The sequence below is a fragment of the Tiliqua scincoides genome, chromosome 8, assembly GCF_035046505.1.
Source record: "Tiliqua scincoides isolate rTilSci1 chromosome 8, rTilSci1.hap2, whole genome shotgun sequence".
NCBI classification, from domain to species: Eukaryota; Metazoa; Chordata; class Lepidosauria; order Squamata; family Scincidae; genus Tiliqua; species Tiliqua scincoides.
In genome coordinates, this window is record NC_089828.1 from 46,218,836 (window position 1) to 46,501,716 (window position 282,881).

General features: G+C 47.6%; 5 protein-coding genes and 3 pseudogenes across 10 annotated transcripts; 5 read left to right on the forward strand and 3 right to left on the reverse strand.

The window, feature by feature from the left end:
- The first annotated feature begins 250 nt into the window (after positions 1-250).
- SEZ6 (seizure related 6 homolog) lies at positions 251-157,905 on the forward strand. The gene is made up of 17 exons (XM_066636448.1): positions 251-542; positions 124,392-125,135; positions 128,739-128,875; positions 136,867-137,059; positions 140,009-140,194; positions 140,293-140,461; positions 142,848-143,014; positions 144,703-144,897; positions 145,511-145,649; positions 147,542-147,738; positions 149,243-149,437; positions 152,861-153,052; positions 154,991-155,188; positions 156,692-156,730; positions 157,069-157,189; positions 157,321-157,423; positions 157,876-157,905. The coding sequence occupies exons 1-17, from the start codon at positions 251-253 to the stop codon at positions 157,903-157,905; spliced, it is 3,297 nt and encodes a 1,098-aa protein (XP_066492545.1).
- On the reverse strand, positions 8,129-8,248 carry LOC136659525 (5S ribosomal RNA; annotated as a pseudogene).
- LOC136659774 (5S ribosomal RNA) lies at positions 73,827-73,946 on the reverse strand (annotated as a pseudogene).
- On the reverse strand, positions 135,117-135,240 carry LOC136659621 (5S ribosomal RNA; annotated as a pseudogene).
- A 12,604-nt stretch (positions 157,906-170,509) lies between the features above and the next one.
- PHF12 (PHD finger protein 12) lies at positions 170,510-204,914 on the forward strand. Of its 5 annotated transcripts, none has more exons than XM_066634998.1 (15): positions 170,510-170,915; positions 171,148-171,449; positions 186,962-187,034; positions 188,819-189,212; positions 189,851-189,971; positions 190,948-191,080; positions 191,221-191,385; positions 191,800-191,961; positions 194,437-195,229; positions 197,535-197,654; positions 198,232-198,375; positions 200,158-200,256; positions 200,628-200,710; positions 200,896-201,034; positions 202,874-204,914. In XM_066634998.1, the coding sequence occupies exons 1-15, from the start codon at positions 170,850-170,852 to the stop codon at positions 203,212-203,214; spliced, it is 3,135 nt and encodes a 1,044-aa protein (XP_066491095.1). In that variant the 5' UTR covers positions 170,510-170,849; the 3' UTR covers positions 203,215-204,914. The 5 variants fall into 5 exon arrangements, with proteins under 5 accessions (XP_066491095.1, XP_066491096.1, XP_066491097.1 ...); XM_066634999.1 differs by having other exon boundaries at positions 197,604-197,654; positions 202,874-204,913; XM_066635000.1 differs by lacking the exons at positions 170,510-170,915; positions 171,148-171,449 and adding an exon at positions 173,077-173,146.
- Positions 204,915-217,760: 12,846 nt separating this feature from the next.
- Positions 217,761-230,473, forward strand: DHRS13 (dehydrogenase/reductase 13). Its single transcript, XM_066635511.1, has 5 exons — positions 217,761-217,884; positions 222,704-222,822; positions 224,901-225,024; positions 226,533-226,844; positions 229,163-230,473. Exons 1-5 carry the CDS (start codon positions 217,767-217,769, stop codon positions 229,426-229,428), a joined length of 939 nt encoding a protein of 312 aa, XP_066491608.1. The 5' UTR covers positions 217,761-217,766; the 3' UTR covers positions 229,429-230,473.
- Positions 230,474-232,433: 1,960 nt separating this feature from the next.
- FLOT2 (flotillin 2) lies at positions 232,434-257,281 on the forward strand. 2 transcript variants are annotated; one of them, XM_066635117.1, is made up of 11 exons: positions 232,434-232,541; positions 242,040-242,121; positions 246,672-246,762; positions 251,635-251,758; positions 252,469-252,587; positions 253,964-254,077; positions 254,187-254,306; positions 255,210-255,424; positions 256,240-256,423; positions 256,510-256,659; positions 257,208-257,281. In XM_066635117.1, the coding sequence occupies exons 1-11, from the start codon at positions 232,493-232,495 to the stop codon at positions 257,244-257,246; spliced, it is 1,287 nt and encodes a 428-aa protein (XP_066491214.1). In that variant the 5' UTR covers positions 232,434-232,492; the 3' UTR covers positions 257,247-257,281. The 2 variants fall into 2 exon arrangements, with proteins under 2 accessions (XP_066491214.1, XP_066491213.1); XM_066635116.1 differs by lacking the exon at positions 246,672-246,762 and adding an exon at positions 248,538-248,628.
- Positions 257,282-268,675: 11,394 nt separating this feature from the next.
- On the forward strand, positions 268,676-280,490 carry ERAL1 (Era like 12S mitochondrial rRNA chaperone 1). Its single transcript, XM_066636449.1, has 11 exons — positions 268,676-268,856; positions 270,608-270,769; positions 272,359-272,486; positions 272,585-272,662; positions 273,475-273,521; positions 273,625-273,686; positions 273,928-274,040; positions 275,649-276,026; positions 276,987-277,136; positions 277,243-277,323; positions 278,158-280,490. The coding sequence occupies exons 1-11, from the start codon at positions 268,676-268,678 to the stop codon at positions 278,278-278,280; spliced, it is 1,503 nt and encodes a 500-aa protein (XP_066492546.1). The 3' UTR covers positions 278,281-280,490.
- Positions 280,491-282,881: the final 2,391 nt, after the last annotated feature.

Below are 282,881 nucleotides of genomic sequence, written 5' to 3' on the forward strand. Positions count from 1 at the left end.
TCTGTGTGCATCACTGAGGGGCAGACCAATCCTGAGCTGCCCGTTGTGCCGGGATTGCCGTGGTGCTGAAACGGCTGCTGCAGCATCCTGTGTGTAACAGGGCAGTCGCTGCCAGCTCCTTGGGGAAAGGGGACTTTTGTCCCCTTCCCCCAGTTAAGGCAAGTAGTCCCACAATGGGAATACTTGATTCTGCGGTACCCCTTGGGCTGCTGTAGAATCAAGAGCCTCAGTGTTGGGCCTGCAGCCTGACATGGAGACTCTGGATGAGGTGAAGCGGAGCTCCACTGGTCCCACCTCTCTCCCACCTCACTCCCTCCCCCAGCATGCCTCCCCACCCACTGTCCCCTGCCTCCCCCCGCCCCAGAACGCCTCCTCTGTGCCTCCTCCAATGCCCCCACCGACCTCTCCACCGCCCAGTAATTTGGGTGACCATGGAGTGGCAGACCAGCGGCGATCCACTGGCGCTAGCCCAGTGCCAGCCGACACTGAGCTAGCACCAGCGCTGGACCATCACCGAGGGCTGCAGACGTGCCTTACGGCATGTTTGTGACACTCACCGCCAGCCGAGCGCTGGTGGTACGAGCTCAGGATTGCGCTCTGAGTCACCTCAAGCAGCCGTTGGATGGGGACCTTAACATCCTGCCACTCCTTCAGCTCTCCCCACTCCCTGCATTTGAAAAGGAAGTATGGTGAAGGGGAAGAGGAAGTGCAAAGGAGAGGAGAGTGGTGGGCTAGAACATCTCCAGAGCGCTAGACTTTCTCATCTGCACTTCCTCTTCTACTCCATTCCCTTCTTCCCTTTTGAATCCAAATTGCACCAATTTAAAAGTCACAAAGGGTTAATCAAAACCCTTCCTCTGGGCTGGATGCTCCCTGCTCCCCCCCAAAAACAAGGTAGGGAAGAAAAACAGTTTTTGCTGGACAAGACAGCAATGCCCCCAAAGGAAGCCATGGACTGCAGCCTTAGGTATTAATTAGTTTTCGCTCAGGCTTGGTACAGAAAGATCTCAGGTTTCACCACAAGGCTGCAGGGACCGAGAAACAGTGGAGAAATTCTCCCTTTGAAAATATCAACCCCAGCCCTCATTCTGTTCTGTCTCTAGCACTAACAGGAACACGTTGAGCAGGGCACTCGGAACAGGCAAAAGAAAGTACAGTGCCCTCTCCATGAAGGCGACATTAACTTTCTGAATTCCTGCCTTAGGGTGATGGGTGATGACCTTAGAAGACAGATTTTAAAAGGATTTGGACAAATTTGTGGAGAAGCATAGGCTTATCAATGGTTAGTAGCTGCAATAGTTTAATGCAGGGGTCTCCAAACCCCAGCCTGGGGGCCAGATGCAGCACACGACAAGCCTCTATCCGGCCCACAGCCAGCTTCTTACCCCCTGAAAGCCTCTGGCCCACTTGGCCGAACATGACAGGAACTATGCTCTGGTTGTATCTGGAGGGTTTTCCAAGGGCCAGAGAGTATAATTAAGTTCATTTATTCACTTATTCATTTATTCTAAGTTCTATCTCTAATTTATTTATATAAATTATATATTTAAATTTTTTTTCCAGCCCTCAACGCCGTGCGGCCCTCTGGGCAAAAAGTTTGGAGACCCCTGGCTTAATGGAACCTCAAACCCTGGAGGCCTGTCGACGTCACACCCTGTTTTTGAGCATTCCATTACCCAGCTGTCCACTGTCGGAAACAGGATGCTGGGGTTGATGCAGGTTGTTCCTGTTCTTCTGTTCCTAATCCCTTGTGACATTCTCCTGTACAAGCCCCACTGAAATGAATAGGAACGGCACAGGAACATGACTAAACTCTTGTTGAGCATTCCTGTTCATTCCAGTGGTTCTTGGGCAAGAGAGCTTCCCAGGGGATGGTGCTCTTTGATTTTAGTAGATATTTGGACTACACAACTTGATGCAAATATTAAATTAGCCTATGCTGGTTTTAATAGCTTATAATCATGCATCAAGTAGGGAAGATAAACAAATGGGAGATTTCAAAGTTGGTGGGGGGGGGGGAGAACTGAAAATCTTCTTCCCCTTTTCAGTTTTTAAATTGTGCTGATTTCTCAGGGTATTTGTGGGATCGAACCAAAGGCCTAACCAGTCCAGTTTTCTGTTTCCACCAGAAGACAGCCTGATAGATTGATGATCTACATTTACCTTTATTTTTTTCTTAAATTATACCCTACCTTTCTCCCTACAGGGGACTCAAGGCAACTTACAAAAACTCATCAAGAACCAATCAATACAATCACAGATCTCTCTCTCTCTCTCTCTCTCTCTCTCACACACACACACACACACACACACACACACACACACACACACATGTGCCCAGAAACAAATGGGTAAATAGAAAAGAGAATGATGAGACAGGTTCATAAAGTCTTGCCACAGTCTAAACCCAGGCAGCTGCAGGATTTCAAAGGGTCTTCAAGGGCAGCCCCACTTGCAAGATGTTGCAGTAATCCAGTCAGGTCAGGTCCATCTCAGTCAGAAATGGGCATAGCTGATGCACCAGCCAGAACTTGGCAAAAAGACTCTGGGCCACAGCTGGCGCCTGGACATCCAGGACCAAAGGTGGGTCCAAAGTGTGAAGTGTGTCCTTCAAGGGGAGTAAAACCCCATCTAGACAGTGGCATAGCTATGCCGTCTGGCACATGGGGAGAAACAGGAAGTGCCTTTCTAAAGCCTCTGGAAGGCCTTCTGAGGCCCAGGGATGTTGCCATCTCGACCATCAGAAGGCCTGCCAGAAGCCTCAGAAAGGCACTTCCAATTTTCACTAAAACTGGAAGTGACTTTCTAAGGACTCTGGCGGGCCTTCTGAGGCCTTACAAGGCTTGGGGAAGGCTTCCAGGCCTCAGAAGGCATCCCCTGATACCCCCAGGCATGGCACCTTGGGCAATTGACCCCCTCAGTCCTCCTTAGCTATGCCAGTGCATCTAGAACAGGCTGAAACACCATCACTGAATCAGCAGGAGACAGGGAGAGTCTCTTTTTTTGTCTGGATTTAATTTTGGCTTGTTCATCCCTTCATTTACTCCACCCCACAAGCAGGGCAGGAAGGCAGTATCTCCTCTTCTCCCCCACCCCCACCACCATGATTTGTCTCCAGCATCTGGTCCTTTTACTACCTCTGAAGGGGCAGGTTTCATTCAGCTCCCCTGGCTACTGGGACCAGTAGCAACTCACTTTCTGCTCTCCAGCATGCACACACTTCCCTTCCCCACCCCAGGGACCAGGGATTGTAGTAAACCTCTACTAGATTAACTTTGCATTTCGCTATTTGATTCCCACCAATTGGCCATTATGTAGAGCGGGATAATGTCTCCCCCGGGCCCTCTTTAATTTTCTTGTAGTATCTAACTAGTGTAATGTATCCTCGCATGTTGTCCGCTGAATCTTTCATATTTAATTTCCTCCTCCTGGTATTCTAATGGGAACCACATGCAGGGTCTCTCTGTGCCTACCCTAATTTCTAGAAATGTTAGATAACTGGGGCTCCAACCCACCAAAAAGTCATGCCTCTCCAGTTCTCATGTGCTTCCTCTTAATCCCAGAGCCATGAGTCAGGCTCTGATTTCTTAATGGAGAAAGAAGAGCACGGATTGTGAGATTGATTCCCCCACTGGCCCTCCCTCGCTTGAGAAATGCCTTGTTGAATCAGACCAGAAACTCATCTGGTCTGATGCTCTGTTTCCAAAAGTGCCTCTGGGAAGCTCACAAGTAGAGCATAACAGTGATGGTCTTTCCTTATTGTGCATTCCCAGCATTTTATACGGGGATAGACTGCTACCATGCATGGAGGTTCCACTTTAGATTGTGAGGACAAGGAACAATTTACTGATTAATTTTGCTATGTAAACTGCTTTGTGAACTCTTTTTTGTTGAAAAGCAGTATACGTATAAATATTAATATAAATAATAATAATTTAGTATATCATGGCAAATTCCTCCATGCGTTTAATCCCCTTGACATGGAGGCTCTATAGCTGCATCTGCCACACACATCTGTCATGAACTTGCCGATTTGATGGGTACAAGAGACAGAGTCTTCAGTGCGGCAGCTCCTTACTTACTGAATGTTTTCCCCAGAGAGATCCAGCTGTCTCTCTTATTGACTATCTATAGGCAAGAGACACAAGGTATTTTTATTCCAGGAGGTTTTTCACTTTATGACTTGATTCTGTGGTTTTATATTGCTATAGTTTTAATTTCGTTGCTTCTGCTGTTTTTATGTGTTTCTTTACTCTTGCAAACCACTTTGGGCGCAATCCTAACCCCTTATGTCAGTGCTTTCCAGCACTGGCATAGCGGTGCCAATGGGACGTGTGCTGTATCCTGCAGTTAAGTGTCACTCACAGAGGCCTCCTCAAAGTAAAGGAATGTTTGTTCCCTTACCTCAGAGCTGCATTCCCCTTATGTCAGTGCTGGAAAGCACTGACATAAGGGGTTAGGATTGTGCCCTTTGTTGTGTAATGCATCCACTTTGTTGCAAGCACCTAGTGGCAGTGAGTTCCACCTATGAACTGTGCATTTTGAAAAGGACAAGGAGGCTGTCTCTTTCAAATTCTGAATCTATTATTATTATTATTATTATTATTATTATTATTATTATTATTATTATTATTATTAAGTATATAATACTTATATACTGCTTTTCAACAAAGTTTACATAGCAAAATAAGGGCCCAATCCTATCCAATTTTCCAGTGCTGGTGCAGGTGCGCCAGTGGGGTGTGTGCTGCATCCTGTGGTGGGAGGGGCAGTCACTGGGGTCTTCTCAAGGTATGGGGACATTTGTTCCCTTACCATGGGGCTGCATTGTGGCTACACCAGAGATGGAAAGTTGGATAGGGTTGGGCCCTAAATGGTTCCTTGTCCCCAGAGGGCTCACAATCTTAAAAAATGAATAAATAAATTATAATACAGAAAAGAGACCAGCAACAGCCACAGGAAAAAACACCATGCCGGGGTGGACTCTACTGAGTCCGCTTACTTGAGTGGCCACTTACTTGAGTGGCCGTTAAGTGACTCCCACTAGTGGGTGCTATGGCAAGAATGATCTGCAACATTCAGGTCCAGCTCAAGATGTCCCCCTGCTTGAAGTGGCACACCAGATGCTGCTGCCCCCTTTGCCAAGCCAGTGCCCCTTATGAAGTGGGAGCTTCTGCCTTCACTGCTCTCCCCACTTTCGAGATCTGAAAAAGATCAAGAGAACAGAAGAGGAAGTGTGGAGGAGAGGAGTGTACTGGACTAGATTCCTTCACACTTCCTCTTCTGCTCCGTTCCACTCTTCCTTTGTGGCAACTACTGAACCGATCCAGGTTTAGTATGGAACCAGTGGAAGCTAGTAGCCATTCCATACTCTTGCATGTGGAGTGCAGGAATGTGGTCTCGTGCCTAGGATGCACTGTCATAGTCAGAAACCTCATGATCTGAGGCTGGGCCCAACCCAGCAAGCTGCATGGGACATGAGCACGCAGGCCTTAGAGCTCTCACGAGGTACAGAAAGGAATAAGGAGGATGCAACATCGTCCTCTGTGGTTGGCGGGCAAGGTGAAGCCTCTGGAAAAGATACATGTGATCAAAACAGAGGGATTCTGGCCAGCTCCCTTTGCAATGTGGCCAATGGGACTAATCACGCTCCATCTTATGAACTTGAGGATTCTGGACTGGAGAACATTCTCTTTGGGTGTGGATTCAAGGCTAGCCAAGGCCTTAACAATATGATCCCATGACCCCTTTGCCTACCAAGCCTTTGGTGAGTGTGTGTGTCTTTTGGCTAGACAGCTTTGCTACACTCCCTCATGCAGGGCTCCAGGGGTGCCCAAACTCCGGCCCGGGGACCACTTGCGGCCCTCAGAGGCTCCCAATCAGGCCCTCGGGGAGCCCCCAGTCTCCAATGAGCCTCTGGCCCTCCAGAGACTTGCTGGAGCCCATGCTGATGAGATGCAACTGCTCCCAGCATGAGGACGACTGTTCAACCTCTCACCTGAGCTGTGGGATGTGTGATGCAGCAGTGGCAGCAAAGGAAAGGCTGACCTTGCTTTGTGAAAGGTCTTTTATAGGCCTTGAGCTACTCACCTTCATTTATTCCATATAAGTTCCATAAGTTCCAAGTAGGTTATTCATTAATAACCTTCATTTATTCATATAAGTTCCATCTCTAATACATTTATTTATGCAAATTTATTCAAATTTTAAATGTAAATTAATTCTTTCCCCCCCCCCCCCGGCCCCTGACACAGTGTCAGACAGATGATGTGGCCCTCCTGCCAAAATGTTTGGACACCCCTGGGCTAGACCAACAAAAGCAGTCGCCTCAGGCAGCAGAAAGGGGGCACACACTTCCACCTGCCCTTCTCCTCTCACCTAATAAATGGGAAAAGGAAGACAGGGACAAAACAAAAGTGTGGAAGAAAATAGAGCAGTGGGCTCATCAGATGAGGGGGGCCAGCATTTAGCATGCCAGGAGGTTTTTGGGCCAGCCCTACCCTCAGGAGCCCAACTCCAAGACTTCTGCACTAAATATTCTCCTATTTCACAGAGCCAGAAACGTTGATGGGGTAGCAACCTTCCCCCTGCAAACATGTCCATTCTGGGAACAGTCACCATTTTGTAATCCAGTTCAGTGCCGTTTTCATCTTGGAGTACTTTGCTTTGCTTCTTCCTGGATTAGTCCCATGGCTGGTGCCACCCAATCCATGAACATAATGGGATCACATCAGGAGTGAGGCCACTGAGGAACATGTTTGCAGACGTTCTCCCAAACCAGCCCAAAAGGGAGGCATTTGGAACACGGTGGGAAAGCATTGTGGAAAAGGAGCTATCTTGGCTCAGCTCCCCCCTCCCCTAGACCGTGTCCCCAGCGAGAGGTTGCTTGCACAAGTTACGTGCTGTTCCATTAAGGAAGCGTGTGAGCTTTCCTCGCTTCCCGCTCGCTGAATATTTCACCCATCTCCGCGTTTTTGATCATGCTTCTCGCTAGAGTGGAGAAGGCTTTGAAGGTTCTCCACCTGCCTTTGCTTTTAACTCCAAACTGGGGAGGAATAATTAATTATCCACGAGACGTTAAATGGCCAAATGAACTCGGTTGCCACTCATGGTGGATAATGGATGGAAGAGGCTGGGAGCAGGTGGGGGGAAGTTTGTCGACAAGAATGACGGGAAATGTTCCTTTTAATGCAGCTTGCCCAGGAAAAGTTCTAAGTGGACTGTAGCCCATGCATTAGAAAGGTCCATCTCCTTCCCTCCAACTGTTCATGCCACCTCCAACTTGCAGCTTAAAGTGACCACGCCACTTGGTCTCGTGACAGGCCCATATCTGTTATGTTCCTTGTGTTGGGACAATGGTCAGAGCTCACCTAACACCACCCTCAGGGCACAGAGCCAGCCTAAGACCTCCCAGAGCCTGACACAATGCAGCAAATGCCACCAGGACTCCTAAGAGCTGGCACTGGGCCCAGGGCAAGATGCCTGAGTGGGCCTCCCTTCCTACATTTTCCTACAAAACAGATATTACTACATTTTTAAACAAGTGTTTAATTGACAGTTTTATCTTAGCGTGAGCAAGATTGAAACAACTGTAAATGAAAACATTTATCAGAGTGAAATAATTTTATCGTGGACCAGGCCCCCTGGAAGCCTGAGCCCTGGGAATTTTGCCCTCCCCCCAAATGCCACACCCCCTTGCACTGTTTGGCAACTTTCAGTCTCGAAAGACTATAGTATAAGCCTACAGCACCCGGAGAACTCTATGGAGAACTCGTGCAAGGAAAGCGCCCTATAGGTAGACCACAGCTGTGATACAAGGACATCTGCAAGAGGGATCTGAAGGCCTTAGGAGTGGACCTCAACAGGTGGGAAACCCTGGCCTCTGAGCGGCCCGCTTGGAGGCAGGCTGTGCAGCATGGCCTTTCCCAGTTTGAAGAGACACTTGGCCAACAGACTGAGGCAAAGAAGGAAGGCCCGTAGCCAGGGAGACAGACCAGGGACAGACTGCACTTGCTCCCGGTGTGGAAGGAATTGTTGCTCCCGAATCGGCCTTTTCAGCCACACTAGATGTTGTTCCAGAACCACCATTCAGAGCGCGATACCAGAGTCTTTCGAGACTGAAGGTTGCCAACAGCAACAGCACCGGGTATTCCCAAGCGGTCTCCCATCCAAGTACTAACCAGGCCTGACCCTGCTTAGCTTCTGAGGTCAGATGAGATCAGGCATGTGCAGGGTAACAGTTGCTGTTGTAGCTTGCCATTCCAACAGGTGTCCTCCTTGTCCCAGGCACTGTCCCATTGCTTCTCCTCCCCCACATTCCTTGCATTTGAAAAGGAAGCATGGAAGGGAGGAGAATGGTGGCCTAGAGAGTACCGAATCTCCAGCGCTTTAGCTCACCATTTTCTCCTCAACACTTCCTCCTCATTTCTGTCCTCCCCTTTCGAAATTCGAGGAGAATGAAGAGGAGTAGCAGACAAAGCCACTGAAGCTGTTAGGCTGCCTAAAGCAGCACATAGCTCTGCGGACTCCCACACCAGCTCTGCTGCACCCCCCCCCAATCCACCATCCTCCTTACCTGGGTCTTTGTGCTTCATGGACTCTTGAATCAAAGCAGGAAATGTGAAGCATGCAGGGATTGCTCTACATTTTCTTCTTTGTTCCTGCAATGCTTGCTTTGTATAAGAGCCCACACGGAGGAAAGGGCAAGCTCGCTCCTTCTCCTGCTGGGCTCTTTTATGGAGAGGAAGGTGGGTGGAGGAAGGCGAGGGAACCAGGTTGTAGCCATCTCACTCCTTCCTTCTTGTGGACTCTTTACACAAAGCAGGCAACGAAGGGTGTGTTGGGAGCTCACCCCGCATTGCCTGCTCTGGGTGAAGAGCCAGGTGGAGACAGGCCAGTCAGGAGGCTGGTTCCATCCATGGCCAGCAGAGTGGGGGGAAGTGTCGGGTGTCTGTTTGCTGCCCCTCCACTTGAGTCTCAGTTCACGGCCCAATGCGAAGGGGCTCATTTGCATCATAGATGGCAGCAAAGGTGGGGAGACTGTGGCTGTGGGCAGGACACCCCCTGCCAACCTGTCACCTAAGAAGACCTTCTCTGTTGATCTCATGCACAGACCAGGGGCACACAACAAGCACGTGTTATGTGAGCCCCCACCCCTATTCAGCCTTCAAGGGGCTGCCTGAAGTTCATTGCCGAACTGTTAGGTCAACCTGATCAATGCTAGCAAGTTCTGAAGTAACTTTAATAGGGTGCAATCCTATCCTGCGCTGGAACAGGCAAACCAAGAGGCTTACGCTGTATCCGCCACAGGATAGGGGCCCAAAGTGGCTCAGCCAAAGGCAAGGGGAAACTTTTCTCCTTACCTATGGGTAAGGCACTGTGGCCCCTATGGGTCTCCTCAGACTTGCACCACCTCCTGAGGTGGCACAAGTCCGATGAGAGCGGAGTGGCTTGAAGCTGTTCTGAACTCCCTGGGAACAGGGGTTGGGATCGGGCATAACTGCTGGGTCCCAGCCCCACCTCCCGCTCCCCACCTGCCCACCCCAGGGCACTCACTGCCTGCCCTTCCCCCACCTTGGAAAGCGTTCCTCCCGCCTACTCCCCACCCACTCCAGAGCCTTGCATCAGCCCAGGTGGGCTGACGCAAGGCTTGGTGCCTCCATCAGCGCTGAGGCTTGTGTCAGCCTCCACAGGCCAGCACGCCTCTGCATGCCAGCCTTGCTGACTCCTGAGGAGGCGCAAACATGCCTTACGGCATATTTGCAACCCTCCTGGGCCTGCACAAGGGACTTGCGCCAGCCCAAGGGTGCCTCTGGATTGTGCCCTTAGGGCACAATCCTAACCCCTTATGTCAGTGCTTTGACATAAGGGCAATGCAGCTCTGAGGTAAGGGAACAAACATTCCCTTACATTGAGGAGGCCACCATGAGTGACACCCAACTGCAGGATGCAGTGCATGTCCCATTGACACCACTATGCCAGTGCTAGAAAGCACTGGCATAAGGAGTTAGGGTTATGCCCTTAGTTGCACAAGCACCAAGGTACAAACAAGAGAAGCAGAGAAGCACCACCCTCTCAAAGGCCTAGATGTCTCTCTTATAGCCTCAATGCCTTCACCTCCTTTCCCCTAAAATAGGCATATGTGCTGCCCTCCTTCCTTGAGTCCAGATGTTTACCTCAGGGCAGGTCCTGGCTAGCTTAGTTATCCAACTGGTAATATGATTTTACATAACCCAGTATAATTCAGCACAGCTGACAATTCAAAATGGAGTCACTCTTGCGCTAATCACAGGGAAGTAACTAAGACAATCACATCACACAAGGAGCCCTGGTTTGGCCCCTGTTGCTGTTCCATCTCATCATTGTCTTACCTGTAGAATTCATTGCCGCATACTACTAGCTTACGAACATTTTTTTTTTTTAAGGGGAGTAGACACATTCCTGGTGGATACCTTCATGTTCAGCGGCACAATACCTCTGGGTACCAAACTTTGGAGAGAAACAGCAAGGAAGGGCCTTTATGTCTTGCTTATGGCATTCCCAGAGGCATGCTGGAGACAGGAAATTGGATTAAGTGGACCCACTTTGGTCCCATCCAGTACGGCCCTGATGTTATTATCCACTTCTGGAGTCTGGAGGCCCGATGCTTTTGGATCACGTGGGGCCCTTCCTTGGCCACTGAAAATGGAGCCTCCAGGAGTAACTAAAGCAGGAGCAGACGGGAAGCAGCTGCTTCTGTGCGCTTGGCTCATTTGTTACTGTCGGCCTCCGGCAGAGAAAAGCTGCTTTGCAGGCAGAGTTTCCCTAAGAGGAGGAGAAGCATGGCTTGCGTGAGGATGTCGACCCTGACTCCAGGACTTCTTGCTGACTCTGAAGTTGGCCAACGGCAGCTCAGCCTCACTACCCACAAGGTCCTGAGGCTTGACTGATGCAGCGGGTGGGTGAGTGATGGGCCCTTCCCACCCTCTGCAGCCTTTGGGGGAGAAGGCAGATGCCACGGTGGGGCTCTCCATATCGCATTTCTCCAAAGATCTCACCTCCATTGTTCCAAGTCTACTGAATACAGAGATGTTCTGAAATGAAACGGGAGGAACAGCCATCCTGGCTCTGCTGTGACTGCCCTCCAGGAGTGGGGGCATTAATGGGATCTCAAAACCAGCACATAAAGAGGGAATTGCTCTACCCACACAGCTCATTCTCCCTTTGTACCGAGAGTACTATCCTATCCCATGCTGAGGCTGGATACTGGAAAGGCTTGGCAGGAGTCCACTTAGGGAACAGAACCATGGATTGTTCACTGGGCAGATTTGGGCTGGATATAGGGCAATCAAGGTCTGCAAATGAGCATGTTGCTCCAGCAACAGTTTGGCGCCAACTAAGGGCTTAAGGAGCCCTGCTGGCAGCGAGGGAAAGGAGTCCCTTTGAAAAACTGTTGGTTTTCCTTATTTCTTGCCCTATTTCTCAAGCCCCCATCAGACATGCAGTTATTCCATGGGAAAAATGCATCTGTGAGTTGCATCCACATGTTTCAGCCCATGCGGGATTTGCAACCACACAATCGGTCCGACCCAGGGGTTTTATCAAAGGTCAACAAAGGGGGTCTTGAAGGGAGTGAGCGTAGAAACCACGCTTTCATTACACTTTTGTGCAGCAATAAGTGCAAGGGGAAACAGCTCAGTCCATTGCTTTTTGTGCTTGCAATCTAAAACAAGATCCAGCTGGCAAAGCAATCTCTCTTTAATCTCTAGTCCAGGGGTGCCCAAACCCCAGCCCTGGGGGCACTTGCGGCCCTCGAGGCCTCTCAATGCGGCCCTCAGGGAGCCCCCAGTCTCCAATGAGCCTCTGGCCCTCCAGAGATTTGTTGGAGCCCACACTGGCCCGAAGCAACTGCTCTCAGCCTGAGGGCAACTGTTTGACCACTTGCGTGAGCTGTGGGATGAGGGCTTCCTCCACTGCTTGTTGTTTCATGTCTGTGATGCAGTAGCAGCAGCAAAGGAAAGGCCAGGTTTGCTTTGCGCAAGGCCTTTTATAGGCCTTGAGCTATTGAAAGACCTTCATCCATTCATACAAGTTAATCTTTAATATATTCATTTATGTAAACGTATGTAAATTTATTCAAATTTTAAATGTAAATTAATTCTTTTTTCCCCTGGCCCCCAACACAGTGTCAGAGAGACGATGTGGCCCTCCTGCCAAAAACTTTGGACACCCCTGCTCTAGACAATCCCTATAAACATAGTCACTCACACACACAAATACTCTTGCTTGCATACAGCTCGAGTGGCCAACCCAAGTTGATAGCAGATGCAATGGCAGGTCAGTGAAGCTGGTGGTGCACCACAACCTTGCTGCTGGGGGTGGGCTTCTCCCTTTGGCTCAGATCCAGGGTGACTGGATGTCATAACTGCAAAAGAGAACGAGGCACCCCAAAATGTAGGGCATCCAAGAAAAATGTAGGACATGACAAAATAAAAGTTAAAAGCACTCATACTATATATTGATCTCATGTGGTTAACTGAATCACTGTATTACTTATTATTGAATTTAAAGCTATGACGCCTGCATTGGCTCAGTCATGTCGTGAGAATGGATGATGGCCGGATCCCAAAGGATCTCCTCTATGGAGAACTCGTGCAAGGAAAGCACCCTACAGGTAGACCACAGCTGCGATACAAGGTCATCTGCAAGAGGGATCTGAAGGCCTTAGGAGTGGACCTCAACAAGTGGGAAACCCTGGCCTCTGAGCGGCCTGCTTGGAGGCAGGCTGTGCAGCATGGCCTTTCCCAGTTTGAAGAGACACTTGGCCAACAGACTGAGGCTAAGAGGCAAAGAAGGAAGGCCCATAGCCAGGGAGACAGACCAGGGACAGACTGCACTTGCTCCCGGATTGGCCTTTTCAGCCACACTAGACGCTGTGCCAGACCCACCTTTCAGAGCGCGATACCATAGTCTTTTGGGACTGAAGGTTGCCAACAACGATGTTACATATAATTTGTTAACTACAAGAATGCCTGCAGGGGATCACTCACCGGGAAAAGGAGGATATTTAAGTTCATTTCCAGGACATTCGTGCCAAAAAAGAGGACATGTCCTGAATAAAGAGCATGTCTGTTCACCCTGCTCAGATCCTGCTTGCTGGTTTTATAGTCCTATTGACATCATTTTAGTCATGGGATTTTTTCCTCATATTGGGCACTGAGACCCAGTGGCGTCGCTAGAGGGGTGCAGGCCACACCAGGTGATAAGCACGGGGCGGGTGGGGGGGTGACACCATTACTGGTCAAAATTTTAAAAATCTTCAAATATTTTCAAATAATACCATCGTGTTATATATCATTCAATGCGTAATTTCATGCTGAATGCAATGAAATAAACAGCGCTGAAATATCTCTATTCTGATAAAAGTTATAGCCAAAAAAACCAGCACGGCAGGGCAATGGTACATCACCATGCCCACTGCCTAGGGCATTGCCCCACCCACTGCACAGGAGGAGGTCCATCATGGGGGTGATGTGCTGGCCTCTCGTATGGGGTGCCACAAACCCTAGCGATACCGCTGCTGACTCCTCTAACTGACCTTGTGCCCATCCTGTTGCCCAGCTGGCCTACACTCAACTCCACCTCTGCTGGCTCTTTTCACGGCTTGCACAGAGGCAAGGCTTCTTGTGTGTCCCCAGTATTAAGATATGTTTTTTCAATGCGGACACATGCACACGCATCCAGGTTCAGGGCACTTCAAAGAGCTCTGATGATAGGACAGCCCCACCCTGGTCTTTCCCTGCCTCTGCCTCCTACCATATACAGGTGTTCTCCACTTAACAATGGGGATACATTCTTCGATCCCTGTTATCCGATTAGGTCATTAAGTGAACATTCAGTCCAATCTATTGCCTTTGTTGTGTAAACAGACACTTCCTGCCAGACACCAGTTGGCTGCCCAGGCTACTGGAGATACATGGCCTCTTCTTTGCATTAAGAGCCTCTCTGTTGTGTAAACAGACACTCTGCTGCAGGCGATGGGAGATGCAATTGCCTCATTAAGAACATAAGAACAGCCCCACTGGACCAGGCCATAGGCCCATCTAGCCCAGCTTCCTGTATCTCACAGCGGCCCACCAAATGCCCCAGGGAGCACACCAGATAACAAGAGACCTCATCCTGGTGCCCTCCCTTGCATCTGGCATTCTGACATAACCCATTTCTAAAATCAGGAGGTTGCGCATACACATCATGGCTTGTACCCTGTAATGGATTTTTCCTCCAGAAACCTGTCCAATTCCCTTTTAAAGGCGTCTAGGCTAGACGCCATCACCACATCCTGCGGCAAGGAGTTCCACAGACCGACCACACGCTGAGTAAAGAAATAATTTCTTTTGTCTGTCCTAACCCACCCAACACTCAATTTTAGTGGATGTCCCCTGGTTCTGGTGTTAAGTGAAAGTGTAAAGAGCATCTCTCTATCCACTCTGTCCATCCCCTGCATAATTTTGTATGTCTTAATCATGTTGCCCCTCAGGCGTCTCTTTTCTAGGCTGAAGAGGCCCAAATGCCGTAGCCTTTCCTCGTAAGGAAAGTGCCCCAGCCCCGTAATCATCTTAGTCGCTCTCTTTTGCACCTTTTCCATTTCCACTATGTCTTTTTTGAGATGCGGCGACCAGAACTGGACACAATACTCCAGGTGTGACCTTACCATCGATTTGTACAACGGCATTATAATATTAGCTGTTTAAGAGCTAATTAAGAGCATCTTTACTGTGCTTTAACCATATATGCGGTCTGTAGTTAAGCAAATGGTTGTTAAGTGTGCATTTAAGCGAATGGTTGTTAAGCGGCGCACGCTGGTATACCCAGGTTCATGGCATTTCAAATTGCTCTGAGTAGATGCCCCTCCTGTGTATTTAGGAATTTTGGAAGTCCCTCTGCAAACCAGAATGCCCCTTGTTTAATTGTCATTGTCACTGCAGGCATTGTCAACAAGGGGACCAATGCAAGTGGAGAAACCACAAGCAAGAGGGCAGAGAAGGTTGCCTTCTAAAGCCAAAAACAAGGGGAGGGCAGCGAAGGAGAACTCCACCAGGGAACCAGTCTAGGGCGCCATCTCACCTTGAGTTGAGAAGCTGAGTTGAGAAGATGCACAATGTAAAAACTGCATGAGTTTTCATATGTGCAAAACCCATGTGGAAGATTCAGAACTCATGGGATGAAAAGGGAAAAAGCTATTGGGATAGTGGCCAAAAAAAAAAAAAAAATTTAAAGCATGGCTGTCTCATGGAGAAGGAAAACCACATGGGTTTTCCTTCCAAATGTGCAGTTGTTTTGTGGGGAAATGGCCAGTTCCATGTGGGTTTTTGCATATTGGTTTCTGCACCTCTGGCAATGGTTCCAGCAGAGCTGGAGAAACTCCAGTGCCCTTGGAGAGGGGTGTGGTAACAAGAAAGGGCCCTCCTGCATCGTGGAGGCACCTTCAGATTGGAGGGAGGGCAGGGTTACTGGGTCATGCAGGTATCGCGAATTCCCAGGATTCCCGTCCTGTGGGAGTCTCTGGCAGACTGGCATCTTCTGAGGTTCTTGCTGGGAACTGTTCCTGCAGCCAGCCTGCTCCATCCTCTCTGACCTTGGACTCCTCCTTTGATGGGGGGGAAGGTCCAACTCCCAGGCCATGCCTAGTACCCAGGAAGGTCACAGGAGGCCTTATGGGGAAATTCTTGGTTTCTAAACCGCACCACTTCCAGGTTAAGGGGGGGGGGGCTCCTGAGCTAATGGGGAGTTGCCTTGCCCAAGCCCCCCTTCCCAATTCCAGAGCAGACAACAATTAGAAAAGGTTTATTTTGCATCCTCCAGCCTGGGAGTTCTGAGAGTCAGTTTCTGGAGCTGGAGGTTGGGGGCCTCTCTTTGCCAAATTAATTCCACAGTCTGTTGAAAAGCCCATGTAGTGCAATAAGAACACATTATGCAAACGAAGGCAAATGTATGTAAATTAGTTGAAATTTCGCTCCACACAGAATTGGGTTTTCCTTCCTGCTGACTGCAGTGGAGCCTGGCTGCAGGCAGGGCAGAAGAGGTTGGCGTCCCAGTCCTCTCTCTCTCTCTCTCTCTCTCTCTCTCTCTCTGTCTTGTCTGGAGTCCTTCCATCTGCCACATTCTGACAGTGGGCTTCTGGGCTCGTGGAGTGACAGGACTCAGTTGACAGATGAGGCCTGTGCCTGCGGGCTGTCTATTGAAACGTCCCTCTGCACGGAAGGGGAAAATGTCACTGTGCCGCCACTCTGCTGGGGGGCAGGAAGAGGGCTGGGTAATGAATCTCCCAGTGTGACGCCCACCCCGTCGTGCGTGCAGGAGGCTGAAAAGTTTGTCATGCGGCAGAGTTTCCGTGGGTCCTTCCTCGACTCTGTGCTGGCCAATGGTATTATTCATAGAAATTCTGGAGCGTCTCCTAAGAACATGGTGTTCTGCAGAGTGACATCAGGAACAAGTTCAGCAAAATCCCCTAGGACTTCTCCATTTTAAACCTGGGCACCAGGTATCATTACCTGGGGAAAGGTGCAAATCAATCAATAAAGGAGAGGGAGTCACTGAAGAGGAGGCTGGGGGTTGGGGAGCAGGATGTTGCCAGAGGCCCCATCTGTACATGAATTCCACCAGGGTAAGTCCAGTTCAGGATTGGGCCATAAGTGACTTCTATGACATGTTTTCCCATTCAAGTCCCAGCTTGGCCACAGATTCACTAGATCAGCAGTTTTCAACCGGTGTGCCATGGCACACTGGTGTACTGCCAAAGGTCTGCAGGTGTGCCGTGGGCGTTTGGTGCATAGCAGTCGAAAATCTCTGAAAACGTCTTCCGGGATCTGTGGTTCTGTTTCTAGGGCAACTGCCTGTAGTAACAAATTGTCCATCCCTCTAAGAGCCCGCAGAGGGATAGACCATTTGTTACTACAGACAGTGCCCTAGAAACAGAGCCACAGAAGCTCTTGGAAGCCAGAAATGACATCACAAGAGGTGAAGACCATAGAGAAGACCATAGAAATCAATGTGCCATGCAAAGAAAAACTTTGAAAATTACTGCATTTGTTAGACCACCCACAGGACAGCTGTGAGGCTGTCCTCTCAGAAATATGGCAGTAATAACACTGACTTCCCTTACAAGGGTATTGTAAAGAGTACTGAGCTAATGGATGTGAAGTGCTTGGAACCCTTGAAATACAACCTATAAAGGCTAAGTGTTATGATCTCAACCAAGATGAAAGTTCTGGCAAAGTGAGTAAGATACGATGGCGTCTAGCACTCTGACATCTTACCAGCCTCTAACACCACAAGCCTATGCATGTCTACTCAGAAGGAAGTCCCAATGAGTTCAGTAGGATTTGCTCCCGTGTAAGTGTGTATAGGATTGCAGCCTAAGAGCTACGTTTTGGAGGGCATGCACCAGTAGCCTGTATAAGGATTAAACAGGTCCATGTTACAAGATAAGCGGAGTAGGGTGGACAGAACTCTCCTTCCCTTTCGCCAGCCAGCATATTCAGCCAGGATGGTGAATGCTGAGAGCCAGGGTGGTGTAGTGGTTTGGGAGTTAAGACTGGGAAGATTTAGGGCACAATCCTAACCAGGTCTACTCGGAAGTAAGTCCTATTTTGTTCAATGGGGCTTACTCTCAGGAAAGTGTAGTTAGGATTGCAACCTTAGGTTCAAATCCCTGCTCAGCCACCAAGCTTCCTGGGTGACTTTTGGGCTAGTCACTATCTCTCAGGATCACCCACCTCACAGGGTTGCTGTGAGGAGAAAAGTGGGGAACAACTATGTACAGTAACCTGAGCTCCTTGGAGGACAGGCAGTATAAAAATGTGAAAAATAAATAAATATTCAAAACAGAGTCTGCAATGAGGAGAGGAGCTACTTTGCCAGGGTGGCCACAGTCCTAGCATTTGAGAGAACACCAGGCTAGAGGTTATTTCCTATGGTGTGACCTTGTAACTATTTTCTGTTTGAGAGCAATGCAGAGAAACCTGGGGCTAAAGCCACCCCACCCTGAGTGTCACAAGCAGAGACCCAGATGCAGCCAGTCATGTGAATGGCGCCAGCCTTGGGTAGCTTTCCACAGAGCTCCATCAGCTCCCTGCTCTCAAGGAAAGCAGTCATCAATCTTGCCAGTCCTGTGGCTGATAATTCACGCCTGGTGCTTTTTTCCCAGACAGAAAAAAAAAGATTCCCCCTTGTGCCCAATCTGCCTGTCTTTTGAAGATCAAGGAGTCTGCAAACAGTCATCTCCTGGCAAAGGAGCCGGGGAAATAAACAAACTGTTGGGCCGGCCGAGTCCCTCTTCGGTATGAATGAATGCAAAGGAGAAATCCACAAACTGCGTGTTGATTTTAGATGAACTACATCGGTGGCTGTCATTTGCCTGGAAAGCGTCATCCATGTCTCTAGTTTTAAAACACCCTGCAAGCTCCAAAGCCCCATTTGAATGCCCCTAGTTCCTACAGTCCTAAAACAGCAACTGTTACCCTGCACATGCCTGATCTTGTCTGATATCAGAAGCTAAGCAGGGTTAGGTCTGGTTAATACTTGGATGGGAGACCGCCTGGGAATACCAGGTGCTGTAGGCTTATACCATAGTCTTTTGAGACTGAAGGTTGCCAAACAAGAACTTAAAGTGGGCAAAGCGGGCATCCAACCAAGGTTCTGAGTAGTTCAACATTCCGTCCACAGCAGCAGCCAGCCCAATGGCTTTGGTTATTCCTAAGGGGGCAACATCCCCCATTGTTGGACCCCCGGAGAAGGGGAGTACATTCAACACACAAACACTGCACAAACATGCAACAGTGTGTTCTGCACCATTCCTCAGACAGCTCCTTCCTTGACTTCCTAGTCTAACGCATCCTGGCATCGGTTGGCCAGTTGAAGCCTCACCAGTGTTGCGGATGTTCTTACGTTGATGCCCACACTTTATTTCATTTTTGCCAGGCACTGATGCTGTGGCACACTACTTTTCTCTCCTCCATGCTCCCTCATCCACTCTATTACCCTCTTCTTGTTGAAACCCAGGGTGCAAAAGGAGGAGGGACAGTGGAGCTGGGAGGAGGTGGCACCGAGCTGGGAGGAGGTGGCACCTCCTAGATTCGTCATGGGAAGCATCTGGCTCTGGCAGCCTCATGGACTGGCCTGGAATTCTCCAAACCAGGTCTGCTGAGAGCTGGCATTGGGCCCGGGGCAAGGTTGCCCCCTCCCCGCTAACACATTGTGAATAACAGAAGTGCTATGAAAGTGGATTAAAGTTGTAATGGAAACACAGTCCTAGATAGGCTGAGATTGAGATATCCAACTTTATTTTGTAATAAATTTGTTTTGTACTGCATAGTTTGTTTTGTCATAGCGCGGCCCCCTGAAGCCTAGGCCCTGGGGATTCCCCCCCTTCCCCTCTCCTACTGGAGACCTCAGATGCCCTGCTTACTGTCTCAAGGCCACAAGCCTTGAGATGAGGGTTTGTCCATCTATCCACACTTGATGATCATAATCATTAAATATGGGAAAGATCCTGCCCCTTCCTTCCTCCCTCCCTCCCTTCCTTCTCACAGGGTTTGCTTCCTATCCATGCTCCCCCACCAACCGCCCATAAATCCAGCACGAGAGAGAACAAGACAAAGGAGAAGGCAGACAAATTTCCAGCCTGTGGCGCCCCTGCCATGTTATCCCCAACCCAGGTTTAAATTAACACCCGGCAGCTTCATGGCAGCAAGAAATCAGTTTCCTAAGGAAGCCTGCAAGGGTCAGGAGATCCTGCCAGGGCGCCCAGTAAAAATGAAATACAGCCAGTCTTGGCAACAGTAAGATTGATGAGTCTACAGCCGGCCAAGCAATGCAGAGATGTGCTGGGCTAGGGAGTCGAGGAAGGAGCTGAGTGAGGGATGATGCAGAGAACATCATTAAAGCTGTATGTGCAATGTGCCCGCACACTGTGTGTGTGTGTGTGGTGTGCATGCCTGAGACTCCCGATTGCAAAGTAGGTAGCTAAATCAGCAGCTTTGGTCAGTTAAATCAGCAGATTAATCAACAGCCGCTTAAGCTGATTAATCAAGGACAGTCCATTTTAACTGGGTGAATTTCAATCAGTATTTAAGTTACTGAGGCCATCCATTTGGATATTTCTGGGTTGTAATAGGGAATGCAATAGAAACCATGCCTAGATTTATTTATTTTTTTCTTCTGAAGATGAGTGGCAATTTTTGTTTCATGTGTGGGAAGGTACCTTACATTTTCTTTTGAATCATTTTGGATCTTACGTCTTTTGCATCTTTTTTTGGGTGCCAAGCTGCTTGAAGATCTGGTTGAGGCCAAAACTTGGGAAATATAAATGGGTGCAGGGAATGAAATTTAAATCTGATATTCAAGGGCACCAACTGACTTGTGCGATGATGATGATTTCACGGCGAGGGGTGACAGCCAAAGCTTCTGAAGGGACAATCGGGAAGATTCTTAAGAACATAAGAACAGCCCCACTGGATCAGGCCATAGGCCCATCTAGTCCAGCTTCCTGTATCTCACAGCGGCCCTCCAAATGCCCCAAGGAGCACACCAGATAACAAGAGACCTGCATCCTGGTGCCCTCCCTTGCATCTGACATTCTGACATAGCCCATTTCTAAAATCAGGAGGTTGCGCATACACATCATGGCTTGTACCCCGTAATGGATTTTTCCTCCAGAAACTTGTCCAATCCCCTTTTAAAGGCGTCCAGGCCAGTCGCCATCACCACATCCTGTGGCAAAGAGTTCCACAGACCAACCACACGCTGAGTAAAGAAATATTCTTGGTGTTGTGAACAAGGCTGGTAATATCAGCCTACCTTACCGGTTGATGTAAGAGTGACTAACAGAATTATGCAACTTGAAATCAGAATAATCAGAATTATGTGCTTGAAATCAGTAGCATAGCCAGAGGGGGCATGAAGCACTAAGTTTTGCAAGGAGCCTCACCCCTCTTCAGAACCATTCTGGGCGGTGGGAGCAAAACAGATGAGGGGGAGGAACCACTTGCACGCTGCAGTGAGGCTCCCTGCAAAACTTAGTGCTTGCACCCCCTCTGGCCCCACCAGTGCTTGAAACACACAATACTAGAATTCAGGATCAAGAGGAAGTGGGAGTCCTGAACTTGGGTGGCTTTTGAAAAAGATTTGAGAAGAAGAAAGAAGAAGAAAAACTTTATTACAGTCATAAGACCAGCCACAATTTGAGAAATTCACGGAGGAAATCAGGCCTCTCAATGATTTTAGTCATGATGGCTAAATGGAATTCATTTAAGGCAGGGCCATAAGGCCAACTTATGGTCATCATCACAGAAGCCCCCTCCCCCACCCGCATTCTCTGCAGAGTTTTCTGGTCCCTGGTGGTTTGTGAAGTAGTCCAGGATTCCAGGGCCCTTTCTCCAGAGGAAGGGGGCAGAAGGGACTGCATACGAATTGAGGGGCTGGCTGATTTTAAATGATGTGACTAGGAAGTGACTGGGGAGTCCCAAAGAACATATGACTTCAGTACTTCAGAGCAGTGCCAGCATTTTGTGTCCAGTGATCCTGTTTTGCAATGATTCCCTCCCCCCCCCACACGAGATCCTTGTCTGATTCTTGTCCCGTCCCCCCCACGAGATCCAGCTGCAATGCTGGGTCATGTTCTAGGAGACTCACTGAGTTCATCGCACTGCAAAAATGGAGAATACACTTAAAGGATATGCAAAGGTCCATTAGGCAAGGAAAGGAGGGTAGTGGGGAGCAAATTGCCTTTCCAAGAAGCTTGTCTGTCATTTCATCACTCAGCTTTGACTCCCTGATTTGGAGTCATCCTATAAAAGAGGGGGGCTGTGTTGGTCCAGTTCCCATACAAAGGTGAGAAAAACTGTCCTGCTTTGAACTCCCTCTTCTACACGACAACAAAACTGGCAATAATTCATGTAGAGAGACTCCTTTCAACCAGTGGCATAGCTAAGGGCTCTGGTACCTGGGGGTACACGCCCCCCCCCTTGATGTTAACACTCCCCAGAGGCCAGATGCCCAGAAAACCCCCCGGAGCATCTGGGAGGCCTCCCCACACCTCAGAAGGCCTCCTGGAGGCCTCCGAAAGGCACTTCTGGTTTCCGGTGAAAACCAGAAGTGCCATTCAGAGGCCTTCAGGAGGCCTCCCTACGCATCAGAACTCCTCCTGGACATTACTTCAAATGCCCACCTGTCTCAGGATCCACCGTCAGGGGAACAGGTTGGCACCCCCTCAATGCATGGTACTCAAGGCAATGTACCCCTGCCCCCTTAACTATGCCACTGCTTTCAACCCCCATTCCTTTGGCATCCAGAAAACAAAACCTGCCTGTTCTGTGTGAGAGTGTAAGCCCTTCCTTTTCCGTTGCCAGGAAGCAGGTTTTCCCCATCCTAAAAGAAAAAAAAAAAAAGTACCATTTCAAAGCAGAGAATAGCACAGCCATCTCTGGCAAGCAGCATAATTGACCACTTGTCTGGCTCCCCAAGGGACAACTCAAAAGCGCTCAAAATTAAGACAGCCTGGCTAAAGGCTACAGACTCCCCCAGCCCAATTTATTGGGAATCAGTATTAGAAGAAGCGTTGCTATGTGTCAACGGGTCTGCAGCACAAACTTTTACCTTTCAAAGGTTTTTTCAGTGTCTTTGATTTCTGGGGAAATCGGAGTGGATCTCTCCTTGCTTGTGCTCCGAGGCTTTTACCCCACTGCAGAAAGGTTATTGCAGCTGTGGGACCGAATAAGAACTGTCCGTGGTTGTTTTTCCGCAGCAATTGGTATTCAGCAGCAGGCAGCCTGACCCAAGGTCATGCTTCATGGCGATGCAGTGTTGCTGGTGCAGTCTACGCTGTATCCTATGGGAGCTAATGGAGGTCTCCTCGGGGTAAAGGGATATTAGTCCCTTTGCTCCAAGGTAAGGCCCAGCAACTGCATTGGGGCAACTCAGAATTGCACCAGTGATATTGCTGGTGCAAGTCCACATTGATCCAATGAGGCAGCTCAGGCCCAGGAAGGGGGTTTGGATATGACATGCGCCAGCGCAGCTAATTCCACACCCTTCCCAGGCCCGATTTACCCACCACCTCCCCATCTAAGCCCCTCCTCATCCTCTCTCTGCTCTCTTCCCACACTTGCACTGGCTTACCTACTCCACCAGGCTTCCCGAGGATTGCTAGCTTTATTTATTGATCAGCTTTATGGCGCTTTGGCAACAGCATGCACTGGGGGAATGAACATTCAACTGGCACAGGCTCTCATTAGGATTGGACTGTTAATGCCTCAGAGCATAAAGAGTTCGTTCTGGCTAGTAGCCCTCAACAGCCCTCTGCTGCCCTATGAATACAGTATCTCTAAACACCTTTTAAAGCCATCAAACCCAGTGTCCATCATCGCAAAGCGAAGTAGTAAATTCCTTAAATTAATGGCACACTGTGTGCAGAAGCCCTGCCTTTTGTCCATCTTGCCTGTCAATTTCACTGGTTGACATGAGTGAGTTGATTATGGGAAAGAGACATGAGATTGATTTGGATGACATGAGATTGATTTGATTATGGGAAAGGACAACAGATGCAGCCACATGCCCCGAACCGTGCCAGGTGTTGTAAATATCTGTCATGTCCCCATCCCGGGCATGTTCCTCCCGCCCCGCCCCCCCCGCCAAAAAAAATTGAATCACCGCTATCACCACCACCCCAAAGCTTTATCCTCTCCTTGCAGAGAAGCTGCTCTAAACCCTTGAACATTTGGTCCACCCAAACTGGAGCGAACAGGATTGCAGAGAATGAGATGGGACGTATCAAGAGGTCTCAGCCAGATGAAAAGATCCAGAATCAAAAGGCAGCAACTTTGATGACATTTCAGGAATGGTGTTGTTTGCCCGGAGTTGCTTGGCGGAAATAGACATGTCAGTGAAAATCTGTGATCAGATCTCCCATCTGTTGAAATTGTTGCACAAACAATTATCAGGAGGCGTGATTCAGATTGGGACCCTGGGGCTAGGGACTGTGGGGTTTTTCCAGAGCCAGTTTCCCAGTGAAAATCCCCCCCCCCCCCAAGGTGCTGACGTAGCAAAGTGGCCAAGAGACTGAGCTGTGAGTCAGGACTCCCTCCTTCAGCCCCATGGATCTCAGCTCTGCCATGAACTCAGTGGGTAAGAAAGCCATGCCTCTCTGCTTTGCGCCACTTTGCAGGATTGCTGTACATTGAGATGAAACATGGGAAATGCTTGGCCCTCTTAGAAAATTCTCATTATTTTTACTCACTGGGGAAGGAGGTGACCCCGATCAGAATCAGACCCTGACTGTTTTTTTTTACAAAACATTTAAGGAGGCAGGAGGCAGGAGGTCTGGTCTAGAGGGTAGAGCCTCCATTCGCCTGAAGATAACATCCACAAGGTTGCCAGTTCGAGGCCACCGGCACCGTGCGACCTTGAAGCAGCTGACAAGCTGAGCCGAGTTATTCCATCTGCTCTGAGCGTGGGAGGATGGAGGCCAGAATGTGTGACCAGATCAGAAAGAAACATCAGAGTGTGGTGGTTCTTGGAAGATAGAACCTTCTTTCAATTGTAAAAATCCCTACGGGGATTTAAATTGCCTGCCTATGTAAACCGCCTTGAATAAAGTCTTGAACAAAGACCAAGAAAGGAGGTATAGAAATACCTGTACTATTATTATTATTATTATTATTATTATTATTATTATTATTATTATTATTATTATTGGAGCAGGGCTGGCCCAAGACCTGATGCCTGTAGTGGCATGCCAAATGCTGCCCTCCTTACCCAGTGATGTGCCAGCCTCTACTCCTCCCACTCTCAGCACTCTTCACCCCTCCACAATTCCTCTTCCTCTTTATCTCCCCTTCTTTTTCCAATCAAGGGCATGGAAGGAGGAACAGGGGAGGCTAGTAGGCAGTCAGAGATGGGCACCCCCTCCCCATCTGCTGCCTGATGATCTCTGCTTAAGACAGTGGCCTTTTTGCCCATTGCATGATGGGATCATACGGCCCCAGTCTCCCTGTGCTTTGCCTGGCACTTTCCATCCTCGCCCTCTTTCCCCAGATAGCCCGGGAGCCCCTTCACTCTGAGGTCACTGCTTCTGCTGCCGTCGGCAAGCTGTAAAGGACAAACTCAAGGGGAAGCAGGTGGTGCTGGGGCTTGGGCTCTTGCCAAGGGAGTTGGAGTACTTTGCTGTGCTCTTTTTCTTTGGAGAGGCAGAAATTGCAAGGTGAATCCTGCAACCGCAAAATATGTTTGCTGTTCATTGGGAAAAGCAGATCTTAAGCGTAGCGGGAGGTGAACAAGAACAGGTGGAGGGAAAGCAGCTAAGTCAGGAACAGTAATTGAGCATAAATCCATAGAAGCCCCAGGGAAGGACTGAGGAAGAAGGGGTGCTGGGCTCAGAGTGGTGCCACATGTCCTCCTGGAAGGAAGCCCAGTGTGGCTGCACTTCTTCAGTGGGTTGGGAACGGCACTCTGTATATGCTTACGAGTACTTTGTTATGTTCGTAATTAAGAAGATCCCTGCTGGATCAGGCCAAAGGCCCACCTTGTCCTGTATCTCACAGTGGCCCACCAGATGCCTCAGGGAGCACTCAAGACAAGAGACCTGTATCCTGTTGCCACTTTGTTGCATCTGGCATTCTGAGGTAGACTACTTCTCAAACTAGGATGATGTAGCTCAGGGGTGCTCACACTTTTTTGGCTCAAGAGCTACTTTGAAACCCAGCAAGGCCCGGAGATCTACCAGAGTTTTTTTTACAATGTTCGCGCCATCATAACATATAACATTTATGTGTACAATGTATGTTGGTGTACCTTGAGCCCCACTGAGTATAACAGGACTTACTCCTGAGTAGACATGCCTAGGATTAGGCTGTGAGGCTGCAATCCTAGCCACACTTACCTGGGAGTAAGCCCCATTGAGTACAATGGGCCTTACTCCCGGCGTTTCCTCCCAGAGGCACCTGAAGGGGGGGGTCGGCACTCCGCGATCTACTCATTTTGTCTCGTGATCTACCGGTAGATCGCGATCCACCTATTGAGCACCCCTGATGTAGCTTGTAACCTGTGATGGACTTTTCCTCCATAAACCTGTCCAATCCCCTTTTAAAGTCATCTAGGCCAGGTGCCATCACCACATCCTGTGGCAAGAAGTTCCACAGATTAATTACATGCTGGGTAAATTATTCCTTCATGTCACAATAAAAGAGATGTGACCAGAAATGATGTGCTACTAAATGGGTGCAGTTAAAGGAGGAAGGTTGGGTCTACAAGATGAACAAAGCCTGGAAGAGATTTGCCACCAGCTGCAGCTGGACCTACAGACTATGGAACCACAGGGCATGACCTCTATGACAGCTCCCTTGAAGCTATTTAAGCTGATGGTCATCACACCATCTTAAGGTAGTGAATTTTCTAGCTGAATGATGCCATGTGTGAAGAAGTTCTTCCTTCCTTTTGTCTGTGCCACATCTCCCACCAATCAGGTTCTTTGGATGGTCCCTGGTTCAAATATTGTGATAGAGAGAGGCACGAGCAACTTCTTTCTATCGACCTTGTCTGCCCTGTGCCTCTGCGGTTATGCCGAGTCCCCTTCCCTTATCACCAGCACTGCTGTCAGTCAGTCTGAGACGAAGTCTTCCAGAGCCAGTTGCATGAATTCTAGCCTTAGTACATCTCATCAATGAAAGCTCTGGAGGTTGCAATATTCAGGGCCGGCCCATCTGTGAGACCAACTGAAGTGGTTGCATCAGGGAGCAGTTTGGTAAGCCCATCTCTTTCTCCTTTCTGGCCCTCACTGTTGCTCCTTCTCCTTTCACTCTCTGGATTGGAAAAAGAAGAGGGGGGCAGAGAGGAAGAGGGGTCTGGGAGGATGCCAGCTGAAGAGGGAGTGGCTGGAGGTGGAGTGGAGAAGCAAGATACTGTAGGTCATCATGGGCTGACTCCAGACATTGCTGCAAGAGGGATTGCTGAATGGAGGTAGGGACATTCAGGACCCAGGCAGCAGGCCAGAGCTGGGGTGGTATGAAAGCAATACCAAGTAGTTTGAAGTCATGGGGTAGGGTTTGCCCTGGGGGCCCACTGACACTCTCATTAGCCCCCCATGGATGCCAATACCTGGTCTTATCACTTGTTCCACTACTGGTGGCTGACACGTGATTTTCTCTCGCTGGGGATCTGCCCTTCCTAATTTCTGAATGGCACCATGTTTGTTTATGCCAGTCTGGGCAATTTTACCTCTGTTTTCCTGAGCTGTTTACTGACGTGGTTCAGTGTAAGCCCAGGTTAATCACACACCCCCCCCCCCCCCCGCTTTCCCCTGCAATCAAAGCAAACTTGTCTGCTCGTTTCCGAAATTAAAAGCAGATTGCTGCCCTTTGTGCCTGGGTGACACTCTAAATAAGATTGATTCCTTTGCCATCATGTCAGGCACAGTGGATTTAAACAGATTGGTCGGGATGATTGCAGGAGGACCTGTCTGTCTCGGGGCTGTGTCAGTTTCTCACTCTGTCTCCCCCCCCCCCCCATTGATCCCTGTAAGACTTTAATTCACCAAAGACCCATCAACAACCCCTGGTGAAAGATCACCAGGTTCAATATTAATTATAATAATGAACTGGGGCTAAACAAAGGTGCTTGGCTTCCAGCCCCTATGCTTTGTGCAGAGAAATGGTGGCAAATGAGATGCAAGGGAAAGAAATCCACAGGCTGGGCAGATGGCAAAAGGCAGCCAGCAGAAGAGAGAATATTGGCAGCTGCAGCTTCTCCCCCCTTCCTCTTCTACTTAGCTATGACATGCACCAGGGCCTTGCTGTTCTCTTGAATATTTGAGTTGCAGAGCTGGGATAGTGGCATAAGCATTGAAACAGTCTCCGGAATCTCAGCCGTAAGTTCATTTAGATGTCATTCCAAGTAGCTCCCTCCAAAGGGCGGCATGTTCAGGGCAGACAACAGAAAGTGCTTCTGTAATGATGCCTAATTCACCCATGGAATTCACTGCCACAAGATGGGGTGCTATCTTTAAAGACAAGACAAAGCGGAGAGAGGACCATCAATGTCTGCTCACTCTGTTAGCTAAAAGAGCCTCCTTGCACAGGGGGAGTATACCTGTGTGTTTCACTTGCTGGGGGCGAGTAACAAAGGAAGGACATCACCTTTACACTCTCCTCATAGACTTCCCAGAAGTATCAGACTGACTGCTGTTGCCACCCTTCTTCTTTGGCAGGTCCTTTGGGCTCTGCAGCAGGCTGAAATTCAACAGATGCAGCATCCCCCACCACTATACTTCATGCTGGAAATAACTTTGCCTATTGGATTTCTATCTGTTGTTTAAAAATGGGGCAGGGAATTGGTAAGTCATCTTGGTATTTTTCACCCAGGTCCGAGAAAAAAACAGCCGAGAAGCCTTCAAGGTCGGCAGAGGCAAGACCAGGTAGCGGACGAATCAATTAGTGCAGTTTTTGGTGGTGCTTTTGCTGCTAACAAGTTTCTATTCATGTTTATCCTTCTGGTGGATGAGAGAGTTGATTGGAGATGACACGAGGTCTCTCTCAGAGCAGAGCAGACGGGTTTGCCAAAATAGAGATATATCCAAGTGCAGGCCGGTGCAATAAAGAGTGAGCGAGCGCATAAATTGGCAGCCTCCGCAGCCGCATCAGGGCAGTATGGATCTCAATTATCCTGCCTACCAGATCAGAAGGGAAGAGGCACGCTTGGCAAGGCCCAGGTTTCGCCTTGTTAACACCGTGCCGGCTCTGTGGCTTTGTGGTGGTTTTTCTAAGCTAGAGGCCTGCGGTGCAATTTCACATGGAAAGTGACATGGGCAAATTCAGCCTGGACTTGTGAAAAGCAGGAAAAAGGAGTGTCATTAAAAAAAAATATCAAGGCTGCAATCCTATGCCTGAGAGTAGGCCCCATTATATATAGTGAGACTTACTTATGAGTAAACATGTATAGGAGGGCATTAAACGTGACTTCCAGTTTTTGCTGAAAACTGGAAGTGAGGTTTAAAGGTCCTCCAGAGGCCTTAGAAGGTCTTCAGAGGGTCAGGAAGGCTGCACATGACCTCCAGTTTCTGGCCCTTCCAGAATTTATTCAAGCTCTGTCTAGTGCAGCCATTTTCAACCACTGTGCTACGGCACATTGCTGTGCTGTGAATGGTCTGCAGGTGTGCCCCAGGAGTTTGGAGAAAGGTTATATATTACTAGGGCCATTGGGGATGTGAGGCCCCCATCAGCAGCATGGTGTGCCTTACCAATGGTCAAAAAACTGATGGTGTGCCTTGACCATTTTAGCACCATCTCAGTGTGCCTTGAGATGAAAAAGTTTGAAAATCACGGGTCTAGTGGAAGGGAGTTCCATAGCTGTCAGGTAGCCACTGACAGTACCTCTGCATGCCCTCTGTTGTTGTTCTTGACACAATTGCAGCGATGTGTGTGGTGCTTTACAGAGACTGCCATACGCAAAGAAGAGGCAAGGAACCCCGTGGTGCTTGCAATCAAACTTAAGAAAGTGGAGGAGAACGCAAAGGAAGGGAAAGAGAGAGGGGAACAGAAGAGAAAAGAGAGAATGTGGGTTTTTGGAGGAAGGATTGAAAGGAGAAAGGAAGAGAAAAATGGCACCACGTTGGTAATCTAGGATGATGCTCCAGGGTACTGAGTAGCAAGCAGGGCTGGCCCCTGGTCACCTGGTGCCTGAGGAGGCATGCCAAATGCTGCCCCCCTTGCACGGCACCTTGTTGTACCAAACGCTGCTTCCTTCCCTGGTAGCATGCCAGCTGCCAATCACTGCCATCCTCATTCCCTGGATTTGAGGAGGAAGAGCATCTCGCTTTTCTCCTTCACAATTCCTCTTCCACCCCATTCTCCTGATTCTTTAAAAATCCAGGGAGGGGGAGAAGGTGGTGTAGCAGAGGCAGGGGGAAAGCAGGCACCCCCCCTCCAATCCACCCTCCCGCCCAGTAATCCTGCCTCAGTCAGCCTCATTGATGGGCCAACCCTGGTAGCAAGGAAGAAACTGGAGGGTGTTTAAGGGGAAAGGACACTCTGGGGGCAACTGAAGGAGGAAGGTTTGAGGTCGGTGGCCCAATGTAGTACTTTTCTTGTGCTTCTCACTTATTGCACCTTTCAGGATGCTCTGACTGGAATCCCAGTGATTTTAGACCACCCTTCCCAGTCCTCTCCTTCTGCCGAGTTCCTTCTGCAGACAGAAGGCCAACCCTTTTCCTACATTCCAGAGGCTGACTCTGAAACCGAGGACATCTTCCAAACCCACCCAACGAATACGGAGCTCTGCTGAGATTTGAACCCAGATCTCTGGGTGAGTTCAGGAGTGCATGAGCTTTCAGGCGGCCTTGCTCTTCTTGGGAAGTGAGGCAGGGGCTGGTTTGGAGGTGGGCTTCACCCCCCACAAATTCAATGCTCTGCCTCCAGAGAGACGCGCGCTTCAGATTGCCATGCCACAGGAGAATTAAGCGCTGTAGAGATGAGCTGTGACGTCGGCAGGGAGGCATCTTGCAAAGTACAGGGTCTGCTGCTTCATCTTGTAATTACCTGGGAGGGGGGTGAGAGTCTAAAAAACCTGCCAGGATGTTTTTTGGGCAGGTGGTGATTATCGCCCTGAGTGGCGTCCCGCTTCTGTGATGGTCACGGGACCAGAGAGACATGCCTCTGAATCTTCTGCAGAGTTTTACGGCGGCTCCGAGCACCGACGGGAGGCCAGCCAGCGACCCCACACTGTCATGCATCAGACGCCTTTGCCAGGACTGTTATTTTGCTCCCCTTAAGCACAAAAAAAGCAAACAGGAGACATCCCACTGGGAATTGCTTTCACTGCAGGTTGATTGGAGCAACACAAAAGTCCAAACACAGCATGCCAACATTCTTCCAAATGAGAGGGAAATGGCTGCCAGCCGTTTGTAGACAACCGAGGCCTACAGGATTATCTGGTGCAAACAATTGATGAAAAAAATGGGGGGGGGGGGGTTAAATGATAGCAGAGAACAAGCCCTTGTGTTGTGGCAACTTGACTTGCCCAGGCCTCTGTGCGGAGATTGGGAAAAGAGCATCCCTAATAGCAGAGAGCAAGTTCAAATACAATGTCACCCTGCTGGGAAGAAACAATGCACCTGGCCCACGCGCACGCAGATTTTTATGAAGGCGGGGAATATAATTAACACAATAATTGACTAGCAGAATTAACTTGTGAAATCCATTGTGCCGTATGTTATGGCGAAGGGCTGAGATGGCTTCCGGGAAAGAACTAGACAAGTCCTAGTTGTCTGCGAAACTCACAAAGAAGGCATATAGGCAACAGTCTCCTCTGTTGCCTATTCCCCGTCTGCTAGCGTTCAGGGGTAGACTGCCCTCGAAGATGGAGGTTCTCATTCACATAATTAAGAGCCATAGACAGACCTATCCACCATGAATTTGTAATCAATTTGTTTTCAATTCAAGTTCCGCAGGTAGCAGTATTTAGGGCCGGCCCATTCATGAGGCCAACTGAAGTAGTTGCATCAGGGAGCGGTTTGTTGAGGAAAGCCCGTCTCTCTCTCCACCTTCTGGCCTCCACTGTTTTTCCTTCTCCTTCCACTCCCTGGACTGGGAAAGGAAGAGGAGGACAGTCAGGAAGAGAAAATACGGAGCAGAGGAAAGTGTGGAGCTAGAACACTGAAGAGGGGGGGAGCAGAATCATCAGATGGGGGGCAGCGTTTGGCAGGTTGCCTCAGGTGACAGGAAGTCTTGGGCTGATCCTGACAATATAGTTCTAAAGAATATAAAAACCATCAGAGAATTTAACCTTGGACTTAATTGTCTACAAGAGGAAACAAATCAGGCCTGCAAAGGCCCAGGTTCCAGCATGCGGCAGATTGGGATACTTTGCCCCAACCCACGGAGAGAGAAAATGGGCAATGCCGGCTTCTGCTCTGAAACAAAGTGCAGAGTCTTCCCTTTCTCCCTTGATCCAATTTCCCAGGGCGTCGAGGCAAAAGAGCTGGATTTCTTGGCTGCTTGGAATGCTTTTAAAGGGTCTGGATGAGCTCTCAAAAAGAGAATTAAATCTACAGGGCTAATGAAGCTGGGTCTTGAGTTCGGGCTTGAAAGGGCATTTTGCGGGGTTGCAATTTCCCCATTATCTCGGCGTCGTCTGTGCTGGGCGGTAATGAGAATTGCACCGGGTAGCTTTGAGGACGAGGCTGGGATTGAGGTCAGCATGCCGAGCGGCTCTGACAATATCCTTCTCATCTGACTCAGAGAATATGGTGCATGTGGAAAGTTGAGAGAAAGAGAGAGAGAGAGAGAAACTGGGAGAGGGGGGAAGGCAGAGGAGAAATGGGGGGGGCGACAGAGGCAAGGCTGCCAATCTCAAAGCGAATGTCAGGAAGAAGGGAGGTCGCGACGACACTGCGCCTCTCATCCAATCGAGCGTCAGAGCCGAGACGGGTGCCTTTGAGGCTGTGGAGATGGTTCTAATGATCAGAGCCCAGGCACTTTGCCAGAAAGTTGCTCTCGGTGCAAGAGGAGAGGGGGGAGGGCTTGGATTTCACATCTTCCTAACAAGAACTGTGTGGACTGGCTGGCTGGGTGCTCTTGATAGCTTGATAGAAACCTGAGCTTGACTGAACTTTTCAATTACCTTCTCAGGGTTGCATCAGAGTGGCAGGGAGATTTGGGCCTGCAGCTTCCCATCCCTCCCCCCCCCCCCCAGCCAAAGCCACAAACCTAGAAATGCATCTAGATACCATCAAACCCAGGTTCGGCCTCCTAGGTTTGTTGGCATCTGAGCTCAGCTTTGGGCTATGGATCAAAGCCACCACTTGCCCTTCTGTCCAAATAGGAGATTCTCTCGTGGAATAATACAGTGGCCTCTCAGTATCCTCGGGAGATCTATTCCAGGATCCCCTGAGGATACCAAATTCTGCAGATAATGAAATCCACAGGGGGGGGGAGGTGTGCTCCAGCAAAAAATGCGCGACCTCCCCATGCCTCAGGTGTTACTTCCCTGTCGCCTGACACTTCCCTGTCTGGAAGGCACTGGCCCTGGGCTCAATACCCACGGATATTCAAATCTATGGAGCCCACAGAAAAATTGAAAAATGGGTTTATGCTCAGCCTGCTGATGTAAACCATCTTGACTCTACGAGAAATGCAGTCTATAAATGCTGCAATAAATAAATAAATGGCCATGTGTTGCCTTCCTTTGCCAGGATCTGAGCTATCGAGGCTGTTGTTAAAGCCAGCTCAGGCGCAAATCAGACATGTGCAGAGTTGTACTAGCTGTCATTCGAATACTCTCTTGATATCAAGGTGTCTTTCAGAGATATCGAGCATAATTCCCCTTGCCAATTCCAAACCCCCCCCGCCCCCAAACCTCACAGCTGCTTCACAACCCTTCTTTAGAGGCTTTACAATCCTTATGTAAATAGCCTGCAGTCACTATCCAGGTGAACCTTACTCTCTGTTTATAACTTCCGCACTGGAGATATGGAGACACGGTTCCTTTTTCTCCTGGACCAGCCCAAGACCTCTTAGCACTGGAGGTGACATACCAAATGCTGCTACCCCCCTTAGCTGGTAGTACGCCAGCCTCACTCCCTGGAAAAGCAAGAGGGGGAAGAGGAAGTGTGGAACAGAGTGTCAGTTGATGCTTTTTTGGAGGGCATCTATCCCACCACTCTGCTCTTCTCCCACTTTGTCCTCCTCTTCCTTCTCCAATCCAGGGAGGAGCAGAGGCTGTCACATGTGGCTCTCACAGCCAGACTTCAGTCTCCTCCAACCCTCTCCTTACTCCCTCTTCCACAAAACATTTGACCCCACTCTGCACAAACCAGCAGACTTTATCCATCATCATCAGCTTATGCACCTGGTGGGGCATCAATTCATTTCTGGCCAGGGCGTCCACAATTGTCCAAGAAGAACCAAATAATGGGTTTTTGTTTTTTGTTTTCCCCCTGAAAACACCCCAAGGGCGTGTTCAGAAACAGCTAAGAGCTGAATCAAAATGTCAGCACTTCTCCTGGTGTGCCCTGTTTTATTCAAGATGTCGACCTCCACCAGCTTGTTAAAGGTGACAGGGAAGTGACATGAAAAAATTGAGTTGTGTGAGGTGGTAAGGACTTTCAAAGGCCATCCTATATCTCCCTCTCCTGTTCCACGGCACATTCTGATAGAATTTTATAGGACTGCAATCTCTCCTCATCTTCCCCTGAAGTTCCACCATGATAACAGATACTGAGTGATCTGTTTGTTACGTACATAGTTAGATAACATGAGTTTTCACTCTTATGTTACCCAGTGTAATATAAAATCTCAGAGCCAGGTTGATGCAGTGGTTTGGGGGTTGGACCAGATCCAGGTTCAAATCTTCCACTTAGCCACAAAGCTTCCTCGATAACCATGGGCCAGTCACTAGCCTCACCTACCTCACAGGGTTGTTGTGATGACAAAAGAAGAGGAACTATGTACCTCACCTTAGGGAACTAGGTATCCTAAGCTCCTTGGAAGGAGGGCAGGATAAAAATGTGAAAAATAAAATAAATAAAACAATGGTTCTGATGAGATGAAAAAACTCTCCCTGTCCTTAAACATTTATAGTCTACCATTCTAACCTATTCCTTGTTGAAACAGCTTCATCCTAATCTCTCCTTCCCAACTCCCAAGCCAAGAAGAGGCCAGAACCTTTTTTTCCATAGCCAGTTCCACCACCTGGCTGTCTTTATGCCATGAAAATTTACCCTGACACTAAATCTATATCCGCCTTCTTTCGACTTCAGCCCTTTCCTCCTCCTTCTCTTCTCCAGGTGACAGCAATCCATTGATTAGCATCCCGTTTATCGCTCTGTTTGCATATTTGAAAGCCTTAAGCAGGCCTGGTTCCTTGGAAGTTTTCTGAGGGGTCTTAATACAGTCTTTTATCACCTTTGGAGGTACATCTTGCAGAGCAGGGATGGGGGAGAGAAGGCGCTTGAAAGTGCTGACCCAGTGTAGCTCATCACGACTACTTATTATGACTATATATAGTGGTTTATTCAGCAGTGTAACAGAAAGGATTGTCAGTCCAATCCTTTCAGACAATCAGCCTGAAGAAAACACAGGTCATGGTTCAGGATGTGGACTCACCTCCCTGCATGACAATCTCTGCGCATGAACTGGAGGTTGTCCATGACTTTGTGTACCTTGGCTCAATGATCTCCGACACTCTTTCTCTTGATACAGAGCTAAACAAGCACATCGGTAAAGCAGCTACCACGTTTTCCAGACTCACAAAGAGAGTCTGGTCCAACAAGAAGCTGACGGCGGAACATACCAAGATCCAGGTCTACAGAGCTTGCGTCCTGAGTACACTTCTGTACTGCAGCGAGTCATGGACTCTTCGCTCACAACAGAAGAGGAAACTGAACGCTTTCCACATGCGCTGCCTCCGACGCATCCTCGGCATCACCTGGCAGGACAAAGTTCCAAACAACACAGTCCTGGAACGAGCTGGAATCCCTAGCATGTATGCACTGCTGAAACAGAGACGCTTGCGTTGGCTCGGTCATGTTGTGAGAATGGATGATGGCCGGATCCCAAAGGATCTCCTCTATGGAGAACTCGTGCAAGGAAAGCGCCCTACAGGTAGACCACAGCTGCGATACAAGGACATCTGCAAGAGGGATCTGAAGGCCTTAGGGGTGGACCTCAACAGGTGGGAAACCCTGGCCTCTGAGCGGCCCACTTGGAGGCAGGCTGTGCAGCATGGCCTTTCCCAGTTTGAAGAGACACTTGGCCAACAGACTGAGGCAAAGAGGCAAAGAAGGAAGGCCCATAGCCAGGGAGACAGACCAGGGACAGACTGCACTTGCTCCCAGTGTGGAAGGGATTGTCACTCCCGAATAGGCCTTTTCAGCCACACTAGACGCTGTTCCAGAACCACCATTCAGAGCGCGATACCAGAGTCTTTCGAGACTGAAGGTTGCCAACACACAGAACAGAAAGGACGAAGGAGACTGAACTGCAAAGCAGGAAAGTCTCGGGGTTGAATCTCACCTCTGCTTATGAACTCACTAGGCAAGCTGCTCCCGCTCAGCCTCAGCTCCCCAGCCGCATGCAGGGATAATAATAGTGTTTGAAATTAGATAATGGGTTTGTGACTAAAATATTAGCTGTTGAACTAATTAATTTATGAAAGGCAGAGCGTGGGCTGATTGGCTGCTCTTAGGATGCTAGGATGCTAGCTGGCCAGTTCTTTTTAACCACAATTTTGTGCTGAGCTAAGAATTCATCAGGTCCCTTGCCTGGCCCAAATCCTCCTGGCATCTGAGACAGCATGCCAAATGTGTGGCACTGCCCCTTGATGTTCCTCCTAATCCCTGGCTTGGAAAAGGAAGAGGGCGACACAGCAGAAGAGGAAGTGTGGAGGAGACAAGAGTGGTGGACTAGAGAGTCAACACTCTAATGTGCCGCTCTGTTGCATAGGAGCCTCTTGGATGGGCTGGTCCTAGCAGGCCACTTGATAGTTCATGCCTGGTGGCTACCGGGGTGGGTTGATCAGCCAGGAAATGTTTCTGAAGTCTCCATTGGAGAGCTTGATATGACTCACTTGCCTTTGGGGAGGGGCTGAGGTATGTTCTCTTGAGTTCCCTCTTCCTCCTCTTGAGTGGTGGTGAGGGATCAAAAGCAGCTTGGCTTGCATGTTGCTGAGGAGCATGTATTCTGAGTGAGAAACTAGGATTGTAGAAGACAGAGGCTGGGATGGAAGTGAAGAGAAAGAGCCAGACTAAAGCCAAGGTGACTTTTGTGTATAGCTGCCAGTTGGGATGTAACCTTCAGAAGCACATGCTCTCTGACTCCATTCCTATGTCATAACCTATGCATTTGTAAATACAGCACATATTACAAAGACATCATGAACCTCCAGTGATCTCTACTCCAAGAAAACCCAATCCCAGGTAACGCTGCACCCATGGAACTTCTCATCGCTTGAGGAAGTGGGACGCAAGCAAAAAAATACTTACCTATTCCACATGGTTACTGTAAGGAATACATGGGGACAATGCATGTAAGTGTGCACTCATAAAGCAATACACAAGTACAAAAACATTGTATAAGGTATGATGATTAGGTCTTTGCCCCAAAGAGTTTACCAACTAAATTTCAATGGTGGGGAAGACAATAAAGGCAAGAAATTGAGGGGGGAGGGAGAGACAAGGCAAGAAGGCTCCAGTTCTGGTTGAGGACTAAGGGGATGAGGATTAAGAGTTCTGGGAGGAATTTGAAGGAAGGTGGGAGGAGATGTTCAAAGTGGGAGTTCTGGGCAGGAGAGAAGAAAGACAAGAGCCATTGGAAGAACCAGTTCTTCTGTTGCCTGTGAGGCAGGACCCATCTAGCCAGAGGTGTGAAATCTAATTGTAAACCCAAAAGGTAGGAGAGGACAAGGCAGTGGCAGGAGCTTAAGGAATAGGTCAAGCATTTGCATTGGATGCTGAAGGGAATGGCAGCACTTCCTGAGTGGAATTGAAGCTGACATTCACGGGGTGTTCACTTCGTATCAATGGCCCATAACCGAAATGCTTGCAGTGATGTGGGGACCACTGAATCTCTGGGTACACTGTGCGGGTGCCGTGCAGGGTGACCAAGGTGGGTGGGCCCCCAATGCCACCACTCGCCAAGTGAAATTCTCACAAAGCTGGGGCCTGACCTGGCCATCGGCATCCTTGACCCGAGCCTCTGCGTTCATGCACACCGCTGCTTAGCTTCCTGATGTCTGAACCCTTCTCAGACCATGCACGTGCATGCAAGCATCCTTCCTCCGGCCCTCTCTCTCTCTCTCTCTCCCACTCATCATTCTTTTCCTGGCTCTTTCCAGACCCCCTGCTCCCTGCTCTTTGTCACGTTCCCCATGTGAGGATTATAATTCCCTCCCTCCATCCCTGCTAGAATCATTTTAAATCCTTTTCCCTTTCCGATTGGCTTCCAGCACCCCCTGCTCTGCCAAATCTGCTTAGCTGGTTCTCTGGCCCGCTGGCACTGCTTGTTCAACAAGATGCTGATTCCCTCCCACCATCCCTTTTCCATTCTGTTCCCTTCTCCCCATCCCAGCCTCCCCCCATTTACACTTTCTTGTCCTGCCTGGGACCCAACGTTCCGTCCCCCTCTGTCTCCACCCCTCTTATTTACTCTTGCAACTGTTGTGCTGTTATTCACACAAATGTTCAAGGGCAGGTTGCCTAGCAATAGTCAAAAAGTGCCTGCCCACTTGCCAGCTGGGCACTCTGAGCAGCAGTACAGACTGGGGATTCTTCGCAGGCACCACTCCGCCACCCCCCCAACCCCACTCCACCCACGTGTGCAAAAGCCCATTGCGCACCAGGACTTTTTCGAACAGCAGAGCGAGGAAATTAATTCCATTTGACTCTTTGAAATGGGGAGAGCACGGTTGTGGGGCACGGTTGTGGGGGCCCCCACGAAGCCCCCTACACTTCCCCTGATGAATCATTTGGTGGTCCTGCTACTGCCACTGAAGTAGCAGGGATTGGTCTGGCCAGGTGGGCTGTCTTGGCCTGTGCCCCACCTGGCCGATCTCCGATGCCACCCTTAGTTCCTACTTTTGGGGAATAAAAACTGATCCCAAGAATTATAAGAGAATTATAAAAGCTTTATCTCCCCCCACTTGTTGCCATGTCATACTTCAAATATAGTTTCTTAATGCTTTATTTTCATTTTATGTTGAAAAAAGGGAGGGGGAAACCTAAAATACGCTAAATCAATTAACAGTGACTAAAGAAAAACAAAAACAAGCATGTAGTGTAGATACAAACAAACCAACAAAAACACAGGGATTTAAGCAATCAAACATATTGCATATTATTCCATACTTCACATATATACTCCACATATACTCCAGATATTTTTTCTCCTAGGAAGGGGTAAATCATTCAACCAGGGTGTTTCAATCTTGTCTGTTTCAACTCAGGTACCCCCAGAAGTGCACTGCCCCAATAAAACCAGCCCATCCATCAGATTGACTGAGATAGCTGCCCCAGGGCCCAATCCTATCCAACTTTCCACCACCGGTGCAGTTCCCCTGGGGGCTGGGGATAAGAATAGGCCCTCGGTTTGGCTGTACTTGTCGTAAGAGGCGACTAAACAGCCACCGGGTAGATGGGACTCGTCAGCCTGGGAAGGCAGCTCATCTGAGAGAAGGAAAACTCTGATCCCAAACCTCCACTGCCTTGTGGCTACATCCAGTTATGGAAAAGGCTTCAGGAGTCAACCTCGAGGCAAAATCTGGAGCCGGAGTCCCTGAGGCAGTTCATGGCTGAACACAGTCACGTTCTGGCAACTCCTGCGACGTCGCTGGAACCAACCATATTGGCCTCTGCCTTTCCATTGGACCATTTCAGCGACGTGGAGAGGGGGGATTTGCTGCATGGATAACAGCCTATCCTCCATATCTACTTTACCCAGGCTTCACACACTGGAGAGGACACTCTGTTCCAGAACCACCATTCAGAGCATGACACCATAGTCTTTCAAGACTGAAGGATGCCAACATGCAGTTGTAGTGCAACCCCGAGCTTAGGGAACAAATATTCCCGTACCTTGATTAGGCCTCCCCTCGCCACAGGACGCAGTGTGTGCCCCAAAGGCATGGCTGCACTGGCTCTGAAAAACTGGATAGGACTGGGCTCTCAGGTAGTAGATTAGCAGGTACATCCACCTTCATCCATCCTTCTCCACCTTTCTTTCCTGTCCTCCCACTCCCTGGATGGGAAAGGAAGAGGGAGTCATTGGGGAAGAGGAAGTGTCAGTCTAGCCCATCACTCTCCTCATTTTCTCTTCTGCTCTCTTCTCCTCTTTCCTTTCAAATCCAGGAAATAGGAGGAGGAACAGCAGCCGAAGTGGCAGCTGGCAGGCCACCGGGTAAGGCAGGCTGCCTCAGGCACGGGGACCCCCTTGTGGGTTTTTCGGATTGGATTTGAAGTTTTCATTAAAATGTCAGGAGCAGTTAAATCCCAATTAAAACAGCGAAGGGGAAAAAATAAGCTCTGCGTGTCCACGATATGGGGAATCCAAATGACTCCAGTGTGGTTGAAAGCTCTCATTTCACTGTACAAAATGTATCTTGCATGTTGATGCAGTAGTTATGACAAGGAAGTCAATATTTTGAGGTCAATACTATTCAATTTCTTCTTCTTCTTCTTCTTTTTCTTTTTTGGCAGTTATGCCTCCAGAAGATTTCAGTCTGTGAATTAACACTGGAGGTCATTACAAATCCCAGAAGCCATCCAGGTACTCTAAACAAGAATACCACTGCACATCTTTTCCCTTTAAACCGGGCTCATGGTTTTCAAAGCCCAATGAGATGCATTGAGCAATGGCTACCTTGGGGTCTATTTGACCCCAAAGGTCTGATTAGGAGCATTAAAAGTGTGTGCGTGTCTGTGTGTTAAAAGTATGTGTCTGTCTGTGTCTGTTAAAAGTGTGTGTGTGTGTGTGTGTGTGAGAGAGAGAGAGAGAGAGAGAGAGAGAGAGAGAATGAAAACACACACACACACTCTGGGGAAAACTGCTGTCTTGAGTTTATGCAGCTGCTAGTGATGGGCTAAGGGAAAAGAGATGAGCCTTCCAATTAAACTCACTTGTCGGGCTGTCATATACTTCAGACACTGACAAATGCACAAGCATGCCAGAGTGCAAACATGCACACAAAGCGTGCATGCACATATGGGCTCCAGAAATCCACGGCTGCCTGCCTGCGATCAGCCCAATAATTTCCTCCCTGGGATAAGTTTGCTTTTTCTGTTTGCAGACCGCAGCCGCTCATTTTAACTCTCCCTTGTGCCCCCCCCTTTGGAAGCATCAGTGTTCTCTTGCAAATCAATTGTTTATTTTACTTGAAAATCAAATTCTCCTCCGAGAGGGGCCCTTTCCTGCCTGCCTCTCTCCCGGTCCTTCTTTCCTCCTTTCCCTTCTCCTTTTGTTTCAGCCTCGGTCATTACGAGTCTGTGAACACCGTTCCCAAAGAGACCAGACAATTAAAGCCTGTTTGAAAATCATCATATTAGAAAGTTCAATTTGCCTACAAAACGCACGGCTTCCCATATTTTTCCCCCCTCGTCGTTGCGTTATTGCATTAAACATTTATAAAGCAGCCGAGGATTAAAGGAGGCAAATGTTGCCGTGGAAGGACTTGCAGGTGTGTGGGCGTCCAGGGCATCTTGCCGAGAATTAAGAGGGAGCCAGACTCCCTGTGGATCGGAACTGGTTGCTAATCTTTCCGCGGATTCTCCAGGCTACTGCAGAAAATGGCAACCTCCCAAACCTCCACGGTGACCTCATTTGGCCATATGGCACTCCCCATGGTTTCAAGGTGGTGGTGCTCTTCCAACACTTTTCATCCTCACCATCTCAGGGCATAATATCAGAATCTGTCACAAGGCATAATATCAGGAGGGCTGTGTCTGTCTCGTGTAATGGGATTAGGTGTTTGAACCAACAGTCTCAAGGTCTGAGATCCAAACTAGACAATCCTCCTCTTTACTATATTTTTTTGTTCTTTTCCCTCTCACACAACACCAGAACCAGGGGACATCCACTAAAATTGAGTATCGAGAGAGTTAGAACAGGCAAAAGAAAATATTTCTTTACCCAGCGTGTAATTAGCCTGTGGAACTTCTTGCTACAGGACGTGGTCCATTACAGGTTGCAAACCATGATAGGTATGTGCAACCTCCTGGTTTTTTTGAAGTAGGCTACCTCAGAATGCCAGGTGCGAGGGGGAGGGTACCAGGATGCAGGTGTCTTGTGTGCTCCCTGAGTTATCTGGTGGGCCATTGTGAGATACAGGAAGCTGGACTAGATGGGCCTTTGACCTGATCCCATGAGGCTCTTCTTCTGATCTTTGTAGAAATGCAGCTGGGGACAGCTGTGCAGTTGCTTGGAGCACTGCGGGGAGGGAAGGGTACTTAACCCTTTCACTCCATGCCATTTCCCAACTCAGAATCACACTGCCCCTCCACCCCCCACCCAGTAGTGATTACCAATTGCAGGGACTTGTGTTCTTAACTCCCACCCATAGGGGAAAAGATATGGGTGAGGCATGGTTGCCAACTGACCGCTCCAGTTATCAGATTTTCAGTCCCTGGAGCTGCATTTCACTAAAACACAAATGGCAACAAAAAAGGGGGGGGGGAGTGCCCATCTCAACTTCTGCCTTGTTTGCCTCTAAGGGGACCGTACCGTAAAACATCCAGGCAGTGTATTCTCAGGCTTCAGGATCCCCTGCAGGCGACGAAAGGAATAGAAGTATGTACTATTACACTGACTCTCTTGATCAAAGTGATAAATATATTGTTAAAATAAGAACGAAACAAGTCTATTAAGTTAGGGCTAAAGTATAACATAGCTGTCATGTCAAATTTTCAGCTCCAGCATGTCACTTGTAATAGCAGCAATTGTTACAGCTCACCAAGGGTTTGTTTTTCTTAAAGTGGCAGTAACGATCATCTCAGAGTGTGCAACACCAGTCCTGTGATTGGCAGGCAGTATGATGCCTCTGGATTGGCAAGATCTGGTGCAACACTTAGGAGCTGACCAATAGCGAAGTGCAGTTCCTTCTTTCTTCTGGGTATCCAGTACCAGCAACCCCGGACTGAAGAACATACCCCTCTGACAGCCCAGCAGTGCCACGGGCTCTGGTGGTGCCAAAAATGGCTACCTCTGGATCCTATGGGCACCAGGCTAGCATCCGGAGTTTTCTAAGGGCAAAGGAGCATTTGCTCCCTTATGCCAGGTAATGCAGTTGTGGTGCCACTGGGTCTCCTCGAATCTGCACCGGATTTTGAGGAGGCCCGTGTTGGGCTACCCAGGCTGGGAGGGAGGTTAGGATTCAGCAACAGAGGCTGCCACCATCCCCACCCCCTACAGGGCCCAATTCTCCCCTCTCTCCACCCTCCCTCTGCTCCGTTCTGCTCACTCCCCTGCTTCCCCTGCCCCGAGATGTCTTCCTGCCAGCTGCTCCTAGAGGAGCGCCAGCCATCCTCATGTGGTGCTGAAGCCCAGCACCAGCAGCTCCTCTTCCTTGGGTGCCACGGATGTGCCTTACAGCATGTTTGCAACACCCAGTGCAACACTAGGGCTGGTAAGATCGGACCTTGAGTTGGCTTCCAGGTACAATCATCCACAACTCAGCCTGGCCTTGATATGGAGTTCATAGAAGATTCCTGGAAGAACACCTTGGGATTCTTTCAGCTGGATCAACTACAGCTACTACTGAGAGGCCAAGAATGGAGTAGCATCTCCATGCCAAATGTAATACTGGCCCAAGAACTTCCAGAGCCAAGTGGTCTCTCCATCCTTGCCACATCAAATATGTGGCGCGTATTTGTGGGTGATGCATCAGCTGCAGCCTATACACTCCCTGGATTCAAAAAAGAAAGATGGGAGCACAGTAGAAGAGAGAGTTTGGAAGAGGGATAGTGGTGGGCTAGAGTGTGGGAGACAGACACTCTAGCCCACCACTCTCCTCTCCTGCTCCTTACCTCTCTTCCTTTGCCTATCTGTTACCTGGAACATCCCTCTGCCTATCTGTTACCTGGAACATCCACCTCAGTTGACCTCAGGGGTAGGCCAACCTTGAACAGTTGTTTTTGTGTCCTGAGATTTTTGTTCTGACGGACATCCAATTATGGCAGGGGTCTCCAAACTATGGCCTGGGGGCTGCATCTTCCCCCTTCCCCAAATTTTATCCAGCCTGCAGCAATTTATCACATTTTTATTGCTAATTATTTTTGCTAACATTTGACATTTGTACTCATAATTTGTTCTCAGTTCAAGCACGACATCTTTTCTTTGTAATTGTCACATTCCTCTTTTGTTCGAAATCATATCATGCTGATTACAAAAAGATCCATGAAAAACTTACTATTCATTCATTTAAATTTCCTTCCTTCCTTCCTTCCTTCCTTCCTTCCTTCCTTCCTTCCTTCCTTCATTCATTCATTCATAAAATTGATTTTTTTGGGGGGAGCCCACAAAAATGTGAAAAAATATAAGATGTGACCCTCATACTGAAAAGTTTAGAGACCCCTGAATTATGGCATTGGGTTCCAGGTTGAAGGCAAAATATTCAGTGTTACACCAGCATAGTGCACCTGGACTTCTTGTACAGGAAGAAGGGTATCTGGCTAGCAATCCTAATTTTGGCCAAGTTCTGATGGGTTAAGGTCAGACCAAAGTGTGCCTATTTAGTCCAGCATTATCTCTCCAACTGCAGCAAACCAGCTGCCTTTGGGAAGCTCACACATCACACCTGAAGGCAGCAGACTGCCCTTGTTGCTTATTGCTGGGCACCTGGTTCTGATATAGACTGCCCCTGAAAATGGAGGCTCCACCTAAATCCCCCAGAACTTTGAAAACAAAATTTGCCTCTCCTTACTTTCCACATCCATAATATTTCTATCCAACCCAGAAAAGGAGGGAGGGCAGGCAAGGCAAATGGACAGGTAATGCCTTTCTTTGAAAAAAAAAAAAATGCACCATCTTTTACAGCAAGCCTCTTTGGTTAGAGCATTTCAACCGCACTTTGTAGATGTAAGAGCTGCCTTTTTATGCTTCACCCTGGCTGCCTGGCTCTCACAATTGGGACTGGTTTATCAAAGCATCAAGGCCCCAGCCCAGCATCAAGCTTTTTTTGGAGATACTGTCCTAATTGTTTCTGCCTCAGGCCAGGCCTGAGAGGTAGCTGTTCACTCACAGAAGAGCCTGTCTGAACAATTGAGAATGCTGCTGTTTGGGCTGCCGTTGTGGTCGGCAACCACTGTGACCAGGTCTACTCCATTTCCAGTCAATGGTTGGCAACCTTCAGTCTCAAAAGACCATGGTATAAGCCTACAGCACCCAGTATTCCCAGGCGGTCTCCCATCCAAGTACTAACCAGGCCTGACCCTGCTTAGCTTCTGAGATCAGACGTGATCGGGCATGTGCAGGGTAACAGTCAAGCCCCGGTGCTTTTTCATAGGGAGGCTGCTGGTGATCTCAGCCAGGCCCCAGCGGGGGGGGGGGGGGGAGGAGGAGGAATAGAAATGTTTAAAATGTATCCAATGGTAATAAATGATAAGAAAAAAGAATTGCTCCTGGTCTCTTCTCCGGCCCTTCTCTCTCCTCCTTTTCGTACTGTTGCCCCTCTAGTAGATCACTTTTCTGGTCGCGTCCAGGCGAATGGTCTCCAGCGCTCAGTGGCGTCACTAGGGTTTGCACCACCAGGTGCAGAAGACCAGCGCATCACCCCTATGTTGGACCTCTTCCCATGCAGTGGACAGGGCAACGCCTCAGGCGGTGGGCAAGGTGATGAACCATTTCCCTGCCCCCACTGGTTTTTTGTCTGTAACATTTGATAGAATAGAGATATTTCAACACGGTTTGTTTCATTGCATCCTGCATGACATTACACATTGATTGATGTACAACATGATGGTATTATTCAAAAATAGCAAAAAATTTTAAGATTTTGGCCAGCGGTGGCGTCACCCTTCTGTGCACATCACCCAGTGCTGTCCACACCCCTCACACCCTCCTAGCAATGCCACTACCAGCACTTGGCAGGGTTTAGAACCTTCTGCAGTTTCCAAACCCAGGAATCTGAAGGTAAACTCACCACAGACCTGGAGGAGGAGGAGGAGGAGGAAGGAAGGTGGCTCAGACCTTTCAGGGGAGGTTGATAAATCAATCTGCCAAATACCCCAGGTTCATAAAGTCTTAGAGTTGAAGGGGGTCTTGGAGGCCACCTAATCCAATTCCCTGCTTGTTGCCGGAAATTCAAAGCTAGACTGTCCCTGACGGATGGCTTCTCAGTCTCTACTTGAAATCTTCCAGTGACGGATAGCCTCATGGCACGCTCCCCATCCCCCAGGAATTGGCTCCATTGTTGAGCTGCTCTTACCACGAAGATGTTTCTCATAATTTTTGGTCAAAATCAAGCATTCCATAACTTAAACTCATTAGCTATAGCCCTGCCTGTCGGGGGAGCAGAGAACAAGTCTTGGTCCTCTTCTGTGTAGGAGTACCTCATGTGTTAGAGGAGTGCTATCCTGTCATCATCCCTTCAGTCTCTTCTCTGCTAGCAGCCCATTCCTAACTAAATCCCCCTCACCAATGCAGCTGTGCCACTGGTGCATGTGTTTGGGGAGCAGGGCAGTCCCCAAGGTCTCCTTCTGGTAAGGGAACATTTGTTCCCTTTCCTGGGGATAAGCCTTTGCTCCCTGAATGGGTCTACTCAAACCTTCCTGATCAAGGTTGGGAAGGGGGATAAGATACCATCAGCACTCCTGCCACCAATACCGCCCCCTTCCCGGCCTTGATCTCCCCCACCCTGTCCTGTTCCTCCCTCCCTCCTATCCCCCCGTACTGACTTACTGGCTCCAGTGTTCCTTGGTGGGCAGCTGCCCGCTTCTTGCAGTAACAGCCCAGCCACACCAAATAGTGTGTCACCTTTGGCAACAGCCATAAAGCACACTGAATTGCTGGAAAACGAGTTCTGGTGGTGCAGCAGTCCAATAGGACTGGGCTCTTGAAACATTTCTCATAGGACTTGTTTTCTAGATCCCTGGCCATCTCCATTCCTCTGAACCTGGTCCATTTGTCTACATCCTTTTAAAGTGCAGAGCCAGAACTGGCACACAACTCCAGATTAGGCCTGATTAGCATGGAATAGAGCGGAACGATTACATTTTGTGACTTGGAAATGATGGAAACTCTCTTAATTGGAAACTCTATTAGCGCAGTTTCAAATCACACAGAAGGCCCAAAGGCCTCTCATGGTTGAAGATGCAGTCTGAGGCCCTTCCACAATCTGACTTGAGGGGTGGGGCTTTTTCAGGTGCCACTCAGGGATATTTGGAATGCAAGTGGAAGGCGTTGGGTCAACCTGCCGCGATCCCCCCTTTCGGTAGTGCCCTTATCTGACTTGCTTCTAGGGATCTGAGATGGTTTGCAAGCAGAAGTTACTCAGCACCCCTGTGGGGTTTTGGCCTGGCTGCACTGGGACAGCAGCTGAAAGAGAAGAGATGTGGGGTTTCTTCTTCTAGAACAGAGCTAGATTTGATCAGCAACAAGAGAAATGAAGGCTAGTCCAATCCAATACAGGATCTTACCTTTTCTCTCCCACATTTGAATAATTAGCAGAGGGGCCTTTTGTTGGTGATAGTAGGTGCCACAGATGGTAATAGTGGTGAGCAGCAGGGTAGAGCCCCATCCTATCCTCTGTCCCTCCCCTTGGCATAATCTGAACCAGGGCTTAGCCTTGGAACCTCTTTTCAGCACGAGGGCTCAGCTCCTTGGATATGTGACATAATCAGGAAGGCCATGTCATTAAGAATGTGAAGTGCCTTTCCCAAGTAACAATAGGGATAACTGAAGGATTAGGGGAAAGATCTTCCTTGTCAGAGGGAGAGAAGTTGGAACTAGAGAGTCCTTTGTACTCTCTTGGAGGCTTTGCTCTGTAGCTTTATTTTTAGCAGCCAAAATTGTATGGGCAAATAAATGGAAGAGCTTGGTTACAGAGACTGGGTCAATAAAATATGAGAAATTATGACTGGCCAAATCACTTCTCAAATTCATGGAATCCTGAAAGCACAGATCGTTTTCTTACTGTCTGGTTTCCTTTCTTTTCTTATCTGGAATAACCTGAAAAAAGGAGAAAAGTGAAGCCTGCTTACTGTGGGTATACTCTATTGTACTAAATTTTGGTGAGCACTGTCTATATGAATAGACAACATCAGTATGAAACCCTGTGATTTTTTTTAACCCCTCGAAATAATTTTGATTTCAGTAATGATCAAGTGTTTAAAAACCAAAAGCACAACCTGGCTTGTGTGCTCACTCTTGTTCATTTAGAAATTGGGCACCGCTGTTCATCTGAAACTCTCCAAAAGGAATCTAGGACATCAGTCAGGAACCTTGATTAACCAAGGCAATGATTTTGGTCCCAGGGCTCTTTGCTGGTACAGAAGGGAATCAGGAATACAGCTTTGAACCTGTGATGAGCAGGCAGTATGAGGTCTCCAGTTTGGCCATACCCTGATAAAAACTGTTACAATCCTGGTCAAGTCAGGCTGGAGGTGAACACAAAGAGCACAAGAGCCAGAGCCAGAAGTTATGAAGGACAGGCAAGGAATCTAGAACTGGTTTGCCCAAGTGGAATGGCTTAAATGCCCAGTTCTATCCTCTACTGGTGCCAATGGAGCCATACCGACAGACCATGCACTGCATCCAATGGTGGTGGTTAGGAGGCGTGACAGCTACAGGACAGCTAGCAGAAGGCAAGTAAAAATATTTTTTTTTATTTATAAATTAATCTAACAAAAACATATTTTACTTACCCCTGATAGGCTGCCCAATCACCTAAGGATCTCCTTACACCAGCCATTTTGCTGGTGGAGAGAAAAGGGGTGGGGCGTCCTGGGAAAGAGGGGATACGATCCGGTGCATTCTGGTGCCACCAAGATCTGACCCCTCCCTCCCACTTCTTGACACCTGAGCTCCGCCCTCCTTGCCCCAACCACCCTGACCTCTCCCTCTCCCTCATGGCACACCTCCAACATCATTTATCAGGATTTGAAGCTCATGTTGCACACCCTGTGCAGCTGCCCATTTGTAAAGGGCTTTGAGTGCCTGAATGCTAGTGCCAGAACATAGGATCCTAAGCCTATGTTGTTGCTCTCTCAAGTGACATTGCGGAGACTAAGGAACCAAACCTGGAGCAGCTGTTATACAAAGCCTTGGAGACTCTGACGGGCCACCTGGGCTGAAGCCAAAGTACCGACCAGTACGTAAGTGGAGCTGCACTGGAAGCAGAGTGGAGACTGGAAACTCCCTCTGCCTGGGAGATGCAGCTAGAGTCCCCAGTTCAAGACCCCCAGCAACTTACACTAGGGGTGTCTGTCTGATGAGGACAGAGGACGGCAAGAACCTGCTTGGGAAAATTGGCTGTGGCTGGTGCTGGAGGAGTGGGGCCTGATAGACGTGTATGGTGAGGCCAGTAACAAAGCTCTCAATAGCCTCCTCGCCCTCATTTTGTTCTGGCCCTTCATTGTGAGATTTTACTTGGAGAAGAAGAAAACCCCCAAAACTTTATGTTAACCCTCAGATCTGGCATCGTTATAACACACACCTTGAACTGGCCTTGACAATGTGCAATCCAGGCCTCAACTACTGCCAGGTCTTCCCTTTCAGGTCTAGACAAAGGGAAATTCTGATTAAACAAGACAGGCTTATAGCTGCTCTTCCTCCCCCCCCCCCATAAAAGCATCCTGGGACATTCTTCCCACCTGCCATCTCTTGGCAATCTCTTATTCTAGCTACTCTACAGTTCCCAACACCAACAATTTTGCATGTTTTGAATCCCCACCCCACAGTAATCCCTTTTTGGGTAGACTGGGACAAACTGTCCCTTTTTGTTCCTATAGCAAGAAATTAGGTTTTCAGAGACAGTCATTTTGCATGTTGGTTCTTGCCCCCCACCAAAGTCCATCTGGATTTCAATTAATGTTGAACATTACTAAATAAACAGTCAAACTTCATTTTTTTTCCCCCTACAATGAGAGAAGTGTCCAGAAATCTGCTTGGAGCAGTTTCACTGTTAGATCATACTGAATGCCATCTGCCTGCTTGAAGGAAAGTCTCAATGCTTGCATCAAATCTCCCCGCCTCGGTAGGAGGTTAAAATTCAATTTAAAGCAATTTTTTTGAAAAGTAAAAAAAAAAAAAAAAATGAGTCAGAGCATAGGAGCAGACTTCTGGAAGCTGAAATGTGTTGCAATCCATTAACTGTATTAAATAAAAAGGATTGCCGCTTGAATTTAATTGTGCATGATATCTGCCCCAGAAGGACATCAGGCCAAGAAATATGGCACTGTTCAAGACAGTCAATAAGACTCTCACAATCTGGAAATAAAGAAATTGGAAAATGAGTTGGGCTCAAATCAAGACCGACCCAACCCAACTGGAAGTGCAGGCAGCTGCCTGGGGTGGCAAAGTTCCAGGGGCTCCAGGCTAATCAGGAAATTGCTCCGGGGGGGGGGATGCAAATAGGACAATGGGGTCTGAGATGCAAGGAGCAATTATGTCCACCACCACATGACCCTTGTGTTGTGGGTTGGTTGCAAACCTTTTCCTTTCGCTCCAATGAAGTGAATAATGCAAAAGCCTCCATTCATTTGTATGAAGCCAAGAAAGCAGCAACACTGAGGAAACCAAGGAAGAGAAGACCCTGCTGGTGAATTGGACAAGATTCAAGGTGGACAACAAAATATATTTGGGCTTATGGAAGCAAAATAGTTTGAGCCAGACCGGGCCCAAATACAGTTTTTGTGGGGGCGAAAACAGCCCCCTCTCTTGCTCATTACATTTCATTTGAAGTCCTAAAGCTCAGAGAACATAACATTGTGACTAGGGGCCTTCTCCACAACCCCCCCCCCCAAATCTTAGTGCCTGGGGTTCTAGCTGTTTGGCAAACAGGGATCCTCTCCCTTCACTTGCCACTGCCTCTCCTAGCAAAACCTCTGGCTCTGGCTCTTCTACAGAAGCTGGCTCGGAGTGCCACAGGCTTTTAACTATAATATAATGATAATTAAGTTCTTCTCCCCCTTCATCTTCTGTGAGCACAGTTTGCTGCTGATGTAGCTGCCTGCAGCCTTGGCATTTATTGAGCGCAAAGTAATAATTTATTGTCCTTTGTATGCTCAAAAGCTATCTTCATTATCCTGCGAATTTGAAATGCTGAGAGAATAGATGGGAATCTTTGGGTCAGCATTTTCAAGGGGTGATGATGGCTGATGAGTGAGGGGTGGGGTGTGTGGAGTGAGAGTGCCAAAGCTGACATCCACAGGGCAATCTGTCAAAGTCCTGACTTGGCTAAGAACCTCCCTCGCAAGTCTTTCTTAACTTGTTAGCCCCTCCCCCTTTCCTATTCTGCTAGACCACCCCTCACTTTTATTGGTTTCATGGGAGGGGGAGACTCTGGAACAATCCCTGCACTACACCCTTAGTGGAAGAGGATGAGCAAGAAGGAAGTGGAATTGAGTGTGGTCTCTTCTTTGAGTTGCTGCTTCTTTCACAACTTAGGCAACACTGAGAGAGTTTTGCTGGGCTCCTTCCCAAAAGACAAGAGGCAGCTTTCTTGAGAAGGGAGGTAGGGAAGCTTCTTGTTTACTGCCTGGCCCAGTTGGAACTGCCTCTGTTCACCCCCCAGAAGGACAAGGTGGAGACCCTACATTGGGAGGGAAGTCCCTACAGGATTGGTGGGGCCGCCGTACTCGGAGCCTTACGGTAAGGAGCTGTTCTTCAGCACCCGGCCAGCCAGCGATTCCCGGAGCAGACGCTAGGAGCTGTCCGCGGTGCTGAAAGAGGCGCTGTCCCCGCCACAGCGCGGAGCCGGCAGAAAGGGCTTCTTGGGCTCGCGTGTAGAAGTGCCAGGCAGCCCTCGCTCGGGGGATCGCGACCACTTCGGGCTGCCAGCGTTTCACGGGGGCCAGGAGCCCGCCTGGGGGACCAGGCGCCTGCTTGCAGCCTCGGGGAGGGGAGAGGAGCCGCCTCCCCGTGCAAAGTACCTCGGAGCGGGCATGAAGGGGTCTCCAGCCCTCTGTCTCCTACTGGCTACGCTGCTCAGGGTCCAAGCACAAGGTAGGAGATCGCTGCGAGGGTGCTGTCCCTTCTGGCTAGGATTGTGGGGGGTTAATGCAAGATGCCCTGTGGTGGTGCCAGGAAGGGGACCCGCTGTGGCGAAATAAAGTGATCTCCCTGTCGTTCAAGCCCCCACCCCAAATCCGCTTTAGCATAAATTGCATTCTTAATACCCCTGATTGCCTCTTCTTCCCCTCCCCATCACAGCTTAGCAATAGCTCGGAGGGCTTCCTTCGTAATTACTCGCTGTGCGTGATAATCATTTTTTAAAAAATTACTATTATTGTTGTTGTTCTTAGTATTTGACTGAGCGACAAACACAAAACTGCGTTTAATCATGTTCAGCCCCTTTGGAAATAATTGATTTTTTTTTTTTTTTTACTCTATCTGTGCAAATAGGCGAGGCAAGGAGCCGGCAGCTGCTTTAATTAGGCTGTAGTCGACTGATCTGTGTTGTAAATGGGGGTCTCTCCAGACGCCTCAAGCTCACACACCACCGCCCCTGAGTTCCAAGCCTCCCCCAACCCCGAATGCCTTTGGAGCTCTCCTGGGTTAGCAAAACCCAGAGCTGCTCCTCTGACGAAACTTCTCTAAGTTCTTCTCACTCAGACTTTTTGGGAAGAAGCTTCTTTTAGAGACATCGTCTTGGAATCCACGACCCCTCTTGTTGCAATTTCCACTTGGATTCCACAAGTCTTCTTGAGGTGACCTCCCCTTAATCCAAGTTATGTCTGTGCATTTACCTTGCCTGGCCAAGATGTGAACCTGTTTAATCCCAGATCAAGCTCATCTAAGTGTCCCACTTATACCCTGGAGAATATTTAGCTTACCTATGGAAACAAAGAGGTTCCTGGCAGGGATGTCTAAGACTTTGAACTGTCAGGGTCAAACCCTATAGATAAGGACATGAAGGCAGCCCTACTGCAAATAATAATAATAATAATAATAATAATAATAATAATAATAATAATAATAATAATAATAATAATAATAATAATAATAGTGGCTCATGAGATCTTCCTTTAGGATGCATTTGAGTTTTTACATAGTAATTTATTGATTTATTATATTCATTTATTTTAACATTTATAGAGACTGGCATGCTACCAAGCAGGGAAGTTCATAATCAATTGAAAGCACTAGCAGTAAATAAAAGTGCTAAACACTTGAATAAAACAACATCAGGAATAGTTTTAAGGGGAATCCCAATGATGTCTCCCTTTCTAAAAATTCCTGAAGTCTCTGTTCTTGGGCTCAGCAGGATTTGCAAGCTGCTTCTCCCCACTGTGGGAGATGAGAAAGTGGTACGCTGTTTGTATACACAAACCTTGTTTCAACATCTCTTCTTTCCCCTCCAAGGGATCCTGACCCAGTAAGACCCTAATTACAGAATTCCCTTTCATGAAACAGAATCCTTCGTGGGATTGGATTTCAGGGGTGGACGGGGTTGAAAGAAGGCTGCTGTTAGGACCCACACAAATAGCATTTGCAAAGTTGGGTTGATGTGTCAAAAACAACTCCAGATATAACCTTAGTAGGTTGTGGATTATTCTATAAATACATGTGAAGCCTTCTGAAGATTGTTATCCCCTTGGGTTGATGCCAAAGGAATTAGGGAGTCTGTAATTCACACACACACACACACACACACATACACAACATAATTCAAACAGTAGCAGAAGCATATAGTTAATAAGGCAGTAATTCTACACACTAGGATGGAGTAAACCGCACTGAACATAGTGATCTTACTCCTGAGAAAACATGTAGCTGATTGAGCTGTAAGCTTCCATGTTTCTGATCTTCTTTTATTTACTCATCTATTTCGACAATATATTTTCCCATGAAACACAGGGGTGATGTTTTAGATATCAGTGCTAATGTCTACAAAATTTGCACCACGGATTGTAGGCCTGCTCTTGGGTATGTTTGTGTGTGTGTGATTTTAAAAACCAATGGAAAAGCAGCATATAGCAATTATTTGTGGTAGTTACTTCTTGATATGCGATGGTGACCAGAGATAGGTAGTTAGGTACATAGGTGTTCCTACAAAATAAGGTTGCAATCCTATCCACACATATCTAGGAGTAAGTCCTATAATGGGACTTACTTCTGAGTAGACATATATAGGCTTGGGCTCTTAAGTGTATGTACACCTGAAACATGGGGAAGGCAATCTGCAGCCCTATTCACTCTACATGATTCTCCTGTGAGAATCCATCATGTGCTGTCTTATGAGAGTTTCTTTTTTTAGTTATGGGTTTTAGAAATAATAGACTGGTCTGAGGTTCCACATGTGCAAACCCAGCATTTAATTTGTGGGCATTTTCAGGCTACCCATAGTTTCCAGATGTGCACAAGATTCCTCCTGCATACTCTGTGTGAATTAATCCAGAAAGTCTACCCACCACCTGATTTGACTCACAAGAACAAAAGCCAATTAGAATCACCACCAAGTTTGTGCTGAAAGTTCACCCTTCCGCTACTTCTCTAATTATATGACAGGTTGGTCAAAGGAGCGAACCATCTGTGAAAGGTGATAGGGAGACTGCTTCTTCAGTTTCTCTGTTCCCTTATGTGGAATCGAGTTCCAGATGAGCAGGGGAGCTTAATAAAATCAAGGGTGCATGCACATGAATGTGCTTGTGTATACATGCCAACACAGGCCAAAAGAGCCTTCAGCATGAGGAATAAGTCTGTCCTAGGGGAGTTGAAGGAGCAACCTCAAGAGAGTGGAAGTCTCTCTTTGTGCCAGTGCGGAAGAAGTTGTCCTTGTCCCGCTCTCGGATGACAGCAGCTTGTTTTATTTCATGGGCCATGACTTTGAGCACAGAGAGGGCTTCTTGCAAATGGGCTGCTTCCTGCGAGTGGTATATCACCATATGGACACTTTTGAAAGATTAGCTTTGGCTCTGTTGTCTTGGTTCCCTAGAAAGGGAGAAGAAGAAGGCCTGGCTGCTTCCCAGGCTCTACTGCTCCCTGAGAGTGGGGCTGCCTTCTCTGCATGAATGCACTGACTCTCTCTGCTTTTGGAATTGCTTGCAGCAAAGCCATAACAAGGTCCCATACTGTGCGTTCTCCAAAGGGAAATCACTCCAGGCACTGTACTACATCTTCCCTGAAGCCTCTTCCCTCACAGAGATGTCTCCGTCATGAAATCCTATTAACGTTCCCTCTCCTGCCTGTGCATTTTTCAACACTAAGCACCCAGAGGTGCCACGGAATGTCCCCTGTTTGCAGAGGTAAAGGACACCCCAATTGGAATATAGAGGCCAGACCTTCAGGCAGGTGCCAAACAGGGGAAAAGCCTGCTGGATTAATCACCCTCCTCTCTTCATCACTGCTGCTTAGGCCTTGATCCGCTCTTGGCCATTAATTGAGGGTGGAAGGCTGGATTGTCAGCTGGGGAAAATCAGACTCTCAGATTTGTTACAAATCCCTTATTTGGTCTGTGCTGATCCTGGCAAGCAGCTCCAATATTAACTTCCTTGCTGGGGACGGTCATACCATATGCCTGATTTAGTCCAAGATTGGTGAGTTATCATGTTCGCAAAGACAAGGGAGCTCTGCAGAAGGTGTTAATCCTTTCGGTGAGCTTTCCTAGATAGGTCCATTTCTCCCCCCCCCCCGCCTGCCTGTGGGCACAATTCTCTCCTTCTCTCTCTTTTGAGAGCACTGGGGGAGAAGAAATTGATTGTGTGAGCTGTCAAGAGGCAGGATGGTGGAGGTTTTTGTTTCAAAGAACAGGAGGTGGGCCAGGTTTTCAAGGGTTCAGAATTCATCAGCGAAGACAAAGGCACAAAGGGATTCAATCCTTAACATGTACTGAACCAGTTGATTGATTACAGAAAATCTTCCAGCAGCCTCAGTTGAGGTGGCGAAATTGCTAGAAGCAACTGGAGACAACTGGAACCGTCCCTCTGGGCTTGTCTCAGGTGACAAATCTCAGATCTTTATTGATCTATACTCTTAATATACCAATTTGGGACAGATTTCGATGTAATGTAATTCCTTAACAGGAATGCTTTTGGAAGACACATGCAACTCACAGGGGACGTTGTTTTTTCTGGAATTGACTTTTAGGGAATTAACTGGGGATAGGATTGCAAAGACTTTATTCTCTCTCTTTTTTTCAAAACACCGGAACTTGAGGTCATCTACCAACATTGATGGACTGGAGGTTAAAACAGGGTAAATGAATTATCTTCATACAATGAATAATGATTGAATTTACTAATCCAAGCTGTGATAAGGTATTTGCTTAAAAATAATGGAGGGATTACAAAAACGTTTGGGTCAATCGATGGAGAATAGGACTTGCATTGATTTTTTAGCTAAGATAACATCCCCATGTTTAGAAGCAGTCTATCTTTGAAGATTTGTTGATGGGGGAAAAACCTAGGAGATGGCTTTAATCCTTCTGCCCTTCTTCCCAGACCTATCAAGCTGACCACCGTGGGGATCAAAATTCAGCAATGCAAATATTTATTAGAATAACTAAATAAAAGTTGTATATTCATGCAAGACTCTTACCAGCTTCTCACTGTTCTCTCATGGAAAAATAAAAAGGTCTATGCAGATTTTCAATTCTGGCAGGACAATTTTCCACATCAGTTTTGCTGAGGGAATCATTCTGAAAGTCCTCCTTCCAAAGAAAAAAGTTCCATGTCTTTGGGTAGCGTCCTCAGAGACCCAACTCTTTGTAAGATTTTTCCAGACCGCTTTATGGACAAGCAAGGATGGTGACACCTTAATTGTGGTACTGAGGAAAGTGAATTTAGAGCTGCTATATATCCCCCCTCTCTCAATGCATTCTGAAAAACGCTTATGGCACACAAAACACATAAGAGCTAGCTTTGCTGGATCAGGCCAGGGTGTCTAATGACAACATGCCATCTCTGATAGCAGCCAGCAAGATGTCATAAGCAAAGCAAGATAGAGATAGCCGTCCCCTGTTGTTTACCCCCATCACGTACCTGGTAATCAGATATATATGGTTTCCGAATGTGGATCTTCCATTAAGCTCTTATGGCTAAAAGCCTTTCATAGACCTATCCACCTTAAATAGACTCTCCGGTGATGTCTCCCTAGATTGCTCAACATATTTGGGCTGTGGAATCCAGAGCATTGAACAACTTCAACTAAACCTTAGTTGATGTCCCAAGCAAGGCCACTAGGGTTGGAGCTGTGTGATTGGGGATCTTGGCTAGAGGACCTCATTTCCAAGCATGCCTGAAGGAAGTAGAGGTCTAGTTGGCAAGAGGTGGACCGAAGAGTGGTGGAGTCCCTTGTGCTGTTGCAGGAGAATCTCTGTCAGAAAGGGGCCTGGCCAGGTCAGGGAGGATAGAAATCTGTGCCTTCTTGACAGAATTACAGGTATGTCCCAACCCTTGGATGACAATGACAATCCAAGTAGCTTAGTGCTGTTGTTCAGATGTATCCAATGCTGCTGTGCTACATCGGCTTGCTCTCAACACAGCCTATGGTTCATATTACTGCTCAAGTGGAATTTTCTCGTGGCCTCTCATGATGATGTGCTATGTTCTGTTAAGCTTCTAGATCAGGGGTCTCCAAAAATGGCCAGGGGGGCCATATCCACCACCCTCCACAAGATTTTATCCAGCCCGCAGCAACTTAAAATATTTTTATTGCTATTTTTGGGCTAACGTTTGACATTTTTACTCATTATCTATCATTTCTCAGTTTAAGCACAGCATTGTTTCTTTGTAATTATCACATTTCTCTTTTGTTCTGAGTCATATCATGCTGATTACAAAAAAAATATCCAATTAAAACATGTTCATTCATTTAAATTTCATTCATTCCTTTACAAACTTGGATAGTTTGGCCTGCAAAAATGTGTAAAAGATATAACGTTACTGAAAGGTTGGGAGACTCTTGTTCTAGGTCTTAGAGCAGCGTGCTTGCCAAGGGTGTTTTTGCACTGCTCCTACTCCACCCTAGCCCCTTATCAATATTTTGCAGCAACTAGGTTCTCAGGATTTCAAGGTTAACTCCAGTCCTTTCCCCATCTCAAATTCATTTTGTTATTAGTGGATATGAATTGAGTCACTCTGCATAGCGTACCAAAGGGGTCATCTTGGAAGTCACACTTTGCTTCAAGCTTCTCTCTCTCTCTCTCTCTCTCTCTCTCTCTCTCTCTCTCTCTCTCTCTCTCTCTCTCTCTCTCTCTCTCTCTCTCTCTGTGTGTGTGTGTGTGTGTGTGCATGTTGCCTGTAGAGATGTTTCTGCATTTTGTGCACCATGTTCCCCACAGGGGAAGGGGGGAAAGTTCCCAGCTGACGCCTCAGGGTAGCAGAAGGGCATCCTTGGGGAGCAAGGACGGTGGGTTAACCTTTTAGTAAACTCTTGGCTGTTGGGAGGGAGCCAACACAAAAGTGAGTTGCATCTGATGTCTCCCAGGGCCAGGAGGCAGAAGGTACATGAGCTGCTAAGTGTCAAAGCAGTGGGCTGGTTATGTGTTGTCGTTTTTTCCTTTCCAGGAAGGTGATGCATGTCTGGAACTCTGGAACAAGAAATGTCTTGAAATGATGATCCAATTGTTAGAGAGAGAGAGAGAGAGAGAGAGAGAGAGAGAGAGAGAGAGAGAGAGAGAGAGAGAGAGAGAGAGAGAGAGAGAGCTCACCATCATCTGAAGGCTGTGACTGTCGTGTCCCTAGCACTTTGTCCTTAAGCCAACTTTGCAAGGCTTAGGAAGTTCATTTTGAAAGAAGCCCTTCTCAGCTGTCCCTCTTTACCAGGGAGAATCAGAACTGGGCACCCCAGCTGACTCTTTTTACCAGGCAGATTGAGGGCCAGCCCATCAATGAGGCCAACTGAAATGGCTCAGGCAGTGGGCTAGTTGGAGGCACACAAAGCCCACCGCCATCCACCTGCCTCTGCTCATCCTCTTCCCCCTGCTCCCTGGACTGGAAAGAGAAATGGGGCAAGAGGAAAAGTTTGGAGGAGAGTGGTGGGCTAGAGTGTCAGAGAGGTTCCAGCCTCCCACTCTCCTCTCTTCCACACTTGCTCTTCCACTCTGATCCCCTGTTCCTTTTCAAATCCATGGAGTAGAGGGGACAAGAAGGAATGGCAGAAGCAGAAGCTGGCACACCCATGGATAAGAGGATGGAATTTGGCAGACCAGGTACGAGAAGGTTTTTGACCAACCCTGGGGTGAGTCTCTGTTTTCTGGTCGCCATCCCTGGAAAATCACCACTCTTATTTTGCCTTTATGGGAGATGATGGGGATATCTTTTTAAAAAGATGTGTAGCAAGCACACATTTGTGGTGTTTGTAAACACCTACCTCCCACTTTTGTGTGCACTGAAGTTCTTAGTCCCCCACCCTGCGTCTCTAGACATTAAATCTCTGAGTGGGTGCATTTTAACCCTAGTGCACATGCTTGTCAGTGCATGTCACACAGACATGTCACAGTGCCAGTGCACCGATTCCTTTCTGTTCTCTCTCCCCACTGCTCCGAGAGTAAACCTTGCGGAATGTGTTTGAGTTGCTACTGTTCTGTCACCGAGTACAACCAGCCCCCTTGTGAGATGAAGCATTCTATTAAACCTGGTTACAGTTGTGGCCAATTCAAACCCCCCCCTCCCCAACTTGAGCAGCCGGTGGTGCAGGACAGGCTACTGCAGAGTGAAAGAATGTACATACAGCAGGCCTTCGGCAACGCATCATGCCAGAGGGTGCTCAAAAGAGAATGATCCCCGGTGTGACTTTAAGGGTGGATTGTAAGTGTGCAAATGGCTCCATCTCTGATCTGTTGGAGGGTCTGCCTTCTGAGCTGACCGTGGGCCAGGCAGGCTTCTTTTGCACCTGAAGAATTCAGGCCTGGCACACAGCAAGCCTGCAAACAGTGTTGTGTGGAGGCAGGAGGCGGAGGTGGGGGGGGAGGAATACATGCACTGGCAGGCTGAGTTTCTCTGTTACTCTGAGTGCGTGAAAATTACAGCTTTCCAGAGATATCTGTATTTTTAGCTCGGGCCGTGCAAGTCGTAATTAATCTTGCTAAGGGGATTGGGGAGAGCATTTCATCTTTCTCCTTGAGAGCTTAGAGTGGTGCGTTTTCCACCAAGTGGCTCCCCAGAGCGAAAGGGGGGGGGAATCCAGAGAGGGGGAGACTTTTACCCTTTTTAAAAAAAAAAACAAAACCAAAAAAGGATGTCTCATCTGCAACTCATCTGACTCACCATTTGCCAAACTGAAGCCTGATCTCCACTAGGAGACGTACAAGTGGTGCCATTCCTAGACAGGAGTCACACTCTGGCAGCCGTTAAAAGGAGCTGGACCATCAGGTCTGGAGAACTGACATCAGTCTCAGTGGTGCCATATCACTGCTGTCATAAGCTGTAGGCTCTGAATTTCAACCCTCTTCCCCCTCCACCCTTCCATGTTTTAGACAAGCTGGATTTTTTTTCTTTGAAAGATCAGTGCTGGGGTTGACGATGAACCTGGATTTAATCAAGATGGGGGGGGGGAGACTGCAACTGACAGTTGTGTGTGTAAAGCACTCTGCACGTTCTCAGAGGTCATTACTATATCACGTTTCTGCCTGGGAGAGACGTGAACTGGGCATGACTGAATGAAGAAAGGCAGGTGGTTTCCATCCGGACACAGCCAAATGGCTAAGAGATGTTTGCTCCTTACAACAGTGGTCTGTTGGAGAGACAGGTTTGGATCTGAACCACCACCCATCTCTTACGTCCTGGTGCTGATGTTTGGTTACTAGGCGATAAGAGGTAAAACCTCTCAACGGTTAAGACATTGCCCTGAGTGCTGTGTTGTTGAGAAGGTGATTCATATATTTTGCAAATAAATTAAAAAAAAAAACAACCCATAACCCTTCTCAAGACACTATGTGGGCTGCATAAGTACTGACATGTGCTAGGGGTGCATTCTGTCATTCATTTTTAATTGTATGCGTTTAAGTATTTGCACCCAGTCTTTCAGGCATCGAAGGCAGGGCTTTCACAAGATCCTCAGGGGCCTGAGATGGCATACCAATTGACAGCCCCTTCCCATCCAAGGATGCACCATTGCTGCTGCCTGGGTTCCAAAAGAAAGAGGGGTATGGAATTGAAGTGTGGAGGAGAAAAGAGAGCAATGGGCTGGTTGATCAGAATGCTCTGACCACCTTTCCTCCATGCTTCCTCTCTCTCTCTCTCTCTCTCTCTCTCTCTCTCTCTCCCCATTCCCCTCTTTCTTTTTGAATCCAGGGAGTGGAAGGAAGTTTGTGGAGCTGGGAGGGCAGGTCAATTTACTGCCTGAGTAAATTTACTGCTTCAGTCGACCTCACTTGCTCAATGAATCCACCATGGTGGCCTACAAAAGATCAAAACCAACACAACTCAATGTGGTTTTTAACCTTTGTGACTTGAGGGCCAGTCTCTTCGAGTTTTCCTGCAGCTAGAACCATGGGCACCATTTGCCCAACTTTTAAAGGCAGCAGCTGAGAATTGCTCTGTATATATATGGTACGTCACCATGACCACCGCCCGGGGCATTGGCCCACCCACTGCATGGGAGGAGATCCATCATGGGGGTGAGGCACTGCCCTCTTGCATCAGGTGAGGCAAACCCTAGTGACGCCACTGCTTAGCATAGTGACTGGACTTGCACTGGGTATGCCCTCTCTATTTTGGCCTCTCTGTGGTTCTGCAGTTGAGCCTTGGCGTGGAAAGAAGTTCTAGGGGTTAAACTGTAGTGAGCACTCAGCTTCCCCCAGTGTTAAAGGCTTAACTTCCCAAAGGACCTCCATTGAAGAGATAGCTGTATTTGGGCAGAGATGGGATTTTTAGTCCCCTAAGCGCACCTTTTCCTGAAGCACTGAGTGTGGGAAATGCAGGTGGTTTGACAGTGTCGGCCGCTGGGTGTCACGTGTAGGGATTTATTTCTACAATCAGAGATGCCAGGGCTCTGTGCTAAGCCTTCTGGTCTGGGACCTCTTCCCTGCAAACACAGATGTATAAAGGCTTTGCCCCTGCTAACTGGGCAAAGAGGCACCATTTAAAGGGCTGCCCTCTTATATTTAGCAGGGAAAGAACAACTGTCTTTCACCCTAGCATGGTGTCTTTTCCAATGGCTGTTGCTGGCATTGTGTGTGTGTGTGTGTGTGTGTGTGTGTGTGTGTGTGTGTGTGTGTGTGTGTGTGTGTGTGTGTGTTGATTGTGAGCCCTTTGGGGACAGGGAATCATTTATTGATTTGTTTTCCTATGTAAACTGCTTTGTGTTGAAAAGTAGCATTTAGATATCCTCAGTAAATATTGGCAATTATTTGGTGACAAAGGAGGCTACACAGGTTTGGGAAGACCCTCCTTTTTACAAGAACTCACTTTTCTTAGGGCAATCAAGGCAAACTCTGGGACTAAGTACAGGTTCAGATGGCCCTGATGATTTGTTTCTCTTTGCCCACGCAGTTGAGAGTGGGGTGGGCCCACTTACCACTCCAGCTACATTTTTAAACTCAGCCTTTCTCCGAGGCAGCATGCAAAGTTATTTCCCCCACTCCCATTTTATCTCACAACAAGAAGTGTCCCAAGAAGTGTCAATGGCTGAGTAGCGGTTTGAAGCTGTATCTATCTGCTCTTAGTCTGCCACTCTAACCACTGCACCGCACTGCCTCTGGTTGTAGAACAGCCAGATGTGGAAGAAGACACAGGGGGGTCCTGTGCCTGACAAGGCTGTATACCCAGGACCAGATGTACATGGTTGCACACTGTACATCTGCCAATATGTTATAGAGCAGCAGCCTTTGTTTCTGCCTTATAGCATTTGGGGAGGGCACCAAGGACACACAGACACACACAAACATCTCGCTTCCCCCATCCCAAAGGTGGCCAGCAGCTGAAGCAAAGCTAGATGTGGTTAATAGAGTTCAGGCCCTGCAAAATCCTGGTGGGAAAGCTTGCTCGCGTCTTCCCTCACCATCACAATTTTGGGAGGCGGAGGCTATTTGTTTTGATGGCTTTCTCTTCTGCCTCTCGCTCTGCTACATTTCCCACCATCACCCCCGGGCCCCCCCAAGAGACTGTTGCATCTTCCCCCAGAGCTCAGTTACCAAGACAGGGTACTGCTGCAATTCTAGCCATTCTAGCCCATTTGCTGGCTGAAAAATTGACTGCAGAGAGAGAGAGAGAGAGAGAGAGAGAGAGAGAGAGAGAGAGAGAGAGAGAGCAATTTCTGTCACCCCATAAAAGTGGCAGTTACTTCGTGCTTTATTTGGTCACCGGGCTCCTTCCTGTCCCTTTAGGGCTCATCTGGGGCTGTTTTGGGCTGGCGGCCTCACAAGCGGCCTCACAAACACTGCCGAGACCAGGCCAGGTTGCGCTGAGAAGCCGCATGGAGGCCGTTATATAAAATGCCGTATGTTGCCCAGTGATAAGCCAGCCTTGTAAGTAAGGCAGAAGATGTCAAGCTGGCCACTGGGGTTTGACAACACTACACAGGTGGATCCCTCTGGGGCTCTGCAGGGCAGTGGAGGCCTCGGGCAGGATGCAGGGAGGCAGAAGCCAGCTCTGGACTGCCTTCCCGAGGCTGGAAGGAATACATTGAAAGAGAAGGTCAATCAATTTCCCCTTTCGTAGTCAGGGCACTGAGACAGGCTGAGACAGAATAGACTATAGTTGAAAAAGGCCTGAACATACCAAGTTGACTTCTGTGGACTCAGATCTCTGGGTCCATCTAGTCCTGGAATATCACCTCTTCTTGGCAGTAGGTTTCCAGTGCTCCCAAGCAAAGAAGCCTTGCCCAGGCCAGCTGAGATCCTTTTTGACAGGAAATTTGGGGGTGTGAACCTGACCGGGACCTTTTACATGCAAAGCAGGAGCAGTTTTCGCCAAACCAGGGTGAACAAAAAGTCATGGAGGCTGCAATTCTATACATACTTTCCTGGGAGTAAGCCCCACTGAACACAGTGGGACTTATTTCTGAGTAGAAGGGCATAGATTGACCTGTTCTTCCAATAGACTTCCAATAGACTGTTCTTCCAACAGACTGTTCACACTCACAGCATAATCCTATGCAGTGGCATAGCTAGAGGGGGTGCAAAGCACTAGGTTTTGAAGGAGCCTCACTGCAGGGTGCAAGTGGCCCTCTCCCTCCCCTTCAGAGCCATTCCATGGGGGTAGAACAAAACGGAGGCACACACTGTTTGAAAATTGTTGGCTTAGGACCTCACCAAGTAAATCCAGCAATGCTACTCAGAATTGAGCCCCATTAAGTTCAGTTACTCATAGCATACATAGATACATACATAGGTACTCACTACATACAATGAGACTTACTCATTGTATACATAGGTAAGCACACATAGGATTATAGTCTTCGGGTCCAATCCTATCCAAGTTTGCAGTGCCAATGCAGCCCCAAGGTAAGGCTACATAGCCCATTGGTTCAGCTGCATCAGCCCTGAAAAGTTGAATAGGATTGGGCCCTTAGTCTAAGAAATGATTAGGCTGCTGTAACAAATTCTCCATGGGGCTGCCTTTGAAGACTGTTCGGAAATGTTGGAAACAGCAAAATATAGCTGTAAGGGATTCGATGGGAATGGGGTTTTATCCAGACACAATTCGAAGTGCTGGTTATTTTCTTTAAGCCCCTAAACAGGTCTTTGTGTCCACCTTCTCCCATATGAAGATGACTGCCTTGTGAGATCTTTTAGGGACGCTCACTTATGAGTTCTGTTATGATCAGTAGTCTGGTGAGTGATGATTTGTGAGAGGGCCTTAACAGGGGTGGCCCCTTTGATGTGGAATGTCATCCCTTCCCTTGGATGGGTGGTCATTGGCACCCTCTTTGTAAATCTTTTGGTGCTGTCTGAAGGCTTGGCTCTTCTGTCATGCCCTCATAGGTACATTGTAATTCAGTACTGAAGCTGGTTCTCTTGGAATTACTTTCATGGCTATGAGTTTCATACAAGTTTTATTCTGTGTGGTAAGCCACCTGGAATCCTTGTGAGAAGGGTGGGATATAACTTTATTTTAAATTAACAAGCACAGATTATTGGTCTGTTTAGCCCAATATTGAACAATTCTCCCAGGCAGGGATTTTTCCGAGATCAGTTGTCTGAGATCTTTCCAACTGCAGATATTGAAGCCTGGTTCCTTCTGCCAGTGGCCAGCATTTTGCCACTGAATGATGGCCTCTCCTAGCCTTGGTTATTCCCAGGCGAATATTTATTAATTTATGTTTCACTTTTGTATACTGTCTTTCCTCCCAGGAGCTCAGGGTGCTGTACATAATTCTGTCTCTCCTTTAGTCCTCACAACAAACCCTGTTAGGTAGGCAAGGCTAAGACATAGTGACAGGCCCAAGGTCACCCAGGAACCTTCATGGCTGAGTGGGGATTTGAACTTGGATCTTCCAGTTCTAAATTCAACTGTAGAACCACTACTGCACCACTGGTGTTCCGGGGGGGGGGTCAAAATGCTAAGTTTCTTCTGATGCCGGGACACCTGTGTAAAGCATCGCCGCCTCCTCCTTGGCTTCCCAGGATTTGGGAAAGTGAGAGCAAGCAGGGAAGACGCCTCCACTTTGCTCTCGCAGCTGTGACTGGTTCAGAAGCTATGGGGGAGAGAGCACTTTACATAGGCATCCCAGTGCCTGAAGAAAGAGTCCTCCCCCCTTCCAGGAACACCAGTGTTGTGCACTGAATAGACATTCTTATTGCAGCTCTGTAAGGCAGGTGTATCTTCTTATGCCCATATCGCAAACGGGAGACCTGAGGTTGAGAGATCACCTAAGCCTATGAGTTAAAGGTTGAAGAGAGGATACAGTTGGGGATTTCCTGACTCACAGCTGTATGTTATTCTGAGCTGTGCAAACACATGCTGGTCGGGTTTTTGTTTGTTTTAAATGTTAAGTAGTAGCCGAATTGGCTCCCAGGGATCAGGACTATGGCAGAGTTAGGACTTTAACTTTGCATGGTTCCAGTCTACAAGTCATGACTACACCCCCACTAGTACCCCCACTACACCCCCACCCTCCATTTTGCTCCCTCCCGCCTGGAATGGCTCCAAAGGTGAGGAAGAGGGGCCCCTTGCATGGTGCGGTGAGGCTTCCTTCCAAATCTAGTGTTTTGCACCCCTTTTGGCTATGCCACTGACCACCACTCTGGCTTGCACTTTCCAGTTCCCAAATGTTTAACCAATGCATTGCCAGCTTGTCTTAGTTAGGGTCTTTCAAACTGTACTGGAAAAAACAGACTAAATGATATTGTGCTGGCCATCTGTTTTCCAAAGTATATGTGAGAGCTTGGCAGCTCAGGTCCATCTCTCTGGAGCACAGGGGTCCTGCAGTTGATGCCAGGAATTTGCTTTGATCAAATGTTTTGCCTGGAAGAAGAACAGTGTGGAGCCTTGTGGCATTCTGGAAGCTTACATAGTTGCTGTGTTTTCTGTCCTATGGCTCTGGCTAGCCCTCAGAAATGGAGTAAGTGAGAAGTCTCCACCTTGTCTTTTTTTTGATGCCAGCCACCAGGAATGATGTGGATGGCTTTTTCTAGAAGCCACTCTCGCAAGTCTCAGGTGCCAGCATGGCTGGGAAGTGGAAGAGGCAAAGAGTAATTTTCAGGCTGTTTGTGTTGGAAGCTGAGGTTGAACAGAAGGAGTCTCGTATGGGTTGAGGTTGTTGCATTCCTGGAGGTCCGCACCCATTCTGCTCTGGCGCAATGGCTGCCTGCACCAGCCATCGCGTGGCTTTTGTTCCATCACAACTGCTAGCAAAATCCGCAATCCTACACAATTCTTCACTGGGCAGATGGTAAGCAAAAGGACGGGGGAGAAGGGGGGACATGTTGCCCCACAAACTGCAGCTTGTGAAATCTTAACTATGGAGATTGGGAAGTGTCCCTACAACCTGTGAAAGGTGCAAGACTGTTTCAATACACACAAAAAGGAGCCTCCTCCTACTGTTTTATCAGTATATTGTATACTGTATTTTTTATATATGTTTTCTAAGCTGCCTTGAGTGTCCCTTTTGGGGGGAGGAAGTGGGGTAGAAATGGACTAAATTCTGGAAGCATAACTTCTAAAAGGAAATCCAGTCCCCAGCTCTTACCCACATTTTTCTTTCAAGGTCTTTCAACATACCCTCCATTTCACTTTGTCCTTTTGCTTACATGCCCAATAAAGTAGGACTCAAAAACTTGCCTTTCCCCCCCCCCTTGATTAGTCTTTTATGAAAACATCACCTGACCTCTCATTGTGGATTTTTCTTCTAAAGGACCACCTGTGATTTTAAGCTATTTGCAAAGACATTCTTGGCCTCCAGAATGCCCAAGGGTAGCTGACCCTCCACACTGGTTGCCTAGAATCACTTCCCAGGGAGAACAGTAAAATAAGACCAACTTGCCCCCAATCCCCCACAGCAATTGAACAATGTCTTTTTAGGGGGGAAAGCTGGTTGTTTCAACACTGGTGGTTCATCCCATTGCCAACTTTTGAGCCTAAGGAGTTTCCAAGGGCAACAAAGATGAAGCCTTTGAAATGGATTGTGTTACACATTTCAGGCAAGGCTGTGGGGGGAGAGTGTCAATTTCATGACAGTGATCCCAAGAAATTAGCGAATGCCTCCATTACATTGCATCAAAATCCAGACGCGATCGTTGAGCGGCGGCAGGCAGGGCTTGGGATAAGTCTGTTTCTGAGCTCTTGCGGTATAACCAAGACTAGATAAGGCAGAACAGCAAATGCTGCCGCATTAGCTTAATCTGGAGATTAATTTGCGAAGGATGCTGGGCAGACTCTGTTCCATTTCAATTTGGGTCACATTGAGCTCCGTCCACTGGGAACACCTCCTCATAACTTCAATCAGGCTTTGTCTTTCCAGCTGCCAACAGGACCCTGCTGTTCTGCCCCTAAGAGGGTTTTTTCTGTCTGTCCATTCATTTCCCTCGCTCATCTCCACTGTCGCTGCGCTCCTTGAACCCGTCGGCTCTCACTCCCACTACCTCCTTTACTCCTTGCCCCTTCCTGCCACCAGCGCTTTCCAGTTCATGTGTGAGCATGAGAAGCAGCAGTCCCTTCCTCCCCTATTTCTTACACTGCTTTCTCCAGCAGGGATTGAACCCAGACCCTTCTGCCTGCCAGGCAGGGGCTCTGCCACTGAGCCACAGTCCTTCCTGCACTTGACTCAGTCTGTGGTTTTCCTTTCCACCAATGATAAATCACCACCCCCCTTCCCTAGGCGGGTGGGGGGGGGAGGGCTTTTGTCCTCTCCACAGCTTCTGCTTAGCTCATAGCAGCTGCACCAAACAATGAGCAGAGGCTGTAACTTGCTTTCCGATGACAGATGCGAGGTTTGCAACCCAGAGCCAGTTTCGAGAGCCAAAAACTGGATTTGGAACATAAATGTATCACAATTTCTGGGGTGTGTTTGCTCTGCGGCTGCAAGCTAATCAGAAGGGAGGGCATTTCTGAACATGCACAGAGGCACATCCTTAAAAAACCCACAAACACAGACACCTCTATGTCCAAGTTTGAGGAGCCGGGCTTAATTTCCACCATGAGAGGTACTGGGGCCCAGCTCTCCCTGAAGGTCATGCCCCCAGTCCCATAAAACCCTGACTTCATATTCCAAATCCCCGTAGGCTAATTGGGGCTAATCTATCAATTAGATGAGCATGTTCTACATACGCTCAGAGGTTATCTCTGCAAGTGCTCCAGCCGGGCAAAGAAAGTGGGTGCTAGGCTTGGCTAGGCCTTGGCTTGCACTATGCAAGTCCATTTGTTCAGCCTCTTACATACGGCTTTCTGAACCCGCCCTTTCTGGATGCTGAATTTGGGTGAACGTGGCATGGATTCTTGTAATAGGTAGAGCCCACCTCCAACACACACTGTACCTTTTCTCTCGCGTTCTGTGTGAAGGTGTAAATCTTGCTTCCCCCCAACCCAGCAATGGAGAGAGGACATGGATTTGTCTGTCAATCACCGAGCTGAGGAATGCAGCGACATGCCAGCAAACCCATGTTCCAGCTGCCTACCCAACCGTGCTTGTCTCTTTCATTTCCTTGGCGGCTGAGCGTCAACCAGTTGGCCGCAACTCCTACCTGAGGGATGTGTCAGCAGCAGCCCTGTGTGGGGACAAGCTTTGGGGGAAAGCATGGGGCAGGGATCCATTAACTGGAAAGCAACGAGGTAGACTGTTTGGTGCCTGCTGTGTCAGTATAATGATTTTTAATGAGCAATTACCTTTAGTCATTCTCCTAATTTCTGAATATCAATAAAGTTAATTAAACTCGGCATGTGTCATTCTTTGGAGCAGTCAACGGATTAAAGGTAGGGAAGGCAAGCTGGGTGAGAGGGACGGAGGGGCAGAAGGTTGGGGAGGGGTCTCCACAAGGGGGGGAAGGGGTTTGTGCAGGTGGCAGGGAGAGAAGGCTTTTTCAGCCGATGTCTGCAGGAGGAAAGGCCTTCCAGCAAGCCCCTGGATGTGACAGGGAAATCTGCAAGGGGGCCAGTGTGGCTGGCTTTTCCTTGGGGGCAGGAGGCTGTAAGACTTTCACCAGGGTGACCTGGCGGACTGAGGCTCATCACACAATGCCATGCAGTTCCCGGCCTTCAGACCGCGGCTGATCACAAGCCCCGGTTGACTCCGCGACCTCCTGCGTCAGATGCCACCTTTGTGTTTCTGCTGCCCTCCGGTTACAAGCAGCGCTTCTCACGGAAACGCAGCTGCTTTGCGGCCAGGAGGAAAATGAAGGTACGCTTTGAAGGAGATCCCTTTGCTTGGCAGTGCAGAGGACATAACAGATCTGCCTTCTTTCGAGCCAGCCCATCTAGCTCAGTGCTGACTGGTGGCAGCAGTAGTTATTGGGGCTTTCTCCAGGGTTCGACAGGTTCTTTCCAAACCCTATTTGAGATGCAGTCAGGAGGTGAACCACATGGGACCATGTATGTAAAACAGGCACTTGAGCAGATTCCCTGGCCTGAGATTGAACTTACTTGCTTGCTCAGAACTGCCCTTTTAGGATCATCTGTTGGGGCTCGGTCAGGACTGGCTCAGTACCTCCTGCCACCTGAGGGGGCATGCCAAATGCTGCCCCCCATACCCAATAGTGTGCCAGCCTTTGATCCTTCTACTCTCCAATGTCTAACGCAGTACTCCCCTCCACACTATCTCTTCTTCTCTGTGCCCCTCTCCTTTTTCAATCTAGGGACTGGAAGGAGAAACATTAAGGGGAATAATAAAAGCTTCTTCAAATATGTTAGAAGCAGGAAACCCGCCAGAGAAGCGGTTGGCCCTCTGCATGGTGAGGGAGGGAAAGGGAGACTTAGGGAGGAAAAAGGGAGGACAAAGGAGACTTAGAGATGGCAGAGAAATTGAATGAGTTCTTTGCATCTGTCTTCACGGCAGAAGACCTCAGGCAGATACTGCTGCCTTAACGGCCCCTCCTGACCAAGGAATTAAGTCAGATAGAGGTTAAAAGAGAAGATGTTTCAGACCTCATTGATAAATTAAAGATCAATAAGTCACCGGGCCCTGATGGGATCCACCCAAGAGTTATTAAGGAATTGAAGAATGAAGTTGCTGATCTCTTGACTAAGATATGCAACTTGTCCCTCAAAACAGCCACAGTGCCAGAGGATTGGAGGATAGCAAATGTCACACCTATCTTTAAACAGGGAGAGAGGGGGGACCCGGGAAACTATAGGCCGGTCAGCCTAACATCTGTACTGGGTAAGATGGTGGAATGCCTCATCAATGATAGGATCTCAAAACACATAGACGAACAGGCCTTGCTGAGGGAGAATCAGCATGGCTTCGGTAAGGGTAAGTCTTGCCTCACGAACCTTATAGAATTCTTTGAAAAGGTCAACAGGCATGTGGGTGCGGAAGAACCTGTAGACATTATATATCTGGACTTTCAGAAGGCGTTTGACACAGTCCCTCACCAAAGGCTACTGAAAAAACTCCACAGTCAGGGAATTAGAGGACAGGTTCTCTCATGGATTGCGAACTGGTTGAAGGCCAGGAAACAGAGAGTAGGTGTCAATGGGTAATTTTCACAATGGAGAGAAGTGAAAAGTGATGTGCTCCAAGGATCTGTCCTGGGACTGGTGCTTTTCAACCTCTTCATAAATGACCTGGAGACAGGGGTGAGCAGTGAGGTGGCTAAGTTTGCAGACGACACCAAACTTTTCCGAGTGGTGAAGACCAGAAGTGATTGTGAGGAGCTCCAGAAGGATCTCTCCAGACTGGCAGAATGGGTAACAAAATGGCAGATGCGCTTCAGTGTTAGTAAGTGTAAAGTCATGCACATTGGGGCAAAAAATCAAAACTTAACATATAGGCTGATGGGTTCTGAGCTGTCTGTGACAGATCAGGAGAGAGATCTTGGGGTGGTGGTGGACAGGTCGATGAAAGTGTCGACCCAATGTGTGGCAGCAGTAAAGGAGGCCAGTTCTATGCTTGGGATCATTAGAAAAGGTATGGAGAACAAAACGGCTAATATTATAATGCCGTTGTACAAATCGATGGTAAGGCCATACCTGGAGTATTGTGTTCAGTTCTGGTCACCGCATCTCAAAAAAGACATAGTGGAAATGGAAAAGGTGCAAAAGAGAGCGACTAAGATGATTACGGGGCTGGGGCACCTTCCTTATGAGGAAAGGCTACGGTGTTTGGGCCTCTTCAGCCTAGAAAAGAGGCGCCTGAGGGGGGACATGATTGAGACATACAAAATTATGCAGGGGATGGACAGAGCGGATAGAGAGATGCTCTTTACACTCTCACATAACACCAGAACCAGGGGACATCCGCTAAATTTGTGTTGGGAGAGTTAGAACAGACAAAAGAAAATATTTCTTTACTCAGCATGTGGTCGGTCTGTGGAACTCCTTGCCACAGGACATGGTGATGGTGTCTGGCCTGGACGCCTTTAAAAGGGGATTGGACAAGTTTCTGGAGGAAACAAGCCATGATGTGCATGTGCAACCTCCTGATTTTAGAAATGGGCTATGTCAGAATGCCAGATGCAAGGGAGGGTACCAGAATGAGGTCTCTTGTTATCTGGTGTGCTCCCTGGGGCATTTGGTGGACCGCTGTGAGATACAGGAAGCTGGGTTAGATGGGCCTATGGCCTGATCCAGTGGGGTTGTTCTTATGTTCTTATGTAGAAGCAGTGGGGGCAAGTATGTGGATAGAGATGGGTCGCCTCCGTCAGCCTGTTGCCTGAGGCAACTGCTTCAGTTGACCACAATGATGGGCCGGCCCTGGGCTCTGATTAGAGTATGCTTATTCGTGCCAAAGGTCCCAGGTTCAATCCCTGGCAGCAATAGGGCTAGGAAACCCCCCTATCTAAAAAACCTGGAGAGCTACCACCTGTCAGAACAGACAGTTCTGAGTTGGAATTATCAAAGGTCTGATTCACAATTTAAATGTTGTTTCACTGTTTAGAATGCTAGGAGGAGGCCATTTTCTTGGGGAGAAGGTCCTGCTTGAAGACGGGAGAATTAAAATGCATCAGCAGGGTAATGTTGTTATTAGGGCCACAAAAATGACACAAAGCAATAAACAAGCTTTCGAGTCATCGTCCCCCCAACTTGTCTTCAGGCTGGATGTTAAGCGGGAAAAGGTGAGAGGGGAGAGAGGAAGGTGTCCTCCAGCATGATGGAAAAGGTAGTAGGTAGCCGTCTTAAGGTGGAACGTAGAAGGTCTTGTGGAGGCTTAACTAGATTAGGTAGTGCTAAGCGCTGAAAGAAAACAGATCTAGTGGGACAAACTACTGGAGACAGACTGGTTTAGATACAGCCCTCCTTGGCAGAGAGCTGGGGATGGACTACACCACCTCCAGCACCCCCTCTCCAGCCTGCATTTCCAGCTATACATACCTGCAGCTATAAATTTCACCACTCCATGAAGCTGAGCATTTTGTGCCTTTGCTTACCCCTGGGACTGTCTGGGGATTGTATGTGGATGCAAATGAATCCCCAGCAATCTCAGGGAAGGCTTCAGCTGGATGCTGGCAGGAGTGTTGAATCCTCTCCTTTGTTAGTCCCTGGCCATTAGCAGTCATGTGACTCTTTTAAAATGCGATGCTGTTTTATTTTAAAGAGGTGGTGTTAAGTGCATTTAATTCCCTGAAACAAATGAGAAAGAAAGGGAGAGGGGGAGGGGGAGAGACGAAGCCCAAGGGACCAATATAGCCCTCAGCCTGCAGTAGATTTGTTGGCGGTTGAAACGCAAGCAAGCCTTCAGGAACTAGGAGAGGCAGATTACTGTACCCAGGGTCGGCCCAACCATGAGGCCAACTGAAGTAGTTGCCTCAGGCAAGCTGACCAATGGGGGGGCACCCATCCCTGCCCACTGGCTTGCCGCCACTACTTCTCCTTGTACTTCCTGGATTGGAAAAAGGAAGTGGGGGATAGAGAGAAAGAGGGAATCTGGAGGGAGGAGAGTGCGTAGCTACAATTCAGAAGAGACCCCAGCAACAGCCACTGGAAAAGAGGCCATGCTGGGGTGAAGAGGGCAATTGCTCTCCTGCTGCTAAATACACCACTTTAAAAGCTACCTCTTTGCCCAGGTGCAGAAGGGAGTAATTTTCTTTTCATTTATAAAATGTATAGCCCACGCCTCTCCAGAAAGACCCAAAGCGACAAGGTATGAGATCAATAAAACTACAAATAAGGAATGGGTAACATTGATCCCTGTGATTGGCAAGCAGCATGGAAGTTCTGGATTGGTCAGACCTGGTATAAATACAAAGAATTGATTCCCAGATGCCCTCAGCAGAATTGTTTGCTGTGCTTTTGGCTTCAGTTCTTTGGGCATCCGGTTGAAGGTGCTGATCTCAGGGACCCTGTGCTGAGGCCTTCCCAGGGCTAGATTCTGCCAGCAACCCTGAAGCCTGCACTAGCTCTTATGCAGTTTCTCCCACAGGGAAGATCCACATGGAGTGATAATTGTGATCATTCTTTCCTGGCCTTAAAGGGCAATGCTGTAGCCGAGTATGACATGTATGCGCCCTTACTAGAATTTCTCATCAGTATTTCCTCTGCAAGAGAAGGCATCGTTTCCAATTACATGAAACCCTATGGTGGCTGCATGGTGCGGCTGTCAATATCTCTGATGCTCAGCAGTGATGTCATCACCAAGCTCTGCAGCCATGTAGCTGTGACTGGTGGTTGGCAACCTTCAGTCTTGAAAGACTACAGCATTCCCAGTATTCCCAGGCGGTCTCCCATCCAAGTACTAACCAGGCCTGACCCTGCTTAGCTTCCAAGATCAGACAAGATTGGGCATGTGCAGGGTAACAGTTGCTGCACTGGTGGGTGGCAGTACTGTTGCTCAGGGCTTTGATTCCAGCTGTGCAGTTGTGCAGCTTACAGGGAAGGCTGCAGGCAGGTCGTCCAGGGTCAGTCGAAGACCTCCAGGTGCCTGCGGTGACATGTGAAATGTTGCCCAGTTATCTAGCAGTGCCCCAACTGCCAGCACCCCTCCTTCTGCTCTATCCACTCTTTGAACTTGGAAGGGAAGATGGGAATGGGGCACTTGCTCTCTCACACTGTCCCTTCTTCCTTTTCAAGTTCAAGGAAAAGGAGCAGCAGAGGTGGGCAGGCCTCAGTGACCCTCAGCTGATCCTGAGATTGCCCCAACTCAACAGAAGAGTGTCAAGTGTCAAACTCCCAGTTTGGAGCCTGAGTTTGTGCCAGTGGCCAGATTTAACCGGAAAGGCAGGCCAGGATGATCCACACAGAATCTTCCTGGATAGCAGTGGATTGAAACAGGTCGTGCGCTGAGACCAGAAATACTATGAACCAGCGCAGTCCAACCTTGCATACAAAGTGGGTCTCAAGAGTACTTCAACACAGAACTAGCGGGCCACACACTGAATTAGATTTCCATATCATAAAGTTTTTACAATATAATATTGGATATGCACAATATATTTAATTAAATATATATTATATAAGGGAGTTGGATTCTCTCCCTTTATGGGCCTCAGGCATGGCTGGGGGCAGGGGTTGTGTCACCTGGCTTCTGCCTCCATAACCTGGGCTCTCTTGCAGGGTCATGGACAGCTGCTTTTACACCTCCAGGGCCTCCCCATTCCTCATTGGCCAGGTCAGGGTTTAAGTAGGGACAGCCCCCATGGTGGCCCCTCCCTCCCTCCCTCTGTCTCCCACCCAAATAGCACTCCCAGTTGACCCCTAGCCCCTCCTTTGCCTCTCCCTCCCTTGCACATGCTCCTGCCCTTGTTAATCCCAGGGCCTTAACCCTCACACTGCGGCACCACGGCCAGCTTGGCAGCACCGCATCAAGGGGGGGCAGCTTGTACTCACCTGGGGTTAGTTATAGCCAGAAGAGAGTGAGATGGACAACATCATTTTTTTTTTTCTTGAATGTTGCCAAGGGCCACCAAAAAAGGTTTCACAGGCCACTTGTGGCCCATGGACCATGTGTTGGACCACTCATCTATCAAAGGTTCCCTGATGCTGCTCCTGCTCCCTTTCCTACAAATCTGCCTTACTTCTCCTTCACCTCTCCCCCTTATCTTATTGCCCTTACTACTGTGATATGCCCCAATTGTCCCTGTTTCTTGGCCCTGATGGCTGATTAATCACTGCCCCTATCTTTGCCTTGTTCAGGTGTTCTTAGTGCAAGTTACCAGCACGGCCACCTTCCAGGATCCAGCAGATCCCTGGGTCACTAGATCTCTGATGAGGGCATAGATGTACCTTATCTCTAGGGCACATGCACAGAACTGCCTGTACCTGCACACTAAGGCATAGCTTGCCGTTTCACACAGTGCTGCTGCTGAGATAGCCCTTGAGCGGCTGAAAACATGGCAGAAGTCCAGTCTGTTTTTCAAGTATGTCTTTGTTCTTTAGATTAAACATCCTCCTGGCTTTTAAATCAGCGGAGGCCAAGGCTACTGCAGCGTATATGAGTACAGCAGACGGCCCATGGACGGAGGAGAGCGTTTCGGCACGGAGGGGGAGAACTTGTGCACTGAGCCTTGAGATGAGAATAGGAATGTTACAGGCAGGAGTGGCATGATTCGGAACACCGCCTGATGCCATCTCAGGTCTGCCACCTCTGTGCTATAAAAAATAGAAGTCCAAACCCCTTACCATGCTCCTTGCCTCGAAATCTGGAACTGTGGGACTTCTGGTTTCATTTATAGGGACAGGGCAAACTTCTCTGAAAGCGCTGTCCAGGTCAAACCAATGCCTGCTTCTTTGGTGAGCATGTCAGTGTGCTTGCCCTTCCTCTCTATTGTCTCTGCCACTTTCGCCTCCCACTTCTTCACCATTAGCCAGGCAGAGAGGATCCTGGGAGCTGAAACTCTTCCCCTCCCAGGATACTATGCACCCAGCCTGTTTTGAAAAATCAGCCGTGAGCAGAGGGCAACAGAAGCGGCAATAATGACAACGATAGTTCTCTTGTCAGTCACTTTCATGGAAGGTGCACAGTGGCCCCTACCTCCTCCTTCAGCTTGATTGCCATGATCTTCTGCCGCTGCACTGGAAGAAAAGAAAGTCACCCCCCCCCCTTCCTCTTGCTTGAATGGTGTAGCAGCAGGGTAAAGCAGGCAGACAGCATGTCAGAGGGAGGTAGCAAGCAAGTAGAAAGTGGGGAGTACCCTCTGCCAGCTAGCTGCCTCTCCCCAGCCTACCGCCTCAGCCGGCTTCACCAGTGGACCGACCCTGATCTTCTGCTTTAGTTTCAGTTCAGATACTAACTTCTTCAAAGTGATTTGCAAAGCGGTGCAGACACTTGGATCCAGTTTGGTATATTTCATGCAGCGTCATCTCAAACTCCTTTGCTTGCAGTGCCCTAAAACAAATGCAACGGTCACTATTTAACTTAAGAGGGGGGAAAGACTTGGTTTTTTTTTATCAGTTCATTTTTAAAGTTTTCTGCGAGGAAAAGCAACAAAAGGATTTTTAAAAAATCTAGGAATATAACATGTCAGTCATACAATTGGCCTGAGTGCCTTATTGATCCACTTATTTTGAACTGGTTACCCCTTCTTGTACTTATGGGTTTGGTTTCAATTCATGACAGCAAATACATTTTTGGCGTAGCATGACAGTTAAGATACTAAGCTGCAATCAATCAGGGCTTCCTCAGTCTCGATCTTACCTACGCAAAATGGCCGCAAGGCAGGTTGCATCAGCCTCAGCTGCAATATTCTACCTGCCTACCTCACAGGGTTGATGCAATGATTTCATCAAGCTAACACATTTGAAACACCTTGCATGCTCAGAAAGTGCTGTACAAATGCTCAGTATTAGGTTTAATATTAGAATCTGTTTTGGGGTTCAGGATGAGGTTCAGTTCTTGGCTCTCTGGTTAGAGAGTCTGCTCTTATTATATGGATTAATATCCCATGATGCTTTATAGAGCAATATCACAGGTCTCTGGCCATGAGGAGCTTGCAGTCTAAATTGCAGTGGGACAGAGGAAGAGGGCAGCATGGGGTAAGCAAGGGATGTATAGGAGCACATGCAGTTAGAAGTTTCATTTGTTGATTAGGACTACAGGGATAAGCCAAGGTCTTCACAGGAAGCTGAGTTTTGAGCTGGCTTTAAAGGCAAAAAGAGGGAGTTAACACTGCATCGATCTTCTGAGAGAGGTCCTCCAGGTGTAAAGGACCTGGGGAGATAGCGTCAGCAGAAGTCCACATATGTTGACTTGACATATTACCTATGCTCCATTTGTGGTTGTCACTAATCTTCTCTTCCTCCAAGTCCTCTGGCATCCATAAAACGCTTGGGAGAGAGATGGAGTCGTCTTTCATTTGAATTGCAATCTAGAGACAGTTAAAATACAGTGGAAGGCTCTATCCACTGCTCAGACGAAATTTCTACCATTTATTACCTTCTCAAAATGGCGGGGAAAATGAGACCCCTGGGGAGGAGATGAGTATGCTTGGTGTTAGGTGTCCTTGCCCGGAAACTGGGGACACTCACTCCTGGCATCCGGGCATGTGAATTTGTGAATGCCAGCGTCTCCGTCTTACCCAGAGACGAATATCTTTCTCAAAGCTCCCCCTTAGACAGTGGCGTCACTAGGATTCGTGTCACCTGGTGCGGGAGGCCTGCGTGTTACCCCATGCAGTGGGCGGGGCAACACCCCAGGTGGTGGGCGTGGTGATGTACCATTGCCCCTCCCCCACTGGTTTTTTGGCAGTACTTTTTGATAGAACACAGATATTTCAGTGTGGTTTGTTTCATTGCATTCTGCATGAAATTACACATTGACTAATATATAACATGTTGGTATTATTCCTCCGGACTCTGATTTTAGTGATTTTGAAAACTTGTAGGGTCACACACACACCCATGTCAACTTACTAAGACCTTATTGCAGCAGTTCTCATACTTTTAGCACTGGACCCACTTTTTAGAATGACAATCTGTCCAGGACCCAATGGAAGTGATGTCATGGCCAGAAGTGACATCATCAAGCAAATTAAAACAAATAATTATAAATAGTTAAATTAAAATGAAAGAAATAATTAAATAAGGGGGTGCCAGCCCTGTTCCACCAAGTGAGTTTTCTCTGTAGTCTGCCTGCAATAACACCCTCCCCCCAAAAGAATCAGTGAGATCTTCGGCCCTCCCCAGTGCCCAGTTTAAAGTCCTTCTATTTCAAGCACATCAATACAAAGACCCACCTGGCTTTACAAGTCTGAGAGCCCAATTCTATGCCTGTCTACTCAGAAGTAAGTCCCATTAGTTTCAATGGGGTTTACTCCCAGGAAAGTGGGGATAGGAGTCCAGCCTCAGAGCCCAATTCTATGCATTACTTCAGAAGTCCCATTAGAGTCAGTTGGGCTTGCTCCCAGGAAAGTGTGGGTAGGATTGGGCTGTGAGGGAAACTGCAAGTGCAAAATAGAAAACATTCTCCTTACCAGTTCAAGCCTCAAAAGGCTTCAGGAGTCAACCTCGAGGCAAAATCCGGAGCTGGAGTCCCTGAGGCAGTTCATGGCTGAACACAGTCACGTTCTGGCAACTCCTGCGACGCCGCTGGAACCAACCGTATTGGCTTCTGCCTTTCCATTGGACCATTTCAGCGATGTGGAGAGGGGGGATTTGCTGCATGGGTAACAGCCTATCCTCCATACCTACTTTACCCAGGCTTCGCGTACTGGAGAGGACACTGTTCCAGAGCCACCATTCAGAGCGCAATACCATAGTCTTCCAAGACTGAAGGATGCCAACAAGTTGGTCCTTTCTAGTGGGGGGGGGGGGAGACTGCCTTCTGGGGCTTTTGTTGCGCTCCAGTCCCATCGAATCGGGACCATTCTGGTGTCCTCACATTCCCCTTTGCCTGGCCTGACCACCAGCCAAGGCATGTCTGCCTACCCGGGAGTCAACGCTACCGTGAGGCTGCTTCGCTTTCCATAGGGCTCCATATACTGGGGACACTGTAGCTGGGGGGGGGAGGAACCAGCTCCTCCGGTGTTTTGGGGGGCTGCATTCATTGGATCAGAACCATTCTGAGTTGGAGTGCTCTCAGCCTGCCCTTTTCTATGGAGCAAGGCAAGGTTGCCTACTCGCGAGTAAACACGGCCGCATGACTTCCTTTTCTTTCCCTTCCCATAGAGCTGAACACACTGGCAGCTGGGAGGGGGAAGCTCCTTCTGGAGTGTTTTTGGGGGGCTGCAGTTGAGAGAGGCTCTTCAACACTGGAGAGAACGTGCTGTTTCTCCTCGCTTGGGGAGAGGATAATTTGGCCTCCAATCAATTCTTTAAACACGGCCGATTGAAAGATTGCCTTTGAAAGGCTGCCCGTAAATAGCCCAGTAATGGCTCAGCTCTGGCAATAAGCAGTCGGTGGAATAAAGCACAGGAAAGCAAGGAGGGGAGTTGGGGGAGCTCCGTGTGGTTTCTGGAGCCTAATCCAGGGGGTCTCCAATCCACCTGCAACAATGGAAAGGACAGGAGGGTGGGGGGGCCTGTCAGTCACCCATAGATCTCTGCCCCCCACACATATTCAGAACAGGTGTCTTTTTCTTTTCCTGCTCCCATGCAGTGATGTCACTTGGGTTGGCATCACCCAGTACGGGAGACCAGTGCATCTCCCCCGTGATGGTCCCCCTCCTATGTAGTGGGTGGGGCAATACCCTGGGTGGTGGGTGTGGTGATGCACCATTGCCCCACCCCCACTGTTTGTTTTTGCTATAACTTTTGATAGAATAGAGATACTTCTGTATGGTTTGTTGCATTGCGTTTGGCGTGACATTATGCATTGACAACACAGTCTTGAAACGAGCTGGAATCCCTAGCATGTATGCACTGCTGAAACAGAGACGCCTGCGTTGGCTCGGTCATGTTGTGAGAATGGATGATGGGCAGATCCCAAAGATCTCCTCTATGGAGAACTCGTGCAAGGAAAGTGCCCTACAGGTAGACCACAGCTGCGATACAAGGACATCTGCAAGAGGGATCTGAAGGCCTTAGGAGTGGACCTCAACAAGTGGGAAACCCTGGCCTCTGAGCGGCCGCTTGGAGGCAGGCTGTGCAGCATGGCCTTTCCCAGTTTGAAGAGACACTTAGCCAACAGACTGAGGCAAAGAGGCAAAGAAGGAAGGCCCATAGCCAGGGAGACAGACCAGGGACAGACTGCACTTGCTCCCAGTGTGGAAGGGATTGTCACTCCCGAATCAGCCTTTTCAGCCACACTAAACACTGTTCCAGAACCACCATTCAGAGCGCGATACCAGAGTCTTTTCGAGACTGAAGATTGCCAACGCACAACATATGCATTGATTGATATATAACATGATGGCATTATTCAAAAATACAAAGATTTAAAAATTATTGGCCACTAGCGGTATCATCCCCCCCCACCCGTGCGCATCAGCCGGTGTGGTCCGCACCCTCCTGGTGACGCCGCAGTTCCCATGAACCCTCTTACACCTTCCAAAGACTTCAAACTCAGTGGGTCAAAAGATGCCACAGTGGAAAATGCAAGTTGGTGATTTGAGGAGGGGGTGAGGGAGTGTGGTGTAGTGGCTAGCATGTTGGAGGAAACCCCTGGAGACCAAGGTTCAAGTTCCTCTCCCCAGCTCTGCGGATACCCTGGTAACCACAGACAAGCCACCAAGTCTGCAGCCCAACCTGTTCCATGGGTTGTTGTGAGACTGAGCAGGGGGTGAGGAGGTATTATGAAAACCTGACTTTTGCCTACTTGCCCATTTGGATCTTTTCAGGGGGCCCCAGAGGTTTCTGTGATTCCTCCACATCTTGAGAAGGTTGCTTAGTCGGCCAGCTGCAGAAGTCATTATCAGGGTTGTTTTATTGGTGAGCGTCTTCTTGCTATGAACTAGGCTGTGAGACAGCCCACTGGTTCATGGAACCCATGGATTTCCAAGAGTGGGAACTCCAGGAATCCAAGTGATTCACCCTCACGCAGATCCAGACCAAGTCGATTTGGCACTCCAGTGCCAAATTCCACCACTTGCACATGTACCTCCCCCCACTCCACTGCTTCTGGTAATCTGGCTGTGCAGGAAGGTTCCTGGGGAGGAAGGAATGGTAGGAAGGTGACAGCCTCCCAGAGGTAGCAGTGACTGCTTCTGCTGCTGAACTGCTGTGATGTTTGGCAGTGGCACTGGAGAAGGAGCTGCACTGAGCCCCATCCTCCTCTCCTCACTCATTTTGGGGTGGTGACTGGGTAGAGCAAGCAGGCCAAGAGTCAGTGGAGGTGATGGTTGGGCACTCTGTTATGTACGCAAGTTATGCAGGATCAAAATCCTGCATAACTGATTGGCCCAGACTTATTACTGGCCAATCGGGTGATGGATTGAAATCCTACCATCCCATTGGCCCTGTAGTTAATGTTTCAATTGCACCAATCATGGGGAGTCTGGGCGGAGCTAAAGGGTATAAAAGCCAGGGGTGTTTGCCTTGTGTCAGATTCATGGCTAGGTTCTGTTCTGAAGATGGAATAAATGTATTGAGCTGTTATCACTGTGCCTTCCTTTATTCTCATGGACCCACTATATAACACACCCCCAGACAGTTTGCTGCATCCCCCAGCCTGCCACTTAAAGCCACTCCTGCCAAACCTTTCCTGAGACACCATATTCTCTCTGCTCTTCAACCCACATTCACGGATGGGGCCACTGAACCGATGCTACAGAACAATGTTGGGCTGGGACTGGGGATGGGAGAAGGAAATCCTAGGACTCTCTCCATTGCTCCAACGGGAGATTCCAATCCTATTCTTAGTTAATGATAATAAATATTCCTGCAATGCCATTTCCCATATGCACCACCAGAGGGCCTAAGAGAAATCCTGCTTCACATCACCCACTAATAGTTCATTTTACTTCAGTGTAAAGGGACCTGACCACTGTCCCTGTTGCATACCTTCCTATAATGAGTGGTTAGAAGCTTTTCCTATGTCTTACATTACACTGTGTAACACACAGCTTGAGCCTATGCATGTCTACTCAGAAGTAAGTTCTCTTGAGTTCAGTGGGTCTTACTCCCAGGAAAATGAGTATAGGATTGCAGCCACACTTGTTTATGCTAAATTTTTTGATGTTTCTTATACAATTCAGAGACGCTGATTCCAACAGTAATCTTGGTTTTGTTTTTTTTTAATCATGAAAACTTTTTTAGTGACCTTAAATTTTGTGTATGCTTTACTGCCTAATGCAGTGTTTCTCATACAGTGGGTTGGGATCCACTAGATGGGTCATGATCCAATTTCAGGTGGATCCCCATTCATTTCAATATTTTATTTTTAATATATAAGACTTGATGCTACCATGGCATGTGACTGCATTGGGGGAAATGTTACAGATCTGTACTTTTAACAGGCTACTATGTATATGCTTTTAACAATGATAGTAAATGGAACTTATTCCTGGGTAAGAGTGGGTAGGATTGCACCCTAGGATAGTTAAAAAATTTCCTGCTTGATTTGGGGCATTTGGTGAGCCAAGAGATCCTCCAGATATAAGAAGCTGGACTAGATGGGCCTTTGGCCTGATCCAGCAGGGCTCTTCTTATGTTCTTATGATGTGACTTGTGGTCTTGACATCACTTCCGGTGGGTCCTGACAGATTCTCATTCTAAAAAAAGTGGGTCCCAGTACTAAACATCTGAGAACCACTGGCCTAATGCATTGTAATGCATGTCAGATAATACAACTGCATAGTGTAAATTGTGGCTAAACGATTGATGCAATGCCAAAAATTGTGGCATTTTTGGAAATCCTTGCATCAAAATTAATAAACGTTCAAATAATCCGATAAACACAAAATTGTTCAAATTTTGTTACACAGCATTATCTTCCTGTTCCAACATGCTTCTGTGCCTTGCTCAAACTTGTGTTACAGTCTCTTTTGATCCTGCTGTCAAGGTAACACACCCGAGAGATGCACTCCTGGATGCTGAATTAGAAAGCATCTTTTCTATTCGAGCTGCTCAATTCATGTGTCATTTCTGTTTTAAAACACTGTACGCTTTGCTTACTCCTAACTATAACTCTGCAAGCAATGATAGGGTGTTCTGAATGTGTTTGAACCTGCTCAATTTTTCCCCCCCAGTGCTTTCATATAATGTTGCCATTTACTTATCTAGCTGCATTACTTTTCTGTTTGTGCAACTTTTAGGACCAATGTGCTGTTGGTATTGCTTTTTTCACAGTTAACAGCGCAATCCTAACTGCATATTCTCCAGCCTAGGAGGGTCGCAAACGCGCCATAAAGCATGTTTGCGCCTCCTCAGGAGGAAGCCGCACCAGCATATGGAGGTGCGCTGGAGCATGGAGTCTGCATCCAGCCTCCATGTCAGCTTCCTCCAGGTAAGTTGCATTGGCCAAGCTCAGCCAACATAGGGGTCTGGCGGGGGACAGGGAGGAGGTGGAAAGGAGGCATTATGGGGCAGTGAAGGGCAGGCAGAGGTCTGTCTTGGGGGTAGGCATGGGGGAGCGGGAGGTGAGGCCGGGATCCCGCTGTTATGCCAGATCCCAACCCTGTTCCCCGAGCAGTGCAGAGCAGCTTCAAGCAGCTTTGCTTTTCTCTGACTTATGCTGTCTCAGGAGGGCTGCAGTGGCTTACCCGGAAGTAAGGGGAAGAGTTTCCCCTTACCTCTGGCTGAGCCACTTTGGGCACCTATCCTGCGCTGGATTGCGCCCTTAGATGTGTAGGCCTAGGGCTGCCCCAACTTGGGCCCAAATTCTAACCCACTTTCCAGCACTGGCACAGTGGTGCTAATGGGACGTGTGCTGCATCCTGCAGTTGGGTAGCACTCACGGAGGCCTCCTCAAAGTAAGGGAATGTTTGTTCCCTTATATCAGAGCTGCATTGCCCTTCTGTCAGTGCTGGAAAGTGGGTTAGGATTGCACCTTTAATGTCACTTTAGGACAGTGGTTCCCAACCTGTGATCCATGGACCACAGGTGGTGTATGAGAACCTGAAAATTGGTCTGCAAGGTCTCACACACAGACACACACACAAATTGGTCTCCAGGAATTTTATTAAGTGTTTCTGATCAGAGACATCCTGAAGAGGCATGACCCCTGGTGCGACCGTCATCCCATGGCATGGTGTCACCCAATGGGCTGGCCCCATTCCCTCTGGGCTACACCTGTGCACCAATCACTTTTGAGACCTCCCACCCAGTAGGATGTGGTCCACGATGATTCCAATTTTTGCCTCAGTGGTTCATGGTCTCCTGAAGGTTGGGAACCACTGCTCTAGGAGGAAGATGTAGCTAAATCTCTCATTTCCCCCCTTATTTTTTTCACCTGTTTTGGATCTTTCTAGCAAGCTGTCCTCTGTCTTCCCCTGCAGAAGGAGATCCATGAATACTGGCCTGAGCTCCTTGGAGGAAAGCTGCGATTATAGTTTAAGAGATAACAGACTAAGATGGATCATGGCAGAAAGGCAGTGATATAATGTGGCATCTTAGAAATCTCACCAATGTTGGTTCAGAATCTATTTACATGCCAAGACTTTAAACTTTGAACCTGTGGGGGGGGGGGGGGGAAACTTTTCTGAGCACGCATAGAGTGCAGGCTATATTTGTTGCCTGAGGCTGGGACCCAACCTGGTGAGCTTCTGCAAACTGAGTGCATCCTCAGAGCCTTCTTCAGGCTGCAAGGAAGAATGTCCCAGCATCCAAAGTTCCTGTTCTGCTGGACCTCAGCAATAGTGCAGAACCATAGCCACCACTAGCTACTGACCTCCCCAAGTGCCTGGACTGGGATTCACACACTCCAGATGTGGATTCTGCTATGGATCCAATCACATGCCCCTAGCCAGGTGATATCCCAGAGATCTATTTTGGGCTTCTCTCCAGAAAGGATGCACCCTGTGCTGATCAAGGGGATGCAGCACAATATTGTCCTTCAAACATTATACTGAACTGGTCACCATCCTGTTTTTTAGCTCAAAATGCATCGGGGCTTTTGCCACAGATATGCAGAGCAACACCTTGTTTTACTACATAGAGTTTAATGGGAAGTGGTGGGTTTTAGCTTAAAACCCAAATGTTGCATTGACTTTTTCTTTTCCTCTGTGACTCTGGTGACAACCATATGAAGGGCGAGTTGAGGTGTAGGGATACAGGCATTTTAAAGAGTTTAAAGAGTTAAAGTACTTTAAACATGCACTTCTTCTTAGCTTTTATTGATAAGATAATAATCTTATCTTCTTATCTTTTATTAACTTATCTTTTATTGAGAACAGGAGATGAAACCGAACTGAGGGTTTATTAGAACCAAAGCAACCATTTGCATTAGTTGTCTTGGAACTCAGCCCTTCTGGATCTTTATGATATAGTTTAAAGAGTGAAAAGTATCGCTTTTTGAACTGTACCTATATCCCCATCAGGAGGACAAGTTGATGGTCACTCACTGGCAATCCCAGCAGCTAAATGAAACCTCCATGTTTGGATGCAGTCTATCCCTGACTGCTGGGGATGAGCCAAGGAGCGCTATCACTTTTTCTGTTTGTGGATGTCGTGTTCCAGGATGCTGGGATAAGAGGTGCATTGATCTGATCCAGCAGGACTTTCCTGCTGGCTGTGATGTTGGTTTGCATAAGCCAAAAACTTCAAAAGCCAGTTAGCAGTTGTAGACCTGACCCCTGTGTCCCGGGGCATAGGACTGCAACATATTCCCCCCCCCCAAGAAGAGACTTACCTGTGATACAGAGCCTCATGCAACGTCCACGGACACTCCGAAAGCCATCTGAAGTCTCTGAAGGGCCATGACTTCCAGTTTTTCAAAAACCGGAAATACTGTTTAACAGCCCTCTGGAGGCCTTAGATGGCTTTTGCAGTGCGCATGGACACAACACGGGGCCTCCCCGGCCCTTGGAATTGCTCCAGAGGCCAGGTGGAGGCAGCAACGGTGGCGGGCACGGCAGTGCCGCACCCCACAGGCATGGTGCCCTGGGTTTCCCCCCCTTGACCCCTCCCGGAACTACCACTGCTGATCAGGGAACTTTTTGAAAAAAAATTCCTTCTAAGCAGCATAATCCAAGCCATGCACTTGCAGACCAGATGCTGTTCCTTTATGACACAACCGGTCTCCATTATCCTCAGCACAGCCAGTCCGAGATGGCAAAGGAACGCAGTGGCTTTGTGTGTCTCTCTGTGTGTGTGTTTACCTGCTGCATTTCCCATGTAAATCACACATCGGCAGATGATAGAAACACCTCCTTCACCACACTGATGCATGTCATGGCGTGGCCTAGGGCCGTGAAATAATAGCACTTGGTTGCTGCGAATCTGCTGGCGCGAGGGACCATCTGCAGGCTCTTGCCGGCATGGGAAAAAGGTCCCTGCTTGTTGGGCAAAGGGCTGAGCTGAATCGTCTGAATTCATTGAAAAACCATTACGAAGAGGCTTACATGCTCCGAATCCCATAGGGTGCTATTGCATATATAATTCAAATCCGGTAACAAGATGTGCCGGGGGGTTAAAATATTAATCAGCTTGGAGAACATCGTTTTGACCCAGGGAAAAATGGAGCGAGGCGCTTGAAATGCAAGAGCGGCGGTTGCTTGGGTGACTGTTCTCTCTCTCTCTCTCTCTCTCTCTCTCTCTCTCTCTCTCTCTCTCCCCCCCCCCCTCCTTCTCGGATCCAAGGCCACCATGTCTGGACTTGTCTAGTCAGTGGACTTGGAGCTTGGCATCAGCTTGGTTTAAGCAACTGTAGATTGGCCAGCATTAAAATACATTGGTGAGAAAAGGCATCCTTTAGTCAGCAGCTGTGGTTCACCTGATGATAGGACCATTGCACAGCTGTGTCCTGGCCACAGTCAGCCACTGGTGTCCCTGAACATTTAAACCTAGTTTTATGTGTCCCGGACATTTGTGTCTCAATATATGTATATTTATAATAGACACAAATGTAGGGTAGGGCTGGGATAAGAGGATTAGGATATTTACAGGGTGACCAGATGTCATAACTGTAAAAGAGGGCAAGGCACCCCAAAATGTAGGACATTCAAGAAAATTGTAGGACATGACAAAATAAAAGCTAAAAACACTGGTCTATTGATTTCATGTGGTTAATTTAAACCCTATATTACTTATTAAATTTAAAACTATATTACATATAATATATTACATATAGGGCACAATCCTAACCCCTTATGTCAGTGCTTTCCAGCACTGGCATAGTGGTGCCAATGGGATGTGTGCGGCATTCTGCAGTTGGGTGTCACTCACGGAGGCCTCCTCAAAGTAAGGGGATGTTTGTTCCCTTACCTCAGAGTTGCATTGCCCTTATGTCAGTGCTTTCCAGCACTGACATAAGGGCTTAGGATTGCACCCATAATTTATTAATTACAAGAAGGCTATGCGCTGCCTGCACACAGGGAAAAGGAGGACATTTAGGGTGCAATCCTAACCCCTTATGTCAGTACTTTCCAGCACTGGCATAGCGGTGGAAAGCACTGACATAAGCGGTTAGGATTGCGCCCTAAATGCAAGAAATTCAAGATCTCCAACCGAGTTGTTATGGCAGCAGGTTCAAAGGTGACAACAATGAGTGCTTATGTTGGTTTCTCTTATTTGTTCTTAACTACTCTGAGCATCTTTATGTAAATGGGAATGGCAGGGCATAAATGCTTATTATCAATATGATACTTTTGAGTTTAGTGTGGGATGTGTAACTTTGGAACGGGCTGCCACGAGGCAAGCTGATGGATGCTGGCTTGGGTGCTGTTTTTAAAGGGTTAGGCAAACTCATGGATGACTGCTTTAAGAGTCGACTTCACTGGATCCAATCAGCGCATGTCACATCATAAGAACATCAGAAGAGTGACGATGGATCAGGCCCAGGGCCCATCTAGTCCAGCTTCCTGTGCCTCACAGGGTCCTACCAGATGCCTCCGGGAGCACACAAGGCTACACGATACATCCAGCGTTTGGGCAAAAATTGTATGGTTATGTTAAAAAATATTATTCAAAAGGGGAAATGTCTGTTAAATGAAATGTGGCAAATTGTTCCGTAGCGTTTAGACTGGAACAATTTGCCATAATCTATCCGAAGCTCCACTGGTGCAGAGCAATGACATGTGCGTATATTGTTTTGCAAATAGATAGATAACATTGTTCTTGGCTTGAGGACTCTGAGCACCTGGGGCATTGTACCAAATGCCTCCTCCCATTGCACATCAACATGCCAGCCACTACTTCAGGCTTTCCTCTTCCTCCTCCTTCCACCTGTGGCGTAGCTACTGGGAGACAGTGGGGTAAATACTGCAGGTGCAGGTGACCCCCCCCTCCCATTTGCTGTCAGAGCCATTCCAGGCAGTGACACTTGCTGTGTTGCCCCCTGTAGCTTTGCCACTCTGATTTCTGCTCCATGAGTTGGAAAGGGAGAGGGGAAGTGTGGTGGAGAGACTGCCTTACCTCTCTCCTCTTCTCCACGCTTCCTTTTTGAAGCCAGAGAATGGTTGGAGGGAGGGGGAACAGTGGAAGTGAGCAGGCAGAGACAGGCCCCCCCCCACCTCTGCCAATCAGCACCTGGGGTGACTGCCTTGGTCAGTATCACTGATGGATGTGCCCTGATTGTTCCCATTGTAGCGGATCACCAACAGATTTATACCCCCCGCCCCTTTCCAGATACGTTTCAACTCAGCAGTCCGGCTTAGCTTAAACTTGGAGCAAGTCTTCCTCCTTTCTGATTTGGGCAGCCCTGTGAAAGAGACCACATTAAGACTTTCAAAGCAATTCTTGCTCCCTGGGCAAAAAAAAAAGTCTCGGGCTCATAATGAAGGTTCCTTTATAAATAAGTCATATCAACAGTAATATATCTTTTCAGGCCATACATTAGAAAATGGGTTGGACGTTAACGAAGGAAATTAAAGACCTTGTGGAGGCAAGCAAAGAAAACCTGGAAGAATTAGACCTCAAATCTCTCAGTTTCTTAGAGCTGAAAGCATTTAACTCTTTGAGAGTTTCAGTGATAGGATTTTTTGCTATATTTGATGAGAATTTTCCACTAATGTCTTGGCAAATTTCTTCCAGCCCCTTGAGACTGGGATAAGTGGGATCACTGGGGTAAGTGATTCAGGGCTGGCCCATCTATGAGGGAGACTAAGGGCGCAATCCTAACCCCTGATGTCAGTGCTTTCCAGCACTGGCATAGCGGTGCTAATGGGACATGTGCTGCATCCTGCAGTTGGGTGGCACTCACGGAGGCCTCCTCAAAGTAAGGGAATATTTGTTCCCTTACCTCAAAGCTGCATTGCCCCTATGTCAGTGCTGGAAAGCACTGATGACAATTTTATCTCTCTATGTTTATAAAATGATGAATGTATATTTCATTACTTTTGCATCAATTGAGTTTCAGGTTAATAATCCAAAGCTGTTTCAGCCTTAATGATATGGAACAATTTGCCACATTCTATTTAATAGAGGCTTCACATTCCAAAGGATGTTTCTAATCGAATGTCATGACTTTGAAGAAAACTACCCTCTACCGTTTCACACCTTAACTCATTATTTATTTAAGAGATATGTTGCCTGCCTTTCCTATCCCAAAAAGGAAGCTCAAGGCAACCGCTCCTCTGGTGTTCAGACGTATACTTGACCATGAAGGTTTTCTTCTTAGGTGCCCGGATCACATTTATGGAACTTGTCCAATCTCTTTTGCAAAGCACAGGAGGGGTCCTGTGACCCCTCCTTCAGCTATGCAACTGTCACACAACAACCCTGTGAGGTCGGTGAGGCTGAGAGATGGTGACTGGCCCAAGGTCACCCAGGAAGCTTCATGGCTAAGCAGGAATTTGAACCTGAATCTTCCAGGCCTAAGTTCAACACCAGAACTGGTTGTGAGAGCCCAGAGACAGAGCCGGCCATAGGAGCTGTGGTCCCAAAGCAAAGCATTTTTGCAGGTGTCCCGCCCTACAGGGGGCCCCTACCCAACAGGATGAGTAGCAGTGGTGAGGAACCCAGCAGCAGTATCACTGCCAAGTGCTTCGGGGGGGGGGGGCTAATTTCAGGGGTGGGAACTCAAGTCAGTGACTTGGACTCAAGTAGCAAAAATGCACATTTTTCAGGGACTCATTGACTCATGAGTTGAGTGGATGGAAGACACGCAAATCAGGGGCCCCCGACTCGACACTCATCCCCACACATGCTGAGTCAAGTCTGCCTGTGTCTGGGTTTGCTTTCTTACTTGAAACACCTTCTGGGGCCATCACTCTGACCAGGTGAGCAGGGGGGAGGTTCCAGCCACAAGGAAAGGGTTAATGCATCCAAACAGGAAGGGCAAGGCAGGAGTGAGCTATTTTACCCATGATAGGAAGGAAGGAACCCATGATCCTTGAACGCAGGGTGGGAGGGAGACCTGGAGACAGGGTTGAGCAGTGAAGTGGCTAAGTTTGCAGATGACACCAAACTTTTCCGAGTGGTAAAGACCAGAAGTGATTGTGAGGAGCTCCAGAAGGATCTCTCCAGACTGGCAGAATGGGCAGCAAAATGGCAGATGCGCTTCAATGTCAGTAAGTGTAAAGTCATGCACATTGGGGCAAAAAACCAAAACTTTAGATATAGGCTGATGGGTTCTGAGCTGTCTGTGACAGATCAGGAGAGAGATCTTGGGGTGGTGGTGGACAGGTCGATGAAAGTGTCGACCCAATGTGCGGCGGCAGTGAAGAAGGCCAATTCTATGCTTGGGAACATTAGGAAAGGTATTGAGAACAAAACGGCTAGTATTATAATGCCGTTGTACAAATCTATGGTAAGGCCACACCTGGAGTATTGTGTCCAGTTCTGGTCGCCGCATCTCAAAAAAGACATAGTGGAAATGGAAAAGGTGCAAAAGAGAGCGACTAAGATGATTACGGGGCTGGGGCACCTTCCTTATGAGGAAAGGCTACGGCGTTTGGGCCTCTTCAGCCTAGAAAAGAGACGCTTGAGGGGGGACATGATTGAGACATACAAAATTATGCAGGGGATGGACAGAGTGGATAGGGAGATGCTCTTTACACTCTCACATAATACCAGAACCAGGGGACATCCACTAAAATTGAGTGTTGGGCGGGTTAGGACAGACAAAAGAAAATATTTCTTTACTCAGCGCGTGGTCGGTCTGTGGAACTCCTTGCCACAGAATGTGGTGCTGGCGTCTAGCCTAGACGCCTTTAAAAGGGGATTGGACAAGTTTCTGGAGGAAAAATCCATTATGGGGTACAAGCCATGATGTGTATGCGCAACCTCCTGATTTTAGGAATGGGTTAAGTCAGAATGCCAGATGTAGGGGAGAGCACCAAGATGAGGTCTCTTGTTATCTGGTGTGCTCCCTGGGGCATTTGGTGGGCCGCTGTGAGATACAGGAAGCTGGACTAGATGGGCCTATGGCCTGATCCAGTGGGGCTGTTCTTATGTTCTTATGAGGGCAGGAGGAGGAGCCCAAGGGGGTTCTTTCCTTAGGATTGGCTGAAGGGGGGAAAAAGGAGATGCGAAAGCAGGAAGGAGGCAGTTTGTAGCAATCACGGTTTCCAATCTCATGGCTTCTATGGGCTCCATTGTTACTTGGGAGGGGAACCCACATTAAATGACCTGCTGCGGTGGGACTACTTCTGAGTAGAGCTGCCAAGAATTGGGACATCCTGATAAGCCTTGTAGCTGCTTTGCCTGACCCTCTTGCTACTTCTATCCCTGCTCTCCCATAGTCCGTAGTCCGTTCCACCCCTTCCCGCCTTGTTTACAGATGGGTGGGGACAGCAGGGGAGAGTTTAAAGACAAATCCCACACACACCATACCCCGGCAACAGCCCCATTTTTTTTCCACAGTAGGCTTTTTAAAGGGGACGGGGCGACTTGAGTCCTATCAAGTTGCGAAGGGGTGACTCGGCGACTTGGAAAGTGCCCCCATTATGACCTGTTTTCGAGTCGAGTCGCAGGGGGCGGAGACTCTTGACTTGACTCGAGTCACACTGTGCTAGAGTTTCTCATCCCTCGCTAATTTCAAGACAATTGGACCCAGGGGCAAGCGGGAGGGAGGGCCCTCCAGAAGCAATGCTCTGCTCACCATGCTCTCCTCATGACACCTTGGCATGGAAGATTCAGCTACAGAGCGAGGTGCCATCTGCAAGTGCCCTGCTCACTGTTCCAGGCACAGGGCCCAATTTGGTCAAATTATCCTAAGGCCAGCTCTGCCCAGAGGCATCTGTTTGGCCATTTAGAAATGGAATGCTGGACAAGAACTGCAGCTTGTGTGTGTGTGTGTGGGGAGGGGGTTTCAAATACAATAGCAGTGTTGGGGCAAGAACAAGGGGAAAGAATTAACCTCCACCCCCAGCTGGGGGCACATGGTGAAAGGTTCCCCTGTAATTCTCTGGATCCAGTCCCTCTTTCAGCGTGCCACTGAAAAATGTCTTCCCCTTATTTTTTAAACATTGGATTGCCATGTGCAGTGAGAGAATGTGGCAGATTCCGGCAGCTGGCGTTTTTGCCCATCTGTGCAACCGACAGACGGCCCAACTGCCAGCATGGAGGTTTGCCAAGCCAAAGCCTGATGGGACCGGTCAGAAGCTTCACGATGCTTCTGCGCAACCCCCTTGTCCAGCAGGCTGTTGTCTCCAACAGAGGCTTGAGCTCCAGATTGCTGAAGGGGGGCAAAGTAGGGAAAAAGCACCTTGCGCTAAATAAATCTAGCGGTGACAATGACAGATGGCCTCTCGCTTAGATAGTCTTGGGGAAAATAAGGTTTTATACAAAGTCGTGGAGGAGAATTGTTGATTTAGCAGCTGCTATCGGCTGTGATAGACAAGTGAAACCTCCAGGTTCAAAGACAGTCTATCTCTGGATGCCAGGGGCTGGGAACAAATCACAAAGGTGAGTGATTGGCTAAATGGCTAAATTAGGCCCCAGTACTAATCTCCCCCACCAATGCAAGCATGCCAGGGAGGTACATGCTGTATCTTATGGTGGGGGCGCAGTTGCAGAGGTCTCCTCAGGGTAAGGGAACATCCGTTGGGTCTAATTCAGGGATTTTCAACCTTTTTCATCTCGCGGCACACTGGCAAGGCACTAAAATGGTCAAGGCACACTATTAGCTTTCTGACAATTGACAAGGCACACCGTGGTGTCAATAGGGGCTCACGTCCCCCAATGGTCCTATTGATAAATGACCCTCTCCCAAATTCCCGCAGCACACCTGGGGACCATTCGCAGCACACAAGTGTGCCACGGCACATGGCTGGTCTAATTGGTTCTGAGCCAGCTATTTTGCTGGTGCAAAACAGGAGAGTAAGGGAAGAAAGGTGAGAAGGAACAGGGATAGCAGTGGTGTAGCTAATGAATGTGTAGCTCGGTGCAGAGCTGAAAATGATGCCCCAAAAGTGATGTTACACCCGGAAGTGACATCACGCCCAGGCTTTTTAAAAAGTGCAAATGGGGGGAAACCTGCCTCCTCTCCCCAGCAGTTCACCACCCACTTGATCTGCCACCTCCCCCCCAGCCAGTGGCATAGCTAAGGCATCTATCTGCTATGTGGGATCAAAGAAGATTTTGTAGCCCCCCTCCATGACAAAATCAAATTTAATTAAGTAAATAAATAAAAAAATGTGCCCCCTCTTGATTACTGTGCTGGGTGAAGAGGGACAGTTATTGTCTCCCTGCTCAGAGGAGCACCACTTGAAAAAGTGCCTCTTTCCCAGTTAGCAGTAGCTCTGTTATGATACATGGAAATGAGAGCTGACTCATATTGACACCTTATTGGTTCCATGCTGTATCATAACAATATCTCATTGGCTTTCAGAAAAATCTCATAGATCAGTTTTGAGTTCAGAAAATCCACTTTTTGTTCCTTAAGGTAGTTGTGTTTTTGTTTTCTGGTTAATTGGCCATAACGTTTGATAGAATAAAGATATTCAAATGAGGTTTGTTCCATTGCATTCTGCATTAAATTACCTTTCCAATGATATATAACATGATGGCATTATTTGCACATACCAAGATTGTCACAATTTTGGCCACTAGTGTCAAGCTCAGCTTGTTGCCCCCCTAAAGCTTGTTGCCCAGTGCGACTGCTACCCCCTGCACCTCCTTAGCTATGCCACTGGGGGGTAGGAAGTGGAAAGGTGAAAGGAAGGGGGGTAGGATAAGGCCGCATGTGAGTGCCAGCAATCCCACCATGCATAAAGTGATACACGGTCTGACCTAGGCATCCGTGGAAGTTCTGGAACCAGCACAGATGCAGACAACCATGGATAATTGAATCTGTAGGTGGGGGCTGCACCTGGGAGGCTGTCTGAAGCCCAGGGAGACAGTGCACAGCCTCCCCGAGCCTCTGAAGGCTTCAAAGGGCCTCTGGAAGGCCTTAGAAATGCACTTCCGTTTTTTGCGAAAATCTCAGATCACCTTCTGGATGCAACCAGAAGACTCTTCTGGTCTTATCCAGGAGGTACAGGTCAGTCCTCCTGGTCAGGAACTAGTCAAATAAGTCATATCCATGGACCTAAATTTGCAGATAAAAAGGACGGACGATAAAGGCCGTCTTCAATTGTCTGTAAGGCTGTCATGCAGAAGAAGGGAGGACTTACTTTCTGTGATTTCTAAGAGCAGGACTAGAACCAACAGGGTGAAGCTACAGAGAAGCCGTTAGATAAGAACATAAGAACAGTCCCACCGGATCAGGCCATAGGCCCATCTAGTCCAGCTTCCTGTATCTCACAGCGGCCCACCAAATGCCCCAGGGAGCACACCAGATAACAAGAGACCTCATCCTGGTGCCCTCCCTTGCATCTGCCATTCTGACATAGCTCATTTCTAAAATCAGGAGGTTGCGCATACACATCATGGCTTGTACCCCGTAATGGATTTTTCCTCCAGAAACTTGTCCAATCCCTTTTAAAGGCGTCCAGGCCAGATGCCATCACCACATCCTGTGGCAAGGAGTTCCACAGACCAACCACATGCTGAGTAAAGAAATATTTTCTCTTGTCTGTTCTAACTCTCCCAACACTCAATTTTAGTGGATGTCCCCTGGTTCTGGTGTTGTGTGAGAGTGTAAAGAGCATCTCCCTATCCACTCGGTCTGTCCCCTGCATAATTTTGTATGTCTCAATCATGTCCCCCCTCAGGCGTCTCTTTTGCAAGGACAAATTTCTTAACCCTAAGATCCAGTGTTCCTGGGTAACTTTCACAGGGACTGCATGCAGCCCTGTGTGGAGCAGCTCCAGAGGACTCTTTGATGACTTCATTCATCACTGAGCTCCAGACTGCACTGACGGAAACTGTGCAGAGCTCCGACTCCAGATGTGCGGCCACACTGTTCAGAGTGTGGTAAGAATAATCTGGCACCAGAACAGCCTGCTTCAGGCACTTGTGGGGTCTCCACCATTGGAGGTTGTTTCAAGCAGAGGCTGGGTGGCGACCTGTCAAGGATGCTGTGGTCACCTGCACTGAGCAACGGGTTGGTCTAGATGACCTCTAGGGTTCCTCCCTACTTTAGCATGCTGGGGTTCTGTGGTTCCTTGGCCTTTGATATTAGCAAAATAAATGATGCAAAACAAGCCAACGAGATGCAGATGGGATTAATCTGCATAATATGAACAGGTCACAGAATTTGGTTTTTCTTAAGGGAGAAAATGGGGGGGGGCAGAATGTTGATTTTCCTGGCTTTTTGGTGCAGATTATTCACAGTGCTGAAACTCACATGAAAGCTTTGCATACACCCCCCCTGTTCTCCACTCTTCACTTGCAAGGTCAAACCACATTGCTTTTTCCTCTCCCTGCCCCCCCCTCCCACTTCTGAGTAGCTTGCTTATCTCAAGCACACATAACTGCATGGGGACTGTGATGTTGGATGCTGGCAAAACACATCCTCTGCTGCCAGAAGCAAAAGCCGCTGTCCTCCCCCCACCCCCACCCGCCTCGCAGGCAGCAAATCCTGCAGCCCAATGGAGCTGGCAGGAGGTGCAGGCCATGAAAGGAAGGGTGGAGGGGGAGCGCTGGCCCCTTTGCACAGTGGCTTTGCAAAAGAGATTCCCACAAGCGGCTTAGATGGTAGGCAGACTTAGATGGTAGGGGGAGGAAACCAGGGGTTTTATTTAGGATTTCAGTGGGAGGGGATTCTTTCTGCAGGAAGGGGGGAAAACAATTCTCAGCAAGATCTAAATGTCCAGTTTGGAATTCAAGATCTATGAAGGAGAAGAAGAAAAAACTAGCTTTCAAGACTGTTGTTTGTTATTGCAAAATGTCTATAGCAGTCATTTTTCAACCACTGTGTCATGGCACACTGGTGTGCTGCTGGTGGTCTGCAGCTGTGCCGCAGGGGTTGGGGAGAGGATCATTTGTGAGTAGGGCCACTGTCAGTGAGCCCCTGCTGTCAGCGCGGTGTGCCTTGTCAATTGCCCAAAAACCAATGGGGTGACTTGATAATTTTAGTGCCTTGCCCGTGTGCTGTGAGATGAAAAAGACTGAAAATGGCTGGTCTGTAGCAATATTATTTCAAGACAGGGCTACTGGCCATCCTTTTTTTTTAAAGCAAAAAGATTGGGGTCTTTGACAGGCATAGTAAGGCCGGTGTATATGCGGTAGTTCTTCAGGAATGTAGAAGAAAGAGCAGTCTGGAACAGCAGTTCTCATACATTTAGCACAGGAACCCACTTTTTAGAACGAGAATCTGTCAGGACCCACCGGAAATGACGTAATGACCGGAAGTGACATCATCAAGCAGGAAAAGTTTTAACTATCCAAGGTTGCAATCCTTCCCACACTTTCCCCAGAAGTGAGTCCCGTTTACTATCATTGTTAAAAAATATACATAGTAGCTTGTTAAAAGTACAGGTCCGTAACATTTCCCCAAATGCATTCACATACCATGGTAGCATCAAGTCTAATCTATTAAAAATAAAATATTGAAATGAATGGGGACCCAGCTGAAATGGGCTTGCGACCCACCTAGTGGGTCCTGACCCACAGTTTGAGAAACACTGGTCTGGAGAATTGGGTGCAGAATTCCGCTTCCTGGAAAATGTCAAGTGCTCGATTTAAAAAGAAGAGCAAGTGTCTAGTCCTGATGACTGTGAAGAGATGCTTGATGGTGTGCCACAAGGCCTGCTACTGTCCCCAAAGCCAGAGAGAGCTGAAAATGATTTCTTATGCGTGGGGAGGAGGTTCCAGTGCTTTGCGTCACTCCCTCCCCCATCCTCCTGACCAGCCACACCATAATGAATTATGCAAGATGTGTGAGAGATGAATTATGCAAAACCGGAGTGTCCCCAATTTCCATAATGTATGCAGTTTGTGGAATTCCACTTTTCTCAGCAAGGAATTTGGATCATTTGGGTGCAGAATTCTCATATATTTATTTAGCATGGGATACCCATTACTTTGGGCACAATCCTAACCCACTTTCCAGCACTGACATCAGAGCACTGCAGCTCAGAGGCAAGGGAACAAACATTCCCTTGCATTGAGTAGGCCTCCATGAGTACCACCCAACTACAGGATGCAGCACATGTCCCATTGACACAGCTATGCCAGTGCTGGAAAGTTGCTTAGGATTTGGGCCTTGGGACGGCCCAGGAGGGAAGGAGAATGGGGCTTGAACAGCTGTGCCATGTGTGGAATTCAATAGACCAAGTTGTTGGTTGCATCTTAGTGTTGGGGAATCAGCCTAACCTGTTGACTGATTGCCTGCAACACAGCTGATCTGTGTGCAAGTTGAACAGGCCTACCACGAGGTCAACTGAGGTTCTCACCTCAAGCTGAGGATTGCCAAGGAATGTCCAGCCCCACCAGCCCATTTGCTGCCACTGCTCCTCCTCCAGCTTGGTTGGCAACCTTCAGTCTCGAAAGACTATGGTATAAGCCTACGACACCCGGTATTCCCAGGCGGTCTCCCATCCAAGTACTAACCAGGCCTGACCCTGCTTAGCTTCCGAGATCAGACGAGATCGGACATGCATTGGAAGAGAGGGGAGGTCGAGTAGAAGCATTGAGGAGAGTGGTAGACTAGAACTTTGCAGACACTCTAGCCCACCACTCTCCACACCTCCACTCTTCCTCTTCCACTCCATCCCCCTCTTTCTTTTGCAGTCCAAGGAATGGGAGAAGGGGCTACCACATGACCAGGCAGCACTTGGCATGTGGCCTTAGGTGCCAGGTGGTCTTGGGCAACAAGCCGAATGTAGCCTACAGTACCAACTACAAGCAGCAATCCAGATAGGGGTGTCCTCTTCCACCTGTAGGGGATTACAAAACACAGGCATGCTGGCCAGAATCCTTGGCTGTGTAGGTCGGCATAAAAGGTCCCAAACTTTTCTCAGTTAGAAACAGCAGCAAACACTGTTCATACATTACAGTGTTTGCTGCATGGGAAGCTCTTCTGTAGCAGAAACAATGCATATTTATTTGATTGTCTGCCTGTTTATAGTGATATTTATATAGGCCACTTTCCCATAATGAGGCACTCAAAGCAGCTTTACAATCAAATCAAAATATAATACAAGTCAAATAAAGCAAAACAATGATGGGTGGAAGCAACAGGGACGCAGAAAGTCCAGCAAGAAATTTCTGACAACCAAAATTCACTCATTTTAGGGGGAAAAAGCTTTTTTTATTTTATTTTATTTTATTTTTTTTTGGAAATACGTTTTATGTTTACCATTCCACGCCAATTTAATCTGGCCTTTTTCTATTCTCTTCTGTTTCCCCGAACTGTTAATTGCTACAGATTGTGAATCCCTTAGAAACAGGATTGTTAACGTTTAGGAGGAAAAGAAAAAAAACCCCCAACCACAAACTGCTCTGAGCTCGTGAGATAGAATAGAAATCAAAGAAATAGCCCCAACCACCATCTTTTCAGTGGAAAGACACAGAATTAGGGGGCAGTACAGATGGACCTTCTGAGGGAGGGGTCTCCCTAGCTAGGCACAGCAACAGAAACACCCCATCGCATGGCATCGCCACCCACACGATGTTGGGCCCCAGCTGAAGATCTTAACAGGTGGGCAGGTCAATATGGGAGGGGGTGATCCTTCAGGTACCCACTCCGGACCCAACTCATACAGGGCTTTAAAGGTAAGTCATATAGGGCACAATCCTAACCAGGTCTACTCAGAAGTAAGTCCTATTTTGTTCAATGGGGTTTACTCTCAGGAAAGTGTGGTTAGGGTTGCAGCCACAGTCCTACAGAGCTAGCAGCTGAGGTTGGCTTGTGGAGTGGCAACAAGCCCTCCTCCCTTGTGTGACACTTGGCCATGTTAAATTCTACTCCCCTTTGCTCGGCATTGCATCAGGCACTTCCTCTGCTGCTCTTCCTCCTCCCAGTCCCTCAGGGACATGCAGTCAGGGGAGGCAGAGCCTCCCCTGTCCTATCCTGCTCCAGTGAAAATAGCCTCAGAGCCTCACTGGCCTCCAATAAAAATAGCCTCATGTATAGAGAGAGACTATCACTTGCGGCGGCAACAACTCAGCCTCCCCCGTGATTGCGCACACACTCCACCCAGTTTCTGAGTGGTTGCACGATCACTGGGGAGGCTGAGTTCTTGTCTGCCCCAGCTTCAGTCTTTCCAAGACTCTCTGAGTTTCTCTTGAGTCTCTCCAAGAGACTAGAATTGTGGCAAAGACAGGTTGGCAACCTTCAGTCTCGAAAGACTATGGTATAAGCCTGCAGCACCCGGTTTTCCCAGACGGTCTCCCATCCAAGTACTAACCAGGCCTGACCCTGCTTAACTTCCCAGATCAGCCATCTGCAGGGTAACAGCTCCACTGTGATTGCACAGGTGCTGGGATAGCCCCCTAAATGTCTTGCGGTGTGACATCATCACATCACCAACATACTTCTGGGTCTACCTCTCCAGCCTTATACCTCACAGCACATCACTGCACTCCCTGGTTTTGAAAAGGAAGAGAGGGACAGAGCAAAGGGAACAGACAGTGGCGGGCTACAGTGTGGGAGAGCCTCTTCCTCTCCTGTCCTCCTCACTTCCTTTTCAGCTCCAGGGAGCAGGAAGTGTGGCAGAGACAGGAGGGCAGATGGAGGCTGGAGCCCCTCCCATTTCGCAGGACTTGCATGCACTGGGGAGCCACTGCTGATGTGGTCCAGCTCACATTATCCCGCCGTCTGGGCAAGAGGGGGCTGCATTTCCAGAGTCCGCCTCTCCTCAGCAGAGCCAGGCTTTGGCTTTGTCATCACTTCCCTCTGTGGCAGCTCTCCGATTGTCTGTCTGCCAAGCACGGCAGCAGGCTCTTTCTTTTGCCTCTCTTGTGTTGTTTGAACAAGGCTCTTTCAAGCAGGCCGGGAATTTAGACTCCTGAGTAATTTCGCTTCAAAAGGATCCCGTAGTTTCAGAACGAGCTGTAATTATTTTTCCCTTATCTCTCTCTCTCTTTTCCTCTCTCTCTCTCTCTTTCACATCTGCGCATAAAATAGGGGAACAAAAGCCTTCAAGCATGCCAAACTGGCCAAGGAGAGGCATCGCTTTCAGGATGGCTGGTAGGACCTCTGTTCTCCCCCCCCCCCCCAAAAAAAAAAGCTGAAGAGAGGCTGAGGGGGAACCTAGCCAAAGGAGAGTCAAGGTCAGGCTGCCACTATAGGGGAACTTAAAGATCACATAACATCTGTAGTGCTTTGCAATATAAGATAAGTGAAAACAAAGACAAATCCCTGCCCCAAGGAGCCTACTATTTTGAATTTCAAGGTGATGCAGAGAAATTCTTCTCCTGACCTCATAATAGAAGAAGTTGGTGGGGACACCCAGTCATCTCGGGTTCAGAACTGACGAAAAGAAGCAATGTTTCATGCAACTTATTATAAAAGTATGGTGTTGACTGCTGTTCGATAGGCTGGTGGTGGCCTGGTTTCAATGGGCTTTTAAAAGCATTATAGATTTGTGGTGGAGGAGGAGATGTCTGTCAATGGCTATGAATCATCATGCACTGCTTGGGGGAGGCCAGCAGAGGCATCTGTGTGACTGGGGCTGGTCCAAGCCCTTCAAACACCTGAACTGATGCTTTAAATGCTGTTCCACCCTCCTTATCCAGCAGCCTGCCAGCCACAACTTTCACTGCTCTTCCACTCCCTGGATTCGAAAGGAATGGAGCAGAACAGGAAGTATGGAGGAGAGAGTGATGGGGTGGACTCAGCCTCTCATCCACACTTCCTGTTCTCATCTCCTCTACACATCTAACTACTCCACTCCCCTCTTTCTTTTCACACCCAGGGAAGAAAAAGCAGTGGAAATGGGTGGTGGCGTAGCTGGAGGGGAAGCAGAGCACTCAGCCTGGCAGGGAGGTGGGCGAGTGGCCCCTACCTTCAGAGCCATTCGTGGCGGGGAGGGCAAAATGGAGCAGTACAGCTCTGTTTTGCCCCCCCCAGCCGGGAATGGCTCCGAAGGGAGGGGCCGTTCGCCCACCTCCCTGCCAGATTGAGTGCTCTGCCCCCCCTCCAGCTACGCCACCGGAAGTAGGCCAACTGAGTCAGGCACACCCTGGCATACTGCTGCCAGAGTCTAGCACCTCAATTGGTTTTATGGATGGGCTGGCCCCTGTGTCAGGCTACTGTTGAAAACAGGATGCTAGCTCAATTGGACTGTATTTTATAGGAGGCAATAAAGGGGAAGAAATAGGGTTGGCCCATCCATGAGGCCAGCTAAGGCAGTCACTTCAGGCATCAGATTGGGGATGGTCCCCACCTCTGTCAAACTACTCACCTCCAGTGCTCCTCCTCCACCGTTCCAACTTCCCTGGATTGGAAAGAGAGCAATTGAGCAGAAAAGGAAGTGTAAGAGAGAGGAGAGTGGTGGGCTAGAGTGTCTCAAATTATCTTATGCACCACTCTCCTCTCTTCCACCCTTCCTCTTCTGCTCCTTCTCCCTCTTCCAGTGGGAAAAGTAGGAGGAGCAGAAGCTAGCACATCACCAGGTAAGACAGGGTAGCATTTGGCATGCTTCTTTCAAGCACTGGGAGGTCTTGGGCCAGCCCTGGATAGAAGGAAGAATGTCAAGAGTAGACTAGATGAATGCAGGCAATGGCGGATCCATTTCCCTCTACACACTTTTATTGGCCTCTTGTTTATGTCATTGGGGTGGCCAATTACCTATTTAAAGGATTGACTTCCCTCTTCTATCCCAGACCTAATTCTGATTGAATCATTGTGAGAATACTCTGGGCAGTTTAATCTGGAATAAAGGAGTCAATCTAGATTTGTGGGCATGATTTCATAAGCCGATCTCATTGCCGGGAGAAATGTGCAGGCCTGGTCACAGATCCGAAGAAACTGGGAGTGGAGCACCAAGTGTAGACACTCCAGTGAGAGTCTGACTGCAGACCCAACCCAGCTCCCAAGAGACTTCAGCACACACCCCTCCCAAGGGTGATCCTGAAAATCAGAGGGATTTGGAAGCAGTGTCCTTACATGGCTTCAGACAATTAAAAACTGATCTCTGGCTTAGGGCTGAACTGTGGAAGTGGCTGGCTTTATCTGAACAGTGGATCTTGTTGATATGCCCCTACCGAAGTCAAGGCAAGCCAGTTAGGTATTCTTTTGGGGGGGGGGGGAGTCAGTAACTTCTCAGCCCCAGGAAAGGGCATAATAGAGAGAGTCTCACAATGGACAGAAAAAGGAGGTAGGATATCGCTAAGGGTGGCGGTGCACAGGAAAGGGATGTGAACTGATAAGAGAGCCAGCATGGTATAATAGGGGTTAGCATGTGGGTCCAGGAATGGGGAGACTCTAGGCTGGGGGCAGAGCAACCCAGAATGATGTCTGATGCAGTCTCAAGTCTGTGCTTCAAATAAATAACTAAAGCCAAGCCTTTACCCATAGGACAGACAAAAGAAAATATTTCTTTACCTAGCATGTCATTGATCTGTGGAACTCACTGCCACAGGATGCGGTGATGGCACCTGGTCTAGATGCCTTTAAAAGGGGATGGATGAATTTATGGAGGAAAATATCGTCATAAGTTACAAGCTGTGTTGGGTACATGGAACTTCCTGATACTAGAAGTAGGCTATCTCTAAATGCCAGGTGTAAGGGAGTGGCAACAGGATACATGCTGTCTCTTGCTGTCTTGTATGCTCCCTAAGGCATCTGATGGGCCACTGTGAGATACAGGAAGCAGGACTACAGGTCTTTGGCCTGATCCAGTGGGGCTGTTCTTATGTTCTACCATGTTCCTAGTGTGTTACTATCAAACCCAGAAATGCTTTATTTACACCTTGCTTTATTTACATGGGCACCATAAAACACACAATGATCTGCTTCTTACTTGAATACTGGCAGTGGCTTGGAGGCAGGCAACAGCAGCAGGCTCAGGGTGGAAGGCACCCTGAATCTCCCCACCTCTCAGACCCCTCGCAATCTGCCACTGATGCAACCCCATATAAGAACAGCCCCACTGGATCAGGCCATAGGCCCATCTAGCCCAGCTTCCTGTATCTCACAGCGGCCCACCAAATGCCCCAGGGAGCACACCAGATAACAAGAGACCTCATCCTGGTGCCCTCCCTTGCATCTGGCATTCTGACATAGCCCATTTCTAAAATCAGGAGGTTGCACATACACATCATGGCTTGTAACCCATAATAGATTTTTCCTCCAGAAACTTGTCCAATCCCCTTTTAAAGGCATTCAGGCCAGATGCCGTCACCACATCCTGCGGCAAGGAGTTCCACAGACCAACCACATGCTGAGTAAAGAAATATTTTCTTTTGTCTGTCCTAACCCTCCCAACACTCAATTTTAGTGGATGTCCCCTGGTTCTGGTGTTATGTGAGAGTGTAAAGAGCATCTCTCTATCCACTTTATCCTTCCCATGCATAATTTTGTATTTCTCAATTATGTCCCCCCTCAGATGCCTCTTTTCTAGGCTGAAGAAGGCTGGGGTAGGCCCTTTTTCCAGGAATGGGTAGACCAGAAGGTTGTGCACTTCTAGCAGTAACTGAGCTACACTCACACATTTTGGGGAATATTCCCTCCCCACTTCCCACTATCAAAATGCATCTTTCTTTTGCTTCTCTCTCATTGGGTTTGCTGTGTGAGGAAACTGAGAGGACATCCCACACTTAACAGAGGTGATGTTTTTTTTCTCATGTGTATCCTGGAGGTCTTAGTCTTTGGGGGGGGAAGGGGCACTGCTCTAGTTCCCTCAAAGGCGGGGGGGGGGGGGTGGAATGCCATGTGGAACTGGCTTGTGCCACCTAGGTTTTGCTTGTGCCTCTGTGGGGAGCAGCCCACAGTCAGAGCTACACCCCCCCCCCAATGGCTTTGCAATCACACAGCTCCATCCTTTGAACAGCTCTGGCCTCTGCCTGCTGCTTCTGCCCTCCTCCCTCCCTGCTCAGCGATAGCAGCCAGCGTTGGGGGTGGGAGGAGGGAGACACGCAATCTGTCATCTCCTCTGTTTGTGGAAATTGCTGTACAAATGCATTAGCTCCGCAGGGAGAGCCGTCGAATTGGAATTACGCGGGTGGCGGGGGTGGCCGGGAGGAGGAGGGAGGGAGGGTGACGGAAAAGCAGAGCAGAGATCCACTGAGCATCTGGAGGTTCTGAAATCTCCTGGGTGCCTGGAGGGAAGGAATCCTGGAATCAAGCACATCATGGTTTCATGGGACCTGCTCAGGCTCTGGATCTGCAGGAGTGCAGCATTCAGCTCCCAAAGAGCGGCAGCTTTCATTGTTAACAAGGGATCAAGTGTCTAGGCCTCATGGGTGCAAAGCAATGGTCAAAAGAGTGTGAGCAGCTGAATCTACGGAAACAGAAAGGGCCGAGTGAGATTTTCAGTGGCTGGGGACAGGGCTTCAGCCTCCTTACTATTCCCTAGAAAAAATGTTACACGGTATCAAGAGGCAAAAAAGATGGATTATGTTCCATTTATTGAGTAAATATGCTCAATTTATTCGTTCATTAATTCCTCACCTTTCCTCTAAAGGGCACAGAGTAGTGGCCATCAGGTTTGGCAATCCCTTTACCCTGGAAGTAGGTAAGGCTGAGAGCGGATGTCCCTCTTTGCCCCAGCACCACATCTTTTCCAATTGCTGTAGCTGAAGGTTTTGTTTTAGTCTGGGATTTTTTTTTAATGTTTGCTTGTTGCATCTTTTAAAAGTGTGAGCCTTTGGGGACTGGAAACCATTCATTTGTTTGTTTTGCTTTGTAAACCACTTTCACCCCAGTTCTAGACATCCCCCCATTTTGGTGCAGCGGCACCAAAATTGCAACTGCTTCATCCTGGGGGGGAGGGGGCAGTTGCAGAGATCTCCCCTGGGTAAGGGAACAATCCTGCCCTTGGGGGGGGGGGATAAGCCTTTGTGGAAGGACACAGGAAATTGACCAGGGCAAGCTTTCCCTGGCTCAGAAACAAGAGGAAAGTCTTCTCTTTGCTTAATCTCATGTATAAAAGGCACAGGAGGAGGTAGGGAAGGCTAATAGCTTCATTGTCTTGCCTGCTTTTGGGGTGGGGGCAAGAGGGGGGCTGCAACTTGCTGTTTTCTGCCCTGCCATTTCTCGGGTCTGACAGCTCAGCCCAATCAAGCCAGGCAAGGCCGAGAGCAGATCCACATGCAACTGTAAACCATGCTTCTGTCAGGAGTCCCAGGAAGGCCATAAACAAGGTTCAATGGGTTGTAAAAAAAACAACATTTAATTAATGCAAAAGCGCAGGGATGCCGAGGCCACCTGGCTAGAATTGCGGACATCTGGCAGGCAGAGAAACCACCAGGTCCTTCATGGAGAATCCTTTGCAGGGGTGCAAAAGGGCCATTCAGACTCCGCCGTCATTTAGCCAGGTTGGTAATTGGCCGGGGCGGAACAGAAGAAAATTACTTCATACAGCCTATAATTCAGGTATGGAATTCATGGCCACTTGCTTTGATGGCTTGGGGGGAAAAGGATTAGAAATATTCACGCAAAGATAATTAACCATGAGAATCAAATGAGCCTCTGTGTTCAGGGGCAGTCTACCTTTGAATACAAGATATTGGAAGCAAGGAAAGAAGATCAGCCCCTTCATGGGCTGCTTGGGAGCACTGCTGGCTATCCCATCTTGACAACCAAATTCTGAACCAGAACAAGCTTTGACTGATCTAGAGCAGCGGTGTGTTGTGCTTTTCTGTTTTGCCTAGCAGAGAACGTAAGAGCCCTGCTGGATCAGACCAAAGGCCCATCTAGTCCAGCTTACTGTACGTCACAGTGGCCTACCAGATGCCTTGGGGAGCACACAAGTCAGCAAGATACCTGTATCCTATTGCCACTTCCTTGCACTAGTGTAGCTAAGGGGGGGCCGGGGGTACAGGACCCCCGGTACCACACCTGAGGGGTTGAAAATTGCAATCCCTTTCATGGGCACTCAGAGCAGTTGCACCCCTTCTGGGCCCCCTCACTGCATTGTCCCCCACCAGACCTCAGAAGACCTTTTAGAGGCCTCCAACAGGTACTTAGGTTTTTGCCGAAAACCAGAAGTACCTGTCAGAGGCCTCCAAGAGGCCTTCTGAGGGATGCAATGTTGTCATATGGGGGTGTTAAAAAATGTCGTGCTCCCAGGTGCCACTGCTCCCTTGCATTCAAAGATAGCCTACTTCTAAAACCACGATAATGCATACGCCCATCATGGCTTGTAACCTGTTGTGGAGTTTATGGATGAAATCTGTCCAATTCCCTTTTAAAGGCAACTAGGCCAGGTGCCATCACCACATCCTGTGGCGTGGCATCTAAAGGGCATTTCATCAAGTTGAAGGTTCAAACTGTCCAGGTGCAGGTGGGTGGGAGAGAACCACACATCTCTGTTATTCCTCCTCTTTCTGTTTCTTGGATTTGGAAAGCAAGAGAGGAATGGAACCAAACAGGAAGTGTGGAGGAGAAAGAGAGAGGGGTGGCCTAGAGCATCAGAGATGCCTTAGCTCACGCCTTTTCCTCTTTTCCACCCTCTTGCTCCATTCACCTCATCCTTTTTGGATCTAGGGATTGGAAGGAGCCGCAGCCGGCCTGCTAGCAGTTAAGCACCTCTTGGCAAGCCACCTCAGGCACTGTGCGGTCTAATGAAAGAAAGGAGGCAAATGTACTTTGTAATGAAATGCTTTTCACTGGATCAGGCCACGTTTTTCGTACAGTTTTTTGCATTTTCACGGGGAGTTGATCATGATTACTGCAGAATACTTGATCTGTTGCAGATTGCCTGCTTGTTATTAGTTCATAGGCAGTTTTGCTTTAGGTTTAGCCTACATTTTGATAACTTACTAGTTTCCGTTCATTTTAGAAAATCTCACTTTTTAATTGGTCTTATTCTGAAGCATATACAGAGTTTTTCAACCAAAAGATTCACAGACAAAATCAAATAATTAAATGGCTCCCTGTCCCTAAAGGGCTCACAATCTAAAAAGATGCAGAGGAACACCAGCAAACGGCCACTAGAAAAGACACTGTGCTGGGGTGAAGAGGGTCAATTACTCTTCCCCTGCTAAAAATGAGAGGACCACCTCTTGAAAAGGTGCCTCTTTACCCAGTTAGCAGGGATAATTACATTCATTCATACATTTGTAATGTAGATATCCTGTTTCCTGATGGAATTGTTAACGAGTAGTCTTACAGCACAATCCTGTACATGTCTACTCAGATGTAGGTCCTATTTTGCCCAATGGGGCTTATACCAAGGAAAGAGTATATAGGATTATAGCTGCTGATATAATTTAAAATTTTGTTCAGGATGTCTGTGGAAGGCTCTGGTTGAATGCCTCAAGACCATGGTTCCCACGCTGAGCACTGGGACCCACTTTTTTGAATGAGAATCTCAGGACCCACCGGAAGGGATGTCATGACCGGAAGTGACATTATCAAGCAGGGAAATTGTTAACAATCCAAGGGCACAATCCTAACCAGGTCTACTCAGAAGTAAGTCCTATTTTGTTCAATGGGGCTTACTCTCAGGAAAGTGTGCTTACACTTACCCAGGAGTAAGTTCCATTGACTATCATTGTTAAAAGAATATACATAGTAGCTTGTTAAAAGCGCAGGTCTGTAACATTTCCCCCAATGCAGTCACATACCATGGTAGCATCAAGTCTTATATATTAAAAATAAACTATTGAAATGAATGGGGACCCAGCTGAAATGGGCTCGCAACCCACCTAGTGGGTCCCGACCCACAGTCTGAGAAACGCTGCCTTGAGAATATGTGGATAATTCCAGTAATCTGGTTCTGAAGACCTTTTTGAGGTGTTCCTTTATGCTTACTGCCAGGAATGGGGAAGGGGAAAAGAAGGGAGCCATTTAGTTATTTGATTTTTCTCTGTAAACCGCTTTGTGAACTTATAGTTCACACTAAAAGTGTGCACACTAAAAGGGCTGCACACAGGTTAAGGATGGCCCTATAGCATTCCAGCTGTGAAATGTACCGGGTTGATGCTTTCCTCCTTTGCTTTGCTTTCCTGCAACCTGACCTGGAAAAGTCCCTTTTCTGCTTGGGTTCCTGAGGTCCCCTCCTTCTTGTGCCAAGGGAGGTGCGCTGCCCGCTGAGTCCCTCGCCTTCCGTGTCCCAGCCCCTCTGCAGGGTGGCTCCATTACTGGTACATGACTATAATTTCAAAACACTGTGTTTGATCTGTCATCCATCATTTGTCATTTCTGCCTTCCTCCCTGATGCTCCAGGGAGCCCATTGAGACGACATGTGACAAGTGTCAGTGGGTAAATGACTGTTCAATTCAAGGAGAATCGCGCAACGTACAAGGTCAAATGCTTCCTGGAGAGCCGTCGCATGAATATTAATCCAGCCTGGGCTTGGGAGAGCTAAGCCGGAGGGGAGGTTGGAAGGACGGGGTGGACGGGGGGGCACCATTTCCCAATCCCTAAGAGGGCTGGGACAAGGGTTGACATATTTTTGGAAGGCCCCTGGCATATGCTGTTATTCTTTAGGAGATCAGAAGACCTGCAGATTGTGGGCCTGAACCCAACATTCAGGTTCCTGAGAATTTCAACCTTTAAAAACAAAACAAGTTTCTAGCTCTCATGGATGGATGAGATGGATGGATGAGGGCTTGGGGTAAGGGTTGAGCATCCAGTATGCAGATTGGCATGAGGTGCACAGGTTGTGGTATAGGGCTGTTCTTGGGACCTAATTTCCATTCCTTCCTTCTTAGTCGCAGAATAAACACACCCCATATTGGCCTCTGTGAAGCATACAGGTTCGCGGAAACCCTTACAGCCCAACCTGTGCTGCTCCATTTGTGTTTCCACGGGGCTTCATCTATTTTCCTTGTCAGCTATCAGCTTGTCAGTTTTGTGACCCACCAAAAATTGGGTCACATTTGGGTTGTGACCCATGGCTGATGGGTGGGTTGTCATCCACGGCTGGAGAACTTTGCTGGTGGATTGTGACCCACGGCTTGAGAACCGCTGGGTTAGTGAGTTAAGATACAGAAAATCAATCAGTCGCATTTCAAGTTTGCATATTGCTGAAATCTCTTGCATAGGCTTTTATCACTTTTTGTCAAAAGGAAAGGGCATCTTTAATATTTGCTTTAGTGGATCAGACCAAAGTCCAGGTTCTCTCTCCGTGGAGCAAACAAGCAGGGCACAATGGAGCTGAACATCTCTTTGGTTTGTCCCCAAAATCCAGAGATTGACGGCCGCTGAGTACAGAGCTTCCATCCTTAGCCGGCAAAGCCATCGATGGAGCCTTCCTTGCGTGAATTTGCTGGCTCCTTTTATGTTTTTGAGCTGGTATTTTTGAGCAGTCTGGCTACATCTCTTGACTCTGGCAGTGCTAACAAGCCAGCGAGTTTGCATTCATGGCTGAAAAACGCTGGTTGATTGAGAGAACAGGGGCATGGCGCTGTCAGCTTGGTTGCCTCGGAATCAGGAGCTAAACTCATAAATCGGCTTTGGTACGCAAAATGCAAATGAAGGTGAAGGTGATCTCTCTAAAACAGGGGTGTCCAAAGTTTTTGGCAGGAGGGCCACATGGTCTCTCTGACACTGTGTTGGGGGCCAGGGGGAAAAAGAACTAATTTACATTTAAAATTTGAATAAATTTACGTAAGTTTACATAAATGAATATATTAAAGATGATATGAATGAATGAAGGTCTTGCAATAGCTCAAGGCCTATAAAAGGCCTTGCACAAAGCAGGCTGGCCTTTCCTTTGCTGCTGCTACTGCATCACAGATGTGAAACAACAAGCAGTGGAGGGAACCCTCATCCACAGCTCACGTGAGACATCAAACAGTTGCCCTCACGCTGTGTTGGGCCAGTGTGGGCTCCAACAAAACTCCAGAGGCCAGAGTCTCATTGGAGACTGGGGGCTCCCTGAGGGCCTAATTGAGAGGCCTCGAGGGCCACAAGTGGCCCCAGGGCTGGTGTTTGGGCACCCTTGCTCTAAATAATGGTTTTCAATCGGTGGGTCATGCAGCCTCCATATGGGTCTCACCACCTCCACTGAATCTGCACAGGCAGCAGAACAGAGTCCTAGGGCGGTAGGATGAACTGTAGCACTTCAAACTGCTGCTGGGAAATCCCGTTTATGGATGTTCTCTTGTGCATGTTTTAAAAAAAACTAGTAAAACTAGAAAAGCTCCATGCCAGTAGAAAACTAGTAGAGCATGAAGGGGATGGGTGGGCTAGAATGTCTCTCCTTGGCATTTCAGCTTTTTGCAGTACAAGGAACAATTCAGAAATTGAGGCTGCAATCCTCTCGACACTTCCCTGGGAGTAAGCCCCATTGTCTACAATGGGACTTACTTCTGAGTAGATATGCATAGGATCGGGCTCTGAATCCCTTGTCTAGAGTTTGACATGGTGCAGTCTATTCTACCATCTCATTTGGTTGCAGCCGTGGCACAGCCAAGAATGTGCAGAGGGACTCTTCATGTGTATGCACAGTTCGGCATGCCTGGTTTGCAGGGCTGGCCCATCCATAAGGCCAGCTGAAGTGGCTACTTTAGGTAGTAGATTGGTGAAGGGTTAGGGAATCCAGCACTGATAGCCTACTACTGGGATAACTAACTAGGAACCAGCCTTTCTGTTTCTGACTGGACAACAAAGTAGACTCTCCTACCACTTGATTTCAAGCTTCAGCTTCCCTATACCCTCTAAGTACAGCCACCCACTGTCTCACTTAGGTCCTGGTCCCTTATCCTCAGGGCCAGCCCATCCATGAGTCCAGCTGAAGTTGTTACATCAGGGAGCAGATTGGTGAAGGAAGCCCATCTCTCTCCACCTTCTTGCCTCCACTATGCCTTCTCCTCCTTCCACTGCCTGGACTGGAGAAGGAAGAGGGGACAGAGAAGAAGAAGTAATGTAGAGGGGAGGAGAGTGTGGAGTTAGAGAACATTAGCGTGTGGGAGGAGTAGGGGCTGGCACATCACTGGGTGAGAGAGGCAACATTTGGCATGCCTCCTCGGGCATCAGGAGGTCTTGGACTGGACTGGCTGGTTTGCTCAACAAAATACCAAGCTTGAGTCAAACATACGAAATGGAAGGTTAGAGACTGTCTGAGAGTTGGCAGGCAACCCTCGTTCCAGAGGACCTTAAAGCCCCACCATGCCTAGCCTGGAGACTCTCTCTCATCTCTGCCCCAGACCATGGCTGCCTCCATCTGCCAGCCCCTGACCCAGCACCTTCCACTTGAGTCATCCTTGTTTTGGCAAATTCGTGTCAGGAACGATCAGCGCCCAGTTCGGCGTGCTGTCAGGTTCCTGATTAGCCACCGACCTCACCCAGGCGGCCTGTTTGCTCTTGTCAGTGCCACCCGCCACCGCGTGCCCAGCCCACCTGCTTTCTAATGCCTACTTATCATTGTACAAACTGAGAGCCAGGCCCGGCCTGTCAGGGGCCCTTAATGGATTCTTAGCACCTGCCAATTCAATCTGTCCTGGCCCAGTGCTCTCTGGACAGGCGGGCACTGTTAGAGCACAAACATTTGCATAAATGTTAATTGGGAATTGGCTGGGGAGATTTTTTTTTCATTATTTGTCATAGGGGGAAAGATAATACTGCACGTAGGCATCAGCAGGAGATCTGGATGAAGCTGCATCAGGAGAGCCCAAGTGAGTAGGTTGTTAATAATAATAATAATAATAATAATAATAATAATAATAATAATAATAATAATAATAATAATACAGGTATTTCTATAGCGGCCTCCCAACAGCAGTCAACACCATGCCTCTAAATCAGGGGTCTCTAAATTTTTCGGCCAAAGGGCCACATCAAATATCTGGCACAGTGTCGAGGACCAGGAAAAAAATATTAAACAGAAAATTTAAATACATTAAAGACAGACCTTAGATGGATGAATGAATGAATGGGCTCAAATGTCCAGGATTTCTCCAAGCACCAACACAGCCCAAGAAATAAAGCACACACTTAAATGGACCCCCACCCCACCCCACAAGCACAACTCTGGTTGTGTTTGGTCAACTGGGCCAGAGGCTCTCAGGGGATCAGAGGCTGGCCGGCAGCTGGATAGAGGCTCTCCTCGGGCCGCATCTGGCCCCCAGGCCGGGGTTTGGAGACCCCTGCTCTAGATCACAAGCAAGGCATGAAGAAGATGCCCATTCACTGTTGCTCATCCCCCGCATTTGGGATTTGGCAGTTGACTGCCTCTGACCTTGGAGGTTCTTTTTAGTTATTATAGACTGCTTAAGCCACATAGCACCCATATAGCAGCATTGCCTTCAGAGAGGAAAGACACTCTGCACATGGCCAGAGGGAAGACCCTGCCTTGTGGTTTTTTCCATCCCATTACACCCATGCTGAGAAAAGGGTCACCTGAGAAATTTCCGACGGTCAAGTAAGTGGTTGTTCAGATCACAGGAACAGCTCCTCTTTAAAAGGTGGCAACCGTAGGTATGACTGATAGACAGGCATTTGCCCTCAGCCTTGCTTTGCCAACTCCTCTGCCCGCTTTTCTAATGAAGATAAGCTGCAGAAACAACAGCAGCTGCATGCTCCCCTCCCGTTGGTCCTCTCCTCCAACCCTAATCAGGACCCATTGCACAAACCGTGTGCACACCCACATTTGCACACACCAGCTCAGTTCACAGCTTCTCGGCCTCGCTCCCACTTGGCAGCTGACGTGACATTTAATCTCCTGCGCTGCCTGAGTGGAGCATGAGCCCATTAAAAAAAAGCACCAGCCCTCCCCCATTTCAGTACCTGGGAGCTGCCAGCGACCATTGTAATTTCAGGGCGTAAAAGCACGACATATAAATGTCAACATGGAGGCATCAGGCCATAACTTCATCCCCTTAAGGGAGAGGTTTATGGCGGCAGCAGGAGAACAAGTCGGACCGGAAGCCTGATAGAAGGTGGTAGAGATTCTGGGGAACCACATCTGGGGTCCCAGTTCAGCAAGCGCTTACCTCCTCATGTCATCTGCAGCAACCTGGCTATGCCTGAGGAAGTTGTTGTTGCTACGGTCTCCTAATCTCTGATAGATACACATTCTCCTGAATGAGAAGGCTACGTTGCTCCTACACCCCTGAAAAGGTTTGCCTGGAACATGTGCCTTTGAACAAACCAGTGGCGTCGCTAGGGGAGTGCAGGGGGTGCGGTTGCACCAGGTGACACACACATGGGGGGGTGACACCACTACTGGCCAAAATTCTTAAAATCTTGGTATTTTTGAATAATACCATCATGTTATATATCATTCAATGTGTATTTTCATGTAGAATGCAATGGAACAAAGCTTGTTGAGATATCTCTATTCTATCAAATGTTATAGCCAAAAAACCAGCAGGGGCTGGGTGATGAAGCATCACCACGCCCACCACCCATGTTCTTGCCCCATCCACTGCATGGGAGGAGGTTCATCAAGGGGGTGACATGCTGACCTCCCACCCCAGGTGATGCAAACCCTAGTGACGCCACTGGTACAGACCACCTGGCATCAGAGAACCATACAAAACGGCCTTGTGGTGGACCCCTCTGCGTCGCACTCTACGCCATGTCACTGCATGAGTCTTGGCTGCTTGCCTGATTGCTGGAGCAGGGACTCAGTGCAGGCACCCAGGCAGCCTCTTTTGAAGTTGCTTCTTACTGTCTCAGAGTGATTAAATGATCCCATCACACCTGATGGAACAACCCACCCAGTATGTTCCAGTGCTCTTGTGACACACATCTACATGCTCGCACATGCACACAGCATCTGGTTGCAAGCTCCCACCCCAGGGTTTGTTAGCATCAGACTTCAGCACTGAATCATGTTTTGCAAAAGCTGAGCTGGGGCAGCAAACATGAATAATGACCCTGTCAGGCAGGGTGTCTCTTTTCATTAACCTCTTGGCCACACTGGCTTTGCGCACCATACCCTAGTATCTGCCCCCCATATATGCCATATCTGAGAATGGGAAGCTTGCTTCTGGTTTGGGGAAGGCTTCATCAGGGACCCACAGGAGAGCAGAGCTGAAAGGGGGGAAGGCTCATAACAGCGGGGGAGGGGGGGCTGTAGCTCAGTGACAGAATGCACTTTTTGTATGCAGGGCCAGCCCAAGACCTCCTGATGCCTGAGGCTGCATGCCAAGTGTTGCCCCCCCTTACTCAATGATGTGCCAGCCTCTGCTCCTCCATTCTCTGATGTTCTAGCCCAGTACTCTCCTCCCTCTAGAACAGCTATTTTCAACCAGTGTGCCGTGGCACATTGGTGTACCATGAGTCGTCCGCAGGTATACTTCGAGAGTCTGGGGGAGGATTATTTATTAATAGGGCCATTGGGGGATGTGAACCCCCCCCCCACTAGCAACGCAATGTGCTTTGTCTGATTGTCAAAAAAAGAATGGTGTGCCTTAACAGAGTGTCGTGAAATGAAAAGGGTTAAAATCGGCCCCTCTAGGAAGATCAGTGGAGGCAAGCTGGTGGAGAGATGGGCACCCCCCACCAAACTGTTGTCCAAGATGATGGTTTCAGTTGGCCTCATGGATGGGCTGGACCTGCTTATGTGTTGGAAATGCCCACGTCAAACCCTGGCATCTCCCAATAGGGCTGGAGAAAGATTCTTTTCTGCCTTAAACCTGGGAGAGACGCTGCCAGTCCGTGCAGGCAGCACTGAGCTAGGCTGACCATGGGTCGGACTCAGTAGTAGGCAGCTTCATACTGTATATTCAGAGGCACATAGGATGCTGGCCTGCTCTGAGGGCAGGTGGTGCTTATTCCATGAGGCCAAATGAAACCATTCCAGCTTTTGCAGATGGAGACTGAAGTGTCTTCCGCTTCGAACTGTGGCCCCTACCAGATGGCTTTCTGAGTCCAGGATCGCCGTACTTTGTTTCCTCGCTCTTTACAGGGGTTCCCACTATGTCATCATCCATCCATTGTTCACCCCTATTTTCCTTGCACTCAAGCTGTGGCATTCATTAATCAGAAAAATCCTTTAATAACAAGGACAGCAGCGCAGTAGCTACCTATGTGTATGATTGCTAATGCCACCGTCCCATCTTTCTTGGAGAGGTGTATGCTCAGGTACAACAGAACCCAACAAGCAGAAGCAAAGGGGTAAAAAGCAGGGGCAAAGGGGGGTGAGGGTCAAGTATGTTCTCAGAATATGCTATATCTGCTGTAGTGTGGAAGAAACATTGCACTCCTGCGTGTGTGACTGGAATTAGAAAATCAACAGCTGGCTGACACTACAGTTTCACCACTTGGGGTTTGGACCAAATGGATGTTAGGGTGGCCAGACACAATGCAGAGTGCCTGCACTGGTGACTAGTCAGGTCCACCCCACCCCCACCCCCTGGGCCAATCTTCTGCCTGAGGCAACCTGCTCAGTTGGCCTCATGAATGAGCCGGCCCTAAATTCTAGGCCTATGGGGTAAGCCTCACCTTACCTAAGAGCTATGGAGCATTTAGATGCTGTCATTGCTGGCGTTCCCTCTCTCTCTCTCTCTCTCTCTCTCTCTCTCTCTCTCTCTCTCTCTCTCTCTCTCTCTCTCTCTCTCTCTCTCACTCACTCACTCACATCGCACTATTGATTATTTTGTGTGTTTCTTTAATTCATTCCTTTCTTCCTCTCTCTAGTCAAAATTGATTTGTGCAAGGAAGGCTGCACCGAGCCAGCCCCGCATTTGCTCCTCTTCCCCCGGCCCTTCCTTCATTCCACAGCCACAGATGATGCACTAGGATTGTTCCTGCCAGCTGCAGCCTCGGCTCATTTTTTAAACAGACACCTCCGCCAGGAGCTTCTTGGTGCTGAGCAAAGAGCCAGCTGCTCCCACAATCCCTGTAGCTGCTCCTTGCAGACCTGGTCCTCCTCCTCCTCCGCAGTAGCAAACTCCTCTTTTGAAGTCAAAATATCCATGTGAACAAGTTGCCACCTTTCCCCCCCTGGCCTTGCTTCTGTGCTTTTAGCAGCCACCAGATGACATAGAAATTCACTCACCATTTCATTTCCATGACACTTAAAAAACGAATTCCATTTTGCTCCCACCTCCTGGAATGGCTCCAAAGGGGAGGGGCTGCTTGTAAGGTGCATTCAGGTGCCTGCAAAACTTAGTGCTTTGTACCCCCTCTAGCTACCCCACTGCCCTGCAGACTCAACAGTTAAGACCTTTCAGGCATTCTCCTGTATTATCAGCTATGGTAGCTAAACTGGACCACCGCATTCAGTGGCAGTATATCTGAAATCCTGTTGTTGCAAGCAGGGATCGGCTGTTTCTTTGGCATCCTGCTTGGAACATTGCGGTCTAATCCTGCCAGGTCGTGTTCTTTGTGTTCTCATGCGTCGCATTGGTTGCGAGGAACGGGCCTGGCATTTTTATTCCCACTGTGCTGTTGTAGCTGCGGCAGCTGCCGCTTCCTCAGTCATCTGGGTCACGCCGCCGCTCTCTCCTGATGGGGCCGTTATTAGTATTTCAATTTATTTACCCGTTTTGCCGGCACGCAAGTGCCCATTCAGTAGTTCCATCTCATTATCAGCGCCATCAAGGGAGCAGCAGGGAAAGAGTTATAGCAGACGAGTTATGATGGGGGAGGGCACATCGGGCTGAGCTGGAGAGTTTGGGGGAAGGGGGAAGGGGAGAATTTAGCACTGGGGGTAGTCGGGTAGGGGTGCACAGACAAATCCAATCAGGCCTCCTCTTATGCCTGGACATGCACAAATCAGGAGGTGAAACTAGGCTAGAGAAAACATTGCTCCCTGCTAACATCTGCAGTTCAAGCTGCTGCCAGAGCACAGGAGCCTGTGCCAGTTCAGAAGCTGGCAACCCAGCTGCAACATGTGCAAAAGTCCTGACTAGCCTTTGTTGCCCACCTCCTATTGATGTGTGCTTCTAATGGCTGCAGGGCCTTTTTCCAGAGCATGTTGCTTTGCCCTGCAACTCTTTCCGAGTGTCAGGGCTTACCCAAGCAATCTATAGGAAGCAATAACAAGAGGATCATGGAGCATGTACAAAGACCCTTCCAGTTAAGCTCACGCATATAGAAAAGGGGGGAAAGCAGAGCATCTAGATTAGAGGGTCTTTTGCAGGAAGGCTTTGGCTTTTGTTCTTCACAGGGGCCTGGCTTCCCTGGTTCAGCAAAACAGGGGAGGGGGGGGAAGAGAATTTGGGAGCTGACACAAAACCCCTAACCCCACAGTTAACGAGCCAAGCCTGCATCAGAGTCTGGGATGCTGTGCTAATCCCCTATTAAGACCTTAAAAGGAATCCTGGCGCCTTTCCGTATAAACTCATTAACTTTTATGGTGTAATAAATGGATTCTATTAAAACATAATTCCCTCCATGCTGGGGGCAAGTTAACCTCTTTAAGCAGCCGCCACCGAGTGGATTCCTTCTCATTTCACACTGAGTAGGGGGCGTTGGCCCCTCTTGGGTACACCAGCACCTGTGGGCGGGTGGCCTGCTCTCCGGCTTCCAAATGGTGACAGTCACATTGCCACATTTTCTTTGAGTATATCTGCGCCTGCGCCTTTAATAGCATCTGATACCCAGACATGTAGCAAGGGAAGCTTTTCCTGGCAATGTGATGGCAGAGATGACCAAAGGTTCCACTGTACAATTTCTGTACGGCACCTGGTGCTGCTTGTACTGTAAGCCACTTTTGGTGGCTTGCCACCATTAGCCTCCATGCTTTCAGTCCACTGCTTGGCCTGGTTTGTGGGGAGCCTGGTAGGTGAATGCAGGGCCACCCATGGGACGACTGCAGTGTTTGAAAAGGAAGAAGGAGCACAAGAGAAATCATGCCAGAACAAAGAGAGACTGAGCATCTGAGACACTCTAGCTTAGTGCTCTCCTCACCTCCACACTTCCTCTTCCTGTCCATTCAAATACAGTAAGACGAGGAGCAGCAGCTGAGGTGGTAGCTGGCACACCACTAAGTAAGGACATTTGGTGTACCACCTTGAGCAGGCCTGGTGGGCAGGGCCGGCCCATCCGTGAGGCTAACTGAAGCGGTTGCCTCAGGCAGCAGGTTGGGGAAGTCCATATCTGCCCCCTCCACTCTTCCTCCTCCTGCTTCCACTCCCTGGATTGGAAAAGGAAGAGAGGGGCAGAGAGGAAGAGGAGATGTGGAGGGGAGATCAGGGGGAATCAGAGGCTGGCGCATCATTGTGTATGAGGAGGTCAGGATTTGGCGTGCATCAGGAGCCCTTGGGCTGGCCCCACCTGTATGGCTGGCCTGATTTCACCACAGGGGCTTCAAGGTGGCCAAATGCACTGCGGAGGTCAAGCATCTGCACTGGTGACACTTGCAAGGAAGAGGGAATTTCACAGCAGCTACTTCTTTCACCCTTTCATGACCCGCAGTCTCTGCTGAACTCCTCTCCTCTACATGAAGTAGCTATCACAGGATCTGGAGCCTTCCTGAGGTCTTCCTTTGCCTCTGCCCATCCTCCTGGGCTTTCAGTCTCAGGGCTGTTGTGATGGCTCTGTGCGTGTGGGAGCCGAGATAGCAAACTGGAGTCGTATTAGTATCCCTCTCCTTCTCTGCTGAGCTGTTCCAGGGTGAGGTGGCCGGGGCAGAGGTCCTGGTGACATAATGCTGTCAATTAGCATGTAAAACAGGAGCTAATGCAGGGCAGGGCTGTGTGAAGATTAATTACGGCATGGCTGCCACTGTAAAGAAGCAATTAAGACGCTTCAAAGATGGGGAGGATTATTCTGGCTCTGGTTTTATGAAATACAGTACCAGAGTGTTCCTGTATGTTTAAAGGTTGCCAACTTTTCAACCAGCTGCTGTAGCTGTACCCTTAACAGCAGTTTCATGTGCAGTGCAGATATGAGCAGGCAATGGTGCTTTCCTCCATGCTGTGAAAAGTGGATGTTGACAGATCAGGCTGCGGTTAAAAACTCAAGAGCATTTTTCCCCTGGTCAGTTGGCAAGCCTAGTTGGAAAGGATATGAGAGATCCGAGGTGGGCTCCATTCCACAAGCAACCCAGCCTGCCAGTATTTTTCAGGACTGCTGATGATGACGCACCTGGTGGTTGGCAACCTATACCTACAGCACCTGGTATTCCCTGGCGGTCTCCCATCCAAGTACTAACCAGGCCTGACCTTGCTTAGCTTCCTAGATCAGACGAGATCTAGGGCATCTGCAGACGCACCTGACTCAAAAGGCAAGCCCCAGAGTCACTTGCAATGCTTGAGGAGCTAAGTTAGCCAGGGCAGAACGAGCATCTATTTGGCCCTACTTGTTCTGCTACATTTCAGGTGTGGCCTTCATTACATATCACGCACATTATGTATCAGGCTTGAACGCTCAAGGGGTGGATATCACATGTGTGGTGGGTAAACATGGCATCAGGTAGAACGACATGGGCAGAAATGTTTCAATGTTAGCCGACGGGGGGGGGGGGGTGGACAAAGGCAGCTGCATCCATCCCATGCTCTTACAGGAACTGTACCTATAAAAGCTTCTTGGGGCAAGGATAAGCTGTTACTTTTAAAATGTTCCCTGGTGGAACCTATAAATCAGTGCTCTTCAACCTGTGGGTCGTGACACCAATGGGGTCACACAGCTTCATTTCGGGGGTCAAGCCAGCCTTTCAAAGCCTGAGCCATAGAGGGCTTGGATCCAATCCAATAATGATACTGCCTTATCAAAACTGAATTCTTGATATAATCCTGCTAGCCACTTCTCCCTGTCTTGTCCTGTAGGCTCCTAAGGCCAGCCCTGCTTAAGCTGTAACCTCACAGGATTGTTGTGAAGACAAAAGAGGTTGGGGAAAACAGGGTGGGTGGGGGCAGGAGTGGGCAGATTGGGTCAGTCCCCAGTCTCATACTTTATTTGGTGGTGTTGAAGGTTGAAGATCACTGATATAAATAATAAACAGAATTTCCAGTTTCTGGGTCAAGGAGGCCACCTCCTGGGGAGGCCGTGCTACGTGGCATCTCCAGGTGCCCACGCATCCACCAGCCACTGCGCTGTGAATGAGGCCAACTCACCAGGGAGGCATTTTCGATGGCTCATTACGGGCTAATGAAAGCAGCCTACCATTCAGTCTAACGGCTCTAAATGGCTCTGTGTGCATAGCTTAGTTAGGAGATAATGTACAGGGATGAACGGGAGCTGCGCAAGGGAATGGCGGCTTAAACCAGTTTACATCTGTAGCATGTCGATAACGTTTTCAGTCTTCGTTTTGCGGCTTTTTCTCTCCCCCACCCCCCGCGCCACTGCTCTCCTCCTTTAACCAGGTCCCATCTGGGATCCCTTCTCTCCTATTAGAGTCATACCCTTCTTTTAAAAAAGGAGATATGAAACAAGCCCAAGTTAAAGAAAAGTACATTTGAGCATGTGCGGAGCGCACTGAAAAATCCAGCCTGTCTGCGCAAACTATTAAGGCTTCCTTTCAAGGCGGATGGCAGCCCTCCCATGCAACTCATGGGAGCCCCAGCACCTCTCTGTTTGGAAATTAAGCATTACCCACACACCTCCCTTGAACGTACTTTGAAACAGGCCAAGTGTGTTTCTGAAAGGTTCAGGGCCAGCCTCCCAGTGCCAGAGACAGCGTGCTAAATATCTCCCGTTTTCCCAGTGGTACATCAGCCCTAACCACTGCCACTGTCTCCATCACCACCTCCTTTGGAAAGGAAGAGGGGAGGAGAGGCGAATGGTGGGCTGGAGCATTTCCTGAGAGGCACTCTATCTGAACACTCTCTTCTCCTCTACATGTCTCTTTTTGCAGCATCCCTTCTTCCTTTTCAAATCCAGGGAGCAAACAAAGGAGTCAGTGACATAGCTGGAGAAGGTGCAAAGCACAAACCAGCACCCCCTCCCCTTCCCCTTCGGAGTCATTCCTGGCGGTGGGAGTAAAATGGAGGTGTTCGCCTGGTTTTTACCTCCACTGGAAGGAGGAATAATAGAGGGGGGCAAACAGAGGAGGATTGTGGACACTCCCTCTCCCCATGGCAGTCAGCCTCATGAACGGGCCAGCCCTGGAAACAGTTCAGAACACTTTAGGGAGGGCATCCCAGCGAAGCTTTCTGACTGCACCTGTCTCATTTTCACCATGCTGTTTGTCGCTTTTATGAGTCCATTAAGTTTGGCCTAACAGCAAACTCTGGGAGTTTGTCTTTGTAAGCAGCTGCCTCGACTACTTAAAGAGGTCCCTTTTCCAAAGCTTCTGCCTTGGGGATTGACACTACAGAAGAGCCCGGCTGCTTTACCTTATTATAGTTCCTGAGTGTAATTGTTTATTGAACCTAAGCTGTCAGCCGGGTGGTATATATTGTTGTTTTTCGTTGGAAATAATGCCCTGTTTGTATCCTCATTTAAACCTTCTTGGGTCGTGTGTGATTTTTTTTTTTGCCATGCTCTTTCCTTTTGTTAAACGAGAAAATTGGTTAAGTGATTTCCCCGTTCCATTCTTGAGCTTAGTGAGCAGAACAAAGTCTGCATTGTATTAAATCCGCTGCCGAGACGCGGAAACCTGGCTCCGCAGAATCGGGAAAAGATCCTCCACAAATTGGTGACTTACCCCTCTCTAAAGCCGCCTCCAGGTGGACCCCAGACGTGATGATGGCTGCTAACTTTGATAACTTTTGAAAAGCTTAATTCATGGAGAAACCAGGCTTAGCCGGGGTTATTGGCCCTGCAGCTAAATAAAGCATCTGACAGGCAGAGGAAGCCTGTCTCTGATAACCATGCTGGGAGAGGCTGTCACCTTCAGGACCCGGTTGTGAGATTCCAGATGCATCTGGCTGGCTGCTAAATGCTTGGCTCCATGAACATGGGTCTAATCCAGCAAGGCGGGTTATAAAACGGCTTTGAACTGATGCAGACTCTTGGTCTGCATAGCCCAATAGTGTCAGTCTGCCTTTGCTTGCCAATGGCAGTAGTGTAGCTAAGGCAGGGCCAGGGGGGTACTCGGCCCCAGGTACCATTCCTGAGGGGGTGTCAGTCCAGGGGCACTGCTTTTTTACCTTTTTTCCTACTTGTCAAGGAAAAGGAAGGGTGAAAAAGCAGTTGGTTGCTCAGAGTGGCTTGCAACCACTCAGAGTGGCTTGCAACCACTCAGAGTGCTGTAGTAACTTGGCCGTAATTGGTGGTGATGTCATCATGTCACCGCAATTACTTCTGGGTCAGGCACTGGGGGGTGACATTGCAAATCACAGCCCCCAGGTGCCAGGGGGACCAGCTACGCCCCTGGCCAGTTGCAGGGGGCAATGGCTAGACAGGGCTGTTGCCTTCATCTGTGAGCTTCCAAGAAGCACATGGTTGGCCATTGTAGGAAACAGGATGCTGGGCAAAATGAATCTTTGGTCTATTCCAGCAGGTCTTATCTTACATTCTTATTATGGGTGCCATGTTAGATGCATCCTGCATGGGCAGGAGGTCTGGTCTAGAGGGTAGAGCCTCTGTTAGCCCAAAGATAACATCAGAAGGTCGCCAGTTCAAGGATACCACCAGCTCCCTGGACTGAGAATGAGACCTTGAAGCAGCTGAGAAGCCGAGCTGCGTGAAGCTTTCGCTATTCACCCTGTTTTCCCCATATCCATTAGGATATCCCATATCCATATCCCCCAAGAGGCAACAAGCATAGCCGCCCTATCAGCTGCCATCCACTGCTCCTATCAGGTGTCCCTAGGACCTGCTGCTATCCCACTGGGCTCCGCTCTCTGACCTGCCAGAGGACATTCCTTAGTGCTGATGTTTGTGCTTCAAAAGAGCTGGCAGCCTTAGTGTTCCACCACTGAGCTATGATGTTGTGAGCTATGAGCTCCCATGTTCTCAGAGGACAGGTGTAACCATAGCAATTAGCAATAGAAACTTTGTGTGCAGAACCGGTCTGCTGTCTGAATACCAGATGCTCAAACAGGGGAGAGTCATCAGCACGATGACCTGCTGATGTGCTTCCCAGAGGCCTCTGGCTGTCACACCTGGACCCTGGGTGGGAATCTGTGTGGCACACACCAGTGTCAGTGAGGGTGTTATCTAACAAGGCAGGACAGAGATGCAAAAGATCACAGACAGAACCAAGTCAGCAACTTGCACCAACAAGGACCAGAGATGGACGGAAGCCTTAAATCTCCCTGGGCTCAGACCACCACTCTCAGGCACTATGTCCCTGTGTAGAGTGTAGAGCTTTCAAAGAGGCAAGCCACAGGTTTCAAGTTGGTTTTAAGTCTCACACTTTTCTCCATCAGCTGACTGGGCCTGTTTCTTGCACAGGTGTGCAGGTTCATGTGGTTATCCACTTGAAAAGGGCTGGCTCTGCAGGGGGCCCAGGTTCAGAACAAGCCCCACTGGATCAGGCCTAAGACCCAACTAGTGCAGCTTCCTGTATCTCAGGCTGGCCCACCAGATGCATCGGGGAGCACACAAGACAGGATACCTGCATCCTATTGCCATTCTCTTGCATTCAGATGTAGCCTACTTCTAGAACCACAAGGTATACCCATCAAGACTTGGAACCTGCGATGGACTTTTCCTCCATAAATCTGTCCAATCTCCTTTTAAAGACATCTAGGACAGGTGCCCTCACCACATCATGTGGCAAGGAGTTCCACAAATTAATTGCATGCTGCAGAACTCCTTGCCACAAGATGAAGTGATGGCATCTGGTCTAGATGCCAGAGAGTGTGGTCTCTGGAGGCTACGATTCCTGGTCTTTTCAAGCTCCAGCCCAGTGTCAGCGGTGCAGATTGGGTTCACTACTGGTCTATGCAATCCAGCTAGTGCAATGTCATCAGGCAGGCCAGACTTCACCCCAACCACTCCTTGGTCTGCTGAACTCACTGCTCAGTAACCACTGGTTTTGAGTGTTGCAGTAAGAAGGCTGGACCAGATGGATCTTTGGTCCATGACAGCAATGTGGGTTATCTCTTCTTTGGGTGTGTTATTTCCGCTGCTTTCATCCGCACCCTTCTCATCATATGATTCTTTCCTTGTTCCAGGCCTTCACCCTGAGGAGCCCAATAGACCAGGAAGCTCTGAGGCTGATGGGGAGCAAACAGTGCCCCCCACCCCAGATGAGCTGGAGCACGAGGCTCACTTTGTCACCACAGCACCCACCCTAAAGCTGCTGAACCACCACCCGCTCCTGGAGGACTTCCTTCATGAAGCCCTGCTGAAGAAAGATTACCTGCAACAGATACCCTTCCTGGCTGCTGGCCTGGTTGGCCCTGGGCCTGTACTGCCTGATGCCAACCTGGCACTGGCCTCCACAAACAACATGGCCAACCAAGATGGCCGCCCAGCTCTTTCTGATATCACCACAGCACCCACCACACCACCCATGGCAGCGGTGACGACAGCAAGCCCCACAGCCCTGCTGGGTGAAAAAGCTGAAGGCAGGGATTCAGAGAGGCCCCCGGAGATGGTGAAGCCTGCCATTGGTGCTGATCTGCTCACCACAGCTATGGGCCACCTGGTGCCATGGGCCAAGCCAGGCCAGGCCGCCCCTGAAACCAGCTCCCAGTCTGGGCACACACGACCCCCTGTGGGCCCAACACTGGCCTTCTACCAGGGTGGTCTCCCCAACTCAGACTCAGCCACAGTGTCTGGGGACACCCCAACCACTGCAGCCCCCACAGCGCAGCATGAAGTTTCCACCCCCAGCATGGTGTCTACTGAGGATGAGGAAACAGCCACAACCACCATTACCACCACCACGGTCATCACCTCTGTACCAGCTGCAGGTGAGAGCAGTGAACGGAAGGGAAGTACAGTATTCATTTTCACGTTCAAGTAACGGGATTGGAATGGGAGGGAAGACGAAGGCTCACCAAACCAGACGCTAAAGCATGCTTAACAGAAGCATGAACCTGAGGTGCCAGGTGGCCCAGATCTAAGATCTTGCAAGATACCGGCTTTGAGCTGTTACAAAGTTATCTTAACTTGCCATCGAAGAGAGGGCTGGCAAAGCTCTTGCGCCGTAGCTGCCCGGCTTTACAAATATGCTTGGCTTTTATCAAGCCCATTCAGGCTGTGAAAAGCTTGCTAGTTTAATTTCATTCGATCAATAACACTGTTTAGGGAAGCATAATGATGGAAGTAAAAACAGATTGGAGCGAGGGCAAAATCTGGAGGATGATTGTTGCAAAACAGGAAGAATGGGAAGAGATCAGTTCTGAGATTGATGTGCCCTGCTCAGGACCAGCCTGAGAAATGTCTGGGTGACTGCAGACACGTGCACCTCGCCCCCACCACTCCATACACACATGCACATGGGGTATTTGGTGGGCCGCTGTGAGATACAGGAAGCTGGACTTGATGGGCCTATGGCCTGATCCAGTGGGGCTGTTCTTATGTTCATATGTTCACATGCATACAAGCATGAATAATTCCGCTGCAGAGCTCTCCTGAAGAAGCCCCGTTGAAATGGCAGAGAGTGGTGCAGGAGAGCTTTCCCACTAGATTATGTCCTTCTAGGTCAGATCCATCACGGCCTTTCCCTTCTCGAGCACTCCTCTGCCTGCTCCTACGCAGCTGGAAAACCCCGCCAAAGATAAACGAAGTGTGCGTCTCTCGCTGTTTTGCGATAATTGTCTCCTTTTAAAGCCATGGTTGAGAATGGATTTTTCTCCAGTGTTGGGAACAAAAGCTCATTTTTCTTCCCCAAATTGGTCAATATTTACGGCAGACCAAGAATGTCAGGGCAACAGGTGACTGTACAGAGAGGTAGCTTGCTAATCTGGAGTGAGAAAGGGAGAGGGCTGGATAGGGACGCAATATGTGCAAACGGTACATAAAAACATAAGAGCCCCGCTGGATCAGGCCAAAGGACCATCTAGTCCAGTTTCCTGTATCTCACAGTGGCCTATCAAATGCCTCAGGGAGCACATGAGACAACAAGAGACCTGCATCCTGGTGCCCACCCTTGCATCTGGCATTCTGAGGTAGCCTGCTTCCAAAATCAGAAGGTTGCACACACACATCATGGCTTGTAACCTGTGATGGACTTTTCCTCCAAAATTTGTCCATTCCCCTTTTAAAGGCATCTAGGCCAGATGCCATCACCACATCCTGTGGCAAAGAGTTCCACAGACTACTTACATGCTGGATAAAGAAATATTTTCTTTTATCTGTCCTAACTCTCCCAATACTCAATTTTAGTGGATGTCCCCTGGTTCTGGTGCTGTGTGAGAGGGAAAAGAACATCCCTCTATCCACTCTATCCATCCCCTGCATAATTTTGTATGTCTCAATCATGCCCCCCCCCAAGCACCTTTTGTTTAGACTTGTACCTCAAACACTGTAGCCTTTCCTCATAAGGGAGGTGCCCCAGCCCAGTCATCATTTTGGTACTGCAGAGCTTCTCTGAAAGACTGGGCATGAAAATGCAGGATATTTTCACAATGTAGCTTTGTCTGCAGATTTTGTCTTTTTGAAAAACAGTGCTTTCTTTTTAAAACAAAAGCCATTTTTAGTTCTTTCGGTTGAAACTGCATAAACAACACAGTCTCAAGACGCTGGTGAAGTTGATGAATATAAGATCAAGCTCGACACAATGGAAGAGATCTGTGATTAGGCTCTCCTGCATTGTTTTAAAAAATGAATCGAAGCTATAGAGGGGCTAGAATGAGATCAGAATCTTGGTGATAGAGAGGGGGTTAACCCTTTCCTGGTGCCATTTTCTTAACTAAGATTGCCCCTCTTAAAAATTGGAATTTACACCACAAGTAAATCTTGTTGGCATCCTTCAGTCTCGGAAGACTATGGTGTCACGCTCTGAATGGTGGTTCTAGAACAGAGTGTCCTCTCCAGTGTGTGAAGCCTGGGTAAAGCAGGTATGGAGGATAGGCTGTTACCCATGCAGCAAATCCCCCCTCTCCACGTCACTGAAATGGTCCAATGGAAAGGCAGAGGCCAATACGGTTGGTTCCAGCGGCGTCGCAGGAGTTGCCAGAACGTGATTGTGTTCAGCCACTAACTGCCTCAGGGACTCTGGCTCCTGATTTTGCCTCGAGGTTGACTCCTGAAGCCTTTTCTATAACTGGATGTAGCCACAAGGCAGTGGAGGTTTGGGATCAGAGTTTTCCTTCTCTCAGATGAGCTGCCTTCCCAGGCTGACGAGTCCCATCTACCCGGAGGCTGTTTAGTCGCCTCTTACGACAAGTACAGCCAAACTGAGGGCCTATTCTAATCCCCAGCCCCCAGGGGATAACAAGTAAATACTGCATTCATAAGTATCACAGAAGTACTATACCTATATGATTTCTGCTCAAGGGACAAACACTAGTGCTTGAAAAGTGAATTTAATTGGGAAAGTATTATGGAATGAAAGGGTGAAACCACTCTCACCAACTCTATGTTTGCAATCCACTCCTTACCCCCAAATGGCTGGTATTAATTAAAAAAAAAATTAAAACACCTAATCACAGGTCCTTCCTGTTGCATTAAGTTTTGAGCTGAGATTTCCACTGGATTGGAGGTGGGGCTTTCGATAGCTTCTGGTCCCACCCACTGGCTATCAAAACCAGAACTAATTTATGCATGACAAGGAGAACCATTGTTCATTTGTACCATGTATGCAGGTGGCAAAAGTCAGGTTTTGTGGCCCTGGATTTGGGATATTGTGGTGTAGAATTTTAATCCACTCTCATTTTTCAGCACAGAGTGCTTATAGCCTGGCCCAAAGGGCTTTAGGACTGCAGTTCAAATGAGGTGTAATTGTTAGGTTGAAGTAAGCAAGAGTAGGCACTGTTGCAAAGGGTAAAAAGCAACAGACCTTAAATTGGTGGCATTGGTAGAGGGTGCAGGGGTGCAGGCTGCACCAGGTGACACACACGGGAGGGTGACACCACTACCGGCCAAAATTTTTAAAATCTTGGTATTTTCGAATAATACCCTCATATTATATATTAATGTGCAATTTCAGGCAGAATGCAATGAAAAAACCTTGTTGAAATATATCTATTCAATCAAAAGGCATAGCCCCAAAACCAGTGAGGGTGGGGCAATGGCACATCACCATGCCCACTGCCAGGGGCATTGCCCCACCCACTGCATGGGAGGAGGTTCATCGTAGGGGTGACATGCTGGCCTCCCACACAGGGTGACACAAAGCCTCATGATGCCGCTGCCTTAAATACTGCAACAAGAGACTGCAGGCAACTCTTGATCATATTGTGGGGGATTCTTATGCTGTTCAGTGTGAGGGGTGCATTGGGATGAACAGAGACAAGGGAGTAAGCAGCAAGTTGTAAATTGTCCAAGGCAGCAAAAGCCTTGGGTTAGCCATGGTGGACATGGCAGATAGGTCTCCAAGACTTTTCTCCTCATGTCCTCTTCGTCTTCAGGTCCCTGCAGCTGGAATCTTACTGGCCCCGAAGGAACACTGGCCTCTCCGCTGCCGTCCAGCATCCCATATGAGGGAGGCCCCCTCGAATGCATTTACACCATCGCTGTGTACCCTGGTTATGGCGTAGAGATCCGGGTAAGTGTCTGGAAGCTGGAGAATGCAAAGGAAGTGTTTCAGGATACCTTGTATAGGAATCAGTAATAGGAAAAGCTCAGTGGCAAACTAACACAAAAGTCAGGGTACATCTGGAGAGAGAAACACCTCTCAGGGTTTTGACAGGAGGGGTTGAATGTGAGTGAATACAGTGGCACATATTAAAATGAACATTCTGTCGGAGGTGGTAATGGAGGAGCTGAAGAACTTTGCAGAAGATTCAGACTTGGGGGGGGAGAATTAGAGAAAGGGGACATGAAGTAGGACAGCAATTTTCAACCAGTGCACCACAGCACATTGGTGTGCTGCAGGAGTTTAGGGGAGGATAATTTATTAGTAGGGCCATTAGGGTATGTGAGCCCCCTGCCTGCAGTGTAGTGTGCTTTGTCGATTGTCAAAAAATGCTTGGTGTGCCTTGACCATTTTAGAGCTTTATCAGTGTGCGGTGAGATGAAAAAGGTTGAAAAATCATGGATGCGGAAATTCAGAGAGGGCAGTGGGCATGAGGGGCAGCAAGTAATGACGGCAGGGCCACCCCAGTACCAAGAGGGGGATACCAAATACCATCCCTTTACCTGATAGTGCATCAACCATCACCATCACTCGTCTCCTCTTCTTCCCACTTCCTGGATTCAAAAAGGGAGATGCTCTGGCCCATCACTCCTTTTCCCTGCACACTTCCTCTTCTGCCTTGTTCCTCTCCTTCTTTACAAATCCAGAGAGCAAGAGGAGAAGCAGCAGCAGTGGTGATGGGCGGTCAGGTACCCCCTGCCCATCCATCCACCACCTGATGCAACATTCTCAGTCTATCTTATGGATGGCCTGCCTTATATACAGACAGAATCGTTTAAGATCTGGGGACCTGAGCTGGCTTTCTTTCTTTTTTCCCATTTTTATAGCATCCTTCCCCTAAGGAGCTCAGGATGGTGTACTTGATTCCTCCCCTCCTTTTGTCCTCACAACAACCCTGTGAGATAGGCGGTGCTTAGAGATAGTCCAAGATTACCCAGGAAGCTTCATGGCTGAGCGGGGATTTGAACCTGGATCTTCCAGATCTAAGTTCAGATTCCTGAACCACTACACCACCCTTTGCATTACAGACAAGCTGTGGCAAGCATCTCTGTTGCCCCCCCAGCCTACCTTTCTCTTGTTATGGATATTTCTATCACCTCAAAGTCTTGTGTGATGCCTCAGAGTCTGAAGGTGGCAGCTGAGCTAGTTGAAGGTCACAGCTGTGTTTGCCCTGTTGTGGTGGCCTTTATTGTTTGAGCATCTTCTTTCTCAATGGACCAGCATGCAGTATGCTCTGAGCCAGTGGACTTGGCTCATTGGCCTCTGAAGCCCCTTTGATTTCCAGGAGTGGGAAATGGTAGTGGCTCCAGTGATCTCAAGGCTCCAATTCCACAGGAAAAGGCTGGTTAATGCCCACAAGTTATATAAAGGGGGGGGGATCATGTGCCCACCCATCCTTTCTGCATTTGCCCAGGTCTGACATCAGGAGCACCTGACTCTACATCTTGTTAAGAGTGGGTACAGAACCTAGACCAAAATGAGAATATAAAAGAAAGTCCCTAGAAGCCACATCCAGTTTTATTTGCCCCTTGCCTTAAAATATCCTTGCCAAACTTTTTTTTTCTCTCCTCTTGCTGGACAAGCGTCTTTTTTATCCTTGCATTTTCCTCTCCATTCCTCTGACATTTTGCAGCCTTTTAAATACACTTATCTTTTCGTACTTTTACCTGCCTGGTCTCAGTTCTTCTCTCAGGAGGAGACAGTGGGTTGCCACATCTCCCAGACTGCACATTCTGCTAGATTTTAAGAGAACTCCCTGTTAATTTGGGAAGGGGGTTTCCCAAAGCTAGCCTCCTTCTGTCTGGGCTCTCTAGCTTTGGTGACGAGAGCAAAAGCTATCTCTCCAAAGTTCATTCCCAGTTTACCCAGTTAAATGGGTGAAGTTGGGAGGCAGGGAGGCGGGTGCCATCACTAACTAGCAGGCATTCTGTCCATCTTGCCCTCCACCCACCTGGGAACACAGATGAAAGCAGCAGAAATTCTTGTTGGCATCCTTCAGTCTTGGAAGACTATGGTATCGCACTCTGAATAATGTTCTGGAACAGAGTGTCCTCTCTAGTGCGCGAAGCCTAGGTAAAGTAGGTATGGAGGATAGACTGTTACCCATGCAGCAAATCCCCCCTCTCCACGTCGCTGAAATGGTCCAATGGAAAGGCAGAAGCCAATACGGTTGGTTCCAGCGGCGTCGCAGGAGTTGCCAGAACGTGACTGTGTTTAGCCATGAACTGCCTCAGGGACTCCGGCTCCGGATTTTGCCTCGAGGTTGACTCCTGAAGCCTTTTCCACAACTGGATGTAGCCACAAGGCAGTGGAGGTTTGGGATCAGAGTTTTCCTTCTCTCAGATGAGCTGCCTTCCCAGGCTAACGAGTCCCATCTACCCGGTGGCTGTTCAGTCACCTCTTACGACAAGTACAGCCAAACGGAGGGCCTATTCTTATCCCCAGCCCTCAGGGGGATAAGAATAGTGGAAATAAAGGCCGAAAAATTCAGTGGGGCAAAGCCAATGAGGAGGTTTTCTGTTGGATGCAGAAGATCAAGACATGGGGAGTTTGCTCAGTGATGATAAGAGGAACTGGAAGTCATTCAAATCTCACCATGACTCATTCATTAAACATTTTGGGGTGGATTTAATTAAAAAAATAAATAAGACTCGACATTTTGCCTAGCCCACCCCCCCCCCAGTTGGTGGTGTAGCATCTGCCCCTATGCAGAGGGCAGGTGGTGGTGGTGGAAGGAGAGATGCTCCCTGCTGGCTTTTAGAGCTCAGTAGTTTAGTGGGACCTCACCTGCATTTTAATGAAAAGTTACAAATACAGACATCTCGTTTAAGGGATGCAGCCAGCCATACTGGCTCCCTCCGAAACACGCCACAGCAAATGTCAAATCGATACACGTGGCATTTGGCCGACATTTCAACAATACCTGTTTTCCCCCGTCCCCCTGGGGCTTCATTAGGCCTCACAGATGAAGCGTTTGCCGGCCCAAGCCTAGACAGGAGCCGAGGGAGGCCGAATTTCAAGGCACTGGGGCCAAGAGCGCTTGCTACCTCTCCGCCGGGATCTTACAAGTGCAGCATCCCGTTGGAGATGGAACCGGGGATGCGGAAGGCAGTTGAGGAAATCTGTGTTGTGTAAAAAAAGAGGTGAATTCCCAGGAGGGAGTCTGTCAAAATGGGTCTTCCTGAGACTTTGGTCAAAGGCCAAGTGAGAGACTCCACTGGAGGCAGCTTCGTTCCCTTAAGCTACTCTGTACCATTCAGACATTTGCAAAGCATGGGCAGCAAATAAGGTCCTAAAAGCTGACAGCACCCATCTAGAACAGCAATTTTCAACCACTGTGCCACGGCACATTGGTGGGCCGCAGGGCTTTGGGGGGGCAGGGTAATTTATTAGTAGGGCCATTAGGAGATGTGAGCTCCCTGCCAGCAGTGCAGAATGCCTTATTAACTGTCAAAAAAAAACAACAGATGGTGTGCCTTGACAATTTTAGCGCCTTCTCACTGCACCATGAAATGAAAAGGTTGAAAACCACTGTCCTAGAAGAACCACTTGTGAAACTGACTTTGACCAGGTCAGATCCTTGAATCCCTCTAGTTCAGCATTGCCCGAAGAGAAGTGTCTTTCCCAGCCTGGCCTGGAGATCCTTCCAGGGACGTCCTGCGGGCAAACCATGTGCTCCACTGAGCACTCCTGGTGCCACAAAACTGGAAGGTGCTCTCTCTTCTTCCCAATTTTAGCACCCACTGCAGGAAGTGGATGCTGGGGACAGGGCTGAAGATTTGGAGACTCAAGCCTGTAGTCTTGGAAGCTTCATCCTCTCCACCTTCCCTACCTGCCCAGGCTGTACCCACCCTGTGCCTGCCTACCACCTCCAACTGCCTCCACTTGCTGTCTGCCTGCCCGCCTGCCCACCTGCATCACAAAGCCCAGTGGCAGCTGCCACTATCCCTCCTTCTCTTTCTTCATTCCCCATTTTAAAAAGGCAGAGCCCAGGAAGCAGAAGAGGAAATGCATGGAGGAGAGTGGTGGTGGTCTCCACCATCTCCCAAGAGGAGACTGGAAGCAGTGGTTTGCACTCTTGGGGCAGGGTGAGGTCAAGCCAGCCCTGGCAAGGGGACTCACAGCCCAATCCTATCTGCGCTTTCCTGGGAGTAAGCCCCATTGACTCTAATGGGACTTACTTCTGAGTAGACATACATAGGATTGGGCTGAGAGTGCGAGGCTCCAGACCCAAAGACTGCCTTTTTCTAATTCTCCACTTTCTAGCAAGGGGGCAGTGCCTGGGAAACACAGTCCCAGTCAGCTAGTACTAAAGGCCTCCTTTTGGCCCCAGAGTGTATTGAAGTACACCCTGATTGGAGCCGTCTGGGGCTCCTGTGCCCCCTCCTTCATGCTACTGGATATTATACTATGTTGACTGACTGCATCTGGCTTCTCTCTCACCTCGAGCCCCCGCTGGACTTGTGGACTCCCACTTGCACTCAGGACAGGACCCCCGAAATGCATTTGCTTTGGACCATAAGCCAGGAGAAACCACTTTCTCGCCTTCTCTCTGGTCTTTTAAGCGGTGCCCGCTTCCTATGTGTTGGCAACCTTCAGTTTCGAAAGACTATGGTATCGCGCTCTGGATGGTGGTTCTGGAACCGCGTCTAGTGTGGCTGAAAAGGCCGATTCGGGAGTGACAATCCCTTCCACACTGGGAGCAAGTGTAGTCTGTCCCTGGTGTGTCTCCCTGGCTGTGGACCTTCCTTCTTTGCCTCTTTGCCTCAGTCTGTTGGCCAAGTGTCTCTTCAAACTGGGAAAGGCCATGCTGCACAGCCTGCCTCCAAGTGGGCCGCTCAGAGGCCAGGGTTTCCCACCTGTTGAGGTCCACTCCTAAGGCCTTCAGATCCCTCTTGCAGGTGCTCAGATTTGAAAAGCCATGCCACTTCAAAATTTGGCAGGATGATGATGATTTCTGAAGGCAGCTTTTTATTAAATGTGTTGATCAGTGAAAACCTGGGCAGTCAGATTCTTTTCTGCCTTATTTTCTCCCCTGAAATTAACCACCATCTATAAATGAGAGTACTCAAATATGCAGAATAAAAAGTAGGAGAATCAAAAGATGAATCTTTGCAAACCAGTTTGAGGCTGGAGAAATCGGCACACTTTCTTCCACCCAAATTCTGTTTTGCAAGGAGTGAGCCGCTATGCCTTAGTTGCACAGGAGGTGGGGATCAGCACATTCCTGCCCCCCACCTCACTTCCTGATATCCTGTCCCATCAATCATGCCGTATCCTGGTAGGACTGTGGCGAGGGAGCTCTCTTGCCAGCCAGCCCCTGCCTTATGGTTCTCTATCCCCTTCGCTACATGCTCTCGTTTCTCCCACCCCCATCCCACCAATACGTCACTGGCACCTTTGGTGTAATTAGTGCAAGAAGGTGCCTGCCTTCAGCCGTTTATCACCCAGCAGTGCTGTTTAATTACTGTAATTAATATACAATCACCGCCTTAATGAGAGACGGCAACAGCAACTCGTTTATCACGATAAGTTATGCTGCTGCCACCCGTGAGAGGACGTGGCAGTCATGGGCCTGGTGGGGCTGGTGCACGAGGAGGGTAGAGAAACTGTCTCCAGCTCAGGCAGTGCCTTGGAAGAAGTAGTTGGCAACCTTCAGTCTCGAAAGACTCTGGTATCGCGCTCTGAAACGTGGTTCTGGAACAGCATCTAGTGTGGCTGAAAAGGCCAATTCGGGAGTGACAATCCCTTCCACACTGGGAGCAAGTGCAGTCTGTCCCTGGTCTGTCTCCTGGCTATGGGCCTTCCTTCTTTGCCTCTTAGCCTCAGACTGTTGGCCAAGTGTCTCTTCAAACTGGGAGAGGCCATGCTGCACAGCCTGCCTCCAAGCGGGCCGCTCAGAGGCCAGGGTTTCCCACTTGTTGAGGTCCACTCCTAAGGCCTTCAGATCCCTCTTGCAGATGAAGCTGGGTGGTATATTTCTGCACCATTTACCTTGGTGATAGGGCTGAAGAACCGATCTCAGTCCCAGATATGGTACGAGAACATCTCTGAGCATATGCAGAAGGCCTTTCTTTTGTCCGCATCTGCCTACCATAGGGCAAGATTTCTGGTTGGTTGGCAACCTTCAGTCTCGAAAGACTATGTTATAAGCCTACAGCACCCGGTATTCCCAGGCGGTCTCCCATCCAAGTACTAACCAGGCCTAAGCCTGCTTAGCTTCTGAGATCAGACGAGATCAGGCATGTGCAGGGCAAGATTTCTAGCTTGAAGGAAATGAGCTTCTCTCTGGATTTTGAGGGCCTTTCTTTTCAAAAGCAAATAGATCTCCCAATATAACACGGTGGGGCGAGGTAGATCTAGGAAGGACACCCAGTTTCTTACTGCTTTTTGCAAGGGGTGCCTCTAAGACTTCGTTGCACCTGGGGAACAAAGAGAGAGCAATGGTTCTCTGCCCCACCCCATTTCACAGCAATACAGCGCTGAGCATCCCAGTCTTCTTTCACTAGCAAGGCAGGATTGACAAAACACCAGGGTAAAGAGTGGTTCTACCATGGTTCTAACCCACCCACCCACTCAGTAATTCCTGCTCCTTACACAGCCATGCCTTGGTCCAGGGTGTAAGTGGGATACATGCAGCAATGCTAAGGGTGTTTCTGAGCATGTGCAAAGTTCTTTCCCCAACTCTTCTTGCCTAACCACAAGCAGCTCCCACAAATATCTTACCGTGAACAGTGACTAATTTCATCCACCTCCCATAGTGTGTGTTAATAGCTCAAGGATATATTTCCTTCCAACATTATTTTCTGGAAGCCGTTCTATGCAGAGGGCTATGGGAGGACATATTCTGCACATGCTCAGAAAAAATAGCCACTGCTTCTCAGCCTGCCATCCTGGATTTGAATCTCGGAGGTTCTTGCTTAAGGGAGCTACCAAGACCGCATCGATCCTTTCAAATACAGAAGGGAATAAGAAGCCTTGGCCCCCATGACTGGTAGGCAGTAGGGAGTATGGACTGACCCATCCTGAGATTAACAACTAGGAGCACTGCTTTCTGTGTCTGGCTGATCAACAAAGCAGGCTCTTCTGCCACTTACATTCAAGCTCCAGCTCCCCCCCCCCCCTTTAAGTACAGCCAACCACTGTCTCACCTGGGTCCTGGTCCCTTATTCTCAGGGCCGGCCCAATAGTGAGGCTAACTGAAGCAGTCGTCTCAGGTAGCAGGTGGGAGTGGCATCCACCTCTGTCCATCTACTAGCTTCCACTGCTCCTCCTCTTCCTTCCACTGCCTGGAGTGGAAAACGAAGAGGGGGACAGGGAAGATGAGGAAATGTGGATTGGGGGGGGGGGAGTGCTGAGCTAGAGCATTGGAGAGTGGGGGGAGGCTGGCACATCATTGGGTGGGGATGGGAAGCATTTGGTATGCTGCCTCAGGCATCAGGAGGTCTTGGTCCAGCCCTTCTTATCCTCCTGACACTCCTGTGAAGTACATTTGAATGAATGATGGCAGCTGTCCCAAAGTCACCTGAGGAGCTTTGAAGCACAGAAGGAGCCTGGCCCCGAGCCTTTCTAGTCCCAACCCAGCACTCTAACCACTATACCACTTTTGCACCACAAGTCTCTCGGGATGCTTGATGTATTGTCTACTTCATGCAATAGTCTGGCTTTTTTAAAATGTCTCCAAAAAGGCTCCTGTAGGCTCCTTTTAAATGTCTCCAAAAAGGCTCCTACCTACACCTGCTGGTTAAAGGAGTGGAAGGAGTTAGGGCCACCGCTGCAGCTTGTTCCAGGTGAGCAGAGGCCGTCCTCAAACTGCCACCAGTTTAAAAGTTTGTTAATGTGGCCAAGGTCCCCCCAAGCATCCTAATGATGATGAACCTTCTCCCTCCATCCTGCTGCAGGTCCAGAACATCAGCCTCGTGGAAGGCGAGACAGTCACTGTAGAGACTCTTGGAGGGGTAGAGCCTGTTGCCCTGGCCAATGAATCATTCCTGATGCGCGGGCAGGTGATCCGTGGCCCAACTAATCAGGTGGTGGTTCGGTTCCAGAGCCCGGCACCTGCCAATCCTGGAACCTTCCTCTTCCATTTCCAAGGTAAGAATTGCAACTGAGGGGGAGGGGTGGGAAAGAAGGGACTTTCCACTAGGGAGGGACATGTGACTGCCTCGTTCCAAGCTACTTCCATTCAGCATTGGGGGAAAGAGTTGTATAGCCAAAGGAGCTGTTATTCTCTGTCTATTCTGCAGCTCCAGAGTCACAAACAGGGCCGGCCCATCCATGGGGCCCATCCAGTTGGCCACCTCCATGAGACCACTTGCCTCCACTGCTCCTACTCCTCCTTCTACTCCCTGGATTGTATCAGGAAGAGTGGAGTGGAGCAGAGATGACAGTATGGAAGGAGAATGGTGGGCTAGAGCCCTGGGTGTGCTCTAGCCACTGTTCTAGCTTATCACTCTTCGCTCCTCCACACCTTTTCCTTTTCTAATACAGAGAATAAGAGAAACAGAGGCTGGCACATTGCTAGGTTAAGGGGGATAGCATCTGCCAAGTTGCCTCCGGCATTAGAAGGTCTTAGGCTGGAAAGTGAGGTTAGACCAGAGCCCTGCCTGCTACAAGTGGCTCAACAGAATTTCCTGCGGATGCCTCGTCTTGATGCTAGGACCCAGGGGTCACCAAACAAAGCTGAATGGCCACCAAGTTCCAGACTCACATATGGTAAAGGCTACTCTTCGAAGCACAAGGTGCACTGTTGGTGGCCACCGCTTTAGATGTCAGTTTGACAAATTCACGCAGGACAACAGCTATCGGCCATGACTGTGAAATAGAACCTCCACATGCAGACGCAGTGTACCTGTGAGTACCAGGTGGTGGGAAGAAGCAATAGGAAAGGCCATCCTCTTTATGCCCTGCTTATGAGCACCAAGTGGTGACATTTAGCCAGCTGCTGTTGGAAACAGAATTCTGGACTAGGTGGACCTTCAGACCGAACAAACAGAACTTTCCTTATATTCATTCTGGATCCTCTTCCCCACATCACAAGCAGAGAACAAAGACAGGGAAAGAACATTCTGCTTATAATAATAACTAGGTATTTATATACCACCTTTCTGGTCATTGAATTACTCCTCTGACTTTATTCAAGGCGGTTTACATAGGCAGACATTTCTAAATCCCTCAAGGGGATTTTTACAATCATAGAAGGTTCTCTCTTTCAAGAACCGACAACATTTCAGAATGGATCTTCCTGGTTGGTCTCACTTCTGGCCTCCAGTTCTCCTACGCAGGCTGACAAGCAGCTCCATCTCTCACATAGAGGGCAGCCAAGATGCTTCTTGCTCACACCAACGGCTTGTCAGCTGCTTCAAGGTCTCACCATTCTCAGCCGTTCAGGGAGCTGCCGGTGTCCTCGAACTGGCGACCTTCTGATGTTATCTTTGGGCTAACGGAGGCTCTACCCTCTAGACCAGACCTCCTGCCGTTATACTGAATGCTGCAGGGTACAAGCAAGACAGAAAGTGTTCCACCACTACCACCAGCACTCTGCCCACGCAGCCAGCTTGGGTGCCGCTGCCGCACCAGGATTTCCCCTTGCAGCTGCAGCGCAATTAGCTAATTGGGAGCTCACTAATCACTGCTGGAGCTAATCGCTGAAGCTGCCAGGTTAGAGCGGGCACCCACCGAAGAGCTGCTTAATGGGGAGATAATTGGTCCCAGCAATTAACGTAATTTGCACAGAGCACGGGGGGGGGCCGCTCTTGATATACCTGTCTCCCACCCACATGCCTCACCGATGCTGACACACCCTCCTGCACACCCCATCACAACCGCTTAAGGCTCTCCCCACTTTGCAACAGGTAGGATCCCCCCCCCAAAATCCCATAGACTTTGTCAGTTAAAAATGCTTTCATAAAGCATTTCAAGCATTCAAAGTGCTTCAGATACTCCTTACAATGGCCCTGCGAGGTAGGCTAGTATGATTATCCCTATATCCTGCCTTTCCTTCAGCATACATGCTAAAGCAGTCAGAAGTCCTCACAAACTGCATAGGCTGCTGCTCTGTCTTGTGAACATTCATTATTATTCATTCAGTATTTTACATTTCCATGTCTAGATAGATAGGTAAAGATGTTCAGGCCTCGCTCAGTATGGAAGTGCTTCAGTTACCTTTACATACCTAGGAACACTGATATTTGGTACACAAATGAGTACGCAAACTCCTTGTTGACACAAAAAACCTGACTATAGGAAATGTATACATCTCTTCCTCAAAATTGGGGATATGAAATGTATCCCCAATTTTTCAGGTACTTAACCAACCAGCCGGGTAAGATTTGGTCAATACGTAGCCCTGATACGTAGTTGTTTCGCAAATTACTAGAAGAGCCTGCGCATTGTCACCGATACGTGTGATAACTCAGTTGTAGGGTATAAAGTTTACCGCATCATAGAGGGCAGCATTCCAGCCTGGTGCAAGCAAACCCACTGATGGGTTCTGGGAGTGCTGTTCTCCAACCTTCGGGCAGTGGAGCTTCTGATAGTAGCCAACTATCTGGATGTCTATGTGTATAAGAAAGCCTAGTAATACATAAACTAATCAACTAATTTTAATTAACTAATTAAAAACAGATTAAATATCCACAGTGTTGCAGTTTAACTAGAAAGGAAACTGGGCATTCAGGTGGCAGCTGGTTCGATTCACAGAACTTTAAGCTTTATGGGTGGCATGCAGAGCTAGGTTTTCCTGGACCCTTTTTTCTAAGCTGATGATTTAGCCAAAGAGGCAGACTGGGAGACATGAGGGCCATTCAGTCTCTCCATTGATCGAATGGTTGGCAACCTTCAGTCTCGAAAGACTATGGTATAAGCCTACAGCACCCAGTATTCCCAAGCGATCTCCCATCCAAGTACTAACCAGGCCTGACCTTGCTTAGCTTCCGAGATCAGACAAGATCGGGCATGTGCAGGGTAACAGTCAGAACCACGGCAAAACTCAGGACCGTTCCACTACAGCCATCAGTGCCAATCCTCCCTTGTTTTCTCCAGCCTATGTGCTGAGCTGCGTCTTCCCCACACGCCCGGCCTATGGGGATGTCTCCGTCACCAGCTTGCACCCTGGTGAAAGCGCTTACTTCTTTTGCGCCACTGGCTACCAGCTCGTGGGCCAACGTCGCCTCACCTGTTTCAATGCCACCCACCCATTCTGGAGCTCCCAGGAACCAACCTGCATTGGTGAGTGAAGTTGGGGGAACTTGAGGTTTGGTGCCTTGCAATCCTTTGGACTCTGTCAGGCCTCACTGTGCCTCACTGACCATCCTTTCCCATCGCAGCGGCTTGTGGTGGAGTGATCCGGAATGCCACGATCGGGCGAATGGTGTCACCGGGGTTTCCTGCCAATTACAGCAACAATCTGACTTGCCATTGGCTGCTGGAGGCTCCTCCTGGACAGCGGTTGCATCTCCATTTTGAAAAGGTCTCCTTGGCTGAAGATGATGACAGGTGAGCTCAGACTTGAATTTCTAGGGCAGTGGAGTTCGAGGTGGCCTTCCAAGATTGAGTTCTTACCGAACCACCTTTATCACCCATTTAGGATTAGTTTCAGATGTCCACTAACAATTATTAGTCCCTGCAGCTGTAACTTCAGCAGGGATTAAACCACTTCCTGTCCTTCTTTGCTGTAGTCCCCATAAGGCAGGGCTTTTCAAACTGGGGCGTCCCCAGCCTGTGGGCCCTGGCCCCTGCCCCCTAAAGGGGCAGGGGCAGCCTGGAGGCAGGGAGGAGGCAGCGGTGCGATCCCCAGGATCGCGTACACGTACCCAAGCCCCTACAGCCTCCCAGGGGTGCGGGGAGCCTGGCGTGACCTGGAGATCGCGCCGCTGCCTTCTCCCGCCCCTGCTACCTCCCCTCTCCAGCCCACGCAACAACTTAGTGGCTCTCAAACTCTCCCAGAGAGTTTGAGAACCACTGCCATAAGGAGAAGAGACACTGTGGTTATCTCACAGTCCTTTACATTTATTTAGCATTTCTATAACTAAATGCCACCCCAATGGCATTTCTCTGCCATCAAAAACATTAAATGACTTTGGAAAAGGCACTCTGCCCACAATTTTTTTCTGCCCAGGAGGTCCGAATTGACTTCAGAAATGTTTGCACTGTATCTTTCAAGTGATAATTTAAATACCAACTTCCACTAGTCAAGTGATAGAACTACTAAGGGTATGTTGGAGTCATCCTTGTGATAGTTACCTGTTGTTTTGCTCCTATAGTGTGTAAACAAGGAGCTTCAGGCTTTGAGATTTCAGAGTAACTATGTAAGCTGGGTCTGGGTGGGGAAAAAAGGACAGAGAGACAATACCAAGATCTACCTCACTCCATGTCTGTTGTGCCCATGTGGCACAAGCAAACTTAGGTTGGGATCCCATTACCGACACCATGTCATGTTTGGCAACTGACCAAAACTGAGCTTGCGGTCTTACTGACCGGTAAGTCCCATTGAACTCAGTGGGACTTGATTCCGAATAAACGTGCATAGGATTGCACTTGTTGTTGGCGACCTTCAGTCTCGAAAGACTCTGGTATCGCGCTCTGGATGGTGGTTCTGGAACAGCGTCTAGTGTGGCTGAAAAGGCCGATTCGGGAGTGACAATCCCTTCCACGCCGGGAGCAAGTGCAGTCTGTCCCTGGTCTGTCTCCCTGGCTGTGGGCATTCCTTCTTTGCCTCTTTGCCTCAGCCTGTTGGCCAAGTGTCTCATCAAACTGGGAAAGGCCATGCTGCACAGCCTGCCTCCAAGCGGGCCGCTCAGAGGCCAGGGTTTCCCACCTGTTGAGGTCCACTCCTAAGGCCTTCAGATCCCTCTTGCAGATGTCCTTGTATCGCAGCTGTGGTCTACCTGTAGGGCGCTTTCCTTGCACAAGTTCTCCATAGAGGAGATCCTTTGGGATCCGGCCATAGGATCGCACTGTGACCCCATGATGCTGTAAAACAATTTACGATTATTCCCCCGTTCAAACAGTCAGGGCCCTAGGCACTGTGCCACCTAATGAATGCCACAGATTGGGCTGCAACACATGTGCCAAGCTGCACCAGGAGCAACTAGACTAAAATAGGCAGCTTCCTGGTCTGTGTTCCACTGCCCATTGCAGTGGCAAGGAGAAGGCTGAAGAGATGGCTGAGGCGGAAAGTGTGAGGTTATTACTGTAGCATTGCTCCACCTGCCAGGCAACCCGTTGGTTCTGTCGTACCTGATTGAGCTGACCATGCTTTTGGGTCTCTGCCTGAGTCCTGTACTTGCACAGTTATGTCCTTGTCTTGGCCCCTCCAACCCTGACTCAGTGATAGAATCATAACTGGCTCCAAGTTTCCAAGGGCCCTTGACAAAGTGCTTTCTTTGAGCCCCCTCCTACCTGGTTGGGCCCTGAGAGAGTCACTGTACTACCTTTACACAAAGGGAGAGGTTGACTAAGAGATAAATGATGGACCTTTCTGAGAATCCTCAAGATGGCTGACTGACAAGACTTTGCATGGAGATGGCTCCAGAGTTAGTCCCTGGCAGCATCTCCAGATACAGCTGGGAAAAACCCCTCTGTCTGAAACCCCAGAGAGCTGCAACGGACCAAGTGGCAGGATAAAGCCATTTTCTATATAGGTTCTTAAAGGATCTCTAAGAGCTTTCCAAGCCTCTGACTTCTAAGATTGATTGCTTGCTCCTCAGTTAGTTGGATTGTTTGCTACCCCTGCCCAGCCCACCTGCCCAGCATCCCACCCAGAACTCTGGTCCCATTCTGCTGGGATTCGTATGTCCAGCGCCATACTTTCCCCTGCACTGTAAACTCCAGAATCCTGCTGGACACACCAAGGCAGCCTTTCCCTTCCTCTTCCTTGCAGACTAATAATCCGCCATGGGAACAACATCGAGGCACCCCCTGTATACGACTCATACGAGGTGGAATACCTGCCCATCGAGGGGCTGGTCAGCACCGCCCGCAGCTTCTTCATTGAACTCACCACGGACAGCAGCGGAGTGGCTGCCGGCATGGCACTGCGCTACGAGGGTGAGTTGCCGGAGCAGGTGGGGCTGGTGGGAGACACCCACATACACCCTCCCTGTGATTGGAGGGGATTTCTCCTGTTCTGTTCATTGGCCTGGCATTCCGGCAGTTGAGGGGAGATTGCAGAGGGCAGAAATACACCTTGAGATGGACAAGGCTGGCCAGTTCATGAGGTCAACCAAGGCATTCAGATGATGGATTGGCAGGGAGTACCTGCCTCTATCCACCTGTCTGCCTCCACCAGTACTCTTTCTCCCATTCCCTTCATTCAAAGAAAGTGAATGGAGTGGAAGAGGAAATGTAGAGGAGAGGTCTCGGATGCTCCAGCCCAATACTCTCCTCTCCTCCCCACTTCCTCATTCCATTTCTCACTTCCATTCTCCAGCATGGTAGCTCATTTAGCTTAGCCTCACCTCATGAGGCAGGTCCGCAGCTTGGGGGTCCACCTGGACTCGCAGCTGCTCCTGGATTCCCAGGTGGTGGCTGTGGCTAGGGGGGCCTTTGCTCAGCTTTGGCTGCTGTGCCAGCTGCGTCTGTACTTGGATCGTGCAGACCTGGCCACAGTGATCCATGCTACGGTGACATCGAGGTTAGATTATTGTAACGTGCTTTATGTGAGGCTGCCCCTGAAGACGGTTCGGAAACTGCAATTAGTGCAGAATGCGGCGGCCCATGTGGTCACTGGAGCTAGGTGGTTTGACTTGGTCAGTCCACTTCTCCGGGACTACATTGGCTGCCCATTCGTTTCCGGGCCCAATTCAAGGTGCTGGTTTTGACCTTTAAAGCCCTATACTGCTCTGGGCCAGGCTATCTTAGATATCGCCTACTCCTGTACAATCCAGCTCGTCCTCTCAGGTCATCAGAGAAGGCCTTTTTACAAGTGCCACCGCCCAAGGAGGTTCGTGGGGCGGCGGCAAGAAATAGGGCCTTCTCAGTAGTGGCACCAACGTTGTGGAACTCCCTTCCCCTTGACTTGAGAATGGCTCCCTCTCTTGAGTTTTTTCGGTGAGGCCTGAAGACCCTGCTCTTTAAACAAGCCTTCTGATTCCATGGCCTTTTTAACGCTTTTATACATCTTTTAGTTTCTTTTTGACAGGCTGGATTCCTCTATGATTCGCTGTTTTATGCTCTTTTTATTCTGACTTTTCTGACTACTGTTTTTATAGCCTCTGTTAATGTGTTTTTAATATGTTTTTATCTGTGTTAAATCATGCTTTTTAAAATTGTTTTTACATGTTGTAAACCACCCTGGGTCCCTTTCAGGGAGAAGGGCGGGATACAAATAAAGTTTATTATTATTATTATTATTATTATTATTATTATTATTATTATTATTATTATTATTATTATTATGAGGTTCCCTCTTCAAGCTCCCAAACCCTAACAATAGATGAGGAAGGCAAAAATGGAGGATGCTGCTGTTTTGTCCCTTGCCTAGGTCTAGAACCTTCCCTGCCACACATCTGGCCTGGTACTAGAGTATTTTTGTCCTGGATTACTTGGTCACTATGTCCCAGCCATTGGTGTCCCTGGACATTTATGTTTTGTTTTTTTAATTTTTAATTTTGCATCCTGGTCATTTGCATCCCACTATAACTGGACAATAGACAAACTACAGCTGCACAACAAGCCCTATATTATCTCTCCTAAGCCTCTTATCCCAGCCCTAACCCTAATTCTGCTCACTGCAGCCTTTGAAGCAGGCCACTGCTATGAGCCTTTCGTCAAGTATGGAAATTTTACAACTAGTGACGCGTCATACGCTGTGGGCACCACTGTGGAATTCGCCTGCGAAGCTGGTTACACTTTGGAACAGGGTTCCGTCATCATCGAGTGTGTGGACCCCACCAACCCCCAGTGGAATGAGACAGAGCCAGCCTGCCGAGGTGAGTGGCCAATCAATGGAGCTCTCCAAACTGGGGATGGAGAGAAAATGGAGCTGTGGACCACGCAGTGCGTGAATGAAGTTCAGGGTAGAGCTTCTGGAGAGTTTCCATGGGGAGAGGATGCCATAAGATTGGCCCTGCTGGATCAGATCCATGTTGTCCAGTGTTCTGATTCCAACAAATGCCTCTGGGAGCATTTCCACAAATTTTCCTTTGTGGGGCAGCCTTAGAAGAACACTTCCTCATGTCCCTACCTCAACAAGCAGTGGAACTCAGGTAGAATGTTTTCTCAGTGTAGATGCCATAGATTCTATAGCAGTAGGTTACAGTAGATTCTTTAATTGCAAGTACTTTCCAAGATATGAAGGCTCCAGGTGCCCAGGTGAGGCAGGGGGCTCTACGTTTTGAAACAAGTCTGTGGCTTTCCCCTCTCCTTTGCTAACTCACCAGAAAGGGTTGGTAACTGCAAGGCGGACCCAACCCAATAAGAAGTACAGGTGGCCTCATGGGAGAGCGGAAGGTGTCTGGATAAAATGCCATACCTTGATTTTCTGCCCCCACTGTGGAAAATCAGCCAGGGGCACCACTGATCTGTCTCATGCATATCCCACAGCGGTGTGCAGCGGGGAGATCACAGACGTGGCTGGTGTGGTGTTGTCCCCCAACTGGCCAGAGCCCTATGGAAAGGGTCAGGACTGCATCTGGGGTCTGCACGTGGAAGAAGACAAGCGCATTATGCTGGACATACATGTGTGAGTGTTCTACTATTCACGCGCTAGGGCATTGTGCAAAGAAATAATCCTTGCAGAAACTGTGAAGTGGAATCCCTGACACAAAGCTGAGGCTAATCTCGCCAGCAAACCCTCATTCTAATCTGGTTGTGAAAACTCTTCTAACTGCACCGCTGTTGTTTTTGTTTTATCCCTCTAATGCTTGTGAAAAGTACTTCACTTATCATGCATTGGGGTTATATAGACCTCTGCAAAACGGAGGTCATAGTATAGGGGGCAAAGATTTATTCAACAATAGCTACTTTTTAAATTAAAAAAAATGAGCAGGGTACTTTGCCCCTCCATTGCTAATTTGACATTCTATCAGTGGCATAGCTAGAGGGAGTGCAAAGCACTACGTTTTGCAGGAAGCCTCACCGCAGCATGCAAGCGACTCCTCCCCCCTTTCGGAGCCATTCCGGGCAATGAGATAAAAGAGAGGCATCACTTTGCTCTCATGGCCTAGAATGGCTTCAAAGGGGAGGGGAAGGGGGTCACTTCCATGCTATGGTGAGGCTCCCTGAAAAGCTCAGTGCTTTGCACCCCTCTAGCTAATCCAGTGCCAGCCGTGTGACAGCAGCCTCTTGGGAGCCCGGTGCTGATTAGTCAGCAGCAGGGGCAGGTCGTGGGCAGAGAGGGGGAGGGAGTGGGAGAACTGGAGGCATTTCTGGGCAGGGGCAGCAGAAGAACCGGGGCGGGGAGGAAGCAAGGGATGGATCCTGCTGAAATGGTGGAGTCAAGACCTTTTCCCCTCTTTTTAAAACCTCCCCACCCCTCTCTTCTCCTTAGTCATACGCCACCAAAATAGGTGGTGTATGTCTGAGCAGACCCACTGGTGATCAGGCATCCTACCAGGAAGTCTGTGCAAAATGTTTTCACTTACCTCCTGCAGGCTGTCCAATCGCCCCACCACCAAAGGATGCAATGTATGACTTTTTGGAACAGCTGCGTTAGCGCTGGTTGGTTGGCAACGTTCAGTCTCGAAAGACTATGGTATAAGCCTACAGCACCTGATATTCCCAGGCGGTCTCCCATCCAAGTACTAACCAGGCCTGGCCCTGCTTAGCTTCCCAGATCATGGTAGAAGCCTACAGCACCCAGTATTCCCAGGCGGTCTCCCATCCAAGTACTAACCAGGCCTGACCCTGCTTAGCTTCCCAGATCAGGCATGTGCAGGGTAACAGTGCTGGTGGCAGGGGATAAAACTGGGCCTTGTGCTCAGGCTGACTCTGCCTCTCTTCACACTGTTCATGCTTTTATCAACATCCATTGAGTCCTTCCTCACATCTTACTCGCCCTTTTAAACTGAAAAGTCCCTAACAACGCCTGTCATCATCCCCCCAGTCACACAGTGTGTTGCTGCTTCAGTTGATGACACTGTGTAACACAATCTAAACAATTTTGTGTTTATCTGAATATTTTGATGTCTTGTCTCTGTATTGATTTTGGTGCGAGGATTTCAAAACTGCCTTTGTTTGGGGCATAGCATCAGTAGTTTAGCAGCAATTTACACTATGCAGTTGTATAATATGGTGTGTATTACAATCCATTGGGCAACAGATAAAAAAACACATAAGATAATTTAAAAAGTTTTGATGACACAAAAAAACTAAGATTACTATTGGAATTGGCACTTCTGAATTGTATAAGAAACATTAGAAATTCAACATAAACAATGTTTGCGTTACACAGTGTGCTCATTTCTGTACCACTTTGCTACTACCCATGGGCTGAGACCTCTATACAGTTCTTGATCATGGGCATTCCTTGTAGGAGACAAGCGTGCAGAAGATTCTACTTTGAAATTTGGCAGGGAATGGGGCTCATCATTTTCCCCCACCCCGACAACCTTACCCCACTCCATGTCATTTCAGGTTGCGCCTCGGCAAGGGTGACATTCTGACTTTCTACGATGGCGATGACTTGACGGCCCGCATCCTAGGACAGTACTCGGGCTCTCATCGCCGCTTCAAGCTGTACACGTCCATGGCAGACGTCACCATCCAGTTCCAGTCAGATCCTGGCAGCGGTGGTCTTGGATACCAACAGGGCTTCATCATCCACTTTGCAGGTGAGCAGGGAAGTGTCCTGTGTCCAGGGTGCTTTGAAGTCACCCAGGCATCCACTTTCCCAGCAGGATTCTTGTTTCTTTTTGCTTCTGTTTGTGAACAAGTTAGCTAGTCAACTGTCTCAGGCCTGGGAAAACCCAGTTCCAGTGTAAGACATTGAGAAGCTCTAGTTGCTTAAGGAGGAAGTAACTGTGGGTCTTGGGGTAGAGAGCCTCCTTTTGAGGTGAGAAGCTGAGAGGGAAAGGACAAGGGCAGGCTTGAGGAGAGGAAGGGATGGGGGGCAAAATCCCTAGGGCCCAGGCTTCCAGGGGGGCTGGGCCACAACAAAACAAACTATACAGTACAAAACACATTTATTCAGGGTTGAATTTCCACTCCAGCTTTAATCCATTTTCAATTCTATTACCCCCAGTGCATTCTGGAAACTGGAGATTGTTAAGGGTAGTTCTAACAGTTCTCAGATACCTTAACAGACTACAGTCCCCCAGAATGTATTGGGGGAATAGAAGTGTATTGAAAGTGGATTAAAGCTGGAGTGGAAATGCAGCCCAGGTCTTCTCCATAAGAACCAACATATATTAGCACAATTCAAACATGGTAAAGTGAACCTTACACCTTCAGACCAGAACTGCTAGACCCCAGTGAACTGTGTTCTGTTCACAGAATTCCCAGGCCCCATTAGTAAGCTCCATTCCTTTCTTCTAGTTTAGTGTGTGTCTCGAACACGTGGCCTTGGATCAAGTCTGCATGTGTTTTGGTGTAGTTTGAAGGTGAAATTAACAATATGGCGTATAATATAAGTCTGGAGCACAGAAGAAAGAAAAGGGGGGGGGAATGAAAAGTCCATTAAAGGCCAGGCTATTTCACCTGGGCTTTGCTTCAAAGTCATCACAAAGTAATGAAGGAGAGAGTGAAAGCCAGTCCTTGGATGCCAGTACATTATTAGAAGAAAAAGCATAAGAGGAGGACTTTGCTGAGGTGGAAGAAAAGAAAAGCAGTAGCTCTACTCAAAGTCAAGAAATTATCCCATTCTGATATGTTTTTTTAAAAAATTTATTTTCAGTCTTGCTCATACTAAATTAAAACTGCCAATTAAAAACTTGTTTAATAAAATGTAGAAAAATCTGTAGTAAAATTTAGGAAAGGGGGATCCTGGGCCCAATGAACTCCTTGCCACAGGATGTGGTGACAGCATCTGGCCTGGACGCCTTTCAAAGGGGATTGGACAAGTTTCTGGAGGAAAAATCCATTACGGGATACAAGCCATGATGTGTCTGCGCAACCTCCTGATTTTAGAAATGGGCTATGTCAGAAGGCCAGATGCAAGGGAGGGCACCAGGATGAGGTCTCTTGTTATCAGGTGTGCTCCCTGGGGCATTTGGTGGGCCGCTGTGAGATACAGGAAGCTGGACTAGATGGGCCTATGGCCTGATCCAGTGGGGCTGTTCTTATGTTCTTATCTTTCCACATCAGTCACCAGTCAGCATTTGACCTCTTTCTCTACAGAGGTGCCCCGCAATGACACATGCCCTGAACTTCCGGAGATACCCAACGGCTGGAAAACCATGTCTCACCCGGAACTGATCCATGGCACAGTGGTCACCTACCATTGCTACCCTGGCTATGAGCTGGTGGGCACGGAATTGTTGATGTGCCACTGGGACCTGACCTGGAGTGGAGACTTGCCCTCCTGCCAGCGAGGTGAGTGGGATGATGGGGGAGGGGAGAGATCCAAGTACCTGTACATAAACTTACCCCCTCCATGGCTGCTGTTTTTCCCCTTTACCCACCCAAAGAGCCAGGGATGACCCCTGTCTATCAGACTGACTGAGGTGGTAACCACAGATGACAGATACATCCTCTGAAAGTCATTGGTGGGAGATTTTAGAATAGACCACAGAAAATATTTCTTACCAGCCTGTAATTAACCTGGGGAACTCCTTGCCATCGGATGTGGTGATGGCATCTGACCTGGATGCCTTTAACCCATTTTTGCCCGGCCCACAGGTGTGCACATTTGGTCCCTGTTGTGTATATGCAATGTTGAGCAGAAATGGCTTAAAAGGGGATTGGTCAGGTGTATGGAGGAAAAACCATCACGAGTTACAAGCTATGAGAAGCAGACTACCTCATAATGCCAGATGCCAGGGAGTGGCAACAGGGTGCAGGTATCTTGTTGTCTTTGTGCTCCCTGAGGCATCTGGTGGGCTGCTGTGAGATACAGGAAGTAGGATTAGATGGGCCTTTGGCTTGATCCAGTGGGGCTCTTCTTTTGTTCTTATGGATGGATGGGATACCAGCCTCAGTTCACTCACCCATCTCCATCATTCCTCCTCCTCCTCATGCTCTCTGGATTAAAAAAGGAATAGAGTGAAAGAGGAAGTGTGGAGAAGACGGGAGTGGTGGTCTCCAACTGCCATCTCTGCCACTGCTCCTCTTTCATTCTCTTCTGATGTGAATCTAGCAGAGGAGAGGAGAAGGCTGGCACCCTGACAAGTGGGACACACCATTGGCCATGCCACCTCAAGCTTTGGGAGGTCTTGAGTAAGCCCTGTGAAAAGTAAAGGGGGGGGGGAGAGAGAGCAATATTCTGGGTAGGTCTTCCCAGAATCTCAGTATCTGGGGATCTGGTTGCAGTGGTGGCTTTCTTCACTCAACCCTTGAAAATAATACCTAGAGGTGGGTAAAAATGGTTCTATCTTTTTGTGGATTTTGGTGTTTTCCAAAATTAGAAGTGCAGAAAGCGATGTTATATGTTTTTATTCCATGGGTGCATTTTTATAAATTATAATTATAAATTACAATCACTTTAGGAGTGTATTAGGTAGGTGATATAGGTGGTATTGTGTCAGCAGATGCAGCCGCATGTATAGAGAGGTGTTTGTTTTTTTTTTAATGGTTTTATGTTTTTGCAGATTTTACAGATTTCAAGTTTTTTTAAACCCACCTCTAATAATATCTGCATGCCTGCACTTCCCAACCTTCTGGCGCCCGCAACACCCTCCCCATGCTGCAAACGCAGCTCCTAGAAGCGACTGGCAATGATGTCATCACCAGTTACTTCTGGGTTCTGAGATCTTGACATGACATTGCAAAAGCTGGTAAGAGGCTCAGGGAGGACAGGAGGGCCTTTTCCAGTGTGCAAAACTGTGCACAGAAGCTTGGTCGACCAAGCTGAGCTTCTTACAGCTTTTGTAGCATTACCGGCTCACTGCTTTCCGGCCCACAACGCCCTGCGGAGTATCTGTGACACCCCAGGGCATCACAATGCCTGTATGGGGTGGGGTATGGGAATACAGTATGGGAACCCCTGCTGTATGCTTTCTCATGTATAGCCCTAAAGAATGGGCAAACCCTCTCCTTGCAGCTGCAGGACAACCCAGTCTCTTTGCTTCCCCTCACCCTGCCCTCCTCTTTGCTCCATCAGCCAGAGGATAGGGTGATGAGTGATACACAAAGATGTGATGCTTCTGGGATTCCCCCACACCTGTCTACTGCAATTGTGACTTCATCTTGGAATCCTATTGCCTCCTCCCACCCTTGAAACTGGTGCCATTGTCCAACTTGGACAGCAAGAAGAGGGATCAGTGCTGCACAAGGCCTCTCTGTTCAGAGGCGCATAGTGTACTGGAGGTCCACCACAGTGGTGTAAGGTACCAAGGCACAATGTACTTGCCTCAATCTGCTTAGTAATCTCTGGGGCAGAGACTGTAGCAATTAGAAGCACAAGCCTTGGAAGTGCTATGTCAGATTTTGACTGTGCCTAGAGCTCCCCCTGCTGACATTCTATATACCCTGCATTGCCATTTTTTCTAGGAGAGGAGCATTTTTCCCCCCAAAGGAATGGGAAGGTGAATTATCTTTAACCATCTATAAACAGCAGCAGAAATGAACTAGTGCAGGGGGGGGGCAGGGACTTGAAAGAAAATTCCTTCAGCCTTAAATGTTCTTGTGGCAGCATTATTTTGCCTTGCCCATTTATATTTGCCTCCCTTGAATCCTCTTTTTTGCACAACTCCCAAACGGTGGATGCTAATGGATATAAATGTTGGTGGGGTGGCTTTGGCAAGCCTAAAATCCAATGACAAAACTGAGGTCCTATGGATCTTCCTGCTGAACAAATGAAGCTGCCTGAGTCAGACCCATGGTCTCTCTAGGTCAGTATTTTTTGCATCGACCAGCAGTGACTTTCCAGAATTTTAAACATGGGTCTTTCTTAGCTCTACCTGGAGATGTTTTCAGGAATTGAAGCTGGGACCTTCTGCATGCAAACCCCTTGCTCAGCCTGTACCACTGAGGGCCAAGCTACATATGACTTTAATCATGCCATTGGCCTAAATGGGCATGCTCTTTTCCCCCCTGAAAATAAGAATATAAGAAGAGCCCCCCTGGATCAGTCCAAAGGCCTATCTAGTCCAGCTCCCTATATCTCACAGTGGCCCAACAGATACCTCAAGGAGCACACAAGATGAGAGACCTGCGTCCTGGTGCCCTCCCTTGCATCTGGCATTCTATATAGCACACTTGGGAGGGGACAATCTAGATTGGGACAGTGGCAGGGGGGTGGTTAAAGGCCAGACCTTCCTACTCAACCCACTGCAGTCCGGTTCCCCCCCCCCAAAATATGCTATTTACAAAAACAAACAAAAAACCAAGTACAACAAGGCCAATGTGGTGATCATTAATGTTATATCTAATGAGTCCTGAACAGAGACTGCTGGGAGCATTGGAGCAAAGCTCTACAGTGAGCCTCCCTCCCCATGATGCCCCATGTCCACTCTGAAATATTACATTGGGCATTACCACTGCCACTGGTACTGAGGGGGTTGGCTTGGCAAATGGGCTGTCTGATACCCAGTGCCCCCTCTGGCTGACCCCTGAGATCACCCATGATCTGCAGCCACTCTCTTTATTTTGGCACTTTAAAAAGTAGTGACAAGGCACAAAATGTCAGTCTCAGGTTCAAATTATGACATTTTGCTGCTGTTTTCATTTCTGTGCAAAATTCTCATCCACAGTTCCTTGAGCATCTCAGAACGGGCACCGCTGCAGGACAGGGTGAAGACAACTTGAGCTAATGCAACAGATTCACTGCCCCCTCCCTCCTCTTTCTTCTCTGCGCAGTGACTACTTGCAGGGATCCTGGAGATGTGGATCACAGCCGCCGTGTGGTCTCCAGTAACAAGTTCCCCGTGGGTTCGACAGTCCAGTTCATCTGTGAAAAGGGCTATTCCCTGGCCGGAAGTAGCGTGATCACCTGCCACGACCGACAAGCTGGGGGACCCAAGTGGAGTGACCGCCTTCCCAAATGCACCCGTAAGCCAAGGAACATCACAGACTTAGTAGGAGGCAGCGCACCCTACTATGCATCTATGGTCAGATACATGGAAGATACATTTCAAGTAGTACGTGTAGGGCGCAAAGAAAGTTTTCACCTTCATGTAAGCTCTCTTTCTAAGCTCCCAACATTCTCTGACCAGCCACTGCTAGAAGCAGAATGCTGGGCTAGACTGAACCATTGCACTCTGGTCTGGCAGGCAATTCTTAATACATTCAGCCAACTTGGGGTCACCCACTGAGACTGAATGGAAGGAGGTTCAGCAGAGACAAAAGGAAGTACTGCTTCTCACAGTACATCATGAACTACCCAAAATAATAAACTTGCTTTAGATCAACTATTTGCAAAGTGGTCTTTGTACTGACCAGCCACTTCCAGGATCTGTCACCCCCACAGGGTTTGTACCTGGATTTCCGGGCATGCGTGGATGGTAGGTGCAAAGGTCAGGGGTGAACTGTGGCACTAAAGAGAGGCCCCCAGGTGGAATGGTAAGCTCCGTTCACCCAGGGGAAGGATCACAGTGGGTGGAGGATCCACCGTAGCCATGGTTTGGCATCCGCTGCTTTAGATGATAGGTGGCTTTAACTTCTTAGGACCAAACTAGAAGATATATTCAGAGCCCAAGACCTCCTGATGCCTGAGGTGGCAAGCAAAATGCTGCCCCCCCTTACCTGACAATGTGCCTGCCTCTGCTCCTCTCAGTCTCCAGTGTTCTAGCTCAGTACTTTCCTCCTTCCCTTCTTTGTCCTCTTCTTCCTTTTCTAATCCAGACAGGGAAGGAGAAGGCAGAGCAGTGGAGGCAAGTAGATAGGCAGAGATTACATTACCCACCAATCTCCTGCCCAAAGCAACCGCTTCAGTTTGCCTCATGGATGGGCAAACCCTGAATATGGACCCTGAATATAGCTATTGGGTCACTGAGACCTGCACGCTTGATTTTTCTAACATAGAAGGCACACACAGGGAGGCAGAAGTTTTGGCCCCCTTTCCCCCAACGTTGTTCTGATTCAAAGCAGTGTCCCACATAATAATAATACAGGTATTTACACCGCCTTTCTTGGTCTTTATTCAAGACTTTGTTCAAGGCGGTTTACATAGGCAGGCTTATTTAAATCCCCTTAGGGATTTTTACAAATGAAAGAAGGTTCTTTCTTTCAAGAACCACAACATTCAGGTGTTTCTCTCTGATCTGGTTTCACATTCTGGCCTCCATCCTCCCACGCTCAGAGCAGATGGAATAGCTTGGCTTCAGCTTGTCAGCTGCTTCAAGGTCGCACGGTGCCAGTGGCCTCGAACTGGTGACCTTGTGGATGTTATCTTCAGGCAAATGGAGGCTCTACCCTCTAGACCAGACCTCCTGCCCTATCATGCACTGGGCATATCATCTGATTTGGCCCTATACTAATAGCTTTTTAAAAAGGATAGACAAATTCTTGGAGGTGAATGCCCATCAGCAGCTATTAGCTATGAAAGTTAAATGCAGCCTCTGTGTTTGGAAGCAGTCTACCTTTGAGGACCAGTAATTGGGGACCAAAAAAAAAAAACAAAACCAGGGAAGGGTTATTGCTTGCTTAGAAGCTTCCCAGAGCATATACTTGGCCACTATGGGAAAGAGAAAGTTGGAGTGGATGGACCCCTGGTCTCGTGTTCTAAGACATGCCTGCAGACCCTGTGCATGCCTGATCTTGTCTAATCTCAGAAGCTAAGCAGGGTCAGGCCTGGTTAGTACTTGGATGGGAGACCTGCTGGGAATACCGGGTGCTGTAGGCTTATACCATAGTCTTTCGGGAATGAAGGTTGCCAACCATTTTCGTTGTGTGGAGGACAGGGAGAAGATCTGTGGGGAAATGAAGGAACAGCCCCACCCAATGCAATGAGATAGGCTGGCTCAGTTCTGGTTTTTCTGTCTCTGTCAGCGGAGGTCTATGAACCCTGCCACAACCCGGGGATCCCTGACCATGGAACTCAGAGCCCTGAGAAGCGGATGTACCAGCCTGGGGCAACCCTGCGCTTCTCCTGTGTCTCAGGCTATGTGATGCTGGGTGACGCCACCTTGCGCTGTGTGCCTGGTCACCCTTCGCAATGGAACGGCTCCCCTCCACTCTGCAAGGCAGGTGAGTCTGTTTGATGGGCGCAGTTGGGCCAGAGCATTGTGCATGGTGTGATGGGGCACCACAGTCTACTCATCATTTGTGGGAGGGGGCCCAGCTAGGACAGTGTGTTTTATACTTCCAAATTCTGCACCATGTTGAGTCAAATTCTGGAACATTGGAGCATGGGACATTGGCCCTTCCAGCATGCCTGCCACCCTCCTACTTGTTCCTAACCAACTATGTCCTTCCACAGACAATCCAGCTCCAGATTCTCCTAACCCAGCAGGCACTGCAGCTGACAGCTAGTGGCAGCAGGGTATCCAGCATAAGTTTGGGACTGTATGAAGCTTGGCCTGAGGCAAGGGGAAACTTTTCCCCTTACCCCCAGGGAGAGCTGTAGCAGCCCCAATAGGTCTGCTTGAATCAGCGCCACTACCGAGATGGCGCAAATCCAAGCAGCCTAGGACTGCTCTGGGCCACCCAGGAATGGGCCCAGGTTCTGGCATAACTGCTGGATCCTGGCCCTACCTCCTGCTCCCCACCTGCCCACCTCCAGGAACATCTGCTGCCAGCCCTCTCACCACCCCGAAACGCCTTCCTCTTGCCTCCTCCCCATCCTCCCCACGTCCCCACAGACCTCTGCGCCAGTCAAGCTTGACCAGCACAAACTCACCTCTTCCTGGGGCCTGCGTTGGTGCGGGGATGCTGGCGCACCTCCAGCCTATCTCCCCTCAGAGTGGCGCAAAAGTGCTTTATGGCACTTTCGCGACACTTTTCAGTCAGCACAAGGGATTTGCGCCAGCTGAACAGGGGGTTGGGATTTTGCCCTTAGTGCTTTGCACCACCTCTAGCTATGCCATTGGTCGAGCTGCCACCTTGCCTGAAAAGCTAAGCAGGATCAGCTGCTTGGATGGGAGAGAGAATGATTGAGAGACTGAGAGACTGGGAGTCTGCTAAAATATCTCTCTGCGGAGGAGCGGAGTATGGAGCAGTCAGTTGGCCAAAAAATGGTTTATAACAACTTTGAGAAAACAGAGTCTGAAGCTTGGTGCAGCTGCTTGTGAGAGCTTGGACAAGTGCAAGAAGCCACAGCCAGGATGACAACTGTACTAGGAAGGGAAACATCTGGAGAAATGAAGGTTCTATGAGATTTTTGTCTTAGAAAATTTTTTACACTTGTAAAAACCCCCATTGGAAAATGGGGTTCAGCCTGCTGGTATAAACCCCCTTGAGTCTATGAGAAAGGTGGTAAATAAATAAACGAACGAACGAACAATCACTTAGGCACAACACAGCAAATAGAGAATAAATTGATGTTTAACGCTTTATTGCTTTGGTGGTGAGCCGAGCGATGATGCCAACGTCTTGGAGAAGAGAATGCAGTCCCAGGTGGTTTTTACTTAGGTTCTGAAAAAGTTGGTGCCCTCCACTGGAGCCCTGGAGGACTTGCCAGTGCCAACTTGTGCCTCCACCTCCTGCAGTCCTGCCCCATAACTCTGCCTTTTTCTTTTGCTTCTGCCACAGCCTCCTATGATGAGTTCTACACCAATCGCAACCTGGATGGTAAGACTGAAAGCTACTGTTCTATTAACTGGGGGGGGGAGCCTTTTTCTGATTGGTTTGTGTGTTAGAAAGGGAGAAGGCCCCCAATATTCATAGTGCCCCACCAATCTCTACCTGGCCCTGAGCATCCCTCTCCCCACCTCTTCCTCTTCCTGGGCTGGGTCACTTTAACAGCTCACCACTTCATATCTGCCAATGGCACAGGTTATTCTCCCTCCATGAAATGAATCTTATTTTCTGCCTGTCTCCTCCCTGCCCTCACCATACTCTCTCTCTCTCTCTCTCTCTCTCTCTCTCTCTCTCTCTCTCTCTCTCTCTCTCTCTCTCTCTCTCCAAAGCTGTGGCAAAAATGGCACCTGCCGGGGACCCTTTGCAAGGCACCAATGTGGCTTTTGCTGTCTTCCTGCCAGTTGCCGCTGTGGGACTTCTCCTGGGTGCAGTCTATCTGTACATCTCCAGGTGAGTCGCCATTGGGCAGAGTGGGCACAGCTGGCTGTCAGCGTTGCCAGACAACATGAGAGGGGTAGAGGACTGTCCCCATCGATGCCTCCTTCCAGCATCTTTATGTCTCCTCTCCACCCAATCTCCAGGCATCAAGGAAAGCCATCACTGCAGCTGCCACTGTCGGGCTCTCACCCCTACGATCACATCATGGTAGATTCCACTTTTGACAACCCCACCTACGAGACCGGAGTAAGTGCCAACTCTCTCTCTCTTCTTTCCTTGCCCCAAAGCCTTCCTGGGGTGTGGAGAGGCAGCAGAACCAGTGGAGGCAAGCAAGTTGAGACAGGCACCACAAAGCAATCAGCCACCTGAGGCAATAAGCTCAGTTGGCCCAATGGATAGGCCAACCTTCAAGGTTGTGGAGAAGAGCATCAATATTGGGGTCAGATAAAGAGCTTCCAGGGGCCGCATATGGTCCACTGGCTTTATGTTTGACACCCCTGATCTACGTGATTTCTACAAGAAACATCTTCCCCACTCTGGGAAAGGGGTGCTAACAGGATGGGTGAAGAGAGGGCGACATTGGTGGGCAAGAGGGTGGAACTGGGAGCGGGACAACAGTGTCATGTTGGTGGGTGGGCTGGGTTCCTGGCAGCTGAAATTCCAAGTGCCCAACCCTCTGCAGGCTTTTTTCTCTCCAGGAGGTGCGGGAGTATGAAGTCTCCATCTAGGGTGTGCACCGCCCTCGTGATGGGAGCTGAAGGGGCAGGCCCCGCTCCCCAAATCGTGCTGCCCTCCCACTTTCCTGCTTGCCGACTACCTACTGACTCCACAGCTTGGTTGACCACCTGCAGCAGCAGCAGCAGCAGCAGCAGCAAGGACCTGTAAATACCTCCCACCCACTCCTCAAGACAGACCTGCTGGAGGGCAGAAACCCAAACCCAGTGCCAGCCAGCATTCTGCTCTCTCTCCCTCACCAATGCTTCCTAGCACTCTGGGTTAAGCACCAGATCAGTGGCAAATGCCATGCTTAGTGTGGCCACACAGCCTGCCCAGTCTCCTCCACCCAGCCTGCTTTGGCTGATGCCCCGCCTGTTGCTTTCTTTGGCGCTTTCTAGAAATATCTGGACATGATGCCATTTGGCCCTGCTCATGGCATACAAAACTGCCATTTATTGGAGACTACTCCACCGACGCTGAGGCTGTCGCCAAGCCCCACCTGAGTCTGGAACCTTCTGAGCTTGCGCAGCAGGGGAGGGGGCTTCAACAGCATGTCTTTACCCTTCAGTGACCTTTGTTGGGACCTTGCACATGCAGCAGGTGTGGCATCCCTGAGGAACTGCAGGGCCAATTCTTGCCCCTGGCGCTCGACACCCACTAGAGCTGCCCCTGAATTTCATTGAAAGAGAAATGCACGTGAAATGGGTAATGTCCTGCTTGAGTTCAAATGTTATGCAGGAATGTCAACAGAAATTAATGAGATTTTTTTTATATGTAAAAGATGGGGAAAATTTTCACAGGGAAAGGGCTGTATGTGCATCTCAAGCCATCATTCACCAGCTCATTTTGTTCAGAAGTCCATGCAGGGTCAGGCTGAGACCTCCAAGCGCCTGAGATATCATACCCAATAACGACAGCTCACTCAATGGTACAACCCCTACTGCTCTTCTCCTGGATTCAGAAAGACCGTGTGCCATGGAGCCAAATGGGAAGTGTGGAGAGAAAAGTGATGGGCTAGAGCATTTCTGAGCATCTGGGATGCTCTAGACCACTCCTCTCCTCTCCTCTATACTTCCTTTTTCATTCTGCTCCTCTCTTCATTTTCGGATCCAGGACGTGGGAAGAGCAGTCAAACCAATGGCTGACATACCCCCAGGTAAGGGGAGGGGCAGCATTTGGCCCACCATCTTCAGCACTGAGAGTTCTTGGACCAGTCCTGATTGGGCTTGTGCAAAAGAATTTCCAGTGAATTATGTCCTCCCCACCCTTGATCTGCCTGTCAAGACTTTGGTTGCCCAAATGGCACCACAAATCCCGGCAGCCTCCCCTTTGCTTGTGTTAGTCCTGCTTCTGTGCAAGACCTCCCTGTTAGACAAGATCCCAACTTTTGCCTCTCCCTATTCCACAAAGCATCATTAAGAAATTGTTTCTTTTAAATGACCTGTCCACCCATCTTTCTGGATTTCCAGAGGACACCCCCCCCCCTTTGATTTATTAGTGGTAATTTCCTTCATCACCAGCAAAACCTGTGGCTGAAAGAAAGGTTAGTTGGGCAGCCCACATCTCCCCACAGACATTTTAAAAAGCATCCTTTCTATTGCGCCCATGCATGATAACACCCTGTGGAGGGGCTGACTACAGGTGCCAAATTTCTTGGGCGGAGTCTAGCAAGAAAGTGGGAGGCACCCTCTCCCCCCCCTCTCCTGTGCAACCATTCCAGGCAGGAAGATTGTGCTGGGGACAAGGCTGGGTAACAGAGGAGGTCAGGTCAATTGGTGGGGTGCATCCATCTCCACTGCTCTGTTTTCTCTCCCTGGATTTGAAAAGGAAGAGGGGAATGGGATGGAAGAAGTGTGGAGCAAAATCTTCAGTCATCCCATGTTCTTCTCTCCTCCACACTTCCTCTTCTGCCTTGTTTTCCTCTTCCTTTTGAATCCAGGAAGCAGAAAGAGAAAGAGTGGGCAGAAAAGGCTGCTGGTACCCCATTGTGTAAGGGGGCAACTTATGATGCAACCATGGGGTGCCAGCATTTGGCATGCCACCTCAAACTCCAGGGAGGTCTTGGGCTGGTCATGGCTGAGGGTTGGAGCCCAGTGCCCTGCCAATCAACCAAGGAATGACAGGTAAGTCTGGAATCCAGCTATATCTCCTTCCACATGGGAACTGAACCACAGTTTCCTCTGACTTTTCATGCCCTAATGCCCTGGGTCAGCACTGAGTTTTTATTAGGGTGCGCTTTAAAGGGTGAATGAGGGCTGCTGGGTTAAGGCCCCACCCTGCAAAGTGCCCTTCCATTTTCATAGCTTCCCTTTCTTTTGCATCTCTTTTACCTTGGGTCAGGGGGAGCGGCTACGGACTGCCCCACCATTGCCCCCTAACCTGATGCACTTTTTGTAAAAAAAAAAAAAAATCTAAATCAAGTTTCTAAATCATGTGCTTATTTATTACTGTATTTCCTTAATTTCTACCAGCCTTTCTGCAATAGACTCAGGGTAGTGGCAAATTCTCCTCCAAACACGAGAGGATTTCACACCTTGCTCAGATGTTCAGCCAGTATGGGGGTCTCCAAGCATGAAATGGAGTTGCTTCTTTCTGTAGCCCCTCCATTCCCCATTCTCGCAAGGCTGACATAAATGGCTTTGGTCTAGTGGGTGAAGCCCCCTCACCGCCCAGGGTGCTCAGTCCAAAGGATACCTGGGGCCCCCTTCTCTATGAGAAGTGGCCTCTTTAGCTGGACTCTTGGGGTTGGGCTTGTTCTGCTGGGAAGGGGGAGAGGAGTGCATTTTGACTCCCTTGGCGCACCAAGTCTCAGTCACACGGGGAGTATTTTTATCTGTAGAGTGTAATATAGATTACAGTTCCGAGCTGCTCAGCCCATGGGGGGGGGGGGAGGAACCAAACTTTTGGATTGTTTCATGAATAAACTGGTGTTTTAGAAGAATGTGTCTGTACAGTAATTGTGTTCTTTAAAGGGGGGGCATCCATGGCATGTGCATGGCAAATTTGTTCTTGTAGAGATTCAGGGCTGGTGCCAATGTTTGGTGAGCCCCAGGCAGAGCCCATGAGAGGGGGGGTGCAGGGGGTAAATTGCACCCAAGCCCAGGATCAAAAAGGGGGCCCAGAAGCCAAAGAAGCGACCCTAGAAATTTCCTGTGAACTTACATTTTCCAATCTCCCCACGGTCCAAGAGAGCAGAGTGCAGGGGGTACATTGTACCTGGGCACATGGTCAAAAAGGCGGCCCTGGGAGTCAAAGGAGGAGAGCTGGAAATTTCCTCCAATCTCAGAAAATGGTGGCATATATTGTGTGAAGACTAGCATTCACAGTTTGTGTAAGCCTATATAGGGCACAGGTCTAACCAGGTCGACTCAGAAGTCAGTCCTATTTTGTTCAATGGGGCTTACTCGCAGGAAAGTGTGGTTTTATATATCATAATGTGTAGAAATTTTGATCCAGTGGAGAAGGGAAGGGCCCCCAAAGAAACTTTGTGCCCAAAAAAGAGTCCAAAAGAAACTTTGCACCCCATGATAAAATTTCTTTCAGAGGCCCAGGTTAAGTCCTCTGCAAGCCACCAAGAGAGTTGTGACCAGGCATGGGGTGGGCAAGCTTTGAGGAGGGCTAGCCACAAACCACTGATGTGCCTGGGCCCAACTTGACCGACTCTTGACAACTACACTGGCAATAGTTTTCAAAGTAGTTTCATATGTGTTCCCCACTTCCCCAAGCAGTGAGACATTTCAAGAGTAGTGCTGATCCAATTCTGGCTTCTTTCAGAGATCACTGGAGGCTTGTGGCATTTTTCTGACATTTGCTTGATTTATAAATATACAGGTTGAGCATAGGACAGAGGCAAATAGTAGAGCGCCGGTACAGACCATGGGAGGTCCCCAGAGAGGCATCACTGCCCCCAAAAGATGCTGCTAGCTCCCAGCACTTTTTCCTAGCTCACAGACATAGTAACTGTTTGTGTTTCCCTCCAAACAACTCTGCCTATCTGTTTTTATTAAGATTTTGCTAGAAAATACAACGTCTTTGGGGGGGAATGAGTCACCTGACACTATCACCTTAACCCTTTCTCTCAAGTAGAGGCCACCGGATATATTGGCTGTGTTCGTTTTTCAGCTTGAAAATAGCCAGAAGTGAAGTCACTAGTATGCTTTCTAGCTCGCGAGAAGCAGATTCAAAGAGGACAAACTACACAGAAAATGGTGTCCAGTTCAAAAGTATATTGAGTGGCACCACCCTGCCCCCCATACAAAATCATTACATTGGAGGTGGCCATGTTTTCTATCGCCGAGCTCACAGGAAAGATTGCTAGCACGGCAAGCATACCCAAAGATTAAAAATGAACATGACCCTAGCTTGCTAGAAGGAAGGAGAAAAGCAGCTCTCTAGCCAGTGGCGTCACTGGGGATATGTGTGGGCAGCACCTGGTCATAGGGTGGTGACACCACTGCTGGCCAAATTTTTTTTAATCCTGGTATTTTTCAATAATACCATCATGTTATATATCAATCGATGCGCAATTTCATGCAGAATACAGTGGAACAAACCGCATTGAAATATCTCTATTCTATCAAAAGTTATAGCCAACAAAGCCAGCAGGCCTGGGACAACGGTACATCACCACACTAACCACCCATGCAGTCGCCCTGCCCACTGCATGGGAGGTGGTCCATCATAGGGGTGACATGTTGACCTCCCACACTGGGTGACGCAAACCCTCGTGACACCACTGCCTCTAGTGCTTCTAGTGCAGGAAGCTGAAGCAGACTTTACCAGGCTCTGATGAAGTCTTCCATTAAGGATGCATCCTGGAATCATTAACACCTCATTCATGGCCATCCCAGAGCTCCTGAGCTTTCCCTGAAAGGCTGTTTGCCCAGTACTACTAAAACCCACCTGCAGTGTGAGAGAGAGAGAGATGTTGGCATCCTTCAGTCTCGGAAGACTATGGTATCGCGCTCTGAATAGTGTTCTGCAACAGAGTGTCCTCTCCAGTGCGCAAAGCCTGGGTAAGGTAGATATGGAGGATAGACTGCTACCCATGCAGTGCAGTTTTGTGAACTGAGAACTAAGTATTTAGACATACCTAGTTTTATAAGGTGCTATGTGATTTCTTTTTTAAAAAAAAGAGGCAAAAAATAATTTGAAAAAAAACGTTGGCAATTGGGCCTCTCCTTCCTCCCCCATTCTTTGCAATCAATATAGGAGTCCATCTGAGCAGTTTATTTAAATGATTTATATCCCACCTTTCCCTCTGAATGAACAGGGAGCTCATGGTGGTGTACAAAATATAGAAAGGCACAAACATAACATGCAAAAAACAGAACACAATATAAAATCAATAATCATAAAAAGCAAAGACTAGGGCAATAAAGATGGTTTTAAAGGCACAGTACAATCACAATAAGTTCATGACACATACATAGAACACAGGAATTTACTGTATACTGAGTCAGGTAATTGGTCCACGTAGCTCAGACACTGACTGGCAGCATCCCTGCAGGATTTTGGGTAACAGTTTTTCTCTGCCTTGCCAAATGCCAAGGATTGAACCTGAAACCTTTTGAATGCAAAATAAATGATGTAACCCTGAGCTGTAGCTATAGCCCTCCCATATTCCTCCATAGGGTTGCCAGGTTCTCCCAACTTGAAATTTAGGAGGTGGAGGCTTAGTGAGGTCACATACTGTAGTTGTATACTATTGAATGACCAAAACAATCCAATGCCAGGTGGAGCTTTGTAGTAAAAGGATATAAAGACTAACTCTCTAAGCTTATACACTGGATATGTTTACTCAGAAGTTAGTTGCATTGTAGTCAATGGGCCTTACTCTCATGTAAGTGTGTATAGTATAGGATTGCCGCCTAAGTGTGGAGGAGAGACTAGTAAGCTAGAGCAATGTTTCTCAAACTGTGGGTTGGGAGCCACTAGGTGGGTTGCGAGTCCATTTTACGTGGGTCCCCATTCATTTCAATATTTTATTTTTAATATATTAGACCTGATGCTCCCATGGTATGTGACTCCATTTGGGGAAATGTTACAGAGCTGTACTTTAACAGGCTACTTACTATCTATGTATATGTTTTTATCAATGATAGTCAATTTGGTTTAGTCCTGGGTAAGTGTGGATAGGATTGTAGCCTAGGATTGTTAAAAATTTTCCTGCTTGGTGATGTCACTTCCGGCAATGACATCACTTCTAGGTTAACGACATCACTTCCGGTGGGGGCCCATGAGATTGTCATTATAAAAAGTGGGTCCCAGTGCTAAAAGGTTTGAGAAGCACTGAGCTAGAGCATTTCAAATGTGAATAAATTGACATAAATGAATACTGTACATTTGAGACAGAACTTATATGAATGAATGAATTTTACTGAGCTTATTTATAATACACATGATAACTATAATGCAGGCAAGTAGAACCACATGAGAACTATGAACTGTTTGCCACACACCTCCTGCACAGTGAAATACAGACTAAGCCAGAAACACACAGAGACGTAAGTTGTTCAGAGGCAGTGGTTAAAATAATGCCCAGAGGAAAGCAGAAAGTGCATGGAGACTATAAAAGGCCTAGCTCTAACTTGGCCCGCAGCCCACATCTGGTGATTGTGACCAGTAGTTGTGGGCCAGCATGGGCTGCAACAATCTCTAAGGGGCCAGAAGTTCATCGGAGACTGGGGGCTCTCTGAGGGCTGAATTGGGGGTTCCTGAGGGCCCGATTTTCAACCAGTGTGCCGTGGCACATTGGTGTGCCACAAATGGTCCACACGTGTATCACAGGAGTTTGAGGGGGCCATTTCTTAGCAGGACCACTGGGAGATATAAGCTTCCCCATGAACAGTATGGTGTGCCTTGTTAATTGCCAAAAGACTGATGGTGTGCCCTGAAAATTTTAGCACCTTGTCAGTGTGATGTGAGATGAAAAAGGTTGAAAATCACTGTGCTGAAGATGAACGCACATAAAAAAGAGAGCAGCTGTTGTATCTGGCTCTCTCTGGAACAAAAGGAGCAAGGGTGTATATCTATAACCCTAAAGCAGGGGTGCTCACACTTTTTTGGCTCGAGAGCTACTTTGAAACCCAGCAAGGCCTGGAGATCTACCAGAGTTTTTTTTACAATGTTCACGCCATCATAACATATAACATTTATGTGTACAATGTATGCTGGTGTACCTTGAGCCCCACTGAGTATAACAGGACTTCCTCCTGTCTAGACATGCCTAGGATTAGGCTGTGAGGCTGCAATCCTAGCCACACTTACCTGGGAGTAAGCCCCATTGAGTACAATGGGCCTTACCCCCAGCATTTCCTCCCAGAGGCACCTGAAGGGGGGGGTCGGCACTCCGCGATCTACTCATTTTGCCTCGCGATCTACCGGTAGATCGTGATCCACCTATTAAGCACCCCTGCCCTAAAGCAAACGTATTTCTTATGATGTCCTTTCTCCTCAGAATGTCAACAAAACCAATTCCTGAGTCCATTTTCGAGTAACTGCTCTCCATCACAGGCACGCTATAGAATTTACATACAAATTTTTCAATGTTGCATTTGCATAAATTACTGCCGGAGGCAACTGGAACAATACCAATATTAATAATGTCACTCGTGAGACTCGGTCCTGGCAAGAGTGTGCGCTTGGCTGAGCATTGTTCAGTTCAATTGTACAGTGCTGGAATTAGCTGTTCTCTCATGCTCTTCCAGCAGAAACATCAAAAGCACATGAGCTGCAGCAGTGGCATAGCAAGAGGGAGGGAAAGCACTAAATTTTGCAGGTGCCTGAATGTGCTGTGTAAGTGGCTCCTCCCCCTCCCCTTTGATGCCATTCCAGGCAGTAAACCTCTGTTTTACTCCCACTGTCCAGAATAGCTCTGAAAGGGAGGGGAAGGGGCCACTTGCATGCCGTGGTGAGGCTCCCTGCAAAACTTAGTGCTTTGCACCCCCTCTAGCTATGCCACTGATCTGCAGAAACTTAGGGCAGTATTGTTGCCATCCACCAAACAGGATGTTGCTCCGGATGACACCTATACCTTTGCCATGTTCAAAAAGCTCCAATGGACACATAGTGACTTTAAAATCCACTCAGTCCCTGGCCACAGGCTCCTAGGACTGCGGACTGGGAGGAGACCCATACACACCCCTGAGGCACTGTACTGGAACTAACCCTCTTTTTGCCAAATCCCATCATTTCATCCAACCTCCTGTATTGGAAGATCTGGCAAGGAGGTAGGCTGTGGTGTCAGCAGTGGCCCCTTTAAGGGTAAGGCCTGGGCATCCAGCAGAGTGTGCTGCACAGCTGCAGCCACTTGAAGGCAATAGGACCCTCAGGGATATAAGGAGCACCTGAGGCAGGAAGGGTTTGTGGGTAGAAGAAGGAGGAAAGCTTGAGGAAGGGGGGGGGGGAAAAAGAAAACTGGACTGAGGAATTGATGGGTGAATGGACTTTAGAGACTGCTGGAGACACTGAAGTTTGGTGTGTGGCTGCTGTGCCCAAGACCTGCTGAGGACCAAGGGGCTGCTGTAGTGGTGGGAGGCTGCTGGCAGGAGAAAGGACCTCTGTAGCTTGATCAGGCGAGCTACCCTGGAGGTGGGGTCCAGTAGGACTGCAGGGCAGAACCAGGGTTATTTTTGAGGAAAGAAGGGGAGCTAACTAGCTAAATGTGGGCCTAATTCTCCAGGCAGAGCTTAGATTGGGATTTGGCAGAACACCTCCTGCTATGTCCTTTTGGCTCATTGCCAATAATCAGCAGACAATGTTGCCCCCTTGTTCCAATTTAGGGAGTCCACCTCCAGTGTTAGATGAGCTGATGGGACCCTTCCCCCACCCAGTCCTTGCTGATATTCTGGGACATAAATTCTGGATAAGGTGTAGACTCTCAGCTAAGACAGAGTGCCAGGGAACCCTCTGCCCCATTGTGCATCCCGTCCTGAAGAGAGATGAAGTGAGTGTTGGGAGAAGGGTCCATATATCTGCTAATGTTCATTAGAAAAGAAGTAGTGTTGAAACCAATGGGCCAAATAGCACATCGTGCTAAAAGTGCCATGTATAACACTGTTGCTAGACTTTTCTTAACAAAAGTAGCAGTGGAGGCTGAACTCCTCCAGATCACAGCCACATCACATGGAGGGCCTCTTTCCCCCAGGGCCCACTTTTCCCTCACCAAATAGTGACTGTTAAATTCCATACAGTAGCTCTGGGGGGCACTTTCACCATCTGATCCAGGTTGGACCCCCAGGGTTGCTTTCTGTTATGAAACAACTGACCACAGCTCTAAATGCTCTTGTTAAAAACACATTTGTTCTAACATTTAGTTTGGCCACAGTCAAAGTTTTATGATCTGTCCATGTGTGTGAATTATCCATAGCTTATACATGGCAACAATACCGGAGCAACATTTCAATGGAGATGGAGAATGGCTCCATCACTGCCTCTTCTCTGCTATCTCTCCTATCTGCCGGTGGTGCTTATCTCCAGAGGTTCTGCCAGGGCAGTGTCAGGTCTCACTAGATTCTACAGCATGGCTGCACTCCCCTGTCCTGAACTTAGCTTATTTGTTTGGCTGATCTGGCAAGCAGGCAGAAGGGCAGTCCCTTGTTCCCAGGGACTCTCTACATCCAGGGGAGTTCTGAGAACATTACTATGGGTTAAGGGGCGAGAGAATAGCGTACCAGAGCTCTTCCTTCTTCCCCCATCCCAAGGCCAATCATGCCTGAAAGACAGAAACAGAGTGGCACCATCAACTGCTGATCACCATAAAGATGGGGACTGGGGGGCTTCTAGAGTCAGCCAGATAGGCCTTCAGAACACCTGGGCCCTCCAGCAGTGCATGATCTCGCCAGCTTCTGACACCGCCCTGGGCCCTGCAATGGCTTGTGGGGACAAATCCCATTTGTGACTGGGGCAGACAGGAGAAAAGTGATGGAATGCAATTCTTCTGTGCTCCTTTTAGCCATGTGGCCTCCTAGAGGGGAACTCACATTGAGGATGGGGGGTGGGAGAGAAGAACAAGAGGATGCATGGAGAAGGAGATTTGTTGCTGCAATCATCTATGGAAAAAACACCCTAAAATACCAAGGTAATCCCCACCATGAACCTTTGGGGGGGGGGGAGAGACACAGAGGGCCCTTTGCCAAGACCTTCTTAAACTTGAGTCTTGAAAGTCCCTGCTTGCGGGCAATATAGGAGTAACTGTATATTCTCGGTATGCTGGCTGGGAAACTTAGAATATGACAGAAACAGTCCCATCCTGACCCCACCACACATACTCACCTTGCATATCCTGAGATATGCCTCTGCTTCAGATGAAGCACAACTCCAGATATACCACTGCAGTGCTACTGTATCTGTACTCCCAGAGCCCAAACTCAAATAGAGTCTGTGGGTATGAGAAGGGAGAGCAAGTCTCAGCAGGTCCCATACCCCTATCAGACTCAATGCTATAGACAGGGTTATAAGCATGTGACTTTATATATGAATGTCTGTTCCCTGGCTGGATCTTACAAACTCCAGTGGTCTGCCCAGATGGACTCCAATACTATGTTATGGGGGGGGGGAGGGTGTTGCTCTCTGAGGCTCTACATTGACTTCAGCTTGTATTCCCTCTGCTGGAATCCTAACACCATTACACTACCACTGAGACTAAGTGAGCATAAGATTTCAGTTAAGCCCCAGTCCTCCCCCACCATGATGCCATAAACACCTTTTTGCCCTGGCAGTGTCACAAGGACTTAATATAACACCAGCGCAATTGTTTCAAGACATCAGTGTATCTTTATACCCTGCTGGCACAAGAGACTTACAAGGGCCAGCATTAAGTTGCTGAGAGCCCCATGAAGCCCCTGCTTGCCTCATCATGGCACATTGGGCATGACCGCTGCCACCAGTACTGATAGTTCAGGGGTTGGCCTGGTTGGGTAGGGCTGCATCGGCCAATGCTTGACTCATCTCTGACACCACTCATGGGACATAGCTCAGCACACCACACAAATTGAATTAAGGCTTTGAAATGTTTGAAAATGGTGTTACAGTTTTTACTTTACTCAGAAGTAAGCCTATTGTGTTCAGTAAGACATATAGTGCAGACCTTGCTCTGGAACAGGCAGACCAGGAGGCCTGTGTTGTATCCAATGCAAGATTGGGACCAGAAGTGGCTCAGCCGGAGGTAAGGGGAAACTCTTACCCCTTACCCCTGGGTAAGCCACCATGGCTGTTTGTAAGCGGTTTGTAGCCACTCTGTGCTGCTAGGGCAGCTATTTTCAACCTTTTTCATCTCATGGCACACTGACAAGGCCACTAAAATTGTCAAGGCACATCATCAGGTTTTTTTAAAATTGACAAGGCACACCATGCTGCCAGTGGAGGGCTCACATCCCCATTGGCCCTACCAATAAATGATCTCCTGCCAAATTCCAATGGTACACCTGTAGACCACCTGCGGCACACCAGTGTGCCGCGGCACAGTGGTTGAAAATGCCTGTGCTAGGGGAATGGGGTTGGGATCCGGCATACCAGCCGGGTCCCAGCCCCACCACCCTTTCCCCATCCACCCACCCACCCCCAGGACCACCCTCCCCCACACTCTCCAGACCCCTGCGTTGACTGAGCTTGGCCAACACAACACTCCCTTCCCAAGTAAGAAAAAAACCACCAGAACTACACCAGAAGCTTCTTGTAAGCCCTTGGGATTGCTGCTCTTTTGGGGAGCACTACACTACACCAGAGCATAAGCAAAGCACTGGACTACACTAGAGAACTGTTATAAGCCTTGGGATCTCCACTCTTTGGAGGAACAAAACATGATGTAATTAAAAAAAAAACTGAACTACACTGCAGGGCTGTTGTGAGCCTTTGGGAGCTCCACTCCCTGGGGGAGCAAAACAAGAAGCAGAAAAAAGGCAGTGGACTACATTGCAGGGCTGTTGTGAGCCTTTGGGAGCTCCACTCCCTGGGGGAGCAAAACAAGAAGCAGAAAAAAGGCAGTGGACTACACTGCAGGGCTGTTGTGAGCCTTTGGGAGCCCTACTCCCTGGGGGAGCAACTCAGCACTCGACCACACTGCAGGGTTGTCGTCGCCCGTGGGAACAGGGGGCAGTGCATCCCCCAGGAGCGGCCACTGAGGGGCGCGTGGCGAGGCTTCCAAGGGGACCCGGAGGTGGCGTGTGCGGACCAAAGAGCCTTTCCTCCTGCCCAGCCCAGCAGAAGTTTTCCTTCCCCTCGCAAGCGGTCGCCTGCAGTGCGCATGCGCCAGTTCTCAGCCCACGCCCCGCCGCTCGAGCGCATGCGTCAGAAGCTTCTCCGGCTACCGTTCGGCTCCCCCGTTTGAAGGAGCGCCGTTCTTTGGCCCACCCGTCAATCAGCGCGACGCGCATGCGCCATAAGAGCGTGGCGCCGCGCCAATGTGAAACGCGCAAGCCTGGACCGAGTGGAGAGGGAGAGCAAAAGGGAGGGGCAACGCGCATGCGCAGAGAGGGCGACGGAACGCCAGTAATAAGAAAAACTGAGCGACTCCAGGCTGGCCGGTGTCGCGTTCTGCGCATGCGCGGCTCCGGCCGGCGCTCTGCGCATGCGCCCCGTACTGAGGGAAGGGCGCTCTGCGCCTGCGCGAGGAGCGCTGTGGCGGCGGCGGGGCCCTGTGTCTGAGGCGGCGGCGGCGCTCGTCGGTCCTCCCCTGCGGTCGCGGCAGTGGCGGTGAGGGCCCCGCCCCCTGTCATGGCGGCCGTCCCCTCAGCCCTCCCGGGAACCCGCGCTCGGCTCCTCCCACTCGGGGCGACGACGCGGAGGCCCGTCGGGTAGGCCGAGGACCCCCTCAGGCGTCGCCGAGGAGAGGCCGCGAGCGGGGGCGCCTCCCCCCCAGGAGCCGCCGTCGTCTAAGGGCCGAGGCCGGCTCTGCTCTGGGCTCCCCGCCTTTTCCCGCCTGACGGGGCCGCCGGCCCGGCCTGGCTGTTGTTGGATGTGGGAGAGGATGGAGGCTAAGACGGTGGTCTACGACCTGGACACGTCAGGGGGGCTCATGGAGGTGAGCGGGGGAGGGGCATGGGGGTGAGAAGGGGGGCTCCTTGTCTTCTTCCTGGTGCCCTCCATCCTCCCCTCACTCACCGCCTCACCTCATCCCCCTTCTCTGGGGGGAGGAGTGGTTGAGGGGGCTCCTCTGTCTTCCTTCTCCTGCCCCCCACCCCAGGCAGCAGCCCATCCCCTCTCCCACCACCTCACCTCATCCCCCCCTTCTCTCTCTGTCTCTGCCATGGCAGCAAATTCAGGCGCTGCTGGCGCCGCCTCGGAGCGACGAAAGCGGCGGCGGGGGAGGAGGCAGCGAGAAACGGAGCCGCCGTCCGGACCGAGGCGACCCTCATCATCACCACCACCACCCGCCTCACCACCACCACACGCCTCATCACCCACACCAGCACCATCCACATCACCACCAGTCAGCACAGCAGCAGCAGCGGCGGAGCGGCCGCGCCACCAACCACGACAGCTGCGACAGCTGCAAGGAAGGCGGCGACCTCCTCTGCTGCGACCACTGCCCCGCTGCCTTCCACCTCCAGTGCTGGTGAGTCGTCGCCCCCCCTTCTGCCCATTCTCTCCCCCCCCCTTTGCCAATTCAGAGTCACGCGGGATCATCACCACTTTCCTTCCGGTTTTTCCCCCTTTGCATCATTGTTGTGGTCCCAAACCTCTCTGAGGATACAATCCTATCCGCACTTTCCTGGGAGTAAGCCCCATTGTCTATAATGGGACTTACGTCTGAGTAGTTTCTCTGTGCTGTGCTGTTTTCCTGCTGAAGTCCCGTTAGATGATCTCATGCTGCTCCTGTGTATGTGGAGGCGGAAATTCGCAGGCATTCTGGCCTGACTGGCTCCCTGTGGTTCTTATTTTTCCTCCCCGCCGGCCAGTGCGACGCTCTCCAGTGCTCCGCCCTCGTTCCCTCACCAGCCGGGCCCCACTCGCTCTTGACAATATGGCGACCTGGTTGAATTTGTTACATTTTATTCCCAGCGCCATTTTGCCTGTCTCGTCTCTCCAGGACCCCCATCTCGCCTCTTTGCACGCTACAAGCTCCTCTCCTCTGCCCGGTTGCCTCCAGTTGCTGCAGCCTTAATTGCTGCTTTGCAGGGGGAGTCCACTCGGGAGAAGGCTACCAAGGCCAAACTGGAGGGAGATCTCGGTTCCTCTCTCGCCTTGGCTACAGCTCTGTGCCTAGTAAACATGCATAGGATCTGGCTGTGCCTTGTTCCTTCTTTCTATTCAGATCTTTTGTTTACTGTTCAGAGATGTTTCAGCTCCTCCTCCTTAAGCCAAATTGTTGTGACGCTTGTGAAAAGCTCAAATGCATGGGGCTCTTGTCTTGTATCTAAGGCCATTGTTCCAAGTCTGGTGAGCCCCTCTGTGCACCCTGTTGTTAAACTTGTAATCCCAGGGCCTCATTCTGACCTGCTTTGCTGTTTTTGACTGGTTGGAATACAAGTGCTGTTGTGGTCTGGTTGATCAGGGCAAGCTTGTTCACATATGTAGGCCTCAGAATTTACCACAGTCAAGTTAACACTTTTTGTGTTGGAAAAAGGAAGTGTGGGTGGCTGTAAAAGGAAGCTGGTTTAATTGATGATGCTTTTCCTTTTGATGCTCCTGGATTTTGTTTGTTAGCAGAAGTCTAAAGATGCTTGGGAACCTCTGAAGCTGGCAGACAAAAATCTGGTTGACTCTTAAAGCTTTATTCCTGGCTCTGAGTTAGCATGTGTCTGTATTGTGGGGCTGGCATGACTGCATAAGCAATCTTGGATTTAGTCATGGAGGCAGAGTTATGTCTGAGCCTTCGTGGTCTAATGTGACATGTTTTTGAGTTGGTAAACAAGAGGAAGCTTATCCAGGGGAAGCTTGTGGTTGCCTCAGTTTGTTGAACCTTTAGTTTGTTGGAATGATATTAACAGCATAGTTTATCCTGCAAGTGAAGATGGGTGGGAAGAGAAGGCTCATGGTAATTTAAGAAAAATTATTTTACTCTGGTGCAGTTTCTCATTGATGGGGTACTCTGAATTTTAATACCCGTTGCTTTTGGATTCTTCTTGGAAAATGCATTTTTTTTTTCCCAGCAGTCACATAGCACAGGTAGCCTTTTGGTTGGTGAAACTGAGACTTAGTTGTGCCATACTTCTGCAAATGCATGCAAATCAACCATTTTGTCTCCAAGCAAAGTGAGATGCTTGGGGCGTTGCATCATGATCACCTCACTGGATGCGAATGTGCAGCAAGGTTGGCTGTAGTACATTCATTGAAGGTGGCTTTGTCTGTCTTTTGTTTAAGTTTGCTGGATTTGCATTAAGTGTGCATTTGCAGCACACTGAGTTGCATTCTTTGACTTTTTAATGCTATCAAAGGCAGCACTGAAGTTCAGCAGTTTCTTATGTTCATAACTATTGCATCTATTTTTTCCCCACAGGTACAAATGGAACTCTTGTGTTTTCTGACTTCAAGTCCAAGCAACCATTGCATTTCAAAGCATTAGAAATAATTGAACCATAGCAAGCTAGTGCCTGTGGTTTCTTTGGACATTCCCATGGGTTAAGTTCTGAAGTATAGCTGCTGACACAAGTGTTTGGGGAAAGATTCTGGAAAGGGTGTGAGAATTTAACCCTTCTTATGTATCTAGATAGGGATCTGACAGTCTACTGTTGTCTTTCACCTGGGGAAAAAAGCCCACAAATTTTTACTGGCCTTGGTAGCAAGTATCTATACTTGTAGTTGCTGCAGCCTTGCCCCTCTCTGCTGCTGAGGAGTAGGATCTTGTCTCTGGACCACATGATGAGCTTGGAAGGTGCTCAATGTATAGCATGAAGTTAGCTCCAGGCTTAGGAAGGCTGGGGTAGAGATTAGTGAACTTTCTGGGCTTGGATGTTCATGGAAGAGCATCCATTTTCATTTCTGTATGAAGTCTTCTTGCTCTGTGCCAGTACTGTAAGCAATGCTTAGTGCACATAATGTTTATAGTGTTTGTGTTCTCTTCACAACTACCCCATGAGATGCATTAGCTGAAAGGCTCACTTTCCCTTAGGAATTGGACCAGTTTCCCACATCTGAACCCAATCCACCCTCTTCATTTCAATGCATTCTACACTTAGTTCCAACTAATAAGAATGCTATTTGGCAGTAATAGTACCTTGCCATCATTAAGCCTAAATTTGGTGTGTGCCTCTACTGGCATGCTTACCATGGCAGAGTGATTCTATAAGCAGTATGTTACAGACTTGTTTTTCTTTGTCTTGCTTAAAGTCTGTGAGGGAGTAAACATTGCTTTAAAAATACCTAGGAATTTTTCCTTTTGTAGTCACATTTTTTTGCTATTAGCTGTAATAATCTCAACTTTCTTGCAGCACGTGTACATAAGCAGGCAAGCCAGCATTTTTCCTCTCAAAGTGAATTTATAATCCTGTGAATGAGCTCAGCCCACTAGTCTGTGACTCTTCCCCCCCCTGTGATTGTACTGAGGAATTTATGTCAGAGATGGAAAGGTGTAAGCTGTGTAAAACTTTAAAAGTCAGGAGCATTTGCAGAATTTAAAGCAGGTGAATTGGCTTTTCTTTGGAGTAGAAAAAACCTTTTCCAAACTTAATGAACCGTGGTATTCATCTAGGTCAAATCCCATTTATAGCTTCTTGTTTGGCTCTCTGATTAAGGTTGCTATAGCAGTGTAAGACCTATGAAATTGGTTAATTTCCTGTGTGAGATAATGGAGCTTCCTTGTAAGAGAACTGAAACATTCACACCCAAATTCTAACACAATCCCTACTGTGTAAGAAAGGGGTCTTCAAGTTGTCTTCTCAATTCAGATTGTTCCCATGGTTCTGTCTCCTTTCTCCTTGCTTGCCTCATGTTACTGCTTTGAGTGACTGGCTCACCCTCTTCTGTCTTTTTCTTGGCACGAACCCTCTATTTTTTGTCATTAAATAGCTGGAGTGAGCACAAAATGAGGAGCTGCCATAGCCCCATGGAGTGCTTTCTTTTTTTTTCTGTGGATCAGCATCAGGTTCAGATGTCAACTTCTCTGTCTCATGCAGACTGGGAATTCTCCTTGCTTTATGAGGATATACTTCAGTTGCTATTTAAGGCTGCTATCCTATGAACATTTTCCTGGGAATAAGTTCCATTGAATACAGTGAGACTTACTCCAGGGTAAACATGCATGGGATAGCGCTTTAAATGTATTGCCTGTCTCTCTAATCAAGTGGTTCTCAAACTTTTTGGGAGCTTTACTCCCAAAGAAAGTCTTTGTGGGGGAGGGTTGAGGGCAGTGATGCGATCCCCAGGATTGCATCGCTAAGGAGTGGCAAGGGGGGTGCTTTTACTTACTGTGTGTTAGGGCAAGCAGCAGGAGGTGTGGGGAGTCCTGCACAGTCCTCCACAGGGCTCCCCAAGGCTTGGAAACTTCAGAAATAGCAAGCGCAAGCCACTTCCAGTTTGCGAACACAGCCAGGAGGGGGCTTGCACTTGCTACTTCTAAAGATTCCAAGCCTTGGGGAGCCCTGTGGAGGGCTGCGCGGGGCTCCCCACACCTCCTGCTGCTTGCCCTAACACACAGTAAGTAAAAGCACCCCCCTTTTTGACACAGTCCTGGGGATCATGTGGCTGCCCTCGCCCCTTCCCCCATGCCTTAAAGCAGGGGTGCTCAAACCCCGGCCCGGGGGCCACTTGCGGCCCTCGAGGCCTCTCAGTGTGGCCCTCAGGGAGCCCCCAGTCTCCAATGAGCCTCTGGCCCTCCAGAGATTTGTTGAAGCCCGCACTGGCCCAACGCAACTTCTCTCAGCGTGAGGGCTACTGTTTGACCTCTCGTGTGAGCTGTGGGATGAGAGCTCCCTCCAGTGCTTGCTCTTTCACATCTGTGATGCAGCAGTGGCAGCAAAGGAAAACCAGCCTTGCTTTGTGCAAGGCCTTTTATAGGCATTGAGCTATTGTAAGACCCTCATTCATTCATATAAGTTCATCTTTAATATATTCATTTATGTAAACTTATGTAAATTTATTCAAATTTTAAATGTAAATTAATTCTTTTTTTCCCCAACACAGTGTCAGAGAGCCGATGTGGCCCTCCTGCCAAAAACTTTGGACACCCCTGCCTTAAAGGGATGGGCAGGTGTTACACAAACTGTTGAGTTGAGACCCACCAGTTTGAGAACCACTGCTCTATACTATTCACTCCACAATGCTGCCTGTAATTCTGAGCATTAGGGATTTAAAGGAGTTCTGTACTGTACTTCACCTGTTCACGCATAAATTTGTCTAGCACATATGTTTATGAATGCTTCAGATTCTGATGTGTTTTTGACTTGTCTTCCTGGCCTAGCAAAGGCCATGCCTTAGCAATGCCATGGTGGTGTAAAGACAAATTGATTAAACTTTAGGGTACTTGGAATGGTACAAATTCTAAATAAATATCTAAAAATCGTGTGTGTGGACTTTTTAAAGCAAAACTTGCTAAACTTGGGTTGAATCTGTGAAGTGTTTGTCTTCTTGTTTAGCTTGCCTCAGTATTTTATTGTTGCTCTCCTGTGTCAGCTTCTTAGAAGTGACATGTAGAGCGTTCTGTGTGTGTGTGCACACACATGCATGGAAAAGTATTCTCAAAAGATTTTCTGGTACCTAGGGACCCATACTTCAGTGCAGGAAGATTCCTCAGTTTAGCATTCATTAACTAATGATTACTTGCAGTTTGTACATTGTGAGGAAGGCCTGTAACTCAGTGGTGCAACAGCTGTTTTGGATGCAAAGCTCGCCAGGTTCAATTCCTGGCATCTCCAATTAAAAGTCTTTAGTAGTTGGACTGGGGAAAAACCCTGGAGAGCTGCTACTAGTCATTGTAGAGAATACTGAGTTAAATCAATAAGTGATTTGACTTGCTATAAGGCAACTTCACATTTTCAGCTTTCCTACTATATAATTAAGAGTGTGAAAGATGTGCTAAGTGAGTTTGTGGCATTGAAGCGTTTGTCAGTGACTGACTAGGCTTCATAATTCCACAGAGAGTCATGGCAGGCATAATGGAGTCTGGCTGTTTATTGGCTGTGCCTGTGAGATTCAAAGAGTCTTCAGCTGTTGGTTGAGCTGCTTGGAAACTAGAAAAAGGGCAGGGTGGACAGGAAGACCTAGACCAGTGGTTTTCAACCTTTATCATGCCATGACCCCCCCCCAAATAAAGTGTGGGGCTGGGGGCCCCCAACCCCCTCCTGCGATCCGATCTACCCACTGCCTGCTGCTGCCTACCTTGTTTCACCCTACCTCTTATGTCTTCACAATAACCCTGTGAGGTAGGTAGCAGCCTGAGAAGTGCTGGCCTTAGGAGCTATGGGGCAAGACAGTAAGAAGAGGCTTTGCAGGATTATATCAAGAACAGTTTTGAAAAGGCATTATCGTTATTGGATTGGACTCCAGCCCTCTCTTGCACAGGCTTTGGATGGTTTGCTGCAACCCCCCCCCCCCAAATGAGTCTTCATGACCTCATTGGGGTCATGAGCTGCTGGTTGAAGAACAGTGACCTAGACAAAGGTTGAGGTGAAGAGACAGGAGGCTGGAGAAAGCAGTGGCCTGAGTGTGGTGGCCAGCTAAGTGAGGTTTATGAGTGGTTCAAAATAATAAGGGGCGAAGAACTAGGAGAGAATGAGCAAAGGGAGTTGCTAGTGTCAAGAACTGCATATTGACTTGAAATAACCAACCAAGCTTTGGCTGCAACTCTTAAAAGTTCATTTCTAGTGGTGTTGGGTTTGTGGTTTTGTCTCAGTGGTACCTTCATCTTAATTTGGAGTTATTACGTTGAAGAACCAGCAGTAGTTGTGTACAGTCAAAGGATGTGCCAAATTCTGGATTAATGTATAGATCCGGCCTCTTTATCTGCATGTTCATTATCCATGGTCTAGGGCTGGACCCAAGCTCCCAGATGTGATGTTCTGTGGTAGCATCTGGAAGCCTTTCTGAGGCCCACAGAGGCTGTGCATAGCCTTTACGGGCCTCAGAAATGCCTCTGGAGGTCCCAGAAGGGCACTTCCAGTTTTCAGCCAAAAACCAGAAGTGCCCTTCTAGGACCGCTGGAGGCCTTTCTGAGGCCTGTAGAATCTGCGTGTGACATCTCCAGGCCTCAAAAAAAACTCTAGATGCGACTGGTTCTGGTCATGTCTGAAGCCTCTGTGGTCAGAACCTGCATATTTAATTATCCACAGTTTTCAGTATCCACGGGAGGGAGCGATGGATCTCCCACAGATACTGAGCCTCAACTGTAAATTCTTCCTCTCAAAATAGGAAAGCCTGACTTATATGTCTCTATCACATGCAGCATCTTTCCTGTTCTTTGGGGCTGTTTTAGGTGTGTCAGTCATAGAACTTGAATGTGCCAGTGAGATATCATAAATAACCACAGAGAACTTACATTGTGTACCATAAGCTGCTTGTGTACCATAAGCTGCTTTTCAGTGAACAAAGTTCACACATTCAACTGAGTGTGTGATCAAGTGACGTAGGAAGATGTGTGAGCTGTCCCTTGACTGTAAATCAAATAATAAAATGGTTCTGTAAGCAAATGAGGGTAAAATAAGAAGTTAAATGGTGTGATGTGCATGGATGCTTTGGAAATGAAGCCACTAACTCTGAAATTGCTGTGGGAAAGAAGAAAAGACTTGTGAAGGCAGCCTTGGTTTACTGATATGAATTGTGATAAAATGCTATCACTGGAGCAGGTCCTTTTTAGTGTTTGGAGTCCTGGAGCCAGGGGGAGGGGAGCTCATTGATTTGATTGGTCTGAAGCAAGCAAAATACCCAACAGTTCTGTAACTTCCAAGCTTAATAGATTCTGATTTAAGGCAATGATGATGAAGATGCGCAGTAAAGAAGATTCTGCTTCCATGACAATTGGTTGTGGAGGCAGTGGGGAAAATCAAACAATCAGCTGCTTCCTTTAGATGTGGCTAATAAACTGAAACTTGTAACTTCAGAAGCCTTTTACAAAAGCTGTAGTTTGCACAAAGGGCCTTGTCTAGCCTGGGCAATCGGATAAGCACCCAGGTTGGTCTGGTGGCGCCAACGTGCACCTTGGGCCTCTGGAAGTGAGTGGTTGTAATTAAGAATCCAGGTTTGTTGTAACTTGAGCTCAGCTTCCCCTGCACTCGGCTGCCTTTCTCATGGGAAACCAGGATTCCACTGTGCCTGATGCACAACCAGCATTGTGCAGTGTAAGACTTTGTTGAAATTGTACTGTAACTTTTAAGAACTCCCTTTTCTTGACAAGCACCCTAAAACTGAGTCTGGAGCAAATATAGAAAGTGAATATGCTTTATGGGGAGAGAGTATGACTTGGTGTGTTTAAAAGGTCTTAAGTTCAAACCCTAGCATTTCCTAGAGTCACAAGTGGCAAAGACCTCTACCTGAGACCCTAAAGAGCTGCTGCTGGCCAAAGGAGCCGCTATAGGGTAGATGTGCCATTTATGTAACTCTGTAGATAGCTTCTTAAAGATAGATCCTCTGCCTGCCTCCTGAACAGGAACTAGGCATGTAATGCAATGGTAGTAGAAGGTTATGATGCCAAGAGTAGAGATAGGTGCTGTTTCAAAATTGAGATACGCATGTTGGAATGCTGTGGTTTTTTTTCCTGTTCCTGGAATCTACTTTTTATAACCTGTAGTAGAGAGTAGCAGAAGTGTTGGGGGAGAGCCAGCTGTAACTCTCAGAAAGATCTTGTGAGAAATAACAAACAGTAGGCAAAGGAAGGAAGCGAACCTGTGCACCCATTTTGGCAAGCTGCCGAAAGGCAAACTGGGCTTGGCAAAGCATTCGCCTAATTCAGAGCATATAACACAACTTTTGTTCAGGGTTTGAGGACACCAGGTCCAGAATGGAAGCCTCTATAAACAGAAATGTCTTGCCACGTTGAGCTCTTGGCTCAGCTGCTTGCATCTTCCTAAACAGAGGCCCTGGAATCTGTGCTGTAACTTGGCACAGCCAGCTCAGCTCAGCAACTTTGCTTCCTGCTGCATATCCCCCTGTGCCGTTTGTGCAGCTTCCTCTGTCAATTGTCATGTGGCAAGCAGGGCTGTCACAAATTTAGAGGCAGAAGGAAAATGCTGCTAGTTGGGAAAAGATGGCTTTGTGCAGCCTGCAGCAAATGTGTATGGGGGGGGGGGTGTATGTTTTCCTTTGCTGTGCAAATAGTTCTGTTTGTAAAGAGTTTGCCAAGGGTGGAGGAAGAGAAAACATTGGACTTCCTGGGAAGCATTCAGCCTGCTGGGTCTTAAGCATGCAAGTGTGCGCCAAAAAGGGCAGATCTTTCTGCAGTAGGCTAGGAGGAAGTCATGCATCCTGACCTGTGTAGGAGCCTTTCCCTTTCCGGTGTGTTGGGAGTGAACTGTCATGAGCTGCAAATTGCTCACTGTAGGGTTTGGATTTTTTAGTAGCCTGAGGGTGCAGCTGCACAGCCTAAAAAGAGAGCTCTCTGAGAATTGTCTGGCAAGTAGCATCCTGCTTTGCCCTGATTGCAAAGTATGTGCTTTGATCAGAGATGTGATATGGTGTCGAGCAGCTCCTCCAGGAACTTTCTGTGAGTAGAGCAAAAGAGGAAAGGCTTGTTTTCTGGAAGGTATAAAAGGGCAAAGAGGGTTATGAACCAATTAGTTTATTAGAATCATAAGAATCAGAGGTAGAACTCTGGACATCTTGCAATAGGTTGACAGGGGTTTTCATCTGCCAGTAGTTTAAAGAAAGCAGGTAACAGCAAATCTCTGCCATGATTGGCCTTGTACCTAATTGCTTGCATCTCCACCTGTTAAAACTGAGTATCAATTGGCTTTGACCAGGTCTTTGTACAGTTTGGCTGGCCATCTTAGGGCTTTCTATGTTAAAATCTCAGTAAACATGGTTGTAGATTTGTACTTATATATGTAGTATATGGCTCATAGAAAGCAGTGGATAGCTGACCCTGCCTCTGAGCCACCATTTCGCAGCTGACTTTTTATCTCCCCCAGCACCGTTTTGCTTGTCGATTCAGTTTGTTGTTGTCCTGGTAGCTTGATGTCTACCATAGGCAGTTATGTGAATTAGTGAAGGAATTTAGAGGAATCAGTAATCGTTTTGTTCTGTTGGTACTCTCTTCTTTTTCCTTGTTGAGTTTTGACAGAATGAAACCTAGGTAGCTGCTAATGTTTGGTTTTAAATACTTTATTGTTGCTGTGCTGTGTGGGTTTCATAGTAAACATCAAGATATCTGACAAAACTACTATCTTGCTTGGAGCATGCTTCTGAAAGGTTTGTGGTTTTCATATGCAAAGACTGCAATTGTGTATTGCATTTCATTTAAATATCATCTTTCATTCTCAAAGGATTTTGGATCAGTTTGCAACCTATATATAGAATTCAGACATCAGCCATATCAGAGGTGAAACACAGCCCCTGCCAGAGACCAGGACTGTGTCTCTCAGTAGCAGCCAGAGGAGCAGGGGATGCCAGATTTGATTACTAGTCCTTATTGAACTTAAGCAGTGGTTTCGTGAGACATAGCGTGGACCACCTTGCTTCTCTGAAAGGTCTTCATGAAGAGTTAAATGTCTAGAAGACTTGACTACTGACCCATTTTTGACATGGAAGTTTCTATGACTTTATTTGAGCCCTACAGTCTTCTCTTTGGTTTTGCGCCTCCTACCCAGAAAGAGGCTATTTCAGACATTGGTTTTTGCACAGCACCATAGTTAAGGTGTTGTGTTAAAAGCAGGTGAATTTTTGGTGACTGGATTGCAGCAACAGATGCTCTTATGACTGCTGCTTCCCTTTTCCTTGCTTCCCTCTGCTAGCAGAATCCTGACAAAGAGCACCACTGTGTGGAAGGAAGGGAGCTGTTTCCTGATCATTAATCTGACTCTTGGAAAAGATGTACTGTCTCCATTTCTCTGGTCACAGCCAACAGCAGGGAATTACTGCTTGGAAAAATGTCTGCCAGGGAAAATAGTTGACTGGCTGCATTTGGCTGCTGTTTCCTTTATGATGAGAACTAATTGTGGCCAGGGTCATTTGCTTGCAGGTGGCCTTGCTGCAGAAGGCTTTGAGGAGCAGCTGCAAAGAAGTGTGTGAAACTCAGGTGCTGCCTTATATGATTTTTCATGGTGGGTGATGCGTCCAAGTTACACGAAATTGAATTGCTTAGTTGTCAGAATTAAGGAAGCTCTTGAGGCCTGTGAGCTGTAGCCCAGCATATAAATAAGACAGATATGATACGGTGAGACTTTCTCTCCTTGTACGTTCTGTAACAATACTGCAGATTACATAGTGGCTTCCCAAATTGTGAAACACTAACTCCAAGTGACCAGAAGTCCATCCCCTGCATAGAATTTAGGTGAAGCTTAGAAGCCTGTCCATATACATAAATGGTGAACATCTGGTGGGGGCAGGGAAGTAAAATATTTCCTCAAAAAGTCAGTCTGTATAGTGAACTTGAAAATTTTTTAACTTTTGTCATCCTTGAGTGATGATGGCATCCGGCTACTGGTGCTTAGAGCACAGAATTGGTTTCCAGTAAACAATATCCCTGTAGCTTGTGTGCCTTTGGGCTGAATGCTGGAAGTAATGAGTTTTGTGAGTCAGGCTAGTGGGTATGTTCCTTAAGTAGGCCTCTATGTTCTATGTGTGTTTATAACAGCTGAGGTTGAGTGCATTGGTGCGTGCAGTCTTAATTTTGCATGTTGGATCCTGTTCTCTCCTGGCCACCTTTTATTCCTTCCTCCTTTGGAATGCCAGTGTCTTACCTCCAAGCAGATTGCCAGCAGCATGGAAGCTGCATCTATCTTCTATCTCAAACCGCGAGGTTGCTGCCCTTGCCCCAATCTGCTTGAGGTCCATGATAAATTGGCAAACTTTTTTGGGTAAAGGCAGCAGTTATTCATTGGGATTGTTGCTACTGGTTGCTTAATTCTCCTTTCTTCTAAAGAAAATCATTGTCTAAAGGCATGTTTCCTACTAGGTTGTCATGATTTGGGGTGAATAAGTTTAAGTTTTTCTGCTGTGCTTTAAAATTTAAAGTAGGAGGTCATGTGTCCAGGCTGGACCATTTGTAGCTTCTAACAGCCTTTAAAACTGTGGCTTATTAAACATGGTTAACATGGATTTTTCACCATTCTCTAGGGACTGCCTCAGTCATACACTGGAGTTTGCTCACCTCTCTGATTCCTGAGCTGTGCTTTCAAAATGGCTGCCCTTCTCATTCATTTTGGCTAATGTAAAAAGCTGCAGGATCTAGCAGGCAGGAGTTACTGTGGGTCAGGCTGCTATTGTGGGTCCATCTGCATCTCCAGGCCAGTTTTGAGAGAAGTATGCCCATCTTGTTACTTTCTTATGATGCTTTTCAACCCTGTCTTGGCACATGTGCCAGCCTTCCTCCTAGGAGGAGCTTACAAATATAAAGGCTATTTCAAGTTCCTGCTTTCCAGTCTGACCTGACTTGCTGCCAGTCAGTATTTCACAGGAGTCCCATCTCTTCTCTGTGCAGTCAGCAGAACAGAATTATTGAACCTAGCATTTGCCTCTAATGAACAATGCCAATACCCCGCCCGGCCTTGTCTGCCACTTGGAAGCACTGCAGACACAGAAGCCATATTTAGCCTAGAAAAGAATACCAGATAAATGGTCATGTTCAGAGGAGCCTTTTGGAGTGGGAAAGGCAGCTAATTCATGTTGGTGGGCTGCCAAATGTTTGACCTAAATCGATGGTTCTCAGACCTTTAGCACCGGGACTCACTTTTTAGAATGAGAATCTGTCAGTGATGTCACGACTGGAAGTGGTGTCATGATCGGAAGTGACATGAAGCAGGAAATCTTTTGACAATCCTACCCATACTTACCCAGGAGTAAGTCCCATTGACTATCATTGTTTAAAGCATATAGCCTGTTATCAGATCTGTCACATTTCCCCAAATGCAGTCACATACCATGATAGCGTCAAGTCTAGTATATTACAAATAAAATATTGAAATGAATGGGGACCCACCTGAAATTGGTGACCCACCTAGAAACACTGACCTAAATAAATAACCCAAATCTGATTATTTGTTTTTGGCATTTATGTAGCGTTTTGAGTACACTAAAGTATTTTTTATACATACTTTGGTACTCTTTACAGCAGTGTTTCTCAAACTGTGGGTCAGGACCCACTTGGTGGGTCACGAGCCAATTTCAGGTAGGTCCCCATTCATTTCAATATTTTATTTTTAATTATTAATAATTAATAATTATTTTAATAATTATTTTATTTTTAATATTAGACCTTATGCTACCATGGTATGTGACTGCATTTGGGAAAATGTTACAGACCTGTGCTTTTAGCAAGCTACTATGTATTTTCTTTTAACAATGATAGTCAATGAAACTTACTCCTAGGTAAGTGTGGGTAGGATTGCAGTGTGTAGGTAGGATAGTTAAAAATTTTCCTACTTCATGATGTGACTTTGGGTCATGACATCACTTCCAGTGGTTCCTGACTGATTCTCATTCTAAAAAGTGGGTCCCAGTGCTAAATGTGTGAGATTCACTGCTTTACAGCAACCACTCCATAAATTAGGCAAATAGGATTCCAGTAATGTGGCTATGGGGGAAATTTATGGATGTTATAAGATTCACATTGGAGATTTCCTAGTTCAGTTACTTATTTTCCTTTGTCCTTCTGTTTTTCAAGAAGTTCTCAGCAGAGCAGGATCTGAGTTATTGCAAGTCAGAATTCAAACGCAAGTATAATTTTATTAGTGGCCAAGAGTTATCAAAGGATGCTTTGCATTTGCAGAATACCGAAAGCCTTACTGTGATTAAACCCTGGGTTTTGGAATCCACAATAATTATTGTAGGATTGAGCATTCAATCAAATTTATCTGTTACTTTCTAATGTTTTTGTCCCACCCTTTGTCCAGGGAGCTTGGGGCATTTTAGCTCATCCTAGTCTCTCAACAGTTTTGTGAAATAGAGTAGGCGGAGAGAGTGTTGTGACTGAGCAAGAATTGGGAGATTCCTGAGCAGATTTCTTGGCCCTCCAAACACAGCCCTCTATGCCACACTGACTAATTTTATGAGCCCGCAAAATCTTATGCCACAATCTCTGTTCTGCTTGCTGCTGCAGACTGATAAGGAAGACGCCTCTTGGAGACCCTAATTTATGATGTCGCAAACTTGGAATGAAACATTTAAAATTCATTTCTTATTTGAAACATAATTATCAAAAATGCATATTGCAAAGTCTAAAGTAGTAAATTGCCAACCACTGTTCCCTTTAATCTGCGTGGCTGAAGTCCTCTGAAACCAGGCTCCACATAGCTCAAGAGCTCAGTGTTCCAGGAAGTCTAGCGATGTTTGCCACCATCATCATTGTGTGTTCAGGAGAGGTCTCCGTAGTGGCAAGATATTAGTGGGAATAAATTTGCCAACTCAGCATGGAGTAGTTCTTCCTGGCCTATCATAGAAAGCTGCTAGTCTTTGAGGAGGGGGATGTATGAGGGCAGACTACATTATGGCTCTGGGTGACTTTCAGATCTAGAACCCAACTTTAACATTCAACAGGGACCTGCTTTTAACTCTTAGCTTTCTACGTATTCTCTCCTCATGCAGCTTAGCCTGGACTTTTGTACTTTAGGTCTCCTGCCCTTGCCCTCTGTTTTTGTTCAGTTTGACAGCAAAGAAGAGAGAGAGGAAAAAATGGATATCGGCATCATTGAGGCAACCACCCAAGGCATTTTCATGATGCCATACACTATGTGTATGCCATTCATTGAAAAACTGTCTTTAGCCCTTGTTGTTAAATGAACCCTAGCTGTATTGGAAAGGATAGCCACTTCCTGTTCTTCCAAGCAAGACCACCATGTGTCATTTGAAGCATGTGACAATATTTGACTGCTCTTGTAATTGTAGGGTGTACTTATTAATGTTCACCTATTAGTATTAGTTTTCTTTCTAGTGAGATACATAAAGGGAATGACAACAATAAGGTACTCAAGCAGTGACTGGGGAAGCGGGCATACATAGTAAGGCTGTAGAGAAGGTGTGCAGCTGCATTGTTTGGAAGGGCATTTCTGTACATGCTGCTTGGGAAATGAGTGTGAGCTCATTTCAGTCATTCCTGGGAGAAGTTTGAGAGAGGTTACAGGAGAGATCCATCATTTGGAGTCAAAAAGGGGGTGCCTGTGCATGCAAGTGCCTCTGCCTGTGAATCTACTCCATAGGCCTTCCCCAGCCTCAGAACTCCTAGATGTGATCAGAAGCCATGGATGTGAACTGGAAGTGGCTTCCAGTCACATCTGGAAGCCTTCTGAAGAGACTGGGAGTTATGACCTCTGGAGGGCCCGGCATGACCCCCAGGTGAGTCCTTACAGTGTTGCAACCCTGAACCCCTGCTTTTGGTGGAAAAATAATGTTCGTATCTGCAAGTCGGTATCTGCCTCCAGAGTAACAGATCAGTACTGATCTATTATTAGTAAATCTTGATATTGAATTATGACATGGAACTGTTCATTGATTCAGAATTGGTTTCTGAAAGATCAATAGCTTCCAAGTCTGAGCTCTCATTTTTCTCTCTGTTGATTTGCGATAATTTACAGCTAGTTTTTTGATTTGGCATGTATATTTTCAACTGTAGGCTACAACAGAAGATGGGGATATTGGAAGCAGGCAAAACAGACTGAGTTGTGTGGGTCTAAAAAGAAATTGCTTCGTACCCCTGGTTGGTCGTCCATAGTTGTTAAAAAGCTTTTAGAGGCAGTGAATGGCAGCTGAAATGGTCTTTTTACAACTTTTCTTCAAAAGCAATCCACTCACTCTAAAAGAGAATTTCTTTTTAACGTGCTGGGAAGGGAACCAAGTGTGGGTTTTTCCTCAGCCCTCACACTTGTATTCATAAAATTATGGGCAGTTTCCTCCTCTTCTGATAAAAGGCCTTGTAATATGTATAGCCTAGAGTGAATTGAAGGGCTGTATTGCAATGTGTCTTGTAATGATTCCTAGTCTAAATTTAAGTGTATCTAGTTCACATCTTGCCACTGAAAAGTAACTGCCTGCTTCTTGTCTCCTCCACAGCAATCCTCCCTTAAGTGAGGAGATGCTGCCTCCAGGGGAATGGATGTGCCATCGCTGTACTGTGCGCCGAAAGGTAAAGATGCAACCACTCTTGAATCAAACCTTCTGAGCGCTTGGATAGCTTCTCATTCCTCCTTCCTCTCTGGAAACAACAAAAGAGATTCAATAGCTATGGGAAAAATACAAGGGGGGAAAACAGCAGTTGTACCACCTATATAGGAAAAATACCAGGCTTGTGGTGAAAACCTGCTTCAGAAATCTTAAGAAAAAGCACAGTAAATCATGGCATAACAGAGAAGTGATGAAAGCTGATGCATAGCTCACTTGCATGTCCGCTTATCCATATCTTGGTAGTCTAGGGTATTTGCTTTGCTTCATGCAGCTGTGACAGTCTAATTCAATAATGCTCCCTTTTCTGCATTCCCAGGCAAGTTGCAACTGTGAAAGGGAAGAGCTTACTGTGATGGCTGCTTGGATTTCCAAGCCTCCCAGTTCTTCCAGCTAGTTCAGAATGAATCGAGCGATAACCTCTTGTTTCCATAGCAGTGGAAGGGGAAATGGATGTGTCACCCATTTCGTTCATGGGGAGTGGAGCAGAGGAGATGATTGGACTGAGCTCCAACTGGTTGTCAGAGATGCCTGTCCTTTTCTGTAGCCAGTGAGCTGGCACGGCCGAATGCAAATATTGATTCCCAGGGCTGCCAGCTTCAGGGGGAAAGCGTCTGAATTATTCGTCTGGCCCTGCTAGAGTTTGAGACCCCAAGGATTTTCTTCCAACTCTGGCTTCTAGGGTGCCAAGCAATTCAAGGGTAGGATTCCCAGCTTCTGTTGTCTTACAACATGGCTTGCCACTCATTTACCTATTTGAAAATTAATTCACACAAAATAATGCACAGTTCAGAGTAGTGTCTCCAAGCTAGCTGTATAGTCCTCGGGAGTCTTTATGGCTGTCTGAGACACCCGCATACCTTGTGCCTCTAGAATTCTTTGATATGTATCCCGTGTCCTGTTCCCCTTTCCTTTTTCCGTCCACTGTGTCTCCTGCTCGCTGGCTGAGACTTCAGAACTACCAGGTTCCAATTGCTCTACCCTCTTCAGGTTCATAGGCACTTAACAACCTAATTGTTCTCTGAAGGACACTGGTGTGCCAGACATCTCTGCAGTGCAGTTTCTGCCATTGCCTTTGTCCTATGATTCCTCTTGCTTTCCTAAACCTGTTTTCTCTTGTGGTGTCTGCCTCTAAATTCATCCTCAGCACATGTGCAAGGCATTACTGCTCAGAAGAACCTACTGTTGTGTGATGTAGGAGTATTAAGCCTCCCCCCTACCCAACGTGTTTTCAGAATTCTGTTTCCTCTTGAGCCTAGTTTGCTTGTTCTTACCTCATTGGCCATCTTTTATTCAAACAGCCCTGTCAATAATGGATCCATGTATTAGAACAATAAGCTGGTGAAGGCCTATCTTGAGGCTAAAAATGCTGGTTTCCCTAAGTTTGAACTCTTAGCTCTGCTGGATCAGGCAAAAGGCCCATCTTCTCGAGTATCTGCTTCTCACCATAGCCAGCCAAAAACCTCTAGGAAGCCCTCAGCCTTTGAGCATAATATACTCCAAACATTTCATTGTCCTTACTGTCCTGAATTCTTTCTGTGTTGTATCCTCAAAAGAAAATGACAGAATCTTATATTGATTCCTCAGTTAAGGACTGATCCCTGCCAGTCGGCAGTAATTGGGCTATTTTTCCCACCAAAGGCTCTAAAAGGCATGCTGTTAGTCAGCTGTCATTTTTGCCCCTTTTCCATTCCTCTGGCTGTGTAGAAGCTAGGAACTTACATCTGATTGTCCTATAATGCCTTGCAGAAGCGAGAGCAGAAAAAGGATTTGAGTCACGTGAATGGCTTGGTGGACAAGTCTGGGAAAAGGACCATATCTCCCACCAGCGACGCAGACTTCTTGGACCGGTCAAGTGGCGGTAGCCTCCGGGCTCTCTCCCATACACGTCTCTTAGAGCGAAGGGCAAGCCGGCCTGGCACACCCACATCCAATGCCAGCACGGAGACCCCCAACTCAGAACAGAATGATGTTGACGAGGACATAATTGATGTGGATGATGACTCTACCCCTGCAGCAGAAATGGACGGTGGGCAGCCACACCTGAAGCGACCTTTCGAGTTGCTCATTGCTGCTGCCATGGAAAGGAACCCGACCCAGTTCCAACTGCCGAATGAACTGACCTGCACAACAGCACTTCCAGGTGAGCAGTAGCAGCATCTAATTGTATGCGTCTATGCTTTAGCGTGCAGTTTTTAGGTGGAATAACAGTTTTGCCGTGGCTAATTACTGGTGTGATCATGCTACACCTGAAGCCAGGTGCATAAGAGATTGGTTAAACAAAGTACACAGTTCCAATTGATTTCAAGTAACTTGTAGGCTACTGCTTGCTTTTGACATTCTCTTTGCAAAAGAGAGAGCCTGAAGTCCTGTGGCTTCTCAGTCTTGTTTTGTGTTGGGTAGTGTCAGTGCCAGGACCAGCCAATCCATGAGGCCCACCAAGCCATCTCCTAAGTCGATAGAACATCGGGGGCACCCATCTCTGTCCACCAATTTGCCTGCACTGCTCCCCCTTCCATTTCTTGGTTTGGAAAAGGAAGAGGGGACAGAGAGGAAAAGACACTGTGAAAGGGAAAAGCATAAGGGAGAAGTGTTCTGGGAGTAGCAGAGTCTTTCATATCAGGTAAGGGGGGCAGTGTCTGGCATGGTGCGTCAGGAGATCTTGGACCACCCCTGATTGGTGCCAGGCAGAAATAGGATCTATCTTCTTGTTCTCAATAAGTGTGCTTGGCTCCATGCCTGCAAGTTGTAGAAATAAGTGTTTTTTATCTTCCCTTCCAGGTACTAGTAAGAGGAGGAGAAAGGAGGAAACCACTGGAAAGAATGTCAAGAAAGCACAACATGAACTGGACCATAATGGCTTGGTTCCTTTGCCAGTGAAAGTTTGCTTCACGTGCAGCAGGTATCCATTTGGCAAGTAGGGTTTGTATGTGGCGTATGGCACTTGCTTTCCTGCTCAGTGAGACCAAAGAGTTCAGCTGTGAAGCTCTGTGCCTGTTTGTTGGGAGACAGCATCTTAGATATTAGACAGGGACCGTTCCTGCTGGGCTTAGTCATAGGCAGTAGCAGAGGAGTTTGATATTTCTGTGCCCTCCCTGTAGACAGGGTGTAGTCTCCCCACCCTGCCTTGGCTAAGAAGCTTGGAGTAGAGGGCAATACCAACTTTCCTGCTCTAGTTTCAGTTTTGTTTTCAGATGATAATTCTGCCTCAGTTTTCCCTGTCTGTAAAATGGCCGTGATTGTGCATCTTATGCTGGGTGGGAGTGGTGGTTATAAGGATGTATTGATCAGTGGTTGTGAAGCAGTCTACAGATTAAATGCTTTCTGTAATCTTAGGTGCAGAAAAACTGCTGTTGACACTTGGGAACATGCAGTGTTTTCCCAGCCTTGATAATCTTTGGTGATAGTAATGAGAAAACTATAGTGGGCAATTCCAGTGAGAACTTCATCTACGGAGACATTTCTTCCAAATTATCTGCCTCTGTGGTTATGAGTCTTCCTCAACCTGGTTGAATGCACCTCTGACCTATAGAAGACTGGACCTAGTCTTACTTGTCACTTTTAGCTGTAGCCCTGAAATGAAGAATTTTCTCTGTTACAGATGAGTTTCTTGCCTATCTCACGTGCTTCATTCTGGAGCCCAATCTTTTGGGAAAGACATTGGCAGTAGCAACTAGAGACTACCACTTTTCTTGTTCAGTGCCAGGGAGTTAAAGTGCAGTGGTTGCATCTCGGGCACTGTTCGTGTGCTGCTGTTAAAAAGTGGAACTAATTTATCTTGCTCCTGATAAGAGTTGCTGAACCCACTTCTCTTCCACCCACTTCTTTGCCTGTTCCTTTCTCCCGCCCCTTCGTAATTGTATTTCCTTGCTTTTTAGGAGCTGCCGAGTGGCCCCCCTCATCCAGTGTGATTATTGTCCACTCCTGTTTCACATGGATTGCCTGGAGCCTCCTCTCACTGCAATGCCCCTGGGCAGGTGGATGTGTCCAAATCACATTGAGCATGTGGTGGTAAGCCAAGGCACCACCTCCAAGCTGGAGGACAGAAAGTTGGTGTGATTGCCTGTTGATTCCCCTCTTGAACACAAGTTGTTTTGCTGCCCCAGTGCCTCTCGTTCTGGGATTGTAAAAAGCTGTTGTTTCTCTTCCAGCTAAATCAGAAGAACATGACCTTGAGCAACAGATGTCGGGTGTTTGACCGATTTCAGGACACTATCTCACAGCATGTGGTCAAAGTGGATTTCTTGAACCGGATCCACAAGAAACACCCACCTAACCGCCGGGTAGTGCAGTCAGTAAAAAGAAGAGGTTTGAAGGTAAGCCAGCTAGGGGAGCAATAAGGCCCTTTATTGCTGATGAGTGATGGAAAATGAAACTTAAGCCATTTCTGCCCAATGTTGAATATACACAACAGGGATTAAATGTGTACACCTGTGGGCTGGGCAAAAATGGGTTAAAGAGGCTGGGCCAAGCTTCTGTAATGCAACTGACCTTTCTCTGGGATTCCTGGGACCTAAGCAAGGGGACAGCGCTGCAGTTGGTGCCTGCAGCTGTTGGGAGAACCTTTGTGTCTCCTCAGTGAAATTGCATTGCATGCTTGCACCAGTTGGTGGCAGGCTTTCCAACGAAGGTCTGCTACCACTAGAATTATTCAAGGTTAATGCTAACAGGTTTAGGGTTAGCAATGATAGAAAGGCCAACTGCACTTTCCTCCTCTCTTCTGCCCACAGGTTCCTGATGCTATTAAGTCCCAGTATCGGATTCCACCTCCATTGCTGGCGCCTGCTGCTATCAGAGATGGGGAGCTCATCTGTAATGGGGTCCCTGAGGAGCCCTTGCATAAGCACCTTTGGAACGTGGAGCACTTAGCCACCCAATCGGAACAACAAGAGGTAAAGGCAGATTCACAACCTTTGATGCCATCTTCCTACCACACTGGAGTGAATCCTCCTTTCTCAAATCCTCTGCATCATGTTAAAATGGCACTGGCTCTTCTGTCCAGTCATTACTGAGTTCTAGTATCTTACACTGGATGGTATTTAAAGTCTTCCCTCAGACTTCAGGGTAAGTTTCCCTAATGTTTCTCAGGAGGCCACCATCTGGGAAATAGGCACCCTGTCCCTTTTCTGAGTATTTAGATTTCTCAAAGCAATAACAAGAACGGATTGGGTTGTTTCTGTTATGTTGGGAAGGTCTGTTAGCAGACAGACAACTTATTTGGAAAATGTGCCTGAATGTCAGAGTAAGGAACTGGTTATGTGCTAGAGCTCCCTCTGCTGCAGCTTCCCTGTGGGACAATAAATAACATTCAGTAGAGCAGCGGTTTTCAAATTCACTTGTGGGGGGCAGGGGGGAAGGCAGCGACGCTATCCCCAAGATTACCTGCAGGGCTCCCTAGCTCATTAGAAGTGATCATGATCGCTCCACTTTCACTTCTGACAAGCTGGGGAGCCCTGCAGGTGCTCACGCAGGGCTCTCCACACCCAACAGGCTGCTGCAGGGAACTGATGAGTGCATCCAGTCCCCGCAGCCCTCCTGAGTGACGTGATCCTGGGGATTGCATCACTGCCTTCCCCCTGCCCCCACCCATTAAGGGGAAAGAGGCCAGGGCCTTCAGGCTTGGGGCATCATGACACCCCAGTCTGAAAACCACTGCTGTAGAGCATGGTACTTCTGGGTCATATGTTGGCCAGTCTGAGAGGTTGAAACAATCCAGCCTGTTCACAGATGTTTTAGCTGTACAATAACATTGGTGATAACTTAGATTTCACATGTATGGTGTATGTGTAGTTGATTAGCATAGCATAAGGCGGGGTTCCCAAGCTTTGTAGCACCGCAACCCACCTTGTCGTCTGTGGTGGGTCGCAACACTCTTGGTAGTGCTGGAGGCCTCTCCCAGCCCAGCAATCCTACGGATGCCTCAGAATGGCCCCCTCTTTAAGCCACTTACGATTTTTGGAAGCAAACAGGAAGTGGCTTATGGAGGCTTCTGTAGCCTATAGAGTGGGTCAAGAGGTCTCAGGAAGTAATGGGGCTTCTAGAATTGGCTCCTAGTTGGAGCCAGGTAGAAAATAAAGTTACCTGCGAGATACTAAAATTATAACTTGCTGGGTCATACATACAGAACAAGAAACAAGTTTCTTCTTCAAAACCATCAAAAGGGTGGACAGAAAGGCCCAGATCACAACCCACTGTGATTGGGCTTGTGACCCACACTTTGGGAAGCACTGGCATAACGTATCTATTTTCAACCAGTGTGCTGTGCATGGTCCACAGGTGTGCCACAGGAGCTTGGGGGAGGGTCATTTTTTAGTAGTAGGGCCTTTAGGGAATATGAGCACATCACCAGCAGTGAAGTGTGCCTTGTTGACTGTCAAAAAGCTGGTGGTGCACCTTGACAATTTTATGCCTTGTCAGTGTGTCTTGTGATAAAAAAAATGTTGAAAATCACTGGTATAAGGCATGCTTCTTGAAAAGTATTCTCAAGCTAGATGTTGTCTAGCAACATTTCTTTGTCTTTTCCAGAATGCATACAAGGGTGGAGTGTGGTACTAACATTTTTATCAACTTCTCTCCTGCATTCAAAGGAGCTGCTGGTTGGGCACTCAGATGCCATGGCTATACAGCTCCCAGGTGGGACCCCCTCCCACACTTTTGCTCACAAATTAAGCATGTTGTGGGAACCTTTCTGTCCATCTGTTCCCAGACTGGCTCTGCCAATTTGGCACCTGCTTCCTTCTGAAGCTGAGGACGGTAACATTCATGTACTAGTTGTGGCCAAGAATGGCATGTTAATTGTATTGACTGAGCGCATGTCAAACAGCACAACTGAGTTCAGCCCCCCTGAGCCCAAATCTGCCCCTCCCCCCACATGTTAATTGCCTTTGGGGGTGAAGGGAGGTCAAGGCCTTTAAAGCAATTGGGATCTTGCACAGTGGCCACATTTGAACACATGTAATCTCATGCATATTCCTTACAGGTGGAGCTGTGAGCAAAAAACAATTGGTTTTTACGGCACCTTGATTAAAATTTGGTTAGAGCATCGGGAGGCCAGACGGAGTTGCTGTTGGGCCCAGTTCCAGCCCTTGGGCCATCAGTTGACCATCCCTGCTCTAGAAAGAGACGCCTGGCACATGAGAGACTTTGTTGGGTGAGGGCAGCCCTGTCGAAGGATGCAGGAACAGTTCTGGATGCAGATGAGTTGCAGGCTTTCCTCAGGAGATTCTGCTGGCACTAGTAGCAGCCAGGCTGATCCAGTACCCCTTGATGGGCCAGTCTTGAAGATAGTGCGTTGGGTTTTAACCGCTGGCTTCCTCTGTGCTGGGCCTCTGCCAAGTCTCATGTGTGGCCTTTCTCTCTGCTTTCAGTGGTTGTGTAGCGTCGTTGCCCTGCAGTGCAGCATCTTGAAACACTTATCTGCAAAGCAGATGTCTTCGCTTTGGGACTCTGAACAGGCAGAAAAGGCTGATGCGAAGCCTGTGATCGCAGCAGACGGCTCCCTTGCAAGTTCTTATCAGGCAGCTGACAAGGCAAACCTCCCTTCCAGCTACACAGTACCATGCACCCCTGGGGTTGCCACCCAGAACTCGTTGGGCACCATGCAAGAGGATGCTCACTATCCCTCATGTATGGACAGGCCCAAGAAAGCATCCCCATCTGGGACAGCCAATGGCCCCAGTGCCACCTCAGAGGTGAAAATCAATGGTCCACATTTCTGCAGTGACTCCTCTACACATTTGACTGACTCTCCAAGGCTAAGCGGGCAAGGTGGTACAATGCCAGTTTTGTCTCATCGGCAACAGTGGCCCAGACCCACCACACCCCCTGCAGCTTGTGGGCTCCTTAATCATATGGTAGGGGCAGTTATAAAGACTGAGAATGTGGCGGGACCCATTTCATGCACACACAGGGGCTCTGTGCCAGTCACAGGAGGCTTGCCAGCTTCCATCCCAAGCTCTTGCACCAGCCTGGAAGTGGTCAGCACTTTGCAGAGGAAGAACGCACAGACGCAGATCGGGCCTCTGCTAGCTGCGGACCTGGGGACAATGGATTCTCCTCTGACTGCCACTCGGGCGCTCACTCCTCCCCAGGTGGCTGCGGGTGATGGGCTTTCAGCCATAGGAGCCACTCCTGGCTTTTGCTCACCAGCACCACCTCCAGGTGAGTTTGTTGGGTTCCTTGGAGATCCTCAAAACATTCAGCATTGTATGGCAGAATTGCCACATCTCTTTGAAGAGTGCCTGAGCATGGCCAACACTGTCTTAGTTAGTACCCTGCCTCAAAGCATAGTGTGAGGACTGGAGAAGTAGTTTGGTGACCATTTGGGGTTTCCAGACTTCCTAACACAGAAACAAGGTTCTGTTTTGCCCTTGGTACCTCAGCAATGCTGAGGAATGTGGTGAGGGTAGCCTTGCAGGCCTGGAAACCTGCCCAAACCGGTTGAATCGCTTTAGTCACATTTTTGCCAGATGGCTTCTGGCTTCCACTATTTTGATTCTGACTTGCCAGACCATGGTTTGTACTCGGAACACTGGTTGAGCATGAACTTTCTTTACTTAAAAATATTTTTATTCTTCAACTTTTCATCCTATTTAAGGGACCACAGGACAGGTATCAAATAGTATAGACAATTTATTTTAAAATGGGCAAAATAAAATTAAAGGCATTCAGTTAATTATAGCAGAGTAAAAACAGAGGCAGCAAATAAGCAAAAGCTGAATTTAAGTTTTTGCAATCAGATCTGGGAGCATAAACAAGCTGAAGGCTAATTAGCAAAATCAGAGAAAAGTCGGATGAAAGACATTTGTGTTCTCGGCTTTTCTACAAGCTTTGAGAGGATAGTAGCTGGACCAACCAGATCACCCAGGGGTGGAAATCCAATAACCCAGACGCCACTGCTGAGAAAACCCTTTGCATTTTCTCTTCTCCCAACACTGTTTTTTCCCTTAAGTCTTCTGTTAGGGTTTGTTCAGTCACTCCATGTATATGAAATTACATAGTTGATGGCCGATGCTGGACACACTTCACCCCAGCTATGTACTTATCCAGATGCATGCAGAAATATTCAATTTACATTGCAATGTTTGACATTGGAGTTGCAATCTTGGAGTCTAAAGGGACAATGGCATATAAGGAGTAAGGTGGTTATTGAATTAGAGAACCAACAATCTGTTTAGCCCTCTTGAATCAACCACAGACACCATGGAGTTGAGCATTCTGTCTCCCACATCAACCAACCAGATAATCATTTTTAAGAATATGTATATACCACTTGTCAACAGGACTTAACAACAAAGTGGTTTACATAGTAAAATCAATCAGTCAGTGGTTCCCTGCCTCTAAGGGCTCATAATCTGAAGAAAAAAATTCAGAAGACAACCAGCAACAGCCACTAGAAAAGATGCCATGCTGGGGTAAAGAGGGACAGTTGTCCCCTCCTGCTAAATATAAGAGGGTACCACTTTGAAAGATACCTCTGCCCAGTTAGCAGATACCTCCAGGAACTAAGTGGGGCACAAAGTCAACAGCTCTAACTTGTTCATAACCACCATAATTTGGTGTTCAGGAATTCTGTTTAGCTTGCATGACGAATAGCTGATGGGGAGATGTGTCATCCTTGAACTTGTCTAATTCTTTTTTCAGGTTCTTTGCTGGAAAGTGTAGGTCTTTTAGAGTTAGTTGGCTGCAAGGCTTGCAGTGCTTGACTTGGGATTTTTGAAGCCTGAGTTCAGATGCTCACATATGAGATTCCCTGGGTAACCTTGGGTCAACCTCTTGTTCAATGCAGAGTAGGCTTCCCTATCGAGAGTTGGAGGTTTAGAAGTAAGTGATGACCTTCCCCCCTCCCCTCTCATTGTTCCTTTTCTTTCATGTTCTGTTTAGTGCTGACCAAAGATTGTCATGACATCTCAACTGGCAAATAGGAAACCCGTTTCAATGTATGATTCCTGGTTTGGAGGACAAACACTAACTGTAGTTTGCTGGCATAGATGTCACAGCAAACCTATCACTAACCAGAAATGGTAAAAGGGAGCTTGTGACTCATTTGTGATCCATGCAGGCAGTGGAAGGCTTATGACCAGCTCCAGAAGCGTGTGGGTAGCCAGTGCAACTGGAGCAGTACCACTGTTATATGGTCCAAAGGACCAGCCCCGCTTGGCCACATTCTGCCTCAGCTATCGTTTGTAGATGCCTTTCAAGGGTAGTCCGCATTACAACAGTCCAGGCATCAGGTGGTTGCAGCATGTGTACTTGTTAGTGTTCTTGTGTTGGATTGCAGGGTAGGCTGACATTTCACATTTGGTCTTCATTGAATAGTCCTTTTTTGCCTGGTAATTTTATTGTAAACAGCATCTGGATTTTGCTGGGAACCAGTCTGGTCACTGATGACATAAATATAAGTTGGGGAAGCTACCTATTGGGTACCTGGGAGCCGTGACCCATTGGTATTCTCTCCCTTCTCTAGATAGTAAGGTCAGCCTGAGCACCTTATCCATAGGAAGTGCTTTAACTGCCCCCTTGTTGCTTCCTTCAGCTACACTGGATCTGGCTGGTTCCCTGAAAGAATTGATGGATGGCAGCGGAGGTGAGTGCCGGCTTCATTCCTTTCCTTTCTTCTAGAGGAAAGAAAAGGGGGTGGTGGGAAGGTAACCAAGTCTCACTCATCTTTGTTGCTGTGTCTGCGAGGACAGTATCTTTCCAACTCCTGAGGAGGCATTCCCAGGCACCTCTTCCTGCCATGGGCTTGACCCTGACCCTCATTAGTCAGGTGGGCTGCCATTGTCATGGGTTTTCTAGCCATCCTATACTTAGGGCAGTTTGCTGTCTCATTGCCATCTTTGCTTGCCGTCCCTCTGCAGAGGTGGCTGTGCCAAATAAAGGAATAACTTGAAATGTGTCTGGTTGTACATTTCTTGGTATTTGGAATGTCCATCTGACTCCTCATTCCAATCCTTGTATGGCAATGTTTCCGTTTTGGCAGCTCTCTTGCTGAGTTGGGCTGCACTGTGTCACCACTGGAGGTCACCAGGAAGCAGTTTCCCCTTGGGCTGAGCGATCTGCTTCTGATGACTTGGAGCTGCTCCTGGCAACTCTGATAGCAGCTGGTTTGGACCTGTGACCCCCATCTCCTTGCCCTTAACAGCCTCCTCTTTTGTCAACAGAGATTGAGATTAACATGCTGGATGAGAAATTGATCAAGTTCCTGGCCTTGCAGAGAATACATCAGCTGTTTGCTGCCAAAGTTCAGCCCCTCACAGGCAATGCAGATTCCCACCAGTCTGGTCCAGTAGGCAGTCATACTGAAGGTAGGTTGAAGCTAGGCAGAACTTGGCATGCTTTCCTCTTCCTCTGGTACTGTTGGGCATAGTAGTATTAAAATATGAATAGTTTTTCTGCCGTGTGCTCAAGGTGACATAAAATCAAAAAAGGGGTTTAAAAAATGGACAGCCCCCCAAAATCTGTTATAACATGCACAAACCTAGTACTATTTTTCAACAGAGTTCACAAAGTGGTTAACAGACAAAATAAAATATCTTGTGAGGCTAGCAGCAACTCTCCAGGGTCTCAAACTGGGGTCTTCCCCAGCCCTGCCATAGTAAATGCCAGGGGCTGAACCTGGGTCCTTCTACATGTGAAGCTTTTTCCTTCACTCCTTCCCATACAGAAGGTGCTCCCATTCCCTTATCTTACAGAGCAGAAACTAACCATTGTCCCACACAGTCCAAACAGCATAAACTCCCTCTCCCAAAGCACTCAATCCTTCTTGAGCTTTCTATCCTATGCAACAAACGGCTGGAGATGACAAGAGGGAAGGTACTCTCTTGATGCCTATAATTTTACTTCAGTTTCTAACCCCATTCCCTGCCAGCCCATCACCTACATTTTTCCCACCACCTTTGGCTTATCTTCATAAGGTAGATTGTAAAGACTTTAAGCAGAGCTTCCCTCCAACCTTTATTCACAGAAATAATGGTGGAAAGGCTAGGGCGGACATTTTCAACCACTTTGCCATGGCACACTGGTGTGCCACCAGTGGTCCCCAGGTGTGCTGTGAGAATTTGGGAGAGGGTCATTTAGTAGGTCCATTGGGGAATGTGTCAGACACACTGATAGCACAGTGCACCTTGTCCATTGTCAAAAAACGGATGGTGTGCCTTGACCACTTTAGTGTCTTGCCAGTGTGCTGTGAGATGAAAAAGGTTGAAAATCACTGGAATAGGGAAATGACTGCGGGGGGGGGGGGGTTCATGGGTCATCAGTCCTACTCCCAAAACCATCTTGAGCACTTGGCAAATATTTGACTGGGGTTTTCTTCTTCTCTGTAGTTGCCTGGGGATTGTCTTGTGGTGCTTTGGGGGAGGGATGTCTGCTGAGGCTAGATTGGCGAGCTGAGCACACTTGGATGTTGGACTTCATCTCTTTTTTGCTGCAGTCAGCTGGAAGCCTCCAGGGATCCAGTTGGTTGCTGCACAATCTGTTGCAAAGAGACTAACATAGCAGAAGCTTTGAGAGGAGGCCAAAGGAGTCATGACAGAGACAAACAGTTTGGCTTCCCCTCCTCTACTCCTCTTCCCACCATTAAGTTTGTCTTCTGGAAGTGTATTTTGTGCAGTTACTTTTTAAAAAAATGTGTGTTTAAAAATAACACTAGCAGCTGGGATAAGTCACTCAGCCTGTTTGTAAGGTGGATGTCCTGTGTACAGACAGGGAAAGGAACAAGGCTAGAAAAGGTCCCTGCAGAAGTAGGGGGAGCAGGGATTGTCGCTGAATATGCAGGAAAATTCTGCTTTTAAAAGAAGTCAGTTCATTTATCCTGCCCCCAAAAAGGCTGGGATTGAGGGCTATGCATGGACAATAGCAATTGCTATACTGCCAACAGTAATAGGATTGTGTGGGCAAATTGGGCAGGTGGGGGGAGGCCTTCTTCTCTGTTCTGTTGTGCTCTTCCTCTTTCTCCCCCACCCCTGGCCCCCACTTTGATGATGAGATATGTCTCCCAAGGGGGAGAAGAAGCTGTAGCTGGTGACTAGATATTGGGTCCAAGGGATGTCTCTTCTCAGTACTGAGACCATGTTTCTGTCTTGCAGGGCAGAGGAAAGAGGTGCAGGCCCGGGCTGTTTTCTACCCTCTTCTGGGGATGGGCAGTGCTGTGAACATGTGCTACAGAACCCTCTACATTGGGACAGGCAAGGCCCAGCTTGTTGCATGACTAACACATCCTGGTTGAAATGGGGCTGGTGTTTGGGGCTTTTGTCTCCCAGTCTGCTGTGACCATGCACAGATCTCTGGGAACAGCAGCCATAGTGCTGCTGCCCCTGCAAGAGGCCAGCTTTGGATGGGCTGCCAAGTCAGCTGGGAATGTGGCCAGTGTAGATGTTGGCCTTAACATTCATGATGGCAACTACTAACGGTGGTGGGAGAACCTGTGATTTGGCCAGTCTTCTGGGAGTGGGTGTCCTTTCGCCTAAGTTCACTCCAGTCTTCTTTTTGCTCCTCCATCGTGTCTGCCTGTAAGTTGCCCATGACATAATTGTGTCCTCTCTTCTTCCTCTGGCAGGAGCTGACATGGATGTGTGCCTTACAAATTATGGTCACTGCAACTATGTGTCTGGCAAACATGCCTGTATCTTCTACGATGAGGTGAGTCCCAGGTTGTGGTGACTGTGTGAGGCAGGATTGCTGTGCAGAGAGTGGAATGGAGAGGCCCTTCAAAGTCTCTTCTGTAGGGGCCAGGGGGGATCCAGAGGATCTGAGCCTCCTGGCCATTCCAGAGCTTTGGACTGGAGGTTTTAGCAGTAACTGGCTCTCCTTTCTCTCCTTTCCAGAACACCAAGCATTATGAGCTGCTCAACTACAGTGAGCATGGCACAACAGTGGACAACGTCTTGTATTCTTGTGACTTCTCTGAGAAGACAGCACTCATACCTCCCAGCAGCCTGGTTGCCAAAGTACAGAGTGTGATCAGTAAGCCCTAAATGTCATGTCCTTATTCTGGGTGACAAATGTTCCTCTTCTATATGTTCGTAGGTTTTCATGGCCAGCAATAATCCAACAATTTAACATATCTTTATTTGGGTGAGAAGACCATGGTTGTGTCAAAAAATTAGAATCCATGTTAAAAAGTCCAATGTCTCGTTCTGTAACTTTTTCAGAACTTCATCAGGGAAAGGCACCTAGACAGGATACGTTGCTAGAGAGCAAGCCAGAAACAGCAGTTAAAAAACCAGTACCCTCCAGGTGCTTAGAGTTCCATTTTACTGCTGTGTTCTTAAAGCAAACTCAGCCTAATCACGTTATCCCATCTCTGTTAGAAATCTCTTCCTTATAAAGCTCTTTAGGCTTTGAAATTTATTTGATGATCCGTGTCTATTGTATGCTGTGCTATTGCTGATTGATCCAGGTGCATTAAACGGCAGCGTCTCTCTTGTTCTGCAAGTTTGTTTTTTATAGAATGTTTGGTGGATTATAGAACATTTAACAACATGGATTCTAGTTCTTTGGCACAATCATGGTCTTCTCACCTGAATAAAGATATGTTAAATTGTTGTTCCTCTTCTCCTTCCCCACCTGCAACAACACCGTTTCCATCAGGAATGTCCTACAAACTTTGCCTTCTCCCCCAGAGCTCACTTGTTTCAAGCTCTGTGAAGCTTGCTCTATGAAGAGAAATCACATTATATCCAAATCTATCCTACTCTTGTAAAAATGGGGATTAGTAATACCCCCTTTAGGCCATGCGCTTGTGTTTTGGAATGTACATCCCTTAGACTGAGTCCATAGTGTCTCCCTGCCCATTGATGAACCCACGCTCCATGACTGTCTTGTTGTTTTTTTCCATCCATGTGTTTGTCATATGGAAGACTAAAACAGCAATCCTCAGACTATCGGGCAGAGGCCTACCAGTGGGTTATGACCTGATTTTTGGTGGTTTGCAAAACTGACAGGGTAGATTAGGCTATGTGCACGAAGGGTTAAATAACCTACCACTTTGGAGGAGCACTGCTACCCAGTCTCCATTATAGCCACAGAGGCTTGAGCTGCTGGTAAAGTGAAACCTTTCTTTTAGGTGGATCATGATGCTAAAACGTTTGGGAACCACTGCTGTTAAAGATTCACAGATGTATTGAGGCAAGGGTTCAGTGTCCCCACATGTTCTAGGCTTCTCACACCTCCTTCAAGGTGGTAATATACATGTCAGATGAATTTTTAAAAACCTAATTCAGTGTCGGATCTCAGGCAGTTCTGCTGAGCTTAGTTTTTGTATTTTTTGTGTTTGGCTCGGTCCTTCTGTACACCTCAGGTAGTCTTCCTTGCACCATTTTGTGCCCCTCTCCTCTTGCGTGGCTTTGGATGTAGCCGGGGCTCTGTGCGTCTACCTGCAGCACATTGATCCATAAGAGTGAAGAAGCAGCATAAAATATGATATTGTGCCGATGACAAGAGATTTTCAGCTTTCTGAAAATTAAACTATTTTTAAACAGAAGAGCAAGTTCTAGCCCTCTAGGATGTTAAGCTGTGCTTAGTTTAGTGGTTCTTGTTGAAATTTTGGAAGGAAGAGATTTCTAATAGTTGGAAGTGGGGTTTCAGTCCCTTGTGTGACTAGACCAAATTGTGTAAAATAGGAAACATGCTGGACTAAACTACCCAAGCACCCTCTGATTGCAAGGTTTATGTAGGATGCAGCTTTCCTTGTTAATTGCAGAGCAGAATTTTAATCTCTTCAGTTGGATGTACACATCTGCCTATAAACAGCTTCCCCCCACACTCTTCCTTAATCCATCTTCTCTGTTTTCTCTTTCCCAGAGCGCCACAAGAGCCGAAAGCAGGAGGAAGAGCAGCCGAGCGAAGAAGTGGCGGTGATGAGGTCCCAGGCCCAAGGGCAGACCCAGAAACCCTGCAATTGCAAAGCCAGCAGCTCCAGCTTAATTGGGGGCAGTGGGGCTGGCTGGGAGGGGACGGCTTTGTTGCACCACGGGAGTTACATCAAGCTGGGCTGCTTACAGTTTGTCTTCAGCATTACGGAGTTTGCGACCAAACAGCCCAAGGGGGATGCTGCTGCCTTAGTACAAGACGCGGACTTGGAAGAAAAGCTGTCCCCAAAGCCTCACCAGGTTCCTGTGTTGCGCTCCAATTCAGTGCCCTAGGAGCTGTGAGGAGGCGGGGGGGCAGGGAAAGCCACCACCCTCCTCCCCAAGATCAAGACACACATCAGATTCAAACCATGTCTGTCTGGATTTTTCGTACACGGGCCACAGACTGTTGATGCCCTTTGCATGAAATGAAGAACTTTAATTTTTTTTATTGTTTGCTCAAGTTTTAGGGGCATTTGCACATATATTTGTACTATACATTTCACTTTAAGTAAAAAAGGAAACTGCAGTATGTGGAGGCCGTGCTGGGGGGAGCCAGCGAGGGGGGCTGGCTCACGGATGTTGCCTGGCGGAGCGCTCCCTTGCAGTTGTAAAATAATCAAAAACTTGTTCTATTTTGTGCCAGTGACAATAGTTTTTTATTAAAAAAAGAAATACAGTTTTTCATACAGCAGAATCTATACAATTATCATTGTTTTATTTAAACGTAAAGATGCGCTCTTCTCTTGCCGGTTTATTTCTTTTCTCCCCCTCCCTCCTGTGCCCCCCTTCCCTCCCACAGTGGCACTACTGTGCATTGTGGGTAGCAAGAACAGAGTTCTTCTTTCCTGGCATCCCTTTTGTTTTCAGAGAATGAGAAGTATTTGGGGTTCTGTGTAAATACATCAACTGCCGGCATTTTTCCGTGTTTTTTAAGCTGTGTACAGTGCTACATGTGGTATGACGTTGCCTCCAGTTGTCTGTTGTAGCAAAGCGTTTCTTTGTCGTAAGCCTGTTTTTTGTCCTTTTGTTCCGACACCTTCCCTCACCAATACCCCATCCTCTCCCCCGCAGCAGCTAAGTTCTGATGTACAGAAGTAATTGCAATGTTTTAGGCTTTACAGAAACTTTTTCCTGTATTCTGTATATAAAACAACAAAATACGGCACTCGCTGGTTTCTGCCTGTCTGTCCAGACTCTGGAAACGCCCTGCCTCAGCAAACAAGCCCTGTCGGCTGGGGTTCCTGTAGGCAGATGCCCTGGAGATCCGGGCTTGTGCCTCCACAGTAAAAGAATCCCCCTTCTTACACCTGCGTTCCGACAGGAGCCAGACACTTCTCCTTCACTGTGTGAAGATTTGAATACACATGGTCTCTGGGGTCTGGCAGCGATTTGCCTCCCCCTGCTAATGCACATGGTGGCATATTAGGCTCCCCACTCAATACAACAGGGTATGTACTTGTAGGGCATTGTGGAGAAGAAACAGCACCTCTGCTGCCATGGGCACTGGCTGTGATGGGCTGTGGAAAGCCTATTCCCACCTGTTGGCCTCAGCTCGCTCCGCCCTGGAGGCAAGATTTGCTGAGAACTTAATGTTTTTAATATTCTGTTTTGATCTGGAAAAAATCTTAACTTTTTGTATAAAGGATGAAAGTTTTCATGACTGTTCCAATGGCATTAAGTCTGTATTAATAAACTCACATACTATTATTTAAAAATACTCAGGCCAGGCCAGGCCTGTACCATTCTTCAATTTTGTTTTCCTTCTTGTCACTACCCCAGCACTCCCCTCCTAGAAGGAGCTGGCCTCCTTCTCTCACCCAGAAATACTAGCTCCACTTACATTCTTATGCTCCACCTTAGTGCTCCTGCACTTCCTCCCGTACACTTTGCGCATAGGGAGCCTTTAGTTCAAATCCCTAACCTCTCTCAGTTTAAAAAAAAGGGGGGGATTGGGGATGGGCAGGAGACAGATGAGACTGGGGAGAGTCCTCTACTTTTAAAGCCTTGGAGAGTCCGCTGGGTAGAGTCAAGTGAATGGTCTGACTAGAAGCTTGTGTTCTTCATCACCTGGATCTCTGTTCTTTTAGATTCCTGTATGTTCTTCCTGTGAATTTTTTCTGCCTTAACCTATAGCTAGAGGTGTAATTTTTGTGTGTTTTTTGCAGATTTTGTGTTTTGACAAATAAGAAGTGTAGAAAGCAGCACTGTGTTTTTATTCCAAAGGCATATTTTTATAAATTATAAATCGCTTTGAAAGGTAGGTGATGTGGGTGGTATAGTGTCAGCAGTTGCAGCCACTGTCATTGCCCATGCAGCCCCCCTCCAGCCCAACCAGCCTACAGTGACCAATATGTGGAGGTGTTAGAAAATTGTTTTTATTTTTTTCGTGGAGTGGAGTGATTTTTTTTTTTACAAAAATGAGAAGTGCAGAAAATAGTACTGTGTTTTTATGTTATCACTGAAAAATCACACCTCTACCTATAGCTGTGATTTGGAGTGAGTCCTGTGACTCCTACACAGTGCAGCCTGCCAATTTTGGACAAATACTTTATGCATCCATACACTACTGTGTTTAGTAACCAAAAAGAGGTTTCTGTCTTGGGAAGCTTCCAGTATAAATGTTGGCAGTCGTGTGTGCAACAAAGGGGAGAGGCCCAGACAACTTAAGATGAATGTCAGCTAATGCACTACTTCAACCTAGTTTCAATTAGACAAAGGGAGTTAAACTGAAGGATCATCCCAAGTTAAGATCCTGGATCATTTGTGTTCTCCTATCCTAGGGATCCTTTTTCATAGTGGTTGTCTGATGAGGTTGTGATAGTGTGCAATCTTGGGTCTAAAAAGTGGCGCTTATTAATGGGGGGAAAACTAGCATCTGCCAATGTTACCTTTTCCCTTTTGCAGGAACCTGCCAGGTAAGAGCATCTCCTGTTGGCACTGGTCCATTCTGCCATAGTATGGGCAAACTGCAATAGGGCAACCAAAGGTTTGGCTTTTAAACTAGATGGCTATAAGCATAGACATGTCCTGCTATTGAACTTGTACTAGACGGTTTGCAATTTGAAGCTAGGCAGATAAGCTCCTAGATGGTTTGCAGATTGAAATTTTGTGTGCTGCTTCCATTATTAGACCAACATCCTAGGAGCAAAACAAAAACAGCATTAAGAACCTGCTCAGGTTGGTCCACTGCCTTGGTTTCATTTTGTACTTGAATGTTTCCATACCTGCTGTCGATGAGCATCTTCTCGGCCTTCAATGCATCAATTGATGGTGGAGCAGGAGCTCTTGGCATGTCTTGTAGAGAGTCTCCAGAGAGAGCAGCAATGACCTCTTGAGGTATAGCAAAAGCAACTTGCTTAGCAGTACTGATTCTTGTCTGTAGCCCAAGAGGGCTACAGACTGCTTGTGAAGCATGGTTGAAGCCTCTCAAGGTAGTAGACTTCATCACTACCACTTGCAGAAATTGAACACATTCAAGCACATACACAATAGTGGGGTGGGGAGGAAGAGAAGTGTTTGGTTGCTCCAATTGAGTAATGTCATTGCAGAGAAAAAGAGTTGCAGTCTCAAGGACCTCAGAAGGGACGGTGTGGATAGCAAAATTTGCTGTCTCTTACAACCTTTAAAGCAGAGTGTGGTTGCATGGCATAAATACCTAAGTGGAATATTAAGACTCAGTTTGGTGGGATGATGCGATGTTTGGCTACAATTCTTAGAGCTGTGTTCAACTCTCACCCCCATCTGGCTGGCCAGTCTAGATGTAGCAACTGCATGTGGATGTTGCTCAGTTTGATGAAAGTCTTGATGCCCTTCCAAGTTAATACAGATGCATTTCATCTGAGCAGAGACCGTCGTGTGGTGCAGTGGCGTAGCTAAGGGGGTGCAGGGGGTAGCAGTTGCACCAGGCATCAAGCTTTAGGGGGGCAACATGCTGAGCTTGACACTAGTGACCAAAATTGTGAAAATCTTGGTATGTATGAATAATACCATCATGTTATATATTGTTGGAAAGGTAATTTAATGCAGAATGCAGTGCAACAAACTGCACTGGAATATCTGTTTTCTATCAAACGTTATGGCCAATGAACCATAAAATGAAAACAGCTGCCTTGTGGAACAAAAAGTGGATTGCTTTACTCTAAACTGACCTATGAGACTGATTGTTCTGAGTGCCAATGAGATGTTATTATGGTACAGCATGGAACCAATAACTTTTTATTTATTTACTTAATTAAATTTGATTTTGTCATGCGGGGGTGGGAGCTACAAAATCTTCTTTGACTCCAGGCAGCAGATATATGCCTTAGCTATGCCACTGACTGGGGGCAGACAGTAGAGTAAGTGGGTGGTGAGCTGCTGGGGGGAGGAGGTGGGTTCCTCCCAATTCTCACGTTTTTAAAAGCCCGGGCTTGATGTCACTTCCAGTTGTGACATCACTTCCAGGGCAACATTTTCAACTTGGCACCGGGATACACCATCATTAGCTACGCCACTGGTGTGGTGGCAACTCAAGTCTGGTTCTGTTGGGCTTTGGGGTATTAATGGATGGCAGATGTTAGAACTCGGTCTTGTGATACCTTCATATAGAGACCTCATTTGTATACTGTGTGCATTGTCAACCCGCAGCTCAGTGAGCCTCTCAGTCATGGTTATGATCACCATACCCTTTGGGTATGGAAAACAATTTGTTGATAGTTGTATCGGGCTTAGAGAAGAAGGGAACTCAAAGAGGGACTCCTGAAGTACAGGTTGGGTATCCCTTACTCAGACTACTTGGGAAGGGAAGATGTCTGGATTTCAGAATTGCATAAATATTTTGAGAAATGCTTCCGCTTGCTCTTTTCTGCTGACCTCTTTGACATTTTTCAAGTGTCTATACAGGTATCCAACAGAGAGTAGAAAATAGCCTGTACATGGGAATGGGCACAAGATCACCTGGTACTTGCACTACAGAAAACTGATCCTGGACAAAAATGGATATTGGATGTCTGAATAAGGGGTGATTTACCTGTACGGTGTAGCAGCTGGTGGCTTCTGGCCAAATCTGTATGACTGTAAACCCAATTGCAAGAGGTTGATAAAGGAAGAGGTAGGTGCAGCCCTAGGACTAGCTGGAGCACTCTGGCAAACATGAGGCTTGCGGGTTGAATGTGGCCCCCCAGAAGCTAGCCAGCCCCCATTATAATTGGGCTCTCCCAAAATAATTGGGCGCTCTCATGAAAATATGAACAAGATTTGCACATCTTCCCTTATGGCATTTGGAGCTAGTGAGTTTCTATGCGAGACCTTATTTCTGGCCATCATGTGCTTAAAGATATCACTTCCTGCTTAAAGGTGTCATTTCCAGCCCTCAGCAGGCACTATGAATACTAACTTCGGCCCTCTGTTTGAAATGATTTTGACAGCCCTGGGCTAGAGGCTTTCCGCCCTCTTGGCAGTGTGACTATCCAGTAAAAATAAAGCTAGAGAAGATGCCCGAAGGAATTTAACTCAAGCTTGAGCCATTGCCCCCTTCCCTGCACCTGGCAGTCGGTCATGGAAGATGGATGGAGCTCATCTCCTTTTGCATTCTGTTGAGAGGAAGAAAGTTGAAATTCTGCACTTCCCTTTCTCCCTCCCATGCTTAGTGCACAGGCATACTGGCAGAAGATCAAGTGGGTGGGGGTGTAGTATGAGGACAGGGGTGCAGTACACGTCCTGCCACTGGGTAGGGGATGGTTGATCGCATCTACCATGAAAAGGTGTTTCATGACAGGTAGGCAGCATTCAATGCCCTACCTCATGTTCAGAATGGCAAAATTTTCAACCTTCAGTTTGCACATCAAATAACAGAGCTCTGGCTTTATTTGTTGAATTTTTATACTGGCTTCATGGAGCTCAGGGTTGTGTACATAGTTCCTTCTGATGTCCTCACAACTCTGAGAGGTTGAGAGAGAGAGACTGATCCAAGGTCAGCCAGGAAGCTTGATGACTGAGCAGGGATTTGAATCTGAATCTGGTCCAGCTCCCAAACCCCTGCTGGCTCTTCCTTGGAGCTCCTGTTTTAACTCCCAAGATGAAGCTACTACCCCCTGTTGTTTGCTCCCACTGCACCAAGTAGGTGAGGTAGAGACTACCTGCAAACAAAGATGTTCCATCTAATTCAGGGGTCTTCAAACTACAGCCCAGGACCCAAATCCGACCTGCCACAAGATTTGATCTGGCCCATAACTTCTTTTTGGATAGAGCATTTGCTAATGTTTGACATTCTTACTCCTTATATAGGTGTTCTCAGTTGAAAGCAGGCATTTTTTTCTTTGTAATGATCACATTTCAATTTTGTTCTGAATCAGATTGTGCATATTGTGGGGGAGAAAATCCAAGTAATACTTTTTCCTTCATTTAAATTTCATTCATTTATAAAACTGCAGAAATGTGTAAGATCTACAAGGTATAGCCCTCATACTCCAGTTGTCCATAGCAATAAATGGGGGCTGGCTTATCCATGTGCCCTACTGAGTCAGTTGAGGGGCCAGGAGAGACCCATGTCCAAGCACCCACTTGCCTCCCTTTCTGCTCCCATTCTGCATCAGCAAAGCAAGCCTTGGGGGGGGGGGGTGAGGGAGAGACTTTAGTCCACCCTTCAACCTTTCTGCGTCTGCTCTAGCTCTTCTTTTCCCAAGCCAGGGACTGGGAGGACTCAAGGCTCAAAGCTTGACACCAGCTCAGGACAAGCAGGATCTGGCCGCCTTTCCCACAGGGAATGCACCCAGCACAGGGTGACCAGATGTCATAACCACAAAAGAGGACAAGGCACCCCAAAATGTAGGATATGACCATAAAAAGCTATTGATTTCATGTGATTAATTGAAACGCTCGATTACTTAATTTAAAACTATATTACCTATAATTTATTAATTACAAGAAGGTCTGTGCTGCCTGCTCACAGGGAAAAGGAGGTCATTGAGGTTCATTTCTAGGACATAGGGCTAGAAAAGAGGACACGTCCTGGAAAAAGAGGACATTGGTCCCCCTGAGCAGTATCTTTCCAGCTGGGCACCCAGGAGCCCAAGGGCGCCTTCGATGGCTAGCAGGTGGCAGCCACGGGCATTGATGGACACTGATGGGGACACGGCTCAAGGGCATCCCCTGCGGGAGCCAGTGGGACGGAGCAGCCACACCAGCAGGTAGCCATGCTCGTGGGACTGGCGCCACTGCTGGGGCTCTTCTACTACAACTTCGTCAAAGGGACCCGATGTAGGAACGAGACCGGCCTGCGAGGGAGGACGGTGATCATCACAGGTGAGAGCTGGTCCCTGCATCTCTGGCACACAGGAGGCAGCAGCCCAGCCAGCCTCCAGCTGATCCGTGCACCTCCCAGGCTGCGGTCCTGTCCACACTTATTGGGGGACTTACTTCTGAGTAGACGTGCACAGGCTGGACATGCACTGGTTTCTCCACCGGTGGTACTGGAGGTGGTGCCTGGTGATGTTTGCGGGACCCCTGGACACCTGCTGCCTGGCAGCGAGACCAGGAGTGTGATGCAACCAACAGCGGTAGGAGGCCCAGCTTGGCAGGCAGAGCCCCAAAGCCTGCTTTTCTGTGCTCAAAAAAGCCCCTCTGTCCATCCTAAGCTGCTTCCTGGTGTTTGTCACATTGCATCTGGCCTCGTAGCCCAGAAATAACTGGCAATGACACTGGCACCAGCAGGGACTTGTGGGTAGGGAGGCAGATGAGGCAGGGTCTCCCCATCAAGCACTTGGGTTGTGGGTGCTTGGGCACCTCAGACAGCAGTGATGCTTTTCAAAGGACTCTGGTGGGGGGGGGGGAGACCCTGCCTTCCCACCCACCACACATCCCTTATTATCAGTGGTATTTCCAATAGGTGGACCATACAGAGTGGTACGGCAGGGGACAAGTATTGAGAAACACTGGTCCAGTGCTCACTTCCTGGACGTGCTCACCTGCAGAGAAGGATGCTGGTCTCCCAGTATCTCACCTGTACAGTATTTTTTTTTCTGGACCCTTCCCCTTTAATTCCTATGGAAATGATGATAAGATGATTGCTGGGCTGGGGCACCTCCCTTATTAGGAAAGGCTACAGGGTTTGGGACTCTTCAGTCTAGAAAAGAGGCTCCTGAGGGGGGGCATGATTGAGACATACAAAATTATGGAGGGGATGGGATGGACAGAGTAGATAAATGCTCTTTTGCTTAAAAAAAAAAAAAAAAATCATGCATCTTCCAATTCACATAGGGTTGCCCAAGACACACAGTTCCCCCTACACAGCTTCTCAATGATCCTAGCTCATATATTACATAAATCATGGAGATGTTTTTGCCTACTAAAAATCAGACAAAGATACTTGGCAGTCATACAAATGAGTTCTTGATCTCTTCCTGCTAACAAGAAACGCACCATGTCCTGCCCCTCCCACCCTGACGGGGTATCTATCTGATCTAAGTCTTGTAGTCGCAAATCACTATATAAACCGCAAGTAAACATCATATGTGCTAGAGTCTCAACAGTACATTTATCACAAAACATGATCTTCTGCTTATCTCCATCCCCAAAAATCTACCCTATTGGATAGATGGAAATATATTGAACCTAGCTATGGTGAAGGCTCAACGTTCCTGGGGATTGGTCAAACAGTATAAATAATTGCAGCTTGATTCTTGCGCCCAGGAGAGATGATAAAAAAGGGGTGAGCAACAACAATTGAGTGCTGGGAGAGTTAGGACAGACAAAAGAAAATATTTCTTTACTCAGCATGTAGTTAGTCTGTGAAACTCCTTGCCACAGGGTGCGGTGATGGCATCTGGGCTAGATGGCTTTAAAAAGAGATTGGACAAATTTCTAGAGGAAAAGACCACCACGAGTTACAAACCGTGATGTGTATGCGCAAGCTCCTGATTTTAGAAGTGGGTTACCTCAGAATGCCAGGTGCACCAGGAGGCAGGTCTCTTGCTGTGTTGTGTGCTCCCTGATGCCTTTGTTGGACCACTGTGAGATACAGGAAGCTGGACTAGATGGGCCTATGGCCTGATCCAGCAGGGCTATTCTTATGAAATAGGCTCTATTTACCTGGATAGCTTATTGCAAGGTTTGCAAAACTCTGAGGCGTAATCTGAGATCTCTGTTCTTGGTAGAGAAACCGACTACCAGTTGGAATCCCCATGAAGTCATCAACCACTTTTCTTCCAGAATGTCTTGATCCCTCATGGGAAGATGTTCTCGTGTGATAGTCAGGGGTGTTTGCAAATGGTGTGGGTTTTTGTGGTTTTTTTATTTTGCAGATCTTGTGATTTGAAGAGAAAAAAAAATGAGAGGCAGAATGTATTTTTATTCCAAATTCTCATTTTTAATAATTTTAAAACACTTTTAAAATGTACTAGGTAGGTGATATAGAGCCAGCAGATGCTCAGGTGCTGCCTTTGAAACTTTTTTAAAAGGACCTTATTCAAGAAGAAGCATTCGGATGAGCAACAGGCAAACTGAGAAATTCACCAAGAGCATATCTGGACCACCTCTTCTTAAGGGCTGTTTCACAAGAGAGTATGTAGTTCATGTGATAGGAAGATCACAAGACTGTAGCATTAATGCTACGATCTTGTGCACACTCCACTGGCAGTTAGTCTCATTGATGTCAGTGGGGCTTACTTCTGTGCAGACATGCCTAGGATTGCATGATCAGGCTACAATCCTAGGCAAATTTACCTGGGTGTCCTATTGAACACTTGCCTCTGAGTAAACACGCTGTGCTAGCACTCATCAATATACCTTTTATATTGGCCAGGGATATATTTTTTTACTTCTGAAGTTCAGTGTTTATATCTTAGGTCCAATAGCATAAAACAAACTCGCAGACTGGGATGGAATGAAGACTCATGAGTTCTGAAGTAGGAGCAAGTAACAGGAGAATGTCGCACTCTGATGAAGACATTTTGAAGTTGTTGTGTAGTCTCAGTGGGACTTTACTCTGAAGGTGTGGTTGCGGGGAGGGTCATGACAAACTCCTGCACCTCAGCATTTACCAGCACACCACAGACTTTGCAGAAAAGAAAAGAATTTACTTTTTTTCCTTCCATGTCCCCAGCATGCCACAATTTGCTCAGTATTTTAGATATACCCTACTTAGGTAAATGTGGGCAGCCGAAGATTTAGAACAACTTTGCAAGGCCAGGAACCTTTTGGTGGCCATCTTTATTGTCTTGCATACCAACCATGCAAATGTATATACTGTACTGCATATTGTCACTCTATGCAGTAGATAAAAATCACACGTGTATATATATTTAGATTCCCCATCAGTTGGTGATCACCTGTTACAAACTGTGCTGTGCAGGGATGCAAAGCCATTATGTTGGTGACTTAGAAGATCTATTTCCTGACCTCTCGGCTTCTCTAGGCTTTGCTTTAACATGTAACAGGAGATGGTGTGGGTGGTGGGCAGAAGCCCTGATGTTGTCACCTACAGCCTAGACCAGCGATTCTCAATCTTTTTCATTTCAGGGCATCATACTGACAAAGCGCTAAAATTGTCAAGGCTCACAATCCATTTTTTTTTACAATTGACAGGGTACACTGCACCTCAGGTAGGGGGCTAACACCCCCCAATGGCCCTCCTAATAAATGACTCTCCCCCTAATTCCCATGGCACACCTGTGGACTATTTGTGGCACACTGATTGAAAATCGCTGGTCTAGACAAACTCTTTGGGAAACGAAGCCCTTGCTCACCCTTCAGAGATGTGAGGGATGCTGTGGGTCCCTTCCCTTTGACTCTTCTCCCTGCTGGGTTCCTGCAGGTGGAAACACAGGAATTGGGAATGCAACGGCACTGGACCTGGCCCGAAGAGGAGCCCGTGTCATTCTGGCTTGTCGCAACAAAGTGTGGGGAGAACGTGCTGCCTTTGACATCAAGAGGGTGAGACCTTCCTCGAAAGGCCATTGCATAGTAAATTCAACCCAAGCAGTCAATGCTCTGATCTCTGCCAAGTGGGACGTTTTCTTCTCCCTCTTACATATAGAACACTTAAGATGGCAACATGGATGCGGGATAATATGATTAGGAAGCTATAGGGGGCACTTTTACATACCTACAGAAGGATTTCCCGATAACCTGCCTTCCTTTCAGCCTAGATTCCAAGAGAGGAGTTTGCTGATGTAATTGGGGCACCAATCCAGTGGGCCTGCTCGCCAACAAAATTTGCCTTCTGGTGGCATAGCATGCTTTACAGATGTTGTGAAAGGTGACACCATTCTATGCAGCTGGGCGGCAGCATGCCAGCAGCCTGCAAAGGAGCCCTGGTGTGGGAGACAGGGTGGGCAGATTGAGGTGGAGAGGGGTTGTGTCAAGTCCAGGGAGGGGGCAGTGTCAGCAGCAGAGTGCCACTGATATCCTATCCTCCTTCCTGGCCTCAATCCACCTTTCGGGTCCACTCAGACTTGCACCTACAATGTCACTGATGCAGGTCTGAGTCGAGCCAAAGGAACAGCAAGGGCTTAACTCCAGGCAAGGGAAGAAATGTCCCTTTACTTGGTGGAGACCTCCAGAAGGGTCTTCCCACAGGGTGCAGCACATGCTCCGGTGGTCTGGCTGTGTTGGCGGGGGAGGGGGTTAGATAGGATTGGGCCGCCAGTGCCTTTGGCAGGGAGCAAATATTGTGAAATCCTGCAACTTGGCACCAAGCAATAACATCAACTGTCAAGCAACAGCCCTCCTTTTCATTGCCTGGTCCTCCAAGGTTAAGAACTTTAGCAATCTTTTTTGCTCTGGCAGCGTTAGAAGGGCAAACGGTTTTGACCCAATGGAGTCTGCCCTTCCAAAGGAATGAGTTTGTTCTTTTATCCTGAATGGAGCCACTCTGAGGCAACCTTGACAATTAACAAGCTTTGTTCAGTACAGATCCCAGCAAAGAAAGAGAAGGAATCGGCTAAAATCTTTACCAAGAGTCACTCCCTGATAGTGGATAAAAAGACATTCTATGGAGTTGCAGCAAAGTGTCCCTAACACAGACATGTTCATGCACTCAGCAATATAGGCATTTCTACCAGCAAAATTGGCTAATTACAGTTGGGTGTTCTAGTGCTGATGATGCCACAGCCTGGCTTGGGAAGGATAATTATTCTTCATTATGGCACACTGCATTATGAAATGGAACATTACGGACTGTTCTTCCTTGGATTGATAGTTTGATTAGCAGTGTTTATATGCTGCCTTTCGCAGTAGACCAGTGGTTCCCAAACTGTGGGTTGATACCCAATTTTGGGGGGTCATGAAACTGACAAAGCAGATTAGTTTATGTGCAGCACCAAGCTGCTACTGGAGGGAGGGCACTGCTGCCTAATCACTATTATAACAACACCCCTTGGCATTTAAAAATCAGGCAGCAGCCTTTAGGTTCCAAACAACACAGGCCCCCAAAGACACTGAGAAGGAAGCCCCCCGCTCCCACACAGCTGACAAGGAAGATGTATTGAACCCTATGGAAAGTGAGATTGAGCCACACATGCATGTTTACCTGCAACAAGTAGGCAAGTGTGCCTTGGCTCTTATCAAAGGCCAGGTGAACAGGAATGTAAGGCCACCAGAATGGTCCAGGTCCGCTGAAAATGGAGTTCAATGTACATTTCAGAAAGTGGTTCTCCACTTGCCCCAATTATAGTAAAAAGGATAAAAACAGAACCTTGAGCAGCTGGTAAAGTGAAACATTTTCTTTTTTAGGCTCGTAAAGCTGGATAGGTCCCAAGAGAGTGTCATTTTTAACCATTTTTGCCCAATGTTGCATATACGCAACAGCGATCAAATGTGGACATCTGTGGGCTGGATGAAAATGGCTTAAAAAGTGGGTCCCAGTTCTAAAACATTAGGAAACCACTGCAGTAGACATAGGCAGGCAGAACATAAATCCATTTTTTTAAATGAGATTTTTTACCAACATTATTCCATAAGAAATCTCACAGAAACCATCTCCAGAAATGAAGTCAAACTCCCGGCTGCTGATTTTTGCAATCTCACGGGCATAACTCAGACCGGCTTCTTGGAGATCTTATCCTTTTGGCAGCTGACTGTGCAAAGGAGTCAGCTGCCAAAAGGATAAGATCTCCAAGACAGGCCAGATAGGCTAGCGGATTTTACCATGTGCATCCTTTTAATTATTTGGGGGTATTCTCCTGAGATGGTTGTACACTACATTCACTCTTTCTTTATTAAAGTGGCACGCCCTTTTTACATGCCTGCTGCTTTCCCTATCTCAAAGTTCTTGGAATATCTGGTTATAAGAGGCTTCCCTGTTAATTGGCTAGCATGTTGTATAAATATAACTAAGTATGATATATAATATATAAATAGTTGCATCTTGCAGAACACTGTCCCTGCTCTCATTCAAAGAGCTTCTCCTTAAGTTGCTACTTTATAACTTGTATATATAAACTAATTGGATTCCTTCTTTGTTGTCTCTCTTCATTCCAGTCCTCCATCAAACATGCACTTAGTCTGGCTGACCTCTTGCCCAGTTTTACAACCCTGCATGTTCCTTCGCTTATGTTCTCAGCATTCCGGGAGGTAGAAAGGGGAAACGGAGTACCAAGGCATTCTTTTCTTGCAATCAATGACCAATACGTGTTAGTTACAGCAGTGGTTCCCAAATGCACCATGATCACAGCGCCCTGCTTTAGTGGCAGCCTCTTCTTCCCAGCTCTCCTGGGTACCACTATCTTGGTTTGCATGAAAGCTCACGGGAGTGCTCGGGAGAGCAGGACAGAAGCGGCCGCCAGGAACATCCCACATCACAGATCAGCACAGAATGATCAGCTCAGAATGATCAGAGCTAATGTAGGGATTATAAAACCCCAGGCAACAATGGGGATATAAACCAGGAAGTCTAATTCTCCTTGTACCACCTGCCTTGACAGAGAAAGTGGCATGGGGTCACCACTCTGGTCTCAGCTTTTGAGGACACATGCACACACACAGTGGTGATGGGGAGAAAGATCCTACTGCCCTCGCAACGTTCATGGCAAGACAAGATACAGGAAGACAAGTAGACGGGCCCTTGGCCTGATCCAGCTGGGCTCGTCTTATGTTCTTAAGACACTTTGTTAACATTTGTCTTGTCAGAACTCTTCTTGCATGGCTGTTGAAGAGACACCTGCGTCTGCCACCACCCCCTGCTTGGTTCACCCTGGCCACTTCTATGGTGACTGGCTCTGGGCAGATGGTTGAGAGTGATGTGACCCCTTGCACACAGGGCCAACATTGGCTCGCTGTCCTATAACTGACAGATGTTGTCGGGCTATCCATAGACAATGGTACTGTTTCCAACAGGGATGCGCCAATGTCGAGGTGCTCGTCTTTCACCCTCGGCACTTTGGATATGATGGCCACAGCAGCGAAATTGGTGCAATTCTGGTACAGGATTGCACCATCAGTAAAAGGCAGTCTCTTATACTTTATACACATGGTCATATTTCACATGATTTACGTATATAATCAAGCCAGAACTGCTTGCAAAGCTAAAAGCTAAACACACGTGTCTATTGATTTCATGTGATTAATTGAAGTGCTCGATTACTTAATTTAAAACTATATTACCTTTAATGTATTAATTACAAGAAGGTCTGCGCTGCCTGCTCACAGGGAAAAGGAGGACATTGAGGTTCATTTCCAGGACATGGGGCTAGAAAAGAGGACATCTGGTCCCCCTGACCCAGCTGCATCTTTCCAGCCGGGCACCCAGGAGCGCCTGCGATGGCCAGCAGGTGGCGGCCGCGAGCCGCGCTGGAGAAGGATGGGGAGCCAAGCTAAAGTACAGCCCCTGCGGGAGCCAATGGGACTGCCAGCCGCACCAGCAGGCAGCCATGCTGGCGGGACTGGCGCTGCTGCTGGGGCTCTACGTCCTCTTCTACTACAACTTCCTCAAAGGGACCCGATGCAGGAACGAGACCGGCCTGCGAGGGAGGACGGTGATCATCACAGGTGAGAGCTGGTCTCTGCATCTCTGGCACACAGGAGGCAGCAGCCTAGCCAGCCTCCAGCTGAGCCCTGCACCTCCCAGGCTGCACACTCACCCGGGAGGAAGCAGCACTGACTCTCAGGGGACTTACTTCTGAGTAGTCATGCACAGGCTGGGCAGTGTTTCTCAACCAGTGGTACAGGTACCACCAGTGGTGCTTGAGGTGGTGGTGCCTGGTGGTCCTTGCAGGACCCCTGGACACCTGCTCCCCCCCCCCCGGGCAGTGAGACCAGGAGCATGATGCAACAATCAGAGCCCCAAAGCATGCTTTTCCACGCTCTAAAAAAGCCCCTCTGCCACCCTAAACTTCTTCCTGTGGTTTGTCATGTTGCATCTGGCCTCCCAACCCAGAAATAACTGGTAATGACATCAGCACCAGCAGGGACGTGCGGTGGGTGGGGAGGCAGGGCCTCCCCACTGGAGTCCTTTGAAAACACCCCCACTGTGTGAGGCACCCAAGCACCCACCACCCACGCACTCTGAGGCAGAGCCTCCCCACCAGAGCACGTGGGTTGTGGTGCTTGGGCAACTCACACAGCGGCAGTGCTTTTTGAAGAACTCTGGTGGGGAGGCCCTGCCTCACCTGCCTCCCCACCCACCACACATCCCTTATCATCAGTGGTACTTCCAATAGGTGGACCATACAAAGTGATACGGCAAGGGACAAGCCTTGAGAAACACTGGTCCAGTACTCGCTTCCTGGATGTGCTCACCTGCCAGAGAAGAATGCTGGTCTCCAAGAACCTCACCTGTTCAGTATGAGGTTTTTTTTTCTGGACCCTTCCCCTTTAATTCCTATGGAAATGATACTGGGCTGGGGCACTTCCCAGGAAATGAGGAAAGGCTACAGCTCTTCAGTCTAGAAAAGAGGCACATGAGCGGTGACATGATTGAGACATACAAAAAAAAATTTTTAGAGTGTTCTTAAATTTTTTTAATTTCTTTTTTTAAAAAAATCTGTTTTTATTTTATTATCTTAAAATAAACATACAAAAGACATACAAAATTATGGAGGGGATGGATAGAGTAAATAGAGAGATGCTCTTTTCCCTTTCACATATCTCCAGAATCAGAGGACATCCGCTAAAATCAGAGGACATCTCCCGGACATCCGGGAGAGTTAGCACAGACAAAAGAAAATATTTCTTTATTCAGCATGTAGTTAGTCTGTGGAACTCCTTGCCACAGGATGCGGTGATGGCATCTGGGCTAGATGACTTTAAAAGGGGATTGGACATAAGAACAGCCCTGCTGGATCAGGCCATAGGTCCATCTAGTCCAGCTTCCTGTATCTCACAGCGGCCCACCAAATGCCTCAGGGAGCACACAAGACAACAAGAGACCTGCAAGGCCTCCTGGGAATTGTAGTTTAAGAACATAAGAACAGCCCCACTGGATCAGGCCACAGGCCCATCTAGTCCAGCTTCCTGTATCACACAGTGGCCCACCAAATGCCCCAGGGAGCACACAAGACAGCAAGAGACCTGCATCCTGGTGCACTCCCTTGAATAATGGCATTCCTATGGTGCCCTGGTGTCCTCCCTATGGCATTCTGACATAGCCCATTGGACAAATTTCTAGAGGAAAAGACAATCACGGGTTACAAGCTGTGATGCTTGTATGCGCAAGCTCCTGATTTTAGAAGTGGGTTACTTCAGAATGCCAGATGCACCAGGAGGTAGGTCTCTTGCTGTGTTATGTGCTCCCTTATGCATTTGGGGGGCCACTGTGTGATACAGGAAGCTGGACTAGATGGGCCTATGACCTGATCCAGCAGGGCTGTTCTTATGAAATAGGCTCTATTTACCTTGGCAGCTTATTGCAAGGTTGGTGAAACTCTTTGTTGTAATCTGAGCTTTCTGTGCTTGATAGAGAAACCTACTACCTGAATCCCCATGACGTCATCAACCCCTTTTCTCCCAGAATGTCTTGATCCCTCATGGGAAGATGTTCTCGCATGATAGTTATAGTTTGGAAATGGTTTTAGTTTTTTTTTTTTAATTTTGTGATTTGAAAAAAATGAGAAAGCAGAATGTGTTTTTATTCCAAATTTTCATGTTTAAACATTTTAAAACACTTTAAAAATGTACTAGGTAGGTGATCTAGTACCAGGTGCTGCCTTTGAAACTTTTTTAAAAGGACCTTATTCAAGAAGAAGCATCTGGATGAGCAAACTGAAAAAGCGTCAGAGGAAAACTGAGAAATTCACCTAAAGCATATCTAGACCACTTCTTCTTAAGGGCTGTTTCACAAGATAGTATGTAATTCATGTTGCATGGACTGACAATCAGCCTGAAGAAAACACAGGTCATGGTTCAGGATGTGAACTCACCTCCCTGCATTACAATCTCTGAGCATGAACTGGAGGTTGTCCATGACTTTGTGTACCTTGACTCAACGATCTCCGACACTCTTTCTCTCGATAACGAGCTAAACAAGCGCATCGGTAAAGCAGCTACCACGTTTTCCAGACTCACAAAGAGAGTCTGGTCCAACAAGAAGCTGACAGAACATACCAAGATCCAGGTCTACAGAGCTTGCGTCCTGAGTACACTTCTGTACTGCAGCGAGTCATGGACTCTTCGCTCACAACAGGAGAGGAAACTGAGCGCTTTCCACATGCGCTGCCTCCGACGCATCCTCGGCATCACCTGGCAGGACAAAGTTCCAAACAACACAGTCCTGGAACGTGCTGGAATCCCTAGCATGTATTCACTGCTGAAACAGAGACGCCTGCGTTGGCTTGGTCATGTCGTGAGAATGGATGATGGCCGGATCCCAAAGGATCTCCTCTATGGAGAACTCGTGCAAGGAAAGCGCCCTACAGGTAGACCACAGCTGCGATACAAGGACATCTGCAAGAGGGATCTGAAGGCCTTAGGGATGGACCTCAACAAGTGGGAAACCCTGGCCTCTGAGCGGCCCGCTTGGAGGCAGGCTGTGCAGCATGGCCTTTCCCAGTTTGAAGAGACACTTTGCCAACAGTCTGAGGCTAAGAGGCAAAGAAGGAAGGCCCATAGCCAGGGAGACAGACCAGGGACAGACTGCACTTGCTCCCGGTGTGGAAGGGATTGTCACTCCCGGATTGGCCTTTTCAGCCACACTAGACGCTGTGCCAGAACCACCTTTCAGAGCGCGATACCATAGTCTTTCAAGACTGAAGGTTGCTAATACAAAGTTCATGTGATAGGAAGATCACAAGATTGTAGCATTAATGCTACAATCATGTGCACACTCAGCTGGCAGTAAGTCTCATTAATGTCAATGGGGTTTACTTCTGTGCAGACATGCCTAGGATTGCATGGTCAGGCTACAATTCTGTGCAATTTTACCTGGGTGTCCTATTGAACACAATGGGTCTCCCTTCTGAGTAAACATGCTGCGCTAGCAGTCATCAATATGCATTTTATATTGGCCAGGGATATATTTTATATTTCCACAGTTACCTAACTCCGAGTTTGGGATGGAATGAGTTGGATGTTTAAATGAAGTCTCATGAGTTATAAAGTAGGAGTAAGTAACAGGAGAGTTTAGCCTTCTACTAACTACATTTTGAAGTTGTATAATCTCAGTGGGACTTTACTCTGAAGGTGTGGCTAGGGGGTGGGTCATGATAAACTCCTGCACTTCAACATTTACCAGCACACCACAGTCTGTGCAGAAAAAACTTCAACATAGAAAAGAATTTTGTTTTCTTTCCCTCCATGTCACCAGCATGCCATAATTTGCTCAATACTTTAGAGCACTGGTTCCCAACCTGTGGTCTGGGGACCACAGGTGGTCCACGAGACTCTAAGAAGTAATTCGTGAGATCTCAGAAAAAAATCACCTTTGATCACTTCCAGTTTCTCACTGTGCAAGCAGTCTCCCATGGACCACCAAAGAGGGCAGAGAATGGACTGCCCACAGTCACAACCATTGAAGTGTCAGCTGTGACTGTGGGCAGGCCATTCTCCATCCTCTCTGACAGTCCATGGGGGGAGCGCTTGGGAGACAGAGAAGATGGAGACCAGACTCACCACAACCCAAGTGGTCCATGACAATTCCAATTTTTGCCTTCGTGGACCGCAGGCTTCTAAAGATTGGGAACCACTGTTTTATATATACCCTGCGTAGGTAAATGTGGACAGCAGAAGATTTATAACAACTTTGCAAGGCCAAGAACCTTTTGGTGGCCACATTTATTGTCTTGCGTACAAACCATGCAAATGTATATACTGTACTGTATATTGTCACATTATACACTATATAAAAATCACACTTATACATATTTAGATTCCCAATCAGTTTGTGCCTACCTGTTACGAACTGTGCTGTGCGGGGATGCAAAGACATTATGTTGGTGACTTAAAAGATCTATTTCCTGACCTCTCGGCTTCTCTAGGCTTTGCTTTAACATGTAGCAGGAGATGGTGCGGGTGGTGGGCAGAAGCCCTGATGTTGTCACCTACAGCCTAGACCAGCGATTCTCAATCTTTTTCATTTCATGGCATCATACTGACACAGCACTAAAATTGTCAAGGCTCACAATCCATTTTTTTTACAATTCACAAGGTACACTGCACCTCAGGTAGGGGGCTAACACCCCCCAATGGCCCTCCTAATAAATGACTATCCCCCTAATTCCCATGGCACACCTGTGGGCTATTTGTGGCACACTGATTGAAAATCGCTGGTCTAGACAAACTCTTTGGGAAACGAAGCCCTTGCTCACCCTTCAGAGATGTGAGGGGTGTTGTGGGTCCCTTCCCTTTGACTCTTCTCCCTGCTGGGTTCTTGCAGGTGGAAACACAGGAATTGGGAAGGCAACGGCACTGGACCTGGCCCGAAGAGGAGCCCGTGTCATTTTGGCTTGTCGCAACAAAGTGCGGGGAGAATGTGCTGCCTTTGACATCAGGAGGGTGAGACCTTCCTCGAAAGGCCATTGCATAGTAAATCAAACCCAAGCAGTCAATGCTCTGATCTCTGCCAAGTGGGATGTATGCTTTTCCCTCTTACATACAGAACACTTAAGATGGCAACATGGATGTGGGATAATAAGGTTAGGTAGCTATAGGGGGTACTTTTACATACCTACAGAAGGATTTCCCGATAACCTGCCTTCCTTTCAGCCTAGATTCCAAGAGACGTGTTTGCTGATGTAATTGGGGCCCCAGTCCTTCGGGCCTGCTGCACCACTAGAATTCACGTTCCGGTGGCAGAGTGTGCTTTACAGATGTTGAGAAAGGTGACACCATTCTGTGTAGCTTGGCCACAGCATGCCAGCAGCCTGCACAGGAGCCCTAGTGTGGGAGACGGGGTAGGACCCCCTGCACAGTGTGCAGCACATGCTCCAGTGTTGTGGCTGTGTTGGCAGGGGGGGGGGGAGTTAGTTAGAATTCGGCTGCCGGTGCCATTGGCAGGGGAGCAGAAATGGCCAAATCCTGCAACTTGGCACCAGCCAATAACATCTACTGTCAAGCAACAGCTCTTCTTTTCATTGGCTGGTAGAGGACTGAGTTTAAGAACTTTGGCAATCTTTGTTGCTCTGGCAGTGTTAGAAGGGCAAACCATTTTGACTCAATGGATTCTGCCCTTCCAAAGGAATGAGTTTGTTCTTTTATCCTGAATGGAGCCACTCTGAGGCAACCTTGACCAATTACACACAGGCCAACACACATTTTGCTTCCTTAAATGTTACACCAATTCCTCATGAGGAAGCTGCTTGAACCATTCACTAATGAGGCTATACTGTATCTGCAAAACTAGACGTGATAGGGCAGAACGGATGCCATTTTTGGAATCGGCACCCCAAATTCATATCAAACCACCATAAAGTTTGGGAAAAACTTTTCTGACCCTCAATTTTGTAGGCCTGTGTAACAAAGGCCAAGCTTTGTTCAGTACAGATCCCAGCAAAGAAAGAAAAGGCACCAGGCTAAAATCTTTACCAAAAGTACCTCCCTGATATTGGGAGGGATAAAACCATTCTATGGAGTTGCAGCAAAGTAACGAAAGTCCCTAACACAGGCATCTTCTTGCACTCAGCCATATAGGCATTCCTACCAGCGAAATTGGCTAATTACAGTTGGATGTTCCAGTGGTGATGATGCCACAACCTGGCTTGGGAAGGATAATTAGTCTTCATTATGGAATGGAACATTACCCCCCAAACAGGAAGGAAATTCCCCGCCCCTCAGCTGACAAGGAAAATGTATTGAGTCCAATGGAAAGTGAAACTGAGCCACAAATGCATGTTTACCTGCAAGCAGGCAAGTGTGCCTTGGCTCTTATCAAAGGCCACATGAGGGGGAATGCAAGGCCACCAGAATGGTCCAGGTCCGCTGAACATGGAGTTCAATGAACATTCCAGAAGGTGGTTTCCCCCTTCCCCATTATAGTAAAAAGGAGAAAAAAAGAAGCTTGTGCAGCCGGTAAAGTGAAACACTTTTTTTTAGGCTCGTAAAGCTAGCTAGGTCCCAAGAGACTGTCATTTTAAACCATTTTTTACCCAACATTGCATATACGCAACAGGGTTCAAATGTGAACACCTATGGGCTGGGCAAAAATGGGTTAAAAAGTGGGTCCCAGTTCTAAAACATTAGGGAACCACTGCAGTAGACTCAAGGCAGTTTACATGGGCAGGCTGAACATAAATCCATTTTTTTAAAGCAGTGGTTCCCAAAAGTACTGTGATCAGAGCGCTTATCTTTTATGGCAGCCTCTTCTTCCCAGCTCTCCTGGGCGCCACCATCTTGGATTGCGTTAAATCTCATGGGAGTGTTAAGGAGAGGCCGCAGGGAACATCCCGCGGCACCTGAGTTTGGGAACCACTGAGTTACAGCATCATCAAAATATATGCATGACAACCAGCAGCATGAGTTATCAGGCATCAAATAATACAATCAGCTGAAGTGTGGAAGCTGCCTGGCAAAAAATGGCACCAATGTGGGTTCTGACAGTAGTGCTGTAAGGTTCTCTGGCTTTTCTCTGTCCTCAGGAAAGTGGGAACAATGAGGTCCTCTTCATGAGCCTGGACCTGGCCGACTTGAACTCGGTGCGCACATTTGCAGATACTTTCTTGAGATCAGAGCCCCGCCTTGACATTCTCATCAACAATGCAGGTGAGGCCAGTACATGGAGACAGGAAGAAAGTGGATCACTGCTCAGAATGAGCAGCACATCTGGATGATGGCTTTGGGGGGGCTTTCTTGCAGGGGGGCTACCTGGTTAATAAAATCCAGATCTTTAAAAGGGGGTTGGAGACATATGGAGGAAAAGTCCATCACTTACGATGACTATATGCAACCTCTGAATTTTAGATGTAACCTATCTTTGAATGCCAGATGGAAGGGAGTGGCAACAGGATACAGGTATCTTGTTGGCTTGCACGGTCCCTGATGCATCTGATGGGCCTCTTGTGAAACACAGGAAGCTTGGCCTGATCCAGCAGGGCTCTTCTTATGTTCTTATGTTGAGGTGACATATTGCAAAAGGCAGCTTTTCCTAATGCAACCAATTTTTGCGTGGCGGAGAAGCAGCCAGCTATCTCCCTGGTAGCATGGGCTCAGGTTAACTACCACCAATTCAACAATGCAGCATGTGTAACTTTCATATTGCAGCTTAAGATAGCAAAGTGCACTTCCCCCTACTTTTAGACACTGACTAGAAGCTCTCAAGACAGTTCAGCATTTTAAGAGCTGCTGAAAAATCCTGCAACAGCCTTTTATGTTTTGTAAAAATGCCACATGCCTTCAAAAGAGTTCTGCAGAGAAATGGACAAAGCTTTGTCACTCTCAACTCGGCCTACAGAAGCACTTCCTCAAGCAATGGAAAGTTTACAGGGTTATCCTGCTCCTCTTCCAGAGTGGCAGCTTGGTCAAAATAACTTGTAGTTTTTCAACCGCATCCATAATGGCGACTGCAGGGCCTTGAAATGAAGATTTACCTCATTCATATTGCCAAAAATATCCAAGTGAATGTGGATTCCAGTTCCTTTCCTTCATGCAGCACACTTGCATGGTCTTGTTTCTCTCTGAGCTGCAGAACAAGGGTCCTATAAATAGCACTTCAGCTAACGTACATCCTGAAATCCTTGTCTTGCAAGGGTATGTAGTAGCAGATGGAATTGGAGCCCCTATAGCTTGTTTTGCCAGATGAGGGTAGGCTTGTGACAGGGGACATACCTGAATAATTCCTGGGTGACAAAGACAAAGAGCTAAGTATGCTAATAGCTAGGAGAAAAGCCTTGGGGACTGAGTAGGAAAGATAGAACTGGCCAGTAGGAAGCACAAAACAGATGGGGTTCGGGGCATGACGGTTTAATCTGTGGCAAGGAAGTACCTGGATTACAATAGTTTGTAACTGAACTTTCCTGTCGTTCTAGGACACTGTTTCATAGCTAGGCCATTTCTCTGTTTTGAAAAAAAAAATTCTTTTTTTTTAAAGTGCAAAAGCACTGGGTCCAAGTTCCATCTTTCTCCAGCTAATAACTTCAAGGCACAAACCCCTGAATGTGTTTTATGATCTTGTTTGTCCAAGTCAGAGGCGTCAACTAAAAACAGGGACTGCTTTAGTTAACAAGAGGCCTTGATGTGTTGTACTTATTTAACACAACTTATTTCATTGGCAGGAGTTATACACACAGGTAGAAGCAAGGATGGCTTTGATTTGACATTCCAGGTGAATCAGTTGAGTCACTTTCTTCTGACCCACCTCCTCTTGGATCGGCTGAAGCGCTGCACACCTAGCCGTGTGCTGGTTGTTGCTTCCAGTGCGCATTTATCGGGAAAGATTGACATTCAGAACATCCACAAGCCAGGGGAGAGCTTCCTGCAAACATTCCTATCCTATTGCAACAGCAAACTAGCCAATATCCTGACTGTCCGTGAGCTGGCCAACAGACTGAAAGGGACCAATATTACCTGCTACGCTATTGATCCAGGTGAGTGTTAGTCTGACTGTTTTCAAATTCTACCACTCTGGAATCCTAAAGACCAACACAGCATATTCCATCTTTCACCAACCAACCTGGGATGCAAATTGCCTCCTTATGCCAAGTTTTCAGTCATGATTGCTGTTGGCATCTAGATTCGCTGTGGGTGTCTTTCTAATCTTGCTTCTAAATAGAGAATTTGGACTTGTCCCCATGATGTTCCCGCTTACCTGTAAGGCCCAAAGTGGATTGTCATGCAACAAGTTCATAGGATCAAGGGACCAAAGAGTAGCCCATTCCTGCACCTTCTGCCAGCCAAGAGATTCTTTCTCATTCAGCCAGCTCTGTCTGGAGCAAGGGACAAGAAAACATTGAAATAAAAATGGAATTCCTTTAAATATTAACAAGAGGCAGCGGTACATGCAAATATGCAAAATATTTGCCTATTAAATGGTGATCAGATATAAAAAAGTTCTTTAATTTGAACTGTCTCCCCTTGATTTAAAATGGAGTGTATTGGGCTAACTAGCGTCCTTGGGACCAATTTGGATGGAAGATGGGATATAAATGGAAATAAGTCAAATTTGTTTCTCACGAGAGCTGATGTAGTTTAGTGGCTAAGAGACCGAGCTGTTGATCAGGCCTTTCCTCTTTTGACTCTCACCCCTGTCATGAACTCACTACACAGCCTTAGGCAAGCTATTCCCTCCTTGTCTCAGCTGCAGAATGGGGATTGGAACACTTGCAGCCCAATCTTATTCAGATGCTGGCACAATGTCTGTTATGTTCTAAGCCCATCTAGCATGGAGGAGGAGGAAGCAAGAGCCCAGGCAGCTCCACAGTGGCGCAACCCTCCCAGAATGATCCAGTGGAGAAGGGAAGGGCCCCTTCCCTTTCTACCCCCTGATAAAATTTTTCTTGGATGGCCTGCTGCTGCTGCCCCCTTATCTGGAAGAGTGCTAGCTGCCACTTGGGCCAGTTCGCCTCCTGCAGGACACCTGCCTTGCATGCAGAAGATCTCAGGCTCAGTAACTAGCAGCGCATCCAGGTAGAATGTGGAAAGGCCCTTGTCTAGAACCCTGGAGAGTTGTTGCCAGTTAGCATAGATTATACTAAGCCAGTAGTTCCCAAACTTTTTAGTACTGGGACCCACTTTTTTAAACAAGACTCTATCGGGACCCACCTAGTTTTACCAGACTTTTTAAAAAGATCTATCTATCCATCTGTCATTATCATCTGTCATCTATCTATCTATCTGTAACAATAACCAGGAAAAAGACCCTTAAACATTTGTCTTCCTATATTTACACATGCTTGCAAACTTCAGGAACTCAGCTCCTTGCTGGACAATTAGCAGCTGTGAAACTCCTTGCAAACTGCAGGAGCTGAAATCTTTGCAGGGTAATTAACAGCTACAGTATCTGATCTTTGAATAGCTTCAGGGCATGAGGCAATTAGTTTCCATTGCCATTTGGTGACCCACCACAAATCGGGTCACAACCTACATTTTGGGAACCCCTACACTAAGCCAAACAGACCAGTGTTGCTACTCAAGATTGGTCATTTTCAGAAGTTCAACTGATTTCATTCTAATAGTTGACCAAAGTTCAGTCAGCTTTGACTTAGATTTGAGGTTCTGTGGGAGATATCCCTGTTCAGCGTTCATTTAACACAGCTAGGGATTGCAAACAGGAAGTTGATACTGTATATCAGGGGTGTCAAACTCACTTCATACTGCAGGCCAAATAGCATTCATGATGTCTGCTGAGGGCCAGAAGTGATGTCATTAGGCAGGAGGAAGTAATGTCATTAAAACAGGTCATAACAATAAATAAGCATTTAATCTAATTTAGGAACTCATTAACTGCAAATGACACAAAATTTGCAGCTCTAGATCATATTTTGATATGGGAGAGCTCAATTTTCATGTGAGCTGCCCTTTTAGCGGCATTTGCTAAAAGCATTGCTCAGCATTGCTCAGCAGCCAAGAGGGCCAGATAAAAAGCTTCTGTGGGCCATATCTGGCCCCTGGGCCTTATGTTTGACACCCCTGCTGTATATTTTCAGCTGTATTTTCTTGGAGTTGTCAGGACCCTAAAACACTCTTCGCATTCAGTTCTCTAAGTTGGAAAGTGCTCAAGGCCTTGTGGATGCTCATCCGCAAAATATCCTGAAATGATGCACCATGATGGATCTTATATGGTGTTTTGCTTTCTGATCAATTGCAGAAGTTCTATCTTTCATAGTCCTTGCAAATCTCCAATTGTATCAGCACTGCCAGTCTATCTAGTTCTAACTACAGCTATTCCTTGTTCGTTTGTTCCCAGGGTTTGTTCGCACGGACATTTTCCAAAACTTTCCCATCTGGCTGAAGCCGTTTTTATTTCTTATTACCTGGCTTATCTGCCGGGACCCCACAGATGGCGCTCAGACCTCCATCTACTGTGCCACTGAGGAAGGGATTGAGATGTTCAGTGGGCGCTATTTTGCCAACTGCAGACTCAAAGAGCCCACGCCCCTCGCTCGTGACGATGCTGTTGCAAAGAAGCTTTGGGAAGTCAGCGAGACGATGGTGGGACTCACTGCTTCATAGGCGGCTCTGAGTTCAGATGACAGTCCTGTAATGGAATAATTAGAAGGTGATGTGGATGAGGAACAATTCCATCATTCAACCGATTGAATTGAAATAGGATGCTAAAGAGAAAATGGTGCTGTATTGACAGTGCTTTTTGTCTTCTTAGGCACAAGAATAAAGCACTTTTGAGTTATATCTAACAACAAATGCAGAGGGTGTGACTGGCTAAGGGGTGATGTATAGAGACATCTTGCAGTCTAACCATGTTGGGTCTATGGGCTTGTCTCCTGCTTCTTGATTTGGTTGGCTGTGAAGACTTACACTTCTGTGAAACAGGAAACTGAACATGAGAAAATATCACACCAATAACACAACAACATCACACCAATAGCACAACAAAGGCCATATGCCAAGCATGTCCTGGCAAAGCAATACTGAGTAACACTTCCAGTGGCCCCTGAAGAAGAGATTCTCCTTCAAGCCAATTACTTAAGAGCAACTAGAGGGAGTCTTGCTAGGTGTCGGGGACCAGAAACAGCCTAGGTCTGCCTTAGCCAGAGTTCTGCCATTTTAAGAATCCTTTCCTAGTCTACTTTTACTGCTGTCTTGAGGAATTTACTATGCACTAGCAGGAGCAAATTGAGTGGGGTGTGGAAATTGGAGACTCCTCAGAGTCTGAGGGGTGCAAAGGAATGTGTTTAGAGAACATAAGGGGAGGCAAGGCTATGAAGATATAAGGGGTTCATCTGGACCAACCAGAAAATCAGCCCCAACCTACTTGGAGGCCCTTTCTCTCCAACTACCTGCTTGCCCCTTTTGCCACTCCAAATGGGAGTGACAGCCAATGGCCAGAAGGGAAGAGGGAGGTCTTGGGCAGGGAACTGGATAGAAGAAAAAGGGCTTGCACCCTTACATACAGGTCTACCTTCTTTATCTTTTGAGAGTTCCACCTCAAGGTTGAAGCTGTGACATTCCTTCTGCGGCAATGGCCGGCTTATGCAATATCCTCTGGATCACTTGTCTTTGGGACCATAAAGTGGTCATGCTGACAGGACTGCTTATCTGTTCACTGTTCTATGTGTTCTTTCTAAATAAAGCTGTAGTTTGCAGGTACTTTGAGTCTATTTCCTTCCCACTGAGACAGGAGCGATGCCTGTCACAGAAGCTGGTGACTTCTGCTTAGCAAGAGGAAAACCTTTAGGGAAAGGGGCTAACCTCTTCTTGGGCCGCAGGACCTTAACAGGAGGAAAAAGCACCCCAGTGAAGATATAGTAAATTGATTTTTTTCCCTTCATTTTAAAGGGTGCGGCAACGAAGATACCTTAGTGCAGCGATTTTCAACCAGTATGCCGTGGAACTTTGGTGGGCCATGAATAGTCCACCAGTGTGCCACTGAAGTTTTGAGGGAGGTCATTTATTAATAAGGGCCATTTGGGGATTTGAGCCCCTGTTGGCAGTGTGGTGTCAATTGTCAAAAAACTGACAGTGTGCCTTAAGAACATAAGAAGAGCCATGCTGGATCAGACCCAGGGCCCATTTAGTCCAGTTTCCTGTATCTCACAGTGACCCACCAGATGCCTCAGGAGCACACAGGACAACAAGAGACCTGCATCCTGGTGCCCCCCATGCATATGGCATGTCCTAAGTACATGAGAAGAACCCCACTGGATCATGCCAAGGCCCATCTAATCGAGCTTCCTGTATCTCACAGTGGCCCACTGATGCCTCAGGAGCACACAGACAACAAGAGACCTGCATCCTGGTGCCCTCCCTTGCATCTGGCATTTTGATGTAGCCTACTTCTAAAACAAGGAGGCTGCACATATCCATCATGACTTATAACCTGTGATGGAGTCTAGAAATATGTATAATCCCCTTTTAAAGGCATCTAGGCCAGATGTCATCTCACATCCTGTGGCAAGGAGTTCCATAAACTAATTCTACTCTGGCTAAAGAAATATTTTCTTTTGTCTGTCCTAACTCTCCCAACACTCAATGTTAGTGGGTATCCCCTGGTTCTGGGGTTGTATGAGAGGGAAAAGAACATATCTCTATCCACTCTATCTATCCCCTGCATAATATTGTTGTCTCAATCATGTCCCTCCTCAGGCACCTCTTTTCTAGACTGAAGACCCCCAAACACTGCAGCTTTTCCTCATAAGGAAAATTTTACTGGGTCTTGATCATTTTAGTGCCTTGTCAGTGTGCCATGAGGTGAAAAAGGTTGAAAATCACTGGTCTAACTTTTAGGACAGTAAAATATGTGTTGGGCCTGTGTGATTATAGGGTGGTTGTTGCTGTTTTAATTGTGGAATGTTATGAAGCGGGAATGTGTAGTGGGTGGGGAGGCAGGTGAGGCAGAGCCTCCTCAGTGGAGTCCTTTGAAATGTGCTGCTGCTGTGTAAGGTGCAGGGTGGGGAGGTAGGTGAGGCACAGCCTCCTCGCTGGAGTCCTTCAAAAAGCAGCACTGCTGCTGTGTGAGGTGCAGGGTCCCCACTGGAGTCCTTCAGTCCTTCGAAAAGCAGTGCCACCGCTGTGTGAGATGCCTCCACACCGGAATGCTTGGAAAAGCAGTGCTGTTGCTGTGAGGTGCAGGATGGAGAGGCAAGTGAGGCAGAACCTCCTCACCGGAGTCCTTCAAGAAGCAAGGGATGCCATGTGAGGTACAGGGTGAGGAGGCAGAGCCTTTGAAAAGCAGTCCTCTGCCTTCCAACCCTGTACCTCACAGGGGGGTAGCACTGCTTTTTGAAGGACTCTGGTGAGGAGGCTCTGCCTCACCTGCCTCCACACCCACCACATATCTCTATATATGAATATATAGATATGTACACATATACACGCACGCCCTATGGAAGTGCTGGGCCCCATGTGAGACCTCACAGTGACAGCAACGCCTGATCAGCGCATCGGTGGGGGAGGGGCCCAGGCGACGGTTGCTCCCCTCCCCCCACTCTTCCCCCCCCCCGTCTCCTGACGCGCTTCCCGTGGGCGGCGCCGGGGCGCGGTCGGGGGAGGGAGGCGGAGGAGCGGCGTCGCCTTGGAGGGGTCCTGCCGAGGGTGGGCGGGGAGAGCGAGCGGCGCCATGGGGAACTGCCACACGGTGGGGCCCAACGAGGCGCTGGTCGTGTCAGGTAAGGGGGCGGGGGGCGGCTTGGGAGGGGCTGCTGGCTGCGGAGGGGCTGCAGCCAGACCCCAGCCCAAGCCTGTGCGCGTCTACTCGGAAGTAAGTCCCATGCTAGTCAGTGGGGCTTGCTCCCAGGTAAGTGGACACAGGCTTGCAGCCCCCAAATCCAGTCCTATGCATGCCTACTCGGAAGTAAGTCCATTGTCGTCAATGGGGCTTGCTCCCAGGTAAGGGAGCAAGCACTGCAGCCTCAGGACCCCATCCTATGCATGCCTGCTTGGAAGTAAGTCAGTGGGGCTTCCTCCCCTAGGATTGCAGCCTCAAAGCCTCGTCCTATTCATGCCTACTCGGAAGTAAGTCCCATGATAGTCAGTGGGGCTTCCTCCCAGGTAAGTGTGGATAGGATGTCTTCTTGGACCAGGCAAGCCTTGAGGAGGGGGATCTCTTTCCCTCTGCAAACCCTATGCATGTTTGCTCGGAAGTAAGCCCCCACTGGTCTCCATGGGGCTTCCACCCAGGTAAGTGTGCATGAGAGGACTGCAGCCTGTATGTGCTTCCTTCTGGTTAAAGAAAACCACCCCAGAAATCCCATAGGGTGCAGCACCTTGTTCCTCTCAGGGGCTTGGAGAATGGCAATGAAGATGCATGCAAAGCAGCAGTAGCCCACTGGTGAAGCATTTAAAGGCTGGCAGAGGCAGTCCATCCCCTGACACACTTTCTTGTCTTCTCCCCCCTCCTATGTTTTTAATCATGTGGGTGGAGGGGTGGGGTGGAGGCAATCAAGAGAGTGAGTGGTCTCTTTTTTTCCTCAGTTCTGCCCCTTTCCCTGCCTTGCCCAATTGGCATCGAAAGCTGGGTGGTTCCCAGAGCTGTGTTGATGTTTACAGCACCCTCCGGTTATTGGTGTCGATGATGTGGTGTGTTTTGGCACAGTGTGCCCCTGATACAGCTAGCCCGTGCAGTGGTGGTCACGTAATAGTCCTGGCTCACATTTTCCTTGCTTCTTCATCGGCACCGTGCTCAGGGTGAGACCCGCAGGACCAACTGCACTTGGCGCATGACATCATGCTACATGGATTCCTTGTTCTGTGCATGGGGAAGCTGATTGTGCATCCTTATGCATAACAAGCAGCGGTGTGGCTGTTCTGCCCTATTGGGGTGCATGTGCTGAGGAGCAGTGTCTAAGCACAGCTTTCCAAAACGTGTAAATGGCAAAATAGATAGGAGTTGGCTCATCACGTATAATTGTTTCCCTATGGAAGCATGTGTGGGTGTGTATAGGGGTTGAAAATCTATTTTTAAAATGAGTTATATACAGTATTTGTCTTTTTCTCCAAGCCAACTAAAGAAAAATAAATTTTTCTTTAAATAAATTTTTTCTTTAGGGGCGCAGGAAGAGGTTATTTTACAATTATGTGTCTTAAAATGTTTCCTGGCTAAGCCAGAGCCTGGTCACCCGTAATTTTTCAAGGCCAATGTTCAATATAATATTAAAAGTAATATGGGACAGTGCCTCTGAACATGCACAGAGTGCTGTTACCATTATCACACCCATATCACTTACAGGGAGGGATTTCCAAGGCAAAGAATGTGGTATAATTGATCAGAAGGTAAGCAAGAGCTTGGACTCCTTTCCTGAAAAGTAGTGTAAGAGTGTTTGCAGGCTGTTCAGCCCATAACTAGAGAAGGCTAATTCAGCTTTTAAAAGCAGGCAGGGGTTTTTTCTCTCTCTCTCTCTTGGAGTTTCCCTTTAAATGCCATATTCCCTTTCCTGTTTTCCCGGAATAGATAAAGCTGCTGCTGTAAGTTGAAGACAATGCTAGGAAAACAGCGTGAATGTCCCTCCCAGGGTTAGTGCCAATTTTGGTGGTATCGTTTTTATGGAGATCTTTGTGTTAAAAATGGGGTTAAATAACCTCTTCCCAATGCCATGGTCCTCATCCTGACTGTGGGCCACCCATGTCTGTTGTTTAAACATACACACACACACTGACCATCATATCATTTATTATATTGTTTATGTTAACCTTACATAAGAACAGCGCCACTGGATCAGGCCATAGGCCCATCTAGTCCAGCTTCGTGTATCTCACAGCGGCCCACCAAATGCCCCAGGGAGCACACCAGATAACAAGAGACCTCATCCTGGTGCCCTCCCTTGCATCTGGCCTTCTGACATAGCCCATTTCTAAAATCAGGAGGTTGCGCATACATATCATGGCTTGTACCCCGTAATGGATTTTTCCTCCAGAAACTTGTCCAATCCCCTTTTAAAGGTGTCCAGGCCAGATGCCGTCACCACATCCTGTGGCAAGGAGTTCCACAGACCAACTACACGCTGAGTAAAGAAATATTTTCTCTTGTCTGTTCTAACTCTCCCAACACTCAATTTGAGTGGATGTCCCCTGGTTCTGGTGTTATGTGAGAGTGTAAAGAGCATCTCCCTATCCACTCTGTCCATCCCCTGCTTAATTTTGTATGTCTCAATCATGTCCCCCCTCAGGCGGCTCTTTTCTAGGCTGAAGAGGCCCAAACGCTGTAGCCTTTCCTCATAAGGAAGGTGCCCCAAACCCGTAATCATCTTAGTTGCTCTCTTTTGCACCTTTTCCATTTCCACTATGTCTTTTTTGAGATGCGGCAACCAGAACTGGACACAATACTCCAGGTGTGCCTTACCATCGATTTGTACAACGGCATTATAATATTAGCTGTTTTCTTTTCAATACCTTTCCTAATGATCCCAAGCATAGAATTGGCCTTCTTAACTGCCGCCGCACTTTGGGTCGACACTTTCATCGACCTGTCCACCACCACCCCAAGATCTCTCTCCTGGTCTGTCACAGACAGCTCAGAACCCATCAGCCTATATCTAAAGTTTTGATTTTTTGCCCCAATGTGCATGACCTTACACTTACTGACATTGAAGCACATCTGCCATTTTGTTGCCGATTCTGCCAGTCTGGAGAGATCCTTCTGGAGCTCCTCACAATCACTTCTGGTCTTCACCACTCGGAAAATTTTTGTGAGGTTTATCATAATGTGTGGTTTTGCCCTGACATGTATTGAGATGCAGTTCCTGGTTTGATTTTAAAGCGCTATTTAGAACTGGGAATGTTTCTAGTTCTGTGGACTTGGTGCATCTCCTGTGCCAAATACGTGCGGGAAGTGTTTCAGACTGTTGGGAAGCTTGGATCTAGTGAATGCAGGACTAATTAATTTGAACTACAGTTCAGCTTTGGAAGCTCTTTTCAGTGGCAGGGCTCTAGGAGAAAGTAACATCATAGAATGCTTCTGCAGATCCAGAGTGCATTTTCTTTAATAATGAGAAACAACTGCCCAGTCTACATATCTTAGAGATTGGTTTGTGTCATGTATCTGTATGCAACTTCCAGCCAGACCTCAGCGCCTCTACTTCTTTCTTTAGCAGTTAACCAGTTCCTCCAGTGCAAAGAGCCCCACGACAGGTGACCAAACAAAATTGTATACCTAAAACAACCATTTTCCTCTCTGGCTGTTCACTGTTTTTCCTTAAGACTAACAGTTCCTTTAACAAGTGGGTGAAAAACTATTCAGCTCTAGTTGGTTAGTACATTATTAGCATTGTGTGATGGTACATACAAATTACACCCTTGGGAGCGTGCTTTGCTTTGCTCTGGGGCAGTTAAAAAACATCCTGCTTTCATAAACGCTGTTCTGTCTCTGGCAATATCCTTACAGCTCTGTTCTCAGTGGTGTATGTCAGTAATTATATCACCCAGGGTTGAGTGATTTAAATCTCCAAAAACAGCTGTCAGTTTGAAAGGAACCGATTTAAATCAAGTTTCCAACTTTTAATGCATGTATTTCCTGAACAAACCCGCTTAGCATTGGTTGCTATAAAAATTAAAGCATTTTGGTTTGCAGCTAAGCAGAGCCTTTTCTCTACCAGAAGTACAATTCCGAACCTCCAATCACGTAGCTCACTTGACTTTTAATCTACAGAATATATAAGTGCTCAGGGGAGCAATTGTGAAATTAAGAATTTTTATTTTAACACATGTAAGGACATTAAGCAAGATCAGTGACTCAGACTAAGGCTGCAGTCCTTGTCACACTTTCCTGAGAGTAAGCCCCATTGAACAAAATAGGACTTACTTCTGAGTAGACCTGGTTAGGCTTGTGCCCTAAGGGCCTAATCCTCTCTAATTTTCCAGTGCCAGTGCAGCCATGCCAGTGGAGCATGCACTGCAACCCTTGGTGGGGAGGCAGTCAAAGAAGCCTCCTCAAGGTATGAGAACATTTGTTGCCTTACTTCTGGGCTGCATTGTGACTGTACTGGTGCCGGAATGTTGGATAGAATTGGGCCCTAAGTGCCCAGAACTTTCCAGAAGCAAAGGTGGGTAACTGTTGTACAGAATAGTGTTTCTATGTGATATTGTGTTGGAGATCGTTGAGCCAAGGTACACAAAATCATGGACAACCTCCAGTTCATGTGCAGAGATTGTAATGCAGGGAGATGAGTCCACATCCTGAACATGACCTGTGTTTTCTTCAGGCTGATTGTCAGTCCAAAGTCTTGGCAGGCCGTGCTAAAACGATTCATGAGCTGCTAAAGATCTTTGGCAGAGTGGGCGGTGACAGCTGCAAAGAGGAAGTCAGGCAGACATTTCAGCTGGACTTTGGACTTTGCTCTTTGCTCTCAGTCTGATCCCACTTGGAGGCAGGCTGTGCAGCATGGCCTCTCCCAGTTTGAAGAGACACTTGCCCAACAGACTGAGGCAAAGAGACAAAGAAGGAAGGCCTGTAGCCATGGAGACACACCAGGGACAGACTACATTTGCTCCCAGTGTGGAAGGGATTGTCACTCCTGAATTGGCCTTTTCAGCCACACTAGACGCTGTTCCAGAACCACTTTTCAGAGCGCGATACCATAGTCTTCCGAGACTGAAGTTTGCAAATGGAATGGTGATATTGTGAAAGTAAATGTCCATGCTGCTTGGCAAACCAGAGTTTACCATGATATCTGAACTGGCAAGCTATGGTTTGTGCTTGCCTTCCAAACAAGAGTTGTGAACTTCCTTCAAGCTGTTGTTTGCGCAGTGTAACTGACACTTAAAAGGAAAAAAATAAATAAATAAGAACATGTTTGAAAAATCACTGGAGTTTTTTCACCCTGACCTCACCCAACAAAAATCTACATGTGACTGAGAGCTGTAGCAGGAAGTGGCTTCTAATGCAGATTCCAGGAAAACTTGCACAGATTAACTTGAGATTTGGTTAATTTTCAGTTCCCACATGGTGGTGTCTTAAAGTCTGTTAAGCTAAACTGTCACGTTCCTGCTCATCCCCCATTATATGGCTGCCACTCAGGGTTTACTAAGCTGCCAGTTGTTTTTATTCATTTCTGTCTGGAAAAACAAAAATCTGAGGGATTGTGATACCCCTGGCAGACCCTAGTAGCTAGCTGGTGAGCTGCACTTCGCTTGGTGTTCACAAGTTAGGTGTGAACTATAGGCCGGTTTTATTTTCAAGCCAAAACAAACCATTTTCTCTTACTTTGCTGATCTGTTTCCAACCTAGAATGCTGTTTGTCAGAGATGCTTGCTAGCCTTTAGAATGGCATGCAAGCCACCACCTGCCGTAAGGTGCAGTGGGAGCACTGCCTATGTATTTAACTTCTTAAATTGACCCGTTGTGTGAAATGGCACTGTGTCTAGTGACCGATTGCAGTGATTCCCGCTGCTCTGCAAGGACCCTGAGTTGGATAACTGCTCTTTCTTCAGAAACAGCCTTCTTGAACTGTTGCTGTCATTTCAGGAATCCAGGCTTGCCTTTGCCAAATGTTGAAAGCTTAGCAAGCAGACGGGGCAGCCATTTCCCTGTGTGTGCTTCCTTGCTTCCCTTTCTCTCGTAACTTACTTTATTGCACTTATGTCGGTGTATTATGCAGGCAGACTTTGTTGTTTTGAAATTGCTCTCTTTTCTCATAGCTTGGTTGTAAGGCTGCACATAGTTGGGGAAAGTGGACACTAGGTATGAATTCAACAGTTAGTAAGGAGAAGATTGGTGTGCATTCTTATCTTTACTGTATAGTCCTCGGCTATGACAATCTAGTGTCAGGAGAAGCAGTCTGCTTGGGGCTGTGTGCCACAAACAAATGCCAGACATTACAGTTGGAATGTTATGGACATGTATCACGTGCAGAGAAATGGAAGCTGGCCCAGCTCCCTGCCTGCCAGAGTGCTTCTGAATGACACTGCACCAAATTAGTTGAAAAGAATCTCTTGCTGTTCTCTCTCTCAGCTGAGGGGAGAACTCGTTCTTATTTCAGCTCTACAACTCCAGCAGGAAACCATGTCTGGAAAGACCTAGGTTGATGTTTGATGACTAAACAGCCCTGCTGGATCAGGCCAAAGTCCCATATAGTCCAGCATATTGTTTCATACGGTGGTCCATCAGTCTCTTCCAGGAAGCTCACAAACAGGAGAGAGAGGCTTATTTCTCTCCTGTCACTGTTCCCTGCAACTGGTATTTAGAGGCATACTGTTGCTGAATCCAGGGGCCATCATGATTAGTAGCCAATTATGAACCTGTCCTCCCTGAATTTGGTGAGTCTCCTTTTGAAGCCATCCAAGCTAGTGGCCATCACCGCATCTTGAGGCAATGAATTCCACAGATTAATTGTGCCCTCTATGAAGTGCCATCTCCTTTTTTCTGTCCTGAATCTCCTGCCAAACAGTTTCATTAGATCAGTGGTTCTCACACATTTAGCACTGGGACTTACTTTTTAGAATGAGAATCTGTCAAGACCCTCTGGAAGTGATGACTAGAAGTGACATCATCAAGCAGGAACATTTTTAACAATCCTAGGCTGCAATCTTACTCACACTTACCCAAGAGTACGTCCCATTGACTATCATTTTTAAAAGAATATACATAGTAGCTTCTTAAAAGTACAGGTCTGTAACATTTCCTCAAATGCAGTCACGTACCATCAAGTCAAATATATTAAAAATAAAATATTGAAATGAATAGGGACCCACCTGAAATTGGCTTGCGACCCACATAGTGTGTCCCGACGCACAGTTTGAGAAACACTGCGTTAGATGATCCCTGCTTCTGGTATTGAGTGAGAGAGAAAATTTTCTCTGAGAATGTAAGGACCTGTCCTCTTATTCTATAACTACATACCAAGCTGAGTCAAAAGCCTTTGGTGAAGGACATTGTTCAAAGCTTTTTTGAATCCCAAAGTACACTAATCTTTGTAGCTGCCATGGCAATTGGTGTGTGTGTGGATGGTGCATGCTTCAGTGCCTTGCAGGGCCTCCTCTTTCCGTGGCCAGCAAAATCAGAATAACATAAGCAAATATGTTTGTAATATATTTTTGTAACATTGGTCCAGAATTTCACTCTTTGAGGGGAAAAAATTTAAACTGATAACATTGCACAGCTCTGATGCCACTTCATGTCCTTCCCATTGCATCCACTCTCCATGTCCTTACAAAGGAATTTCTATGTGAAGTATAGCCTTGTGTCTTAAGCCTTATGAATAGCCCCCAGTTTGTGTGTGGTGATGTTTATTATAGAACCATCCATGCACACATTGCTTAAAAGAGAGACCACATCTCTATCCCAAGGGGCTTTTAATCCAGAAGTTGACGCAAGGGAGATATGGAAGGAAAATAGAAGCTAGATAAACAGGGGAAGAATGCAGGCGTTTCCCTTTATCCATGGGGATGCGTTCCTGGCCCCACTGCAGATACAGGAAATAGTGGATATGGAGGAACCCTATCTCTGCAGTCCCCCATGCCCATTACCTTAGTTGGTGTAGTTTATAGTTGTGCAAAGGGATTGTGTACTTACTTTAACCAGACGCTGTAACAGAAAGCATGGCAAACAGGTAGGTAGCTTGCAGTTATAGGGGACAGCTCAGCGAATGTGCTTCCTGTTAATATTCCCTGAGTTGTCTCCTCTAGCTGCAGACTGTCTACCTGTTTCTCTTGCTATAAGCTTTCTGCTTTATAGCATCTGCTTAATGCAAGTACATGATTCCTTTGCGGGATTATAAACAAAGGTAATGGGTGCGAGGGGGGGGCTGTGGGGATAACCAGATCCATGGATACCTGTGGTACCTGTACACTCTTCCCTCTTTATACATTTCTAATCCATTCCTGAAAACAGTCCTTATAGAGAAAAATCTGAATAATGAGTATGGTTATTACATGGATTTAAATGGAAAAATTCTAACTTGTTCCAAAGCCATTCTAAATTCACCCAGAGATCACACTAAATGCATAAAGACTACATTTCAGTAAACCTAAAGCAAGTCTTTGTCTTTCACCACATTCAGTGCTTTAGCACCTCAGGCTTTCGTTCCAGAGCACACACAACTCTCTTGCATTTTACTGGTTTTTCAACTTTTCCCATTCTTTTCTTTCCATTCTCTTTCTCACTCTTCTTTGCTTTTGGATCCATACTGCACTGGTTGGTAGACACATAGCACATGACAGTGGGGCAAGGGAAGAGAGCAAAATGAGGGAAGCCGGCAGAACACCAAGAGGGAGAGTGTTCCAGAGTGCTGCAAGTATAATTACAGTAGTGCTCTGCCCACCTAGGGGCAAAACTAGTGGGAATTCTGTAGTTCAATCCATTCAGCAGCTCAAGTAGCTTCATTCAAATGCCTAGTGCTGCTATTTCTCTTATTTGCCAACAGGTGGTGCTGTTGCTGGACCCAATTCTTTTTTGTCTCAGATCTTAGCGGAAATGTCTCAGCTTATAATCAGAGCTGTGGAATTGGTACACAAGGCCTCTGACTCCAACCCCATCCAAAACAGTACTGTGCTGGATAGACTCTTCAGAGGGGGGACATGATTGAGACATATAAAACTATGCATGGATGGATGGATGGGCATTCTTTTCCCTTTCACACAACATCAGAACCAGGGGACATCCACTAAAATTGAGTGGCAAGACAGAACATACAAAATAAAACATGTCTTTACTCAGTGTGTAATTAATCTGTGGGACTCCTTGCCACAGGATGTGGTGATGGCGCCTTGCTTAGATGCCTGTAAAGGGGGATTGGACAGATTTATGGAGGAAAAGTTCATCACAGGTTACTAGCCATGATGGATATAAGCAACCTTCTATGTCTAGAAGTGGGCTATCACTGAGTGGCAATGGAATGCAGATATCTTGTGTGCAACCAGAGGCATCTGGTGGGCCGCTGTAAGATGCAGGAAGCTGAAGTAAATAGGCCTTTGACCTATCCAGCAAGGCTCAGTCTAAGGCAGCATCTTATGCTCATGTATGTGTCTGGTTGAACCTACTCTGTGGTTTTGCTCTTCCTCCTCTGAGATCCACATAACACTATTGTTGCTTAATATGGAAATGCAGGTCGTTGAAAGAAAGAGAGTTCATGACTCATTTCAGCCCTTGGTCTTCCTTTGAACTCTGGGAAGTGGGAGAGTTGTGCTGTTAAACAATCACACTGCTGAGAACCACATCTTCTCTCCTTGTCCCACAGGTGGGTGCTGTGGCTCAGATGAGAAACAGTATGTCTACGGAGGCTGGGCTTGGGCCTGGTGGTGTATTTCTGACACACAAAGGTAAGGAGGGGAGCACTCCAGTATGTCAGTGGTCTCCTTTTGGGGGGGAGGGATTGCCAAATGAGATGCAACAGTGGTGAGTAAATGTTTCTGGCCCTGTTTGTATATAAAACAGGGCAGTGGGTGGGTCTTGCTTTTAGTAAACTTCCCCTCAGTCTATTGCTGCAGCCATTTACTTCATTCCCAGCTCTTTTCAGTATCTGAGCTAGAAAAGGGAGAACAACAAGTGGATCAACCAGCTGCATAAAGGTTAGAGTGGGGAAGAATCAGCACCCTCTCCATGTTCTCCTTTTACTGTGTTATCTCTGAGATAGTCTACCTGAATAAAGGGGCCCCAAGTGGTGAATAAAGAGTGGGGCTTGGTGTGTGTCTTATTTTGATAGTAAAAGCAGTACATAAGACAAGCTGACTTCCAGTATCTATCTTGCCCTCAATAACCCATACCAGTACAGTAGCTGGTACGGGACATTTCTTGTTATATTGCCAAATTTGAGCCTACTTTACACTGCATTCCCCATCCCATCAGTCCTGAGAATTGATTAGGTCAGTGGTTCCCAAAGTGGTGGGTTGAGACCCACCGCAGGAACCGGGTGTGGGCCATTCCCCCTTACAGAGTTCCCAACTCCCTCGGAAGAGTTTGGGAGCCCTTGGATTAGGTAGAAAGCTCATTGGTGTTTCACAGAACTATGGTTTCCACAACTCCCTTTCTTTGGGCTTAGAGCAGATCATTGAAACCAATTAACTGAGAGGATTAGACATGCCCAAAGTAAATCCTAAACCATGTGCTGGGGCTCCCTAGTGCTGTAAGAAATAAAGTTGAGAAACCTGCCCACTGGGTCTCTGTATGATTCACAGGTAAGGGAAACATTGGGATTGGGGAGTACCTAGCTTGCTTTCTTTTGCATTTAACCACACTGCAACAGAGGAGAGATGTGCTGTTCACTGATTGGCCATTGCAGAGGGAATATGCTTTGTAGCCAGCATATGGTCTTTAAGGGTATAATTGGAGGTGGGAATGGGGTGAGTTTCTGCATCTGGGTTTTTATCTTTCTGCACTGGAGTGGTTCCCATTCCTACAAGTGTGCTGGCATCCTGTGGGTTGGGATAGAGCCTTTGCTAGCCTTTTGGGAAGCTTTCATACCCCTTCCTGCCTTAACTGTGAAAGTTGCTTGCTGTGTGCCTTCTTGTGCAGTCTTTGATTAACTGTTCTCTGTGATGGTGGTGATGCTGTTGCTATCCTAATGCATACTGTGTCGTCTGCAGAGTTCCCAGGGTTCTATGGCATGTAATAATCCCCTCAACTCCTAAAGGAGGCACCTCTGCTTCCATAAACACTAACAAGGAAAGGAGAAAGATGGGACTCTCTGGGTTTGCAGTGCGAGGAGTAGAAAATGGCAGTTGATGCCACTGGCTGACCTCTTCACAAGGGTGGGGGCTCCTATGGGGGGGTCTCCACCAATTGGTGCCTGTGCTGCCTGTGCCATGAGATTGTCGCTCACTGGAGGGGCACTTAGCTAGTTGGAATAGTTCACTCAGAGGCCTAGATTGATCTTGTTGATCACATCCAAACTGCCACCAACATGTGTCTAATATGGAGACTAAAGTATGGCATGTATGCATGTATAATGTAAACGAGCTGTGCTGTGAGTCTTACACTTTTCTGACTTGTTTATACACTGCAAGCTCTGTGCATGTGTTGGTGAAGTTTCTGAAAGACGCTTCTGATACTTTCTGTAGTGGACGGGGCCCAAAACCATCTCCCCATGATTCCATTACCCCAACAGTATGGAACTGGAGAGTACCTCCTCCACAATTATATGCACTTCCAGTCCTGATTGATTTTCCAGAATTCTCTGCATTTAGTTTCCAGTGCATTTTTAAAATGATATTTAGGCTATTCAAGGCATTCCACATAAATGGTAGATCAAAATTATTAACCTTGCATTATAGAGTAGGCCAGGGCTTGGAGTGGATTGAGATTAAGGCCACCTAGTGGGTCCACAAAAAGTTAAAATTAGAACTGGGGACTTCCCGGTTTACTCCCTGGGCTACTCAGTTTTACCAGCTGTCAGCCATGTACATTGCTTTACGACACATAACATGCTAAATCCCAAAGCACACCTTAAGAAGCAGGTCATTATTATGTACTACAAATGGGTTGTTGAGGATGAGAGTGTGCTTTTTCTCGGATACACATGCATTGCCAAAGGAAGTTGGCATGACCCTTGCTATATTGTATTCACCATCTGCTTCGGCAGAAATAGCATTTTTCTCTTTGGGGAGATCATGGAAGGACTTCCACTTCTTCCTGGTTTTAAAAGATGGACAGGTGCTCTAGCAAGTGCATACATTTCAAAGAAGTCCTGCACTTTAATCATGTGCTCTTTACAACTGAACTGTATCATTGTTGTGGTCAACCCAGACTTCTGGTTATATTTAGACCCATTCTTAAGTGGTTAGCAAAAGGCGAGGTGAGGATCAAAATAAAATTTACCAATAGGCTTAGTGCCTAGAAAATGCAACTGCTAAATTTGAGTTAACCTGGAACAGCTGGGATGGGTTTAGGTATAGGGGGAGGTCTGCCAAGATGTGCTGTAGGCTAAGTTGGTGTCTGCCATGGTCTCCCCTGCAAGCATAGCATCTATACACAGACACAGAACTTGGCAACCTCAGCTTGGACAATTTTCTGGTCCTTAAAATGGCAGACAATGCCTGGTGAAACTGGAAGCTAGAGGAGAGGTGAGCAGGTGGTATCGGACCAAGGCTTTGATGCTGCTTTACTTTCTAGAAGAAGCAGGGTAAATTTTAAGTATTGTTCAGCTATTCCTATCGCAGTATTGGAGATACACTGTACTTCAATGCAGAATCCCTTTCCCTGAAAGTGTAGTGTACTTGCTTATTTAAAGGATTTCTATTACACATTTCAACCCATTGGCAGAGGTGTTTGTTTCCTGTGAGTAAGATAGGATCACAGCTTTACTGAACGCTATGGGCTTACTTCTGAATAAAATAACACCGTTTTCAAACACCTCTACCCATTGGTCCTCAAGGTGGCTTACAGACAGATGTTAAGGCATTATGTCATGAATATGTACAGTTTAGGCCTAGGTTAGCATGTGAAGCCTGAACCAAACTAAGTCAGTAACGGAGAAGCGGCTAGCAGTTCCTAGCTGCAAGAATGTGAGTAAACAAACAAAAAGATTGTTGTCTCTCCTTTGCTGGCCAGAAAGGACAGAGAACAAGAATTACAACCCATTGGAATGTTTAACACCTCAGTAGACTGAGGGGCGCCTGATCAAGGGGAATGGAATGCAGCTATGGATCTCCAGTTGGGAGGGGTAAGAACTAGGAGGGCTAGCAACAAGACCCACTCCAAGAAGGTTCTGTCCTCAAAAGTTTCTGATTGGACAGTCTAAATAAGTATGAAGTCACCTCAGCACTATTAGCATAAGAAGTATACTAATGAGTGCCCCAAGGGTGTGTCTGGTTCTTCTTGGGCAGAGTTTTTGGTTGCAACATCCTGCACGATGTGAGCTCCATTGTCCACCACAGGCATCTGGCCTCACAGGTAGCCTGGAGCTAAGAGATCTACAAGAGTAACTGACCCAGGTGAGAGATAGGTATTAGTAGAGATAGCCAACTAGCTTTATTATTTTATTGCTGATATGTTTCCTAGATGTTTATGCCTCTAGCATTTGCTGCCTTATGTAACCTTATGTACTTAATAAACTAAAATCTCTTTTACCAAGTTGTTTCATTGTCTGTTGGGGACAAAGGTTCAGAATCCTTCCTAGCCGTTCAGCAAGCTACCAAGTACTCATTGAGGTCTAGTAACTTGAGAACTGAAGTTTTAATTGGAGAAAGCACTCAGTGCCTGCAAGGGATAGAGTTAAGCCTAGAGGGTCTCAGTGTCCCTGGACTGAGACACTGGCACATACAGGGTGGTGGCAGTCCTACGGAACAGAGGGGCCTTGAGGGCTTTAGGGTTTGAGAACCAAGAACTCTGAGCACCCCAAACCCCCTAAGTTTGCAACACAGTATAAGGGTGAAACATAAAAGCACAATGAGTAGGATCAAAAGAAAATCATAAGCAGTAGAAGAAACATTTCTTAAATATAATAAAAGCATTTCCATATTCTGTCCCATCAAAAGTGTGAGAAAACAGGGAGTTTCAAAACTGCTGCTGGAAAGATAAAAGAGAAAGTGCTAACTATTTGGAGAAGGTGTTCCAATATCAGGGTGCCACCACCAAAAAGGCCCTGTCCTTGGTGGCTGCCATCTTCCTTTGGGTTGTGTATGTACTGTAGTTGTTCCCCTAGCAGGGTTTCAGTTGACAGCATTGGCAATTGGCAGTTTCATATGGGAGAAGGTGGGTCTAACTAGAAGCTGTGGGTTGACATTACACTCTGAAAAGCCATAGCATATCATCTTGAATCCATAGCAGCCTGTAAACCCAAAAAGTCCCACCTTTTCCTTGGCGAGTGGGTTCTCTTACTCTCTGGTAACCACCTTGTGTGTTTGCTGTCCTACCCTTATTTATTGCTGCTCAGACTGTCTTTGGAGGTTATGACCATCCTTTGTCGCTGTGAGAATATTGAGACGTCGGAGGGGGTCCCACTGTACGTAACAGGGGTCGCACAGGTAATACTCCACCCACTTCTAACATGTTGTCCCTAACCTTCTCCTCTTCCTTCTGTCCCACACAGCAGCAGCAGCAACAGTGGCAGCAATTGGACTTAAGCGCTCACCTTTTTCTCTAGTGGGCCGGTCTCCGCACCAGCACTTTCTCTCCTTTGCTCCCTTGTTTGGCTCTTGCTACCTGCTGTTGCACTCCTTGGTAATGTAGACAGGTGCATGCAGAGCAATTCCAAATTCCAGGTTTGGCTTCTGGATCCAGTGGGGATGTTGTTGGCACTTGCTCACTCCCAATTGCCACATTTGCCTGCTTCACAAACATTGCACAGAAACAGGAAGTCTGGGTAGTTCTCTGGGAAAGAGGAAAGACGTCATGAAGATTCTAATTTGGGTTAACTCTCTATGGACCGAGCTGAATCTTGGTGCAGATCCTGACAACTGTGTACTACTTCTGAAATGAATAGAGTTGTATAACTCTTTGGTGTATTATAGTGTGATTTTTCATAGTCAAAGTGCATTCCATCAAGTGAAAACAAGGCCAACAATGCAAGCCCCCACATGCATTTTTTATTTTTTTTAGACTTCTATACAGAAATCAAGATTCATCTTGTCCAGCATAAGTCTCCATGCTACTGCATCCAGAGGGGCTAGACATGCAATTTTATGGTGAAAATGCAAAAATGTCCCATTCAAGTGAGGCTAAAACAAAACATGCTTTAAAAACCTCTCCCAGCTTAGCTGCTAGCAACAGAATTCAGCTCAAACAGAGAAGTCTTATAAGCCTATATAAACTGAGATTTTCAACCTTGAACAAGTCTTCCAGAAATGTGAGTTCCCCAGTTGACAGGCTGAAGAAGGTAGTTTTTAGTTATGGCCCTGGGAGTGAACTGGAGTTCTCTTTAGGCCCAATCCTTTTTAAAAGCTAGGTCTTACCTGGAAAGCTACAAATGTCCAAACGTCAGCATTCTGGTGTAGTCCAGTGCTAAGTGGACTTCATCTGGGAAACAGGTGTCCCAGTGGATTTGGGCTATAGCTTCAGGCATTGTTGCAGAAACTCTGTGAAATGGGAACAATAGTTACCTATCTAATGGGTGATTAGATTGTGTAATAATGTACAATAAAGATTATATAGCATTTTTTTAAATATTGCAAGTGTTGGCTATAGAAAAGCAACAACGTAATTGTCACTGTAGAATCCATGGTGATTGGATACTGTACCAACATCTGGGCAGTCTCCAAAGCTGCTATCATTACAGTGATGTAGCCTTAGGGGCACAGTTGCTGTTAGCTAAGGGTTCTTGCTTGCCCTTGATGCTTGGGTTAATTAGGTAGCCATGGGACAGATGCCTTTAAAATACATTTCATGTTCCTTGTCCAAGATGGCTTGTGATGCCAAACTTGAGCATGGACTCTTGAGTGTGACTTGGGTGTGAATGCCCTCTTAAATTCTGTGAGACAGGAGAAATCTCACGACAGATCTTTTGGTAAGGGGAACCTTTGGGATCTCACAGCTGTGGTAGCCAGCAGTTCAGTTGGCGATGTCATGTGATCCAGAGCAATGTGGCTTCAAAATTTTTCTCTATTTTGTCTCTAACATTCATTTTAATGAATAGGCGGGGGAAAACACCCTTGTGTGTTTTTATCAGCTGGCTGAATGTCTTGTGACTGGACAAGCATTGCATCTGCATTACGTGGGATGAATGCAACAGGTGGCCCCGGGTCAAGAGGGAGAGCTGAGCCTATTACCTGGAAGCGTTCCAATGTTTTACGTTTTTTGGCAGGATTTCCCTAGAGATAATGACGTTACAGCCCAGGTGCGAGGACGTAGAGACGGCGGAGGGGGTAGCTTTAACTGTCACAGGTGTGGCCCAGGTACAGTAACTCAAAACACCTCCTTTTAGGAATGCATGACTCTAACCCTTCTTCGTGGTCTCTCCCCCCTCCTAGGAGGCTGCTGTAGCCCAGTGGAGAGGCACTGACTGCTCTGAAAATATTGTCCATGTTCAAAAGCTGTATTTTATCCCCAACTCACCAGGTCACATTGCACACAAAACACCTGTTTGGGGAGGGAATTAGTGCTTTCTGCCACTAGGTCATTGCTTCTCTCCCTTCTAATGCAGCAGGGGGCAATATTGTTGCCTTGACCTACTTACACAAACACAGTCCCAATGCCATTCTAGTTGGAGCTGTTCTCCATTGCTTGTTTTGGTCCTGAACGTGCACTAATTGACAAATGTTGTGGTTTAGTTTTATTGTTTGTATTGCTGTGTTTTGTATTGTAACTCCAGTGTTCATAAAACTGATTGCAGCAGTACCCACTTTGACAACTTATTGGACCTGGCTTCCTGCTGCCATGCTCCAGAGTGGGCTGCTAGCAAGTCATCTTGTTGGTGTTCCCTGTTGCTCCTGATTTGACCAGATAGTTTGGATTTGGCCCAGCAATCACCAGTTGCTGATGGTAGTCTAAAAAAGCAACTGCAAAAAGCTGTTTTGCTTAAACCTAAACCTATTCCAGTATTAAGCTGCTCTTTGTAGCACGCCTGTAGTCTGGATGGCATGGAGGGAAAGGATTTCAAAGGATAGCTGATGGCCCTTCCTTTGAATAGGGGGTGGCAGATGACAGCCTTCTAGCACTATGAACTGAAGTTCCTGGTTTGTGAAGTGGCCAACTCTATCTAATAAGAACTTTTCTGTTCTCCCCAGATTTAATCTGGGTTTTTTTTAATGCACAAAACATTAGTCTCAGGGGAGGGCTTCTTAAGAAGGAGAAAAATGCTTTACTGCAGCCTTACAAATAAGCCTACAAAGTTACTGGCTCACGTTTTTTACTAGTCTGTCTGCTCACACCTTTATATTTGTTGTTTGTGGCACACTGACAGAATGAAGACAAGAACTGAGCTGCTTCAATCTATGAAAACTCCCTTGCCTTAGTTACTTGCAAACCTGCATTTAACAGTTTTGTTGCAGGATCTGGTGACATGGAAGTAAGTTAATACATCTCCAATAGATTTTGTCACATGTTTCAGGAACAGTTGGAAGTTCAAACATGGAAGATCTCTCAGACACAAACTAACTGGTGAAGGGTCTTCATTGTCTTAGTTGTACTCACTGCCTGGGCCTGTGATTATAGGTGAAGATGTTTTGCAGTCACAGGGATTTGTAAAATCTTCTTCCAAGTCCTGTGTGAATGGTCTTAGGATTTCATTTTGCAGTTTGAGCTCCTATAGGCAAACTTTGGTGGAGGCCAGAAACACAATTCACCAGGAAGCTCTCAGGTGCAAGCCTCTTTGAAGCAAGTGGAAACTGCACAGGGCATTAGTTTAAGTGGAGCTTGTTCAGAAGAACTTTCTGGAAGGAGAGTATCCCAGATGTTTAACAAGAGTTAACAAAATGAGTGTTCCAACCTGCTCTGTTATTTCACTTCAGGGAAACTGGTTTTCTTCATAACCGTGGCTACGCACCAATTAGTTAAATCTGGCTTCCACCTTGGAATCTGTCTGTTGGGAGCCCAGAATCCTGGCTCTCATCAGCTTCCGCTGATGAGCTTCTCAGAGTATGCCTAGACGAGGAGGGTTTTATTTGTTTAGCCCAGGGAATTACATGGCTATCTGGATGTCGTGACTAATCTTTATGTTCTCTTTCATGAATGTCTGTTGATGGATATGTCATGTTTTCTCCTATTCTGCACGCTTTTGGGGAAAAAAAATTAAAAAGTATCAGCAAAAAAAAAAGTGGGGTTGATGCTGCAGTTCCCCAAGAATGATATTGCATTGTCTTTGATTGGGGTGAAGATTTCAGTAGGATGAATGCACAATACAACTCCTTTTCAGTTTCTTCTGGCACTTTATTTCTTATTATTATTTATTTTATGGCCATGCAAGTAAATGGGAATTTGTATCTCTCTCTCTCTTTTCATGGTACATTTTTAAAGTCTACTAGTGGGTTTGCATTTTAATTTTTCAATCCTTTGCTAGGCTTTTTTATAATGCCTTTTGAGTGCTCTCTTAACTACCAAGCCAGATAGGAAATGAAATTATAAAGGCTAAAAAAAAAAAAAGCATTATCATTAGTCTTACCCTAAGGATAGAAGCCACTCCAGGAACTATCGGAGAAGAGCCATTGTGGAACAGTGCCCAGCCTTTCCCCATAGACCCTTCCTATTGCCCACCAGTTCTCAAAGAGTCCAATACAGATTCCTCCTCTCTCTGCCTTGTTTTCCTTTTGGATGCCTGGGATGGATGTCACTGTCTGGAAGAAACAGCTGCCCCTCCCATTGATGCAAAACAGTGTGTGCTGCATCTGCAGACAAATACTGTAATCAGCTGAAATTTTCTGGGTAGAAGTTTCTGGGTAGAAATAGCTGAAGAGAGGGAGCTTGTTTCATGTTTTAAGTTCTCTCCTCACAACCACCATGCCCAACTGCATTTTTGCATTTCCCAGATGCAGAAGTTCCCATGCAGCAGAACAGAAAATTATCATTCTAAATAACTATGTGGCAGCACCAAAATTCATGGCTTCCCACTTGAGGCTGTGCGGCTCATGCTCTGTAGCAGTTGGGCCCCCTTGTGCCACTGTTTCTAATTCCTCCATTTTGAGACTGATTCAGAGGTAGAGCTTCTGGGAGCTCTGCTTCTGACAAACATGAGACTCTTCCCATCCACCCACCTTCAGGTCTTCAGTTTTTTATTCCAGGATAACTTTATATAAACAGGCTCTTGGTGAGATGTTCCCTGGGAACAAAGTCTAGCCATTTCTGAGAGTCAGGGTTTGAAAATGTGCCATGTGGCTACAGACTGTGGTTTGCTGTCACCAGTGGTCCTGTCTCCTACCACTTGTCCCTATTTTCATCTCATCTAATTGTCTCCTTTTTGTCCACAGGTGAAAATAATGACTGAGAAGGAGCTTCTAGCAGTGGCTTGTGAACAGTTTCTTGGGAAGAACGTCCAAGATGTTAAAAATGTGGTCCTTCAAACGCTGGAGGGGCATCTTCGGTCCATTTTAGGTACGTGGGGGCAGGGACTCTCTTACCTAACAAAGCTACTTTGACCCTTCTCAAAGACAGGCCTCTTTCTCTGTCCCTTTTGTGCAGGCTGGTGCAGCCTGGTACAGGTAAAGGCTAAGTCTGTGTGTATTGGAAAGCAAGTTTCTAGCTCTTATTGTGACTACAGAGAAATTTAGCTGTGGCCAGTGCCTGGTGAAAAACAGACAGAGGGCTTAACAGGGCTTCTGCTGCGGGAGTGGGGGCTTCAGTGCTCTGCATACCCACTTGCCTGTCAGAAGCATAAACAACTTATGCAGGTACAGACAAACACTCTTAATTTGTATTTTTTTATTCAGGATGCATGTTTTCCAAGATTTCTGGTCCTAGCTAACTTCCAAAACACCCCTTTTGGCTGTCTGCTATGTAGCACACCGTCCACTTTTCTCTTTGGGGGCTTCAGACTGGAGCAGAAGAAGGCACTTGAAGAGTAATGTTAAACTGGTCTTGCCTATTTTGTTCCGTAAACTTCTAGAATAGCAATTACCTAGAAAGCTACTTGAATATCTAGGCCAAATAATCCCTCTCACTGTGCTCACTTGGTCAGGTGAGCTACATTTTATCCAGACCAAGCTGGTTCCAGGATTTGCTAATCTCCAGATAACCCCCTTTTGCTTTTGCTGATCTCTTGCTTTTGCCAAACACCATTGACCCGTTTGTTTCCCACTTTGTAGGGACCTTGACTGTTGAACAGATCTACCAGGATAGGGACCAGTTTGCCAAGCTAGTGCGGGAAGTGGCAGCCCCAGATGTGGGCCGGATGGGTATTGAAATCTTGAGCTTCACTATCAAGGTATGGGCAGAACCATGCTGAGGATGTTTCCCTGCTGAGTTAGCAGCTGCTGTTGGTGCTAGAATCATCGTTGTGGCCATGTAATCAGTAGAAAGAGCATGGAAGAGTTATTTAAAGTGCCTCTGTTGGCTTTAAAGGGCTTGGACATCTGGGATAGGAACAGGCACCTCGAACAGGCATCTTCAACATCCAGACTTTTCAAGCCAGGTGAAACAGAGTTGAAGGGAAGGGTGGGCAGATGTTGTGAGGCAAATAGGCAAAGGAATATATAATCCTTCACTTCCTTCCCACACCCACTCTGCCCCTCTTTTTTATTTTAATCTCCTGTTATGCCACTGAAAAGTCCCCCATTGCTTACGATGAAATGTGTTAAAACCAATCAGTAACTCATCTGATTCTTTGCATAATTGTTAACTAAATTGGGCTAGGAAGATATGAAAGTGAAATATTTGACCAAATGCAAATGTGTTTGCTTGTCTTCTAAAAGGACATGTGGACCTTGTTGAGGAGAGTATTCCAGAGACTGGGAGCTGCCACCTATGTTCCCTCTAATCTCCAGAGGAAGTGTGTGAATGGTATGGTGCCTGTGCAGGGGCTGCTCCAGAGCACTTAGCAATGACATCATTGCCAAGTTCTGGTGCACCAACAAGGAACCTACATGGGACTTGAGTTCCAGCTGCACAGCCACCCTGGCTGCCACCAGAAGTGCAGTAGTACTAGTGGACACCAGACTGAAAAGTCCCCATCTGAATACCTTAATGCAGTGGTTCTCAAACTGGGGCATTGCGACGCCCCAGCCTGAGAGCCCTAGCCTCTGCCCCCTTAAGGGGCAGGGAGGGGGGGGAGGCAGCAATGCAATCACCAGAATCACATCGCTTTCAAGGGGCGCACGGGCTTGCTTTGACTTACCAGAGCCTGCAGGAGGCTCCCGGGGGTGCAGGGAGCCATGCATGAGCCCACGAGGGCTCCCCAACATGCAAAGTATGTAAAAATAACAATCGCAACCCACTTCTGTTTTCGCAATTGCAAACCGGAAGTAGGCCGTAATTGTTAAGAGTGTCTCTGCATGTTGGAGAGCCCTGCGGAGGCTCGCACGGGGGCCCCCACACCCCTGGGAGCCTGCTGCAGGCTCTGGTCAGTAAAGCAAGTCCGTGTGCCCCTCGAAAGCACTGCGATTCTGGTGATTGCAAGAATTTCCCCTTCCCTGCAAAAACTTACAGCAGGGCTCAAACTCCCTGAGAGTTAGAGAACCGCTGCCTTAATGCATGGAGTGGTTGATGTTGGAGATGGGCTCTGTTTCTGGTTCTGAGCAACATATGGCTTAAAAAAGGGAGGCAAGTGTCCTGGCCAGAGTGATTTCATGGCTCTTCTTGCAGGATGTCTATGATAAAGTGAGCTACTTGAGCTCCCTGGGGAAGACCCAGACAGCGGTGGTCCAGCGAGATGCTGATATTGGAGTGGCTGAGGCAGAGCGAGATGCTGGCATCCGGGTAAGTTGGGTGATGCATGAAAAGTGCACTTTATGCTCCTGTCCCTCCTCTATTTCCAACCATTCTGTGAGCACTCAGCTGATCTGTGCCTCCTAATTTGCTCTTGCAGGAGGCAGAGTGTAAGAAAGAAATGCTGGATGTGAAGTTCATGGCGGACACCAAAGTAGCTGATTCTAAGCGAGCCTTTGAAATGCAGAAAGCTGCTTTCAGCCAAGAGATCAATGTGAAGGTGTGTGGAATCTGCAGAACGGGGAGATAACCGGTTTTGGGCTTCAGCAGTGGAGAATGCAGATTGTTGTATCCGGGCCACTGTGACATTACTCCTGACTATTGTAACTGTTGTCTGTGGGGTTGAGGGTAGAGAGGACTAAACTGGGGGAAACTGTAAGCAAAAATGTTCAAGCAGGGCAGGAAGTAAAAAATTTGTCTGGGAAATCTCATAAAAGCAGAGAAGAGACTGTGCTGTTGACAGAAAAGAAGTGACAGGGATGGATGGCAGATGAAAGCCAGGGCAAAGGTGGTTGAAGAAACGAGAACAAAGTAGACAGTGGGTTAAGGAAGGGGATCTTGAAAGAGAGAGAATTATGGGGAGAAGGAGAAGTTCTAGTTTGGGAGGATGGGGCACGCGGAGGGCTTTTCGCATGGTCTAGGGTCGTGGTTCCCAGCACTCGTGTACCCCTTGGCTGCCGATTTCCATAAATCATACCCCTCCTACTAGCAATGTAATTAATATAGTTGCTGTTATTTCAAATTTATATATTTTCAACGACTGATCCATATCTGATAATACATAATTTGATGTCCAAAAACTAGAAGTTGGTGGGACTTTGGCAGCCTGCTAGCTGCCTTCCTTCCTGCCTTGCTAGCCCCACAAGCCTTTTTCCACCATTATTCTGTTCTTTTTCAAGTACCCACAAAGGTCCTGGCAAGTGCTCCTGGGGATACACGTAGCCCAGGTTGGGAACCTCTGGTCTAGGGCACAAAGGGGATTCTGTTCTATCAGTAGGAAGTCATGGAAAATTTTTGAGTGCTGTAATCCATCTTCTGAGTCTCTGGAGGGCTTGGGATGAAGTGAGACCCTTTCTGAACATATGTGCTAATGGCTTTCTCCCTCCCCCCCAATTCCTTGCAGACAGCTGAAGCACAGCTGGCGTATGAGTTGCAAGGAGCAAAAGAACAGCAAAAGATCCGCCAAGAAGAAATAGAAATTGAGGTTGTGCAGCGCCGGAAGCAGATTGACGTGGAGGAGAAGGAGATTGTTCGCATGGACAAGGAGCTCATCGCCACTGTCAAGAGACCAGCGGAGGCTGAGGCCCACCGGATGCAGGAGATTGCTGAGGGAGAGAAGTGAGTGTAGTGGGAACTGTGTGTGGAGGGGTGAGGGTGGGGAGAAAAGATTTCTTGCTCCCTCTGAGACTTCAAACTACTGCAACTCAGAATGGGATCTTGAGTGGTGTGAGGCTGTGGTTTGCATGAGAACCTTTCCCCGAAAGCTGCCATTTGGGGAACAGGAAAGAAATTTGCAATTCTACCTTATGAGTTGAGAACCCAGGAAGCTGCCTTATATGAAGTCAGACCAATTATCCACCCAGCTCAATATTGTTTATACTAACTGGCAGTGGCTCTCCAGTGTTTCAGACAGAAGGATTGTTCCAGCCCTCCCTGCAGATAACAGACATTGAACCTGCATGCAAAGAATGTGCTCTACTCCTGAGCTACAGCCCTTCCCTAGGGGGATTTGTGTCTTGAGTTATCTGCTGCTTCTCTCACACTGCTGAATTGTGTGAACAGAACCAGTGGACACCAAAGTGTTGGATTCAAAGCAGGCCTTTGAAATGTAGGTTGGTGGTAAGAAGGCCAACTGGATTATTTGGCCTTATGGTCTCCTTCTAGCTCAGCCATAGGCACTGTTTGAGTGAGATACTCCGCCATGTCTCCTATTGTGTTCTGTTCTACTTTATGGTCAGCCCAACTTGATCCTGCTTCTCCACCCTGCCACTTTGTGCCAGTCCACAAACTGTATTATTTGATGAAATGAACTCTAAAGAGACACCCAACATATAGACTAATCCAGGGTCCTTGCAGGGTCAAGAGGTTCATTTGGGAGGAAGCTTTGTATGCTCTACTCTTCAGGACTCTGATCCCATTTCTTTTTCTTAAAGGGTGAAGCAGGTGATGATTGCTCAGGCTGAAGCGGAGAAGATCCGCAAGATTGGAGAGGCAGAGGCCTTGGTCATTGAGGCCATTGGCAAAGCAGAGGCTGAGAAGATGAAACTCAAAGCAGAGGCCTATCAGCAATATGGGGAGGCAGCCAAGATGGCATTGGTATTGGATGCTCTACCTCAGGTGAGGCTCTTAGTATGTTCTGAATGAGGAAATGGAGACTCCAAGACTTGTGACTGGACCCTGATGAGCTGTTTTCTTTCCCTCAGATTGCTGCCAAGGTGGCTGCCCCATTGGCCAAGGTGGATGAAATTGTGATTCTCAGTGGAGAAAACAACAAATTGACTACGGATGTAAACCGGCTGTTGGCTGAGATTCCTGTGTCTGTGCATGCCCTTACAGGAGTTGATCTCTCCAAGGTGAGAAGCAGAGACTGTCTGTCTTCTGTTTTTTTTTGGGGGGGGGGGAGCAGTTTGGTGTATCTGAATCTTCACTTCTTCCACCTTGTTCTTTACTAATGGTGGAACTGAGCAGTAAGGAGAAACTTTGGATTCAGGCTGAAAGCTTAGGATTTCTGATCTTGATCATGACCACTAGACTTGATCCTAGGGCTGATGTCTTTAGAAAAAGTGCTTGGCTTTAGTATATGCTGTTGCAGATGTATTTTGGGGTGCATGAGACACTTGGGGATCCCCTTTTTAACTTACTCAGTGAGGTCAGTCTTTGACTACTCAGAAGTGCACTTCCACTTTGTTAAGCAGACCCATTCATTTAGGTGGTGCTGGCATCAATTTCTCTTCCTTAGCCGCCACTTGCACCTGTGAGACCTTAGGAGTACAAACATTAGCAGAAGAAATTCACAGTACTGATCTTTATTTGATTCCAAAAATCAGTCCAGTGTGTCTCCTTGATTACTGTTTTTTCAAGCACTTTTTCCTAACAGTTCCTCTGCTGCTTTCCCCAACAGATCCCCCTGATTCAGAAAGCAACTGGAGCCCAGGCCTGAGATGAGGCCATCTGGTGAAGAGCACCCCACCCATGGTTTATGCACGCCCCACCAACTGCCTTGAACACTGGGAGCTCCTCTTTCATCAGTGGCGACAGTGGGGGCTACACTCGGGTGCCTTATCTTTTGGGGACCAGAATGGCACTTGTCCACTGGTCTGTCCATTTCCAAGAGAGGTTTCTTTTTTGTAATTCCTGCTTTGTGTCTTGCTAGCCAAACTCCTCTCTCATCTGCACTCTTTGCAAAGTTTGTGCCTTGATTGACTGCTGCGCCACCCTTTCCTAGCCGCCACTGTCAGGCAGGGATGGACCCCAAGTGAAAGGTGCTGGAAGCAGGGGTCTGTGCCACTTGGGTGGTTCCCAGTTGAGAGACGCTTTCCCTCCCACACTTTGTGAGGAGAGCAAATACCTTCAATGTGACTTTTTTGGAAATCCCAACCATTGCCCTAGTCAGGGCATGGAAAAATGGTGCCACCAATGCGGTATGTTTTGAGCCATATCAGCCAATATGTTTGTGGTCTCCAGGCATTGGTGCTATGACTGGGAGATGATGGATGGTCCCAAGTTGGACCTTGAAGCCTGCCATATTGTATGGGTATGGTCTCAATACCATGTTCCAGAGACCAAGACCCTATTGGGACGTCTAGCCAAATGACTAGGGGAATTCCCAGAGCTTGGTTGGATCGATGCCACATTCTCTCTGCCTCATACACATCAAGGCGCATCCTACGTGGCACTACGTGCCTGTCTTATGAGGCTAATCATACAGACAGATTATGCCTCCTCTGATGGTATGTTAAACCCTCCTCATGTTATCTAATTTATAATGCTATGTTGGCAGAAAAGCTAAAATGCCCAGAACCCTGATGGCTGTTCACCTTCTGATGGTCAAAGGCATAGCAGCAGTTCCACCAAACCATAATCAGCTCATATGCTAAATGTAGCTCCCTTCTTCCCACATGGCAAAAATGGTGCATGCTGGGACCTATCACCTTCATCAGCATGTCCAGGAAAAGCAAGTGGGGAGGGTCATCCTGCTATCTTATTCCTATAGGAATTTCCTCCGCCCCCCCCCCACGTCCAGCTCTGTCGCCCCTTAAGAGATGCTCTTTATCTTGCAGCTGTGTTGGCAAGAGACCCTCATCCTAATAGTTTGGGAAGTGCCAACAGCTAAGCCCACAGGATTGGCACTATCCTGAGCGCAACTTAAAACAGCTGAGCTTCCTCTGCCCCATTTGCCACGGAAAAACCCATCCTTCCTGCTACTCTGTGCCAATTGGTGGAGCCCCTTCTCCCTGTATAATGCTTATTACCTCCTTCCTGCCCAGATATCAATATAACTCCATGGAGCAATATATTGTTTTGCTCCTGGTGGGTGGGGGCATTCTATGGAGTTTCCAAACAGCTCTCTACTGCACCAGTTCCTCCCATTTTACAATACGGTCAGACAAACACACACAATGTCTGTGAAGTGGTTTGCAATTCCTATGCATGCAGGGGGGAGGACCCTAAGTGTGCTTTCTTGCATTAGCCCCCTCCTATATTGAATTCTATCCCACCCACCCCCTCAGGCTGCTTTTAGGGTGTCCCTGGCTTTGCTCCATATATGTACTGTGAAGGCAGGAGGAGGGAGGGAGTGGTGGCTGTGGTTTGCTGAGTTTTAGGAAGTCTGTAAGGACCCTGGGGTTTTACTTTTCTAGGGCTTTTGAGGGCAGGGGGAATGGCATGTGTGCCTTCCAGCTTGTTATGAGCCTTCTTGGGTGGCTTAGGGGGACGGGGCTGCAAGAGGGTGCTATAGGGCCTGAGAATGTTTCCAAGGACTTGGACTGAAGCAACTCCTGTCTGCCTCCTGGCTCAAGGGGGCAGCATCAAATCTCAGTGCCCAAGAGAGGCCAGTTCTCCCTTCTCCAGTGCTGTTCCTCTTTGCTCCCCCCTTCCTCGCACGTTGCCTGCTCTCTTGCCACAAATGTCATACTTATCTGCATGTACATGGTGTATGACCGCCTGTGCCATGGGTCGCCAGGGACCTCTTGTTTATCCAAGTGTGAAATAATGTACAATAAAGTTGTTGTGACCTTGCTGTTCTGTCCCTCATCTTTACTGCTGATCCCAGAAGAGGAGGGGGTGCTTTTGTGTGTTCAGGGCTCAGAGAGTCCACTGCTTTCCTGAGATGCTGAAGGATGACACTGTCACTGTGCTATAGCTAGAGGTGTTCTTAGACATTTTTATTTTTTGCAAATTTTGGTTTTTTCCCAAGGACAAAGTGCAGAAAGCAGCATTACGTGTTTTTATTTCAAGGGCACATTTTTATAAATTATAATTATAAGTTATAATAGCTTTAAAAATGTACTAGGTAGAAGGTATAGGTGATATAGTGTCAGCAGATGCAGTCACATTCAATTAGGTGTTTGAAAATGATTGATTTTTTTTTTTTTTTGCAACTTGGGTTTTTTTTCTCTTTCACAGAAATGAGAAGTGCAGAAAGTGCTGTTATGTGTTTTTAATACATTATTACTGAAAGATCACACCTCTAGCTATATTTCTTCTGTTGGGCACTGAACTTGGAATTCAGTACTGAACATGGTTTTGCCAGACCCCTCCCCACCAAAGTTATGAGTGCTTCTTGATGAGCTGGCTGACTTATTTCATGAGGGGGGGGTGAGTGAGAGAGAGAGCATTCTACAAACATGAAACAGAGGAAAATATTTGCTTGGGCCTCTTATGAATAGTACTAAAATCATGGGCTTTATGTTACAGGGACATAGTTTTAAGTCAAACAAAAAGAGCTTAATTTTTGGATCTGCACAGTGAACATGGAACAGGATGGTCGTGGGGCTCTTGCTGATGGAATTGGACTGCCATATGCCTGGGTTGTGGAAGGGAGGTAGTCGTGCTCCAGGACAGGTGCTTGATCTTCATGGCCTCCTGGGTTCCTTTCAATTCTGCATTTCTATTATGATTTTCAGGAACAAATGGGGGTATATTAGGTGCAGCCTGCTTGTTGTGTGCATGTGTTTGTCTGGAAGGAGGACGGGAGGGGACAGTTCCTTGCCAGATGCAGCTGTGAAGCTGTAGATAGGCCAGGGTGTGGTCCCTTTGGGCTTGCACACAGCAAAAGGAGACTGAGAACTTATCTATAGAGAAGCACCTGGTCTTGGGCCTCCTTATGTTTCTTCTGAAGGGCAGGGCAAGTGTGTGGCTCATGACCTAAAGGAAGAGACTGCAGGGAAGAGAGCCCTGCAAGGTACCCATCTAGTTTGCTCTGGCCTAATGCAAAGGGCACTCATCACTGAAGCATAGCCAAGTGCAACCAGACCCAATTTTACTCTGGCTGGTCCCCAAGGTATAATACCCTTTAGCAAGAATTCACCCCTTCTCATACTTTCTAGGTTCCACATCTTAAGCTTTTCATGTAATGTTGGATTATTATGGCCACTCCATTCTGTTTGATGACAGCACTCAAGAAGCTTAGTGGTGGATATAAGCAACAATTTTCACCCTGGGAACACTCCTAAGAGTGGACCTTATTTAGCAAAATAGTTAATTCAGCCTCTCCTCTGATTGTAGAATGCTACTAGGTGGAAGAGATGATTGAGGTCATCTAGTCCAACCCCCTAGTTGCAGGTAAATACTACAGTTGCTGCCCAGCCTCTGCTTGAAAACTTCTCTAACAAGGTTTTCAAGCAAAGGCCCTTTCTTATTGTCTTTGAAGGCACATCTGTACTGCAAATTTAAGTCCCATTAGTTAAGCCAGTTTCAAATTTCCCCCAGGGAAGGTAGTTTTGTGCATGTGTTGGAACTTCTTGGGTAGACAGCCCTGGTCTCTTGACAGAACACCTCCCAGGGTGCCTTGACTGGGAGCTAGGACAAGTAAACTACTTTGAAATGAACTTCAAAATGTGGCTATGTCTTAGGGTGCAATCCAAAGAGCAAGCTGAGCCAACTCCTGCTCCTGACTATTGCAAATATGACATAAGGCACATCAGGAGTCAGCTGGGCTAGTACAGAGGCCTACGCCAGCTCAGGAGGACCAGATCCAGCCCCTGTGCCAGTGCAACAGTGGCAGGCTTGGGCTCAGGAGGGGGAATTGGTGGCAGCAGCACACACCAAATCCAAACTCCCATTCCTAACCTGGGCAGCCTTACATAGGTTTCTTGGATTTGCATCAGCTAAATAGCTGGCTCAAATCTGAGTAGCCCTATGGGGTGGCTGGGGCTTGACACGGTAAGGGGAAAAAGACCATGAGGTCTCCTCTAGCCGCCTTCTAACTTGTGCTGGATATAGCATAGGTTACTGCGGCCTGCCCATGCATGCACAGGTTAGGATTGGGCTGCCCATAGGTCATGTGCTGCATGGGCTTTAGAATTTGAGGCTTCTGCAATTTGCTGAATGTGGCCATATGTAACAAGACTACATGTGAGCTCACAAACATGCACACATATTTCTGGAAAGCTCACAAGGCTGGCATGAAGTAAATACCCTCACAATGCGCTTTCCAGCAGCTGGTATACAATAGCATATTGCCTCTGAACATACCTCTGAAAAAAACAAATGTTTCTGTAGGGGTTCTCTGTTCCTGGAAGTAGATGAGTCACTGTTGTGCCCCTACCCCACACTTCAGCCTGCTTCTGTTGTGCAATATAAACCTGAAGTGTTTTGCCCATTTCAACACCTGTGACTTTGCAAATCTGAAAATTTTCCAAGCTAAGAATTCGTTTCAGACTTGGACAAGGGAAAAACAGGTTCAAATTCCCATTCAGCCAGGAAGCTCATTAAGATTGTGGGCATATGCACATTGCCCTGGGCAGAAGCCCTATTGAACACACATTAAGCACTTGGACCTCTGGTAACTATTGGAACTGCAGTAATAGGTTTTCTGAGTTAGTAGCTAAGCCCGCTATCATGTGGCTGCAGGAAACCCTTCTTCGTAATGGGAAGACGACCTTTAAATTCTTTGGGCCCTGCTTATAGCAGGCATCATATGATCAGTGGTTGTCCCCAATCGGTATGAATATGGAATCTTCTGACCCTCATCCTGGTGTTCCGCAAAGAACAGATTGCATGTGACTGCAAGGCAAACAGAATCAAGTCTCCGACCCAGAGGAAGAGGTAAGAAGCTTGGGAAGGTCTCATGGTTTCTGAAAAGAAGGGGGCATATGGGAAACTCTGGTCAACAGTGAAAGCCAAGGGCCTGCCCTCAGATGTATGTGGGTAGTGTCACATTCAGAATCTCAGATGTGGACACTGCTAAAACATGTTTGCTAGACCGGGATACGACTGTCATCAAACCACTCAGCTACTAGTCGAGAACAGCAAACAGGGCTAGCACCCACCACATGCTTGCTGTAGAAACCATTTTTTCCAGGAGAAAGGGCCCTTGCTGCTGTTGCATGATGAGGGCCCTGTGCAGTCTGGCACCCCAAGCCTCATTTTGCCTGGCAGGGCTGGGCACCTGATAACGAGGCAGGAACGTGTATCAGTGAGAGAGCATCAAGTCAGGGTGCTTATCAGCATTTTACAAGCAAGGACTTCTGAGAACCACAGTCCTTCAGATAAACATACTTGCAGTAAGCCAGGGCAGGAAGCACAAGTTCCCAAACTTCAAAGTCCCCCCAACAAAGACCACAACCTTCATTGCCTGTGCAAATCACAACAGTCAAGCCACTCATGGTAGCCAGGGGCAAACAGTGCTTGCTTGGATAGGGCTTGTATTGAATGGGGGCTTGGACCTGGAATGAGGAGGGGGAGTTAACATGGGATATTTGCATTGAATAATGCTGTTCTTACAGCCTGCATTTGCAACTCTGGAGTTAGGGGCAGTGTTTCAATTTCAAACATGAGGGGTACTGGGGTTTGCCTCCCTGGAATTTACAGGCTCTGGGCACCTTTCTGCCTAATCCCAGGTACAGGGGGGTTAACATATATGCAACAGGGACCAAATGTGTACACCTGTGGGCCGGGCAAAAATGGGTTTTAAAATTCAACCCAGATTAAGGTAGGGACACACCTTTTTGACCCTGAGTTCAGTTGCTCAGTAATGAGAGAGGCACTCTGCACATGCCAAAAGGTACTCTTGATTTCACTATTGCTTTGCTCTGGGTCTAGCATCCAATGCAGACATTTAGAATGTATTTCCAGGTATTGGGGCTCACAACTTCTTGGTCTGTAATAAACCATACCATCTGACTGTAGGTCCATAGGGATTGGTCCATAGGTAGGTCCATAGGTCCAACAGTGGGGTGAGTGATGCACACTGCCCAAGTTCAGAGGTGCTCTCTTCATTATTCACATCCTCTAATGGTGTTTCGACAGCTGTTAAAGGATATTGCCTAAGATGAAACGTGTCACCCCTCTATTCTATTCTAGATGGTATTTTCATTTTTTGGTGCCGGTAGTCTGAACACACACACACACACACACACACACACGAAGAGGCTGCTTCTTTCTCTCCATAATTGTAGTTTTCTGCAATGATATCCTTTCCAGAGTTCTGAATGCTGAGGCTGGGTGCAGCCCAAGAATGTGATTGGGTTACTCAACAAAGGCTCAGCCATGGGATTTGCAAAGTAAAGATGAAAGAGTACCTCTGAGTGTACAAAGAGAACCATTGCACCACAGAGTAACTACAGACTTAGACCCATACACCCCATACATATGGGCAGGATAAGACCTCAAGGCCAGTTGGAAACCCAGTGGATGTCTTGTTTAGAAAACAGTTCCATCCAGACAAAAGCCTGGGGGGGGGAGTGCCTCCCTCCCTGTTTCACTCCCATTTTGTGTCCTCAAAGTACTTTTATTTCTTGGAAGCTCCTAATACTGGGAGGGGCCTGCTGTTTCTAGGAGGGGTCCCAAATTCTGACATGGAAGGCTTAGAAGGCGGACTGGCAGAAGATCTAATTTGCATAGTTTAAGGGGTATATAAAGGGCTCTGTCTGGAAGGCCTCCTCTCTAGGAGAGGGAGATCTTGAAGGATGCCAACTGCAGCTCTAACTGGTAAATATGTGGGAAAGAGTAGGCTCAGTCTCTGGGGACTTGTCTGCAATGGGATCCCCACTCACCCATCCCGGGAGGGTGGGTCTTATGCTTATAGTTAGTTGCTTTTATTTGTATGGCATCTTCCTCTTATATCCTGTTCTAGAACACAACCTTGTAAAGGAAAAGTAATGATATAAGGATCTTTAGACTGGAACAAAAGTAAACCTACAATTTTGAGGAGGAACAAAGGGGAGGAACAAAGTGGGCATTTTTTTTCCATGCTTGTTTGTGAGATCTGGTGAAGAGAAAATAGACACAAGTGGGGGGGCGGAGTAAATTACCTAGCAGTTTAATTTCCCTCCTGTTTCTTGTAAGTTTCTATATTTTCATATGAGCAATCATTTTAAATGTATGATTCTCAAACAAAACGCATTTGAAAACTAAGTTTGATAGTGAGACCTGAGTATATATTTCAGGGTTTGTCTTTTTCTGGGAGGGAAAAAACCCAAACAAATAGGATTTTTATTACATTATGCCCTTAAATTTTTCTAGAAATTGTACATCTGTGTGGGCATCTTCTGGTACAGTATTATCACATACAGAAATGAGAGGTGGTTTTGTCCAGCTACAAAATCCTGTTTATTTCATTCTAAGCTGAATATTCTGAAATGACCCTGCCAGCCTTGGGAGCTGACACCCTCCTTCACAAGGTGGACTTCTGAAAAGAGGTGGTGTTCATATGTCGCACCATGAATGAAATCCACACAGCCGTTTGTTTTTCATTCATACCTTCCATTGTTTGGCCAGCCAGTGTGCTAAGGAAAGACTTTGACTAATAACTCAGAGGGTTGACTGCCAGGACATGTCCAGATGACATTATATGTTCAATTCAAACCAAGTTGGAAAAAGACCCAAACTTATTCGTTACCCCTTTCTTTCAGCTCTCCAGTCCCAGATGCAGCTGCAGAGAGAGAGGCTGACTGACTGAGGTTCCAGGTTGGATATCATCATATACTGTAAGTTGGAATGAGACACTACAGTATAGATGATGTACTACCTTGGACGTCTTATCCAGCTAACCACTGGGAAGACTTGAAGCTCCATTCCTGGCAACATTCAAGCATGAGCTGAGCAGGGTGGGTGGAATGTGGTCAGAGAATTAGCTATTTGTAAAGTGCCTGCCTAAAATGACAGAGTGCAATGGAATTTTCCTTTACCTTTCAATCTGGATTTGTCTGCCAGCTTAGTGGTGAAGAGGAAGATGCTCTGCATGTATTCCATGCTGAAGAGTGTCTCTGTCTTCTAGGGCTCATCTCTGGTATTCCAGGCACACTGAGCCCTGCTTCATTAATACTGATTCCCCCAGTATTATAGTGGCTGTCCAGTTCCAGGAATAGATTCCCCACCAGGGTAGATTCCCCCAGGATTATAGATTCCCAGCTGGTGCTGGGTTGTGAAGAGGACAATGCAATTACACAACCATCAGCCTTTCCAGCCCTGCTTGAAGACAAATCTTGCGGTGTGTCGGTAAAACCGTTACCATTACTGAGTTTAGTAATGGTAATGGTTCTTCTGCTGCCCCGGTCAGCATCAGGCTCTGCTAAAGCAGGAGGAAGGAGCATCCAAGCTGGTCTAGAGGTTCCTCCTTTCAGTCAGGTTGCATGAGACTAGGTCGCAGGCCTCCTTCCTTGTATGTGGCTGTAAGAAATAAAAGTAATTGCAATGGTGCTTCTGAGTGTGTGTCCCTTTTATTCACTAAAGAACAAAACAAAACATGACCTCTTTTCAACTTGTGTTCCCTGGGTTGGGGACCCTGGAGTTTCTTGGAAGTACATCTGGGTTCTTCAATGTGAAGCTCAGTAAAGATAGAAAAGTTTCCCTGAAAGACAACTTTGCCCGTCCTCACTAATGTCCTGCAGTGAGTAGCTCCCAGGGATTGTTGTGTGTGTCCTAGGGTGTGTTCTCAGTTCAAGTAAGGGTACAGTGAGGTCTGCAGGACTGGCCAGTATCCCTCAGGTTAACTGTGTACACTTTGAACAGCGATTTTCAACCTTTTCCACCTCACAGCACTGACAAGGTGCTAATATTGTCAAGGCACTCCATCAGTTTTTTGACCATTGTTAAGGCACACCATGGGAACACCTATTGGGCACACCAATAGGGAACTCAAATCTCCCAATTGCCCTACTAATAAATGACCCTTCCCAAAGTTCTGTGGCACACCTGGGGACTACCTACAGCTCACTAGTGTGCCACAGCCCAGTGGTTGAATCTTGCTGCCTTAGAACATGGCCTAGGAGCTTCTCCAATGTGAAGAAGTTCCATGGCAGTCACTAATGTGGAAAGAAAGCTTTGAAGGCAGGATGCTGGAAGCTACTTCTCTGAAAGCATGAAGGGGAACAGAAAGAAAAACAGAGACCGCAAGTCCTTTCTCTCTCTCCCCCCCCTCCCGCCCTCCAGCAGGAGACAGAATGGAAAGGCAGTATGTACTCACAAAGAGAGTGCAAGCATAGCTATACAGGGCCTAGGTGAGGGGGATAAAGAGGGTAATTTGTACCTGAGCACAGGATCAGAAAGGGGGCCCAGGAGTCAAGGGGGAGGGGCCAGAAAGTTTTTGTGATCTTACATTTTTCTATCTCACATGAATTTTCTGTCTGTGCATGATGCTGGATGCAGAACTGTGGGTATGTAGTGGCAACTGCAGCTGCAAGCCATACACACCAGGCCCAGGAATGCATCTATATCCCTCCTTAACACAGTGTCAGATCTGGGAAGGAACAGGTCTGCTACTGTAGCTCTTTGGCCTGTGGATCTGATAACTGTGAAGGAATGTATAGGAGCTCATGGACCCAGCTATGGGGCTACAGCTGCTGCAGAAGTTCATTCTGGTGCACACAGCACACTGTCCATTCTAGCGTGAACCCAAATATGAAGATGCTAATTTTCTGTAGTGGCTCTTCTATATTTCAAAGGTTTTAAAGAGACTTAGGAGTGTGTTTGGTTTTCCATATTACTTTATCTAGCTGCCAGTGCAGCATGGTCAGGTAGACCTGGGCTTCGCATCAAGAAGCTTGGTAGACCTGGGCTCCAAAGACGATCTTGGCTGTCAGCACCCACATCTTGCCTTATTTTGCCCTCCTCTTCTACCTACCCCCATTGCCCCCTCCCCCTTTGTGAAGGGGCCAAAAAGAAACTTTGCACCCCCTGATAAAATTCCTTTCAGAGGCCCTGCAACTATATAATGTAACAGCCTTGTTGGGTTGAGAATGTTATGGTAATCCAAAATTTTTGAATGGAAAGGATTGTGCACTTCTGCCCCACGTGTTTTGGACAGCCATACCAGAGTGTCTCTGGAATGCCCTGAACAGTTGCTCCTCCTGTGTCCCTTAGAAAGGTTCTTAAAGGCTTGCATGGAACTAGAACTTTTTGGCTGATCTAAACACTATTAAGTCTACAGCAGTGTTTCTTAAGGTTTGTCCTCTGCCATACCACTTCACACGGTCCACCTTCACACGGCACCACCGGAAGGAACAGGCGATGTCATCATCACCAGTTACTTCTGAGATGGGAGACCAGATGCAACACAAAAAACACCAGTAAGAGGCTCGGGGTGGACGGGAGGGCTTTTTAGAGCGTAGGAAAGCATTGGTCCTTTGCCTGCCTAGCTGAGCTTCCTACATGTCTGCTGTTCCTTGTTGCTGGTCTCACTGCTGGGTGGCAGGGGTCCTGCGAGTACCACCGGACACCACAGTTTGTGGCGTTGTGTTCCTGATCTCGCTGTCAGGTGGCAGGGGTCCTGCAAGTACCACCGGACACCACCGCTCAAGTACCACTGGGGGTGACCATACCACTGGGGGAGCCTGTACCACTAGGGGTGCTTGTACCACTGGGGGTGCCTGTTCCACTAGGTACCACTGGGGGTGCCCATACCACTAGGAACCACTGGGGGTGCCTGTACCACTAGGCACCACTGGGGGTGTCCATACCACTGGGGGTGTCCATACCACTAGGTACCACTGGGGGTGCCCATACTACTGGGGGTGCCCATACCGCTGCTATTTAAGCACTCTAATCCAGCTCTGTCTCCAAATCTTGGCAGCCAGATGCCTCCAATCCAACAGAATCCTCTGCAGGTTTACTCAGAAGTAAGTCCCTCTGTATTCAGTGGGGCTTACTCCCAGGAAAGCCTGCCCAGGAGTGCAGCACTTCAGTGTCAGAAGGGCTCTGGCCTGGCACAGCCACACTGCTGGCTGGAGTGGCCAATATGGGGACAGAGGGAGCAACAGCCTCACTCAGAGGCACTGGGCACTTACAGGCAATAACCCTGGAGCCTCCCAGGTCCACAGGACCGGCCCACAATGCCTTGCGCGGCTCCTCCACACTGAGGGCCGCTCGCCCCCTCCCTCTCTATGGTCTCCCGCTCCGCCAATAGGAGAAGCAGCGGCTGTGCCCATGATGCTGTTCGCGCCGCATGATGCTGTACGCAGCAAGGTGGCGGCGCCCATCTCGAGTGCTCATCTCAGAGGCTTGGAGACGGTTGCTATGGCAGCGGCTACGGGCCTGGTCCTGCGCGGCCCCTGGCCTTGGGGCCTGGCTGGGCTGCGGGTCTTACGAGAGCCGCGCTGCGTTGCCTCAGGTGACGCCTCCTGGAGGGGTGTGTGTGCTTGAGGCGTTGTGCAGGGGGACCAGGTGCAGTGGAGGGCTGGCGCAGCTGTGCGAGGGGTGCTGTGGTTGGAGGCCTCAGGACTTCAGCCTTTCAAGGGACTAGTCCTCAATGAGGAGCTACACCTCTGTGTAGGGTGACCAGATGCAGTGGAGGACAGAGAGCCCAGACCTTTGACCACTGTGCAGACAATTGTACTTAAACCCTTCCATGTTGAGCTGCACCTGCCAAAATGCCCTCCTTGATACAATGGCCAAAGGTTTGGGCTCTCTGTCTTCCACTGCATCTGGTCACCCTACGCAGAGGCTTAGCTCCTCATTGAGGACTAGTCCCTTGAGAAGGCTGAAGTCCTGAGGCCTGCACCAGTGGTTCCCAGCCTTTAGGAGACTGTGGACCACTGAGACAAAAATTCTAATTGTCGTGGACCACGTGCGACTCCCCCCCCACCCCGCACAAAAAATACATTTAAATTTGGAATACAGGCAGCCCTCATTATCCATTCCTGGAGCCTCCATGGATAAGGAAAACAGCAGAAAACCTGTTGTTTTAACCCCCCACCCAAACCCATCTGGAGCTAAGCTCTGGTCAGTCCGGAGGCTCTTCTGCAGCCCGCAGAGGCCCCAAGCAAACACACGCAGCCACTGCAGGCTTCAGAAGATCCTCCTGAGGTGAGAGGAGCACAGCTTCCCTCACCTCTGAAGGCTCCAAGTTGACCAGCACCACAGGTTTGGGGACAGATGAAGAAATCCACAGGTACTAAACCTGCAGAGAATGTGGGCTGCCTGTAATTAGAAAAGATTTAGTAGAGATTTATTATCAATAGGGAAGACTTGTGGTTTGCTGCTTTTGCAGCCAGCTGCAGGCAGTCTGTTCTCTGCCTTCTCTGGTGGTCCATGGGAACTGCTTGCTCAGAGAAACACTGGAAGCAATAAAAAGTGATTTTTTTCCCTGAGGCCTCGCAAACCACTTCTCTGGGTCTTGTGGACCACAGGTTGGGAACCAGTGCCCTACACAGGCACACACCTATAAAAGAGGAGCCTTGATGTGGTGTGAAGCAAGGAAATGTTGTAGTGGTGTTTAGTTGGATAGATAGAAACCTTTATTGCATACAGTCGTATTAGAGAGACAGCAAGTTAAAATTATCATAATAATGCAGACACTATAACCCTCTAGCATTGCAATCTTGTATAGAACACTGAATCAGCATAGCAGCATGGGGCAGCACTTGTACATTGGTGCGATGGGTGGATAACTTACATATGTGATGACCATTCTAGAAACATTTTGGTTCTTACAAGGCTGCTGCATCCATGTGAACATATGCATCCACTTAGCCACCACTTACAACAGGATTATATAACAGACATAGTAAAAGATCTGTTAACCTCAAGCGGAATCTGTGATGAAATTAGTGAAAAGTGTTTAGTGGGATGGATGGCAGATGAGAAAAATATGACAAATTTCTAGCGTATATAGTTGGCCAACTTTTTTCCTCAGTTTATTGTTTTCATCCTTCTTGTACTCAGTTCTTTCTTTGAGAAGCTTGGAGTGGCTTACGCAGAGCACTGAGAAAACCTAATGCAGCCTCCTGGCACCACAGACTTGGTCACCACAAGTTGTAGATTCTTGATGTTCCAGAACTAATATCCTGAAGTTTTTCCTTTAGGATCTTTGATCTGCTATAAAGAAGTTCTGAAATGATGTTGTTTCTCTTTCTGTTTCAGGTATTAGCATCTGTTTCCTGAAAAACAGAGGCCAACAGGGCAAGATTTTCCCTGTTCGCTTGTATGGAAATGACTCTGCCCTGCACCACATCCTTGGGATTTCTAATGAGGAAAGAAAGTGTTTGGTTGGTCAGCATGCACCTCCTGCCAGTGCCTTTAAAGGTGAGTTTTGGGATGCTTCAGCTCTTTTGAAGAAGTGTTGAGTTGGGGGTTACATAGAGCATGTCTTCTAAAATGGATCCCATTGCTTAAAAGAAAAGAAACTAGGGCACAAGGAACTGAGATTCAGCTAATTGCATTGGTCACTTAATAGCTATGAAATTTTGATGAACTTTCTCAATTAATAGAGGAAACTAAACTGGAAAGCACCTCTTGCCTTCCTCACATTCAGAGTTTTTAAAACCCTACAAATATTAATTCATGTGGAGGCACTATGAAATCGCCAGAATGACTGAGGGTTAACCGCTTGGGAATACTGGGTGCTGTAGGAACATGTAGGGAGAAAGTTCTGGAGCAGAGAGGTAGAACTGGATATCATCAGTATATAAGTGAAATATGTAGCCGTGTGAAGCCATGTGATTTGATGAGACTTCCTAGGGATGGAGTGTGGAGGGAATAGAGCACAGAGCCGAGAACAAATCCCTGAGGTGAAAAGCAGAGGCTGAATTTCCTTTATAAAAACATTAAAGGAGTCATTAGACAGGTAAGAAAAAAACCAACCAAGGACCTCTTTGCAGGGCTCCCCTTGCCTCTGCTAGTCTAAAAATAATGATTGTGACCCACTTCTGGTTTATGATCATGAAACCGGAAGTGGGTTGCTAGAGTTGCTAGAAGGGCTCCCTGCACCCCATCCCCTGGAGGTTGGCGCTGCGTTGGCTAAATTCAAATCCCTTTTCTCAACAGTGGTGTGATCCTAGTGATTGTGTTGTTGCCTTCCGTCCTCCTTGCCCCTTAAGGGGGCAGAGGCAGGGCTTCCCTGGCTGCGGCATTGCAATGCCCCAGTTTGGGAACCCCTAAGTTAGGGCATTGTGCCCAAAGCTCTCACACGGGCGAGATTTTTTTTCTGAAAAAATTTGAATTGGAGGCCTGCTTTAATTCCTAACACCCTTGAACATTTACATTTAGTGTGTGAGTAAGAGAAAAAAATGTCTGCCCTGAGTGGAAGCTGTCCTCCAGTGTTTCTGGGAGAGTTGCTATTCATTGTGATTGGAGAAGCAAGGACTTGTGCAAGTAAACAATAGACAGCCTTGTCTCAGGGTACGTAATTCTGCTGTGTCCGCCTATGAGGAATGGCTCTTGGAGCATACATGATGCAGGGAGTAGAAGAATGACCTGTTAGCAATGGTAGCTGATTGGAAGGAGGAAATGTCAGCACAGTCAATCAAAGAGGGTGCACTAAGCGTTGGAACTTGCTGTCTGTACCTTCTTCTGCAGTTTTTCTTCTTCTTATTTAATTTTTCTTGGTAGAAGAGTCTGGCTCATTATTTTGGATTTACTGAGTTAAAGTATTAAGAGTCTTAGGTTGCAATCCTAACCAATTTTCCAGCATCGAGGTAAGAGCAATACAACTTCGAGGTAAGGGAACAAACATTCTCTTACCTTGAGGATGCCTTTGTGACTTCCCCCCATGTGTAGGATGCAGCACATGTCCCACTGGCATGGCTATGCCAGTGCTGGAAAGTTGGATAGGATTGCGCCCTTACTCAAATTTGTGTGAACCTAGTCTGAGATAGATTCTTTTTTTCCTACAGTGGAGCAAGATAATTTGCTGGGGCACCAACCCAATCAGCCTGAGAATCCTAAAGTCTCGAGAATTGCTATCATTGGGGCTCCAAATGCTGGGAAGTCAACTCTTTCAAACCAGCTTTTGGGCCGTAAGGTGATGTATTGAAGCTTGTAGTCTTCAGAGATGTGGGAAGGTTGATGCTTGGTCTTCAGCACTTTCTCAGAACAAACTTACAGCGAATTTCCTTGCAGATCTTGCCAGTATCCAAGAAGGTGCATACAACAAGATGTAATGCTCAAGGCATCATTACAAAGGAGGACACTCAGCTGGTGAGTATTGATAAGAATTAACTAAAACACTCTGTCCAATTGTAATCAATCAGGCACTCCTTATAAAGTTTGCAGACAGGGCATAATAGAGAGCTGTCTCTGGTTGGTTGTTTCCAGCATGTGACAATCTGTGGTAGACTGCCTTTGAATATGGAGGTTTGATGCTTAGCTGTTATGACTGAGTGTTGTCAGGTTTCATCTGTGAGTTTTGTATTTTCCACCCATTTGTGTTAGTGGCCTGCAACAACCACATATATGTTATGCTTAACTTACTGCTACTGATGGCTGAACATACTGTGAAAGGAGAAACATAGCTATTGACAGGGAACAGCTGATGAGTAAGAGGTTTCCCTGAGTTTTATGTTTGCTGTCAGTTTGCTTTATGGTTGTATACATTTTTTGTTCAGAAACCTCTGGTTTAAAAAAAATAACTTCCAGAGGGATAGCTGTACCAGTCTGTTTTTTTTCTGCCACAGAGTGTTTGTGAAACCTTGAAGACTAACCAATTTATTTCAGCAGAAGCTTCCTCTTCTACCACATAGCCCTCTAACTCCATTTTTTGCAGTGTTTTCTTTCTCTCCATATTTGTGTGTGTTGCTAGATGCCTGAAATCCTCAGTAGGCAGACATGCAATGAAATAGACCATAGGCCTCAAAAGCTTGCACTGAAACAAATTGGTTAGTCTTTAAAACCCTTTTCTGCCCAGCGCACAGGTGTACACATTTGATCGCTGTTGCGTATATGCATCGTTGAGCAGAAATGGCAAGATACAACAGTATTGTTCTTCAAATAAATATCTTTTTTTCCCCTAGGTTATTTTGGATACCCCTGGCCTCACCACTTTTGCCAAGGCCAAAAGGTACAATTTTAGCTTATGAGAAGCCTGGTTTTCTTGGGAAGGGACCAGGTGAGGCTTGGGCATGTATGTTGAACTAATGTGTGCCTTGCAACTTCTCTCTCAGGCATAACTTGGAAAAATCTCTGCTATATGACCCCTTCGAGAGCTTGAAGAGTGCAGACTTAGGTGGGGACGTGACTTCTTTTCTTGCTGCACTCATTGTGCATGCTGTTTGGCATCCTCTGTGGCTGCACTTGCTTACCTGGTGATGGGACAAGGTGGGAGGATAAACCTATATTGCCTAAAGGGATTCCTCCTCTGTGGGCTCACTGAAATTCACTTCAGTTTCAGTTTACATTAAAACTGGCTGAGAAACGAAGGTTAAAATACTGTTCCCAGCTAAACTTGCAACTTTTCTCTTCTGAAGTGCTGGTTCTGGTCGATGCGTCTGATCACTATACACGAAACAGTCTCCACCCGCGAGTGCTTCAGTGCCTCTCTCAGTTTCCACAGGTTCCCAGTATCCTTGTCTTGAACAAGGTAAGCAAGAAGTTTGCTGCTTGATTCTTATCCTCCAGTTTTTTTCTGGAAGAACTGACTTCTGGTGACTCTCTGAGATCTGTAACTCTTCCTTTTATTTATTGGGAACAAAAGTCTTTAAAAGCAGAATAAAACGGTGTGATCCATGGCCATTTTGGAGAATGCCATGTGCCTGTTTTGGAGTGACTGAGCTGCTGTTGCAAAACTCTACCTATTAGCTCCTCCACATCAAACCCAAACTTCCATTGCAGGGCAGTTTTTTTTCCATGTAGACTGCAGGATAGACGTGGTCATTGACTGATCATTGATCTAGGCCTTTTTGGGAAAGTCTGCTTATAACACCCTTCTGTGTGCTATGTATTATAGGTAGAGTTGTTTGTTTCTGCTTTCACATTGATCCAGAACCTTATCAGATCTTGGAAATCTTACAAGTTTCAGTCATACTGTTGTGGGACTGGGTGAAAGTGCTTGTTCTTCATAGGGTTCTGCTGCCTGCTCTTTATTATTACAACTGTCTGTTCTTTAAAGAATAGTTAGAAGGTTAATCACATGCTTTTCAATCAGTTGCATTTAAATGCATCTTAACACTTTAACACTCTTTTTATGTGTATGAGCAAATATGCTTGCAATGTAATAAATGCAAGGTACTGTCTGTCAGAGGAAAGGCCATTTACTAAGTGCTTTTCCACTCTCTCTTATCGTAATACACCAAAACCAAAATGGCTTAAGAAATAAGCAAATAGGCCTCCAAGTGACAGTCCAATCAATTTAAATTTGGCATTGATGATTAGAATGTATCACATAGCCCTAGCGATTAATCAACCAGGTCTGGGTTGTTCATGAGGCTGCTTCAAATGGGCAGGGTGTTTGTCTCCACCACTCCTCCTCCCTCTCCCTTAATTTTGAACAGGGAGAAAGGAACAGAAGTATGGAGCATCTCTGATCCTTGTGCTTGCTTCTCCTCTCCTCTCCTCCACAATTCCTCTTCTGTTTTATCCCCTTCTTCATTTTCCATTCCCAGGAAGAGGAGGAATGGTGGAGGAAGATCCTGCCAGCTAAAGAGCATCCACTGCCTCAGATGCCAGGAAGTATTGGGCCAGCTCTGTAATCAGCAACTCCTTTAGCTGATTAATCTACCATGTAATGTCTGCAGCCCTAACTTGAAACTTTTTAAGTACAGTTTTTAAAAACTTAGCTTTTACTTAGTTACTTTTACTTACTTACTTCCCTATTTTTTTTTCTGAAAAATGCTGTTTTTTTCCAGTATGCTTGGTGCACTGTATCTAGATGCCACTGGGCTATTAAACCTCAGTTTTGCCTCTTTGCTAGAACTGCAAATACAGTCTTCCATGGATAACTCTATGGAAGTTATGCTTTGTGTTTTGGACACTTACAAAGGCCAGAAGGAAGCAGCTTTAAGGAGGGGCTAACGTTTGGCTGAGGACCTAGCAAAGGGACTAGAAGATTTAAGATGTGCTGGAGGAACCCTCAGTATTAGAAGTCTTGACAAAATTTTTGTTGCTTACATTAATGAAACGCTTGGAGGGCTTCTGCTTCTTTTGCTTCCCCTTTGACTAGCTCCCAGTTCCCTTCTGCTACTCCTCTCAGGTGGATCTACTGAAGAAAAAAGCTCTACTTTTGGACCTGGTAAGAGAGCTCACTGAGGGGGTTGTTGACGGAAAGAAGCTGGACATTAAGTCTGTACTGAAGTCTGTGCCCACCAGTAACAACCCACCTGAGGGTGTCCAAGTTTCTACAACCCCTGAAAACACAATTGCTACACCTGGAGGTCTGCAGGGACTTCATGGAGCTGAAGCAGGCTCTCCTTTGAATGCAGAAGCCAGCAGAGTCCCAAAAGGCATTGACTTGATTCCTGCAAGGGACAGCACAGGCAAGCAGAACAGAAGAGCTAGGAAAGGCTGGCCCCACTTCCGGGAGATATTCATGCTGGCTGCTGTTAATGGAGCGGAGGTGGAGACACTGAAGGTGAGTATTGGTCAACCAAAAGCCCAGATTTCATCAGAGGTCAAAAGGAAAAAGTGGCTAATCTGGCCGGAGTTTGTGGCTTTAGGTGTTCTGGTTCAAAGAGGAGCCTCATTCTTCCATAACTTCCTAAGTAGGACACTGAGAAATGAACTTTTTTTTAGATGACCGAGAGGGAAAGTACTGAAAGCTTAAAATTATGAACTTTGTGGGAATACTCAAAGTGGTGGGATATAAAATAGAGAGGGAAGTGTTTTTGCTGGTTATAACAGTAGAACAAAGCTGATTTGACAGTGGGTCCAGGACTGCAAAACAAGTGCTTCTTCACACAAAAGTTAATTAACATTTGGAACTTGCTACTAGAAGGTGTGGTGAAGGCCATTAGTCCTAGGCAAATTGCCCAGACAAACTGTCAAAACACAGCTACTTGCCATCATTGCTAAATGGAACCTCTCGCTACTGAAGTAGCATGCCTCTATGTAGCAGCTGTTGGTGACAAACAGAGAAGAACATCCCCCTTGTGCCTTGCATGGAGTTTGCCAGTGGCATCTGGCTGTCTGCTGTTGGAATTGGAATGCTGAACTAAGTGGATCTTAGTCTGATCCAGCAAGGTAGCTATGTTGGAACTGAAGTGCCAACAGCTACCATTAATAGGTGGTGTTGTAAGGCCAAGAGAGAAGGCAGGCCAGGTCATCTTGCATCTTAATTGAATAGTTCTGAGAGAGTGTGGCTCATTAAAAGTACATTCTAGGAGGCAAGACCCAATTGGTGCCAAACCCTCCTGCTTGGCAGAATTGTTAAGTGTGGAAGGAGAAGACTATACCTGGTATGTGAGTGGTCCCCAGATCCTTTCTTGCTGCCTCCTGGAAAAGTCAGGACCCCACATGTCCAGGCCATACTAACCATCTGGGAGCACTGTGGGCAAGCACCTCCTGCCATGACATTTGCTGTCTCTTCCAACAGAGGTACCTCCTGATGCAAGCCAAACCAGGCCCCTGGGAGTTCCACAGTGAGGTCTTGACCAGTCAGTCTCCCCAGGAGATTTGTGATAACACTATCCGTGAGAAACTCCTTGAATATCTGCCTGAAGAGGTGCCATATACCGTGGTACAGGTGAGTGCATAATTGAGGGAGGTTCAATCTCCCCCTCTGTCCTGTCATCCTTGCAGTTGGTTACTACAGATTTGTGGGCTCTCTTTTTTTTTTTTCCCCCTTGCAGAAGACAGAGGTATGGGAAGAGGGACCCAGTGGGGAGCTAGTCATCCAGCAGAATCTGCTGGTACAGAAGGAGACTCACATGGTGAGTAGTGGATCACTTCTTCCCCCCACCCTTCTCAACTAGGTCAGTAGTAGAGGATTCTTGAGTATGGTTACGTTTTTGTCAAGTTGCCGAAGAACAATGGACCAAGATGGAATGTTGGCCACCCATTTCTTAAAAAGCACCGGTCAGTGCCTTTGAAAGGGTGAAGGATGTCCTTTGTAAATAAATCTTTTCAACTTAAGAACATGTCCCCATAGACTCATGAAGTGGTAGGGAGCTTGTGGTAATCTAGTACAGTCCCTCATGCTGAGAAGCAGATCATTTCCCTCCCCCCCCAAACTAAGCTGTGTACCTTTGCATTTTAATTTGCGATTATGTTTTTTAATTCAATGTTATGACCACTGTGGGTGCCCCATTTATTTGGGAGGTCAGGATGGAAATGTGTTAAGATTGATAAGTCAATCTTTGGCCACCATGTCCTGTCAGTGATATAGAACACATAAGTAAGAGAGCCCCAAGCCATGTGCTGTGGGTGATGGTGAAAATTCTCAAACAAGTACAATCAGGAGTCTTACTGGCATGTTGCCTTGCCTTGAGGAGGGTTCCGTGACTGCCCCCCATCTGCAGGATGCAGCACATGCCCCACTGGCACAGCTTGGTTACCTGTGTCTCTTTCATCTTTCCATCATGGGTATGGTCTGTTATGAGGTTTATTGGAATGAGAGTTGACCAAAATGTGACATTCTCTACAGATAATTGTCACTGTGCTTTTAGCTGAGGATCTTGGGATACTGAATCAAACTTGCAGATTGCGCTGAAGACAGTGACTCTCTTAACACTCCCCTCTCTGTGTTTCTCCCCCTCCCCATGTAGAAGATGCTGATTGGCCAGCATGGCCAACTGATCGGTAAGATTGCCTACGAGGCTGGTCATGACCTGATGAACGCTTTCTTGTGCGATGTGCGGCTGAAACTCTGTGTGAAGCTGAAGAAGTGAGCTCCCTGGGTGCTGCTGCAAGACATTTGCTGCTCCTGCCAGAACTGGATGTCTAGCTGGGTCTGCTGTGGGACTAACTCCTGGGAACTGACTGTGCTTGGCAGAAGCAGGACCTCGCTTCTCCTCTTGAGTCATGTCAGGAGATGGCATGTAGGGCTTGAGACCTGCAACATTCTTAGTATTTAGTCTCTGATCCACAGAGACTGCAGCAGTAGCTTGAGGAGTGCAGGGCCGACCTGCATTCCACAGTTCCTGGCTTTCAGGGGAAACTTTCAGCTAGGCTTCAGGGCTTCGTGTGCTACAGGCAGATGTGGAGTTACAATAGCCTTTAAAGGGTCAGTGTGATTTTTGATGCAAGGCTTTAACAAGTTTTTCTGCCCTCTTAAAGGGAAGAAGTTATACTAGTTATCATATATATTCCTTGATCTTCTGCTGGCATTGTCTAGCTATGAGGTTGCCCAAGGAGGTGCTGAAGAACTGTTCATTTCAGTGCCTTTGCGCTCTGGTAAGAAGACAAAGCAAGATCTAGGAGGGAATAGGCAGTTGCCCTGGAGCTATGCTAAAGCTTAGTCTGAAAATGCTTGCATAGCCCTGTGCCAGGATGATGGCTTGTTCTCTCCAGGCAGGGAATATTCTAGTCTCTAATGTGAATTATCTTAATAAAAGGGGCTATCCTTTCCTGTCTTCCTTTTTTTACCCAGCAGATGCATTATGTCTTGCTCTTAGAATTTTCTGTTCTTACTGAACTTATATATTTCCCTAGCTGTGGGTTGTTTGAAACCCCACAGCAAAAAAATTTAGGCAGAGAAAGGGAAATTGTTTTGAGGATTTAAAAGTGCCTGCTATCCAGTGACAACCCAAACCAAAGTGAATGGACACAAAGCAGTCTTAAACCTGCTACATACCTAATTTTGGAGGGTTGGTTTTTCCTGTGGGGTGGGCATTTGGTAGGCCTCTGACCTTGTGAATAGCTTGCCTCTTGGAGCCAATGGTCCAGGGAGGGCAGCAGTGGTCTTTCTGAATGAATAGTTAGGACCTGCGTGCTCTCTAAACCTAGTTAAACTGGCTTTCATCCAAGAAACTGGGGAACTTTTTTACTGACGGGGTATTGAACAAGTTTCAAAGGGGCAGAAGCAGGAGCTTCTAATTTGCAGGACCAATAATTTGCAGGATTCTTTGGGACATATCTGTGACAGGCAGCCTAAACCACTTTGAATGGGCGATTTCAGGTGAGCATTTTATGTGTGCCACCTGTTCCTTCTAGCTGTGACTTTCCAAGCCCAGTCCCTTCAGCATGTTGTGCATAGGCTTTTTGTGTTGCAGAAGTGCATACTTTGTGCAAAGAACTGCTTAAATCAACTTGCATATTATCCAGTCTCTTCAGCTGGCTTATTTTGAATTGGAATAGGTTTTGACCTGAAACCAATTGCCTTCACTTTCCTGGGGGCCTGGTAGCCTTATAGCTGCTTGGGGCTTTGGTTTGGCTGGAACAAATGGGTGCAATGGATGCCCTTTGCTGTGACCACTGTGATTCCACTTAAGCTGACAGTTGTTGCCTTCCACACAGGCTCCTGAGAGTACAGACCCACAGGAGCTTGATTGCTTTGTAGCATAACTACATCTGCCTGGATTTGATCAGATGTATAAACTCCTCTACAGGACTATGCTCAGGAGAAAATGTTTTGCAAGCTTGTAGCAGAAAGTTGCTGTGTGCAATACTCATTGGCAAGCCCTAGTGCCACCTTCAACCCATGTTGAAAAAATGGCTAAGCAAATGAACTTACAGTGGAGGGTGGAAGGGAGGAGGGGAGCCTGCCTGAGATTGGGGTGAGTGGGGAGAAGAAGACAATTTATTTTGAAAGGAGAGTAGGTTAAGTTAGGAGAGAGGGAGCTGCACTAATCCCTCATCAGGAGAATGCCCTAGTCCACCACTGTCTTCCTCCACACTTCCTCTCTGCCCTACTCCAGGAAACACAAGAAGCAGAGGCTTGTGCATCACTAATAAGGGGGGGGGGGAGGGCAGAATTTTGTACACTTCAATTCCCAGCAAGTCTTGGGCTGGCGCTGATTAGTGCCCTCTTAACCCTTGAGAATTTTGTTATACCAATAAACACTGCTGGCAGACCTCCTTTCAACAGTGGCTGTTATTTAGTGGAAGGTTGCTGTGTTGGTTTGTTTGAAACTTCAAAATAAACTGGTTGAAGATGGAACTCTAAAGCTGTGATCTAATACCTAGTTCCTTGGAAGCAACCCTCACTGAACTCTGTCACTTAATTTCTGGGGGAAGTAATATTTAGAATCCTGCTTGTACTTGTTCTTGTATGCATTTTTTTTTCCAGAAGTAATCAATACTGTGCATTCAAAGTGGTTTACTAGTAAGTGAAACTACTCTGGATTCAGGGTGACCAGACATCCATCCTCTTTTTTGTATATATATTTATTTTATTTATAATGATACTAAAAAGAAAAAAAACAACAATACAAAAAATACATTAAAATACATAAAACATGAAAATTGAGAAAAAAGGGGAAAAAACTACACAGAATATATCTACTTACTTACTGCATTTATATTAATCTAATTTCCACCCTTACAAAAGGTTCTGGAAAAGAACATAAATGCCCTCCTTTTTCTTGTGAGCAGCCCCTGCAGGTAGCACATAGCCTTCTTGTAATTAATATATTCTACGTACTATAGTTTTAATAAGTAATATAATGTTTAAATTAACCACATGAAATCAATATACAAGTGCTTTTAGCTTTTATTTTATCGGGTCCTACATTTTTCTTGGAGGTCCTACCTTTTGGGGTGCCTGGTCCTCTTTTGTGGTTGTGACATCTGGTCACCCTGTCTGGGTTAATCCTTCCACACCCATGATTTTGAGCCTTATATTGCTGACATGAATTGGCCCATAGAGGGCGCTGGTAAATGACAGCCGCCTTGTTGGTAGTTCCGACTTCCTGTGTGCCTCTCCATTTTGCGGTTAAGGGCTAAAGGCACAGGTGTGCCTTTCTGTGGGGAAGGGAATGGAGCCCAAGGCGCATGCGCCAAGCTCCTGAATGCCTCTTTTTGGGTTGGCAGGTGGAGGTTTAATTGGGCTCTGCTACTAGTTGAGGTGTGCCAGTGTTTAGGCTTATCTCTGGGGCTGTGTTTTCAGCAGGATCATGCGATGGTTTCAGGTGGCTATTTCCCAGGCACTGTTCTCACAGCTTGTTTTTACTTGCAGGCTCCTGCAAGTTGCAATGGTTTTGCCTGTATCTTGATGATATGCAGTGGCATAGCTAGAAGGGGTGCAAAGCACTAAGTTTTGCAGGGAGGGAGCCTCCCTGGGTCGTGCAAGTGAACTCTCTCCTTCAGAGCTATTCTGGGTGGTGGGTGCAAAACAGGGTCTCCCTGTAAAACTTATTATTAACAGTATTTATATACTGCTTTTCAACAAAAAGTTTACAAAGCGGTTTACAATCAAATAATGAATGGCTCCCTGTCCCACAAGGGCTCACAGTCTCAAAAGATGCAAAAGAACACCAGCAGACAGCCACTGGAAAAGACACTGCCGGGGTGAGGAGGGCCAGTTACTCTCCCCCTGCTAAATAAAAGAGGAGCACCCACTTGAAAAAGTGCCTCTTACCCAGTTAGCAGGGGTATCATCTAGTGCTTTCCCCGCTCTAGCTGCACCAGCCCCTCCAGCTGTGGTGAGGTTCCCTGCAAAACTTAGTGCTTTGCACCTCCTCTAGCTACGCCACTGATGTGTCCTATGTACTGCGTGGGAGGCCTGACTCTGTGATGTTCTTCTAATAGGAAGTGGGTCAGTGATGGTAGTTAGGCAGCTTCTGAAACGTGGAGATCATAATATATGGTGGTTATAGCCTTCCCCAGTGTGCAGTATGGTGATTGCTGAGTGTCTGATGAGAATTCTATTGCAAGTATAGTATACTGATGCAAATTCATACTTTGAGGGTTGGACTGTGAGCCCCTTGGACAGCGACTGCACTCTTTATAAAGTAGGATAATAAAAAATATGAAGAGTGTTGTAAGTGACACACACGCTCTGTCTCACCACCAGTCCCCCAGTTGCTGATGTACTAGTAGTATGGTTGGTTTATTTCTTCTCCCCTAACAAAGTCAACCTAAAAAAAGAACACAAAGCCCTTTTAAAAAAAACTTAAATTTCTACCTGGCCCGAAGTTGTACGCATTTGGTCCCTGTTGTGTATATGCAACGTTGGGCAGAAATGGCTCAGAGCCCAATCTTGTGCATGTCTACTCAGAAGTAAATTCCATTATAGTCAATGGTGCTTACTCCCAGGAAAGTGAATAGCATTACAACCTCAGAGCCAATCCCATGCCTGTCTACTCAGAAGTAAATTCCATTATAGTCAGTGGGGCTTATTCCCTGGAAAGTGGGGATGTGATTGTGGGCTGAGAGTCCAATCCCATGCCTGTTTACTCATAAATAAGTGCCATCATAGTCAATGGGCCTACTCCCAGGAAAGTGTGGATGGGATTAGAGCCTTAAGGAAGAGTCTGCTCTCTTCCCATCAACAAGCCCAGTCCCTGGAAGGGAAAAGTTTGGGAGTTCTCCATTGTCTTCTACTAGCATT

Excerpts from the sequence above, each read along its gene's own strand:
- SEZ6 (XM_066636448.1), top strand. The coding sequence starts at position 251 with ATGGAGACTCTGGATGAGGTGAAGCGGAGCTCCACTGGTCCCACCTCT. Across the intron at positions 543-124,391 it reads GCAGACGTGCCTTACGGCAT|GCCTTCACCCTGAGGAGCCC; the intron begins GTTTGTGACACT and ends TCCTTGTTCCAG. Across the intron at positions 149,438-152,860 it reads CTTGCCCTCCTGCCAGCGAG|TGACTACTTGCAGGGATCCT; the intron begins GTGAGTGGGATG and ends TTCTCTGCGCAG.
- PHF12 (XM_066634998.1), top strand. The coding sequence starts at position 170,850 with ATGTGGGAGAGGATGGAGGCTAAGACGGTGGTCTACGACCTGGACACG. Across the intron at positions 191,386-191,799 it reads TAAAAAGAAGAGGTTTGAAG|GTTCCTGATGCTATTAAGTC; the intron begins GTAAGCCAGCTA and ends TTCTGCCCACAG. Across the intron at positions 195,230-197,534 it reads CTCACCAGCACCACCTCCAG|ATAGTAAGGTCAGCCTGAGC; the intron begins GTGAGTTTGTTG and ends TCCCTTCTCTAG.
- DHRS13 (XM_066635511.1), top strand. The coding sequence starts at position 217,767 with ATGCTGGCGGGACTGGCGCTGCTGCTGGGGCTCTACGTCCTCTTCTAC. Across the intron at positions 217,885-222,703 it reads GAGGACGGTGATCATCACAG|GTGGAAACACAGGAATTGGG; the intron begins GTGAGAGCTGGT and ends GGGTTCTTGCAG. Across the intron at positions 226,845-229,162 it reads CTGCTACGCTATTGATCCAG|GGTTTGTTCGCACGGACATT; the intron begins GTGAGTGTTAGT and ends GTTTGTTCCCAG.
- FLOT2 (XM_066635117.1), top strand. The coding sequence starts at position 232,493 with ATGGGGAACTGCCACACGGTGGGGCCCAACGAGGCGCTGGTCGTGTCA. Across the intron at positions 246,763-251,634 it reads ACGTAACAGGGGTCGCACAG|GTGAAAATAATGACTGAGAA; the intron begins GTAATACTCCAC and ends TTTTGTCCACAG. Across the intron at positions 256,660-257,207 it reads CAGGAGTTGATCTCTCCAAG|ATCCCCCTGATTCAGAAAGC; the intron begins GTGAGAAGCAGA and ends TTTCCCCAACAG.
- ERAL1 (XM_066636449.1), top strand. The coding sequence starts at position 268,676 with ATGCTGTTCGCGCCGCATGATGCTGTACGCAGCAAGGTGGCGGCGCCC. Across the intron at positions 273,522-273,624 it reads ACTTTTGCCAAGGCCAAAAG|GCATAACTTGGAAAAATCTC; the intron begins GTACAATTTTAG and ends CTTCTCTCTCAG. Across the intron at positions 274,041-275,648 it reads GTATCCTTGTCTTGAACAAG|GTGGATCTACTGAAGAAAAA; the intron begins GTAAGCAAGAAG and ends TACTCCTCTCAG.